Consider the following 278,758-nt stretch of genomic DNA (forward strand, 5'->3'; position numbering starts at 1 on the left):
AAGGGAAGAAGGTATTTGAGAAAAATGCAATTAATCATCAGTGGTACTAACCAAATTTTTGAAGATTTGGGCTGACAAGCTTCTGCTACTGACGCACTTCATCCTATCTGTTTAAAAGATGTGGCTGGTGAAATGGTTTTAGTTTTTCAAAATTCCCTAGACTCTGGTTCCATTAGATTGGAAAATAGCAAATGTAGCTCAGTTTTTCAAAAAGGAGGGAGATAGGATGCAGAAAACTATAGGCCTGTCATGGGAAAATGTTAGAAACTCTAACTAAAGACATAATAGCAGGGCGCAGAAAAATTCAAAGTAATCAGGCAAAGTCAATGAGATTTCATAAAAGGGAAATCATGTTTGACCAATTTATTTAAGTTCTTTTGAAGAAGTAACATGTATTGTGAAAAGAGGAACTAGTGGTGCTACTATACCGGTTTCCAGAAGATGTTTGCTGAGTTGCCATATCGAAGGTTATGGCAGAACGTAAAAGCTCATAATGTAAGAGTGACTGACATATTTGGCAGACACTGACTAGCTAACAGGAAATCAAAAGTAGGTATAACTGGGTCTTTTCTGGTTGGCAAGATGTAATGAGTAGTGTGCCACTGAGATTGCTTCTGGGGTCTTAACTTTTTACAATTTATATAAATGACTGGCATGAATGCAGCAAAGATATGGTTACTATACTGTATGTGTTGATGACACAAAGGTAGGTAGGAAAGTAAGTTGTAAAAAGGACATGAGAAGGCGACAAAGGGATATAGATAGGTAAGTGAGTGGGTAAAGATCTGGCAATGTGGGAAAATGTGAAATTGTCCAATTTAGCAGGAAAAATAAAAAAGCAGTGTATCTTCTAAAAGATTGCAGAGCACTGAGGTACAGAGATCTGGGTATCCTAGTGCTTCGCAAAAGGCTAATGTGCGGGGATAGCAAGTAATCAGGAAAGTTAACAGAATATTGTTGTTGTCAACAGAATTGAATGCAAAAGTAAGGAGGCTATGCTTCAGTTATATAAGGCATCAGTGAGGCCTCATCTACAGTACTGTGTACAGTAACGAGCCTCTCTGTTTGACGATGGATATTATTGTATTGGAGTCGATTCAGTGAAGGTTTACTAAATATCTGGAATAAGTGGTGGTTTTAAGGGGAAAGGTTGGACAGACACAACTTATCCATTAGAATTACAAAAAATGAGAGGGGACTTGATTGAAACAAAAGATCCTGAAGGGTCTTGCGGGAGAATCAAGAACCAGGATTCTTGATAAGCAAGGGGGTGAAAGCTTACTGCAGTAGACTAGAATGCAGAATTCAGGTTACAATCATATCAGCCATGATCTTATTAAATGGCTCAAGGTTCAAGGGGAGAAATGACCTACTCCTGCTTCATGTTTGTATCCAACTCTGTCAAATTGATTCCAATACAAGCATGAGGTAATGTAACACAGGAGCAGGTTATTTGGCCATTTGACCCTGCTCTGCCATTCTTCAAGGTCATAGCTGAGCTTCTATCTTTACAACATGTAAATGCAGGTCTTCCCCAGGTTACAGCAGGGATCCATTCCTGTGAACTGTTTGTAACCTGAAATTGTGGCCGCAAATTGACTGCCCCCTCCCCCCAAAAGATGCCTGCACGGACGGCATGCAAAACAAAGTTTTTCCTTGTACCTTGGTACATGTGACAATAATAAACCAGTTAATAAATTTCCCATCTCTGAAGTTTTTTGATCACCAGTGCCATTTGACAAAATGGCTCATCAGCAGAACTTTCAAATATGTGCAAAAGCTATTTTGGCTGATGTCAGATCCTTGATGCACAGCAAGAGTTTCAATCCTTCTGCATGCTGCTGTTAAGGTGACCATGGAATTTAATACAGACCATGGTGTGGATGAGATGGTCACCCATGGCCTTCGAGACTATGTGTTTACCAAGAAGGTTTGGAAAGGAATATGTGGATCTTTGTCAAGGTACAATTTGCTGATGACACCAAGATTGGGGATGCAGTGGACAGCAAGGAAGGCAATCAAAGCTTGCAGCGTGATCTTGACCAGCTAGGAAAATGGGCTGAAAGATGGTAGATGGAATTTAATGCAGACAACTGTGACGTGTTGCACTTTGGGAGGACAAATCAGGGTAAGACTTACACAGTGAATGGTAGGGCTCTGAGGTATGCGGTAGAACAAAAGGACCTGGGAATACAGATCCATAATTCCTTGAAAGTGGTGTCACAGGTAGAGAGGGTCATAAAGAGAGCTTTTGGCACAAGACGTTGGTGAGGCTGAATTTGGAGTATTGTGTGCAATTCTGGTCACCTACCTACAGGAAAGATATCAATAAGCTTGAAAGAGTGCAGAGAAAATTTGCAAGGACGTTGCCGGGACTTGAGGACCTGAGTTATAGGGAAAGGTTGAATAGGTTAAGACTTTATTCCCCAGAGCACTGGGGAATGAGAGGAGATCTTGTAGAGGTATACAAAGTTATGAGGGGTATAGATAGGGTGAATGCATTCAGGCTTTTTCCCCTAAGGTTGAGTGAGACTAGAACTAGAGGACATAGGTTTAGGGTGAAAGGTAAAATGTATAAGGGAAATCTGAGGGGAAATTTCTTCACTCAGAGGGTGGTGCGAGTGTGGAATGAGCTGCCAGCAGATGTGGTAGATGGGGGTTCAATTGTAACATTTAAGAGAGGTTTGGGTAGGTACAAGGATGGCAGGGGTTTGGAGGGATATGGTCCGGGTGCAGGTAGATGGGACTAGGCAGAAGATCAGGTTGGCATGGACTAGATGGGCTGAAGGGCCTATTTCTGTGCTGTAGTACTCTTGATTCTTCATCTTGAGTAGTTACATAACACAGGACTCTGTCCTCCATGGGCTTTTCCCAGGGATGCACGATGAGACTGCTGGAAGATCATCAGCTTGGCCACAATGGTACACCAAAGGAAGAAATGTGTTGGACTTGGAGGAAGTAGATTTACCAGTTTGTTACCTGGACTCCCAAGTCTCAAATTAAAGTGAGATTATATAATCTCAGATGAATTACTTGGAATTAAAGAAAGTAAAAGGATAATTTTTAAGATATTGAGGGGAACGGGTGGGGTATATTAAGGAAAGCTACCGATGGGGAGTCTGGACTGGGAAGCACACTAAAAGTTAGAGACAAGCCTTCCAGGAGTGAAGTTAGGACATGTGGGCAGTAGAAATTTGGAACTCTACTGAGCAAATGACAATTAGTGCCAGGCCCATTATTAATTCTTTGTTTTTGTTAAGTAAGCATGTTAAGAGATACAGGGAAAGGTGAATATATAGAGTTAGGTCACGGACCAATCATGATCTCACTGTATGCCAAAACAGAGTCCAGAGGGTACATTGTGTCTCGATCTGTAGTCAGTGACAGCTCAATGAAGTTAAAGCTTTCATGTCTGAAAGTTTATCAGAGATCCTGGGGTTATAATAAAGGCGCCTGCAGCTCAATGAAGTTAAAGCTTTCATGTCTGAAAGTTTATCAGAGATCCTGGGGTTATAATAAAGGCGCCTGCACCGCAAGTTTCCATTGCAGTTCATAAACAACTGTTGCAACAGAACACGCGCTGTCTAGCATAAACTTAAACATTATAAATGTATTTCTGCACGCTTACTCTCCACTGATTAAAAATAAAACCTATTAATAAACGTATGATAATTACTGAAAATAAAATTGAAAAACTGACCCAAACAAAACACGTAACAGTTAATTGAGACGTAGTTATTAAACCAATTGTATCATAAATAGCTGTGTTTTATAAATCCCTTACTTCAAGACATTATGAAGCAGAACCTTTAAAGTGTGGAGTCTTACTAGCATAATTTAACAGCGTTTAAATCTCACGCTGTTACATTCTGCTTGGAAACATTTGTTTCAAATTCTTCATCAGGCACTTGCATGGTGCGCATGCCCACAGAGAGTGCCTGCTCAGCAGAGGTGGTGACTCCCACCAACCCATCTGCTGACGCTTCGTGCTTCAGGTGCTTGGCTTTGGTGGGTTAGAAGTAGCGGGAAAAAGAGCTATGGACTCCAGGAAACAGGTTACCTTTCGGGAACGAGAGTCCGTTTGGCAAGATCTGCAGGAGCCATCCAAGACCAACAAAGCAGGAAGGTAAGGTGTACATTTATAATTTCCTGCGTTTTCATTTTTTTCCTGGCTCTGACTTTAACAAGATATACAGGGAACCCAACGGTGGCTGTAGCTTATCCTCGATATACATTTATGAATCCCGCTCTTGAAAGACCTTCTTGACTCAATTTTGAAATAAAAAATACAATCAAATTTCCCTTGGCGTCCTGTACGTGTGTGCTGGGATCAGTGTGTGTGCTGGGATCACTGTGTTCGGCTAGCTTTGTTTAGGTTTCCTACAACAAGTGAGAAGGGCAATGTTTATCCTTGATGATTTCATTCGATGATTCCTGTTGGTGACTGAGATTGTTGACATCTGGAAAGAAAGAGTATGTCGCGAGGAGAAAACGTTAACATGGATAATGATGTTCGCTTTTGCTGCTGTGCAGTCATCGTCATGGCTTCTCTACTTTCAGGTGTCTGGTATCAGCGCCAGGAAATTAAAATCTGTGAGGAAAATCCATCCCTTTACTGAAGAGATGTACTCCCCAAAGTAGTAAATCTAACGATGCAAAACTAAAAACAACATTCTGGAGTCACTTTGGTTTCACACGCAACCATTTACGTTTAATGCAAGTATTTCTAGGTGGTTAAAAATGAGTTCTTAAGCTTTTCCCCAGGGTCAGATTTAAAACTCTGCTTTTCTCCTTTATGAATTCTCTTTCTGTATTTTCTGTTAGGTACTTTAAAGAAAGATACAGATGAATGAGAAGCTCTCATTGCTCTGCTCCAGTGTTAGAAATCTGAACATTCATTCACAAGTAGAAATGGTAAATGCAGAGCAATATAATCCATTGGCATTTGATTTAGTGGGTTCAGATTCAAACTGGTGAAGGTCAGGTTTAGAACTCAGCAAGGGTTCTTTGCTTTGATGCTTCCTACATACAGAATGGTCTTATGGTTAGGTTGTCAGTACAACTGCTGAATGATCTGATGGGAGGCTGGAAGTTTGCTCTAGAATTATTGTGGTAGAATGAACTAAATGGCACTTCTTATCAGTATTTCTCTCATGATTAACAACGGAAGAGGAAACTGTAGAAAAGGATTAACTTGTTCTGCAATCTTCATAAAATATCTTGTATTCATATCACACTTTATAATCTGCTTTGCAAAACACTTTTTGGCCAACTTTGATGTCCAATCATTGTGCACAAATCAGCTCTCACCTTTACTACAATGAGCTCCCACAAACAACAGTTTTATCATAACAAAATGATATGCATCTGGATAATCTAGGTCTTCTGTATCTACCAGTGACAAAATCTGCAAAGTCAATTTAGTGAGAACTTAAGAATGATGAGTGGGGAGAAATTTAGAATTAACAAAAGAATAAAAAATGAGTTACATAACACTGGATTTTGTAATGCTGAGTCATATATAATTGAGTTAATAAATGTTAGATTAAAGTGGTCCAAATGTAGGGTTTTGTTTTGCATATTCACTTCCATTTTCTTTCAATGGGATATTCATAGACCTGGATTTTCCATGAATACCAGGTCTGATGATGTGTTTTAAAAAGACATGCATTTTATTAAAATTGTAACATAATTTATGTTCCTTTATATATTTAGATAAAAGCAATTGACCACTATGTTAGATATATTATCTCAATATGTTATTCATTTTAGGACATCAGGATTTCAAATTCCAAAAATTCATGATTCAGCTGGTAAGTCGAAGCTTCTGCTTTCCTAATTTCTTGGATCCATCAAGGTAATTTAATCTTTTATGAAGGTGATATGGTTACCTTTGTAAGAGTTGATTCATTTGTTGGATTTGATGAATAAACATGTATTCACCTGGCTTTGTAGCTGAAAACCAATGTGCTGTTTCAATTATTATGCTTTAGTTGCATTGTTTTGTATTGATGTCAAGTGTGGAATTTTTGGATATTATATGTTGCTTAATTACTGCAAAAGTTTTACAACTAGTTGTACTTCAAAACTGACAGTTTTTCAGTATGTAGTAGAATTAGAATGGATGCATGATTTTGTTGAAATTTGGCATCCTATATGTACATTTTAACTGGATAGTTTGAATTGTACATTTATTACATTAATGTTGTAGGAGACTAAAGTAAATGCTTATTTGGCTTGAATTGAACAGTTTGTGCACTAATAATGACAAAAGATCCAGAAAATCACATCAGTCACAACTGCGTTTTACGCAGATTTTGTGTAGAAAAGGGCACTTAATGTTTTAATGAAAGCACTTAAAGTATTCTCACAGACTGTGTAACAGTGAGGACTACACTTGTTTGTCTACCATGATTTCTTGCACTTGTCAGTTGGGAAATAGATTGCAGTGTTTTTCATGAGGGAATTGAAGGAGTGAAGATAACAGTCAAGTCTTAATTAGTGAAGGAGAGGATTTGGTTTAAGAGCAATTCTTTTTCTGTCTTCATGCTTGAATAATACAATTACAGTATGTCCATTTTTATTTTGTGAATAAATCAATTATTTGGCTTGCCTAATAAGTGAAAGGTAAAGATGTTATACTTGTCAGTATCCTGTGACTTCACAAAGGTCAAATGCAATCCACAGATGAAATGCAATCAAAGCCATTCAGCCAGTCCTTTATAATCCCATTATAAACTGCTATATGCTGGGAAAAAGGAGGCACAAGTCAGGTACTGGCAGCTGGGATCAAGTGAATCTCGGGAGGAGTATAGGGGATGCAGGAGTATACTTAAGAAAATCAGAAGAACAAAAAGGGGGCATGAAATAGCTTTGGCAGAGAAGATCAAGGAGTATTCAAAGATATTTTATGTATTTTAAGGGAAAAAGAGTAGGCAGGGAGAGAATAGGGCCCCTCAAAGATGAAAGTGGATATCTTTGTTTGGAGCCACAGGAGATGGGTGAGTCCTCAATGAATATTTCTCCTCTGTTTTTGATGTGGAGAAGGACATGAAAACTTCAGAACCTAAGATAGTTAATGGGGATGTCTTGGGGTTAGTCTGCATTACAGCAGAGGAGGTGCTGGATGTATTAAAATGTGTGAAGGAGAGAAATCTCCGGAGCCTGATCAGGTATATCCAAGTACACTGTGGGAAGCTAAGAGAAGAAATTCCAAGAGCCCTGGCTGAGATATTTGTATCATCGTTAGTGATAGGTGAAGTGCCAGAAGACTGGAGTGTGACTGATATTGTGCCTTCATTTAAGAAGGGCTGCAAAGAAAAACCAGGCAACTATAGACCAGTCGTGCAGCTAATTTACTAGAAGGGATCCTGAGGGATAAGATATACATGCATTTGGAAAAATGGGAGTTGATTAGGAATAGTCAGCAAGGCTTTGTGCATGGCAGATTATGTCTCACCAATTTGAATGAAATTTTTTGAAGAAGTAACCAAGAAGGTTGATGAGGGCAGGATGGTAGATGTGGTCTATATGGACTTCAGTTCGGCCTTCGATAAGGTTCTGCATGGTAGGCTGCTAAGGATCTAACTATGAAAGTTAAGTTGCATGGGATCCAGGGAGAGCTAGCTAATTGGATGCACAGTTGACTTGATGGTAGGAAGCGGAGAGTGATGGTAGAAGGTTGTTTTTCAGACTGGAGGTCTCTGTCTAGTGGTATTCCCCAGGGGTTGGAGCTATTTGTCATCTATATCAATGAGTAGAATAAGAAGGTACAAAGCATGGTTATCAAGTATGTGGATGACACTGAAATAGGTGGTGTCGTAGATAGTGAAGGTGGTTATCAGGAATTACAGAGGGATCTTGATCAGCTGGGTAAGTGGGCTGAGGAATGGCAAATGGTGTTTAATTCGGATGTGTAAGGTGTTGCATTTTGGGAAGACAAATGAGGGTAGGACTTTCACAGTGAATGGTAGGGCCCTGAGGAGTGTTGTAGAACAGAGGGATCTGGGAGTACAAGTACATGTTTCCTTGAAAGTGGCATCACAGGTAGACAGGGTGGTGAAGAAGGCTTTTGGCACACTGACCTTCCTCAGTCAGGGCATTGAGTATAGAAGTTGGAATGTTAAGTTGCAGTTGTATAAGACATTGGTGGGGCCATATTTGGGATCTTGTGTTCAGTTTTGGTCACCCTGCTACAGGAGAGATGCCATTAAGCTGGAAAGGGTGCACAGGAGATTTACGAGGATGTTGCTGGGACTCGAGGGACTGAGTTATGGAGAGGGGTTGAGCAGGCTGGGACTTTATTCATTGGAGTGCAGGAGAATGAGGGGTGTTATTATAGAGGTGTATAAAATCATGAGGTGCATAGTTAGGGTAAATGCACCCAGTCTCTTTCTCAGGGTAGGAGAATCAAGAACTAGACGACACCGGTTTATGTTGAGGTGGGAGAGATTTAGAAGGAACCTAAGGGGCAACTTTTTCACCCAGAGATTGGTCTGTATATGGAATGAGTTGCCAGAGGAAATGGTTGAGGCAAGTACATTAACAACATTTGAGAGAGACTTGGACAGGTACATGGATGGGAAAAGTTTAGAGGGATATGGGCCAAACGCAGGCAAATGGGATGAGCTTAGATAGGAATCTTGGTTGGCATGGACCAGTTGGTGCGAAGGGCCTGTTTCCGTGCTGTATGACTCTATATGCACATTAATATGGGAAGCTATACCTGTAAACATGTTGCAGTGCAATTACACCCTCTTAGCAGTGGTGATACAAACCAATACGGACTTAAGACTTTGTATTTAGGAAAACTTTACAGAGAGTAATGTGCTACATAAGAAATAGCTGTTAATTAGGACAAGATGCAACAGTGCATGAAATGCCACTCATGACAGTTCAACTTCTGTTGCAGATGCTCTGGAAACGTTACAAAAGATGAGCAGCAAAGTTGTTTCACTAATTCCTCCCCCGTTTGATATTTACAGCGGTGTTCAGACAGCAACCCCAGAATGTGCCAGCCAACAAGCCACAAAGAGCCAGGAGGGAGAACAAAAACTGGTGGCAATTTCTACCTCAGACCATTGTCTGACTCAGAGAGACCCTCCAAAACAACAGGAATTTGGGACTGAAAATCCCAAAAAGGGAGACAAAAAAAGGAATACATTAGCTGAGGGTGAAGCCGAAATGGGAAAAGGGAAGGAATGGAAAACTCAAAAAGATCAGACTGATTCTGATCTTCCAGCCACCTTGGTAACATTACAGACAGATGGACTGATCCAGATGGGGGAAGTGAAAAAGAATTTGCAATCTAGGCTGGATGAGATCCAAGTCAGTTATCAGACTGGGGTGGATAAGCTTCAGAATGTATTTGAGTCTAGTAATAGTCAGGTAGAATTAACTGTGGAAAAAGTGAGTTCCGCTGTGAAGTCAGTTGAGACTACGCTACGGAGTATGGATTCAAACCTAGTCAAAATTAATTCCAATCTAGTACAGCTCCAAGAAACTGTTGAATTTGGTTTCAAGGAGCTCACCAAGGAAGTTGCTTCTCTAGTGAGGTGGCTGTGCCAGAACCTAAGTGCTGGACCTGTAGAGAATCAGTAAGTTGAAATCTTCATCAGGACTACCTGGACAGTCCCTATTGTAGAAAGCAGGATCCACTCAATGTGCGTCCCCAGGAAAAACATGACCAATGGAAACTATTAGACACGTAACACCTTTATTATCTTGATTTGGTAGCACAAGGACATGTTGAACCCACTAACAACAAATAACCAGGACAACAGTGAATTTAGGTGCCTGAATAATAAAACTTGCTATTGCCATCACAACATATGTCCAGTTGTTATGGGCCAAAATTTACATTCATTTCCTGCATTTAGCACGAGATATTGTCAAGAACAGTTGTCATTTATTCGTTGTTATCTAGGAAAGTGGCAACTTTAATACATCTTTGCCATTACAACGGAATTTCAAGCTTTTACAAGTTGCTTAGATGGTCTGATATTAAAAAAAATAAGCAAATATGAAACCAAAAAATGAATTTATTACTCACCAAACTTGGAGAATAAGTGATGAAAAATTGAAGTTAGAATTTTAAGATTAGATATTTCCAAGTAATTGCAGATTTTTGCCACTGCAATAGATTTGGTCAATTTCTTAACTATTCTTCCCTGGGCCGATCTCCCCAATGATCCAGTGTGACAGTTCTCCACTTCTGCACCAGCAATTCTATCTCCTATTTGAGTAAGATTGCTAATTTATTTCCAAAATTGGGGCAATTTTCTACTGTGGATCAATATCTACAAGAATATTGCAAGAAAATCAGAAGTAACTTCCTTTTCATCACTCTAACCTGCTTTGGGTTCCAGCAATGTAAGGCTTAGTACAAGTGGTAGGGCAGTGGGACTGAGATCAGTTACATATGAGAAGCATATTTAAGAGAGGTAATATATAAATTCAGGCTGATTGTTTCTTCTGCCTCCAGTTTTTTTTCTCTTTTAATAATTGAATGGAAACATCTTGAGCTAATATTTTAGTTTTGCTTTGCTTTTGTGTGGTGGTCGTAACTTTGTAATGCAATGTCCTTGCTATAGACACCCCAAATCTGAAGATAGACATTATGCTCAATCATTATCTCCAGAAATATGAAAAAGCCAACAAGTGCCACAGTGGCAATGCTTTTCTTCTCTGGATACCAGCAACAACAAATATCTATCTGCTCTAAACTTTATAGAGATGTAATTTCCCCGATTTATTTCTTCACAAATAGGGCATCTGGAAAAACACTGGTAAGAGTAAAAAGGTGGCAGTTGCATAGGGAGTGTATGCTACCATCAGTTTCACTCTGATTTTTACAAAATCCTGAAAGGTTTGTGAACCTATACCTCTTTGATGTTGTTGATCAGTTACATGCACTTCCAATTTTCCAAGCCTTCTGATGTACTCATGATCAGTGTGCTCAACGGATCTTGCAAGGGCAGTACAGTTGCAGTAAATATAAATCCTAGTGCATTATATCCTTCTTTGTGTTTTCATATCCTTCAAATAGGAAACTAGGGTAGCGGTTAGCATAACGCTGTTACAGCACCAGCAACCTGGGTTCAATTCCAGCCACTTCCTGTAAGGAGTTTGTACGTTCTCCCCGTGTCTGCGTGGGTTTCCTCTGGGTGCTCCGGTTTCCTCCCACATTCCAAAGATGTACAGGTTAGGAAGTTGTGGGCGTGCTATATTAGCGCCGGAAGTGTGGCGACACTTGCCGGCTGCCCCCAGAACACTCTATGCAAAAGTTGCATTTCACTGTGTGTTTCAATGTACGTGACTAACAAAGACATCTTACCTTATGCTTAATCATATCATCCAACAAATGCCAAATTCTCAAACAAGAAGTAACATTTTATTCTATTACAAATTTCACTTACCATGTGAATTTTATGTTGTATATTTTTTAGGATTGCATTGACATTAGTAGATAGTTGGGAAACCTTCCTCTCTGACAGACAAGAACAGCCTTGCTTCATGTGGTATGATTACTATGCTCACTTAGCAGTAACCCACTGAGTTGGTTATGAACTACAACTGTGACTTTATTCTCCTGTGTGTGTACAGTTCAGATCTAATAACAACCAACTGCAGTAAGTTGCCCAGTGGGGATATGTAGGAACCATACTCCCTTTATCTTATAAAGTAGAAAAATACTATACTGTTATATCACTGCATACAGTCAGATGCAGTTTCCAGAAATACTTATTGATAAAATTATACACAAGAATCAATTCCATTTTTACCTTTTTACTGGAAATGCTTTTCAGAAAAAAGAACAAACAGTTTCTCTTTGTGTTTTAATAGAACTCGCATGATAAACCTACAGAACTAGCTGGAATGCTGAGCTACACCAATATTATTTTCTGTTAACATCAATGGACATTAACATCAGGGATTAAACTCAACGTTGCACCAATCTTGTCAGACTCACAATACTTAGATTGTTAAGATCTCCGATGGTAGACTTGCATGAGAACTTTTCAGCATTCCAGTAGCCCATTGACAGAAAAACATGATTAAGAGTCCTCAGATTATAAACAGCTCATTTTATGGTGAATATTTTCTTGCCAACTTGTGTTAGCCAACAAAATAATGATGGTTTCTTCACAATGATGACAGTTTACAATGATGTAGATTGCCTAATTGTTCTGCAGTCATTGAACATGACTTTCCACATTCCACTATTTCAGTAACATCTATTAGGCTCGCTCATATTTTGCCTCATTTTAACATTAACTTAACAGAAAAGGGCATTCCCTTTCTACAAATTGACATCATCTGGCATCCAGTCTGAAACTTATTGGATGAAAAGCTTCCTTCACTTTGATCGTAGCTGTACATTTTTAAAAAAACATATGAAGTAAAAATTACAATTAACCAGGTAGTAAAAGACCTGCTGATTTAAAATGCTACTGGCAAAACGTGATAGATAACTACAAATATCATAAGACAAAGGAGCAGAAGTAGGCATTTCGGCCCATTGAGTCTGCTCCATGAGCTAAACTATTCCTATCTAGCCCCAAATTCCGGCCTTATCCCCATATCCCTTGATACCTTGACTAATTAGATACCTATCTATCTTCTCCTTAAACGCCCCCAATGATTGGGCCTCCACAGCTGTATGTGGCAAAGAATTCCATAATTTCACTACCCTCTGGCTAAAGAAATTTCTCCTCATTTCTGTTTTAAACCAGTACCCTCTAATTCTAAGATTGTGCCCTCTGGTCCTGGACTTGCCCTCCAAGGGAAACAGCTTGACCACATCTACTCTGTCCAGTTCTTTCAACATTCTAAATGTTTCTGAGGTCCCCTCTCATTCTTCTGTACTCCAGTGAGTACAGTCCAAGAGCCGACAAACGCTCATCATAAGTAAGCCCTTTCATTCTGGGAATCATCCTCGTAATCTCTTCTGAACCCTCTCCAACATCAGTACATCCTTCCTAAGATATGGGGCCCAAAACTACACACAGTATTCCAAATGAGGTCTCACTAGTGCCCCATAGAGCGTCATCAACACTTTGCTACTTTTATACATTATACCTTTTGAAATGAATCCCAACATAGCATTCACTTTCTTTACTGCCGATCCGACCTGGTGGTTAACCTTTAGGGTATCCTGCACGAGTACCCCCAAGTCCCTTTGTACGTCTGTACTTTGAATTTTCTCCCCATCCAGATAATAATCTGCCCGTTTATTTCTTTTTCCAAAGTGTACAACGGCACATTTCTCAACATTGAATCTCATCTGCCACTTCTTTGCCCATTCTCCTAAACTATCTAGGGCTCTCTGCAATCTTCCAGTTACTTCCATACTCCCTACTCCTCCACCTATCTTGGTGTCATCTGCAAACTTAGCCACAAAACCAGTTACTCCATCATCCAAATCATTAATGTACAAAGTAAAAAGAAGCAGCCCCAACACCGACCCCTGCGGAAGACCACTAGTAACCGGTAGCCAACCAGAACAGGATCCCTTTATTCCCACCCTTTGCTTTCTGCCAACCAGCCAATGCTCCACCCATTCTGTTATCCTACCTGTAATTCCATGACCTCTCATCTTATTAATCAGCCTCTTGTGCGGCACCTTGTCGAAGGCCTTTTGAAAATCTAAATATGCAACATCCATAGCCTCTCCCTTATCCACCCTACCTGAGATTTCCTCAAAAAAACTCCAATAAGTTGGTCAAGTGGGATCTTCCCTTCACGAAACCATGCTGGCTTGGACCAATCTTGCCTTGCACCCCTAGGTATTCCATAACCTCATCCTTGAGGATCGATTCCAATAACTTTCCCACCACCGATGTCAGACTAATAGGTCTGTAATTTCCTTTATGCTGCCTCCCACCTTTCTTATACAGCGGAACTACATTTGTGACCCTCCAGTCCTCCGGAACCATGCCGGAGTCTATTGATTCCTGGAAAATTATCACCAATGCCTCCGCAATCTCTAAAACCGCCACCTTCAGAACCCAGGGGTGCATCTCATCCAGTCTGGGAGACTTATCTGTCTTTAGTCCATTTAGCTTCCCTAGCACCTTCTCTCTAGTAATCTTGACTGAACTCCGTTCTATCCCCTGAGACCCCTGACTATCAGCTATATTGCTGATGTCCTCCACAGTGAAGACCGATGCAAAATACTCATTTAGTTCCTCTGCCATCTCTCTGTTATCCATTATAATCTCTCCCGCACCATTTTCAATTGGTTCTATATCAACCCGTGTCTTCATATATTTAAAAAAACTTCGTATCATTTTGAATGTTATCTGGCAACTTCCTCTCATAATTCATCTTTTCTTTCCTAATGACCTTCTTAGTTTCTTTTTGTAAGTTTTTAAAAGTTTCTCAGTCTTCTGTTTTCCCACTAATTTTTGCTTCCTTGTATGCCCTCCCTTTTGCTTTTATTTTAGCCTTCACCTCTCTCGTTATCCACATTTGTGCCATTTTTCCATTCGTAACTTTTTTCTTGGACTATATCTATCCTGCATTTTCCTTATTTCTTGTAGAAATTCCATCCATTTCTGCTCTGCCGTCCCTACAACTAGCTTATTTTTCCAATCAATTTGGGCCAGCTCCTCTCTCATGTCACTGTGATTTCCTTTGTTCCATTGAAATATTGACACATCTGATATTAGCTTCTCCTTTTCAAATTTGAAACTGAACTCAATCATGTTGTGATCACTAGTTCCTAATGGTTCCTTTACCTTTAGTTCCCTAATGATCTCCAGTTCGTTACACAGCACCCAATCCAAAACAGCCGATCCCCTGGTGGGCTCATCAACAAGTTGCTCCAAAAAGCCATCCCGTAGACACTCCACAAACTCGCTCTCCTGAGACCATTGCCTTCCTGGCTTTCCCAATCCATCTTCATGTTAAAATCCCCCATAATTATCTTGACGTTGTCTCTCTGACACGCTTTTTCTATTTCTAGCTGTAACTTATAGTCCACATCCCGGCTGCTGTTAGGGGGCCTATATATAAGTGCTATTATTGTCCTTTTACCCTTGCCATTTCTTAGCTCCACCCATAAGGATTCCACTTCTTCTGACCCTATATCCCTTCTCTCTATTGATTTTATATCATTACTAACCATCAGGGCCACACCACCCCCTCTGCCTACCCGCCTATCTTTCCTATACACTGTGTACCCCTGGACATTCAGATCCCAATCACATCTGTCATAAAGCCATGACTCGGTGATTGCCACAATGTCATATTTATTAATCTGTAGTTGTGCCACTAGGTCATCCACTTCATTTCTAATGCTACGTGCATTTAAATATAGTACATTTAGACCAGTATCTGCTACCGATTTCACTGTATCTCTGTTGTTCAGCAAATTATCCTGTCTTTTCACCTGCCTGTCCTTCTTAACATCTTCACTGCACACTGTCTTGGACTTGTTCCTATATACCTCTTCCTCTATCCTAACATCCTGGTTTCCTTTCCCCTGCCAAATTAGTTTAAACCCTCCCCAACAGCTATATTAAACATTCCTGCCAGGATATTGGACCCCTTGGAGTTCAGGTGTAACCCATCCTTTGTGAATAGGTCCTACCTCTCCCAAAAAAGGGTCCCAATGATCCAAGAATTTGAAGCCCTGCCCCCCTGCACCAGTTACTCAGCCACGCATTCATCTGCCTGATCTTGCTATTCTTACTTTCATTAGCACATGGCACAGCATTATGTACTGAAGGAAACTATTATTAGGTATTTGTAAGGTAAAACTTTGGAATAAGATTCCTAAGGAATTAGATATCAAAGACTTATAATAAAATACTCTTAGTTTGTATTGAAATGTTTCACACAGAGTAAAATTAGTTCTGTTAATAACAATTGTTAGTAGTTCCTTCCTGTGGGGATGCTGCATTGATTCCCAGGGAAACCAGAAGACAAAATGAAAACTCTATTAAATGCTTGTTAGAGCATAAACAGACCCAGCATCTGCGTCATTCAGAAGCACACATTCAGCCCAATGAATGGTCTGGAAAATTCTAAAAGAAGGCTATCTACTTGTCATTGTATAAAGTGTATCCTTTGAAATCATTTTGCTTTAGAATTATGGGGATCAGAACTGTACTAACATATTTGTAAATAAAATCGTTATATTCTTCCAGCAGCAACTAACTCAATTGCTACCAAGTTAAATCTTTTTATAGAAATTATGTATATTTTCTAAACCAGCCAAAATCAGTGAATTACAATTCACTGAATATGTGGACAGTAATGATGGATATTTGATATGCTGCAGTCTATTATTTTAATGGATGTGTTTACATCTCTTAAATAAGACACTTTTGTTAAAATGGATGAAAGAGCATTACGCATTCTCACTAATACCAACAGTAGCAACTTCTGACCTAAATGCTTTTCTTAAAAAAAAATTATTTGTTAATACAATAATTTGCATTAATTCCCCTGAAGTTCTGTTATGGTTTCTGACAATGCATAATTCACGTTACATAGACAGTTTTGCAGCTGGCCTTGGCTCCCTTTCCTACAGTATCCAGCTCCACGAGCCACATCAATGGAATTTAAATCTGGACTCTCAAAGTAAAGATGTTATAATGCAAATCTGTCACGGAAAAGTTCTTATTAGGACCTTCCCATTCTGAAGTGTTCTGTGCCACGTTTTGGTGGAAGACACAAAGTTAATTTACAGCAACGTATACAAATGTCCAATTTCTTAAAGAGAGCCAGGGAATAACTATTAATGTGAGGTGGATCAGGCTATGGTGACCATTAAAAATGTGTAGACATGTAACATGAGCAGCTTACAGAGCAGAAAATCGAAACCTGCAATTGCTGGAATCGCTTTACTCAGTGTTTGACCTGAACTGTTAACCTTGTTTTTCTTTCCATCGATGCTGCCTGACCTACTCAGTGTTTCCAGCATTTTATCTTTTTAGTACAGGAAGAAACCTGACTAAAGGCCTGTCTTCCTAGACATTCATTATCATATGAGCATTGAAATCTGAAAACAGGACCAGTTTAAAGAATTACTGTTTGATTTACAGAATATTTCAAGTAGTGTTCTCCAGGGAAATGGATTAAGGTCCCAGATTCTCATTATAGAATCCACCATGCCTCCTACCAGCTATTTGAAGGGACTTTCCAGCCAGACCCATTCCTATCTTGTCAGCCTTGCCACATTTTTTTGAGAATAAATACAATTTTATTTCAAAAGTTACTGTGAAATTTGCTTCTGAAAATTCGCTGCCAGTGCATTCCAGACTATAATAAGTTTTTGCATTTTCTTCTCCCTAAGTTTCTATTCCAGTGATCTTAAATCTCAGTTACCAATCCTGTAGCTTAAGGAAAGATGATGTCTTTTCACTGTATCAAACTTTAATAATTTTGAAGGCCACTTTTAACTTAACCCCTTTCCTGCCATCCTTAGATTTCTCTGATATTGGGAAAACAAGCTCAGATTTTCCAGTCTCTTCACATAACACTGGTTCCATTGCCCCCTTTGGGGAAAAGAACACCCTCTTCCCCTGATTAAATGTCTTTCTTATATTTTTATCGTTATCTTGCAGTCTTCAAAGCCTATTGTCAGAGAACAGATATAGAAAACCCAAAGTCATATACAGTATCTCAGTTTGCAGATGACACTACCATAAAAGACACAGTGCACTGTACATATGAGAACAGAATGGGTCATGACTAATTAGATTGGGAAATTGTGGCAGATAGAGTTCAAAGTGGGGAATTCTGTAATTAATATTGCATTTGAAAAAGATAGTAGTTATTTCTAGCTCAGAATAAGGACATTTATCCTGTTGTGTTCCTGAGACTAACCCCATTTCCTAAACTTGCGCTGTTATACATTGTGCTCATCCTGGTCATTTATATGTGTATTATGATTTAAATCAAATTATAAATTAGAGACTGACTACCAAACATATTTAAGCATCTGTACACAAATTGTTAAAAGTGCTTAGGTACATAAAGAAGTGAAAAAGGTTACTGCAATCTTGGCCTTTATCTTAAGGTTTGGAATACAAAAGTGACACTTAAGCATCTTGTTAGATCCCACTTGGAATAGTGTGTTCACTTCTGGGTGCTGCACCTCAAAATAAGATATGTTACCTTATGGAGAAGGTATAGCACAGATTCCCCAAAATAATACTAGGGCTTACATTATACCGACTGGCTACATAACCTTTTAAAAGGTTATGGGATAGTCTATTGAAAGTGCCTAACAATGATAAAGAAGGAATTCATCATAATTACGGCTAAAAATCTGAATGTAAATTACCAACAAAATCTTAACAAACAAATTGAAAAGCCTATATTTTGGTCTCCCTAAAAATAGATTAAAGTTTTCATGATCCAGCTTAGTAATTTTTGTTAAGGTCTGGAAAAAAAAAGGTAAGCTATTGATTAGAGGTACAAATTAGCTACAATTTAAAAGAATGAAGCATAGTTCATAACCTTTTTGAATGCTATTTTCTTCAAAAGAAGATTGTATCCAATAAAAATATCTTTGTCCAAAAGATAAGATATTATGATATATTATCCTATCCACAACATTCTGTAACCAAATGGCTTGGGGATGCCATATCATATTACTACCATGGAAACAAGGGAGGGACACAGGCCGGACAATCTAGGTCTATCTTGTAACCTATTAAAAGCTTTTCCGAGGCTTAACTAAAAAGTGTATGCATTTGTCTTGCTTGGGGCTCTTCTTCAATACTGTCATTGTAATTAGCTTACAATCCAGTATGTGGTTGTTCACCTATGTAGGAGCATCATCACTACAAGAAAATGACACCACACACTAAGTACAAGGTGCATTACATAGGACATGGTAGGTTAACAATTAAATCTCATATTTCAAAATGGCAGAAGAAGCATTGTAAGACTTCTAACATAACCCACCTTATTGAGTTAGCATTAAATACATTTTCCTGTCTAGTTTTTCTATTTAATTTTACTTCTTCCCTTTAGAGCTGGTTTGTCCACTGATGGTGAAAGTAGCTGAAACAAAGGAATGGAAAACTAAGGAGCATCGGGGCATGCTGCAGCAACTGTCACTCTGTCCACAGCTGAAAACTATACACATTCCCAGATCAGTGGAGAATGCCCCATTTCTGCAGGTGTTTGCTCTATATAACAATATCCTTTTAAAACCAGTGTATGCAACAACAACTTAATCCCAATAATTCAGCAATGCACTTGAGGGTTTTGGGTATTCTGTTGCAAATAAACTGTTCACAAAAGTGCCCTTTTGCAATCATATAAGAATGGGTGAGAGAATATATATATTATACAGATGTCTTCAGATCAATTGCTTAGAAATTGAAGAGAAATTAATGAAAGTTGCATTGATGAAGTGATGATCAAAAAAATCTGCGATGCTGGAAATCTAAAGTAAAAAATGCAGGAAATACTTGGCAGGTAATTGGTTTATTATTGTCACATATACTGAGATACAATGAAAAACTTTGTTTTGCATTCCATCCATACAGATCATTCCAAACATGTACATTGTGGTAGTACAAAGGGAAAAGCAATAACAAAATGTAGAATATAGTGTTACAGTTACAGAGAGAATGCAATGCAGGTAGATAATAAGGCGCAAGGGGCACAGTGAGGTAGAGTTCATCCTTATTGTATAAGAGGCCCGTTCAGGAGGCTTATAACAGCAGGATAGAAGCTGTCCTTGAGCCTGGTGGTGTGTTTTTTCAAGCTTTGTATCTTCTGCCCAATGGAAGGGTGGAGAAGAGAGAATGGCCATTGTGGGAGGGGTCTTTGATTATGTTGGCTGCTTTGCTGAGGCAGCAGGAAGTGTAGACAGAGTCAATGGAGGGGAAGCTGGTTTTCGTAATAGACTGGGCTACATCCATGACTCTCTGAAATCTCTTGCGGTCTTGGGCAGAACAGTTGCTGTGATGCATCTGGATAGGATGCTCATCTATAAAAATTGGTGAGGGTCAGGCATCTTTGGGAAGAAGAACGGTTAACATTTCAGGTCAAGGTATTCACAGCATTTTTTGTTTGTATTTTGAGTTCATAAGGAGTCTACCTTTGTTAAAATGATGAGTGCTGCACTTTAGGGTCTTGGAGAAAGGTCTAGTCTTTGCTGTGAGGTGCTGTTGAAGTACTGGTTTTTATTGCAACAGTTCCATATTTTGACATTTATAGAAAAAAAAGAGTTGTATATTTACATAGTACCTTCTACAAATTCAGGCTTTATGGCCAATAAAGTAGTTTTGAAGTGTAATTGCTATTGTAATGTAAGGTGCACAAAATGACTTTCATTCCTACCTTCTGTTTTCCACCCATTAACTCCTACTCTAATGAGTTGTAATCTTGTATAATAACTGCTTACGTGGCAGTTTATCAAATGCTTTTCAAAAATCCAAATATATATCCCAGTTAGTTACATTGTCAAAAACTAACTCCAAACAGATTTGCACATTCTGATGTCTGGCAAACTGGCCTGTTTTCCCTCTGCCTCATCAAAGTCAAGGTTATTGTCATATGTACAAGTACATGTATGCACGGTGCAATGAAAAACTTACTTGCAGCAGCATCACAGGCACAGAGCATCACATGAGCAGCATTCACAAGAAAAATATAAATTAGACATAAATTAAACAATTTTTACAAGAATTTTTTTTAAAAAATCAAGGATACGCTTGTCATATTTCCAACCCATAAGGGTTACTTTAGAATTAAAGGAGTTCTTTAAGAGCAAAATCTGTTAAAGGAATTAAATTAAGGGAACTCTTTAAGAACAAAATGTGTTCACTGACTCTGCAGTCACCTCTTTTAAAACCATTATTTTATGGTGAATATTTTGGATGGATGCACAGTGAATCAAAATTGGTTGTCAATTGCACAATCTGAAGAATGTGTAATGCAATTAAATTTCCAGGCCACTTTGTATTCTTAACTTTTTCTAGGGTTGCAGAATGGCTTCATCCATTTTAATGAGCTTACCAATAAATAATTCCACTAATGTAGCAATCCATTTAATGTTGTGCCTGTGAAAATGCACATCTTAAGCATTATTGGTAAACAAAACAAAATATACTTTACGCATAGTGCAAAGTAACTTGACATATTCAATTATATTTTGGACAATCTTTTCTAAGCTCAGTGTTCAATGCATTATTTTAACATGTGCTACAAGATTTAAAACTCAGTTAAAACACCTAGAAATTTATCTACTAAAGTACATACTGACATTTTTTAGACAAGTTTTATATAAAATGACAGGTCCTTTGAGAATAGAATAATAGCTCTTGTGAAGTCACTATTTGTGCAAATTTGTGCTTACGTCTATAATGATTACTTTGTTTTGGTGGAAACACTTCCTCCTGAATTAGCGACTGTGAATTTATAGTTAGTATAGAAACTGAGCACAGAGTCTAGCCTGACTCCTTAGTGTGATGCAGAGGGAGTGTTGCATTGAATGGGAGTGCCATCTTTCAGAAGAGATATTATCACCAAAACTGTTTGGTCAGGTGGACATACAAGCTCCTCTGACACTGTTCAAAGAGTAGAAAACTGTACAGAAATAATTCCTCAAACAACACCACAAAATAAATTAATTGGTCCTTTACCTCAATGTTGTTTGTCTTTGTGGTATACAAATTATATTGCAGTCAAAATGTTAACTACTTCTAACACTTCAAAAGTTATTCATTGGTTGCAAAGTTTTTTGAGACATATTGTGGATGTAAAACAAAGTCCTTCATATATGTAAGCTCTTTATTTCAATTGTGCTCAATTTTAATCTATTTTAGCTGTCAGAGTTTAAGATAAAGGTACAAAATAGTAACAGAAGTCACAAAATTTGTGGAACAGATCTCCATACTACTTATTAAGTTATTGCTTCAGAGTATACCTGATGATTTGCTGAGAAGTGGTGTGTAATTGTAATATTTAGCAACTGACCAGCCTGTTCCTTCCAAGACTTGCTTGGACACTCCAGGAGAGGGTCACTTGACTAAAAGCATTGTTTAATTGATGATTTGCTGTTTGATGCCAAGTGCAATATCTGGAGTTGAAAACCTGTGGAAATAGTGAATTTCCTATAGCCTTTCATTTTGTGAAAGAAATGGCACATCCTTCAGCTTTTGTTTTTAGCCGACTGAGGTTATAACACCACCTCTAAATCAATTAAGGATAACATATTATCCATTGCTAATGTATTTGAAGTGACAGAGTAACCAATTTAAGGATGTTTAAATGACCTAAGCAGTCTTCCACTTCTGCTGTTCATTTGCACAACCAATGTTTACATTTTAGTGTGGTTCTCCTCATGATAAACCAGCACCATGTCTCAAAGGAGCCAAGCTGACATTGTCTGTTACATTATCCCCTACCACAACTTCCTTCTTTCTACAGAAATGATACAGAAACCAGTAAGTAATAAGAGTTTGCTGTTCAAGCTGATGCTCTATGCAAACACTGGAACGTGGCATTGTTGAAGGTGCAGTCCTTCAGATGAGATGATAAAACATATCTGCTTGCTTCAGTACCTTGGGCACATAAAGAAACACATCTGTGCGCTAATTCTAGTGGGGGCACATTGAGATTTTTCCTTCAGACAGTACCATCAAGAGCAGAAAATTGGTCATAAATTACTTCCCTGCTTGTTGTATATTGCTACACAAATAACTTCTGCATTATATACCAATCACTGCACTTCAAGCAGCAATTTAGTAGATGTGAAACACTTTTAGACGTTACTGAGAGAAATGTTTTTCATTTTATACAGTGACAATTACATTCAGAGGGAAATAATGGTCAACATAGGCAGAAAATCTCCTTTATTTTTATTAGTGGATAATGGAACCTGCATTGATCCAACTTCATAGAATTTTAACATGCATATTAATTAAAATTTGATTAACTTGGGGTTAGGTACAACTGGTTTACTATGTATTCATGCTAATGAGAATGTACAGATACCCTGGAAAGGACTTATGAGGTCCTTCATGATCATTAGCATTTTGCTATTTGTATTCCAGCACCCAGGCTTGAAAACAGGACAGAAGCGATATCTATTTAGTATTGCTAACATCTATAGCACAGATCACATGCATAGGCTGATGGAGAGGCAATACTTAAACATGCTGCAATATCGTACAAAGCTTGGTAAGTAATGAATATATGACAATTAAGAAGCATTTCCTGATTGATATAAAACCTTTCTTAAAAAAAACTAAGTTTGAACTGAGTGATTTGAGGTTTTTTGTACCCCATAGTCTAAGTATACATTTAGCTGGTGTTTGTGCAAGCAACTGTAATGAGTTTAAACAATAAAGACTATAGAATGGAAAGCAAGAAAAAGAAGAGAAGCAAGAAAGAGTCCAGTTAATAAGAAGGGGCAGAGACCAAGTTAGATCTTAATTCTGAACTGGAATGCAGTCTTAGTTAACAGTAAGAATTTTGGGACAGTTTTTAAGTGCTTTATTGTGAAATAGCTGGGGAAAGTCCACAACTGAATTTTACCTTTTCATTTGGTATAGAAGTATTGTAGCTTGTGAGTGGAGATATAATGAATACAATTTAATAACATTTTAGTAACCTATACCCAATTAATTTGATTACATTTTCTTATCCCAGGGTATATAACTTCACATCAATCTCAAAAGTACTCTGATTATATCCGAAAACAATCCCAAAAAGAAACATGGAGGCAAAACAGTAACAACTCATCCACAGCTCGGAGCTCAGTGAAAGAGTCACCAACTTTACAACCTGGAGAACCAATCTCTCTCCCTATGCTGAGGAACAGCAGTCAGAGGTCTGTATACTTCACATTAATTTCACTTCTCTTTTGTCATTCCTCTTCAATTCTTTATCTAGAATAATAGAAAATTACAGCACAGAACCAAAGGAATACTAGACAACTAAGAACTACTTTTGATTATCTTAAATCCTTGTCTGATGTTCTGGATCTCAATTTAACGCTGTCCATTGAATTAAAAGGCAGAATATCACAGAGTTGGGGTATGTAATATTCTCTAATGTATTTTAATCTTGTAATCTAGGTGATTGGAGGGGGGGGTATGTGGGCAATATTGGCCTATAGAATCCATGTCAACTCTTTGTAGAACAACACGTGTTTATTCTGCCTATCATTTCATTATTTAAGTATCCCAGGTTTGTAACTTCGGAATCTTTGTAATCTGAACTAGGGATTATCTCTTTCAGGATCTCTAGTTCTGGTCTACAAATTAATGAACTCTTCCAAGTGCATATCCTCAACAGACATATCCTGCTAGATCTATGGGATAGAATTAACCAGACCACCATGTGGGATTCTGAGTAAAATTTAACAAATTTCATTATCATTAAGGACAGTTGCCCCATTACAACATCACTGTTCCTCCTACTTTCAAACAATATGATTCATCCTCAAATAATCTCGAGGCAGAAAAATAGTGATCAAATATTCCCAATAAGTAACACTGAGAATTTATCAATGGTCTATATTCCATTCCCTATTAAAATGTTAAACATAATATAGCAAGTTACAGCAATGATAATAAAGTTTTAGGAATTACACTTACTACCTGAAGCTGTGCAAACAGCGCAAGAACAAATGAGTAGTGTACAAGATTTAGGTCTCAGATAGTTTTAAATTTGAAGCTTGAAATATACAGATGCTCACTGCCATATGTTTGTCATTCATCCTCTGTCAATTCAAGAGTTACCTCATTAAAACGCATAACAGTTACCAAAGAGTTGAGGAAAGGTAACAGGGAATCCAAGGTGCAAGAACTTTAAGTTGTTAAATATGTAACAGCTTCAAGTTACCTTATAGGGTTGTAGAAATAAATATGGATTTTTATATATATTCAATAAGATGCAACATAAATTATCTTTATGAAATTAGGACGTGCATGAGGAGTGATATCAGCTTGCTTTGAGGCTTGTCTAACAGACAAAATAAATTCATGCGTCATTTTCAAGTCAGTAGGTATAACCGGTGGGGTAACTGCAGGATCCATGCCCTGGTCTTAGCAACTTGCAATCTATATTGGCTGCTTTGATTAAGAGACCAAGTCTGTTGAGAAGACAAAGATAATTGGGGAATGTAAGCAATGAGGAAGATATAAATGGAGTGCAAAAGGAATTAGGTTATGAGCCGGTGACTGCATAAGTCTTTTGTGAATAAACCAGAAGTTATGAGACCTGGAAATGTTGATATTCAAAAGAACCTACAAAGTTTTGTGCACATTTAATCTCCAAGTACAGCAGGGGAAAGTATATGGAATTTTAGCCCTTATTATTTTAATATGTACACTAATCCCTTGTGAGACTGCATCTGGAGTGTTAAGAATTTAAGGCAGTTCCTCAGATTGAGACAAGTTGCTTCTATTCGTTCTGTGGGTTCAGAGGTGATGCACGAGGCCAGTGGGAAGAACTGATTTTACAACACCTGGGTCAGGAGATGCCCAAGTGAGCAGGTGGTTGGTTTCTGAGAGAGGACACTTCTTCCACTGTTTACACTGGGCTTCTCAGTGCTCCTAATGCATGGACGAGGTTCTTAGTACCATCCTTAATGTTGCTTCTCCAGGAATTTCCAGGCCTCAGTGGGCATTTTTCTTTCCACTGAGGCAGTTTTGAGAACATTCTTGGATTGGTTCTTGGTTACTTTGTAATTGTTTCCTGTGATAGCAATCAGAAGTGTTTCTGTTTCAGGAGTCTGGTATTAGGCGTGCAATGTGGCTTATCCAATCAAGGTAACAATGCAATTAGGGCCTCAATGTGGGGTCTACTGGCTTGCTTCTCCCACTGGATTTGGATTTTACAGCAGTAATGAAATATTTCTTGAGGTGCCCATTTTAGCTAATCCGTCTCAAAAGCACATAGGAGGGTAGGGATGTCTGCTGTCCAGTATTCCATAAGTTTTGTGCTAGGTTGATCACAAATGCCTTTCTCCTCAGTTTGCAAAGGCTTAATGGACACTAGAATTTGTCATTATCTAAATTTATTGAGATAGAAAGACCAAAATATTTAAAAATCAGTGGGATTAAGTTTGAATTGCTGCAACAAAACACTACACTAATGCAAGGTGCCTCCTTCAGTGCTGTAAATTTCTATGCCTTTCTGATACTGTCCTCATAGTTCTCACCTGTAAAGGCAAGAGCTACTTGTATAACAGAAGTCAGTGTACTTCAAAATACTAATTGTAATTGAAGCATTTTGATTTTTCAGAAAAACCACAAGATACAGTGTAACTGAAAGAAAGAAATTGTATTGTTTTAAAGTTACAGGTTGCATTCTGGAGCCCTAACCATGGTTAAAGCAACTAAGTTCAGGTCAAAATGAAATCCAAAAAGGTAAGCAGTCATTTAATGGAAATGATTTTATATGAAAAGGTAGAAAATTGTCCAAAATGTTAACACTATCTCAGCAGAAATAGATGCAATGCATTGCGAGGTAGAAGCAAAAAATTCCCTCACATCTGCCACATACAATGAAGTAATTTGCCTCATTGTATGTGGCAGATATCCTGTCCATTGGCTGACAGATTTTAACTTCCATATAAAAAGCAGTACCACTGTTTTTTGCACAAACCACAAGGGCTGGTAAAATATTAGCCATCTTCTTGAAGTCAAGTATCTATTTTCTCTTGTACAAGATAATGAAGTTCCTATAACCAAATTTATTCCTTGAAACAGTATGGGAATGTTCTAAAAATTGCCTTTACATAAATTGTATTCACTGTTCTACAGAATAACATTAGACAAAAGTTAATCCAAGTTGTCATTTCCTACCAAGTAAAAAAAAAATCAGCGTACAAGTATGCCTTTGTTGTTGCTTCCCTTCCAGTACAAATTAGGGAGGGGATAAAAGCTGCCTGTTAGTACACAGAGGTGTATCAATGTATTGGACTTTTAATTAGAAGTGGTGGGATGGGGAAAAGAGGAAGATTGCTGAACAGACTGGGATTAATTTTCCAAAAGTAGTAAAAATAATGGTCATTTTCTCAATCCCTAGCAAGATCTTCAACTGACATTGAAACACTTTAAAACCAGAATCAACATCCAGGATACTCTCAACTATAATGACTGGCAGTACATAATTTCTCTAAGGTACTATCTCAGTTCCCATAAATTCCACCGCCCTATCCAAAACTTGATACATTATACAGTTCATGAGTGTGGCAGGTTTGAGTGGCGGAAACTGCACATCTGCGTGGGTCTTCTCACTCTCTTTTCGCTTAAAGTCAGTTATCAAGTTGATGATTATTGAACTAGGGACAGTAAAATTTCACCAAAAAAAGTAAGAAAATTATGAAGTGTATGTAACAGGTTTGTTCTTCATTGGTCATGGTCAATATCATTGCCAATTACCATTTTGTTAAGTTCACAGACCAAAAGTTTGGATCTTGTAATAAATTTATTCCTTTAAACTGGACTAAATGTTGCAGCTTGAATGCATGTAACTTTGTTTGGCAAATTTTAAACTGCAGTATTTCCTTAGTGCTTACTACCCAGTCTAATGTTGATGCAACAGAAGATGAAGGCAAATAACCAAGGATTTTACATTTCATGTTAGAATAAACATTCCATGAATGAAAGATTGAAGCACAAAGAAAATTAATTGATTTCCAAAAGCATTACCTCAGAGCGCTGGAAACATTGAAATGACTTTTACATATTAATATCAGAACACAAGTTTGTAAAGAAGTTGATTGGGATTACAGAAGACTAAGCTGCTGAATAGTGAATTGCAAGTTTCTAATTACTTTTCCAATTGACTGCAAACCTAAGTATAGGTCAGAAATGTCTATTATATATAGATATGGAGCCAATTGAAGTCCCACCAATAGAAACTCAGCAACATTCATGAACTCTTGAACAGATTTGAGTTACTACTTGATTGAATTGCTGAATCCATGTCTAAACGTAAAAGTGGTTCTCTGCAATTGACATTGATTTCACACACTATGGATTTCGATAGCACTTTGTATATTTAATATTTGTATATCAGTGTTCTCCTATTTCACAAACAATCTGCTATTAGTTTGCTTTCATAAGCAATTTCAAAATCCATTTTCCTTTGATGTTTAATTTCTAAGATGGGGAGTTCCTGATCACGGTCACTTATTTGGTTCAGGACCAAGTAAATTTACAAAAAGTCTTCATGGAAGGAAAATGAACATTGGTAATCTTGGTTCTTCATTCAAAATACGATTCCAAATGGACCAAAAGCAATGAAAATGACTTGAAGCACAATCAAGATGTAACCTACTCATAATTGGACTGATTACTTGTGATGCATTTTGGAGATTTTTGCCTTTTTTGTCCTAATTGTTATTGAACTTGATCTTTTCAGTAGCATTTTAAATTTGGAAGATACTGCCCCAAAAGATTCTTCCCTATTTCGGCCCACTGACGAATTACAGTCCAGATTGTAATAGAGAAGTTAATGAAAGAGAAGTTACTTCAGAAACACCATGCATGTGACCATTGAAAATGGTCACAGAACAAAAATCAATCAAGATGTATAATCAACTGGGACAGCAAGTTTGTTCAAGTGCACAAACTCAAGCCTAGCAGTAAAGTTAATTTTGAACACATTTAAGTGTAGATTTTAAATCATCATAGTGTAAAAGGCAATGAGATAGTCTTTAAAGTTACTTTGTAATCAGATCCTCCCACAGCCCTTTCTACTGACAATTTTGTCCCAAGCAGGCTTGAAGCTCATGTCAGTTCCTAGTTCCTTGACTGCCTCTACATTATAGAGACCAACCTTTTAAGGTTTTAAAGACTTTTGAACACAAGTATTCCAATCTGTCCTAGTTGCTGATTTTTGATTTCAAATAGGGCAAGAGTAAACTAAAGAAATTGAAGTGTACACTTTATTTTCTTGAGTGACAACTTCCTTTGAAGCTGTTGACTGTACTCACTTGCACCGAGACAGTTTCCTGACTCTCAAAAGGCCTCTTAATAATAGCCATTACAATAAAAGGTACCAGAAGATGAGCAATACCCAAGTACAGTCAACACCTTCAAAGGAAGTTGTCACTCAAGAAAAGTGAAATGAAAGTGAAATGAAAATATATACTTCAATTTCTTTAGTCTACTCTTAAAGAATTTGAAATAAAAATTAGTAACTAAGGTACATTGGAATACTTGTGTTCTGAAGTGTTAAAACCATAAAAGTAACTTTGTCAAGAACCAAACTAGATGAGGTTACTTATATACGGTTAAATCAGAATCTAACCTATGGATTAACCAAGAGTTAATGGGAAAGAAGATGGTAGCCATCACAAAAAGTATGAGAAGTGCACAAGTATCCAATTACATTTCAATTCATTCATTTTCCTCAAGAAAACAGAGTCAATTTTAAGGGCTTGATAACATTTATTTGTGTTTATGGGATGGTAGACAAGCATTTTACATGGACCAGTAGGGCTTCAGAAACCAGAAACAAAAAACAATGGCTAAGAATTTCATGCACATTAGTAACATGATAAACTACACCATTACCGAAAGGAAATATTTACAGGCTTGAAAACCCTCAGTAATTTAAGAATGTGGCACCTTTTTCAGCAAGGATCTAAACTACCCTTATATTAGTCTGTTCAATAAAGTTCCTTTCATATTGCTGGAATAGTTAACAACTAGTTTTAGTGGAAATTAAACTTACAATTCACATACATAATACAATTAACTTGATCAAGATTGAAAAGGGAAATAAAATTGTAAAGGAAAAAAGGAATGAAATTATAAAAAAAAAGCAGCTGACAAAATATTTAGGACTTTTTGTATTCAATCCGTTCTACTTTTACATCATCAGAAATCAGCTGATAAACATAAGTGACTACTGTGGATGCCTGAATGTCCATTAGTACGAATGAAGGGATGATATTTCTGAAAAAGAGAACAAACTAGTTAGTCTCTATACAAATGAATCACCATTTTTCATCTATGGATATCATGCAAGTAAAATGCAAAATTGCTTTTACACAAATTTAGTATCAAACCTCACTAAAAACTGAGTTGAGTTGAACTTCACAAAGGTGAACAAATGAATATTAATAAAATATTAAATATTTAACTTGGCATATCATTAAACTATATGAAATGCAGGATTTAAATAGTCTGTTCATTTAAAAACTAGTTCAAAGACAAAAGTCACATTCTTGACTATGCCCATTAATAGTTTATCTAATCTGTACTATCTTCTGAACTTTGAATGAATGCACTAATCCATCTACATATTCAAGGAATAGAATGTAACGTGGAGAAATTTCCAGTATTTCATTTTTTTTTTCTGTTTATGGCAATTACTTTTGTTTTACTGGGTTCACTTTACTAATGAAATGGAACCCGTGTCAATATTATGCCTCATTTCACTTTGGCCTCTTCCAAAGATGAACACTTTGAAATGCCAGAACTAATTAAACACAGCAGCAATGTTCCATAAGCTTTTCTTCTTCTTAGGCAGTCCCTAAGATGGGGCAGATATTAGCCAATGGGGGCAGGCAGGCATGTAGTGAAGCAATTTGCTCCTTCCACAGGGCCTTTGGACTCCTGGTACTCAAAGCCATCCCAAATGTTTCTCCACTTTGAGCACAAAGTGGTCCACAGATTCCCAAGAGTTAGCAAGGATGTTGCATTTCTTTAAGGAAGCTTTGAGCACAGCTCTGTCTACTTGGCAATCTCTTTCCATAACAGAGCTCAGAATAGAATGTCCAGTTTGGAAGTCTGGTGTCAGGTATACAATGACATGGCCTGCCCAACATAGTTGACTGAGTATAACTAGGGCCTCAATACTAGTGAAGTTGACCTGATATTAGCTTGCTTCTTTTAGTGAATTTGGAAAATTATGAGCACAAGGACCATCTTCTCACCAGCAGAAGTGACAAAGGCTTAGTTAACTCATTCTTTCTGTACCAGCAATAGCTATTTCTGCCAGTCTTCTGCGATTTTTGACTAGTTTTTCTTTCTCCATTAATGTAGTTTGGCTTGCTGCCCATGCCTATTATTAGCACCACACAAGCACAATTTGCTTCCAACTACAAAATTAATCCATTTGGTCTCATCCTATGAGATATTCCCTTTGTTCTACCCATTCCTGTCTCCACCTTCTCTGCAACTGAAAACCAATTGTTTTCTCTTCTTCCCAGTTTGGACAAAGGGTCGCAGATCTGAAACATTAACTCAGTTTTTTCTTTCCACACATACTGCCTTACCTGCTGAGTGTTTCCACATTTTCTGTTTTTAATTCCAGGTTTCCAGCATCTTTTTTGAATTTTCATGAAATCTTTGATGTCCACTTGAATCAGAGGATAAGCAGATAGGGCCCTAACTATGTAAACTTGGGACTTGAGTTCATGACTCTGATTCAAAAGGTGTGCTGAGCTAGCAAACTTTGGTGTCAATTTAAGTTGTTTGAATCAGAGCTTCAATAATCCAGACATTAGAAAGTGTAATGACACAAAGGAATGCATGTCTATATGAATAGTATTCATGTTTGACTAAATTGTACATTACAATATTATACTGCAAGCTAGAATAGTGACCTCTTCTTTAGGGATGGGGGAACCTGAAATCATCATTTTTCTTCAACTGCAGCCAAGAGCAAAGTTCTTCCTTTATGTGGAGAATTGATAATTCCCCCCAGGAATAAACTTCATGACCTACACTTAAAACTTTGACACAGCAGTGAACAGAAAGTATTATGGATGAAAATTAAGGAGATGCAATTTAAATTATTCACGTTGTCATTATTTTATTCTACATCCAAAGTACTTACCCTTCCAGTGCATTACCAGCACCTGTGGCTGAACCTGGATTGATATAAAATTTGCTCTCTTGCTCAAAGGCCTCAAACTTGTGCGTGTGCCCAGATATTAGGATATCTACATCTAGCTGTCGTTGCAGTAGAGCCAGACTGGTCATATCACCCCATGGAATCACCTGATGACCATGGATCAATCCAATTTTGAATTGTCCCACCGTTACCACTTTCTGCTCTGGATAATTCAAATTCTGAAATTGAGACAAGAGTGGTTATATATTTAAAAGGAACATCTTTACCTGATAATCATCCTTAAATGTGAAAAGGTGAATGCCAACACTAATAATCAAGTTCTTCATCTCATTTAATTATTGTGATGGAGAACTGGCCAAAGAAAATTATACAAGGGATAGAAAAAGAATAGAAATTCTTTTCTCTTCCTTAGACTCTTTGTTGTCTGCTTCTCTGGATATGAATATGAACTCATTGAGAGAAATTGCAAACTCAAATCCGCATGCGTTGTTTTGACATAACATGTTATTCATTGCCCAATAAGCATAAAGCAGATAGCAAAGAGCATGGAAAAAAGGCTCAAAGTTCTTTTAGTACCTCATTATTTTCTTTAGGCAGATGATCATGCATAGCTAACAAAGAGTGCAAAAGAAAATAACTTGAAACCTTTTTTAAAAAAAACATGCCCATAAAACTGCTTTTAATTGAAAGGATATAACAATGCAGATCTTCCTGTGATGATGAGATGAGCAGTGTACTTGATAAATTTAACTGTCTCATATGCTGATCTTGTTGTTAACAACCTCTATTTATAGTTTGAATATTCTGCAAAAACAATATCTGACAGCAAAAATAGGAGGGTATTCCATGTATTTGTGTCCCCCCCTCCCAAACTTCAGTTTACAAAAGTTGGTACCATGCTGATTTACAAAGTACCTTTTGTCTAGTATGACACTTATTCAGAACACTAATCCCAACAGAATTAGTGTGCAATTGGAAAACTAACATTTTAGCAATGTTTTAAATATAGAGAGTCTACAAGTTTGCTCAACTTGTTTTATAGTCACAGACCAATTAAACAATTTGCTACAATTTTGCAAGATGGGGCAACGTTCCCAGGAAATAGAATATATAATCACACAAGAAGGAACCTAACTATAAATGAGAAATGTTCATTAAACATCATCTATTCTGCTTGAGTGCAACCAGTGTCAATTAAAAAATAAAACACCCAGATAGTTTTGGTACTCTAGCCTCAAACAAGTTTCTGGAAAAACTAGTGGTTGGTAGAGAAAATTAGGATTTTCATAGAATCATAGAACAGTACAGCACAATACAGGCCCTTCGGCCCACAATGTTGTGCCGACCTTTAAACCTTGCCTAAGAATATCTAACCCTTTCCTACCATCTTTTTAAAATTCCTCCATATGCTTATCTAGTAATCTCTTGAATTTGACCAATGTACTTGCCTCCACCACCACCCCAGGCAGCGTATTCCATGCCACAACAACTCTCTGGGTAAAAAACCTGCCATCCAGGTTACTTGCTGTTCCATTATGTCACATTTCAGTGATTCAAGGAGCCACACCAACATTTTTCAATATCCCCCATTTATAAAACATTATGCTTTACTAGATTTTCCTCCAAGGTGCATGACCAACATCTTTCCACACGTTTTGCCTGCCACGTCCTCACCGATTCTCTCAGCCGGTCTATACCCTCTGGAGTCTCTCTGCATCTTCCTCCCAGCTCCCACAGCCCACCCAGCTTTGTAACACCGGTGGATGGTCCCTCATCCATCACTGAATGAGACTGTGAAGAGCTGGTATCCCAGCACCAGTTCCCATGATACTTCAATTTTGCAATGTTCTATTTAACATCAGGGAAACCAAAGAAGCTATTTGGCAAGGAAGAATCAACAGTGAAAATTAACCTTCACAGTTATCTATTCTGTACTGTATTAGAGTCAGCAGTGTTGGTTGTCCTGAGTTTTTACCAGCTTTGTTGTGGCAATTTGCTCTAATCCAGTGGCTGATCTACCACAGAACCCTCAGCAGGTTATATGTTGCAACCGTGCAATGCAAAAGTCAGAAGTTCTTCAACCAGATAGAAGAAAACTCACTAAATAGGAAGAAAGGAGAAAGGAAGTCTGAACATGATTTAATTTGTGCATAGAAATCTAAATTAAGATTAGGAAGGACAAATGTGACTTTTTGAGAGAGTGAGATGGATTGATACAGAAGTTGTAATTTTTAACATCTCCAATGCCAACTTCTGAAAGAATGAGATGTAAAATATTTTTCACACCCAGTGAAGTGTTTGGCAGTTTCATTTTACCAGTAAAATAGTTAAGCCTAAATGCATGAGCCTTATTTCTGGCACAGCAATGTGTGCTAGCTAATCCTGTGGATCAAGGTTATTTAACAACTTCCAAATTTTATGTTTAAATCTGTATGTTCAAATACTGCCATATTCCATAATAAGGCTCACTATAGTTACAAGTCCAAATCTCAGGGCAATGAAGAAAAACTAAAGCATACATCCACTGGCCATCTTAGCATGCTCCTGAATAGAATGGAGTGTTCTTAGCAGTGGAACTCCTTATCCATGTAGTTTGGCAGAAGTAAAACTGTTGAGTATGTCAGAGAATGAATAAATTTGGAGGAAAAGGTGAAACCAAGGAATAGTTAAGCTATTTGATGAAGAATGTTTAGAAGTCAGTGCTGTGTGCTAAGTGAGTTGATCTTTACAACTACAACTTGTTCACTAAAGCACCACTGATTAGCATGCAGAGATGCTGAGATCCTTACTCCTGTTATCAGTGAAGGATACATTGTCACAATTCTGTGATTAAATATATATTTGGCAAATAAGTGAGAGAAAAAAAGTTCCTGTGATATACCAACAAACAATCAAAGCTTCTAAGGTAGAATGGGGGCATGAAAAGAATTGTTTTACCAATACGATTTATTTCCCATTAATTATTCAGAGATGGTGGATTTCTACAGCAGTCAAAAAGCATGATATTTACATAGAGTATCCCTTACCTCATCAAAGTCTCCTCTGACAATGTGGACATCTCCAGCCAGTGTTTTAAGATAATCATAGCTCTCTTTGGTGCAAAGATTGCCTGTGCACAAAATGTGCTGGATCTTACCAGGTACCAACAGTTTCTTGAACTTGGCTGGCAATGTATTACAGCGGTGAGGAATGTGAAGGTCTCCCAATACCAGCACCAACTGTAGGAAAAGTGGAAAACAAAATAAGTTTTTTTTTATAAACTCTTCTGCACATGCAAATTAACAAGAATACATGAAACATAGATCAGTACATCAGAGGAACAGGCCCTCTGGCCCATGATGTCTGTGCCAACCATGATGCCAATTTAAACTGCACACCTGCCTGCACGTGCTCTATATCCCTCCAATCCCTGCCTGCTCATGTGTCTGTCTAAATGCCTCTTAAACACATGCTATATCTTATGGTTTTATTGTATTGTAAAGTTTTATAAAAAGTAAAATAACTATAATGAACAGAATACATTGCTTCGTGACATAATTCAGAATTAGAATCCTGCCATGAGTGAATAAATCGCACTGTCCTTACAAGGCTCTTCTTGGCAAAGATCAACGTCAAGTTTTTTTCATCCTCTTGAATTCAAGGGTGACAGTAAAAAATAGTTCACTCTCAATAATGAGTTCCTTGTTAACAAAAACACGTGTTTGGAAATACACAGTAGATCCTGGATACACTAGGTTAGGAAACCGACTTTTGATGCCAAAACTTTTGCAGTTGTTTACATTTCACATCAGCATTAAGCTGGGCTCAGGATTTTCTTCATGGATTGCTTTGTATCACACTTATTTTGATCAACTTATGGATATCTAGTTAGCAGTTTAAAGTAGTGTTTAAGCCATTCACTCTCTTTCCAGAACCACCACAAATTCATTTTCCAGTTTCAGCAAGATCTTTATCAGGATTTGTTCATCAGACAATTGCACCCCATGAGCTGAATGTAATACTTATTCTTTTATAGCATTTATAGTTGCCATGTCAGGCTTAAGAACTTCAATGTCAAAAATCTTGATTTGGCATCAAGCAGCTTAGTTGAAAATGGTTGTTTCTTAATATGACAAGTATTTGTCCAATTTTCACAGCCGACAAAGCAGGACTACCTAATAAACAAAGCAGCCTTTTTGTACACTGAGCACACTTTCAGCTTGGTCTGTGGATTGATAACTCTCATTGTAAAGGTGTTCAGAGTGTGTCAAATGCTAAGATAGTGTTGGCTATTCTACAGAATGTTTCTACATCAATATGGACTTCTCTGGACATTTGACTACCCACATAGGGAATGTGTCCATAGTTTGAAACATATGATCCCTGATCATGACAATCAGTGGAGCGGGACAGGTTGAAAGATTACTGCCATCCTTCTAAAATCTATTATCATGCCAAATTTCAGCAGACTAGTTGCATGGTGGTTTATGATTGACCGCAGATCACCTTGGGAGTGGTCTAAAAGAGTACAACTGAGAGTTCACAGAAGTTCTCTCAATACCTTCATGTTAGACCAAGATTGAAGAGCTACTCATCAGTTTTAAATATAATCTTGATTCCCATTTCGATTATTAAAAGGCAAGAGAAATGCAATAGATAAAACCCCAAAGAATGTTTGCACAAGATTATTGACAGTTGAAACTGTCCCTAGAAGTAGTCACTGAACCTATTAGCTCCTAATACTGAGTGACTAATTAGCATTATTTGAGATGTAGCTCTCATAGGTCCACTATCCAACTTTAGAACAACAGCAATCACTCCATAAATATCTTCTGTTAGCTGCTGGGTGCACCTTCCTTGATTGTTATCGGAAAACAAGGAACAATTATTTGTGTACTTTAAATCAATAATTTAAAAGATCTATGAATGGTACAAATACGAGTTTTTATTTCTCACTTCAATGATTTAAGCAGCAAATAATCAAATTTAAAATTAATTTATAGTTTCCTTGGAGAATCAAGGAACAATTGAATTATGCTCTTCTATGCAAAAATTGAAGTACATTTAAAAAAAGATTAAACAAGAAGGAACAGCATGAAAATTGCCAGATGTTGACAACTATACTTCACACTGTCATATTAAGTTGCCATTTTGCCCTTTGTACACATGCCAACGTATTGGTAAGGCTATCCAATTAGTCACACTCCTGTTCTTTCCACAGGACCTTATAATTTTTGTACCCTTTGAGCATTGATCCAGGTAAAATTTTATACACTCTGCTTTAAAACAACATTCTAAATTTATGGAAAATGCAGTTAGTTATGGAAACGAGATGCAACCTTCATTTCTAAATTAAAAACATCCAAAGAAATGGGGGAGAAACAGATTCCAACAATGGTTGAGAACAGTAGAAAGAGGTACAACTATCAGATTAACAAAACTAGGAGGATTCCCCCCTCCCACAAAACATGGTGACTCTAAGCCTTGAAATGTACAGAAGGATAATATGGGAACACAGCAGGCAGTAGAACTTGAAATTAAAGAATACAAGTGTGGATTATAAACATTTGAATGGCCATATTTTTGGGAAGTGGATTTCACATCATTCTGGTGTATATGGACTAGAAGAGCTCCCTGTTCCTTAAAGGTCTGCTAAATCGCCATATATTTTCTTCCAATTATCAATGCGATCTTGTAAATGAAGCCATTTATACCACAGCATAAATATTAAAAATACTAAATTCATTCTAGATCATTTATTTCATAGCAATTAATTCAAAAAAATTATGCAGTTTAACAAAATCACATTTAAATACCACTATATGCAAAAGATTTATAAAAAAATAAATAAAATAAACATCCCTGATAATCAAAGCCAGCTGCTAAGAAGGTAACTGCTAACCAAGAAAAGGAGCTATATTCTCTACTTGCAACTAGTAATACCTCATGTATGATGTGTCAAATTAAACTCTGAGCCTGGTGACACCTGTTTACATATGTACAACTTTCAATTGTTTGGCAATTAACTTTAAGCACAGACAAGAAAGCTTACTTCCCCCAAAACATTTAGGGAGGTGACCAAGAGGTTTAGCATGAGGCTTCATTCCATTTCCTGCAGCATAAAAAGGTCTATTCTAGAAGGTTTTAAGGCATTCTGTAGTCAGGTCAAACTACGGAATGTGTTCAGGTTAAACAGTAACCCAAACAATTAAACGTATAAAACTGGTCATATTTCATGGAAATTCCGGATTAATGAAGTATGACAATTCTTCCCCCCCCCCCCCCAAAGACATATAATCTATTACTAAAATCGCACGATGGGGAACTGAACACTGCAATAGACCCATCGTTCATTGCACTTCAAACAGGAAGGGGCGAGGGCAGTCGGCTGCTCCCGGACGGCACTGCAGCCACTTGTCCGCCCAGCCGGTGCCCCCGCTGAGGCTCGTCCAGTCCGGCTGACGGACATCATGTGACTGTCCCAAACTCACTGCAGGCCCCAGACCCCTACCACCGCCCCCGGACCTTTCAAACCCCTCGCTCGGACATCAGACGTGTGTTAAGAGATCCTACGCGCACTCGTTATCGAGCCACCCAGACAAACAGCAGGCGCCAGCACCGCCGCAACGATCGCCGTTCCAGCACCACAGACTCACCATTTTCCAAGCGTCCAAACGGAAACCAGCTTCCCAATGAACAGATGCAACACCCAACACACGGGCAACCAATCAGATTTCAGTTTAGGAACCGGTCCCGACGGCGCTGCCAACAGGACAATCTTAGCACCAGCATTGTTTTGAATTTTAAATTGCCTTTGCTTTGGAATTGAATAACACAAGTGGTGGTGGTGCCGGCTGAACAGGCGTGGTAAATATTTATAAGAATAAAAAAAACACTACAGATGCTGGAAATCTAAAATAAATATACTGGGAAAAAACTCAACTGCCATTTGTTTGTTCCTTGCACTTCTTCCTTATTTGTTTCTCTGTAACAAAATTTCCTTTATACGTCTTCATCATTTGTAGCACCAAATTGCATTTTACACCATTTTTCATGTGTAGGGAGACTTCTCAAAGAGGTTTACATTACATAGAAGAAAGAACAGTACAGCACTGGACAGGCCATACGCCCCATGATGTTGTGCCGATCTTGATGCAAGTTATACTAAATGTCCTCCTCCTGTGTATCATCCATATCCCTCCATTCCCTTCATATACATTTGTCTATCTAATAGCCTCTTAAACTCCACCAAACTGCCTGATTCCACTACTACCCCTGGTAACCCATTCCAGGCACCTACCACTCTCGCGTAAAAAACTTGCCCTTCACATCACCTTTAGACTCCCTCCCCCACCCTCCAACCTTAAAAGCTTGTCTTCTGGTGTTTGACATTTCTACCCTGGGGAAAAGATTCTGACTGTCTACCCTATCTATGCCACTCATAATTTTAAAAATCTCTGTCAGGACTCCCCTCAGCCTCAAATGCTCTAGGGAGAACAACCAAAGTTTGTCCAACCTTTCCTTATAGCTCATACCGTCTAACCGAGGCACCATCCTGGTAAACCTCTCTGCACCCTCTCCATGTCCTTCCTATAATGAGGCCATCAGAACTGCATGCAATACTCCAAGTGCAGTCTGACTAAAAATTTTATATAGCTTCCTTACTCTTATAGTCTACACCCCTACCAATGAAGGCAAGCATGCCACAACACCTTCTTTACCACTTTATCCACTTGCGTAGCCACTTTCAGTGAACTATGGACCTGGACCCCAAGATCCCTCTGTACCTCAATGCTATTAAGGGGCCTACCATTAACCGTATACTGTCTCCTTGTATTTGACCTCCCAAAGTGAAGCACCTCACACCTGCCCAGATTAAACTCCATCTGCCACTTCTCTGCCCATATCTGTAACTGATCTATATCCCACTGTATTCATTGATAGTCCTTTACATTATCCACAACTGCACCAATATTGGTGTCATCTGCAAACTTGCTAATCCACCCATCTACATTTTCACCCAAATCATTGATATATATCACTAACAACAGAGGTCCCAGCACCGATCCTTGTGGAACACCACTGGTCACGGACCTCCAGCCAGAATAACAGCCTTCTACCCCTACTCTCTGTCTATGGACGAGCCAGTTCTGAACTCAAACTTGCAATTCACCCTGGATCCCATGCATCTTTATCTTCTTATCTACCATGAGGGACCTTATCAAATGCCTTACTAAAATCCATAAGAAGAAAATTAGTGCCAAGCAGAAAATGAAGAGAGTGAATTATTCAGTATTGGCTTGGGTTAGGAAAGAAGTGGAGCTAATCAGTGAATTTCAGATATAGTTGAACTGACATGATTGAACAAGGATAGTGGTGGACAACAGCCTAGCCCAAAGTTAGAGGAGTTGTTTGGTTGTATACAATGAAATCAATACAGTAGAAGATTTGAAAGAGGTTGGAATTTTATAGTCAGTTTGGATGGGCACAGATTGTCAAAAAAACCTAACTATCCTTTAGTATGCTATGTCTTAAATGCAGATAATACTATCATCTATTGTAGAATGAATGCCTTTTTATAAGGCATTGATCTGAATGACAATCTGCTGGTCTTTGAGGGAGTGCTTACTGTAGATCTCAGAATTGATATGCAGTACTCACAGTGACACTTGCACAGTTAATGGCATCCTGCACTATGTGAAGCCTGTAATCCTGGCAAAGTTGTGTGCCCACTCTCTGTAACAAAAGGGAATGAAAATAAGTCAGGTCTGTTAGAATGGAGAATGTAAGTAATCTGTGTAAGACAAAATGCATGATGTTGTACGGAGCCATGATCACCTTGACAGCCACTGGCAATGTGTTATATGCCCTGCTGGGAAACATTTTTTCCAACTGAGAATGAAAAGACCTCAGTTACATTTTCCATGTCGGAGGCACAATTAAACGATTGGTCTTGATACACAGAAATGTGTGGAGATCCACTCCAGGTGGGAAATGGCAAGTGTACTGTAGTTCATACTCCACCTGTGAAATTATCTGTTTGCACTTTGATGAATGGGCAGGGTGACTCATTTGGAGAAACTACAGATGGTGTGATATTTTAGTTTTCTCCCCTCACTGTTTCATCATCCTAACACTCTCAAAAGCCTTTGATCCCTTCAAACATCTTATTGTTTTGCACACACCAGCTGACAACATGGGGCTTCAGGAAACTGTGTGTGCTGTCCATGTTTGTGAGAAGGTTATTGGTTGTGCAAAGGCAGTACTGTTTTCTTCATTAGTTGTTGTTGATGTGACAGTTCTCCCAATGGAACAGACATTAAAAAGGATATTCAATCTTCTCCACAGCATTCCAGTGTATTCTTAATGCTATCAGTTGCTTTGAGTCACCTCTTTAGATCTAATATCAAGTAGGATCACTAGCTTGTTGAATTGGCACCGAATACAATTTTTCAGCCACTTGTTTGTCAGATTCAGCATATCACCTCCACTTTCTGCATCTCATCCTGCATGAGTTGTCAGCTCCTGGTATAGTATAAACATTCCCAGGTCAGAACATGGTGGCACACTGATAATTCCTGATTGGGTTGAAATTTAATACTTTGATAGTCTCACAATGAGGCAGAACTATCAATTGCAGGAAGTTATCCCTGTGCAGAGTGTTCCGGAGTGATCTGCTGCTTCCCTCTATCCCTGATTCTGCCAGGGAATCCTTTACTTTGAACCTTGAGAGCTGGAATGAACAATCAGTTCACTATATTCTGCGTGCTGCTTATTTTGTCAATTATGTTTGCGGGAAATGGGATTGTATGGAGGAGATATTCCCATTGCTAATGAGGTGGTGGCATCCCAGGTACTCCAGTCAGTGACTTCCCATTCACATCACAGAATTCCAACCCCACTTCAGGAGACTTTAACAGTCATTCCTGCACAAACTGGGTGTGGAATTAGTCATTTGCTTAATAAGGCAATAAATCAAAACAGCATATGACTGATGCCATTAGGCTTATCTTCTCTTCAACACAATTCCCAGTCAACTATCACCCTTGATCCCTTGTCTCACTTTTCACTTGTTCACTATGAGGATCATATGATCCTTTCGCTGCTCAAATCAAAGCACAATCGACAACATATAAAAGGCATACTGCACAATCAATACTTTCCCAACTGTAGCACTTACCTTTGATGTATCTTTATTCCTGTGTGGATGCTCACAAATGATCGCAGTATAATTTTAACGCAACATATTTGAAGTAGGCGGGAATTGGGAATGTCCATTTTTGTTCTCTGTAACAAGAGCGTGGGTAGATAGTGTTTGAAATACACTGTCAGTTGCCTACAAAAATATCAAATTTATGCCCAGCTTCAAAATAGAAAAAAACGTCAAAGGGCGTAAAAATTGCAAGCGATTTGTTGCACAGACTGGGGTAGCCACCCTAAGCACATCTGGTACTGCAAGTGGATCAACCCCCAGTTGTTACATTAAAGGAAAGTGGGTTTAACAAAGTGTGAATGAAATGAGACAACAAACTGCAGACACGTCGTGTACCTGGTTGTTCATCGATTGCGAATTTAATTTAATCCCCAATAAGGTATCTGATAAAGATTTACCTAACTAATTCGTCCGATTGGGCGTCACTGTGACCTTGTGCGGGAAAGGAGACCTATTCTCCCGCGCAAACGACGGCATGCGGTGGTTGTACGTACGGTGAGAATTGGGGTAGGGGCTGGTTTTTGGGTTCGTTGCCGAGACATTGACGTTGACTGACAGAGGGCGAAGTGGATGTGAAGAGATTGCCGGCGGCCGTGAGAGTCCTGATGAGCTGGGTGACAGGTGCCATTCTGTGGTAATGTTAACCCTGGCCTCGCCCGGGCTCGCTCTGCGCAAGCGTGGGCGCTCGCGGCCGGGTCCCCAGCGAGTGGCGCCAAATCTGAGCGCGTCGCGCCGTCCTGTGTGGACAACTTCCAGGGGCCGGGGAGCGTGCGCATGTGCCTCAGAGAAAATGGAACTCCACATTTACTATTAATTTTAAAATCATTTTACGGTCTCGCTCGTTAAAATCAAGATTTGTTTGTGTTAGTAACAGGTGAAACCAGATCAGGGCAAAACACCAGACAGCACCATGAAATGCATCATTCCTGCAAACAACCTGAGAGGTAGCTTCCAAAACATCCACCGTTGTTTATATTAATATAGCAAATATCTATTCTTTAACAGCAGATTCAATCAATCCTTACTTATTCAATAGTAGATTGGAACTGAAAATGACAATTTTGTTTCAAGATCTTTTCATTCTCTAAACTTTTGCACCAGTCATATTTTGAATAAGGCATAGGCTATTTTTGGCCCTCGAGATCTGTTGTCAGAATTGTCAAAAGTATTACGGTTTTAATTTTCATCATTATTAAAGGTAAAATCTTAAGATTTTTTTCTTCTCTTATCGTTCTGTGCTTTCTTTGTTTGACATCGGATGTCATAGAATTAGAATCCAATCTAAAGCAGCTTTCAATAGCTCAAATGCTTTTTTTTCATTGTATAAACTATTCTTATCCAGGTGGTGGGCAAATTGTCTTACAGTCAGCTATAATTGCTATAATTAACTTCATGTTATAATATGTGGCTTTGTTTTATAATGCTACACCTGAGTATGTTAAACAGTGTAGGAAAATGAAATATTAAGTAATGTTTAATCATGAAAAATGCTATCTGTGCTTTGCAGCATTTGGAAAAGCAATCCATGCCCTATCCCGAATTGGCGATGAGTTGTGGTTTGATCCTTTAGAAAATGGTGTAAGTTGTGGAAATTAACTTTTGTTAATTGTTAAAATTGTTAATTGTGAGACTTCAGAGCTGGGAAGAAAGTTAAAACTGGATAAAATATGCCCTCTCTTTCAGAATGTGCTGATTTTAATCTTTTCATATATGTAGTGATGTCTTAATTAAGTTTTATGCATTGTGGGGTGGGTGCATTAGATGGCTGATTGGATAAGCATCACATCTCTCTTGCTGGCTCAACTTAATAGGTAGAGGAGTTGGGATCAGAATTGGTCCAAGTAAATAAATTGTATCAAAAGCTTTACTTAATTTTTCATGCGGGGTGGGAGGACATTTAATAATCAATTGCTCTTGTTCTCCTTTCACCATTATGGGGCCCTCATGAATCTTTCTAGCAACAGTTGGCTAGGATGCTTGCCTTAAGACTCTGGTGATGATGTGTTATTTGATGTTCTCATTAGTTTAGGACAGGAATTTGACTAAGATTACAAAGATAAATTTAAATTTCCTTGCTTCTTGCTGCCATGTTCAGGACTTCTGCAAAGTATACTTTCATAACTTAAATTTGTTAAAGATGTCGTAGCTCAGCCATAACATGAGCTGTTTTGATATTCTGATTGGCTATTTATATTAAAGTATCTAAAGGGAGCTGGCATCAGTAGAACTGATTTTCACCACGAGTCAGGACTTTCAAAAGGGAAACAAAAAAATAGATCATTTTAGAAAAAAGAAAAACAAATTGATAAAGGATCACTTCCTTAACTTCTGAAAAACTGGGAGCGCCTTTGAAGTTCTATATCTTGAACATGAATCTTTTTAAATACAGTAATAGTCTTCCATACTTAATGGGTCAAAGTCTTCTGAATATTTGGTTGTATTATAGAATAGATAATTACCATTGTTTTTTTTGCAGCTTGCACTAAGATCGGTTAATTCTTCTGGATCAGCATACGGTTGTTTTTTATTCTCTCCTCTCTTCTTCCTGCATTACAGTAGGGGTAACAAGCAGCGACAAGACTCTTCTGAAGCTGAGGTTGTACCCCTCAACTGTAAAATGGCAATTAAGGTACAATTTGGGTTTTCTGAAGCTAAGGGCTAAAATATTTGACATGGACAACTAAATAATCTTTCTATTGAAATAGAATTTAAACACGATAATTTGTGTAAGCTTCTCAGTACAGCCTGTGTAAAATTTGTTTAATAGTAAATTATGTCAGTTAGTACAATATAATGTTAATATTGTTTCTCTGGTGTTAGCTGGAGGGCATAAAGTCTAAGACGTTAATCTTGGACTTAATGTATGGCCTTTATTTCATTTAGTTTGTAAGAATCCCATTGGCTTGAATAATGAAGATCACAATAGTTTATTGCCATGCTAACTCTTGTGGTGAAATATGGAATTGCCTGAACTGAATAAAAAAACGTATAATCTTTATAGTCCCTTATGTTTAAGCCTGCAAACTAAACGTCTTGCTGTCATTGATGTCTAAATTCAAACCATAACATGATTTTTAAGAGAAAAAATACGGTTTGCGCTTGTTGCTGAAGGTTTTCATTTCATCAATAATTTACCATAAAAAAATATACAGTCGAGGCTTTGAAATCCTGTTTATTCCACTAATAGTGCACTATTATGTTTTAGTTCATTACTTAACATAATTTAGTAAAATATGAGCAAATGTGAAAATGCAGATGTCGTCAACTAGTGTTTTAAAAAGAATCATTGAATTCTTACAATCCTAATTCTATTGGACAAAAGCATTGATTTAAGTGCAAATCTCTTGCCCATATTTTGCCCCCTTTTAAGAACACCTAGAAAATGGTTTGTATATGCTCTCACCAGTGCCTAGTTACTGTTAATGATATTACTGCAACTTGAACTTATGATCTATTTCTTGAATGACAAACATCCAGAATCCAGAGTTTATTGATTAAGATAGATAATTGTCGTTATTACTGCTGCACCATTTTGGTAGTAGACCTCTTGGCTTTTTTTGTTCTTTTATTCAGTATATTCTTCCTATGTTCCGATGCCTAACAACATTAGAAAGGAGTGTGGAGAAATGCAAGATTTATGTAAATTCACAGGACTGCCGAATAGTTTTTCAGTTCTGCTGTAAACATGGTAGGAAAATAGTTTACTAAATCTGCCTCTAGATTTAATAATAACTAGTGTTAGGGTTTTGGAGAGGTAAAGGTAGTATTGGCAATTAATACTGAAAATAGATCCAATTTATTATGAAGGTTAGAGAGACGTGATAGCCAATTTGTACATAGCAAGATTCCATAGATAAGTGAATTAAAGAGTGAGTTTTTTTAATACTGTTGGCTGATGTGTAAACATAATGAAAGAGAGACTACTTGTATGACCCCTTTCACAATCTTGGGGCACCCCAGAGCACTTTGCAGTCAATGAGGTACTTTTTGTGATTGGATGCCTGAGACTAGTTGTGTTCCACAGGGTTCAGTGCTGGGACCCTTGCTGTTTATAATATAGTGAATGAAATGGATTTGGTTGTAGGAGGCATGATCAATAAGTTCACGGATGACATGACGATTTGTGGAGTCATTGATAATGTGGAAGCTACAGGGTGATATCGATGCGTTGGTGAAATGGGCTGAGAAATGGCAAATGGAGTTTAATCCAGATAAATGTGAGGTGATGCATTTTGGGAGTAGGACCTACACTAAGAATGGTAGGGTGATGGGGAGTGTTGAGGAACAGAGGGACCTTGGTGTAGAAATCCAAAGATCCTTGAAGATGGCAGTGCAGGTAGATAACATAGTTAAGAAGGCATATGGAATGTTGGCCTTCATTAGTCAGAGCATTGAATACAAGAGCAGGGAGATTATGCTCCAACTTTATAAAACATTGGTCAAATCTCAGTTGGATACTGCCTGCAGTTCTGGTCATCACACTATAGGAAATATGTGATAGGATTGGAGAGGGTGCAAAGGACATTCACTGGGATGTTGCCAAGGACTAAGTGTTTCATTTGTGAGGAAAGACTTGGAGAGGTTGGGTCTGTTTTCCCCGCAGTGGAGGTGGTTAAAAGAGGACATGACTGAGGTATATAAAATTGATGGTATAGATACGGTAGACTTCAGAAAACTATTCCCCATATCAGAGGTAGGTAAAACTAGAGGACATAGATTTAGGGTCGGGGTAAGAGATTTAGAGGGGATCTGAGGGGGACTTTTTCCACCCAGAGAGTGGTAAGTACAGGAGTTCCCTGGTTACAGATGACCTGATTTACTGAAATCCAACTTTACGCAAATTCTGCCATATATTTTTAAAGAATTTTTCAAGATAGTAAAGTTAGTTACAGTAATGCAGACATCTTCAGGAGTTATAGTATAGGGGTAGCAGCCAATTAATTAAAAGACAATCAGTCTTCAATGAAGAACTATTACATGTAACCTCCCCACGGTAATCAAACAAAATATGTAGAAGATTGTGTACCAAAAGATCAGTCTGGGTGTTCCCAAACCAGAAATCATGGATGAACCAGGAGATTCACTCCCTACTGAAGTCTAGGACTGCAGCGTTCAAATCGGGTGACCCTATACAAGAAATCAAGATACGACCTTGGTAAAACTATCAGGGATGCCAAGAAATTATACCAGTCTAAACTTGAGTCTCAGACCAGTTGTCAGTTGGGCAGGGCTTACATGCTATAATGGACTCCAAATGAAGTCAGGCAGCATCGCCAACAACAGCACTTGCCTTCCCGATGAGCTTAACGCATTCTAAGTACATTTTGAACAGAAGGGGAATGGAATATCACCACCTGCCCTGAACAGCCTACAATGCAGCTGTACCCACAGTCACCATTGCAGACTTCAGATCAGTCTTATGGAGAGTGAACCTGCAGAAAGCATCTGGCCCAGATGGAGTCCCTGGCAGTGTCCTTTGACCCTGTCCAGACATTTTTAACCCCTCCCTACTTCAATCTGAGGTTCCCACTTTCTTTAAGAAGACCACTATCATCCCAGTACCAAAGAAAAATAAAATAATGCACCTTAATGACTATCGCCCAGTGGCTTTGACATCCACCATCGTGAAGTGCTTCGAGAGGCTGGTCGTGGCACACATCAACTTCAGCCTCCCAGGCAGCTTCGAACCCCCTGCAATTCGCCTATCACCAAACTGGATCTACACTTATCTCTGGAGCATCTGGATAGTAAGACATCAACATCAGACTATTATTTATTGACTACACCTTGCCTTCAATACCATTGTTCCAAACAAACTGGAAGATGGGATTAATATGGATGGATCACCACTGGTTGGCATGGATATAGTGGGCTGAATGGCCTGTTTTCCCTGCTGTAGACTTTATAAATCTATTGAAGAAATGTAATTGCGGTCACAATGCAGGGAATGCACAGCCAATTTGTGCACAGCAAGCCAGATGAACAGCAATGTGAAAAGACTGTATAATCTATTTTACTGATGTTAATTAAAGGATTAAGACCGGCCAGCACTGGGGAAAATCTATGCTCTTAGGAACAGTGCCATTTAAAAAAAAAATCTACCTGTTGAGGGAGCTGGAGCTGTGGCTAAACAGTTCATCTGAAAGAATAGTAGCTCTACTCATACCCCTCTCGATAATTTATTGGAGTGTTGACCAAGATTTGGTGCTGCAATTGTGCTTACTTTTTCACTGGATTTCTTTCCAAATGACTTTCTGTTTTGCTGCTTACAGGAATTACTAAAGCTCACCATTTGGCATTTCAGAATGTGAGTCCCTTCAGGCTGTGTTTTCGAAGGCAGTTAAGCCCAAATATAGTGCGATCTCATGCAAGGTAGGAACCATCATGCCCTCCAACTGGATTAAACTTGTGGGTGAAGGTAAACGTTGTTATTATCAAGGAAGTTTAAGATGAATAAGGGTCAAAGTCCATGTGGTATTTTAGTAGTTCTATAGTTTGGGAATTTTGAGTACCTAAAGATTCAGTCAACAAATACTAGTTGGAACATTCCTATATCCCTAAAGGGCCTGGCACATAAACACAGTGATAATTATTTCTTCATTAATATTATAGCTGTAAATGATGATATATTCTATCAATGCTGTTATCTTCAAACAGAAACAGACCCTGGACTGTTCTATTGATGCTTGACATCTGAAATGTGAAAATCAAAAACTGCAGATGCTAGAAATCTGAAATGAAAACAGAAACTGCTGGAAATTCTTCAATCTGAAATGTTAGCTCTCTGTTTCTCTTCCCACAGATGCAGCCTGACCTGCCAAGTATTTCCAGCATTATCTGAAATGTGATCTTGCCTGTACTCCTGTAGGTGTTGCTTGACCCTGCTGCTGTATAACAGCACTTTCTACTTTTGCTTGTGCTTTCCTGCATTTGCATTTTAATGCTGTTTATATCTAACTTGGGGCCAGTTCCCCCTGCATCTGCCTTACATGAAAGGTGACATTTGTGAAGTGTTTATGAACCACTTATGAAATGATATTTTAAAAAAAAAGTGGTGATGGTGCTGAAAAACTCGTGAAAAATTATATGGAATGTGGGAACACTGCTGGAGAACAACAAATGAAATGAAGTTGGTAAATTGGTTTATTGCTGTCACATGTATCAAGGTACAGTGAAAAACTTGTCTTGCATACCATCCAATACAGATTATTTTCATTACAACAGTGCATTGAGGTAGTACAAGGTAAAACAGTTACAGAATGCAGAAATAAAGTGTTACAGTTACAGAGAAGGGCAGTGCAGGTAGACAATAAATTTCAAGGCCATAACGAGGTAGATTGTGAGGTCAAGAGTCCATCTTATCGTACTAGGGGACCATTCAATAGTCTTATAACAGCAGGATAGAGCTGTCCTTGAGCATGGTGGTACGTGCTTTCAGGCTTTGTATTTTCTGCCCGATTGGGGGAGAAGAGAGAATGTCCTAGGTTGGGTGGTTGTCTTTGATTATGCTGAATGTTTTACGAAGTCGGTGAGAAGTGTAGACAGACAGAGGGGGAGGCTGGTTTCCGTGATGTGCTGAGCTGTGTCCATTACACTGTGGTTTCTTGCAATCACAGGCAGATGCAGTGCCATACCAAGCCATGTGCTTTCTGGATAATATGCTTTCTAGGGTGCATGGATAAAAACTGGTGAAGGTTAAGCCAGACATGCCAAATTTCTTTAGCCTCCTGAGGAAGTAGAGGTGCTAGTGAGCTTTCTTGGCCATGGCATCTATGTGATAGGACCAGGATAGGCTATTGGTGATGTTCACTCCTAGGAACTTGGAGGTCTCAACCCTTTCGACGTCAGCACCGTTGATGTAACCAGGAGCATGTACACCGCGCCCCCCCCCCCCTTCCTGAAGTCAATGACCAGCTCTTTTGTTTTGCTGACATTGAGGGAAAGCTTGTTGTCATGACACCATCCTATCTCCTTCCCTCTATCTCCTTCCTGTACTTCAGTTCATCGTTATTTGAGATTCAGCCCACTACGGTGGTATCATCTGAAAACTTGTAGATGGTTAGAGCAGAATCTGGCCACACAGTCGTGAGTGTATAGGGAGTAGAATAGCGGTCTGAGGATGCAACCTTGTGAGGTACCAGTGTTGAGAATAATCGTGGCAAAGATGTTGCTGCCTATCCTTACTGATTGTGGCCTGTTGGTCAGGAAGTCAAGGATCCAGTTGCAAAGGGAAGTGTTGAGTCCCAGGTCCAGGAGTTTGGAGATGAGTTTACTTGGAATTATACTACTGAAGGGAGAAGACCTGTCTTGAGAATCAATAAGCACTTTCTTAAAACAAAATGATGCATGTAATTTATTTTTTTAAAGGCTTCTCTCTGATGTAGCCATTCATTTTCCAATGTCTCAAGAAGAAATTACTTTGACTGTAACTCCTTTGAAAGCATTATTCAAGAGCTATGTAGATGAAGACAAAGGCAAGTTACTCTCATCACCATAATTCAAAATGAAATAGAGTTTAACTATCAGCTAAATGAGTTAATGCCCCTTTAATTCTGTGCTCATGTAGACTTTCCTTGTTAATATACAGATTTCTCAAAAATAATGCAAACTGAAGTGAGCTTAAAACCCAATGAGTTTGAGTATCTGCAGGTTGGAGTTGACGCCGAGATAACATTTTGCTTGAAGGAGCTCAGGGTATGGAAATTAATATTATTATAGTATATTGATGTTTCTGAATTTATTGTTACAAAGTCACATAAAATTCAACCCAATGGACTCAAAACATAGACCAGCCTTCCGTATGTCTGAAGCACAGATTCCTTTCAATTAGAATATAAATGGAAGGATTAAATACATTAAGAATACATATGCTAAGGATTTTTGTAAAAAAGAGATCTTTTTGTTTCTTAAAACATGGAGCTTCTGACTCCTCTCTCCCATTACTTGCTTTCTGCAACACTTGCCCTCACTATATCCCTGAGGTTCAGGTCCCTGCTGGTGAGACAGACAGCCTGGCATTCATTCTCTTCAAACAAATAAGCTCCCTGACTGTAGAGTTAGAATAATGGCAGCTTGTCCAAACGTGAATGATGCCCAAGGGACAATTGTGAACTCAAATGGAGAAGGGAAAAGTAGATTGTACATCCTACTCCACAATGCTTTATGTAAACAATTAATATGTCATTACTTCATGTCTGAAGTTTACAACAATCAAATTTAAAAATAATTCATAATTGTACATTATTGATTTATTTCAAAATGATCAAATTACATGCTTGATCCAGGGTACCCTCACCCCCTCCCCCCACTGACATAACAGGGACAGGGTTCCCCTTGTCCTCACCTACCACCCCATGAGCCTCCATATCCAACACATCATTCTCCGCAACTTCCGCTATCTCCAATGGGATCCTACACCAGGCACGTCTTCCCCTCACCTCCTCTCTCCTCCTTCGGTAGGACCGTTCTATCTGCAACTCCCTTGTCCACTCATCCCTCCCCACTGATAATCCCCCTGGCACTAATGCCTGCAACCGCACCAAGTGCTACACCTGTCCCCCACACTTCCTCCTCACCATTCAGGGTCCCAGATAATCCTTCCAGGTGAGGCAGCGCTTCACCTGTGAGTCTGAGGGTGTCATTTATTGCGTACAGTGAGATCCGACACAGATTGGGTGACCGCTTCATCGAGCACCTTCGCTCCATCCGCCACAACAGCCGGGACCTCTCAGTGGCTACCCACTTCAATTCCACATCCCATTCCCATACTGACATGTCTATCCATTTCAGACACATCCATTAGTATCCATGCCCCTATTGCCACATTGAGGCCAGACGCAGGTTGGAGGAACAACACCTCATATTCCACCTTGGGGGTCTCCAACTTGATGGCCTCAACATTGATTTCTCTAACTTCCAATAACTCCACGTCTTCTTCTTCTTCCCTCCCCTCCGCCCCCCCACCCCCCCACTCCTTTGTCTTCCCTTATTCCTATGGCTCCCTCCCCCTGCCTTGATGACCTGACCATCTGCCCTCCGGCCCTCCCCCTTCCTTTATTCCATGGTCCACTGCCCTCTCCTACCGGATTCCTCCTCCTTCAGCTCTTTGCCTCTTCTACCTATCACCTCTCAGTTTATTACATCTTCTCCCCCTCCCCCACCCATCTACCTTCCCCCTCTCACCTGGACTCGCCTATCACCTGAGCTCACCTATTCCCTGCCTGCTTGTACTCCTCCCCCTCTCCCCACCTTCTTATTTTGGCTTCTGCCCTCTTCCTTTCCAGTCCTGATGAAGGGTCTTGGCCCGAAACATAAACTGCTTATTTCCCTCCATGGATGCTACCTGACCTGCTGAGTTCCTCCAGCACTTTTTGTTAATGCTTGATCCAGGGGTTTACATTTTATATTTTTTCTTATTGTCTGCTTTTGACTATCATATTTAAAATGTCCTTAGGCATGGGTGCAGTGTCGGAGGACTGGAGGGTAGCTCATGTTGTTCCATTGTTTAAAAAAGGCTCTAAAAGTAAACCAGGTAATTACAGGCTGGTGAGCCTGACATCAGTAGTAGGTAAATTATTGGAAGGTGTTCTGAGAGATCGGATATACAAGTATTTGGACAGCCAAGGGCTGATTAAGAATAGTCAGTATGGCTTTGTGCATGGTAGATTGTGTTTAACGAATCTTGTAGAATTTTTCGAGGCGGTTACCAAGAAAGTAGATGAAGGAAAGGTTGTGGATGTTGTCTACATGGACTTTAGTAAGGCCTTTGACAAGGTCCCACAGGGGAGGTTAGTTCAGAAGATTCAGACACTAGGTATCCATGGAAAGGTTGTAAACTGGATTTGAAATTGGCTGGAGCAAATTCTTGAATAGGATCTGTCAGGCAAAACCTACAACCATCACCTGATAACTAGTTTGAGAGAGTCATCAGCAGGGAATAATGACATGAAGGCTGCAAGCAAGTGTAATATGCTGAGAATAATAAAAACAGAAAATACTATGAACACTCAGCAGGTCAGACAGCATCTTTGGATGAAGAATTAGAGTTAAGTTTTCAAGTCAAAAATGGAAAGAGAAAACAAGTTAATTTTAAGTTGCAGCAAAGAAATGAATGGGACGAAAGGAATATCTCTAATAGGTTGAGGCCAGGGTTGTTGTGGGTATAAGCTGCAGAGGTGATCTGGTTGATCTGTTAAAGGGGGCAGTTTTAGTTCACATTTCCAGCATCTACAGTTTTTTTTAATATGTTTGCTTAATGCCTAGAGTAATGGTACTCCTTCTTGATAAAAACATATCTAGACATGTTCAGTCTTTACAAGTTACCATCCATGTATTAGAAAGTGGGTAGGAATTGACTGCTCTTCTAGGTGTCAGAGTTACAGTCTGAAGCAAGGCCAACTGGTAGCCATAGTTATGGAGAGTTGGAGTCACCTGAATCCCATTAGTTTTTCACTTAACATAAGCTGCTAATCATTTGGCAAAGCAGAAATATATGTTCAGCATGCAAAATATATACACATTATTATCAGGCAGTAATTTAAATTTAGAGCACATAATGGAAACTGAAAGTTATTTGCTTTGTGTGCAGTGTTTTTCTATTCAGGACAAGGCAGTCCACTTGATTGGCATCTCATCTACCATCTTAAACGTTCACTCTCCCCATCATCAGAGCTTCATGGCAATGATCTCTCCCACCTACAAAATGTAATTTTCATTAGAGCATCACCCAAACCCTCGACCTATATCACTTGGAGGAAGAAGGATAGCTGGTATATGTTAACCCAACACCCACAAGTGCCCCTGAAGTCACACATTTCCTGACTTGGAAATGCAGTGTTAATCCTTCATTGTTGCTTTGTAAAAAAAAATTTGGAACTTTTAATTTAATAATACTGGGATCACCCACATCACATGGATGCAGTGGTTCAGGAAGATGGCTCACCCTCTCAAGAACAATTACATTTGGGCATTAATTGTTTGTCTTGCCAATGAAGCCCACTTAACAGGAATGAATGAAACCAAAATTATTTATAGGGAAACTCAGCAGGCCAGACAGCATCCATGGAGAAAATTGGGCAGTCAACATTTCAGGTCAGGACCCTTCTTCAGGACTGAAGATAGGAAAAGGGGAAGCCCAATATATAGGAGGGAAAAGCAGAGCAGTGATAAGTGGACAAAAGAGGGGAAGTGGGTTGGGCACAAGGTGGTGATAGGTAGATGAAGGTAAGAGACAGTGATAGGCAGGTGTGGGGGAGGAGTAGAGAGCAGATCCACCAGGGGATGGGTCAAAGGTAAGGAGAGAAAAGGAAAAAAGGGGGGTAGAAAAAGAGAGGCTAGGAAAGGGAAGAAGAGAAGAAGCATGGTGGGGGTGGGAGGGGTTTGTGGGGAAGGGGGATGGGGATTACTTAAAGTGGGAGAATTCAATGTTCATGTCGTTAGGCAGTATATAAAGGTGTTGTACCTCTAGTTTCTGTTGGGCCTTATCCTGGCAGTGGAGGTCAGTGTGGAAATGGGAAGGGGAGTTGAAATGGTCTGCCACCAGGAGCTCAGGATAGCTATTGCAGACAGAATGCAGGTGTTCTGTAAATCGGACTCCTATTCTGCACTTGGTCTCATTGATGTAGAGGAGATGACAGCAGGAGCACTGAATGCAGTAGGTGAGGCTGGAGAAGGTGCACATGAATCTTTGCTTCACCTGGAAGGCAAAGATGATGCACTTTCAGGTGAGGCACAAATGCTGCTCAACCTGCCGAGTTCCTTCAGCAAATTGTTTGTTGTTCCAGATTACAACATCTGTAGTCTCTTGTTTCTCCAATCAACTTGGTCACAGTTGTTCTGTTAAACCTTGAATGAATAGTTTTTCTGCAAGATGTAGATAAATTCATTGGAAATTGTGTCTAGTGTTGTTGCCCGAGTTTAAACTTGATAGCACAGTATTTGACACCTTCCATCACTTTGCATGTGATCAAGGGAAGATTGGGTGATAACTATCTGGATTGGAATTGACCTTCTTTTGAATGAACAAGATGTACCTGGACAGTTTTCTACAATGTAGCTTGGCTAATGGTACAACTGATTTTGGAGCACAAGTCTTCAGTGACAATGTCTGGAATCCTAGAAGTCAATGACGAGCTCTTTTGTTTTGCTGACGTTGAGGGAAAGGTTGTTATCCTGACATTAGCCTCTCTTCTTCCTGTACTCTTGTCTCGTCATTGTTTGAGATCCAGCCCACAATGGGGGTGTCTCTTGCGAACTTGTAGATGGAGTTAGAGCAGAATCTGGCCACACAGTCATAAGTGTTAGAGAAAACTTCAAGATATATCTTGTACTGTGTTATTTTTACTACCAAGTATAACCAACAGTACTTAGATTCATGCTCAAAGCTATTGATGTAACTTGTATTTTTTTTATTATATAGTAATTTGCCTTAGTAAAATGTACATTGAAAGAAAAAGTCACATCTTGGGTAACCCTGAGGCAATTGTTTTATTTGGTTGTTTGGCATTGTGTTGTTGTTGCTTTATTTATTAATATACTGGGTAAAACATATGATAAGTGGTAGGAAAGCTACCTGGTTTCTTGGGATTCTAAACTGGAAAAATATTAGAAATAGTGTTGAACAAAAGAGAAAAATAACAATTTGATAGTTTAGTTGGAAGTATTGGCATGTGGGTACAAGTTATTTTTGTACTTTGTTCAGTTTCTAATAGTGTTGCAGGTAACTTATTTATGAGGTTTTTGCTGCATTCATCCAGTTGATCAGATAGAAGTCAAAGCAGATGACACATAATGATTCAGGAGGTGGCAGAACTTGAAAATTCAGAGATAGCTAGCTATGCAATAATATCAGCCTGTGCTGAAACTGGGATTGAAAAGGATACTAATTATTGCGGACTGCATGAAGCTGCTTGCTGATGTCTGTGGAGCAGCTCCCTGATGAGATTGGTCTGAAATAGAGAGTCTCCATGAGGCATTGTGAATAAGGTTAAAATTAGGCTTTGTATTACAAGGTAGGAGACTTTTTGATATTTTGGTAGTATATTTTATAAAGAGATTACTGCTCTCTGCAAGTGTTTTTAATTATGTAGTTTTTGTCATTTTAATTAATACCCACAGGAGTAAAGTAAAATGTACTAAATTTCCTGCTTTTTTAATCATCCTACTTTGCATTTTTCTAATAGAACCATGGTATTTAAATCAATATTTGTCATTCAGAATTGAATCAATGCAAGCTATTTTCAACTTCCACTCCATCTAAAGAAATGACTGGCATGGAAATGTTAGAATGGTACCTTAGATATCTTTTTGATGCCTAAGGTGCTCTTGATTTAATTTTTTGATAGGCCTTTGAATTAATATTGTATAATGGAAATTGCTTTCTTAACTGTGTCAGGCTTTGTTAATGTTTTTCAGTCACTTGCATTAATTTTCAGTTGAAGAGTAGCATACATTCACAATACTGAATAAGGTACTCCACACGTGGATGTTTACTGAAGAACCATCATTACTCATTGGCTCAAGGAAGCAAAGGTTTTGACAATCAAAAACAGTGTCCAGCCCATTGGCTTATCAATAAATACACACGAACGATATAGTACTCACGTATATGTCTTGTGGTTGAGCATCGTTGTGCAACAACATTGTGTATTACTCTATTTACTAATTGGTAATGAATTTGCCACATAGCCAATGCACATTGTATTAGATAACGTAATTCAAATATGAATACTGTTAGTGCAGGTCACTGGTTATAGTTAAATAGTCTGTGTGTGGAATGTATGGTATGCCCAGGTTTTCAGTATAAGGATTACACCGCAAATAGCATGGGAAGTCGGGCAGATTGTTTTTGTAAAGCTTGGAAGAATAGGTGTGCTTTTCCAGCTGTCAATATAATACAGTGACTCACTGCTGGCCCTTCCTTGCCAATCTCTCCCCCATCTCCTTTCCAGTCTTGCAAAATTCTGAGATTATGCGGAAGCTGATAGATGATGGATTTTCAACTTTTCAAAGCCAGCAGAAGTGTGTTTGTTTAGTATCAGATGTTCTGACCTCCCAATGGTAGCTCTGGATGAGTGTGTGGATTTACTGGAGACACACAAGACTGCAGATACTGGAACAAACAAGTTCCTGCAGGAACTCAGCAGGTCAGGCAGCATCTGTGGAAGGAAATGGACAGTCGACGTTTTGGGTCGAGACCCTTTATCTAAATTGAAAGATAGGGGAGATAGCCAGTAAAGGAGATGAGGGGAAGGGGTGGAGGAGGAGCTGGCAAGTGATAGGTGGATCCAGATGATGAGGGGTGATTGGCAGACAGGAGGGAAGAGTGTAAATAGCAACAGAGAATGGCAGGTGATGGGTGGAGGCAACAGAGGCTGCAGATGATGGAACCTGATAGGAAAGGAAGGTGGAGTGTGGAAACAAATGAGTGAGGTGTAGTGGGTAGATGGGAACAGTGGGGGAGGGGACCCAGTGGAAGGAGTGTGTGGGTGATGGACAGATGGAGAGGGTGGAGGAGGGGTAAAAAAACAGGGTGATCGGGGCTGGGGTGGGTGTAGGAGGAACTGGGTCGATCAGGAGGAGAGAGAAAAGAGAACAGGGAGAAGGGGAGCAGTTTACTTGAAATTGGAAAATTCAATGTTCATGCCATCGGGTTGTAAGCTACTTAGGCAGAATATGAGGTGCTGTCCCTCTGGTGTGTGGTTGGGAGCTCCAGAAGGCCATGGCGGACAGGGTGCAGGTACTCGGCAAAGTAATCACCAAATCTGCACCAGCCACAACCTTTTAGGCAGACACTGGTAAGTTGCCAATAAGTCCAGTCACACCAGCAGCCAGAACTAAATAGTCCAGCAACAAAATAGTTAACAATTGCTTTAAATAGCAACTAGTGAGGAGATCTACATGTTGTTTGGTGTCACATTAAAGTGTGTGAAATTAAGGAATTGGAATGTGTCATTCATAAATGGGATTTCTGATGTCATCTTGTCATTGTGCACTGATGATGCAACTTGCCTGTTCTACACAGTGAATCAGTTGTTAGGTGTGCTTGCAAAACCCTTTATTAAGGTGGTATCTAGTGCAGTTAAGTAATTTTCCATTGTAAAAATACCTGCGTCTTGCTGAGGCCATTTTGTTTTTACCATGGATGCCTTGTAGTGCATATATAACTGGTACTACCATGCCCAAATTCTTCTCCTTAGTTTGTAACTGAAATGTATAACCATTGGGACCATTTTTTTAACATCTAGATGTCCCTGCCTCCAAAATTGATGGCAGGAATCAGGATGGAGAAAATAGGAAAGCAAAATATTTAAAGGATGTGTTTTAATGAGAAAAATTCTAGAGAAAGAAAAAAAACACATAGAAGTACTGCTTAATTATACTTATCTTAATATTAAATTTTTCTGAAAGGTGATTTTTTGCTGAAATTGCAAGTATTGTTTTGCTATTAATAATATTCATCAAACAGGTTCTCAATCTTTTGAGTTTATAGTTTAAAATCAATATTACAATAGTTACTTACTCTTGACTCCTTGTGGAGATATTAATGCAATACTGCTTATTTGAGCAGCATATTAACCTGGATTTTCCAATAATAGCATCAAAACTACTGGAGTTTGCCATCTTTATGAAATTGACAGGAATTTCTAATATCCACATGTCCTTTGTCTAATATGAAAATCCTTAAGTGGTGGACAGCAGTTTAGCAATTCTGCAAGCTGCACCTCAACCTTGAAATCAACATGGAAGTCAGCAAGTATGAATGTGTTATTATGTTTAAAGTGTAAATACTGCTTACCTCCAAGTAGTATTTGCCAAGTCTGGAGGGGGTGAGTCTTAACCAACTGTGATTTTTTTTTGTGGCATTAGTCTTGACTGCCCCATCTGATACCACTGTACAATAGGCAGTGTTTTGTCCGAGTTCCAGGAGGGAGGACTGTTGAAGTGCATTTTTATCAAGTGTTGTCATTTCAGCCTGACTGGAAATTCCAGGCCATTCTACCTAACTGTGATATGTATAATTTTCTATACCTTTCTAGTTCTTAAATCAATGTTCAAACTATCTATAATTTTAAATGTCGCTGCCAAATTAATGGGTTTTCTTCTTTCAAATTAACTATTTGCATTTAAAACAGTGATTTCACTTCTGAAGTTATTAGATAACCATAATATTCTTCCCTTCAACAAAGCACAAGCTGTTATATTCTGCCCTGTATTTCAACATGCCCTTGAAAACAGGAAGAATACAAATTTATCCAAAAAGAACACATAGCATCTGAATAAAGGGTGATTTTGTGTTTGTACTGTTAGTTTTAAAGTTTCTGTTGCCCACATTGTGATGTTAGTTCATTTGTAAATTGGATGAATTGTAATGATAATACTGTAATCTGAATTTAAAGTTTTGTTTTAATTTATACTGAAAATGAGAGCAGCTTATCAATTAGCTGAGAGTATACTGTAATGTATTAGAAATATGGTTCATATCCCACAAGGTAGGAGTACTCGGTGAAATGGATTCCTGTTCATTCTTGCAGTATTCATTGTTGTAGTGGGCCAAAAGTAAAGTTGCAGGGAAGTTAAGGTTTATGTGGCTTGATCAATTAATGTACTCAGTAGCAGAACCATTAACCCCATTTTAAAACAAAATATTCAAAAAAATGTAGACATCATTACTGCACTTTAGTTATGTTTGGCAGCAACTCCTGTCATCCACACCCCCTCAAAAAAAATGGAAGTAAATGAGTTCCATGGGTGTCTTCTCTTGGTCAGCAAAAATACTTTCCCCAGGAAATGTGCCAGAGTCAGAGGAACACAATTGAGATATACGTAATATTAAATGGTATATAGATAAGTCAAGTATGGAATGTTAATTCAAATTAAGCCATGAATTGAAGAAGAGGACAATCATGAGAAAAACACTTTAAAAATGGCTTTTTTTCCTGAGTGTCTTTAGAATAATTGTACACATAGAATACAGATGTGTTTATGTTGATTGAAGTATGGCTAGATGTTCAGATAAAAATGCTATGCAGTTAGAGATGGGTTAAAATGAATGAAGTGACCTATTCTTGTGCTTAAGTTCCCATGTTTGTTTTTAAAATCACTTAAAATGGTTAATATGATTCATTTAACATTTGATGATTGGTGTAGATCTTTATGCATTTTTTTTCCCATTATAGTTAATTAGATAATTGATGGTTTAGTTGAACACAGCTTAAATTTGACTTTGTCAGTCTGAGCTTTTTTGAAAGAAATGGCAGCATATTTATGAGTTCTAAAATTATTGGAGCATGAAATCATAAATTTCAAAGCTGAACAGAATTCTCCTCTTTTGATTTTCTTTTTAATTCATCTTATGCCTCTTTCAACATATCATTTATGTGGACAAGGAGCCTTTGTGACTGGCTTTCTTCATTACAAAGAGCCAAAACTTCCTATTTTGGGAAAGGCTTATCACCTTCATTCCTGTGAAAACACATTATCAGCAAAGAATGCAGCTTATGATGTCTTGGATAACATTCTTCTAATGGGTGTGATGATCCTTGACTACAGCATAGTCTGTGTTATATTGGAAAACAAGTAATTTATCTGTGTTAGAAGTGTGTAATTCAAGATGAGAAATTGTTTTGAAGTTAGCTAGTTGGTTGTCAAATGTTACTGAACTTCCTCAGCTTGGGATAAATTGGAGAAGCAGGATTTAATACTTCAGCAGAGCTGCCACAAAGGATGCAGTCTTTAAATGGTCATTTCTTTTCCATTTGTGCTGCAGCTCTTATAGAATGTTGTTGCACAGTTTACTCTTTGAACAGTGCAAAAAAAGCTTTATCAATATTTCCAATTTGTGTTTTAGACTATTTAAATTAATACCCTAAATTAATTGCCACACACTTATTACATTTATATTCATTTCCATATTTTTACACTACTTCTGCCTTTGTAGAATTTACAGGAAACTGCATATTGTGAAGAAAACACTAAAATTATGGTCACTGGTGCCAATTGTTATTTGGTTTACTAATTTCTTAAATTTCAAGCTCTTATATCTAGTTGCTACAGGACTAATAATATGCACCAGGCTTAAATATGTAAGGCATCTCATTGTCTCTGTTGTAATAGACCATGGCTTTAGAGATAATTTGCTTGTTTTGATAGTAACTTGTCAATTCACCTCCTTTAGTTCCCTCAAAGATGTTGACTCTTGTTATAGCATGGTTTCACAGACATTAGCAGCTTCCAGTACCTTACACAATTGTGTCATTCATATATTCTTGTATGTGTAAAAAGAGTCAGGATATTTGACTGAGAAGAGAACCAGCCAAGCTCAATGCTTTTCATAAATCTTAATGTTCTACAGCAGCTTTCAAAATAAATATCATGACTTCAAAATGTCTTCTTCATCAGTTAAACTTCTACCATTACAAAAAATTTAAAAGTAAATGGTTCATTTCACCAAAGACATATTACTGTGTAATATTAATCCAGCATTTTTATTTTGAAACAGATTTTCATTTGCTAAAATTTGTATTTGGTCATCCAATGATTTACTAATCCATGGTTGGGAGCGGAGAAATGTAATAACTATAGTTGAAAAATATCATTTATTTCAGTTGAAAGTGTTGTTCTGTTTTATTGTTTTGCATTGCACTGCTAAGAAGAGCACTTTATTTTAAGAGTTCTATGCTATTAAGTTTTTGCTACACAGATTTTTTTTGTATTTTAAGGGTCTTCTGGCATTTGCAGAATCTATGAGCCTTTCTGTTTCAGCTCATTTTGGAACAGCTGGGAAGTGAGTTTATTTTCTACAAACAGCAACGTTATTGTAACAAAACCAAAAATGTTTGTGCTCATTTGTAAGTGCTCAGCAAACCATAAATTCTGATAATTGTGGACTGTGCTTGCTGTTTAACAATTTGCATGTTTCCATTTATGTAGCATTATTGTCTAAAAAAAATACCCTAAAATTTTCTCACAGAAAGGAGGAGCTACAAAAACAGATGGCTAAAAGCTTAGAGCTGAATTTCAAAATGGGTTGATGGAATTGATAGGTGGATGTGTTTAGAGAGCCATTGGTGCAGATGAAAGGAGGGGGTGGTTAAAAGTTTAGAAATATGGCACAGAGGCAGACTATTTAGTCTATAAGTTTCCCAGACTGGATGAAGTGCACCCTCGGGTTCTGAAGGAGGTGGCTTTAGAGATTGTGGAGGCATTGGTGATAATTTTCCAGGTATCAATAGACTCCGGTGTGGTTTCTGGAGGGTCCGCAAATGTAGTTCCGCTGTATAAGAGGTGGGAGGCAGCGTAAAGGAAATTATAAACCTATTAGTCTGACATTGGTGGTGGGAAAGTTATTGGAATCGATCCTCAAGGATGAGGTTATGGAATACCTAGAGGTGCAAGGCAAGATAGGTTCAAGCCAGCATGGTTTTGTGAAGGGAAGATTCTGCCTGACCAACCTATTGGAGTTTTTTGAGGAAACCTCAGGTAGGGTGGATAAAGGAGAAGTTGTGGATGTTGTGTATTTAGACTTTCAAAAGGCCTTTGACAAGGTGCCGCACAAGAGGCTGATTAATAAGATGAGAGCTCATGGAATTACAGGTAGGATATTAGAATGGGTGGAGCATTGGCTGGTAAGCAGAAAGCAAAGGGTGGGAATAAAGGGATCCTGTCCTGGTTGGCTACCGGTTACTAGTGGTGTTCTGCAGGGGTCGGTGTTGGGGCCGCTCCTTTTTACTTTGTACATTAATGATTTGGATTATGGAGTAAATAGTTTTGTGGCTAAGTTTGCAGACGATACCAAGATAGGTGGAGGAGTAGGGAGTATGGAAATAACAGGAAGGTTGCAGGGAGACTTAGATAGTTTAGGAGAATGGGCAAAGAAATGGCAGATGAGATTCAATGTTGAGAAATGTGCTGTTGTACACTTTGGAAAAAATTAAACTGCTAGATTATTATCTAGATGGTAAGAAAATTCAAAGTACAGAAGTACGAAGGGACTTGGGGGTCCTTGTTCAGGATACCCTAAAGGTTAACCACCAGGTTGGATCGGCGGTTAAAAAAAAGTGAAGGCTATGTTGGCATTCATTTCGAGAGGTATAATGTATAAAAGTAACGAAGTGTTGATGACGCTCTATGGGGCACTGGTGAAGCCTCATTTGGAATACTGTGTGCAGTTTTGGGCCCCTTAGGAGGGATGTACTAGTGTTGGAGAGGGTTCAGAAAAGATTTAAGAGGATGATTCCTGGAATGAAAGGGCTTACTTATGATGAGCGTTTGTCAGCTTTTGGACTGTACTCACTGGAGTACAGAAGAATGAGAGGGAACCTCATAGAAACATTTAGAATGTTGAAAGGACTGGACAGAGTAGATGTGGCTAAGCTGTTTCCCTTGGTGGGTGAGTCCAGGACTAGAGGGCACAATCTTAGAATAAGAGGGTACCAGTTTAAAACAGAAATGAGGAGAAATTTCTTTAGCCAGAGGGTAGTGAAATTATGGAATTCTTTGCCACGTACAGCTGTGGAGGCCCAATCATTGGGGGCATTTAAGGAGGAGATTGATAGGCATCTAATTAGTCAAGGTATCAAGGGATATGGGGATAAAGGCCAGAATTTGGGGCTAGATAGGAATAGTTTTAGTTTAGCTCATGCAGCAGACTCAATGGGCCAAATGGCCTACTTCTGCTCCTTTGTCCTGTGATAATATCATGCCATTCTGGCTAAAAAAAAAGTTATTTAGACTAATCTGTCTGTGGCCCTTTAGATCACAGTACTTCAGCTACACATCCAAATATTTTTGAATCATTTAGGCTTCTGCCTTCACCACCATTTAAGATGATAAATTCTGTATTCCTGCTGCTATTTGGCTGGAAAAAACTCTTATCCTTGAACCTGATCTCTCGAAATGGAAATGGGTCTTTCCAGTTCACATGGTGCAGTCCTCGCATAATTTTATGCAACTCTGTTAAATCTCCCCTCAGGCTTCTTTGTTTCAAAGGAAATAACCTCAGCCTAGTAGTGTTTCCTCATAATTAAAATTCTCTAACCTTAGCAATATTCATGTATTATGTCCAGAATAAGCTTTCTGATCCACCTTATCCGCATGTCCTGAGGTAACCTTCAGGAACCTGTCAACTCGCACTAAAATGTTCCTCTAGACTTTTGTGTATACCTTACCTTACGTTCCCTCCCCAAATCCACTTCTTCATACTACGGATTGAATTTCATTTGCCCCTTTCTTGTTCACATGACCAATCCATTGATATCTTGATTAACTTATAGAGCAATTATAAAAGTATCAATACTTGCGTCAGGGCAAGTACCTGTCATCTGGAGCCCTTGCCACAGAACAGGCAAAACCTGGTTTTTAGTATTTTTTTAAGCATTAAAACTTTTCTAAGCCATCTCTGTTCATAACATAATCTTTCCACTAATTACATAATATTGAGATGTTATTTTCTAAATGGTTTGCATCTGAACTGAAGTGCAGGCTGTTTTCTTTAAGTTAGGATATATTACAAAGCTTCATTTTCATTAAATTGTAGTCTTTTTATCATTTGATTTTACAGGCCAATTGGATTTATCATTGATAATATGATGCTTGAAGCTATTTTCGTACTGGCTACGTTAACTGACATAGGGAGTCGGTCATCATCACAGCACACTCAGAACTTAAAGACCTTTGCCAATAAGAGGTATAACTTTGTAGTTATATTTTTGGATGTTATTTTATCCAGTTCACGTAAATATTCTCTTAGATGCTGCATTTCTCTAGCTACTATTTTCACAATATGATCCTTCTGTTTAACTGGTATGTGTACCCTTTATTGTCACAAATTGGCAATTATCTGAAGTGATTTCATTGTACTCATTTGCTGAACTCTACTGACTAGATGTTAGTCATTTAAAACAAATATTTAGTCTTTAGTATAACACAGCTGCTTTTTTATAACAAGTATCTGTGAGGTGAGGGGAGGTGGTGCAAAGAACCAAGACTTGTGGACCCTCGCTAGAACCATATTACAGAGACTTTTGTTTCTTGTGGATCTCACAGGTAACAATAGTCTTTTTATTTTAATGCATGAAATTAGTTTCATTCTGCTTTTACTTTAGGACTCAAGCTGTGAATATTGCTGCTCCTTTGCTATTTAACATCGCAGTTTCCAGTCTCCCTATTGTGAACAGCTAAACATGTTGAACTCCTTATGATAAAATTCCAGACTAATTTGCAGCACCATAGGTATTGACTTCCCATCTGCATGCAAAATAAAGTGCTATTTTTCAAGATACCATCAGTACATTTGGAACCAAACTTCTATCACTGAAGTTTAAAAAATTCATAAGACACTGACATGACTTGTTTATTTTCCACTGTCCGCAAATTACTTTTCATCACTTTTTAAGTAGGAATTTGGCTAAAGCTGTACGGTCTTTGGTTATTCCATTGCAAAAATCACTCAACCACTTGACAATGCTAACCCTGTTTCAATTTTTTTTAAAAAGAGTAATAGCAAAAGTCATGTAAATTTGCTATGATTCCAACAGGGGAGATGATGATTTGGCCCATCATGTCTGTTGCCAATTCAAAAAGCTCTGCTGCTAATCCCAGCCTTCAGCACCTGGCCTGTAGGCTTACAGTTTAGGCTCTTCCAAGCACTGGATATGTTCAAGGTTTATGCCTCTACATCTATACAGACTACAAATTCCAGACCCTTGCCACCCTCTGGGTGAAAATGTTTTTCCTCGTCTCCCCTTTAATTCTTCTAACAGTTACTATAAATCTATGGGACCTGGTTTTTGATCCCTCTGCTAAGAGAAATAGATCCTTCCTATTTACTCATTTTAGGCCCCTTGTCTTTTCAAACACCTCAACTAAGTCATCTCTTAGCCTCCTGTTCTAAAGAAAAACAACTCTAGCAAATCCAATCTTCATTTATAACTACAATTTTTCTGCCCAGTAACACCTTCATAAATTTCCTCTGTGCCATCTCCAGTGCAATCACATCCTCCCTGAAACAACGGACCAGAACTGTACGCAATACTCATGCTGTGGCATAACTATTGTACATAGTTCAAGCATTGCCTTCTGTGCCTTAGCTATGAAAGGTAGGCATCTAATATGTCTTTCTAACTACATCACTGAACCATTCCTGCAACCTTGTGTTGATACATGGATATATACTCAAAAGGTCCACACCACTCAATACCCTCATTGTATAGTTCCAACATTTTTGAATTAGAAATAATTTTTTTTTTTACTGTTTTTGTTTTCTCTGTGGAATAGTAAAATCAACTCAAACAATAAAATTCAGAAATACTTGTGATTAAAAAGAATGTAATTTGCAAAATTGATTCAATGAAAATTGGATGTCACATTTATTAGGAAATTGACAACTGGATTAAGACTGATGAATAAACCTTATTTAGAAATTTGTGAATATGTAAACCCAATTCCTCCTTTTCAGTTTGCCACTGGATCCCATATTTAAGTTATTTGGAATTATACATGTGTATTAATATCAATAATTCTTAACTACCAGGATCTCACTAACATTCATCTATCAGCAGTGTTAATCTGACAAACATTCAGACTGAAGATGTGAATGAATTAATTAATGAAGAAATGAATTCACCTGCAATAGCCATAGGAACCACTTTGCAAAAAGATGCTCAGTTCCAGATTCAGGAAGGAAAAGATCACTGCAGGAACCCCAAATTAACTAAAGAACTGAAACAAGATGTGAAGACATTCTTTGTGTTTAACAGTTGTTTAGAGGATGGAGTTGAAAATGAAATGGTGCCTGGAACACCACCAAATAAAAAGGTAGAGTATTAGTTTATAGAATATGAAATGCTTTTGAAGTAAATTTACTTTGAAATACAGATTTTAAAATATTGTACTTCAGACAATATAAAATTATACTGCAGGTCATCGCTCCAATTGGCTTAGTTTAATTTTCCCTAACAGACCCATGCTTTTTTTCCAGGTTTTAGTCCCCCCAAATTGTTTTCTTTTTGACCCGAAAGAAGCTGTTTTGCACAAGTTCTGAATCTAGACAAGCTAGTACAGAAAATGTTACATTCCAGCTCTTGGATCGGAATACCCCACCAATGCTCACCAGCCTCCAACCTCCAGCCCCATTTTCTCCCCCCCACCATTAAAAAAATTTTTCTTGCTGCAAGCCATAAGAAAAATTAGTTGTCAGTACTTGAGCATCTCTTGGCCAAGAGCCATGTTTCATTAAAATATGGATCTAAACTCAAATGGAAGGGCTTATCCATGACATTTACAGTTGAGTGGATTATTAAGATTTGTTGATACCTCAATTTACTGCTACAACTATAAATAAAAACAACCAACAGGAATTTATTTCTTTTCCTTTCCCCGTCTTATTTCCTGGGTAGATCCCCTGACTTCCACCATTGGATCTACTCTTAAGTGATTTGTTTCTGTCTATTATTTCTCTACCAGCTCCCTTTCCAATTTTTTTCTGTCATTCTGTTATAGATGCTTAATCATATGGCCTGTGTTCTTTATTAGAAAGAAATCATCAAGATGATATACAGGGTGATGCAGCAATCAACCTAAGATTTATGATTTAGAAAACTGATTGCTACTGTTCTGACAGATATCAACTAACTCCTTCAGGCTCAGCATCCTCCAAGAGTGGAAATCTGCCACCTTTACCTATTTTGGCCCTTATGACTCCAAGCCCAGAGCAACATGGTTGACTCTTAATTGCCCTCTGAAATGGCTTAAGATGCAGTGAACCTTACTTTTCTGTTGGATTCCTGGTTCTATTTCACCAAGCTTCTTACTTTCATAACCTAAATTTTTTGAGAGAAAGTCAGGTCCTCTAATATTTTATTAAATATTACTTCAAAGATTCACTTGATTTGTGTGTATTAATTATATTTTTATTCTTTCCAAAAAAGTTGTGTTCACTATTCTTCAGTGCTGTGTTGTCCAAATATCAGAAGAGTCATCAATCCTTAGTGAGTCTAGCAGATGACAGTGAGGAAGAGGATATTAAGGAAGGAAAATACAAGAAAAATTTTAAGAATTCAGGAAAGGCAGCCCTGGGAATCTCTTGCTAAACAGCTTCAGGATCTGGAAAGCCAAGGGTCAGCTTTACAAGCAAAACAAAGCAAAAATGCTACAGAGCTTCATAGCAATTGCAGCTATTGGATATAGACTTTGCATTTGATTCTGCTCTTTTTCAGTGGATTATAAAAAAAAACACAAAGTAATGATTAAATGCATTTACATTTTCATGTTCTGAAGCATCACAACCATTTATTTTGATATGGAACACTAAGAATAGCAAGTTCAATGTCACAAGTTATGAAATTACATTAATCCTTTATCGGGTATAACACTGCAAAACATCCACAGAAGTTTCAGACTCTTACCTGCCTGCAGATACCATTTTGAATGCGGAGTTCAATTTTCTTTAAAAATTTGAAATGGAAATCAAATTTAAATGTTAATTTTTTACAAATTAAAAAATCTCATTATCCATACTTAGACCAAAAACAAACCTGAAAATAAAATTTCCAAGCAAGCGCTTTCATGACTTCAACTTTCTACTTAGTCATGTTTTAATATATTTTCTATTTTGGAAGATAGCTAAAATGCAGAACCTTAAACTGCCTTTTTTTAAGACCTGTTTAAAAAAAAATTATTAGTTTGACTTATTACAATAAATCTTCTGAACTTTAAGATTCATCACCTAGTGATTTTTGTTTTACTTTTTCCACAGCTGTGTATTTATCAAAGTTATGCAATAGTCTTTCAAAACATACTTGCTCCTATAATAGCAAGATTTCAGTAACTGAGATACAGCAAAATGTTTAATTGTTCACATTAAACCTGATTGTATTTAAATCAATAACATGTGGAAAGTACAAAATTCTGGCTTCCGCTGGAGCAATTTTGCAGGACTTGATGCCTTTTCAAAATTCATCAGTTTGAAATTTGTCTACTTTTATAAATAGTCCCAAGTTACAATTATAAACTCAGCATAATACTTAATAGTGGTAACTGGATGACCAATAAGTGGGAGCATATTTATGCATTATACACTCAATGTTAAATTGCCAATAGTTGTTTTTCCAATTGGATTGTAGTAATAATGCAATTTTAGTAGATGTAGAATGCCTGATTGTATTAGTCAAAACAAGACAACTGTTAATAAATGTCCAAAATGTTTTCAAGATGTGAGAAATGAAATGTGTTCTGAACATGTCAAAATTTACATAATTGAGAGGGGGCTATAGAAAATTCTGACAACTAAGTAGTTCCTATAAATGAATATTTAAAAATAAAACCATTGATGCTTACAGCAGAGGATGCCATTTAGCCTATTGTGCATACAGGCTCTTGCTAGAGGGGAAAAAAATGAAGCTCCTCAGCTTGCACAACTAAAATAAGATTCATATGATGTCTGGCATTACCAGTGGAGCATTAGTTTGCTAATGCACAGCAGAAAAGATTACTGTGTATATATTGTACTCAATTTACTAACTAAATAAAATTCAAATGCTCTTATTAAACAGTAGTTTATGGTGCAGTTGTACCATCCATATTTTGTCAATGAAAAATTCATGAAGTACAGGAGTTAACTATTTGCATATTCAGTGGCTGTGTACATTTATAGTCCACATTATCCTGTTTTGAACAGTTCTTGCAAGGATTGTGAAAATTGGCAGAGTATTAAATAGCAGATGGAAAATGGGACAAAAAGAACAAAGTATCTAACCATGAAACTTCACTAATCCATGTTTAGATTTGACATTTAGAATCACCGGCTGGCTAAATATGAATCTGTCAAGTTGAAATTGAAATAAATTATATATTAGAATGTAAAGCTCTCCTTTTGGAATTTAAGTTACTGTTTAGATTACAAAAATGTTAACCTTGAAAACATTGTATTTAACATTAAAAATAAAATGCAGTGTTCGTTGATATTGTAAACAACAGCATGTAATGACTGCATAATGCTGGTGGTCACACTGAACTAGGATGTGCTTCGATATTTGAGAAGTGAACATGGGAGGGAGGATTTCCTTAAAGGCATGACATTTTAACTACACCAACTCTGCAATGCATCCCTGGAAATTAGCCATGTTTATACCCAAGAATTTATGGTTCCAAGTTCAAAATCACAGATGGTGTCAAAGTATTCCAAATTGATTTCTAACAACTTAATTAGATTAATGTTTATTTTCAAAATATCCGTTATAAAATATCCCTGTACCACTTGATAGTCATAAGGGATGGCAGATAAATTCTAAATATTTTCTGACTTGCTACTAGAATAAAGAGTTGCATTTATTTTTGTTATGGAAGAATACAACAGATACAGAGGGGGACAGTGTGCTGGGACATTGCTTCATGGAGATGGGAAGTACTTGGGGGAAAAGGAATGACAGTATTGGCCATTAGTTGTGAAAAAAATCCTTTAGATCTGAAATGGGAAGTTGATTTTTAAAAAATTACTTTTAATACACAACACATTCCTTAGATGTTTAATACTTCACAGGAGCTTAGATTGTGGGCAGAGAAGAAAGTAACTCATGTTTGTATGTTGGCATCATTGCAATTTAAGGATCTTCAAATTTAATGGCCCTTGGTAATATTAAACCTCCATTTGTATTTAGTGATGGTATGGAGTGTATTGCCATTATTGAATTTGGATATTAGACTGGAAATTTGTTTTGTACAGGGCCACACCCCAAGCAGTCCTGATGTAATATATATTTTTCATGTTTCTTATTTCTTGCTCTTGTTTTAATTAGAAGGAAAACTAAAGGATAAAAACTCTCTTGTTCTGGGTGCTACAAGTAATGAATATTCTACTTTTCACTCATTTTAGACTCCATACTGTTTTCCACTCAAGCTTCCCTTCACCCACTCTCCCAAAGACCGCTGTGAAGCCCCTATCACGATTTCTCCAGCAAACCCATTCCACAAAGCACAATTATACGTCACGCTATGGTAATTAGTTGGACTGCAATGCCAACCAAAACAAATTATCTAATTTACATTGAGAAGGGTTCCATTTTGGAATGCACCTTCAGTTCAGATATCTTGACACTTAAAATCATGTCCTGCATCTTCTGCTGAGCCCGTCCCATAATTTAATCTTCTTCCAGGAAGCCGGCTCCCCTCTAATCAGGGGCCTTTCCAGTTATAAATGCCCTCTGGAAAAGTTGTGTTAACCAATTACACCATATCCCCAGGGTGAACTAGCTTCAACCCACTGTTTGTGAATGTCTCCAACATTAAATAAAAACAGCATGATTGATTAATCAAGTCTACCATTAAAACAGGAAATTTTAAGATGCATTCAACTCAAAATTAAAAATGCAAATCATTTTTGATGGTCCTCAAAATGAATGTGCTTTATGAAACTGTATGTCAAACCCGCCATTGAGTCAGCAGGCCAGCTGCAGAGGGGTCCAGTAGCACATGAACGAAATCCTCAAGCAAAATCAACCATACGGAAGTTCTGGACTTGTTTGCCCAGGAGTCCCAAATGCCTGTACAGTTAGGGGAACAACTATCATTTCTGCAGACGATTTGGGCCATTTAATAATAGTTTAAAAATTGCAAATTAGTGAGGCAATAAAATGCTTGTTTATGCATTCATTTCCCCAATTACTTTTCAGTATAAAAATTTTATTTGAAACAACATTGGAGATGTTGCTTTTAACTATACTCTGGAAAGATTTGCCATTTCCTACTATTCATGAGAAGAAAACAAGCATTTAGATACAATATTTTTATTAAATATCTGTACAGCTTTCAACATGTGCACAAGTATTCCTGCATTTATATTTACGTTACAGTTGAAGCATATGATAGCTACAGTTACTTAGGTGATCAAAAACATACCCCTTCATTGGGAGGGATTGTACCCTTTCACCAAGTTATGTACTTATCTACACAGACCAATTAACATTGTTTAGTCCAAAACAAACCAACTTGAAGGACACAATGAATTTTCACGATTTCAACAATAATTGTGAGAATTAAAGTTAGCTTGCCTTGAAAAATTGTCAAAGGCCTGTAAACATTACTGTCCAATTATTTTGTGCGCAAGGAGCATTTTTGTTCTAAAAAAATGGAGATTTACTTCAGTTGAGCATTATCTCCTACAAATATAGTAGTGCATTATAGAACATACTCTAAAATTAAAACACTAGCACAAAGCAGGTATTTTATAATGTTTCAGTACAGTATTGCTTAAAAAGTGGACTTTGTGTGGGGAAGAAAATGCATCTGGCCTTTGGTGTGTACTTGGGACCATAAGAAAGTGCATTTTCTCACTGGGAATAATACAATTTATAATTTTATTTTGCAATTATTCAGCATTTAAGTGTGGCAAACTTTTTTTTGATCTTCACACTAAGTTTTTATACTTGGATCACTTCATACAAAAATACCCATTTAAATAAAATTGGAAATAAAGCTCATTTTGACAATAAAGCCACCACCTCCTTCAAACCCAAATTTTTTTTTTTGGTAAAATGTAAGGCCTCATGTTGTCAATACCACATTAATTTTCCACCAAGAAAATGGAAAATGTGCATAATCTACAAAGAAGCATAAATAACTCAAATAACAGGGACTGTTGCTACCTTGTTTTTTTTGCATTGTTGGGAAATCTACACAAAGCTTGTATTAAGCAATTAGGAAAGTTCAAAACAAAATTCAGTGCACGCAGCCAGATCAAGTAACTCCACAGAAAAAAATTGAAATTAGAAATAAAAGGAAGACCATCACTGAATTGTTTTGGAGCTCCATTCTGGCTCAAATGAAAATTGAGGATATTTAATAAACTACAAAACCAAATTTAAAAAAAGGGACAATTTGTTTTTGAAGACTATAGCTCAATGCTTTCCCCCAAATTTTTAATGCGAGTTGCAAAGGTATCTCTGCCTCTAGAAATGTTTAATTTTCCAGTCTGGACAAATGTTTTCCGTACTTCAATATCATAGAACAAATTGCTGGCAGAAAAATTAGTAGCAAACCACATTCTTCCTGAAATTAGCAATTTTTAATAAAAATGTTTCCTGAATAATTTATGTAGTAATAATATAACCATAAGCAGACAAAAAGCTTTAAGCATCTGTCATTCACCAAAATACTGAATTTTTTTTTAAAGTAGTAATTCTGTTCCAAAACATTCAAACAACCAAAACAAGGTATTCAGATCCAACCTCCATACATAAATGCAAGCAATGTGCAAAACCAGGGAAAGAGTACAAAGTATTCTAGTTTATGTGATCAACAAAAAAAAAACAAATGCCTGTTACAAGCATGTTTAAATAGGAAATTGACATGTACATGGTACATGTAAATAAATTAAGTCATACTATGTACAGCATACATAATGAAACAGTAACCACCATATAGGAAAATAGTAAAACAAATTACCCTAAACACACTGTTCTCAAAATAGTACCCGATTTACTATGTAGAGTTAGACATGGCTTCATGGCTTTAATTACTCCATGGGCTGCATGCTATAACATTTTATAGCCAATTGTTCTATACACAAAACCATTCATAACAGCTATGCTAATCCACCCAAACAGTTCTCTGCATCATCCAGCCATTAGCAAAATTAATCTCAACTATTTGAGGCAATTAATGAAGTTAAACATCCAAGTTGTTCAGTAGCTGGGTAAAAGGAAAGGGTTTTTATATTATGTCATGTGCCATTAGCAATGATTCTCAAAATTTTAAACTTTTCATCAGAAAGTAATTCTGAAAGTTGAATACAGGCAACCCCCGCATTACAATGCTTTAGAAAACTGTACGTTTCATGATTTTTTGTAATGCGAAGCCACGCCAAGAAACACGAGTTAATAAAAATTATTCACTTTTATTCCCCACAAATTCTGAGTGCAAATTTTATTCCATATCTCAAATTTTATGGTTGTGATTTACTAATTCTGTAAGGGTGAATTTTCATTACCCAAACAACTGCAATGCAGGGGTCGTCTGTATTTTAATGCCTATTTGTACATCTGCCACCTAATCAAATGACAGGCAATTTATTCAACCACAATACTCTTACAGACCAGTGTCAAGTAATAGGCTAACATCCCTTCTGAACTACTGCCCTACTGAAGTATGGTTGGAAGAGGTTTGTGCAATCTTTCCCCTGTATAATTTTAAATATCTTGCTGGCATTAAAACTTTAAAAAAAGTACCAAGCTTATGCTTGAACAGAGGAGAAATTGTGCTGAATGACTAGCCTTTTGAGAAGTTATAGTAGAGGGAAACAATGTCCTGCCAGCAGGATACTGTGGAATTGGATATTTAGGTAAAAAGTGTCCATGCCTTTGAAGTAGTTAGTCTGTATATTCTGCTACTATCGACAGTAGAACAGTGATGTCATCTGGTTTACCTCCTGTAAAACAAAAAGATTTGCAATGCAAATATCCACTTGCCTTGAAAAATATTGCTGCTAACCAATCTTATTAACATAATCACAAGGAACATTAGTTCCCCCCCCCACCAAACTTCAAAGCATGTTCTTCATCTTTAAGACAGACCATATCTTCAGATTTTGATCCCATCTTTTCCCAAAAAACAGTGGCTTCTGTCATAATCACAGGGTGACATAACATATTAAACTTCTGTTTTAGTCCTCTGAGCAACTAAAAAACTTCTCCGTAGCCAGAACTGAGAACATTCAAATTAGATTTTTCTACTCATTGATAGGCATGATTTAACTGACCCCTTGAAAGAAAGGAAACCATTGGTGTTCCTCTGACATTCAAGTGTTGAGATTAGTCAAGGATGCATAAACTAGATCTCTATAAAAGTGTCCAAGAGTATGATTACAATAGGTTAGTTTATAGACAGACTTAAAATAACCGTTTTTAGTGAGATTACCAACTCATACAAAATTAGAATACAACTTTGTACATTCTGACAACTACTTGTGAAAGTCATTTGTATAGCAGTTCAAACTTATGCCAAAGGAAAATTGGTGCATGACATGAAAACACCAAAACTGTACACAAAAAATCTAGTGGGGTTATGGACAAAACCGGAATAAGCTCGACCTGCCAACATTGCATAGTTTAACCCCCATGATATATGCTAGATACTGCTTTTGACCCTCAAATTGTGTATGAGCACAAAACTTCGTTTGAGTATCAATTCCAATTGCTTCTGCTATACATAATATTTCACACCAGTATCCACCTGATAATGATTAGTGACCTTACCTCGTACATTCAGTCCATTATCACAAGCAAACTGTGCAAATGGTGACATATAGTTTGGATCGTAAGCTAGTTCATGAGCCTGTTCTGCAATGCTCCTTGCTGTTTGTTGAATACTCTCATAATTTGTTTTCTGCAATCACATTGATATAAGTGGATTACATTACATCATTCATTACGAATACAAGTCAAAAGACACACCTAGCAATGTAGCATTTTATATTAGCTGATGTAATCTTTTGTATATTCTGGTAAATACAAATCTTTTAGATCAGAAGTGAATTACATAGTAAAGACCCAACTAAATTCATTTAGAATCTAGACATTAAACAGTTTACTAAAGCTCACTTTTGTAAAAAAAAATCTAAATGGCTCATGATTTTCAGCAATTATCCCATATCTTTAACAGAAGAAACCTTACAAATACACAAGATAACGGCCTCAGACCACGTATGTACAACTGCATTTTTAATGATAAGGAAGCAGCAATGCTTGGATACCATTTTCTATGCTGGCTGTTCATAGCTATATTACAAAAGAGCATTTCTTCTTTAAATACAAATCAGACAAAATTCAGCCTTGTTCCAGAGATGAATTCCTGCCCAATGTAAAACAGGTATTATTTGATTTTTAGTTTGACTTTGAAAGTCTTTGCAGATTTGCATTCTGCAGGCTGTTTGGTAATTGGTTTATTATTACTACATGTACCAAAATAGTGAAAAGATTTGTTTGCATGCCATCCAGACAGATCATACCATACATAGTCCATCTCTACAGTTTCAGGGATGCCAAAACTATCCTCCCTGGACTAGAAAATAAAGTTTCTTTTCATCAATAGAAACACTAAAATGAGAGGAGGTCTTTTCAATTTGAACCTGTTTCACTAATCAATGAAATGATGGATTATTTCCATTTTAACTACATATCTGTTTGTGATTCATATCCTTTAAGCAAATACATTAATTTGAAATGAACCATTAACTGATGTTAACTCCTGTTTGTGGAATATAGATGTTTCCCAATTATTTTTTTTTTTACCCGGTGTCTCGCCCCAACCTTTGATGCCTATCCAGCAGAAATAGCTTTTGAAATTTTACTTTTTTTTAAAAAACACATTTTCTTAGTTGTAATGTTGCCCTTCATCTCTTTAGCAATCCATGGCTATTTTAGTCAGATGAGTTCTTGCACCTTAGGAATATAAACTGGTTTTGTATCACATTAAATTATTTTCTTTTAAGAATCTCCCACCATCATTTTACCCATTTTTAGATTTGTCCAGATTACCATGCATGATTTCTGCCTTGTCCTGTCTAAACTGACTGTTCCCAAATCTACACTTTTTGCTATTTTCATTTTCTCCCTCTCAAATGCACCGTCCAGCTGTATCATCAATATTAGATAAATGTTCTAATACTGTTAGCAGTTAAATGAATCTGTCTCACTGCTTGTAAATTTAATATGGCCTTGCCTTTGTTGTTACAATTCTGAAACCATTCTAGAAATATACCATCTTTAACTGCTATATGGAAGTTAAACCTCCCCTATAAAAAGCATGTATTGGTCTCATTGTTACAATATTACATTTAGCTATTTCATAGATGCCACCAGGATACCGACACACAATTACTGCTAGCATGTTAAATTCTTTCCTTTCTCAGTTGTACCCATAAAGTCTCAACAGCCTACTTACTAGTTCTTGTATTGTTTAAAACTGAAGAAGTTTCATTCTTGACTGCTGGTTCAGAATGCCTACTTCTCCTTAGAACATATATTCAATTCCTAGTCTAGCTAGGAAAGTGGAATTTCAATTCTTTGTTGTTTAGAAGAATGTGGAGTCATCTTATTAGTGACAATATCTTAGAGGTCAGGACAGGGTTGATGTTGAGATATTTCCACAAGTGGGGGAGTCTCAAGAAGGGAACATAGTTACAAAATAAGGGGGCAGTCATTTAAAACTCATGTGCGTAGGAAGATGGTGGTGAATCTTTGGAATTCTCTATTCCAGCAGGGTTGTGAAGGCTAGCTCAAGATTGTGGAATTCAGTTCTACATGGAACTGGCATTGAAAAGGAGTTGAGGCCTGCAGTAGATCACACAATAATATTTAATGGCAAGGCAGGCTTGAGGGGCCAGTGGCCTATTCCTATTTCTTGTGACCATTTTGTAGCTTGCCTCAGTAATGGCTACCTTGGCATTTCTTCCAAAAGTGAACTTACTCTAGCAACATATAGTTATTCCATACATTGTATGAGAGGAGTTATTTAGGCTACCCCCTCAGGAGTCATGCTCCAATTCTTTTTCATTTTATTTTTGACTCTTTATACCTTTGTTTTTCTTCCATCTGTACTGCCCAAGACATTATGAATAATCTATTCCTTTTTGCTCATTTTAGAGTTCATACCATTCTTTTCTACCCAACCTTCCCCCTCCCCACCAACACTTGAGAGGAATAGCAATTCTTCCCTAACATACCCAATTCTCAAATAAGCACCAGCTATATTCTATTAGGGAATAATTGGGTTAACTGAGGCCTTGGAGCCTCAAGTTTTACAGCACAAATCATCCTTGAGGGATCATCAGATAAATTGCACTCAAATAAAAACTAACCATTTTGGGATTTCATATAATTGCACAATGCAGTGGATGACTAATCTGTGTTTACATGGAGATTTGTTTGTGAATTGTCAATTAATTTGCATCAGAAAAATCTCTAGAGAAATTTCGTATCACTAACAGCCAGACAGCTGCACGAAACCTGCCATTTGTTGTCCTTTGAGGTCAAGTTAAAGTAGCTAAAAAATACTGAAGTTAGTTGCAACTTGCATTCATTAGATCATGGGATTGTCTATAATCAAGTTTATAATATTTATTGGAGCTCACTGAATGGACTCTCTTAATAAAGGAATTAAGCAAAATTAAAAGTGAAAAACCAAAACTACTACAAAATTGTTTGGATCTCTAGACAAACACTTATCTTATTGTGAGATTTCAAGAGTGAATCCAGGGGAAAAAAACTAGCATAAACCTTCCCAGGTGTTCCTCCCCAGTAATGCAGCAACTATTTTTTTTTAAACAGTACTTGTCCTTTTCTATTGTGGATTGTTGATCCAGTGCTTGATACTTTGAGTGCAGGAGCAACAAGATTGTGCACTCCATTTCACAGCATTATTATTACAATATTTAAAGGTTAACGCTGAACTATTTAGCCAACACATCTTGCGAAATGGACTGTTTATAGATAACTTGAAATTTCTGGGAAGTATTGCTGGCTTAAAGGTGACTGGATTTGATTTTTATGAAAACATGATTGAAAGATGAGAAATTTCTGCATCGAGGTTTTTTTAAATATGTAGATATTCAGCCAAAGCACATTCTAGGCTAGAACTATTAGACTTTCCAGCTCTTAAGGAAATAAAGAAACATGGGGGTTGAGTGCACGAATGGTTGACCATAACCTTCAGAATGAAGTTTGCTAGAGACCTAGAAGCCAACTTCTGCTTGTATACAGTACGTCCTAATACAAAACAGACAGTACCACTTTTTCACTGCTCTTTCGCAGCCAACTTGAACAATAAACTGAACATTTATAAAAAGCTATATTACTTTGTAACTAATTACACAATTGAAATAATTTCTAGAACACATTCCAGTTTAGTATCAAAAAGTGAAAAGAACCTGCATTCAGCATTTTACTAAAACCCAAGGATTAGCAATCTCCAGCATCTGACTACATTCATGAGATGCTTGTGCCAGATCATTCAAAATTATCTTGATGGCTGATTAATCTAATGCTTTCCTGACAATCTTTCCATTCTCCACCCTCTGAGCTTCAAGCTCATCCAAATTCTGTCTGCATCATCTAAATCATCCCTCTGCCCACTTATGGTAGTACAACCTCCTATTTCTAATCTCTAGTTCCAGAGCTTCACCTGTCATTCATGTATTTGCTCCAGCTATCCTTTCACCCATGATTGGTGGTCTTACCTTCCAAATCCAGCTCAATAGCCTCTCCCCAAATCTCAGCCATTTCCACATCAAAAAAAACTCACTTCCAAAATCCTTTGCCTTACCATCCATTTTACAACCAACCAATGCCTCTGGCACTTCTTAGGACTTAGGGATTTAATCAAATGTTTCACTATTTTAATAATTATTTTTCAATTTTGATTCAATTAATATTTAATGATGGTGACTTATTCACAAATCCAGCCAATCCTATACTCCATCACAAATCAGGTGCTATTCCACAAACCAAAATCTCCACTTCTTTATCATATTTTCCCCCCACAGGCATTTTCATCTAGGCTGTTCAATTTGAAGCCATTAATCCAATGGACATCCTCTAAATTTCACTGCACTGGAAACTATTGCCTATATTCTATTCTACACAAAGTCCTGCTTGCTCAAAACCATCTTTGCTGACAGCAACTTTTGGTGTGTATCTACATGTCTGAATCACTGTCATTTCACCCTTTTTAATCTCTAAAACTAGGGCATTCACTTGATTTTATCCCTTCACTTTCAGCCATCCATTCACCCACTCATACCCCAGGATCCTGAATTCCCTTGAGATTTTTTGTCTCCCTTTCCCTCAAACATACCTCCATGATTAAGCTTTCAGCTTACCTAACGTGCACTTTGGATAAACATGGTTAAAACAATTACATCTAAAAACATTGTACTGTAATGTAATATAATGTGAACATGTACCATATCATGTGAACAGCTTAAGAATTTTGACATTAAACAATCTATTCTCAAAAAGAATTAACCATAATCCCAATCAATATTCAACAAGGTAATCTGAACATTGCCCCAACATAAATATAAAGCAATACAGCAAAATATCTGTGCATTTCGAAGATGCAGTTAGAAAAGTAATCTAAACAATACCTAATAAAACAAAATAATCCATAAATGGAATACAATTTGCACAGACACTTTCTCCCATGGAGTCTCTGAAGCCAAGGAGAATAAATTGCATTTTGTAAAGCAATCCTATGAAAATTCTTGGTAACCTCAGATTTAATAGGTTTTAAAGAGACATCATGAAAAAATTAGCTTATTTTATGTTTCTTGCAAAATGGTTAATTCTACAATGTAGTATGATGTACTTAAGGGATTTAAATTTAACTATTTGGTGGCTTTTCAGTTTTCACTAAATAAGTCTTTTCAAAATGAACTGAATTTACACAAAAGATACCTTCAGTTTCTTTAGCTCTTGCAAAATCATGTAGTCAGGCATGTTATCAAATAAACCATCTGTTGCTGTCAAGATGATATCTCCTATTTGGACATCAATGGAAGTGCTGTCAGCAACATCAGGGCTGCGAAGACAGATACATTAAAGTTTTCAGATCATTAAGAATAAATGGCAGCATAGCTAATTTCTATTCCAGCAACTGATGGAACCCAACTTCAACATAATGGCAAAATTTACAACTGTTCAAATTTCCTGTGCCAGCCACATTGAAAACAATGTTTATAAAGCACTGAAGACCTGAAATTGATGATTCATAGATTTTCTAACTAAAAAGCTTTTTTAAATATATTCAAGGGGTGTGGGCTTTGCAGGCTGAGCCAGCAGTTACTTATCCCCAATTGCCCTTGAGCAGGTGGTGACAAGGTGCCTTTTTGAACTGCTGTAGGGAGGGAGCACAATTCTAGTGGAGTTCCAGAATTTTGAATTAGTGATGTTGAAGGAGCAGTGATACATTTTCCCATTCTTTTGCTGCCCTTCTAGCTGGTAGAGGTCATGGGTTTGGAAGGTGCTGCCTAAGGAGTCTTGGTGAGTTGTTGCAGTGCATCCTGTAGGTGGTACAAACTGCTGCTACTGTGTGTCAGTGTTGGAGTGAGTGAATAGTTGTTATGCTGTTATGTCCAGTATGGTGCAGAGCTTCTTGAGAATTGTTGAAGCAGCTCTCAAGTGAAGAGTATTCAATCACCCTCCTGACTTCAGCCTTGCAGATGGTGGACAGGCTTTGGGGAGTAGGAGGCAAGTAACTCATCTCCTGATTCCTAGCCTCTTACCTGCTCTAGTAGCCACATTGTGTATATGACTACTCCAGTTCAGTTTCTGGTCAATGGTAACCCCCAGGATATTGATAGTGGGGGATTCAGAGATGGTAATGCCATTGAATGGCAGGGATGATAGCTGGATTTTCTCTTGTTGGATATCATTACCCAATACTTGTGACACAAAAGTTGACAAGACCTGGATACTGTTCAGGTCTCACTTCATTTTGATGTGGACAGATGGTTGGACCTAGAACTACTCTGAGCAACTTCTGCAGAGATGTCCTGTGGCTGAGATTGGGACAGAATTTTCTTATACCAGCAGAGTCCAAAGCCCAGGAAGTCGGGTCCAGCTGGCAGGAAGTCACCAAAGCAGGAGACAATCATTTAAAGAGACAAAGGCAAGGATCAACCTGAGAAGCTATAGATCTGATGCAAAAGTTAAAAGATACTTGAGCTTAGGATAAGTAAGTCTAAAACACAGCAAACCCAAGTCAAAAGGATGAATGCAGGGGAGACCAACATTTTAAAAACAAGGAATGGATTGCCAGCAATGGTTACATGTGGACTTTAACAAAAAAGAAAGAAAATACAGCATAGCTGTTATTTTGAAAGGAGATAACCTGCCCTATATATGAACTTCCCTTTTGTTTCATCTTTTTCCAAACATTAGTATGATCAATAATGTGATTATGTATATAACCCTCAGGAATCTTTATTCCACAAGCGCTTAGGTGAAATAATGCAAATGCAATTCAAGTATATAAATATATATAATATGCAAGGAATTTCCAGTTAATTGCCATAGAGAAAGTGACTTAATTCTGCAGCAGAAAGCCTATTTAACTTTCTCCACAAATATACAGTTTGCTTACACAAGTTAACTGTACTCCAGCTACCTAATTTTTGGCACATTTTTCTGCATAATCATTAATGCCACATGGAGACTTGTATTACTCTCTTCTAGATTTCCTCATGCATACCAGGAAAAGTGCCAGATACTATTTTACTTGATTCCTGGCTGTACACCATGTGCTACTGGCAAACTTCAGTATCAGCCAAAATACATACGACATATGTAAGCAGCCCTCAGCTACTTACAGCTAGGTATTGTATATCTTTGTCATTTGCAAATTGCAGGGTTGGGGGTTAGGAGTGGAAGAAAGGATTGCAATACTTTATGCACCAATATAATGATACAAGTGCAATAAACAGTAGAAATAAAGATCATAGATTGTGCAGAACTCTGGATTCTCTCCAACCATTTGAGAATACAATATACTGCAAAAAAAAAAAGGGGGGATTTTTGTTTAAAAAGTTCTTGCATCTCAAGGCCATTCCACTATATTAAACCAAAATAAACTTCAGCTGCAACTTTTTTCTAGACTATAATATAGTTTCTTTAAACATTTAAATCACCTGCATTTCTTAAGCATGCTATGATTGTTATAATTTTCCCAACTGTTGCATGTTTTTAAGGGATTTTCTTGGGCTTGCATGTGGAAAGCAGTATCATGGATTTTATTCAGAGTTTTACTGAACGTATCACTAATAACTAGCTTCAGAATAAGGAGTTGCTGATTTCAGATAGTGTTGAAGAGGAATTTTTTCCTGAGGGTTGTGCATCTTTGGAATTCTCTGCCCTGACAGCTGTGGAGGCAAAGTTATTGAATATTCAAGGCAGAGACTGACAAACCCTTAAACTACAAAGGAGTCTGGGGAGAGTGTGGGAAAATGGTGCTGGGCCAACATTGGATCAGCATGATCTTATTGGAGGGCAGAACAAGGTCAAAGTGCTGACTTGCCTACTCTTGCTCCATATTCATGTGTCTTTATTTAAGAAAATCCTGTATTCCATTAGGTGGAATAGCAATTACATGGTGTTTTTGCCAGTTCAGGTTTTGGTTCCCATTAGACATTTTGCATCAATTGCTTAACTATTAGAGCTGTTTAGCAGAGCAGCTATAGATACAACAGCCAGCATGCATCTTTTACTAAAATTCTTGGTGATTACTAAAGCTTAGCAGGCACCCACTATCTGGCTCTCAATAATAAAATCTCTTGTTCACAACATTCCAACCAAGCCCTTTGCTAGCTTTCCATGGCTTCTTTATCTATCTCATGCTATAATGTTCACACCTTGCACATCTCATTCCCACAATCCATTCTCAGAGTTAATATAAATTTGTTACGATTGAAAACCACCATTGTTTTCCCATCCCTGTTATTCTTAAATTATTAAAACCTCATTTTCTAGTCAAGCTAAGTAACTTCAGTCCCTCCAACGTAAATAGGGTGCAAGAGTTGCAAGAATTTATACTGGTCCCAAGGGTTGAAAGGCCATGTCTAATGTCTACATAAGGAGCTATACTGACACAACTGGAGATGAAATAACAGAAACACCTATAGACAATGCACATCTTTTCTACTTTACAGAACACATGTGGATTATTCAAAGCACCTCTTTTTAAAAGAAATTCTGTAATTAAAATATTTATCATGTCCCAGATCTATGCATTTGGAAATAGTTGAATGGAATGCCAAATATCTTGGGAGAAATGGCCCTCTCTAGTGCTTTCCACTTTCAGATCATGAAGCTCACGGATTTTTTTGTCCCCATGGAAATCATCCATTCAATTGCCTCTGCAACTTTCCTGATCTTCCTCCACCTTCTGCTTGCCCAATTAAAACTTTCTCCCAGCGGTCACCCCTTGACCCCAAATGGGAATTTTTCATTTCCCTTCCAACTTCTTCACACCCTTCCTGATCTGCTTTCTTTTATGATTGAATTTCACTTACTAATTGGCCTTCCCAGGCACAGCTTTTGCTCTTTTTTCTATTTCAAGAGCTTTTACACATTTCATCACCAATGGCCATGGGATGCGAGATGGACAGATCACTCTTTCCATTAAATTCTAATTGAAATTTTATCACCAACTTTAACAGAACTCCCCCAACTGAAATCACAAATTCTCCACAACTAATTGTGCATTCTCTCTCATTCTCTAATGGAGATCAACTAAATTTCCTGCAACATTGCCCATGTTTAAATGGACTACCACAACTGGATTCCACTCTTATATATCACCATCTCTAGCAACATCTTCTCTTTCTAACTCTTAATCTTCACCAGGTAACCAAGTTACCTTAGATGCATCTTTTACTCCGAGCAACATCCACACATTTAAGTCAGCTTCCAGCTGTTTGCTGATAATGCTGATCAAATGTGTCACCAACTTGTCTCACCATCAAATGCCGCCATTTTATCTGGTATAAACTAACTTACACAAGCTAAATCTGAGAGTGTCAAGGTTCAAAATGTCAATACTCAATGAGTCTGAAGTTTCAATTCTAATTCCTCTTCATTATTGACCATTTCTATCTTAACATTACCCAATCGGTATAGCATACATCAAACAGGCATAATTTTGTTTACAAAATGGTGTGCAATGAAAAAAGTAGACAATGGCAATCCCTTTTAATGCAATAATATGCTTTCAACTTTACAAACAACAAATAACCTGCTGAAACAACATGGACTGTCATACCACATCACCCATAACACTTTACTGAAACCTTTGCAACAGCCCTCATGCCATTAATGCTGGTAATTAAAGCACGTTGCAACCACATGCTCTATCCCACATTAGCTGTCAAAGGTATCATTAGGGGTACTATAATGAATCTGTGTCTGTGGAGAAGAGAAAGGTTAAACAATTCCTGCAATACACCAGATCTGGTTCACCTGCAATCTACCTGCAGATTAATACAAAATTAGGGCAAAGCATAATGGCTCAAAACCTTAGATCCATAATCCAGCAGATTAAACACCTTCAGGGATATAGAAGCACCCAAATAGATGGCAATTGGACACATATTAGACAGACAGTTTCATTCTACATTTAAGATAGACAGTTAAATAAAGACCTGTGTTTTACCTGTCACTCAGAACTACACCTTCTGCTTCAGGTGGTGGTATTGACAATTGGAAAGGGGTGTTAAAATAATGCTGTTGCTCATCTGACCGATGCACCACTTCACCACCTCGGACCACCAAAAAGCCAGAGTCTCCTAGGTTCGCTGTGTGCAACCGATGGCTACTTCGGTCCAGAACAACTAAACAAGCAGTACTACTCCCTGCAAGGGAATAATGGATAAAATTAAACAGAATTCTGAAAGGAAGCTGGTTAAAGGGCAAACACAAAATGATTATAAATAAATCAAGTCTACTGTAATAAGGTGAAAAAGCACTCTTTGCTTTCTGCCCTTTAATGGTTGAAAAAAAAATCAGGCAAGGTATACATTTGTTACAAATATAGAATTAAGGAACTGTTAGAGAACAATTAAATAGCACATAGCAGGATGGAATAAACCACATCTCAACACACATGTATTTGAAAATTATACCAAGCTTAGAGCAGTTATAGGCTTGCTGTATGATGCTGCTCTAAACATCATAAAAGAACACAGTAATGAGAACTGGATATCTGAAGAGCTCACATAACTAAAATCAACCACAATATCAGAATTTCATTAATGCAACTAGTGACATTATTATGCAGTAATGCTAATCAGTTGACAATTTATTTCAAACTCATTAATTGTAGTAAAGAATTTATTTACACCCAAATTGTTTAAAATTCCTATCACTGTTTAGAAGACCCCACATAAAATGGGACAGTAATTTCCACATAGGTTGCAGATGACAACCTGAACACAAAGATTGCCTAAATTTAAGCTGATTTGTCCAAAAATTCATTTTGAGACGAGTGTCACTGACAAAATTAACTGCCCATTCTTAACTGACCTTGTATTGTGTTGGTGGTGGTGAGTCACTTCCTGAACCACTACAGTGCAGAATAGACCCAGTGACAATGAAGGAATGATGATACATTTTCCTGGTATACGACTTGGAACCGAAGCTGCAAGCAGTGATATTCCCAATGTCCTTGTACTCTTGGTGGTAAAGGTCACAGGATTGGGAGATGTGTCAGAGTGAAGCATCTGTAGTGCATTTTGTAGAAGGAACTATGGTATTGAATTGTCTGTAACAAAGGGAGTGAATACTCAAGGGATGTCTGTCAAGCAGTGTCCTGAACAGCACTGAACTCGTTCAGGCAAGTGCACATTTCATTACACTCTTTGTACTTTGAAGTGTAAAATATTTGGGGTGTTAGGAGGAAAGGCATAGCTTGCTGGATAACCATCCTGTGACCTTCCCTTGCAGCCACAGTATAGATGTATCTGACCCAGATGAGCTTCTGGTAATGAGACCCTCAATGTTGATGCTGGGAAATACTCTAGCATTTGTGATTAATACATACCACTTAAATTCATGCCTATATAATGTCTAGGTTTTCCTTTACACAGACATAGATTGCTTCATTGAGGTGTACATTGTCCATTCATATTGAACATTCCATTTAACCTTACGAGGGCCAAACAGTTGAAAATACTAGGACCTAGGTTATAGTTCAGGTGTCTGCTCTAATTTGCATAATCAAAGTATTCAATGAACTAGCAAGATTGAACATCTTAATAGAAAGTAATTTCTTCCCCAAAAGTATTCATAGCTGTAAATAATAGTCTGATGCGGCATTTAGTGCAACAGAAAGTGGGTTTGTTATAAAGAACTTTGCCTGAGTAACAAGTCATTTAAAAAAAATAAAAATCACTGAAAATGTCTTGTACATTGTAGTATACGATAGTTGGTATTTTAGTAAATTAAGTGGGGGGGATAAAGAGGAAAGAAACAGGATGGAATTACAGAAGCTCTATTTACATAGTGTAATTTGAATTTAAACTTCCTGGATCTCTGGTGCTAGTTTGAGATGAATTGTTTCATTTTAAACCACAATCTCAAACAAAAATTCTCTTCTGCATTCTTTTTACACAAATGCTTTATAGGAAGATCATCAGAACTGAAAGCAAAGTTGTACTGATCTAAAAATTTTTATTCACATTATTTGATCTTGAATGTATATGCAAGGAGTTAATACCTTAAAATTATAATTCCTATATCAAAATGCACAACTTCAATGATATCTAATATTTTCCGCCCACAAACAAGAGAACAGATGCAGACATTTAAAGAAAACAATATTCCAGACATGACTGAACTACCCAAATTGCAGATATTATAATCAAGAAAAAATGGAAAATAACACAATGTTTATTAAAATAAGACAATTAGTCAACCAATTACAACATCTAAAGGGAATCAAGAAAATTTAAAGGAAACCAAAATATTTGAGTGAGGCTCAGTAGGAGAAACTTTCTCCTTCTGAGCCTAACTGCCTATCGTTCCATGAACAATTTTTAAAGCACAGAAAGGGTGCATTTGTTGGTTGGATTTCCAGCAGGATGGCTTTGAGGAACTGAAACTGAAGATGCTAATATCTTCAAAGAGCACAAAGACATGATACTATAAATGCAGTGGCATGCAAAAGTTTGGGCACCCTGGTCAAAATTTCTGTTACTTTGAACAACTAAGCGAACAAAAGATGACCTGATTTCCAAAAGGCATAAAGTTAAAGATGACACATTTCTTTAATATTTTTAAGATTACTTTTTTTTTTAATTTCTATCTTTTACAGTTTCAAAATAGCAAAAAAGGAAAAGGGCCCGAAGCAAAAGTTCAGGCACCCTACAGTACTTAGCAACACCACCTTTGGCAAGTATCACAGCTTGTAAATGCTTCTGTAGCCAGCAAAGAGTCTTTCAATTCTTCTTTGGGGGATTTTCGTCCATTCTTCCTTGCAAAGGGCTTCTAGTTCTTTGAGATTCTTGGGCCGTCTTGCATGCACTGCTCTTTTGAGGTCTATCCACAGATTTTCGATGATTTCTAGATCGGGAGACTGAGGGCCATGGCAAAACTTTCAGCTTGTGCCTCGAGGTAGTCCATTGCAGATTGAGGTATGTTTAGGATAGTTACCCTGTTGTAGAAGCCATCCTCCTTTCATCTTCAGCTTTTTTTTAAAAAAACAGATGGTGTGATGTTTGCTTCCAGAATTTGCTGGTATTTAATTGAATTCATTCTTCCCTCTACCAGTGAAATGTTCCCCGTGCCACTGGCTACAACACAAGCCCAAAGCATGATTGATCCACCCCCGTGCTTAACAGTTGGAGAGGTATTCTTTTCATGAAATTCTGCACCTTTTTTTCTCCAAACTTTCCTGCACACTCACCACAAAATTCAGCATCAGAAATTTGCAAAGGAACATCTAAACAAGCCTGATGCATTTTGGAAACAAGTCCTGTGGACTGATGAAGTTAAAATAGAACTTTTTGGGCCGCATTGAGCAAAGGTATGTTTGGAGAAAAAAGGGTGCAGAATTTCATGAAAAGAACACCTCTCCAACTGTTAAGCACGGGGGTGGATCGATCATGCTTTGGGCTTGCGTTGCAGCCAGTGGCACGGGGAACATTTCACTGGTAGAGGGAAGAATTAATTCAAAATACCACCAAATTCTGCAAGCAAACATCACACAGTCTGTAAAAAAGCTGAAGATGAAAAGAGGGTGGCTTCTCCAACAGGATAACGATCCTAAACACACCTCAGAGTCCACAATGGATTACCTCAAGAGGCACAAGCTGAAGGTCTTGCCATGGCCCTCACAGTCCCCCGACCTAAACATCATTGAAAATCTGTGGATAGACCTCAAAAGAGCAGTGCATGCAAGACGGCCCAAGAATCTCACAGAACTAGAAGCCTTTTGCAAGGAAGAATGGATGAAAATCCCCCAAACAAGAAATGAAAGACTCTTAGCTGGCTAGAGAAAGTGTTTACAAGCTGTGATACTTGCTAAAGGGGGTGTTACTAAGTACTGACCATGCAGGGTGTCCAAACTTTTGCTTCGGGCCCTTTCCCTTTTGTTATTTTGAAACTATAAAAGATGGAAATAAAAAAGTAATCTTGTTTAAAATATTAAAGAAATGTGTCATCTTTAACTTTATGCCTTTTGGAAATCAGGTCATCTTTTGTTTGCTTAGCTATTCACAGTAACAGAAATTTTGACCGGGGTGCCCAAACTTTTGCATGCCACTGTACATAGCAAGAGAACCAGACAGTTCAGAACATTTAAGGCATAGACTATTAAAGAATATGATGAATATAGAGCTAAACAAACTGCAAGTGTCCTGGCTTACTTCAGAGCTCAAACAAAATGAATGAGGAACTGACTGAAGTTACTTTCTTCCCAGTGAAATAGTGGAACGGTTAGCTTATATGTAAACACCATCTTACTTAAGCCAAGATCTATTTTTGTGTTAAAGCAAGAATTCTAACAAAAATATTAAACCATCTTTCAGTAATGGATTACTTACATCTGCAATAAAATGCAAAGGAATGCAACTAATTTTAACCAAAGTTGTAGTAACTAAGAGGTACAAGGAAATAAAGCCTTTTCAAAGCTTAAAGCAATCTAGCAAACCTTCAGATCCTTACCTAGCAAGGGTACTTTGTTCTGTAATAATTCACAATAGCTTGCAGTAAGGATTCCTACAGGATTGGTTGGTACGAAGCGTCCTTCCCGTACCAGGCGCTCACAAGTTCGCATCAGGGTCCCCGAGAATTGGGAAGGATCTACTCCATAATCTCTCCAACCTCCAACCCCATCTGCCACCCCTGAAAGAAAAATCAATCCATATAGAAACAAATTTCTTCATTGGTCAAAAATTGAAAAATAAAATTGCAAAAACTCATGCAGAAAATAACTAAATCAAGGTTTTTGGTGTAGACCCTCCTCACAAGTAGCATTTCCAGTAGCATTTGCTGTTTTGTTTTAATTTCACTTCATATAGTTTTGAATTGAAATAAAGTACTGAACTGATTCTGCTAGTTGTTGATACTGCTTTAGCTACATCCATTTTTAATGGAAAATAACTTTCAAAAGTTTCTATTTTACTCATACATCCAAATGAAATTTTGCAGCTAATCCTCCAACTTTTGGAATTACAGTACAAATATACTGGACACAGTACATCTGCACAGTTTTTTGTGGTGCATTCTTTCTTAAGGAACTGTTGATTGTTAACTCATGTATCCAACTTCGGCTTAATGCTATAAAGAGTTTATCAATCCTTTGAAATGGACATTTGCCTCCTATCTCGACATACATTTTCAGTAGTCATATCTGTTTTACAGAATAATTAGAATTATTCCCAGTTCACTTCTGTGCACCAAGAATACTTTCACTAATTCTTCAATATTTTATGAACTAAAAGATTGAAGCCATTCAAATCAGCAAATCACTTTTTTCCAGCACATTTTGAACCCAAGCCAAACTTACGGTAGATTTGGGAGCAAGTCTTGCTTACCCAATAAGAAACTATATCCAAAATACAAGTCACAAACCTTCCCCCGCAATATTAAATATGTACTTAAGATGTTGGACAATTGAGAGAAACTACAGATGTTTACCAGCTTCATTTTTGATGCATAATGAAGGAGAATTGGATATTAGCAAATTTCTTATTGATTACAATCAAATTTTCCAACACTGCCTCAGCTCAGCCAGCGGATGTTCACAAAGCTTTTGATTTCTGAATAATACACATAATCATGTTCAGTAACTCAGTGGTTTACCATAATTTAGCTTCTGATGCATCTTTCAAAGAATCACCAACCATCATCTGAGCATATGGCTCCTTTGGCAAATTAGAATGAAAGTATACACAGTCACTGGTCTTTCAAACTTTTTTCAGCATAGAACAATGCTAGTTACTACAAAAACAAAACAAGACACAACATGAGAGCAACTGGTCCAGGATTTTCTCAAAAATGTCAGCAAAGTTTTGCAGTAGCTAAATGCTCAGATCCACTAATGCAATGTTTCAGTCTCTTATCTAACAGCTCTTCCAGTTCAAAGGGTTGAATGATTCTGAAACAATTTTGCTTATCTTGGACTCTGTAGAAAAAGTGCCAAATGGATGGAAACAAACCTTAGTGCAAGTGATAATGCAAGAAAACTTTTTAACTCATATTACCAAACAGATCCAGGAAACAAGGATTCATATTTCAGCTGATTAACATGCTTTTGGCACATGGTTTTCCATTAAAGTAATTGTCACAATTTCCTTTGCACCTTGCTCAAATGTTTTTTTTCCCCCTATAAAGTCTAAATTCCAAGATGAGTGAAATTGTTTCAAAATCATTCTAACAATTGAGTGTTAACATTAACCAAAATTTCAAATTTGCTTGCCAATCAGTTGGAAGTTTAAGATGTTTGAGAACATAAATAGGAGTACTTGTGGACCATATGGCACATCAAGTTGCTTCGCCATTATTATGGTTGGTCTAATCATGGCCTCAATTCAATTCTCCTATCTATTCCCCAAAACCCTTCATCACCCAAGGACCAAAAATCTGTTGATTTCAGCCTTAAATATATTTAATGAAAGCCTCCAGAATTCTGTAGGGTAGAGAATTCCAAAGATCCAGGACCCCTCAAAAATTCCTCCTTACTTGCCATTTTAATTGGCAAGCCTTTACTGTGAAACAATGATCCCTAATTCTGGATTTCCCCATTATAAAATATAATTTCAGTATCTAACTTGTCAAGCCACAATTTTGTTTTTCAATAAAATCACCTCACAATCTTCTAAACCACAATGGTAATAGGCCCAAATTGTTCGATCATTCCTTACAAAGGAAAACCTTTTCCTCCCATAAATCCATCTAATAAAGATTTTCTGAACTGCATCCAATGTAGGTATATTTCTTCTTAAATAAAGAAACAAACTCTATTCAGTCCTCCAGGTATGGCTTCAAAGATCTGTGTAGTTATAACAAGATTTTTCTACTTTATTGCTCCATTCCCACTTGCAAAAATGCCAACAATCAATTCTTATTTCTAATTACTTGATGTACTTCATGAGCAAGGACATCCAGATCACTCTGAATGGCATCCCCTTGAAAACAATATCCTCCTTTATTTCATTTCTTTGTTAGTTACATATATATTGAAAAACACAGTGAAACCCATCCTTTGCAAGTGTCACCACGCTTCCAGCGCCAACATAGCATACCCACAACTTCCTAACCCGTACATCTTTGGAATGTGGGAGGAAACCACAGCACCTGGAGGAAACCCACACAGTAACGGAGAAAATACAAAATGCAAATGGCTGGACTTAAACCCAGGTTACTGGCACTGTGATAGCATTACGCTACACTACTGTGCCTGCCCAGAAGATGCCATCAGCAACAGACGAATCCATACCACCAGTCTCCCAAATGCTCGATCGTTCGGTCGGGCTGTACACAAGTCAGGCATTCGTAAACTGGGGAGGACCTGCATTGAGGAACAGATACCCAGCTAATCAGGGAGCAGTGAGATTGGGATGTCACTTTTCGTGGTCAGGAAATTGATGTGGTGTGGATTTTATGGAACAGAAAATGGAGTCAAGTTTAGGAGAGGGCAGTGGTTTCAGTGCAGTTGGTGGAAGAAATGATGATATTGATACTGTATCAATCCCAAGAATTTCAACAAAATTTTGAATCAATTGAAGAATTTTTTCCCCAACTGGTATGATAATGGACATGAAAATAGTGAATAAAGTCAATAAGAGGAATAATATAGTTCAGAATTCAGGAATGCATTTGTAGTTCATAGGAGGGGTTATGAAGATCCTACCGCCCCCCCCCCCCCCCCCCCCCACCCACCTCCAAATAGGGTACCACAATCGCAGAGCAGATAGAGCTGCTGTCTCTCAGCTCCACTGACACATGTTGAATCTTCTGGTGTTGGGTTTGCACATAATCCCTGTGGCAGCATGCATTTCCCTGGGTGCTTCAGTTTCCAACTGCATTCCAAAGATCTGTTGGCAGGTTAGTTGTCTATTGTGAATTGCCTTTAGTGCAGATGACTCACAGGAGAATTGGGGGGGTGGGGGGGGGGTGGGGGAGGAAGAGAAAGTGTTTAGGAATGAGAGAAAGGATAGGTTATATCAATACGCGAGGGAAATAGCAATGATGGAAATTCTCAGAGCCAGCACAGACTCAAGAGCGATTGACCTCATGTTATATGAAAAATATCAACTGTAATTTCAGAGTTTGATCAGCAGCAATTAAGTGCAATTTTCAATAGGCCACTTACACTACTAGCTATTTCACAAGAGGACTATTTTTAAACAGGATTTTCATCACTTGATAATATTTTGTTCCCAGTAACAAAATCCAATTTGTGTTGGACTAATACCTGGAAGGGACAGTTGTCTTAGAGAAGAAGTTGAACAAACTACGTTTCCACCTGCAGGAGTTTAGAAAAGCAAAAGGAAATTTGATTGAAACATACAATATTCTAAAAGGTCTTGACAGGGTGGATGTGGAGAGGACATTTCCTCTTATGGAAGAATGTGAAATTAGGGGCGAGTGTTTAAGAATAAGGGATCGCATATTTAAAACAAAAGAGGCGAATCTCTTTCAGTAGGTTGCAAGTCTGTAATGAGAGGGTTAAAAACTAGACCTTTAGTTAAAATGGAGTTGTCTGCTCAGTCCTCATTGAGCAGGAAAGTTAATTAAGATAAATCATAAGGCCTTGATCTATAGGATCCTTGAGGCCTTGAAGCATGCAGATGCAAGATATGAAGAAAAATATCAAGATAAGATAAACTTGTTTTTTTGGAAATGAGCGAGATTGGCTTGGTTGACAATGTAAAGAATGGCCTATGTATTTATCAAGCAAAATGACTAGTTTTAGAATTATAGCTGACTGGTATTTGTAGATTAGGAAAAAAGCACAAGCTTTTTGATCACACAAGTGTGGGCAGTGAGCAAGGTTATCAGGTTTCACGTCATACTGGAATCACGACTGGTGCTAAGGACCTTGGAGATTCTCCAGACCAGCTGTCATGAAGCTGGAATCCCTGAAGAGCAGAAGAGCATGAGACTTGTTACTTTATTAATCTTTATACTGTATTTTAGACTTTGTTTTGCTAACACTTCACATCAATTATACTTTAATAAAATACCCTGCTGTAACCTTGGTGTTCTTTTCTCCCTCACTGATCCAAATCCTCAAAAACCTGCTTATTTTCCATTACAAAGTCTTTAGAACTCTTCCTCAAAGGACAGTGAAAGCAGTCTGAATATTTTTGAAGGCAGAAGTAGATTAGCAAGGGGGTTAGTCAGGAGTCTCACGAAATGGAACTGAGTTCAGTTAAGATTACTAGGGAGAAGGTGCTAGGGAAACTAAATGGGCTAAAGACTGATAAGTCTTCCAGACCGGATGAGGTGCATCCCCGGGTTCTGAAGGAGGTGGCTTTAGAGATAGCGGAGGCATTGGTGATAATTTTCCAGGAATCAATAGATTCCGGCATGGTTCCAGAGGACTGGAGGGTCGCAAATGTAGTTCCATTGTATAAGAAAGGTGGGAGGCAGCATAAAGGAAATTACAGACCTATTAGTCTGACGTCAGTGGTGGGTAAATTATTGGAATCTATCCTCAAGGATGGGGTTACGGAATACCTAGAGGAGCAAGGTAAGATAGGTCCTAGCCAACATGGTTTTGTGAAGGGAAGATCCTGCCTGACCAACCTATTGGAGTTTTTTGAAGAAATCACAGGTAGGGTGGATAAGGGAGAGGCTGTAGGTGTTGTGTATTTAGACTTTCAAAAAGCCTTCGATAAGGTGCCTCACAAGAGACTGATTTAATAAGATGAGAGGTCATGGAATTACGGGTAGGATAACAGAATGGGTGGAGCATTGGCTGGTTGGCAGGAAGCAAAGTGGAAATAAAAGGATCTCGTTCTGGTTGGTTACCGGTTACTAGTGGTGTGCCGCAGGGGTCGGTGTTGGGACCGCTCCTTTTTACCTTGTACATTAACGATTTGGATGATGGAATAAATGGTTTCGTGGCTAAGTTTGTGGATGACACCAAGATAGGTGGAGGAGTAGGGAGTATTGAGGAGATAGGAAGGTTGCAGAGAGACCTAGACAGTTTAGGAGAATGGGAATGGAAATGGCAGATGAGATTCAATGTTGAGAAATGTACAGTTGTACACTTTGGAAGCAGAAATAAGCGGGCAGATTATTAGCTAGGAGAGAAAATTCAAAGTACAGAAGTACAAAGGGACTTGGGGGTACTCGTGCAAGACACCTTAAAGGTTAACCACCAGGTCGGATCGGTGGTAAAGAAAGCGAATGCTATGTTGGCATTCATTTCGAGAGGTATAGTGTATAAAAGTAACGAAGTGTTGATGAGGCTCTACGGTGCATTAGTGAGGCCTCATTTGGAATACTGTGTGCAGTTTTGGGCCCCACATCTTAGGAAGGATGTGTTGACGTTGGAGAGGGTTCAGAGGAGATTTACGAGGATGATTCCAGGAATGAAAGGGCTTACGTATGATGAGTGTTTGTCGGCTCTTGGACTGTACCCACTGGAGTACAGAAGAATGAGAGGGGACCTCATAGTGACATTTAAAATGTTGATAGGAAAGGACAGGGTAGATGTGGATAGGCTGTTTCCTTTGGTGGGCGAGTCCAGGACCAGAGGGCACAGTTTCAAAAGAGAGATGAGGAGAAATTTCTTTAGCCAGAGGGTGGTGAATTTGTGGAACTCCTTGCCACGTACAGCAGTGGAGGCCAGATCAGTGGGGGCGTTCAAGGAGGAGATAGATAGATATCTAAATAGTCAGGGTATCAAGGGATATGGGGATAAGGCCAGAAATTGGGATTAAAATAGGTTTTTTTCTCCCCCCCATTCCCCATTTCTCATTTCTTTTTTCCCTTTTCCTTGGAGCAGACTCGATGGGCCGAATGGCCTGCTTCTGCTCCCTTGTCGTGTGATCTTGGGTGAAATTTTACCACAGGTAGTCAGAAATGCAGCAATAAGGTTGTAATCAGATCAGTCATGATTTTTATTAAACAATGGAGCAAAGTTTGAAGGGCTGAGTGGCCTACCTGCTTCTAATATGCATGTGTATATGTAAACCAGTAGCCCAGTTTTTAATAGTGCAGAAAAACTGCAAGGAACATCAACCACTAACAGATCTTCTATTGACTTCAAAAGCTTTTGACTCTCAAACTCAACGTTTCAGGAACAGCTTTTCCCTCCACCAGATTTTTGAACAGTCCATGAACACTACCTTGTTATTCCTCTTTTGCATTATTTATTTTTGCAACTTTAACAACTTTTGCCTTTATGTCTTGCTCTGTACTGCTACCGCAAAACAAATTTCACAGCATATGTTTGTGATAATAAACTTGATTCTGACTCCATCGATTAAGAGAGACTGTGGAAGATCCTTCATAACTGTGGTTGCCTTAAAATGTTGTGCCCATTCTACATCTGCCACATGAATGCATGCAGGCAGTGATCCTCAGTAATGAGTCCATTGGAGACCAAATTGCAGTGCATCATGGGGTCAATCAAGGCGGTCATCATTAAATCAATTCTCAATTTTTCACACAATATTGCACCTCACCTCCAGCAAGCTTCCTGCTGTAGTGGAGTTAACCTACAGGCAAAATAAGCAGTTCAAACTATCTCACCTTCACTCCAATACCAGTATCACTCCAACTTCAGTGAGCAGACAACACTTTGGAGCTTGCACGTTCAGAGCTGAGCCAAGTCAATGACTTGCTCACTGAAGAATCTGGGAGATGGGCTTCTCATTTAATGTCCATAAAACAATTCTCTAATCAATCCAGCACTGCTACACAGCACAACTGCTTGACATTAGACATTCATGACAAGACCCTGGAAGAATCTGGATCACTTCATATCTCAGGAACTAGCTTTCAGCAAAGGCAGAAATCTGGCACAAAGTTTATGGCCCACCAGGCAGCAGTGATCCTTGCTTTCCTGTACGCTTCAGAGATATTGACTACTTACAGCAGTGTAGAGTTACCATCAGTACTACCTTCACAAACTTCTCCAAATCTTTTAGGTTTCCTAACTCCAAGCTCCAATATAGCAACAGAATTGAGGAATAACATACTGATATGGATAAAGAACTGATAGGCAAACAGGAAAAGATTAGGAATAAATAGATTAATTTGAAAGTGGCAGACAGTGCTCAGTGGAGTGCCACAGACTCATTCACCATGGTAAGAAAGCTGGGGTTGGGGACAGAAAAATCATTACAGCACCACAGACAGCTGTAAGTGCTACTGAAATAGAAAACCATGCAGTGACAATACACAAGTTTGATAGAAAACCAGTTTTTTTTTTCAGTCAGCAACAATGTTTGACTATATCATTAAGCATTTTAATCTCAATCTGAAGCATTCATAAAATGGGGTTGAAACCCATCTTGCAGATGCTGGAAACAAAATAAAAACAAAACGCTGGTAGTACTTAGGTCAGACACCTTCTACGGAGAGAGAATAAGAATTGTTTCAGATAAATTACCTCTCATCAGAACATAAATTTCTGACCAATGGCTTCTGATGACAGGACATCTACTGAAACATTAACTCTTTCCTTCTCCACAGCTACTGCCAAACTTGCCGCACGTCTCCAATGTTTTGTTTTTATTTTGAATGACTGTAGTTGGAAACATTCAACCTGGAAAACACAAAAGCTGTGTAAAGAAATTAAGTAAATATAACTGAGCTATCTACTAACAGTATGTACACAAGTGGACTAAAGGGCACAAAATTGGTACTCACAGGAATCACTGTGGAAGATATGGAGATCATTGCAGCAATTAAGGAGCACAGAGGAATAGGATTCTGGGCTGGTAACGCAGAAGCCTGGACTGATGATCCAGACACATTCAAATTTCATAATGGCAATTTAAATATAACATAAAAATATATTATGTAGCTACTGGTGACTATGAAACTACCCTGGATTGTTTTAGTAATCCACCTGGTTCATTAATCAAGAAGGGAAGCCAGTTATCCTTACCTGTTCTGACTCCAGATATACAACAGTGTTCCCAAACAACTAGGGCATCAAGGGCAATTCATGATTGGTGATAAATAAAGATCACACTGTGAACAGATTCAAATCAGCTTCTCAAGGACAATTGGTCCACGAGTATGGAACCTTGAGGGAGTGGGATAGGACTAGGTCAACAGACCGAACTTCAAAAAACAAGAAAGGAGGATGTCAAGAGACTGAAAATGCTGTAATCCGGAGCAAAAAAAAACAAACTGCTGGGGGAACTTGGGTCAGGAAGCACCTGTGGAGGTAGAGGGATGGTCGGTGTTTCTGGTCAAGACCCTGCATCAAGACTGAGTGTAGAGGGGAGAGAGCAACTATAAAGAAGTGAGGGGAAGAGCAAGACAGGGGCTGGCAGGTGATGCGTGGAACCAGCTGGGAGGGGACAGAACACAGAACTGAACAACATGGGAACAGGCCCTCGGCCAACAATGTTGTGCCGAACTAATTAAACTAGTAATTAAAAGCCTAACTAAACTAGTCCCTTCTGCCTACACAAGTCCATATCCCTCCATTCTCTGCATAAAGAAAATGGAGCATTCCTGGATGCATGCCATTTCAACTCCCCCTCCCATACAGACCCATCTGTCCTCAGCCTTCTCCACTGCCAGGGTGAAGCGAAATGCAGACTAGAATTTTCCAATTTCTGGTCACCCCCCCCCACCCCATATGCCTTTCTCTCTCCTCCTGATCTGCCCAGGTTCTCTCCTCCCCTCCTTTTTCCAACAGTCCCCCAGCCACCACCTCCCTCCCCAGTTTCATTACCCTTCCCACTTGGTTCCATCTGCCTACCGCCCACACTCTTAACCTACTGGGTTTCCAATCTCCTCTCACAGCTGGTCCCAGCTGCCCATCATCTGTTCCTTGTTTCTCTTATTTATTGGATTGCAGCTTCTGCAACTTCTTGCATCTCCACTAATCACCTTCCAGCCTTTCTCTACCTCCACCGTCTCATCCCTCCTGGCCCACCCTTTTCTTTTCTTCACTCTCCTTATGTTTCTACCCATCACCCACTAGTCACCCATGTCTACTCCGCCCTTCATCCCCTCTTCACGGTTCCACTTAACACCAGCCCCTGCCTCACCTCTTCCTCTCACATCTATACTGGCTCTCATTTCACTACATTCTCAGTCTTGATGCAAAGTCTCAACCATCCCTGCCTCTACACATGCTGCTTGGCCTGCTGAGTTCCTCCTGTTTTTTTTTTGCTTGCAGAATATAGGAGGGTCCCCAGCAAATTCTTTACAAAAACTGCGATCAGATTTCAAGGTGCAGTCTCACCAACACCTTAGAGTTCCATCAAAACTTCCCTACTCCTTGCAATAAAAGCCAGCATTCCATTAGCCTTCTGAATACCTTGTTGTACCTGCATGCTAGTTACACCCTAAATGAACTCGGGCAAATTTGTCAAACTTTATTTCCTTTTGTTACGGACTCAGTGAAAGTCCCTTTAAGATAGAGAGTGTGTGTGTATGTGTGTGTGGGGCGTGCTTACGTCAATAGAAGATAAAGGACGTAATGACGTTGTTGAAGAAGTCAGGAGAAGAAGGAGAGAGAGAGAGAGAGAAGGGAGAGAGACACCAGCCTGCTAGTTTTCTCTATCGATGGATGAGAAACAATAACTGTGTCTGCCACTGAAATCCATGTATGGAAGTTGGAAGTAATCCGGTGGAGTTCACTTTGTTGCTGACCTGTAGAAGGAAACAGGTATTTGTGTGTGTGGACGACCACGATTCGGATGCTTTTCAGGGTGAGGAAGTCACTACAGAGTAAACACTGAAGTGTCGTTTGGGTTCCATCGTGGAACATTTGGATTTCATATGTACTCTCTCTATGTTTCTCTACGTCTACGTCTTATCTTCAGACAACGGTGGTTGTTGAAGAAGCCCTTGCTCAAGTTTCACCTTATGGCTTGCGGAACTGAACTTTAAGAACCATTCCGGAACTGGGAGTTTGGGACTTTGTCACACACACACACGACAAGTTTAGTTTTGGGGTTAACGTTCGAGGTTTAACATTTTTGAATTCTAACATACTAACATTTTTACTTTTATTTTACGTATTATCATAAGTAGTAATTAATAAAATAGTTTTTAACACTGAATCATGCTCAGTGTGTTTCTTCTGTTGCTGGTTCATGACAAAATTGGGGGCTCGTCCGGGATCTGAACCCGGGACTGCTCGCACCCCAAGCGAGAAGATGGAATTGAAGAGGATGGAGCACAAGCAGCTGGGGTGAGAAAGGAGCCGGTCTGTTCGTCCTGAGATTCCACCCTGTTACCTGAAGCTGTTCTGAAGGATTCCTAGGTACAATGGCAGAAGCAATATTTCAAGCACCAAAAAGGAGAAGGGTGTATGAGTGTTATGAAGCACCTTTTCCTTTGTTAACTCAAGAAGGAACCATTTCAAATGAACAAGAACATTATTATGCTGAAATGATAAATAACAATGTGATTGCTGATTGTCTTTCCCGATGTTAAATGGGAAACATGTATCTGTACTAATCTGATAGTCTGTAGTTGTGTAACATGATAATCATTAACATTACTAACTGTATGCGCGGTTAAATTTTTCTTGGGAAAAATTTTTTTTAGGTGGGAGGTGTTACGGACTCAGTGAAAGTCCCTTTAAGATAGAGAGTGTGTGTGGGGCGTGCTTACGTCAATAGAAGATAAAGGATGTAATGACGTTGTTGACAGAGAGACAGAGAGACAGAGAGACAGAGAGACAGAGAGACAGAGAGACAGAGAGACAGAGAGACAGAGAGACAGAGAGACAGAGAGACAGAGAGACAGAGAGACAGAGAGACAGAGAGACAGAGAGACAGAGAGACAGAGAGACAGAGAGACAGAGAGACAGAGAGACAGAGAGACAGAGAGACAGAGAGACAGAGAGACAGAGAGACACCAGCCTGCTAGTTTTCTCTATCGATGGATGAGAAACAATAACTGTGTCTGCCACTGAAATCCATGTATGGAATTAATCCGGTGGAGTTCACTTTGTTGCTGACCTGTAGAAGGAAACAGGTATATGTGTGTGTGGATGACCACGATTCGGATGCTTTTCAGGGTGAGGAAGTCACTACCGAGTAAACACAAGTGTCGTTTGGGTTCCATCGTGGAACATCTGGATTTCATATGTACTCTCTCTATGTTTCTCTATGTCTACGTCTTATCTTCAGACAACGGTGGTTGTTGAAGAAGCCCTTGCTCAAGTTTCACCTTATGGCTTGCGGAACTGAACTTTAAGAACCATTCCGGAACTGGGAGTTTGGGACTTTGTCACACACACACACACACGACGAGTTTAGTTTTGGGGTTAATGTTCAAGGTTTAACATTTTTGAATTCTAACATACTAACATTTTTACTTTTATTTTACGTATTATCATAAGTAGTAATTAATAAAATAGTTTTTAACACTGAATCATGCTCAGTGTGTTTCTTTTGTTGCTGGTTCGTGACACTTTTCATAAAACTATCAAAAATCATGCCGATTCCAGCATTTTGCTATCAACTGATGGTAAGCCAACAGGCCTATAAATTCCTACTTTCTGCCTCTTTTTTAAAAAGTGTTGCATTTGGAATTTTCCAGTTCTTGGATCTCCCCTGAATCTAATGAATTTTAATAGTTTACAACCAAAGTGTCCACTATCTCCACAGCCAATTCCTTTAAAACGCCAGGAGGTAGAACATCTTTGTTAGCCTTTAGCCCCTTATGTTTACCTAATTTTAAGTTCCTTTCTTCAGCCCCTTGATTATGGGAATATTTTTTAGTGTCTTCTACCATAAAGGCCCTGATCCAAAATTATTATCTAGAAGTGGGGATGTTTGCCAATGATTGCAAAATTTGGGCAGCACAGTGGCAAAGCTAGTAGAGCTGCTGTCTTGCAGTACCAAAGACCTGGGTTCAATCCTGATCTCTGATGCTGTCTGCATAGTGCAGACATGTTCTCCCTGTAACTAAGCAAGTTTCCTCTGGGCTGTTCAGTTTCCTCCGACATCCCAAAGACAAGTGTGTTGACAGGCCAATTGGCCACTATAAATTACCTGTGTATGCGAATGCAAAAGTCTAGGGGGAATTTGATGGGAACATGGAAAAAAAAATCTGATCGACACAGGATTAGCAGAAAGGATGATTAATGTTTGCAGATTCAGTGGGCTGAAGGGCCTGTTTTCATTCTGCAGTTCTCTATCACATCAACGACTAATGTTCAATTCCACTCGCAACTCTTCAGTGAATGAAGGAATCCATGCCTGTAAGCAGCAATATCTAGACAAAATTCAGACATGGGGGTGCTTAAATGATACCATGAATGTTACTTGCCAAAGTGCCAGGTTTGACCATCTCCAACAGAAGGAAGTCTAACACCTATCCTTGATAGTCAATGGTATTATCACCTAGTTCCCACCATCAATATCCTGGGGGTCACCAGTGACCAGAAACTCAACTGGGCCAAATGCTAAATACCCTGATAACAACAGGTCGGGGCTGAGTTTCCTGTAGTGAGCGACACCATCAAGACCTTTCAACTATTCACAAGGCACAAAAGTGCACAATAGTATAGTCCCCACTTACCTGGATGAGACAGTAGCAACTCTCAAAGTTTGATACCATTCAGGACAGAGCAGCCTGCCTAATATGCACCCATTCTCTCTATCACAGGCACATAGTGGCTTCAGTACGTACATCTACAAAATGCATCAGTTATTCACAGAGGTAACTTCAAGAGCATCTCCCAAACCTGCAAACTCCATCACCAATGACGAGGTCAGTGAGTGCACTGGCACACCGCCTCCTGCACATTCCTCTTCAGCTCATACACCATCCTGACATTGAAATTGCTGCTAGGTTGAAATTCTGGAACTTTGTACCCAACAGCCCTGTAGGAATACCTTCAGTACAAGGACTGATGCAGTTCAAGGCAGTGGCTCAGCACCATACTTTCAAGGGTAATAAATGATTGCCACACCAGCAACACCAGATCCTGAAAATGAATTTAAAACGCCTTGCAACATAATTTGCTGTTTCTTTTAATTTGACACCATTGCTAGATTGTACTGACAGCAAACCAACAGTTTCATAAAGAATCGCCAGCGAGCTGCAGTATGCACGTCAGTGACTTCTAGACTTCTCAGCCTGTGTGCTCCAGTATCAAAGAATCCAACACATCAGAAATCAAGTGCTTCAGACCTCCTGTTCCACCCTGCACTCAATACAGAGACCAGGGATTTTACATCTGGCCCCTCAGCCTTATACAGATCAAAGCTGACCCATCCAACACAGCCCTGTTCATTTAAGGGTTGCTGACCTTCAAAAAGGAAAGCCTCCCCCAAGTTGCTTTATTAATTCTGTTTTCATTTACATGTTGAATGTAATTTTAAATGAAATTACCAAATGTCTTTCAAAGTTTTGTAAATGTCAAAGATATTCAGAAACAATGGAAAAGACTCATGACAACACTGGCTGTCAGAAGGCCATCAAGGCGGTCTGTTCGTCTCCGTTGCTTGCGGCCTAGCGAGGGCTCGCAGACTGCTCCATCTTGCGGAAGGGCCGCAGCAACGAGGCCGGCAGAACAGTGGGAGCCTCCGGCCGCAAATTCAGCTCAGTGGATCAAATGCAATTAATCGAAGTATTCAAATGAAGTTTCGTAACAAAGTTGTAGGAATTCGCGTTCACATTAAAGTAGATTGCATTCTCATTGAAGTTACATAAACTGATATCCAACATGCAGGCTGCTTCATTTGAATTTATAAATGCGGAAGTCATACTCAGAAATGAAGAAATAGGTTGGTTGAATTATTACTGTTGAAATATCATCTTAGTTAAGACGTTGAGGCTATGCGTGGAAACTACAATATACACACAAACATCCCGGCACAATTACATCTCAGGCAGGAATATAATCTGGATGAAGGTAGGTGGGTACTGGTTCAGCCAATTAGAAGCTTCTAATATTTTGGGCCATAAATTATTCCAATGAGAGCGGGCAAGAGTGGGAAATAGTTAAAGTTTGCGTATATGAAATGTTACATGAAATCTTTGCCTACGCAATGAACAAGAGGGCCCCACGACTCGACCGACGGCTAGTGACTTGCCGGTTAACAGGTCATTTAAAGACAAAATGCATTTTTAGACGGCGTTAGAGTTTACAACCATAATTGGTTAAATTTAGTCATTCTAAACGCGTCGATATCGAGCAGGCCTTTGGGTTTTTCCATGACACTGGACTCTCTAAAACCAATTTGCTTTCATTTCATACCAACATTCCCTTTCTTCATTTTATAGTTTACCGAAAATAAATCAATAAATAGAAGTGACTTGCTCACCCAAAACATCGGCACTCCTGTGCTTGGCTATGAAACATGCGTCGTCTCCGTAGCACATTCCTTTCTTTAAAATCCCTTTCCTGAAGTCCTTCCCAAAGCCGCAACTGGCCGTAACCAGACTATAATCCCGAGAGTCCGTCTGGGAAAGTCCCCCCAACACCGCCCTGGCCACCAGTCTTCCATAGGACAAAACCGAGAACATCCCCGCAGCCCGGGACCTCAGTCAGCGACCTTCCAGCCTACTGTGACTTATTCCGGGGACGACACGAAGAGACCTCGCCGGCTCGATCACTCACTCGCACCAACACCCGACCCGACTTGCTCTCCTCCCTCCACACCGCGTGCTTATCAAACTCTGGTCACTCAAAGTCTCCGATTCAGGTGGATCCGGCCGTCGAAATGCCGCCTGACGATCGCCATCTTCCCCACACAGAAACACGCCCTCGCCGCCAGGGCACAGCGGACTTTCCCTGAACCCGCCCGACCGACCTCCCGCTCCGCAGCTCGAGCTCGCCGCTCTCGTGACTCCCTGGCAACGTCACTGGAAGGGACCCTGCGTCATTCCCAGCTCTGACGCAACAATCGCCTCCGCCTGACCGACATCTCGCTCCAAAAACCTGTCAATCAAACACCAAAGCGCGCCGGCCGTTATTCCCCCCCCCCCGCAGAAATTTAAACTGCGTGACGATCCTGAATTTCCTCGCGAACTGTTCTGGAGTGGAAAATTCCAGACGAAGTGTTTTTTTATTAGGAACAGGAATTCCCCACGTGATGGCATTATCACAGATTTAAATTAAATGCTGCATTTTATTTCTTTTTATTTACAACATCGCTGAGGGGAGTTGTGTCGTTTGTGGTAAATGAACGTTTCTGCAAGTCTTCCCGTCGGTCGACAGGAAGCGGATGTTGGCGGTTGTTTAATGGTTGCCCACGGCGATGGAATGGTTGGTCTCCCTGTGGATGCTTTGGGGATGTTTCCTTGTCCGTGGAGCGATCGATGCGGTGGTTACAGTGCGAGCTGATGAATCTGCGGAACGAATGAGCGCCTCCAGTCTCTCCGGCAGCGTCGAAAATTCCACAAATACAAGAAGACCTCCTGAACCAACCACTCAAGTGGCTCCAAAGGTGGCCCTGCCCCGGTCAAATACCCTGCCGGATCTTAACATAAACGGTAGGTTTATGGTTTTATTTCGCTTGCCTGCTTTTAATGAGAGTGGCTTCATTGACTTTCACAGACTCCTGTGTATCGTCAGAGCAGATGTTGGCCAACTTATTCTGGAAGACCCGCTTTTGGTGTGAGAATTCGAGATAGCAAACGTGACTCGGAGATTCCCGGCGCTTTAATTTTCCATCTCTCCTTGGCCTCTTAAATTGTTCCAGTGAAATTCTACGTTAGCTGAAGCAACAACACGTCATCTCACTTCGCGTGTTGTAGCCTTCAGGACACAACTTCGAGTTCAACCATTTCAGATAATCAGCTTTTCCAGTCTTTACTTTTCACATTTCAAGTGCAGTACTTCTCCTGTCTATATGTCGGACCTTTTATTCACCAATCCCTTCACTGTCATGTTTCATTTGTATCGTCACCCCAACATTTACTCCACAAATGCTGCCTGATTGGCTTTCTATTACTGTTTGACAAATTTGCTCCAATTCTTTGAGGATGGAATGGGGAAAATTGATGGAGGGGAACCTGTAGGTGTAGTGTATTTAAATTTCCAAAAGGCATTCGACAAGGTGCCACATAAGAGGCTGGTACATAAATTAGAAGCCCAATGGTATCAGAGGAAGTGTATTAGAATTGATTGAAAACTGACTGTTTCAAACAAAACAGAGAGCTGGAATAAATGGGTCCTTCCGTACTGGAACGACGTAACTAGTGGAGTACTGCAGGATCAGTTCCTGGCCTGCAGTTGTTCACTATTTACATTAATGACCTGAAGGAAGGAACAACAGGTAAGATTTCCAAATTTGCCAATGACATGAAAATAGATGGAAGGGTATGTTGTGAAAAGACTACTGTAATTCTGCAACAGGATATAAGTAGATTAAGTGACTGGGCAAAAGACTGGCAAGCGGAGTTTAATTTGGGGAAGTGTGAGTTCATGCACTCTGGTAAGAGAAATCAAAATGTGGATTATTATATAAATAATGAGAGACTGCAAGTGAGTGAAGTACAGAGGGAGCTAGGTGTTCTAGTGCAAAAATCACAAAAAGATATCAGGCAGGTCCAACAAGTAGTTAAGAAGGCAAATGGCATTTTGACCTTCATTGCAAAGGGGTTGGAGTTTAAAAATGGGGAGGTTTTGTTGCAATTGTACAGGGTGTTGGTGAGGTCTCACCTGGAATACTGCATCCAGTTCTGGTCTCCTTACTTAAAAAAGAAATGTAGTAATGTTGGAGGCTGTACAAAGGAGATTTATGAGGCTAATTCCTGGGATGACAGGGCTGTCCTACCAAGAGAGACTAAATAGTTTGGATCTGTGTTCCTTGGAGTTTAGCAGGAAGGGGGTGACCTTATTTCAAACATATAAAATCCTAAGGGGGCTTGACAGGGAAGATGTTGGAATGTTTTTATTAGTGGGAGAATCTCCATCAAGGGTACATAACTACAAGATGCTGGTCATTTAAAAGTGAAATACGTAGACATTTCTTCTCACAGAGCAAGGTGAATCTCCAGAATTTTCTGCTCTGGTGGGTGGGGGAAGCTGGATCACTAGAGTAGTTAAAATGGAGGTGAGTAAGTATTTGATAGGAATAGATGGGTGTAGAGAAATGGCATAGAGGAGGTTAGCATAGATCAGTCATGATCATATTAAATTGGAAGGCAAGCTTGAAGGGCCTGATGACCTGCTCCTGCTCCTATTTGCTTAGGTTCTTGTGTTGTATTTTTTTTCTATTTTTATTTCAATATTTTGCTTTGCTTGAGAAAGACCTTTGGATAGGCTCTTGAAGGGAATGTAATGTTCTTCCTTGACTATATATATCACTCAAAATCTGCAGCATCAGACACACCTGGTCTTTTTGTTTCATATATTTATCTATTGTTCTGCTGAGAGGTACTTGTTTATTTTTGAGCCCAGATACTTGTAGAAACATTTTAATTGTGATGTCAACTTGCATGCATAATGCAGATTCGATAGTTAATTTAGAGAAATATTATTCTTCTATAATATGCATTTGATGTGCAAGGAAAAATACTGCATTAGCCAAAATAGTAAGGATGGGATTTTAAGCATATAGTGTTTTTTTTTAAGGTATCATTTAAAGCTGGTAGCTCATGCCTTGGTGTAAAAGGACTATTTGTTCAAAACTTAGTCCAACATTTGAGCATATATTTAGGCAGATACTTCATTGCATTCCCAAGACTGTGCTGCATTATCTGTAGTGCTCCTTTTTGGATGGGCTATTAAACCAACACCCTATCTATTCTCAGATAAAGGTAATTGATCCTAGAGAATTGTAGTTTGTGACCAATAGTTATCCTTAATCCAGCAGTACAAGATCTAATTAACTAGTTGCTTAATTTATAAAAGTCATTGCTAAATGAGGATAGGTTGAGTGAGCTGGAGCTTTTCTCTTTGGAGAGAAGGAGGTTAAGAGGTGACTTGATAGAGGTGTACAAGATGATAAGAGGCATAGATCGAGTGGACAGTCAGAGACTTTTTCCCAGGGTGAAAATGGCTAACATGAGGGGGCATAATTTTAAGGAGATTGGAGGAAGGTATAAGTAGGATGTAAGAGGTAAGTTTTTTTTACACAGAGAGTGGTGGGTGCATGGAACACACTGCCTGCAGAGGTTGTGGGGGAAGATACATTAGGGACATTTAAGAGACTCTTAGACACATGAATGATAGAGAAATGGAGGGCTATGTTGGAGGGAAAGGTTAGATAGATATTAGAGCAGGATAAAATGTCAGAACAACATTGTGGGCTGAAGGGCCAGTGCTGTGCTGTAGTGTTCTATGTTCTAAATTAACAGCAATATATTTTTGTTATTTCAGTTCGCACTTTGTGTGTCTGTAACTTACTAGTTGGACAATGTGATATAAATTGCTGCTGTGATCCAGACTGTAAAGCATCAGATCTATCTACCTTCTCAACCTGTGATGTTCATATTGTCACGTAAGTTAAACTGAGAAATGGGTTATTTTATTTATTGTCTAAACTTGAACGGATTGAAATTACAGCATGTCTACTTATATTCCAATAAATACAGCATATCTTACCAATACAAAATGTAATTTTAATGATGCATGATTCTGACAGGCTATTTCACAGTCAGCTGGAATGAACTGACAAAAGATACCCATGAAGGTATCTATGTGCCTTTGCTTCAGTATCTACACCCATTTTCTGACATCTAATTCTTTCTTGTCCCTGCAAGTGTTGTGCTGTCCAGACTCTTCTGTGTTATTTTTGTTTCCTTTTCCTCTCAGCACTTTTTTCTTAGTTTTTTTTCCGCTTTCCATGTCAACATTTATGATCCTTTTTGGAGTTTCCAATGCTTGAAGAATTGATATGACATTCAAAACCAACTGGATCTTTTTTCTGAATGAATATTTTTAGAATGGCATTCATATATCAGTTGTGAAGTTAAAGCTCTCAATTTACTATCACCTGCAAAATCTGTCACAAGTCCTTTAGTTCTTTTGGCAAATTATTTTGTAATAATTAAGGTGTTTGCAATGGAGGGTGAATTATTTTCTACCTCTTGAATGCAGTTTCATCATTAAGTGGGAATTCAAAACTCTGAGTAAAGGCAGCTAAAAGCATGGTCACCATTGATGATGTAATTAAAATCAGGAGTTGATAAAGTGTTGGAATTGGAGCACAGAGATTTTGAAAGCTTATAGGGATAGAGGAATATAGAGAGATGTGAGGCCAGAGAGCTATTTAAAAATGACATGGATTTTAAAATTGAGCCATTGTAAAACAGGTTACCCGTGACACGAATTTTAGATGAATACAAGTTAGTGGCAGGATAGAATAACAGGAGAGGATTGATGTAGTCAAATCTATACATGTCAAAGGTAAGGATTAGAATGAGGCAGGATGAGCTGAGGCAAGGTTAAAGTCTGGTGTTGTTAATTGCTTGTTTAGAATAAAACCAGAATTGGAAACATGAGAGTCCGTGGGCTGACGGTGGCAGGAGGAGGAAGTTACAGAGAAATGAAAGGAGGCAGTGGAAAAATTGGAACATGATTGAAATTTTACATTGAGAGCAGTGGATGCATGTTATGCTATGGGTATAGGGGTGATAGACAAGTGGATTTCATTAGAAAGAGATTTACTTTGCATTTATGTAGTACATCTTAACATTACACACAAAGGTCTCTTCTTAACCCATTCTATTTATCTCTTAAATGTTTTCCTTTGACATCATCCAAAAACACATTGGGTTCCACGTGTATACCAATAACACTGTTTTTTCAATATTTCTGCTTTTTCTGATTTATCACTATTTATTTCAAACCCAAATCACGTCGCATGAGTGGGAATTTTCTTAACTAGGCATTAGGTGAATTGATGCTATTGTTCATGGCTGCTATCACGAATTTTGTTTTCTGACTTCCATTTCAACAACTGGTTGCAGTTAAGCCAGGCTGTTTTTAACCTTGGTATCTTGATCGATTATGGGATGAGCTTCCAACCAGTCCATGAAAAACTATTATTTCCATTCTATCCTGAAATGAATCCCAGCTCACCCATCACCCTTTTACTTGCTGACTTGCATTGGCTCCTCTTTTTGTTTTGACATCTCACCTTGCCTCCCCCAATCCCCCATTCCCCCCGCCCCCCCAACTGTAGGATAGGATACTGTGAAAGTCGACATGCACTGTAATAAATCAAACAACAGCAGAACCAAAGAACATACGATTAATGCTTTATTAGTTTAACATTAGCGGGAGTGAGGGATACAGAGAAAGAGTAAACAGTGTAACCTGAGCTCTGTACTGATCCCCACTCAGAGATCTACCGGTCAGTGTCCCTACTTTTATACCCACTTCGCGGGAAGTTGCACTTAACTAAGGCACTTGCTTACAGCAAACTTGTAGCAAAGCAAGATGTGCCTTAAACATTTCTTTGTTTCTCACCAATATTTGCAAACTTGTAGCCATAACTATAGTCACCCCATGGTTGAAGCAATATTATGCCATGGGAAGAATAGCTGCACACCATTAACCTTTACATTCCCAGTTGTTAACCCTTACATTTCCTGTTATCTTTTACAGTACCATTCCTGATATCTTTCCTGTGTTTTGAGTCGCTTGCCGTAAATAGTTTAGTTCTTATAAACGTATAGGAGGCCAGGATCACTGCCACCCTGGGGACCATGAACGTTGTACCAGATTTGAGATCTTGATCTTCAGACAGCCTGTTTTTCAGAAGGCAGAAAGGTATACTAGTGCATTGAAGACCATGCTGAATTTCATTGTCCGGACATTTTGGAAGTGCTCATTTAGCAACCTACAGATATATGCAGGAAATACTCCAGCAGAGAGTGACTAATTATGAATGTTGTAATGTATTGTGAAAGAAATTCTGGTCTTTTGGAAACCTAGTATTCTATTGATCAAGCTACTGTGTTTTCTCATTTTAAGTTTTTTCAGAACTAGGTAACCTGTCACAATCAAACTACATCCACATTTATTTAATCCCTTAATGTCCATTTATTCCATAAGAGTTAAAACAATCTAAAACGTCAATTGATAATTAATATCAACATTTCTTGATTTCTGTGCAGAGGTGACTATGAACTTTGCAAACAAGATGCAGCAATGTACTCTACAAATAATAGCAAAGTTGTGACCTTGATCAACCCCAGCATATTTTGCATTGAGACAAACAACTGTAAGTGTATGATCTACTTTCATAATTGTTTTGTTAAAATGCTATGTAATATGGCACTTAAATTCAAAATTTATAATTATTAATAGTTCCACATAACTTTTTATGTATGGCAATGAATTAAAGCTGATCATACATAAGATCTATAGTGGAAACTTAAAAAAGCTCATCCACTATCCCTGATCATTTTGTGCTTCATTTATTAAATATATATTCCAAATAGTTATTGAAAAAATTATTTTAAAAATCTTACTGTAATGTTCTTTGCTCAATCTGACCAAGTGAAAATAAATTGAATTTTCTAATAATTTGGGAAGTAATTTCTGCACATAGCTTGTATCATGCCTCCAAATTCTGATAGTATTATGTGATTGTATTTTTCTCGCTCTTGCTCTCTCTCACCTCCTGACATGGGTCTTTAAAAACAATTAGGAGGAGACCAGTAATTTTGTTTTTCAGTCAAGATTCCAAAAAACAAGAAACTTTTAGTTCACTTTTTTTTAGATGTTATTGCAGAACAATAACAATTTTTCTCATGAACCCAGTAAGTTTCAAAGGAATGCTGGAAGCAGAGTCAGGTGAGTTTCAAGGGAGCGCTAGAAACAGAAAGGAGCATGGGGTCCAGATCCTGGCGTGTGACAGGGAATGAGGGAATTAGCACCCAGTGAGCCAGATACCATGCCATTGAGACTTCCAAATAGTCAGGTAGCAGATTGTTGTTGTTTTATTATTTGGGTTAGTTTTTAACTTGGTTTATATATTACATTATACATTTCCTATCATTTGATGAAATGTGGCAAATAAACTCATTTAGATCAAGTTATTGGTATTAATACTAAATAGAACTATAAATGTATTTTTCAAAGTTAATGAAAACCTAAATAATTGTAATAGCACATTATAAATCTTTTGTAATCCCGGGCACAAACTAGAAAAGATAAGCATCACGGAGCAAGAAGAGACTGCAGATGCTGGAATCTGGAGCAAAACAAACTGTTGGAGGAACTCAGCAGGTTGAGCAGCATCTGTGATGGTAGGGAGGAGGGGGGGTGTAATTATCAACATTTTGGATTGAGAGCAGAATCTCGACCCAAAATGTTGACAGTTCCTTTCCCCAACAGATGCTACTCGACACTGAGTTCCTCCAGCAGTTTGTTTTTTGCTCCAGTTTCCAGCATCTGCAGTCTCGTGTCTTTAAGATAAGCATTACATCTGATCAATGTTTACAGTTTTTGTAAATGAGGGTATATGTTATAGCTTTCACAGTTTCTTTCTGAATAACAATGTATACTGCTCATTTGCAAGTTTGTTTTGAAATGTTTATCCTAGTTAACAAATACTTCTCTCTGTTCGCATGTTTGTATTTTAATCCTCAGACAAGAAAGGATCATCTTTTTTTACCCCAGAAGTGCCAAGTACTAGCAATTTTGACAGTTTAATGAAACAGTTTGGTGGTTTTTCCTTCAATACTGAAGCACCTCCAACTCTATCACCTACAAGTACATCTAGTTCAACTTCAAGTGGCTATCAGGTAGCAATACCTCGAGTTTTGCAAATGAATACATTCGATTAGGTTTGAATTTTGCCTTTATTCTGGTCTCCACTTTTTTTTAGTTTTGTACTAACACTACCAATTCAGTTGCAGTTTGGCTCCTTGATTCAGACTTCCTTCATTTTGTTTCAATTAAGCTCCTTGAAATTGCTCATTTGTTCTTATTTTTGATGCAAGATACAAAATTCCGGACCCCATGGATTGTTCATTTGGATCACATTGTTCTTTATTAAAATTTAAAAGAATGTTTTGAGATGGCAAAGCTATTTAAATTCAGAAAGTAGCCAGAAGTGAAGATTGACATAAATAAATGGAACTCATTTGTTAAACTTCAGGAAATTATGATTTATTTAATAAGTTGGAAACAAAAAGTCAATTTGCTCAGCTTTCTGTTACAGAGATTTTAAACTCATCTGTAATATTTTTTCTTAAACATTTAAACATTTTTCATAAATCTTATGAATTATCACAATTGTCTCTGCAATGAGACTTAGGAACAGATATTAGCTGCCATAGTATACTAAGTAAACTATGTATACTTAGTTTAAATATACTAAGCCATAAAAATAAGGTTTCACTGTTTTATTTTTTTGTTTTGACTTTTTCCCCTTGTAAAGCCTTTAATTCAATGCAGTCTCACATTATTAGTAGAAGACCTTTATTTTGCAGATCAACAAACAATCTGCTGGAAGAACTCAGTGCGTCAAGCAGTATCTGTGGGAGGAAAGGAATTGTGGATATTTTGGGTCGAAACCCTGTATCAGGAACATTGACAATTCCTTTCCTCCCACTGATGCTGCTTGACCTGTTGAGTTTTTCCAGCAGATTAATTGTTGCTCCAGATTTCACCATCTGCAGTCTCTTGTGTCTCCCTTATTTTGCAGATGTTAGGTATAAGGTGTAAGGCCCACTCTTTCATATGATTCAACTACAACCTGAGCTCAGCCTCCAAACACACATGGTTCAATTCCATTGGAAAATCGCAGCAGGTCAGGCAGCATCTGTGGAAAGAGATACAGAGTTAACATTTCAGCTCAATGACCCTTTTTCAGACAGTTCCAATGAAGTGTCTTCAACCTGAAATGTTAACACTATTTCTCTTTCCACAGATGCTGCCTGACCTGCTGAGTGTTTCCAGCCTCTTCTGTTTGTATTTCAGATTTCCATAATCTGTGGTTTATTTGATTTTCCTCTTCAAGTTAATTCCTGAGGGAGGAGTGTGATTGGGTGATTGTCCTTTGAGGAGCAGACAGGGTTTGTGCTCTTTTGCTATTGGAAGAATGAGAGGTGATCTCATTAAAATTCATAGAGTCTTGAAATAGTAGATGTTTGGATGATGTTTCCCTTAGCTGGAGCATTAAGAAATTGGGTTACCGGTTGGTTAACCAGATCAGAGGTTAGTAGAGGAAAATGATGCTAAGATCAGCTGTGATCTTGTTGAATGGTCCAGGAGTGAAGGGCTGAATGGCCTACTCTTCCTTCTATTTTGTGTATTCCTATGGTTTAAATCAGATGGGAAAATAGCAATAAATATATTGGATAAAAAGTATGGTAAACTTTAGAACCATTTCAAAATGAAAATGGTGAAAACTAACATAGAAGCATGACTCAGACCATGTATCATCCCTGCTACCACAACACTATCTCTCCATCAGAGATGCAGCTGATGACATTGTTTCCTTCCTGTTCTTTTGGAGCAGTGTAGGGAAACTTGGAAACACTTTGTTCTGGAGTGCCCCCAGAGCAGGGCAGTCCCAGAAGGACACAGCTTAATAAAGCAAGGCCAATGCTAAACTCCATCCACAACCAGCTTCCTACCAACATCCCCATCTTCTCCCCCCACCCCAACTGTTGATCTGCACTCAACAGCCCAATGATTTCACTATTTTGCCCACCCTTAAGCTGCTTTTTCTGACCATCACTGTCTCCCATCTTGATTCCAATGCTCCCATTCCTCCCCTCTCTCCATGTTTATGGTCAGCTTTCCTGAAACCCTGATCAGTTTGGCCAGATGATATTAAAACGCCCATCAAGTACTGGGCTCTGATGAATGAAATTTGAGAGAAGGTCTCATTGAAACGTACAAAATGTTTACAGGGCTTGATAGGGTAGGTGCAGGGATAATGTTTCCCCTGGCTGGAGTGTCTAGAACCATGTGTCATAGTTTCAAAATAAGAGGTTGGCCTATTCAGAACTGAGATGAGGAATAATTTCTTACCTGTAGAGTAGTGAATTTTTGGATTTCTCTGCCCAACAGGCTACGAAGTCTCAATCACTGACTATATTAAAGACTGAGTTCAATAGATTTTTGGATATTAAGGGACACGGGATTAGTTGAAGAAAGTGGCATTCTCCCCTAATTACAGGCCCTATCGAGCTGCCTACTCAAGCCAGTCTCTGGAGAAGAGTACCAGGTGGCACATTTTCCAGCATAAGAATGTGCAACACTCAATTAGTTGTGTTCAAGGTCTTGCATTTAGACTCCTTTAATGCCATTCCAGAGTGTTTTGAAGATGGCCATTTGGCTGATCGTGACCATGCAAGATAAGAAAGACCTATTGATACCAATCTAACTTCCCAGATCTTGGGCCATTGCCTTGTAAACTACAGCATGCCAAATGCTCACCCAGGCACTTTTTGAATGTAATTAAGTTTCTGTTTTAACTACCCTTTCGGGCAACAAATTCCAGAACCCTATCACCTTTATGGTGGGAGAAAAATAGTCCTCAATTTTACTCTAATCTTTCTATTATCTGCCAGGGGAAACATATCCTCCCTATTCATCCTATATAGGCCACTAATAATTTAACCACCACGCAAATCTCCCCTCAGGCACCTCTGTCCCAAGAAAAACAAAATTCCAGTTTAGTCGATCTTTCCTCATAACTAAACCTTTCTGCCCCTTGCAACATACTTGAAGACCATTCTCTGAGCCCATTTTAGGACATTTTTCCTGTAATGCAGTGAGCAGAACTGGGTACAGTACTCTGTGGCTTAACTAGTATGAGCTCCCTATTGCATTCTGCACCTCTTCCAATGAAGGAAAGAATCTCATATGGCTTCTCATGCTCCTTATCTACTTGTAGAAATGCATATCTAGGTTCCTTTAGTCCTCTGCACTTTAGTATCCTGTCATTTTTGTATATTCCCTAATACATTAGATTATACTTCTCCAGATTTACTACTTTTCTCCTATTTAACCTGTCTTGATATTTTCTGGAAGCCTATGCTTTTTACCTTACTATCTACTACATGGATAGTTTTTGTTTCATATGCAAATTTATTTATTATTCTTCCTACCTTTTAAAACAGAATCTGTTGATATTGATCTACTCACTGCTTTTTTTCTTGTTCCTCAGTATGGTATGCCTATTAAAATCAGAAGTGGTTATCTGAAGCTTCCTGCTCCTCTGGCAACATCTACATGCACTGACAATAACCCTGCAGGTAAGAGACAGGGCAACTGAAATGTGCTTACGATTAAAAAAGATAAACTATTTCTGAAAATCCATTCAGTTATTATAAAATTGGGATGATTATTTTAAGTTTTTTGGAACATTGAGCCAGAACTTTATGTCATTGGTGAACAATCTGCCAGCAAAAGATTACACTTGACCACAAACTTTCTGTGGGTCTTCCACTTAATGTTCCGTAGTTAGAAAGCAATTTTGGCAGATCGAGGCCTATGTGAATCAAGCAAGGAACTGTATATCTCCTTAATGAATCAGACTAAATGAATCTGAACCAGAAAATGTTAGCTAGATTAGAATAGCAAAAATGGAGCAGCTAGTAGAGCTACTGCCTCCCAATACCAGAGACCCAGGTTCAGTCATGACCTTGAGTGCTGTCTGTATGGAGACTGCAAGGGGTTTCCTCTGGCTGCTCTGAATTCCTCCCACATCCCAAGGATGTGCAGTTTGGTAGGTTAATTGGCCATTGTAGATTGCTCCTTGTGAGTATGTGTGTGATAGAATCTGAGAAGACTTGATGAGAATGTGGGGAGAATGAAAATAGGATTAATGTTAGATTAGTGTAGATGGGTGGTTGATGGTTGGCACAATGGGCTAAAGGGCCTGTTTCCATGTTGTATCTCTGACTATGGTTGCTTGACATCTGAAATAAAAACCTAAGATACTCAGCAGGAACCATTGGTTCAAGCTCTGTTATAGGCAAGTTTTTTGAAGCAGTAATAAGGAAGAACATTAATAAGTACTTGAAGAAACTTGTGTTGATAAAAGGAGAGCCAGTGTGAATCTGTTAAAGAGAAAGTGTTTCATAACAAAAGACTGTTAACAAATGTAAGCCTCATGAATTAAAGGGTCATTAGCAGCATGGAAAGGGAATTGACGTAAAGGCAGAAAGCAGAGAAATGTGATATAAAGTTACTTCTCAGACTGGAGGATGGTAAACACTGGTGTCCTCCTGGGTTCATGCAGATATATATCTAAAATAAAATGACTTGGATGTGAGTGAACGAGGCAAAATCGCTAAATTTTTAGATGACACAAAGCCAGGAAGTGTGGTAAATAGTAAAGAGGACAGTAATTGACTGCAAGAAAAGAACAAGAAAGGACGATTAGAAATAACAGACAAAGTAGAACAAAAGGGAAAGTAATCCTGATAGTATGTGGGCAAAAGACCAGTGAGGGATGATCTTAGCCCAAAAAAGCAGGAAGTGGAATCAGTATAGATGAAGATAAAAGAAGATGAGGGACAAAAAACACTGGTTGTACTGTTTTACAACATCCCTGCTAGTAGGGAGAGAGAATTGATCAAGAAGTATGTATAAAAGATAACACAATAATCATGGGAGGTTTGAGCTTCATATAGACTGAACAAATCAATCTGGCAAATTGTAGTTTGGAACTGCAATATATCATTGCTTTGACAATGCAACAGCTATCCCAGATATTATCTTGTGCAATGAGACTTTAATATAAAGAATCATTTGGGGGGAAAAAGTAATCATATTATGATGGACTTTTGTATGCAATTCAAGAGACAGAAGCTTAGCTAAGCCACTTATGTAGGTATGAGGAATGCATTGTCTAAGGTTGATTGTGAAGTTAAGTTGAAAGGTTTACCACTGGTTAGACAATTGCAAGCATTTAAAGATATATTTCAAAATACCCAAGAAATATACATTCCTTTGAGAAAATACAAATTCAATGAGAAAAATTATCCATTCATGGATAGTTAGGCAGGTTAAGGATTGTATTGGATTACAAATGGTTTATAACGTTGTCAACATGATAATTATCGATGTTTCAAGTTGAAACCCTGCATCAGGCCCTGATACAGGGTTTCAACCAGAAACATTGACAATTCCTTTCCTCCCACATGCTCCTTGACCCGTTGACTTCCTCCAGCAGATTGTGTGATGAGGAAGAAAGCTGTTTTCAAAAAAACATATAATTTGTTTATTTTGAAACAACCATCAACAATTAAAACTCAAAAGAATGAGACTCTACACTGTACAAGTGAATTTTAGGGCATTTAGTTGGCTGTTATTAAATGCCATGGTGTTAAATTATTTACATTGGAATGGACCAGCCTGAACTCTTTTGGTCAATTCTAGTAACTATCACACAAGCAGAGAAATTTCAGTATTGAGTCTGTTGTCAGTGAGATACTGGTTTTCCCACATATCCCACGGGTTCAGGGTATCTAAGAAAACAATTCTGCATTAAGCTGTATCTATAGAGCTTTTTATTTAGTGATATTTGACTCTCATTTCTTTGTATCATAGCTTTTTTGATAGATCAAACAACACATTGCAGTAGAAGGATACACAAATCAACAAATTGCACGAGTCTTCCAGCATTAAGCATAAACAACTACCTCAATTTTAAAATTCTTCCAGTAAGTTTTCACAGTTTGATATTTCATGTTGATTGGTGGTTGTAAAATAAAATATACAAAATAATGGGATAAATGTTACTGAATTTTAGTAGCATTTCCAATTAGAACTCTTGGAGCTCAGTGATTAGACTGTCTGTAGGTACTAGACATCAGATATTTACCTTCAAGTACAGAAATTCAGGATTCACTGAATGTCAGCTGTTGCTGCATCTGTCACAATGCTTCATTATTGGACACTGCATGGAAACCAACAGTAGGGCCCAGATTTACTGAGATTCCCAGCACTGCACTGGCCTACAGAGTGAGATACAGGAGGAAGATACTTTTTTTTGGATATTTTGCTTCTGTTTAATGTTTTTAATCTGTAGAATAGGTTTTAATTATTTCAATTTTTAAATAAATATTTATTGCAATTGTTATTGATTTTTAAATGGCTGAATGCCAGAGACGTTATCAAAACTGTTTAAGATGCCTCGTGGTCGCCACAGTTTGCAAAGTCCAGCCTCAGCTTTATCTTCTGTCATGGTTGGGGACCTCAGCACTAGATACCGCTCCCACAATCTCCGTGTTTGCCCAGCCACTATTCAGATCTTAGCACTGGCCTTGGGATTGCAGGGGTGCTAGCATTCTAAATCCTCCACATTCAGCCCAGGTAAGTACAGGCATATGGGGGACCAAAAGTGGTGATTGTGGGCAGTAGGTCAGGCCTACCAAAGTCTGGGCCAGTATTCATCACTAGTATTAATTGATAAGCCATTATTATATTCTAACAATTCATATTTAAGTTAACTCATCAAGTTCTGTATGCACCTCAATATTTATTTATCAATTGACCATGGGAAGTATTGAGCAATTTACTCAATTGTGCTCTGGGAAGCTGATTCTGAGTTCATAAATTAAGCTAGAAGACTCCATGTAATGTGCTCATATGTGTAGGCAGTTTCTAAGTTGTGAATATATTTTGTGATGAAACTTTTTGAAATTATCTTTTTAATCTAGAAACTAATATATGGAAATACAATATATTTTTCAGAGCCCTAATGCAGACTTGAATAGTGGAGTAAGTATGTAGTTTTTAAATCTTACTGGTTTATGTTCTTACATTTTATAAAAGTGAACATAATAAAGGAGTTAATTGTTTTAGTGGCTTGTTAGTGTTGCCTTGTAGGAACTATTGATCCCATATAACTAAGTTACAGGAAGACTGAAATTCCTGATTTGGAATCTTTACATATTTAGGTTAAAAGGAGAAAAGGTTTGATTTGAGTGTTGTTCTAAATCACATATATGATGGTAGAGAAACATTCTTCACATCGGTATGTGGTGCTATGGAATTGTTGGTGTATTAACCACATGCTGTCTAATTTTCCGGTATAATATTTTACAAAAATTGTAACTCATGACTTTGTAGGTAATACATTTGATCCACCTGCTTTAGAACTGGAAAAAAAATTAAACATGTAACAGACTGAAATTCCTTTTGACTTTGTGCCAAATAAGAGGGAAAGAATAGATGCCACATATTTATTTTCAATTTAACTCCTTTCAGCTCACAAATTTCATTGGCTCATGATGGACAAAAGTAGCAGTGAAATTACAAATGTGCCTCAACAATAGAATTAAGATATTGGGTAATCATCTGTTCAACACAATGCCCACATGTGTTTGTATACTGATTGGGATAATCAACCAGCTGACAAAAACCAGAATGACCAATGTTGTTTCATAGATTGTTGTACTTTAGATAATTTACCAATAAGTGTGTTTGTTTAGAAATTTTAATTCTCTGACAACAATATTTGGATTCCTTGCTGCTACTCTGAGATTGCAGCATTGCAGTCTGAAAGGATGCCACTATTATAATTTGTACATTGCTTGAATATTTATTCAGTGATCTATAACCAGGACTGCAGTTTGCCACTGTTTATTTAAAGAAAGCAGAAGTATTCTCTGTATTTAACATGGTATTACTGAATATCATTCTAATGAAAATTAATTTTTATAAATTGCGCTGAAGCCCATACAACAGGAAAATATTTTTAATGCAATTACCACCTGCATAATATGAAAGATGCATTCAATTTTAAGATACTTTTTAACAAATGAACAATCTCAAATGTTTAAAAGATACATATTAAAGAGATAACTGAATTTTTGATTTTTGTTCTTCAGTTTTAGGGACTTCATTTTATGTTTAAATCTAAGAACTTTAGTAATGAGTCGACAATGTTAAAATCTTATATTGACTTTAAGAAAACATTTGGATTATATACTAAAATTAGATATATTCAACTAATTAATTTTGGCTTCCTTCCAGATTCCAGTCCTCCTTACTTCTATAATTTTGAGATCTTTAAATGGAACATTAATACGCCTGAAAGACTTTGCTGTTAATAATTGGGTACCTAACCAAGATGTTAGTATGTGCAGAAATATTGTGCTAGAGGTAAGTTGGGAATTATGTGGTTACTTTTGAAAGCCTTATTCTGCTAGAATCGTCATACATTTTTAGCCTCATCATTACTTCCAAGTTAGTGGCCATTGTGGGACTGGACCAGGGTTAGAGTGGAGCACTAGAAGCTTTGGCTCAAGAGGCTTTGGCAAGAGGAGGCTAAGGTAAGTCTCTGGTAAGTTCCTTCCTTCCTTCCTCCCTCCCTCCCTCCCTCCCTCCCTCCCTCCCTCCCTCCCTCCTCTAGTGCCAGGCTAGAGTAGTTAGAATGGCTCCAGGGTCAGTGGTGTGTTCCTCATGTGAGATGTGAGAGTTCTGGGAGACCTTCAGTCTCCCTGATAGCTACATCTACACGAGGTGCATCCAGCTGCAGCTCCTTACAGACCGTGTTAGGGAACTGGAAATGCAGCTGGATGACCTTCAGCTCCTACAGGAGAACGAGGAGTTCATAGATAAGAGCTGCAGGGAGGCAGTCACTCCTAAGCTGCAGGATGCAGGTAGCTGGGTGACTGTCAGGAGAAGGAAAGAGAATAGGCAGGTAGTGCAGAGTACCCCTGTGGCTGTTCCCCTCCATAACAGGTATACCGCTTTGGATACTGTTGGGGTGGGGGGGGGGAACCTACCGGGGAAAGCCACAGCTGTCAGGTCTTTGGCACTGAGCCTGGTTGTCTGGCACAGATGGGAAGGGAGGAGAAGAGGAGAGTGATAGTGATAGAGGATTCAAGAGCAAAGGGGGCAGACAGGAGATTCTGTGGGTGTGAAAGAGACTCCTGGACAGTATGTTGCCTTCCAGGTGCCAGGGTCAGGGACGTCTTGGATCAGGTCCACAGCATTCTGAAGGGGGAGGGCAAACGGCCAGAGGTTGTGGTATATATTGGTACCAATGACATAGGTAGGAAAAGAGATGAGGTCCTGAAGAGGAAATATAGGAAGCTGGAAAATAGGACCTCAAGAGCAGTAACCTCTGGTTTGCTGCCTATGCCACGTGCCAGTGAGGGTAAGAATAGGTTGATTTGGCAGATGAATGTGTGGCTGAGGAGTTGGTGCAGGGGGCAGGGTTTCAGATTTGTGGATCATTGGGATCTCTTCTGAGGAAGGTACAACCTGTACAAAAGGGATGGTTTACACCTGAACTGGAGGTGGACCAATATTTTTGCGGGCAGGTTTGCTAGAGCTGTTGAGAAGGGTTTAAACTAGTTTGGCGGGGGGGTGGGAACCCGAGTGATAGGTCAGAGGTTGGTGCATTTAGTGTACAAGTAGATGCAGCGTGTACAAAGACTGTAAGGAAGGACAGGCAGTTGAAAGGGCAAAATTGCAGTCAGTTGGATGGGTTGAAGTGTGTCTATTTTAATGTGAGAAGTATCAGGAACAAGGCTGATGAACTTAGAGCATGGGTTAGTATATGGAACTATGATGATGTGGCTATTACAGAGACTTGGCTGTCACAAGGGCAGGAATGGCTGCTGGATATTCTGGGTTTAGATGTTTCAAAAGGGACAGGGCCAGAGGTAAAAGAGGTGGGGGAGTGGCTTTGCTGATCAGGGACAGTGTCGCAGCTGTAGAAAGGGAGGATGTCCTGGAGGGATTATCTAGCTTGTCACCAAACTCCGAGACCTAGGACTCAACACCTCCCTCTGTAACTGGATCCTTGACTTTCTAACAAACAGACAGCAATCAGTGAGGATAGGGAGCAGTACTTCCGGCACAATTATTCTCAACACTGATGCCCCACACGGCTGCGCCTTCAGCCCTCTATTCCCTATACACTCGTGACTATGTGGCCAGATTCTGCTCTAACTTCATCTACAAGTTTGCAGATGATACCACCGTGGTAGGCCATATCTCAAACAGCGATGAGTGGGAGTTCAGGAAGGAGATAAAGAGCTTAGTGGAATGGTGTCATGACAACAACCTTGCCCTCTATGTCAACAAAACAGAAGAGCTGGTCATTGACTTCAGGAAAGGGGGCAGTGTACATGAACCTGTCTACATCAATGGTGCTGAGGTCGAGAGGGTTGAGAGCTTCAAGTTCCTGGGAGTGAACATCACCAACAACCTGTCCTGGTCAAATCACGTAGAACCCATGGCCAAGAAAGCTCACCAGCGCCTCTACTTCCTCAGAAGGCTAAAGAAATTTGGTTTGTCCCCTTTGACTCTCACCAACTTTTACAGATGCACCATAGAAAGTGTCCTATCTGGATGTATCACGGCTTGGTACAGCAACTCCTCTACCCAGGACTGCAAGAAACAGCAGAGAGTTGTGGACACAGCCCAGTGCATTACGGACACCAGCCTCCCCTCCTTGGACTCTGTCTTTACCTCTTGTTGTCTTGGCGAAGGAGCCAGTATAGTTAAAGACCCCACCCACCCGGGACATTCTCTCTTCTCTTCCGTCGGGTAGAAGATACAGGAGCCTGAAGGCACCTACCACCAGATTTAAGGACAGCTTCTACCCCACTGTGAGATGGACTATGACCTCACGATCTACCTTGTTGTGACCTTGCACCTTATTGCACTGCACTTTCCCTGTAGCTGTGACATTTTACTCTACTGTTATTGTTTTTACCTGTACTACATCAATACAGTCTGTACTAACTCAATGTAACTGCACTGTGTAATGAATTGACCTGTACGATCAGTTTGTAAGACAAGCTTTTCACTGTACCCTGGTACAAGTGACAATAATAAACCAATGCCAATACTGAGTCAGTGTGGGTGGAAGTCAGAGACAGGAAGGGAGTGGTCACTCTATAGGGACTATTTCTATGAACCCCATGATAGCAACAGAGACACTGAGGAATAGATCGGGAGACAGATTGTGGAGAGGTGCAAAAATAACAGGGTTGTTGTCATGGGTGATTTCAACTTCCCTAATATTGATTGGCACCTCCTTAGTGTAAAGGGGATAGATGGGGCAGAGTTTGTTAGGTGTGTCCAGGAAGGATTCCTGAAACAGTATGTGGAAGACTAGAGGAGGGGCCATTCTAGACCTGGTACTAGACAATGAGTCTGATCAGGTTTCAGATCTCTCAGTGGGAGAGCATTTTGGAGACGGTGACCATAACTCCTTGACCTTTACCATAGCCTTGGAGAGGGACAGGAGCAGATGATATGGGAAAGTATTTAATTGGGAGAGGGGGAATTATCATGCTATTGGGTAGGAACTTGGGAGCGTAAATTGGGAACAGATGTTCTTGGGGAAGTGTACAATGGAAATGTGGAGGTTGTTTAGGGAGTACTTGCATAGGGTTCTGGATAGGTTTGTCCCATTGAGGGATCTTGGCCTCCATGTCCATAGATCCTTCAAGGGTGCCATGCAGGTGGATAGGGTTGTTAAAAAGGCGTATGGTATGTTGGCCTTCATTAGTCAGGGGATTGAGTTCAAGACCCGTGAGGTAATGTTGCAGCTCTATAAAACTCTGGTTAGACCACCCTTGGAGTATTGTGTTCAGTGCTGGTCACCTCATTATAGGAAGGATGTGGAAGGTTTAGAGAGGGTGCAGAGGAGATTTACCAGGGTGCTGCCTGGATTGGAGAGCATGTCTTATGAGGATAGGTTGAGTGAGCTCGGGCTTTTCTCTTTGGAGCGAAGGAGGATGATAAATGACTTGATAGAGGTGTACAATATGATAAGAGGCATAGATCGAGTGGACAGTGAGAGACTTTTTTCCCCAGGGCAAAAATGGCTAACACGAGGGGGCATAATTTTAAGGTGATTGGAGGAAGGTAGGATGGGAATGTCAGAGGTAAGTTTTTTACACAGAGTGGTGGGTGTGTGGAACGCACTGCTGGCAGAGGTAGTGGAGGCAGATAGGGACATCTAAGAGACTCTTAGATAGGCACATGAATGATTTAAAAAAAAATGGAGGGCTGTGTGGGAGGGAAGGGTTACATAGATCTTAGAGCAGGATAAAATGTTGGCACAACACCATGGGCCAAAGGGCCTGTACTGTGCTGTTCTATGTTCTGTAGAATGTAATAAATTGTTTGTGTATGGATTTTCAAATAAGAAATTCTGTATGATTTCAATAATGCCTTGTTCTTTATTTATATTTGTAGGTCAAGTATATAATTGTGTATAACAGTAAAGGGAAGATTGTAAATGTGTCTGCTGCTTTTGTTCTTGGAGCCATCAACAGTAGCAAGGAACCAGTGCAACAACGCTTCCAGATTAGTTTTATTCAGGTACAGTAACTTCAAAATTATTTTGGTAGTTGGAAAAAACTGAGTTGGTTCAATGATGACTGCTGTAAATTATAATTTTTTGAGTATGTCCTCAAAGCTATTATTGAAACTTGGGGACCATTATAGCAACAATATTATTCTCAAACTGTATATTGTTTAGTTTGCCCTACATAATATTTTCTTAATTTTTCCTCATTTAGCCTTCACATTTCTAAGGATATGCTTATTGTTTAACCTAGGGAAATGATGAGCAAAGAATGTTTTAAGACCAAGGTGATCTGACCAAAAAAAAAATTCTTATCTGCAAGTGGTCATGATCAGGAATTCACTGCCTGAAGGGGTGGTGGAAGGAGATTGAATTTTTGCTTTGAAGAGGAAATTGGATTGATATTTTAAAGAAAAATAATTGCAGGGCTGTGGGGAAAGAGTTGGGGAATGGGACTGACTAGACTTCTCTTGTGGATTTCTGATGGGGCATTGATGGGCTAAATGATCACCTTTCATTCTGTTACAGAACCATGATTTTGCTTGGCCCAAACTCTTATTGAGTAGCAAAGCAGTAGCATTTCCCACTGACCTCAAACTCTTCACAAAATGTACACATATGATTTAGGAAGAGGAGTAGGCCATTTGGCTCTTTGAGTCTGCTCCACCATTTTACTAAGATTATAGCTGATCTGATTGTAACCATAACTCTGGATTGCCACCTAACTGTGGTAACCTTTCATGCTTTTGCTTGTCTAGAATCTATCTACCACTGCCATAGAAACATTCATCAATCTTTGAGGAAGGCATGAGTGTTTGAGAGAAAAGATTTCAACTCATCTCTATCTTAAGTGTTTTTAAACAGTGACTCCTACTTCAAGGTTCTTACACTGGTTTGGTGGAAGGGGTCAGAGGTTGGTAGTGGAGTGTTGTTTCTCAGATTAAAGACCTGTGACCAGTGGTGTGCCGCAGGGATCGGTGCCGGGTCCCCAGTTGTTTGTCATCTGTATTAACTCTTTGAATGAGAATTTAGGTGGCACAATTACTAAGTTTGGGGATGCCATCAACATTGGTGTTGTGATGGAAGGTTGTCTAAGGTTACAATGGTATCTAGAAAAATGGGTCAAGGAATGGCAGATGGAACTTAACTCCGATAAGCATGAAGTGATGCATTTTGGGAAATTAAACCAGGATAGGACTTATTACAGTGAATAGCAGGGCCCTGGGAGTGTCATAGAACAGAGAGACCTATGGGTACAAGTACATAGTGCGTTGAAAGTGGCGACACAGGTGGACAAGGTGGTGAAGAAGGCATATGACATGGTTGCCTTCGTCAAATGAGGCAATGAGCACAAGGATTGGGACATCGTGTTATAGCTGTTCAAGATGTTGGTGAGACTGCACCTGGAATATTGTGTGCATTTCTGGTCACCGTGCTAGAGGAAGGATGAGATTAAGCTAGAGAGGGTGAAGAAAAGATGCAGAAGGCTGAATTATAAGTAGAGACTGGATAGGGTGGGACTGTTTTCCTTGGAGTGAAGGAGGCTGAGGGGCTGACCTTAGAGGTTTATAAAATTATAAGGTAGATGGTCACAGTCTTCTTCCAAGGGTAGGAGAGTCTAAAACTAGAGGGCATAGGTTTAAGGTGAGAAGGGAGAGAGTTCAAGGGGACCTGAGGGGCAAGTTTTTTCACGTAGAGCGTGATAAGTATATGGAATGACCTGTCAGAAGAACTGGTAGAGGTGGGTATAATTATAACATCTAAAAGACATTTGGACAGGTACATGGATAGGAAAGGTTTAGAGAGATATGAGCCAAATGCAGGCAAATTGGGATAGCTCAGGAAGGTTGACATGTACAACTTGGGCCAAGGGGCCTGTTTCTGTGCTGTATAACTCTGAGAAAACATTCTCTCCACAAGCATCCTGTCAAGACTTCTCAGCGTCTTGTACATTTGTATGAAGTTCCCTTTGATCCCTCTAAACTCCAGCAGATACCAGTCTAGCCTATCCAACCTCTCCTTGTAAAACAATCTGATTTATTCCAGCCAATGAATCCTCTCCGAACTGCTTCCAAAACACTCACACCCTTTCTTAAATTAGGCAACCAACGTTGTACACATGAATCCAAATATTCCCTATAACACTCTCCTTTTGTATTCAATTCCCCTCACCGTAAGCAATAACATCAGAATCAGGTTTATCACTGTCTTGCATGACGTGAAATCTGTTGTTCTGCAGCAGCAGTATAGTGGAAAGACAAAATTTCTATAAATTACAAAATAAATAAAAAGTGCAAAAAAAGGAATAATGAGGTAGTGTTCATGGGTTCATGGACCGTTCAGAAATCTGATGATGGAGGGGAAGAAATTCTCCCTGGATCATCAAATGTGGGTCTTCAGAGTCCAGTACCATTTCCCCGATGGTAGTAACGAAAAGAGGGCATGTCCCAGTTGGTGAGGGTCCTTAATGATGGATTCCGCCTTCTTGAGGCACCACCTCTTGAAGATATCCTCGATAGTGGGGAGGGTTGTGCCCGTGATTGAGCTGGCTGAGTCTACAACCCTCTGCAGCCTCTTGCTATACTGTGCATTGGGGCTTCCATACCAGGCTGTGATGCAATTAGCCAGAATGTTCTCCACCATACATCTATAGAAATTTGCAAGTCTTTGGTGATATATCAAATCTCTTTAAACTCCTAACAAAGTAGAGCTACTGGCGTACCTTCTTCATGATTACATCAGTGTTGGGCCCAGAACAGATCCTCGGAGATGTTGACACCCAGGAACTTAAAGCTACTCAACCTTTCCAAGGCTGACTCCTCAATGAGGACTGGTGCATGTTCTCCAGACTTGCTGAAGTCCACAACCAATCCTTGGTCTTGCTGACATTGAGTGCGAGGTTGTTGTTGCAACACCACTCAACCAGCCGATCTCTCTCACTCCTGTATGCTTCCTCATTGCCAACTGAGATTTTACCAACAACAGTGGTGTCATCTGCGAATTTATAAATAGCATTTGAGCTGTGCTTAGCCACCCAGTAATGAGTGTAGAGAGAGTAGAGCAGTAGGTTAAGCATGCATCCTTGAGGTGTGCCTGTGTTGATTATCAGCAAGTGAAGCTTGGTACCTCTTCCAGTTTAGTGTACACCATTCATTCCTCAGTGTGGTCTTCTCCAAGCTGGCAAAACCAAATTTCACTTTGCGGAGCACTAGCATTCAGTCCACAGGGGAGACTGCAAGCTTTCAGTTGCCTGTCACTTTAATTCTCCACTGGATTCCCATGCTGATCTGTCTGTGGCTTCCTGCACTGTTATAACATGGCCCAGAGTAGGCTTCAACACAGCCCCCCCCACCCCCCCCCCACCCCCCCCCCCCCCCCCCCCCCCCCCATCCATCCACCTGAACATTTTGCAACATTCTGAACTTAATAATGAATTCACGAATTTCTGGTAACTCGCTTTCAGTGTTAGAACTGATGAGTTCTGCTGTGGGTTACCATCTCAGTTGTTCTCTCTCCTGCTGGCCATTTCTCTCTAATTGCTTTCATCAACCAGTTAATTAAATGACTTCATCCAAAGCTCATCACACCAGTAACCCTTGCCTCACCAATAAGGGATGTTCTTTGTCCTATGTATCCATCTCCCAAGCTCTTTGCAACTTAAAACTAACTTGTTTTCTCTTTTTCCCAGTTCTGACCATGAGCCTTCAACATGAAACATTTTCTTTTTCCACAGATGTTGCCTGAGCTGCTGAGTGTTTCCAGAATTTTCTGCTTCTAATTTCAGATTTCCAGTATCTGCAATTTTTTTGATTCCCACTAATTTAAAGTTAGTTACTTTAGGGCCAGATTGCTAAGTATTAATCATGGTTTATTGTGACATTGAAAACTCTCGTGGTCCTTGTGCAGCTAAGCACTATGATTTTCCAACATATTTTACAGAGGCATTAGTTTATAAGTAGATTAAGTTATGTCATTTCAAATGATTTTAGGATAATTGTGGCGCAAGGGCTTCAAACAGCACAAGCCATGAAGACACCCTTGTTTACCTACTACAGCTTTGAGATTTCCATGTGCAAAAGTTGCTGAGAGAGGGTATGGTAATAAAGGCACACATTACTCCAGCAAAATCTGTGCCCTTGATTTGTACAAGTTCTAGTTTTGACATTAAAAATTTTAGTTAAACACCCCCCCCACATCATCATGCAGCTTTTTGAGCTATTTTGAGTTTTACATTTTAAGTTATAAAACAATGAGAAAAGAGTAAAGAATTCTCTGAATATAAACCCACCCCCTCCCCCCAAGATCATGAGAGATCATTCTATAGCCACGTTCACAGTGTAACCACATAGAGCTGTTCTTGGATCTTTAAGTACTTATTAAATTTTTAAAAAATACTTTCATTTCATTGTGAGTTGCAAAACATTATAAATATGCTTTCATTCCCAAGGTATATAAAAAAAATTAATAAGGAAAGCTCAGTTTTGTATTTTTATCGCACTTTATCTGCTTTCAAAGGTCCCAAGGTACTTCATATACAATGAATTATTATTGCTAAGTAGGAAAACACTGCAAAGTAAGAAAGCAAACTCTTCAAGCAGTAAGGAAATGAGGAACACATTTTTCTTTCATGAAGTTGTTTGATTGGGACAGTGGGAAAGCCTCTACCATTGGGGCTGCCAACGTCAACTGATCAAGCTGATATGCTTGCGTATTTTGCAACATTCTGAACTTAATGAATTCAACAATTTCTGGTAACTCACTTTCAGTGTTAGAACTGATGAGTTCTGCTGTGGGTTACCATCTCAGTTGTTCTCCCTCCTGCTGGCCATTTCTCTCTCCATTGTATCCAAGTCCAGTATGGAGCTCAAACCCATTATGGTCATAGAGTCATAGACCAATACAGCATGGATACAGGCCCTTCAGCGCAACGAATCCATGCCGACCATGGTGCCCACCCAGCTAGTCCAATTTCCTGTGTCTGGCCCATATCCTTCTAAGCCCCTCCCCTCCATGTACCTATTCAAGTTCTTCTTAAATGGTACTATTGCACCTACCTCAACCACTTCCTCTGGCAGCTCGTTCCATATAGTTGCCACCCTCTGCGTGGAAAAAGATGCCCGTCAGGTCCCTAAATTTTAAAGGTTAACCTTGGATGACCTTCACTAGGAGCTTCCTCCAATATATTCATGCCATTTGAATCCTACTGAAATAAATTGTTAATTGTGGCATTTTTGAATTTGTATTTTATTCTCTCCTTGTTAAAGGAGAAGCAACAGCATTGATCCTTTTAATAGACCAACATCCAGCTTAATGTGTTTATTGTCATTTTTGATATTGCCAGACTTAATAATGTTGCTTTTTAAGGATTTTTTTTGGTCTACTCATAAATGTCCTATTAAATTGCAGGAAAAGACGGTGGGAGTTCCTATCAGTGGAAACCCAGGCTATGTTGTTGGACTCCCTCTAGTGGCTGGATTTGGACCAAATGCCACATATCCTTTCCACACTAATTTTCAAGTTATGAAATAAATATACACGATGAAGGCACTTAAGCCCACCTCAGCAATACTCTTTTAGAAAGGCCCTTCATTTATCAACCATTATTCTCATTGTTTCTTGAATAATTCTACTGGAGCTTTTCTTCTTAAAGTCTGCAAGCAACTCCTGCCATTTACTTTCTTCCTTTCCTATCAGACCTCAATGTTTCTTCCAGATGATGGTGATTTTGTCATCATTTGTTCAATTTAGCACTTGGCACTCACTTGTCACAATGCAGCCTCTTGTCACATTTGGTGAACATCTTTTGATTAGTTTGCAAGTGTGATCCTCAGTTATTGGTCACCTGTTGTTTTAATTCTCTACTTCTAATCTTATCTCTCTCTCTTTTCTTGGCCTCCTACACTGTTCAATTTTGCCATTACAGCTCCTCTGAATCTATTTTTTTTTATTTCCTTGTCTCAGGAATTCATAAACATTCCTTTTTCGCTTTGCACCATTTGTCAGATCCCACTTTTCCTTTAGTTGTTGCCTACCCTACCAGTTTCTGTCTCCATAGTTACCCAAGCTTGCCGCATCATAACTTTTCCGGTTATGATGATCTCAAATAATAATCTTGTTCCTCTCTGCACTAATGCTGCCTGACCTGCTGAGTATTTCAATTATGTTGTTTTTATTGCATATTTCCATCAGTTTTAGAATTTGGGTTGTGGTGCGGTGATGCTATGTTTGATACAGTGTATTTTTCATTGTCATTCTATAAAACTGTGCATCACTTTCAGCCACTTGCATATGCAAAAAAAATCAGCTCCTTCTACACAAAGTTGCTAACCAACCTAACATCTACATTTCTTCTTCACACAGGAATATTCTATTCAATAACACGTGGAATAAGACTCATTAATGGAAATATACTTGAAAGTTCTGATAATGTCAAATCAATTTTATTCCATTTTCCAGATTTGACAATTTTTTGTTTCCATCCAGCCAGGGTGGTTTATCCTTTTTTGTCACCTTTTTAAATTGATTCAATTTTGTATTTAACTTTGGGAAGTAGGAAGATCCATGTCATCTTGCCCAGAAGGCCAAAGCAAATTAAAATCTTGAAATTAAATTAAAAGTTCTAAAGTAGGCATTCTCAAAACAAGCATGGTTTACAAACTAATATATATTAGTACTTAACTAAACTTTGCAAAGCTGCAGTCTTTGGCATCCAATGAATTTTATTTGTTAAGAAGGTTTCACTTTGGTATTTTTTTGCAGAAATCCCATTTTTCCTTATTTTATCCAGAAACTTTTGCTTAACTGAGTCTTTCCACTATTGGTATAATTCAAAGCAAAAATAGATTTGGGCAGCTGACAGTCATGAAGAGTTCAACCACACAGGAGTGTCTACAGATGGTAGGGCTCCGGACACCGGTACTTTTTGGATACAACTTAAACTCTGGCTGCATTATGCGGTAGGTCTGGCAAAATCATGTGTGTTTTCTTTAACACAGCCTCAATGGATATACAGTGCTAGCAATAATGCAGTGAAATGCCATGGGTGTTATATAAGCCAGTAGAATATTTCTTTAAATTGTATCACAATTTCCATTGGGTAAACTAATGCAGTGGAACACTTAACATTGGAAACTATAGTAACACCAGAGAGATGGATGAATTTTCCTTCGTCATTGAGCCAGGTAGCAGGAGAAAGGAAATCAAACTCTTTCTTGTTGGAAAGGCCTACCACCAAGTCACTGGCAAAGCTAAATTTTCCTTCTCTATCTACATTACAGATATATCTAGCTCCAGCTTTCTCAAGTAAAACATCAGCAGAGGAAGGAAGTAAGAGATGAGGCACAGTCTTTTGTACAATTTCTTTGCACCTTGCTTCTGTTATTAGACCATCCCGAGCTGCCTATTGGAGGTGACAGTAGAACTGAGATATTGACAGCCCCAATTTACACACAAAAGGGATGAACAAAAAATACTCTCCTCTTCCAGTATGGTTGCAAGGAAAGGCTTCAGTCTTTACCGAGACTTAGTACTGTAACTCCCACTCTCTTTGCAGCTCCTCTAAGCACTGCTTCTTCCTTTGTTGCAGTAGCTTTGCCCATACTTCCGAAACGTCACTGGAGAGCTTTTACACCAGAAATCTTGCTGCGAGCCTGCTGTGAATGGGCGATATCATCTAACCCCTGGAAAATCAATCAAGATTACATCTGTGCTGGAGGGACTCTGTTATTCAGCAGAGAAAAAGAGCAGAAAAGAGAGAGAATGTTTCTAAGCTTGAATTGAGCTTGCCTTCCCTCACTTCCTTCCTCTGACGCTTACCCAAGGTAGGCGGAGATAAGCTGATTAGATATGGTACTAGTGTAAGTGGAGAAGAAAAATTTAGCTTCACCAGTGACTTGGCAGTAGGCCTACCCACCAAGAGTTTGAATTGCTTTCCTCCATCATTGTGCCAGATAAAAGTCAAAGTTGAGTTTATTGTCATATGCACATGTAGGCACAGGTGCAATGAAAATCTTACTTGCAGCAGCGTCACAGGCACATAGCATCATATCAGCAGCATTCACAAGAAAAAGATAAATTAAACACACATTATATGCAATTTTTACAAGAAAAGTAAAAGTCCATTTTAGTGCAAAGTGATCAGAATGGTCATAGTGTTGCTAAACTGTAGTGGTGATTAGGGTTTTGCCAGTTGGTTCAAGAACTGAATGGTTGAAGGGAAGTAGCTGTTCTTGAACCTGGTGGTGTGGGACTTCAGGCTTCTGTACCTCCTGCCCGATGGCAGCTGCAAAAAGATGGCATAGCCCAGGTGGTGGGGATCTTTGATGGATGTTGTCTTCTTGAGGCAGCGCCTCCTGTAGATACTACCGATGGTGGGGAGGGATGTGCCTGTGCTGTGTTGGGCAGGGTCCACTACTCTCAGCAGCTTCTTGCATTCCTGTGCATTCGAATTGCTGTACCAGCCCTTGATGCAACCAGTCAGGATACTTTCAACAGACAGTAGATGAAGATCCATCTGATGTTGCTATAGTTTCTATATTAACTGTTCCAAATGCACTAGTTTATGCAACGGAAATTTTAAAATGAGTTCAAACAAATTTACAAAGCACATTACTGTACTGTACTTTACATAATTTGATTTGTGCTCTAGTGTTCCCAACATGCTGGTGCCACTGTTACCATCTGTAATGGGCTTCATTAGTAATGTTTATGCTACATTGCCCTGTGATATTTATGTCTGTGTTATTTTAGAAACTTATATGGCACCTTATCTGATTGTTACAAATTAATGTAGCAAATAATGGTTAATAGGTATGAGATGATGATGATGTAAAAGAAGAGGTTCTTAATGGGAGAAGAAATAAAATACAGGTTTAGAGGACTGTACAAGAGCATGAAATGAACCTCTTTGGAACAACATAGAAGGCTGAAGATGAAGAAGCAGTGGCAAGCATGGAATCACAATTACAGAATTAACAGGTCACGGAAAACCTGAATTTGGTGGGCTGGATCATTACCTCATAGATGGGGTCACAATAGTGTAGAAAATTTAATTGGTATTTTGCTTCCCTTGGCAATGCATGCTGGCCTTGCTAACAACTCCCATGTCACAAAAAATGAATAAATAACAAGGAGAATTTCATTGGCTAAATTTTCCATCCAACCCAAGGGAGCACAAGCAGTGATGCCTCTTTGACAACATGCGTTCATAGGTGAACTACTGATGTTTTTCTTATTTATCCTTAAAGAATAACCAACATCACAACATGCCATCAGTGGTCACGAATCATCAAAAATGTGTTAATTGGACAAAACTTTCCTCAAAGTGTAGCATCGTTTGGAAACACTCCGGTGCAGAATGTGAAAGACTGGGTGACCATCAAACAAGCTACTTCAATAATTCAGGTAATAACATGGGGAAATATGAAGAGGATAAAAGGGTCAGTTTTTAATGTATATCTTCACAGAGGTATTGTTGTTGTAATATTTTCATCTAAAACCACCAACAAAATACGTGGCTAGCTGGATCACATGGGTGCAAATGTTTCTGCTTAAACACATTTTAGAATATGTCTGCCTGATTAATGATCTTTCAAAGCAGCAAGCAGCAGTTGGAATATTTTATTTGGTCAATCATATCTGGTTCAAAAGCTAAATAGAAGCAAGGAAGATAGAGCTCAGATTAAAAATGATTTATTCCATTTTTAGAAAACTCAACAGTAATCAAAATTTGAGGGAAAGAAACTCCATGTTTGTCAATGTTTACTTTTGTTGCCTTGGAGGTTGTTTGGCAGTAGTTAAAACATGACTTCACCTTGATAAGAGTACAAGCACGGTTTTAGTGTGTTGATTCCCTACAAGCTTTGTTATATTTATAGGCTGGTAATTTGCATGATTTTATTGCTTTGTTCCAACCAGCAAAATAACTAAAGAACCATCTACTTACAGAGATGTGCTTGTGAGGTTCCTGAATCTTTACTACTGGAGGTGAAGTGGACAAAATATGGTTCCTTAATAAACCCACAAGCTAAAATTGTAGAAGTCACACAAACAATTGGAGAAACATGCATTTTGGTAGGTAATAAATTTTCTTGAAGAAAAAAATTGTTTAAGAAATAACAATGTAGCATCAACTTAAAAGCAATGTTTGAAAATTAGAATTTGTTAGTTGATATAGTTAAAGAGTTTTAATTCTCAGAGTTCTTTGAAGATATTTAGTATGCTAGATAATGTAGTGTCTTTGCATTTTGATAACTGATGAACAAGGTTACAGTATGTGGAATTGGGGGGGGGGGGCAGCGGTGGGCGGGGGTGATATATCTGTGTATTGAGAGTTGGTTAGCAGATGGAAAACCGTAGAAGTGAAACGGGTCCTTCTCGCGTTAGCAGGCTGCAACTTGTGGGGTATCACAAGACGCTGTGCATAAGAACCCATTCACAATCTATAATCAACTATTTGGTTGAGGGTATCAAATGTAACATTTTGAAGTCTGATGGCACAAAAATTAATGGGAATGTTAGTTATGAGGATACAACGAGGCTGCAAGGGAACATGGATAAGCTAAGTGTGTGGACAGCAACTTGGCAGCTGGAACCCAGTGTTGAAAAATTGAGTTCATCCAGTAGTAGAAAAAATGGAAATGCTGAGTATTTTTCATTTTTGAGATTGGGAACTGACGTTCAAAGGCATCAAGGTGTCCTTGTACACATATCACTGAAAGCTAACATGCTGATGCAGCAGGCAGTTAAGGCAGCAAATGATCACTCTTGTATTCAAACCCTCTTGAAATGAAGGTTAAGATGCTTTACTACAATTACATGAAGCCTTGGTAAGACCACCTTACCTGAAAATATAAAGTGAAGATTCACTAGACGAGTTAGTGGGATGGTGGGTTTATCATATGATGAGAAATTGAATAGGTTGGGTTTTATTCTCTAGAGTTTAGAAAAATAAATAGTGATCTCACTGAAATGTACAAAATTCTTCACTGGCTCAATGTGATAGATACAGGGTGGATAACTCCCTTGACTTAAGAATCTAGAACTAGGAATCATGTCCTCAAGATAAGAGGTAGGATGTTTAGTTTAAAATTCAATGAATTGAATTTTTCTTCTCCCCTCCCCCCCACCCCCACCCCACACACACATACATCATTAGAATTCTCTAACAGGGCTACGAAGGCTCTGTTATTGTTTGCATTCAAAACAAAAGGTTGACTGATGTCTGCATATTTAAAAAAAACAAGGAATATGGATTTGGCTGGGAAAATGGTGTTTGAGGTTGACAATGAGCCATTATTTTATTGAATGGCACAGCAGCCTGAAACAGCCAAATAGCTTCCTGCTCCTATTTCACAGTACATCTTCCATAGGTTTCTGAACCGATTCAGCATTATTGTTAGAACAAACTGTTCATGATTTTCAGAGAAGCATGTACATCCCATCTAAACTTCTTTCCATGTTTTTGATCTTTGCTATCCCTTGTATTTGCAATGATCCAAATCACACCTTATAATACTTTTGTAAATGCTTATTCCCCTTTTGACATGAAAAGGTTATGGTTAGCAAATAATGTTTGATGTTTATTTTTCAGAGAGATTACAAACCAAAGGGAAATAAATTGTGCTTATTTCAACATTTGCGAATGAAGATACCAATTCAGCAAATTTTGGTACAACTAGATACCATGATGTTTTTTGATCTCAGGAACTTAGGTTGATAAATGATAATAAATGCCAAATTAATTGAGTAACAGAAGGAGGAAGTCCACTGTATTGCTCAAGAAACATTTTCCTGTACCAATGAGGTTCAGAATTGATAGGCACATATAAAATTCAAGTCAGTGACATGATCTCAGATTTGTGTTGTAGCGAGCAAGGAACTTAAGTGACGCTCTTTTTAGCAACATAAGACTTTTTAAACAGGTAGGACTTTGTTAGAGTAAGACCTGAGGCAATAAATAACTACAAATTTAATTCTGGTTGCCAAATTCTGCAGAAGCCTTTTGCATATTTAATTTTACACCGCACCAATTAATTTTTGCCTTCTTTCTCTAGAAATCTTTGAAAACTGCAACAAATTTACACATCTCTACCTCAGTTAAGTTTATAGATGTGTCTGCGTCTGCCCAGCCCGGATACAAAAGCAAACCAGTGCTTGATATCAACTTACCTTACGATTTCTTCTTTCCTTTTGTATGAAATACTCAACTGCTTTTGTGGGTCTGGAGTTATAATAAACTATGCTATGGAATTGTTTAAAATAATAACTGCTGTGTATAATAAGTTTAACATTGTTGTAAATCAGTACACCTATGAATTGTAATTTCCTCAGCTACTGTTTTATAGCTAGTCACTTGCTTTTATTTCAATTGTGCATATGAATACCAACTTTGGCACACATTTCCTAATGAACTACATTTATAGTATAATTAAATATATAATTTAGAGGACTGAAATAGACATGCAAGGCAAAACAAGCACTGAAGACAAAGAGCTGGAGATATTCAATAGGTTAAGCTGCATTCTGTGGAGAGAGGAAAATGACCTATCAACTTAACATGCTAGGTCAATTACCCTACATCAGAACTGAAGTAATGAAAAAACAAACCCACTTTAACCCACAGAAGGGAACTGGTGGAGAGAACATAAGAGAACAAATCTGAAAACAAAAGATTGCCAGTAATAGCTAAGAGATGAGGCAGTATCTTTGGAGAGAAGAAAAAACATTTTTCAGAGATTTAACAACTGTTAAGTTCTGCCTCTCAATTCCGGCATGCTCTTGTCTTTTTTTTTAAATTCTTTATCCTCATTAATCTATAAAGTTAATTGTTCTGAAAGTATTGTGGCATCTAGACAACCTAGATCTTTAAACTATCACAGACATTCCCTTAGTTCTTTCTACTTATGCCCTCTACTGCAGTTTAAAAACACTGGTTTTCTCATTTTGTTTGGTTCTGATGAAGGGCCATAAACCTGCAACAAACTTTTTTCTCTCCCCAGAATGCCATCTGACCTGCTGATCACTTCCAACATCTGTAGTTTATACTTAATTTAAATACTTAAGACTTTTTTTAAAAAAACTTGGGCTGGTACCAATATTATTCTTTTTTTTAAAAATAAAAGCTTCCCCTGGAAAGAGAATTAAGACTTTTTTTTATATAGTTCATACATGTTAAAACTATATACAGGTCCTCCCCGGCTTACAAATACCCTACTTACGTACAGCCCGTAGCTACAAACAAGTGTTTGGATTTGCTGGCTGTTGCAGGACTGAGGGCAACCATCCTTGACACCAGCTGGAATTTTGCCATATTGAACCCAAGAAGAATACAGTCTCATTAATACTTTGAAATCCATTTATGAATCCTATCCCTTTCAAAACTGTCAATAGCATTTAGAGAGTCAGGCCCTTCAGCCCATCTAGTCCATACAAACCTGATCTTCTACCTAGTGCCATCAGCCTGGTATCTGGACCATATCCTCTGATCCCCTCCCATTCATGTACCTATCCAAACTTCTCTTAAATATTACAAGTGAACCCACATCTACTGGCAGCTCACTCCACACTTGCACCACCCTCTGGAGTGAAGAAGTTTCCCCTCAGATTCCCCTCATATATTTCACCTTTCACCCTAAACCCATGTCCTCTAGTTCTAGTCTCACCCAACCTCCTTAGGGGAAAAAGCCCACCCTCGTCTGCCGTAAAATGTTTTAAAAGAATATCATGAGCCTGAGCTCGGCTTTGGCTAAATTTGTTAATCAGCTTTATTATTAAGAATGGCAAAACCAGATTTAAAAGGTTTCTCCAGACCATCTATTCCTATGGGACAACCCACCTCTGCGGGCATCTTCTGCCATGTGAGAGTACTGTTTGTGGCTGCATTTCTGACTTGTGAAGAGTTTGGGTTACAAACTGTTCTCAGGAACAGAACCCTGCTGTAACCTGGGGAGGACCTGTACAGTATACTCTCAGCCTTCTGGTATCGGTGGGGAAATGGGGGGTGATGGTTGCATAAGGATTGCCAAAAATTACAGTACATCATATACCTGTGTTCTATGCATAAACATTTAAATAAATCGCCAAACTACATGTCAATTTCTTACCCTTTTACATAAATGTTTTACACTGCAATTCTATATCTTAAGACTAAACAGTATTAATGTAAAATACAGCAAAAATAGATAAAATGAACTGTACTCACCATATGGAAGTGGCAAATCTTCAAAGAGGATGTTGCTGCTCATCATGTATAAACAGTAGGTAAACTAAAAATTTCTTTTCACATTTATTTTGCATAACTCTTGAAATAAAATTCACACTTTGAGCTACTTTTCATAAAAACAATTCAATCTTACATAGGTTATGCATAGACATACCTAGTCTGGGCCAGACAATTTCTTAAACCTAGATTAGTGCAATTCATTCACTGGATTCTGGCTTCTCTAATGACATTTCATCAAGTCAAAGGCTTAATATTCTCAAAGATGTTTGCTGGTTGCCTGAGAATTTTGCTTCCTAAATACTGGATAAACAACAAGTTTACTGTTCCCAAAAGATTAAGATTTATACATATTCCTAGGGAAGAAAACATTTTGTAAATCAATGTATGACAGTCTACTTCATCATATGAATCTTATAATGCTAATTTCCATAATATCTGGAAAGTTAATTTAAAAATGAACCTGAAAGCACATTAATGAAACTTTCTGAATTTGTTAGAATTCACCTATTAATTCCAGGTGAATATACACAGTGAATTAATGCAAACTGCTAATGAAAAGAATATATGTAAATCTTTAACTACAGAAAGCATGTCATTCATTTTGCAATTCTGTGTGCACAAATCCTATCACTAGTCAATAAATATCAATAGGTTGATATTCAGTATTCAACACTAAAAATGTCCCTGTCTTTGAAACCCATTCTCTTGAAAGCAGTATACTTTCTAAATAAAAGATGAAGCAACAGAACTCTTCAACTGGAAAGCAAAGTACTGCATCCTCTCTTCACCCTCTCCCCTTGCAAAGAATATTGAGAAAGCCAACTTATCAATAGTCCAGAGGAGAAAATTAGGAGATTGATTTCACACAATTCAAAAAGGCACTAATTTTCCAAATGAATATCCTGAGGGTTTTTAAATTGCACTTTGTTGTTTTGGACATTTAAAGCCACAAATTGATTTTAAGCTGATAAAGTTCATCATGGAAACTGCAAATATATTTCAGTCGCACCATGTAACTGAGCCACGTTGTTAAGTACAAACATGATTCTAGATCTGTTCAATAATATCCAGTTGTGATTAACAATTGATTCCACTATCTCAAGGTCACAAATAAAATACCAGAGGATGACTGATGCTGCGATAATTATTCCCCAGGAAGGAATTGCATCTTTAAGACACATGGGTGGGTCATCTTTACAGGAAAATTAAGTACAAGGTGAAACTTTGACAGAATCTTAATCAAATCTGGTAATTTACAGGGTAGAGAGTAGTAACCTAAAGAAAATAGGACATCTAACTCCAAATCAAAACAAAATACAAATCATGTTGATGAACAAAGTAGTCCCTAATGAGATGCCGCTTTAGTTATGGTGGCTATAAGGAATGAGCTGCCAGAGGATGTGGAAGAGGCAGATACATTTCCAAAGTTGAAAAGGCACTTGGACAGGTACTTGGATATGAAAGGAGTAAAAGATATGGGCCTGAATGTAGAGAGGCATCGTGGTTGGCAATAGATGAGTTGGGCTGAACGGTCTCTGTTTCTGTGCTCTATGACTCTATTGAAAATGACACACTAGCATTTTAAGTACAGATGGTTAATTAACAAAGGTTGTCTGATAATACCATAAATAAAAAAAACTGTGGTCGTTAAATCTTTGGTTTATTTTGAAATACAAGGTTAATTAACATTTTTTGGTCATTTTGTTTTCTTGGAAAACTGGAAAGTCTCAGTTGATAGTCTGCAAGATACAGTTACAAAAGTTATTTCATCTACTGTTCTTAATTCAGTCTTCATTTAATATACATTTAAAGAAATTTCTTAGTTGATCTGGTAGTTTATTCTGTGCTCCTGAAGCAATCTACGAAGTCTCTCAACTTCTTGTGTCTGTAAAAGGAATGACCGTTTAAAATCTAGTCACTTGAAAATAAATACCTTTGCAAGGTGGATGCTCTTACCAGTTCAGTGCACTCGTTCTGGAGCTCACCCACTCTTTGTCTGAGATTGCTGTTAGCATGTTTCAATTCACTTTCCTTCTTCTGTTGACGTGCCTTCATAGTCAGAAGGATTCCTTTACAACAATGAATCAGGAATAGGTTATGAAATGCACACAATGGTCAGTTGTTCTCAAATTTAAAAAACCATATCCAATACAATTTAATCAAAGTGGGTAGTGATTATAACAACTTCACTGCAATGCAGGTAACTTGCAAAAATAGCAACACTTCATTTTGTCAGCCTGAATATTTTAGTTTTCTCTTCTGCTGCAATCTTCTCCCAAGGTAAGAAGTGAACTTGAAGGATCGTGGCGCACGGACACACCACACAAAAGCCCCAGCTTGGACCACAAAATTTTAAATGCGATTCCTTTAGGATATTGAAGCTTCAGGCAAAAGCCTCAAGAAATTTAGAATTTGTAACATAGCCAACAGCTGGTGAATACACATCTTGTTTTTATAAAAAATTAAAATGACATTTTCAATCACAAAGTCAGTAAAAAAAGATTTAGTGAAGCAGAGAATTATTCAGTATTCAATAAATGACACTGCTTTATAAAATGTATTCTGTACCCAATGCCAAGGAAGGCCAATTGATAAAGAGATCCATTCCCCTGCCTCTTCCCACATTTAAAGATGTTCTGTTATAAACTGTACCATTTATTATTCTTGCCACTCTCCACAGTCTTAGTAGTATGAGCAAGCCCACACCGTCAAAAGCATCTTCCCGGGAAATGTAGACGATATCAAGAATGAATGATACAACTACAATGACTCCATCCAGAACTTCAAATTTGTGCCAGAAAAATTCTAAGCGGAAGGCATATAATTTACCAGCTAACTCCAGAATAAAAAAAGCCAAAATGGTAATGCTCAGATAGTGAAACACCTGTAAAAGACAGAATATTGTTAAATCCACAGTAAAACAAAAGGTAATCAAACAATACTGATTTGGAAAAACTATTTTTTAAAAAGACAGATTGTCTTCCCGGCAGTCATTCCATCACAGAATCCTTAAAATATTCATTATTTCCTAATGCACTTAACAATCCATTGACAAAACAAATTGTTACTAGTTTTAGGGTGAATGTACAAATGTACCAGTTGTTTGTGGCTCAGTCTACATGACCAAGATTTTAATATAGCAAGTGGCATCAAAACACAAACTGAAGATTTGCATATCAACAGGACATTAAGTGAACTGACTCCCAAGGTTGGTGAATTTAGATCTACACACTAGGTCACAGGGGTAAGGTAACAAAAATAACAGCAATTATGAAATTATACTCCAGCATGCGCTCATGCCTTTGAGGACTATGGAACCTAGAAAAGTCAAGAGGCTAAAATGCAACAGGCACAAACAAGGAAAAGAAGTTATAAACAAGCACAAGGAATTTATTGCACTAGTTGAAAAGTGGAGGCTAGCATGGGCAATTATGACAAGGGATTAGGATGAGTTTAGAATAGACTGAAGATGGAAAATTTTTGAATTTAGTGATTTTATCCAAGATAAAGCCAGTGAGAATTTTAGTAGGTCTGCAGAATTCAAGCAGTGCACAAAGACTTCAGCCTCTGTGGCTTGAGGGAAACAAATTTGTGAAGGTGGAGTCCGGCAGTCTCAGTGATGGAAGTAATGTGCATTTTGAAAATCATTATGACTCCTGAAATTGTTTTGATTAGATTCAACTGCATTAGACAAGAGGGATGAAATCAAATGCTAACATAAGCATCCTTGGCAACAAAAAAAAAACAAACAAGCTGGCTTCACACTGACTGAAGTAGGAAATAAACTTATTTACTTGTCACTAGTCAATGAGCAAGATGATAGATGATCATTGAGTGCTGGAGAAATAAAGCCAAAAGAAGTTACACAGGGACTGGGGGGAAAATGCAGGAAAAATATGAACATGGATTGAAGAACATAAGTTAGAAGATTGTGTTCTAATTAATATTGGCAGAGGATAAGTAAGAGCAGTGCTACAAAATAATCATATAAATGGGAGTAAGTTAGCCTGATCTGCAAGGCATTTAGGTTAAAAGCAAACTATATTTGAACTCCATTTACCAGCTTTGTGTTTGTAAGGCAAGGGATGTGTAGCTATTGATAATTCCTGAAATATCCAAGGACTCAGCCTTTCAAGCAAATAAGAATCACACTCTTTCTATATCCTTTGAAGAAGTGTTTCCCGATTTCCCTCCTGAAGTCCCTAGCTCTAATTTTAAGATTGTGTTCCCTCGGTCTTGATTGTCCCTGAGAATGTTTTCCTTATATCCAACATACCAAATCATTTTAACACTTTAAACATGTCATATTGCCTTGTAATATTCTATACTGAGGAATACAAGCCAACTTGTACCTTATTCTTAACTTCCAGTCATTATCACAGAGGAGAAACGATGGAAAAGCATCATCAGCAATCAGAAATTTCAGCTTAGCCCAATGAAACCTCAGCACTTATGGGGCTGGGTGGAAAGTGGACAGCTTTTAAAAGCGTAATGAAACTTTAATAAATCTGGCATCCAGACGAGATGACATTCTTTGCCGGCCCCCATATGAATTCTTCAGCAAAAAGTAGGAAATGATTTTTGTATTTTCCTTAAATCTTTCATAAATTACTTCACAACATAATCCAAAACTCTTCTATAACAAGGTACAAAGTCAGGTTTGTGTTCAGATTTTTTTGGGTGGGGACAGGGGGGAGAGAAATACTGCAATGAACCCAATAAATCTGTGTTGGAATTCATGCAAACCCCCAATTTATCTGACAGCATCATTCCTCCAGATATAGAACTCAATTATACACTATTCAGCAGGATATAGCTAAACCATCCAGAAGTCCTCCCTCTAATAATTTAGGGAATACTATATTCTTAGGTCTGCACCCAAGTGTAAAAAATTTCAGAACAGAGGTTTACCTGGCGATTACACTGGAATGCCCAGATAAAGCAAGTGCGGTAAAATTGAGAATGTTGGATATATACCCATAAAAATAACACCCACTGTTCGTGTTTCTCAGATCTGAGTCTGATGCTTTACCATCTCACTGAACTTTGCACTTTTACAATTTAAAACATTCTCTGACTTTTTGTCACCCTTCCTTTGTGTGGCGCCCTCTATTTCCTATAAGTTTACCCTGGTTTACTGTCAACTAGATGTCATTTCCTGGAAGCTGTATTTTTTTGCCATACTAGAAACTCTTGCATTTTGTAAGCTTCCTTTAGTTCAATAAAAACTATTCTACATTACCACACATCTTTATCCCTATCCATTTTGAGATTTATTGAATGTTATTGCTATGTTTTCTTCATACCTCATCTCTGAAATGGCCACAAGAATCACCCACTATCTCACCTCCACAGTGCATATTCTCATATCCTCCCAATCTAAGTTTTATCAACTAATAGCAAGCCAGTTTTTGAACTGCAAGCTTTACTGAAAAAGATAGCCTATCACACAGCTGCTATGGGTACAAAATGCTGACACTCAATGGAAACTGTAATGTAATGAATACGGCCTCCAACACAGTGTAAACAAAATGGATACTTAGCCATGGATAGTTCATTCTGTTCAAATGTTTAAAATAACTCAATCACTGGAGCATTAAGCATTTAATTATGACTCATCCTTAAGTGGAGAAACAACTGAAATGATATGAAGGTTTAAGTCTTAAAAATGGTAACCAACCCAAGTTCTTTATTTTGATGGACAAAATGCACAAGAAAACAAATGGATTCAAATAGGTAAGAAAACAGAACATAGATGAGTAGTTTGTAGGTGTGAGAAGTAATGTGATACCAATATTTTAGACGAGAAGTCCATCCTTAGTCCTAGTTCATCCAATACAACTAACTAACCAAAAAAGGGCTGTATGCAAGGCATCATTAAATTTATTTTACATCATTGATATCAGAGAAATGCCTGGAATTTCAGCAATGGGCACCCCTGGTCTGACTCCACATCATCTCCATCAGAAAGACTTACACCTCTGTAACATTATTTCCATCTAGCACAAGCTCACCCCATCTGTCCAACAAAACCTCCATTTGTGCCTCCAGACTCAACCATCGTGTTCTCCAGGTCACTTCATCCCGTCCTGACCTCGACTATTTGTACTCTACCCTGGTCTTTGCTAATTCACTTCAGTCCCGTAACATCCAACATTTAGATCCTTTTGTTCTTATCCTGCCTCATCTCTGTAACCTGCTCCACTCCTACAATCCCCAGAAATGTTGAACAGCTATTCCTCTGACCCCAGTCTCATGTATGCGTCCCCATGCCTTGGTAGCCGATACCCAATGAGGCTCCATCCTCTAGCCTTTCTACTTTTCTTACATGCTTTAACTGGGTTCCAAATGCAAGGCATTGCTGCGGAAAATGGATAAAATAAAAATGCAGTTAATCATACCTGGGGGGCTATTTTCTCCTCGTCTGCCTCAACGATGGATAAATCCATTAGCAATTCACAAAGCACGAACAGAGCATCCAGAATGACTAAACACACAATGGCAATCTGTTTATGTTATAGAATAATCAAAATTAAGTACAATGTATCAGCAGGTAGAGCAAACATGACCATTATATGCTATTTGTGCTAATCCTATTCAAAGCAGGCTTTAATTTCTTTGCTCAAGTTAAATGTAATCAACTTCTTTGACTGCCTGGAAACAGTGGTCTACTTTGGAAATAAAAATCACTATCCGCCTTTACTATATGCAACAGAGCACAGTTTTATTCTTTAAAGCCTGTCTCTGCAAACTCTACCATTTTAATCATTCAGCAGTTTAAGAATCACTGAGTATATTCAAGGTCGAGATCAAAAAATCTTTGGACAGTAACAGAATTAATGGAAATAGAAAAATAAAACAGAAAGTGGACTTGAAGCACATGATCTTATTAGATGGTGCATTAGGCTTGAGGAACCACATAGTCTTCTCTTGTTCTTCATTTTCATATTCTTAAAACATTAATTTCATCATATTTTTCATTTTATTTCTGAAATGATTAGCATTTTATTACTGGCAACTGATTTTAGGGATTAAAATAGTGGATACATAGATGGGCAAATTTAGCTCCATCCACCAGAATTTTTAAGGAGTTCTTTAGTGATGATGGAACTTACTATTTTTAAAGTTTATATAGTATGGGCTACAAAACATGGCCATCATTAGAAAGTTTAGTTGGTTGAAGGCTACTTAAATCTCTTCTAACACCAAAGTGTTTCTATGTTTAATATTACTATTGATGAGGTAGTAAAATGATTTCAGTAATGTTCAACATATTTGAGAAATATGCAAAAATAATTATATTTCTTCTGTTATTCTATCAGAAGGCCAAACTGAATTTACAAAGAACCTTTACAAAATACTGGCTCTGAGCGCTTCACACAAGCAAGGAATTTCATTGCGCCCTGGTGTACGTGACAATAAATCAATCTGCCACAACCGAAGGATTGTGTGGAATTCTGGTTGCCACACTTTGGAGAGGTTGCAGAAACGATTTCCTGGAATGGTTCCAGGGAGGAGGAATTTCAGCTACAACTTTAGACATGAGAAGCTGGGCCTGTTCTCCATGGAGGAAAGAAGATGGAGGGGAGATTTTAAGAGATGTACAAGTTCATGATAGATTTTGCTGGGGTAAGTAGAGAAAAACATTAATGGACGGTTCAAAAATCAGAGCACACAGATTTAGAATGATAGGCAAAAGATAGATTTTATTTTAGAAAAAAAATGTTTATGATCTCCAGCTCACATTGTATGAGAGTAGTACTTAAGAAATAGAAGCATGAGGAGGCTAAGTATCACTTCAGGAAGCTCCTTCATTCAAGAACTTCTTTCAAGAACTTCTTTCCTGCCCAATCCCCATAACCCTCGATTCCTCTAAAATCCAGAAGGCTGTCAATTTTGGCCTTGAATACATTCAATGACACATACCCAGAGAGAGAAGTACTGGCTTAGCACTGTTGTAATATTTTAGCCAATTTTGGACACCATGCTCTTGGATGGATGTGAAAGTCCTGGGGAGTGTCAGATCAAATCAGAGGCATGCAAAAGGACATAATTGGACAGGTACTTGAGAGAAAATAATTTGCAGGGCTATGGGGAAAGAGCAGGGAAATGGAGCTAATACATCTCTCCAGACAGCTACCACAAACTCAATGGGCGAAAGAGCCTCCTCTACAATTGTAATATTTAATGGTTTTCTTGGGCTACAAACTCATTTGTCGAAATTAATTTTATTGAATTGAAAATCTTCAAGTGCCTTAAGTAGATCATAACCAGCAATGTGATAGAATAATTAGCTCATTACAAAAGCCAGTCCATATACAGAAACCTGTAGCTAAGGAACAATGCAGTCTATCTGACAGGATCTTGTCTCTCCATACATCAATTGCTGTGAATGACCCACATTCCATTTATATGAAGGACAGGTTGAGGGAATCTGATCTTTGTTGCAGGATTCCAACACTTACTCCAGAATCAATTTTAAATATAGACATTTAAAGCAGTAATCAAGATTCTACCTGACTACATAAAGATGTACTTAGTTTTATTTGCTCCTCTCATTTGTTAATGAAATTTAAAAGGTATGGATGTTTACTGACAATGTGCTATTCTTCTTAAGATTTGTTACCATGGTTCGTGGTTATTTCACAATGTTGCACTTTCAAATTGGAAGAGAGAATAAAACCACAGCTAAACATCTTACAGATCAAAAAAAGCTTGCTGATGTAATCTTAAAGCTGTTTGTGGCTTTGATCTCCTGATTCTTAACCATTAATTTTCAGAAATGTATTGAACCAAAGGTCATTCACCCAACAGATAATGTATAGTTCACAGCACCTTGAAATCAGGCGCCCTACTTTAATTTCCTGAGAGGAGCAAATAACGCAAATAATAAATCTCCATCCCTACTCCAAAATGCAACGTCTTTTATCCAATATCCTGGTCCAGCATGTACCAACGTTGCTCAACTCTGACCAACTGCATGCTGCAGGTGACCTATCTGTGTTCCTAGAGCTCTGCTGAGTGTTAGTTAGATAGTGCAAACTTCAATTCTACTCTTAGCCAAGTCATTTAAAGACAGGAAATCTGCACTATGTTGGTTAGTTTAGAAGCATATTCCAAATTTCATCTTTTCTATGGAATTAAAATGTTTTCTAATCTCAAACCTCATCACATTGCTACTTTAATCCTTCCACTTTCCCATCTCTTTGCATCTACAACAATAGTGCTAGGTCAGGCCAATAAATATCATTAGATCAACCAATTTCATGATAATACCAGAATCAATCCCACAATCAATTTTTATTTAACTTTTATTAGATTTGATAAAGGTGCTATACATTTGATGTGTGTCAGACTTGATATACTAAAGGGAAGCATCTTTAAATCCAAAGAACTCTTGAATTATGACTTGTGTAACTTGCTTCCTGGTTTAGGCAAGCTTCTCAGTTTCAGGAAATAGTTTAACACTCACTTTCTCAGTTTTAAAGAATTGTGGGTTACAGTTAATCCAATGGATTTAAAAACAAAACGTCCTTACATCCAAATTAGAGGCTGATAATCTCATTAAAACACAAAAATGTAATGCAAATCAATGCCACAATTAATGTATTGCTAGGTAACCAAACCAGTGTAGATTATTCCATAATCTTATTACTATTTTTGCAGGTTTATTAAATACAGTACAATATTTCTGCAACTCTAACATTATGTGCATTTTAAGATTACTTAAGAAGATGTAATATTAGTAAAATTCCTGTATTTCTAATTCTGAATCCTTGTGATTAAATGCAAATAGTACCTGGAACTTGTTTGAATTAAATAACCACTTGAGAGCATCCCTGAAAGAACTGAATTTAGAAGAAAGATTTTTTTCTTCATCAGCATCTTCGTCGCAAGCATTTTCTTCTTGCCACTTCTGATAGTCATCACCCACAGCAGTGAAGTATTTTAAGAATCTTGCCATTGATGTAAAGATTTTTAACACTAACTTCAATCCTATAAAACAAGATAAAATACCTGAAAATTTGAGAACCTACCTGCAGAAACTAGCCAAGAAAAACGTTCAGTTACATTTATAGTCAGATTATAGAGCATGTAGATAGAATACCTGGGTTTAATTAAAATAACTGCATTCAACAAGTGATGTCCATTTAATAATTTCTGAACATACCAAAAACAATTTCAAACTATTTAAAAACGTCTTAAACTGAGGTGCTTATGATCTCCAAAATAACTGCGAGGTGTTAAAAGTAGTTGTTAGTAATTTTCACTTATGCGAGATAATGCAGCCAATTGCAGTTGTGATCCCTCTATAAGGAAACGCATCAGCTTCCTCCGCATCCCATCAGATGACTTTTGGGGAACAGAAATTAGTAGTTTGGTGAATCAAACGTGCAAACCACTAACCCGCACTGATTAAAACCACAAGCCCAGGGTACTTTGTCAGCGAATTGCCACACTAGGAAGATCCCAGTTTGTTCTTGGTTCTCAGGTGGTCTTAAATAATTGGATTAGCAATGAGCGATAAAAAGAACAGCGAAAGGTGCACTTGACTGTAAAGGAACCCAAAACCTGAAAAAAGGTGCTACGTTTACAGAGCGCCCTCCACGCCCTTAAAAAGACCTGGCCGATGGAGCACAAGTAGTGACTCCTGCAGGAAATGTGGCATCCAGAAAAAGCACAGCAAACTCTCACAAACGGCACACTGACACTGACCGACAGCCTTTTTTTTGGGGGGGGGGGGGCGATGCGGATTGAGAAATAATCAGGAGCCAGGACACCGAGTTATATCTCAGCAGCGGTCCAACAATCCTTTATTATAAACTGCCTTCGGCACCAAGGATAATTGGGGGCCAGTTACTCTGGCTGGATTACACAGCCCACCGGTGCTCCCGCTGTGGGGAAGCTCTCCGGGTGCATGTGACCGGGTTGAGCAGACTCGTGATTTCCCCTGTTGCAAACATTCAACGAGCGAGTGCCGTTCACCCCGAACCCTCTCAGCTCCGCTGTGAAACTCAGGAATTTTATCCGGCACCAACAAACAGCGGATTTAATACATTTTGCCAAACGCAAGCGGATGAAGTCCAAATCCGAATAAAGTATCTGCAGTTACTCACAAGGGGCTTCAATGTACATTCCGTGCTTTTCTTGGTGTTTCAGATGCACTTTGACCCGAATACTGCTCACGCTTTTCCCGGACTCCAACCGTTTCCTTCCGCTTTTCCCGACTGAACCTGGAAGCTGGTTTTCCCTTCGCCTCCAGCCCGTCTAGTGTTTCACGAAGCAATTTCCGCACCGGTGCTGCGCGCCCACCACGTCCTGTAGCTCCCTGCCCTGATGTTGTTCCTTCCGACCTGCTGCAACAAGCGGTGCGACTGCTCCCATCACCAACCTGCTTCCAACCCTCACCAAATACTTACATCTGTGCCACGTTCTTATTTCAAAAAAAATTTTATTCATAAAATACACATACAAAAAGGAAAACAGCGCAAAACCTTTTACATTCTTAGAGTCACTTGGCCAATAAATTCAATAGTGTTAACTCCTTTTTGTACATCTGTGCCAATTATTTGGGTGAAGTTTTAAACCAAAATGATTGAATGCAAAGCTCTATATAGAAAACCCCGGCCCTTGTAGGAGCAATATTATGTAGAGTTTTGCTTTAAAAAAAAGTCCAAAAGTTATACCTACGCCGAGTTGAATTTGAATTGGACTTTTTCCAGCAGTTCGGTTGTGAATGAAACATCTGTACCTAAAATTCCAGGCTGCTATTGTCAGTAAAACCCTGAGCCGGCGCTAGCTTCACTGCACAGCGGCGCATCATCTTTTCAAACCACCTTCCTTCTTTTCTCTTTGTTGGAGAACGGGTACCACAAGCTGCCCGTTGGAACTTCGGCGTCCACGACCCCGGCTTTCGGGGATCAGGAGGGCGCCTGCTGAAAACCTGATAACGTTGCTTTCTGGCTACCATTTGGCCCATCATGTTCATGCCCATCAGTTACTCATCAACACCAATCCCGTTTACCAGCTCTTCCTCTTTGGCCTTCTATGCCTTGGCATTTCTGGTGCTTGTTCTAGATACTTAAATATATATTACTTCCAGATTCCAATTGCCCTCTGGGTGAAGAAGTTCTTCCTCAGATCCCCTCTAAATCTCTTCCCTCTTACCCTAAACCTACCTCCTCTAGTTGTTACACCTCTATTATTGGGAAAAGTTTCCCACTATCTACCCTGTCTGTTACCTCTTGATTATGTATTACCTCAGTAAGGTTCCTCCCTCAGCCTCCTCTGCTCCTAGGAAAACAAATCCAGCCTATCAATGATCATAAATGAAACATTCCTTCCCAAGCAACTACCCAGTGAATCTCATCTGCACTCTCTCCAGTGCAATCATGCTGTTCCTATAGTGTGGCAATCAGAACTGTGCAGAGTACCATAACAGTGACCTAACCAATGTTTTATTAAGTTTTACCAGGACCTCCATCCACATATTCCATGCCCTAGCTAACAAAGCTGGTATCCCGTATGCACTTTTCACCACTTTATCTATCTGTACTGCCACCTTCCAGGATCCTTGGACTTATATCCTGAAGGCCCATTGTGTATGTCTTATCCTTATTAATCTTTCCAAAATGTATCATCTTGCACGTCAGGATCAAATTTCCTTTGATCTACTCATTTTACCACCTGATCAATATCTGCCTCTGACCTAAGACTGTCCCCCTCACTATCAACATCACCAGCAATTCTCAGATCACCTGCAAACTTACTAATCCTACATTCATATCCAAATCGCTAACTAAACATGGCAGAGCAAGAATAAAGAACACTAGAAAAACTCAGCAAGTCAGGCAGTGTCTGTGAAAAGAGAAACAGTCAACGTTTTGGGGTTGCAATCCTTTGTGTCAGATTTCCAGCATCTGCAGTTTTCTTTTTTAATTGTTATGGCTGCTTTGAATGATCTGCAGTGAGAAAAATGAGAAACAACAAAGAGAGTAGTCCGGGCACACATATCCCCGTGATGACAACCTTGTAAAGCCTGAGCCAGCAAATATATTGTTCACCAAAGAGGTCCATTTAGAATGTAGTGTTTCTGAGGAGTGACTGGGTGATAGGGTTTTCATAGAAGGGCACATCGGTGCTCCAGCCATGAAGTTCTGGACCCTTTCTGTGTGACACCTATAATGAGACCTCCACTAATGGAGAACATATTGACCTAGTGCCTTAGCAGCTAAGCACAAGAGAAAGCAGTTAGCTTAATTATACTATGTGGACCTTGGGAAGCAAGCAATCAGTTCTGAAGCCGTCCAGTCGGGTATCCCACTGTCAGCAGAGTGTCCCCTTAAATAGCAAGAAACTCAACGTACTTGCACAATATGTACCTAGTTGCATTGGAACTGTTCCATATCAACTTTGTGTGGAGCTTTGAACTTCAATTTCTGTCAGCATGAATAGAAATGTGCATTGTCCGTAAAGTGATGTCCTTGGGTGTATGCCTGATGCTGGGTAAACAACAGGTGTACCCTATGAATAGTGCACTGAGCGCCTGCACCAATTTTGCCATTGGCGCGATTTTACTCAGAAATAATCACTAGTGCAATTTACTCCAAATAGAATTGAAATTGGATTGCAGTGCGGTCTTTTGTAAGCACTTCAGTTTTGGGTTAATGTACCTGAGCAATTGTCAAGTATTGTGTTACTGCACTACTTGAAAGCTTGGCTAGTGGCAGTTAGCTGTGGAACACATCATAGAGTACTACAGCACAGAAACAGGCCCTTCAGCCCATCTAGTCTATGCTGACCTGATCTTCTGCCTAGTCCCATCTACCTGCACCCAGGCCATATCCCTCCAAACCCTCTCATCCATGTACCTATCCAAACTTCTCTTAAATGTTACAACTGAACACGCATCTACTACAACCACTGGCAGCTTGTTCCACACTCGCACCACCCTCTGAGTGAAGAAGTTTCCCCTCAGATTCCCCTTATATATTTCACCTTTCACCCTAAACCTATGTCCTCTAGTTCTAGTTTCAGCCAACCTGAGGGAAAAAGCCTGCAATGCATTCACCCTATCTATACCCCTCCTAATTTTGTATACCTCTATAAGATCTCCCCTCAATCTCTTGCGGTCCAGGGAATAAAATCCTAACCTATTCAACCTTTTCCTATAACTCAGGTCCTCAAGTCCTAGCGACATCCTTGTAAATTTTCTCTGCACTCTTTCAAGCTTACTTACATCTTTCCTGTAGGTAGGTGACCAGAATTACACACAATACTCCAAATTCAGCCTCATCAACTTCTAGTACAACTTCAACATAACATCCCAACTCCAGTACTCAATGCCCTGATTAATGAAGGCCAAAGTGCCAAAAGCTCTCTTTACGACCCTATCTACCTGTGATGCCACTTTCAAGGAACTATGGACCTGTATTCCCAGGTCCTTCTATTCTACTGCACAACTCAAAGCCCTACTATTCACTGTCCTACCCTGGTTTGTTCTCCCAAAGTGCAACACGTCACACTTGTCTGCATTCTGCATCACACGTCCTCAGCACAATAGCTGGGATGCCGTCCAGTCCCATTGCATTAGCTATAACTTGTGAACTTAGCCATTCCTTGATATCATATGGACTGAAGCAACCTGGCTGAAGAATAGCCACTGTGATCATAGGGACCTCAGACAAAGCCAGGGTGGATAATCCACCCAGAAAAGCTGGCTGAAGATGTTGCAAATACTTCAGCCTGTCTTTTGCACTTGCCATGCCAGTATCATCAACATTGAGGGTGGGGATGTTGTTGGGGCCTCCTCTAAATTAGTTAATTATCCACCACCATTCATAATGGGCCGTTGCAGCTTCAAACTGATCTATTGGTGATAAGCAATCTCATAGATACACAAGAGATCACTGATACTGGAATCTGGAGCAAAAATAACAAGGTGCTGGAGGAACTCAGTGGGTCAGGCAGCTTCTGTGGAGGGAAATTCTGTGCAGTCAGCATTTTGGGTCAAGACCCTTCATTTGTCCACCATCACCTACCAGCCTGTCTCAGCACACTCCCTACTGCACCAGGTTCCATCTACCCATCATCCCCACCTCATCTGGTTCCACCTATCACCTACCAGCCTGTTTCATCTCTCCTTCTCACTTCTATTTACTGGCTATGTTCCCTCTACATTTTCAGTACTGATGAAGGGTCTTGACCCAAAATGTCAACCACCCTTTCCAGCTTGATCTACTGAGTTCTTCCAGCAGTTTATTTTTTGCTCCACATTCTAGCATCCGTAATCTCTTGCAAATACAGAATACTTGTAATACATTTTCCTTTCCCATATGTGGACAATAGTGCCGCCTGACACTGCAAAGTTTACACTGCCAGCTGTAAGAAAAAACTGTTTATACAATGCTTGCACTTTAAAGAGTGGAAACCAAAAGTCGATGTAAACATGGACTCCTTCGAAACTTTCATGTTTGGATTATTTACATTTTCTGCTTTATGTTAGTCACTAAACCAAACTTAACATGCTATTTCAGCTCTTACTCTAAGTCATCTAAGATTCTCCACTGCTTCCAATATGCTAATGAACGTCAGACAGGATTCTCCTTTGCAAGCCAAAGTACACACATTGTTCAAAAAGGTCAAGCAATAATTTACAGTCTTCACACACATTGTTTCCATGGTATAAAGTTGCTGTCTTCATAAAACAGCTCATCCACCAATCATGTAGTGCATGGGATATTCTTTGGTCTTGTTTCATTGACATTATAAGAAAACCAGGTAGGACAAGGTGTGGTGGATCTGTTTTGTTTGAAGCTGCAAGCTCTGTCTATAATTTTTGAAATATAAAAATATAAAACAACTGGGAAAGATATCTCACAGCAGACACTAAGTAGGGAAAACAAAGCAGAATTAGGAGTAAGAGGGACTTAAACTGTTAGGTTTTTAAAGTAAGTTTTGGCAGGGTTCCAGACAAGCCTTATATTAAAGAATGACTGGTATTAGTGCAATAAAACACTTGAAAGCAATTACAGGAATCAGAGGCAAAGGAAAGATGTGTAATAACCCTATACTTTAGGGTTTCCAAAGTTTTTAAATTTAATACTTTTGAAATGTATCTGCATATTGTAACAAAGGGAAATACTGCAGCCAATTCACATAAGGTGCCACAAACTAGAACAAGAAACACTGTTAGATAAAATGTTTTCATGACATTGGTCAAAGAAAATTGTCCAGGACACCAACACTCAGACTTGAAGTGTCAAATACATGAAAAGAACAGGGCCTCAGGGAGCATCCTCTTGCTGTTGCTCCACTCAGACGTGGATTATGTGCTTAAGATGGTAGAGCATTGGTTGGAGTATTACAACTTCAGGTATGGAAGGACTTAGGCAGGAAGTGGAGTGATCCAAAATTGAGCAAGGTATCCAGATGTAATGAAGGGGTGAAGATAATCTTGGTGACGGAAAGAATATAGAAAGTCCTAAATACTCAGCAAGTCAGGCCGATGATACTTCAGAACCATGAAAACAAAGTTGAGGGGAGGGATGGCAAGAGTAAAGGGAACATCTTATAGAGTGGAGACTATGAGAAGCCAAATGATATTTGTGGTGGCAAAGCTGGCTGAGAGCCTACTGAAAACATTAATTACAGCTCATCTGCTCAGAGGACTGAACCTAACCATACAGACTTCTAGCTGAACTTGTTTCTTCAGCTAAACCACTAACATTGAATACACTGCAGAAGAGAAAAGATTTGAATGGTGAATGGCATCAAAAGCAAGGCTCAGAAAGACAAGAAAACCTATCCTTCACATAGAATGACTCCTGATTCTGGACTGTTCATCAGGTGCAGAAATTCAGTCATTAACAAATATTGGTTGTTTAATTCCAAAACAAGAAAACATTCTAAAGGCTCCAAGTAAAAGTTAATGGGAGTTATTAAAGAGGTGAGGGGAGTCTGAATGAATGGGATAATACCAACACGCTCTACCATAAAATATTAGGAAGGAGGGAGCAAATGGGTGGTCATTAAACACAGTGATCGTTATGTATAACTTAAATGCAAGATGGAGATTCAGGACATTTGGATGAAAAAAATGGAATAGAAAACAGGCAGTATCCTCGCATAAAATTTGTAGAAATGAATAAGCACAAGTAAACCTATACATGCAAAATACAAGCTAACTTTTTATTCACAGCAAGCTAACATTTCAAATTCAGTTTGAGGATGAGAAACTTGGGTCTGAAACAAATACCCCAAAATGAAATAAAAGTAATTACAACAGCACAATGACAAGAGTTAGCTAAAGTGAGTGGGACAAAGGTATATTCTGCAGAGAAAGAATGGCCAGGAAAAGGATGCACCATCCATTAAAAAGGAAATTAAAGGCAGTATCAAATTGAAAGGCACAAGATTTTGCAAAAATTAGTGGTAGGCTACAGAATAGGAAGACTTGTAGAACCAAAAAGATAGCATAATTAATAAGCAAATAGAGAGCAAGAGCTTCTACAGGTATATATATATGAAAAAGAGTAGATAAAGTAAACTGTAGTCCCTTAGAGGATGATCCTGCAGAATTATTAGTGGAAATCAAAGTGAGAGAAATTCTAAATCTTTAATTGGAACTCAGATGATACCAAAACTCCCCAATAATAATGGATGAGCCAGCAGCAATGAGGAGGAAGGATCTAAGATTAGAGGTCATTAAAGAACAAGTTAAGCCAACAGAGCTAAAGACTGACAAGTCTCCTAAAGTTATAGCCTGCATTCCAGGGTCTTAAAGGTTGCAGCAGAGATAGGAAAGCTCTCAAAGAGGACTGGAAAAAAAAAATCACAAATGTAATGCCACTTTTAATGAAAGGAAAGAGACAAAGAAGGAAAGCAGGCCAAGTTAATTTAATTTGCTTTCCTCTCTTGCCAGATATTAACTTCACAGCCACACAAGAGCATGACTCAAAGGTAATCACAATTGGGACCCTTCTCTTGCACCTGGTTCAGAATCATTCCAGAGGAATTACAAAGTCTGTTGTTTCATGGGGGGAGGGGGGAAATAGAAATCAAACACCCACGCACAAACACCACAGGAGTCCATGTTTGTAAAAAGGCTTTATTTTTCTTCCCATTTTTGATCTTCATGAAATTAAATTACTTAGTTGACAGTACAGGCATACAAATAGATGCCCAGGGATCTGCCACTGCCACATTTAAACCAACCACTAGGCTCAAATGGATTTGCCCAATTTTGAGTTTCCCCAGCATGGTAGTGGAGATGAAGGAAAACAACAGTACCCCTTCATGGCTATACTAGTGCTGACAGGAATTTTGTGTGGACATGGTTTTGTACTATTTAGATTTTTAAAATTAAGTGAGAAGAGCCACAAATCTTGGTGTATTGGGGGGGGGGGGGGGTAGTAAATAAGGAGAAACTGGCATCATATCCATTCATGTACAGGAATTCTGATCAGAATGAAGGGGCATGATGTCCATTATATGCAAGTGACCCAAGAGTTTTGAACTGCATGCTCTCAATTACAAATACATGGTGAGAAACTGCAGAGGGAAGTTTAAACATTGAGCACTCAAACCATTTTAGCCTAGTGGCCAATTGTCTAATGACACAGATCCTCAAGAATTGTTAGCTTGCTTGGCTTCAAGGCCAGGGCTGATAATGGCATGGAGGAATAGGGAAACCTCCCAATCCCATTTTAGGAATGAGTAAATGACAAATTAAAGTTCTTTAATCTTCTATGCTAGACATTTCTTAATCTGTTCTCCATCTTGGCCAGAAGTTAAACTAACCCATGTTAGCCATTATAAACACAAGAAACCTAATATTTGACAAATCAAAATGCCAAATGTAAAATAATGGCTTTATTTCATCTAAAATACAGTACAGGAAGTGTGCTTAATCAAATTTACATCATTTTCAGTGATGCTGGCAGAGTGGAGAGGCAGATCCTTCTAACCATAACATCTATACAAGACAGTTGTTTATATGACAGACATGAAGACTTGAAAAAAGCAGATGCATTCCTCTAAATAAAAAAAACATTAAGTACAAAATTTTGAACTATAACTTGAGGTTTTTTATAAACAGTATGCCACTTCCTACACTTAGTGAGTTTTTTTTCCAAAAAATTACCAGCTCACAAGCACCTCTTTGGGTCTTAAAAAAGGAAAAACTCAACTGTCATCACATTGCATTTACAACACTTTCGTGAACTGTACCAAAAATGTCAAATTTCTGTCAACTAGTAACCCTCATTTATGCCCCACCATTAACAACCCCCACCCCACCCTCCCCATGTTGAAGCCTGCTGTGGAATAGTCAAGCACACACTATTGCTAGCAGGTAGTGCCAACAAGTAGGAGCACTGATGCAGGTTAGAGAGCTACTGTATTTTAATATTCTTCCACCTCAGGGGGCTGAGTCATGTTTGCTGTTCTGCAGCAGCAAACATGATGCAGCACATCACAGCAGATAAACCACAAGTCAACAAGTAGTAATCTAACCCAAGCAAGCTGACAGGTACACTTTACACAAAAAAAAGTTAAAAATGGAGACAAACTGGTATAATACATGTCCAAATAGGCAATGCCAGAATTCCCGGTTTTATTTCTTGGCTTGTTTTGTGATCATGCTCCTTGGTGGTGTTACAGGCCGGCTTGTATTGGGTTTCTTTTTCTCTGCTGGTTTCAAAATCTTAAAAAAAAAACACAAGCATTTAAAGTGAAGATTTCCTTCAAATCTTTCAGCATACCTGCAATTGTAAATTAATGCAATAGCAAATGCAGTTACTTGATTTTATATCTTAACCTAGAAACGTAATCAAATTCTTAGCATATTTCGACAACACAAATTAAGCACAAGGTTGTTCTTAATTTTTTTGTGCAAGGACATGAATGAATTAAGAATATTAATTTCACTACCCTCAGACCCAAAATTCAAATTTGATATAATGTTTAGTTCAGAGTTCTTAGCCCTAATAGATTGTTGGACATTTTACTCACACAATTCAAATATTTCAATTTAATTTGTCTTTTAGAGCAATTCTTCAAATAAAGATACGAGAAAATGTATTTTCTGGCAATTGAAACTTACAGATACTCAAGTTCTCAGTTCCAAAACCTTTGATGTATTTGCACATGCCAGATTGAGGTACCAGCCTGTACAATCTAACTATTAAGTGCAAAACTGCTTGAAGTTCAGGAGCTTGAGCAATGGTGAACAGTACAAAAAGCCAGGTTTAAATTACGTTAAATGCTTCAAAATTCAATTTGATCAGCAGATTTTTTATTCTATGCATGTCTGTCAAGAACTTTAATTGTGCAGCTCTTAGATACACAGTTGAACAAATTAAACTAAAAGTTCAAGCACCCACACCCCAAAATTGAATTGACAAAAATTAAGCAAATTAAATTTGAAGATGGTCTCACCTGAAAAGAGCACATCAAGGTTTCATCTACACTCATCATAGCACCTGCATTATCGAACTCCCCACAATAATTGGGTGCAGAGAATAAAGTCACCAATTGCCTCTTAGCAAAGAACTCGTACCCATCTTCTACAACCTGTTTCAAAGGAAACAAAATCGAACATGAATCTTCATATATCATGTGTGCTTCATGCTAAAAACTAAAGCTAAAGAACATTACTTACTAATTCACATTTCAAATTACTGGATATGTTAAACTGCACTAAAAGTCTCACCTTTTTAATACACTGTTTAATTTGAATAAAGGTATGATGGAGACAAGTGTCACCGCTCCAACTTGAATCAATAGTTTGTCAAACAGTAGACAAGTACCATGATAAAATTTGGGCAAATAAATGCAACTTAAATCAAAGCGAGCACTGTATAACAACTTATGTTTCCCTACAAACCTCGATATTACACATATCCATGTACATAGTAGTTTTAAATATTTACATTCCAAATGAAGCAAACAATATTGAATTCAGTGGAATATGGGACACCCATTCTTAATTCCAAGCCTTCTGGTTATATTCAGAAAGGTAACTTTTGTATCCTAAATGTAATCATAGAAGACATTGTTCTGCCTACTGTATTCTTTGGATTGTTTACGAACATTTGTTCAAATCATGAAGATCAGTGTTCGAGGCATTTTTTTTTACTGAAAATTTACTCGAATTAAAAAATAATCCTTGTTCAATAGATTTTACACAACTAGATTTCCTCATCATGTTAAACCAGCAATGTTCAATGTGAAATGACGATTGTTGGCATGACTACAAATCCAATCTTGGGCAACTTAAAACATTTAAACTTGAGCAAGAGATGCAAATTAAAAGGAAGTGATGTCTTCACATTACAACACTGTAGCTATAGAAATAGTGAATATCAGGAAATAAAAGATAAAGTCTGATAGTGTATAACAAATGAAAGCAAGCAGATGATATGTAAACTGAGACAGACTGAACAATTTGGGTTAACGAAAAGCCAGTCACAAGGTACGTCTATTGAAAATTTTTGATTTAATCTCATTTTTGGAACTTTTCTAAAAAAAATTGTATTTTTGTTTTTGAAAACATTTATCAGCATGATTGAATTACATTACATGAGATTTAAATACTTAACCATAATTCTGGGCTTAAAAACACCAACTTCAGGCTGTGAAAATGAAACCTCTATGCCATACCTGGTGGGCTCTACAGATCAGATCCAGGTCATGTTTATGAAGGAATTTTGCAACTACTTCTGCCCCAAATGTGAATGAGACACCTCGATCATTTTCACCCCATCCCAATACATCTTTGTCTGGATCAGACCACAAAAGATCACACAGAAGTCCTTGGTCAGGCACGTCAGTGGGTCGCATGATTCGTCTGATTTGTTCCATGGACTGAAGATCAGGTGACAAACCTGATTAAAACCACAGAAAGTCAAGTTGATTAGTACTCATGTTTCCTCCACCATTCGATACCTTGTAACATTCCATAAATACACAATTAAAAAATAGAGTTCCTTATCAGCATTTCAGCCCTGGTATGGACCATCCAAAATCATGCATTCACAAATGCATTTAATTTTTTTTTAAAAAAAGGATTACAGGCCAAAGAGGAAATGTGACCTTGTACATAAATTATACATACCACCATGGCAACAAAATATCTTTTCATCCACAATGGCAGCTATTGGTAAGCAGTTGAAACAGTCTGTAAAGGTCTTCCACAATTTAATATTGTACCTCCTTTTACCTTGAGGGGGAAAAAAAACAGAACTGATAACAAAATTGGGTACTGGTATTATTTCTGAAAGGCCTCTTATTTGCATATTGATAATTTGAAAAAATATTAAGAGACAGGGAAAGCTGCAGAAAAAAAGTGCTAGAAATACTCAGTGGGCAGCCAGCATGTGTAGAAAGAGAAACAGAATATTTTGGTTTAAACACCTTTCAGGATCAAGATAGAAATCAAAAGGTGTTTTAAGTTGCCAAGGGAAAATGTCTGTGATAAGATAGAGACCAAGAGAAAGTGAATTACAAGTGGTGGTGGTGCTGGCTGAGAGGGGGCAAAGGCTTGTTAACCACAGATGATGACTGGAAAAGTCTCTGGAAGAAAGAATAAACATAAAACAATGCTGTACATCTGAAGTAAAAAAGATTACTAGAGATGAGAGACTTATTTTTTTTTCCCTCTTCCAGCATGCAGAGACCCAAACACACCTTCAGGTGAAACAACAATTCAAATGTACCTCTTTCAACTTAGTATACTGCTCAGTATATAGTCTCAACAATGGAGACCAAACAAGGTGAGTGGTCATTTTGCAGAACAACTCAGTTTGGTAGGCAAATGTGATATGGAGCTTCTAACTGTCTGTCACTTTAATTCTCCATCTTACCCCCTCTCTGCATTATTGGTCTCTTACCAAGTCTGAAGAATGCTCGAGGAACAGCATCTCATCTTCAGACTTGGCACATTACTACCCTTAGGCCTAACCAAATTCAAGAATTTCAGATAAAATTTCAATTTTATCAGAATGGTCAGCATTTCTCCATAGTGTCTCGCTAACCTGCTGGATATTTCTAGCAATCTTAAGTTTTCATTTCAGATTATGTACGTCTGTAGTCTTTTTTGCTGCGAGGGAAATCTATGGTGCATTTTCCACCATTTGGAAATACAGCATTTTAGTCAATGTTTAGAAGTGTAAAAACAAAAAGAAACTCAAAGTACATATTGACACAGGTAATATAGTAAAATTACTGCACTTTGACCTTGTTTGCTTAAAATTTAAGACCAACAATCTAATATTCAAAAACCTTTTAAATTCTGGTTGTATAGTGTATATGGCAATTATCATGGAAAGTTTGAACATTAATCCTTAAATGAGGCATACATTTTAAACTTTCAATCAAAAAGTTAAGGCAGCATCCAGCCAACTGGTTCACATTTTTAAAGATGGAAATTAGAATATTTAGTTAAGCATTTTATGGTATTGCTTAGCATTAGTTTGGAAGTTTAAAAATCTAAGTGATAATTAACCATACAAAATGGGCTATTTTTGAACAGTGCCTGAAGTATTAAAGTCATTGTTTACCAAGTGACTGCACCACGTAAACTACCAAGCACTCAGCAGTTTGAGTGCAGTCAAACTGGAAGCAACCGAGCCTTTCATCTTCTAGAGCTGTTCTAACAACTGGTCTAGAATCCAAGTGAGTCAGTGGAATGCTTTTGACCAACTTAAGAAAACAATTTAGGATAGTTCCAATGTTCACTTTTGACACGAGAATGAAGGTATCCAATGGTGTTGTGCATGTCCCAAAAGTAAACAAGTGGGCATCAATGAAGGAGAATAAATAAAAGAGTTCTAATTTATTTACCCAAGTGATGACAGTAACAGGTTAGCATTCAATTTGTTACTACAGGTAGCCAAACCACAGCCACAAGCTTCGCTGCACAGAAATATTTTCTTCAAATATTTCCAAATATATTACAATTGAAAAGAGTGCTAAGCAGATTCATCTCAGTTTTTGCAAAAGTAGACTAAAAGGAAGTTTTCTTACATTCATCATAAAATCCATAAATTCTGTTTATACTGGCACATTCATGGTTTCCACGCAGAAGGAAAAAATTCTCTGGATACTTAATTTTATAAGCCAACAAAAGACAGATAGTTTCCAATGACTGTTTTCCCCTGTCCACATAATCACCCAGAAACAGGTAATTGCTCTCTGGTGGGAAGCCACCATATTCAAACAGTCGAAGCAAATCATAGTATTGGCCATGAATATCACCTAGGGAAAAGCAAAAAAATTAGGAAGATTTACAAAAACATGTCAACAGTTAAATATAAAATAGATGATTTGGTGAGCAAATAGGATGACAAAGAACATTCTATGGAAATGGGGCTGGAGGGAGGATGAGAGGAAGAAATGGAGGGTAATTTAGTAGATGGTCTTGCTACAAAAACATTCAATTAAAAAGCTAATAAGCAGAAACCCTCTAATGGTATGACATACATTAACAATTAAAAACCACCATTTCCTGTATCTGCATTATGGATTGAGTTGTTAAAAGTTTGCAATATAAAAAACACAGCTGCATTAAAGCCTACCCACATAGAACTAGACAACATATCCATAGATGAATGTTTCTCCCCCCCATATCTACAAAGAAGTGTAATGTATTGATAAGCCCATCTACTGGAAATGAAAACTTAAATCCCTATACATTTCTATAATAAGAGCTCACCATAAAGCCACATGCAGCATAACAGTAGATAGAATCACAACAGATACATTTCAATCCCAAATACATCTGTTGGAATAATTAAGGCAGCTAACCATGCCCCAAATGGTATAAAAATAAAACTTACAGATTTCACTACCTTCAAATGATTGTGCAAACAGACAAATTAATTTGCACTTGTTATTTTAAAATAACATGCAACTGCCTCAACCAAAAATAAGCCAAATTTTAATGAAAATACCATACCTAACAAGTAGCTTTGGCTCTCAAGGGTACATACAATAAGCATCATAAAAGCAATATTAAATCACAGAACTCATTGTAATCATTTGCTTCTAAGTGCATTCAAATACAATTTCACAGATGAAGAAACAGGCCAATTTTCCAGCATAAATGATATGGGTTACATTTGGACATCTTAAGAAAAAATGTTTAATCCCAAGTAAAAGGCATGATGCTTCTTACCGCATATTTTTAACGGAGCCTCAAGTTCTAGAAGAATAGGTTGACTGAGGAAGATTTCACGCGATTTGAGGCACAAGCCTCTGATCTCGTTCTCCTGAAGCTGTACATTTTTTCCAGGTTTTGAACCTCGCACTAAATTGTGGAAGAAAAGTAGTCAATTAACCACTGGTATGCATTTGCGAGCTTCTCACACAAGCTCTACATGAATTATATCAGTAGTTTGAATAGCTCTGCTAGGTTAGTGACCCCACCACAAACACCAAAATCAGCCATCTAACTATACAGGCTCCACCAGTGGACAGGTAACTGCAAAAAGTTAATCCTGCCTTGAACCCCACAGAAAACAAAAATCCAAAACTTGAAAAGTACTCATTTATGCTGACATGGATTTCACATGAGCAGCAGTTATGGGTACAATTCACCAGTGTCTATTAGCAGGATTGAAGTGAAACTAACTTAATCAAGTTTATACTACAAACATTCAACATTTTCAGCTATAACAAGTTAAAAACTGAACATGCCTGAAAAGGTTGCAGTAAAAAGCTAAAAACATTTCTTATGCAAATTCTTATGTACAAAATAAAAAAATCTATTTTACAGTCAGCAAAATTCTCCAAGTCAAAATTTCAATTATTGAAATAAGAAACAGCACTGAGAAGTATTTTTCTCAAAAATCTAAATCTACCTAGATATAAAAAGCCAAGCTCATAAGATGGAGCTGAACTTCCAGCATAAAAAAAAGTGGGCAACAGTGACCTTATGCAGTTCATTCAACTCAAGGACAACAACAAAGGTCATTGAATAATGATCCAGTATATCTATACATTTATGAAAGCTTGATACACATTTTTCATCTTTTCTTATAAGATTAGGAAGTGGCCCATCAAATCTATGCTGCCTCCCTGAGAAACCCCATTCCCAATTTGTTTTAATTTATCACCCCCCCCCCCCCCCCCCCCCACCAGCCCCCCAGAGGTATAATTTACATAACCAGTTGACCTACCAAACACCACATTGTTGGGATATAGAAGGAATCCTACAAAAATCCCACACTGGACCAGAGGTCAAGTTCAAACCTGGGTTGCTGGAGGTAAGGGAATGTTCCACTACCTGCATTACCACCTATAATAAATTACAGCTCCACTACCTGCAATGCCACTCTTCAATAAACATTAAAACGCAGGCTTTGTGCAAATACAACCATCACCTAGGAACCAGAAACAAAAATCAATATCAACACCTGAGAATGGAAGAAATTCACAAGGAAACCCAGAGATTGGGTGCCTGCTTCCAAGGGTGGCAGATTTTGACATCCTCATTACTTTAAAGGAGTACCTGAATTAGCATATAACCCACAAGATAGGGTTGGGAAGTGATATTAGGCTATTCTCCCTGTGCTGAAGAATCAATGCTCTTCCAAAGATGGGTAATGAGAAGGTACAGTTTTAAGGGCACACAGATACTCATGGGGATCACCAGAAGTAGCACAATCAAAAATGAACCAACCAAATCCTGAAAAGACAGATGCCAGAATGGATCTAGAACATGTGGTGGAAGAACCAATAAACCTAGATAACCCCCAAGCTTCCCACCGCCCATGCACTGCTCCACAATAGAAACTACCACCCAACAGTCCTTGTGGAGAGAAAATACCATCTTCATGCTGAGAAGCCATGTGTGCGTCACGACCTTCACACTAAATTGAACAGGTCAGACTGTAGGGAATAGAGGTGGACGATTAAACAAGACCATAAACATTCTCATCCTCAAAGATGTTAAATGTAAATGCTCAAGGCTGAAGCATTATTCTTCATATTTTTCAGGGTTTGGACAACCTTGCCAAGGCCAGTATTTGTCACTCATCTTCCACAGCTCTCAAGAAGTGGTGGCATGCCACAGCCATGAACTACAGCAGTCCTTCTGGTGAAGGTATTCCCAAATTTAAACCCAATGAAGGATCAGGAATATATTTGCATGTCAGGATGGTGTAGGATGGAGGGGAACCTACAGGGGACCTTAAGATGACAGAAAATTATTGAAGTTGCTGAGGATGGTTGGGCCTAGGGCACTGCCCCAAGGACTGGCTTAACGTGGCTACGAACACTCAGCCTTTTTAAGAACTCATGCTGGAAACCATTGAGAGTGGGGATGTTCTTAGAGCCTCCTCCTCACCCCATTAGATGTCTAATTGTCCACCATCATTCATGACTGGATGTACTAGGGTTGAAAAGGTTCAAGGTGATCTGTTGGCTGCAAGATTACCAAGCTGCCTATTACATGCTGTTTGGTATACACGTTGCCTTTATTGCAGCTTCACTAGCCTGGCACCTAATTATATTTTTAATGCACCTGGTGTCAATTGTGGCATACCCTTCAACACTCATTCAAGCCAGGGGAAAATGCCAGGCTGTTAAGTTACAGATTGAGATACTATACACTTCTGGGGCTGAAAGTTTACTATGCCTCTAGCATGCCCCCAAATCTGTTGAGTTCTCCTCATTTAACACATTTGCTGTCCCACACAATTCAATGAATGGTATCCACGGTGTGAAGATGGGACTTTTTCCCTTAACAAGGTCCATTCTGCAGACCAAAGTCAACATGGAGGGGTAAATCTGCCACAGAGAGACTGGCAAGCAGGTTCACACACTACCTGCCACAAACCCCATGAGAAGTATTGAATGGATGTTCCATGTGGAAAATCACCCAGATTTCCCAGACAAGATAAAGTAGGAAAATCCAATTCAGTTAATTGCAAACCCATGTCTACTCTTAATTAACAGATCATGTCAGCAGAGCCATTAAGCACTAACCTTGATCAATGTTCAGTTTGGGTTGGGCCAGAACCACTCAGCTGTAAGCATTACAGTTTTAAGTCAAACATGGACAAAAAGCTGAATTCCAGAGACAAGGCAAGAATACTTACGCATGCACCATTTGCTCAAAGGGTCCTGATAATTGATCAAATGTGAATCAAGGGGAAAACTTTCCATTAGTATCAAAGATAGCTACAGTTGTTGAATTATCTCAGAACCAGGACACTAAAACAGGGGATCTTCACTGTCCCAGGCTCAACCATCTTCAATTCTCTCTTCATACCAGAATAGAATTTGTTTGCTGATTGTTCAACCACTCACAAAGCAGTTCATACTTTTCATACTTGTGTAACATCTAGATAATATTCATCTAGAGTTATTAAGTGACAAGTACACTCACAAACAATAACCATCTCCAATACAAATCTAACCACTCAATATATTGTAATACCACTGCCACAGCCCAGCCACTGACCCTAACTTGGTCAGCTACTTAAACAACATGCCTAAAAGACAGAGGCTAGGTACCTGACCACGAGAATTTTTTTTTCCATGCCCAATAAAGCCATTCACCATTTGCACAAGTCAGTGTGATGGAGTATTCCTTGCTTCAGCGAATGCAGCTCCAACAACACAGATCAAGAGCATTGAGCATAAGGTAACCTATTAGTACATTATCCATCATCCTAAACATCAACTGCTTTAATCCTTGGCATATAATGAACGTGGTGTGTACTGTCTCCAAAAGTCACTGTGGCTCCTTCAACAGCAGTTATCCAGAAGAGTGTGCAAGATGGACAGAAAGACAGTCAGAGGGAGCCAAATGCAAAAAAGATTCAGGGAGTTTTCTCCAAAGAATGATTGAACAATTACTAGAGTAGGAAAAGCTAGTCCTTGTCAAAGAAAATGAATAGATATGGCATGGGGCAAGGACTGGCAGATTAGAATTTAGGAGTGCTAGAAAATTAGAAAACTCAAAAACACAATTATAGTTCTGTTAGAGATTTTCAGCAGCAAACCTTTAACATGGAAAGGTATGTAGACAGAGCCAAGTTCTATAATTCATCAAAATAATTCTTTACAGGAGACCAGAGAAAGTAAATTCTCCTAAATAACTGACCATTGCAAGCTATGATGGTATTCCAAAAATCTGCAAGGTTCAATTAGCCTTTAACATGGAAAAAACATTAATCTCATTGTATCAAGATTATTGAAACCTAAAAAGTTAACTCTTTCCATAGTTTCTGCCTGGCCTGCTAAGTGTTTCAAGCATTTTGTTAACTCCAGATTTTCATATATTTTTGATGAATTAATGCAGGATCCAGGCAGTCTGTCAACAGAGCAGTTGCTGCTACTTCCTGGTAAAGCCCTACACTCACCATGCTGGCTACGATGTAACTGAGCACCAAGTGGCTATACTGCTAGCCCACCCAACAACAGTCCTCAAACAGCCTCTTCACAGCCAGCTGTAGGTGCACCAGTGGAGGGCAGGGATCCATGCATATTTGTCACCACTCAGTCAAGTGATTTTCTTTTTTTTTAGAAAAAGCACAGGGGAAATGTACAAGTGTTTGAACTAGAGAACCAAGAGTGCTCAGTTAAAGATCAACATTCTGTGGGGCAAGGTTTAATGTTACAAGCATACAGCAATAGTCCTCTATCCATCTTAGCCACTCCTGGAGCTCAGCACCAGCCCACCCAATCTCAAACTCGGCTTCTGCAACAGATCCTGCAACCCAAACCAATTAATTCAGTGTACCAAGAGCATGTATTGGAAAAATAGTCAAAGGGCCAATACTCCATACACATGATTTAAATGTTAAAATACAAAAACTGTTGCACAACATTCTGACAAAGTCTTCAACTGAAACTTTAACTGTTCCTCTTCCCACTGATGTGCCCTGAACCTGCAGAGTATTTCTAGCATTTATCTTTTAAATTTCCAGCATCTACAGTTTTGATTTACACCAAGTATTTGTAGATTAACCTTCCAGAAATGAATACCTGCCTTTTGCAAATTACCATTATATTACAATTATACCCATTTCATCTGTAACCCCATTGTAATTTCTTTTTTGATAGTCAGCAAGTTAAATAGCTATGATCCAAGAGTGATAGAACAGCCCATTGCTATTCCTTAAATTGATCAGTACCCAAAACCCTCAATAATAAAAGTATTTATAGCACAATAGTTGTTGCTTGTCATTCAAGCAGAAATCATTCATCTTTTCTTTTCCTCCTTTGTAGATCAACATCCTTAAGGGGTTTCACAACAAACTGTATTTAGAGACAAGACTTTAAAAAAGCTGGTTTCTAACAGAACTCCAACTAATCAGGTTATTTTATCCTAATCCCCAATGTTCACATTATACTAATTTTTCCCTGTGAAAATATCAAAAATTGCACCTTTTACCTCCTGGTTTTGCTTTTTGTGAAAACTTAGCTATAATTGGTTGCTCAGCAATATCACACATCCTTTTGAACTGATACACTGACAGCATATGATATCAGGAAATGGAAAACCAATTCCACAGTTCTTTGCAGATGGTTTTCTTTTATGCTCAGTGATGAGCACTGTTGTTTTGGCACTGACTCTAAATTTCAGTGTTTTAATGAAATTGACCATAGAATTCTAAAGGAAAATATTCATTGCCAAGAACAAGATCCACATAAAGTATGGCTAGCAGAAGTCATGGAATGGGAATGCTACTTTTCCCTTCCAAATTTAGCCAAACTGGTGATGTCCTAGCAATGTTACTGCTACGATTAGCTAACTCAAGGCTCAGAGATACCCAAACCAAAGAATCCCCTCATCCTGAATTAATTTCACACAGTGCACCTCACATGGACTTCTGCAAGTTAAAAAATTTACTGACACACACACTTAGCATTATAAGCACCATGGTTATCAAAATTCATCCTATTCAGACACAATATACTGTTTATTTCCTGCATATTTTTAAAAATCTCTTCAAATTAGGCAGCAGCTGGACAGATAAAAAGCTAACTTTTCAGATCAAGGAGCTATCACCAGATCTAGGTAATGTTAGAAATCATACACGTTTTAAATTGTGTGTGGGGTGGAGAAAGGGGAGGAAAAAAAGGAGCGAAACAAAGGAAATGACAGGGTGGAAACTAAGAGGCTGATTAACAAGCAGTGGTGATGCCAAAAGAGGGGACAGTAAAGATCTGTCAATAGCAGTCAGCCTGTCTAGAGATGTAAACACAGATAAATACACAGAAGAGACAATATTGCTGTTACCTTGCAAAGGCTGAACTTGAGTTTAAATTTAAATTTTATTTACAGCGTGGTAACAGGCCCTTCCAGCCCAATAAGTCTGCACCGCCCATTTTAAACCCAAATTAACCTACCTGTACGTCTTTGCAATGTGTTCTCCAAGATGCCTTCATATCCCCTACAGAAGGTCAATACCATAGTCTCCCAGACTTTCACAGACTTAATTTCTTCAGGAGACCTTCACTCCATAATCTGACTTAAGCTCCCTCAACATCCTCAGTCTACTTCCAAGATCCACAACAGGACTATTGTAATCAATCCATCATTTTGGCCTGTTATTTTCCACAGAAAATATTTTCCCTAATTTGACTCGCCTTACCTAGTTTCTTCCCACTTGCATCTGTGAGTGTGATGCCTTATAATATTAACAATTTCCAAATATCTTTGGGATCCCTCTCCTCCATCATCCCAAAACAGGGTGGCCCAAGAGGAAAACTGCATGGGTCCAAGCTATGTTGGGCTCTTTGTGGGATACATTCTAAAAAAACAAAGCAGCTTTGTTAAAATTCGGAAAAGATGCACACCACCTCTACTGAAACCCTTCAATAAACTCAAAGCAATTTTGCACTAGCAATTGGCACCTTTGAGATAATACCAGGTAATTAAGTGACATGTTAAGAGAGATGTTATTTTGACCTTGGATGCAGCACTCAGATGTAAATGGCATACTGAGGTTATACCTTTCCAGTTTAGTGTGATTATTATCAAAATATATTATTCCTTACACAAGATATGCACACAAGGGCCAGTTTGCCCAGAAGTTTTACTGGGCAACAGTAAATAAATTGCTTATTTAGTCTTGGCTGGAACAACAGAATAGGGAGTTGAGACAGCCATCTGCAGAATTACCCAGTAAATTAAATCAAGATTTAATCACTTAATCAGACATTGTATATTTTTGATTAATTAAAATTTCAAAGGCAGCATTTCTTGGGCTTCAACATGAACTCCATCAAGCTTCCACAATATTACATTACCTGTATGACAACTGCATAATGTAACATCACAGTCTAGCAACCAAAGCTTCAAATGATTCAGCAGTCATCTAATTCGGAAGAAGTGAAGATAGAGCATTGAAAACAAAAAAAAAATTGACATTGTTTGAAAGGCATCCCCAAATCCAAAACTGTCAGTTTGAACTTCAACTAGAACTACAATAAAATGGACAGGGAAGACGAACATGGCTGACAGGAAATACATTAGTTTGCAAGTATTGATTCACTACACAAGGGTGGAATGCAATGATTTAGGTTTATATAATAAAACCAACAATGAAATCCACTGAAACCCAGCCTACATGACAGGGGCAAGTACAATTGAAAATTAATGTCATTGGATGCGAAGTGCTTTGGAACATGGATGATGCTACGGCATACTATATAAACTTGCAATCATTGGCCCCACTTCAACTGTAGCATTGAACTAACTTTTACTGTTGAACTACAATGCCTGTAGGAGAGAATAGCAGAAGTGCCAGCTATTTATTTCAGTGTCCATCTACCAAAACCTCCATGTTTAAACCCCCAAGAGTACAGATTAGCCAAATCATTACCTTTTTTCAAGAAAAACTACATATACAGGCTACAGCTAAAATATATTTAAAAGGTTTTCCTCACAGACATTAGATCAAAGTTCACTAGATCCACAAATATTACAAACAGCATAGGTGCATGAGTATTTCCAAAGTCACACCTCCATACCAAAATAATAATTTGCAGAGAAAATAACTGGTTGCCCTCATTCTGCTTAAAAGGTGATAGCTCCAAATATAGAACATACAATATACCATGTCTTAAATGCAACATATTATACGATTCAACAAATAGCCCCCCTGAATACTGCAAGGTAGATAACAAATGACTATTTTTCCTTCCAAAGCAACATCTCGTGTTATTTTGTCTTTAAATTCAGTTTAAGCCAGCCGATTTCTGATTTTAACAATGATTTTTAAAAAATGACTATTTCAACAAATGGTTGAAACAAAACAGCTGAATCAAAGCAGTTCCCTGGCTGAAGTAACAATTTAATCAAAAATACAAGATTTGAAAAAAAAATTTAGCAATATCTAGAAATAACCCAACTTTTGCTATTTACAACCCAATTCAAACAATATTGTTTTCTCAAAAAGATTTGTCTATTTGACTACGTTCCCAAAAACTATACATGGGTTCGGAAGTCACGTTAGTCCCATTTACTAGCTACATAGCTTTAAATAATCTAGACCTCAATCTGAAATTCCCTCCAATTTTTACCTCACTTCCTTCAAGAAAGAAGACCTTTGTCCACCCCTTCCAGGATCAGCATCCATTTGCTCCATACCTCAAAATGGTTTCTGCATCAAAGGGTACTATGAGCCATCATTCACTATTCCTTAAAAAGCTTCTATTTACTGTAGGCCTCACAGCACCTAATGACTTGCTTTGCAGAAATACCTCCTCATTTTAGTACATTTTTCACATCCTCATGTTGACTCATAGCATCCAACTTGGAAGTAATTCACCAGGTGCAGGTAACTTTCTCTGAGCAAGATATCACATTCAGCAACAAGACTGGCTGTGTCCAAGGTACAGGAAGAAAGTGTCATCAAAATGACACAATATATCCAGCTATGTAGTACTCACTCAACACTGCATTGAGAAATCCCTACTGGGATTTAAAATGACCTCATTCTGATGAGGCCAAAGTGTTAAACAAGATACATTGTTGGCCTGGACTGATCGAAGATCCCATAAGTAACAGTGCAACTAGAAAGGGAGACACTGAAAGAGTACTGGTCATAGCCAGGAGTACATCTCCCCATCCTATCAATAGTAAACATATTTAAACAGCACATTCTACTGATCGCTGCCGTAATGTGGGAAACAACAGCCAATTTATATACAGTGCAATGAAAAATGAGCATATGTTAGTTGAAAAACTAAATATTACGTACACCTTTAAGGTTCACATCCCGTTGGAAGGATGTCCACATTAGTAGAAAATTAAAATCCAAGCACTATTTAGGCAATTCATTTTTCAAACAAAAACTGGTGAGTCTTATACCAGAACCTCATTATATCCTGCAAAAGTGTGGACTTTCCAACAACATAAAACTGATTACATTTTTTTTTAAAAAGGCTAGCTGAAAAGAAACACCCATGGTTATCTGGTTACTCTCCAAGTAATTCAACCACAAATTGGGTAACTTTATCTAATGCACAAGGTTGGTTTTGATTGCTGTCCTACTTTTCCAGGGACAGGATGGAAAAAGGCTCCATTGAACCTTTACGGTTTACATCCCTTTCAAAGGATGTGCTCACAAAATATTCCTTGTAAAGATTTACTAAATATCAGCAGATTTAAAAATTAAGATTCAGTTAATTTTTAAACCCTTTAATCTGAGGGGTAATTGAGCAACCTGTTTCCCAAACTAAAACAGTGAAAATCTTGTACCACGATCTCATTATACCCTGTAACTGCATGAACTTTCCAACTATAAAACACCGATTACATATTATAATGGGTGCAAAGAAACGCCGATAGCTATTTGATTACTCTTCAAGTAATTCAACCGTAAATTAGATAACTTTATCTGATGCACAAGGCAAGTTAGATTGTCCTACATTTTCAGGGACAAGGTAGAAGAGAAACAATTGTCTTCCTCACGTAGAAGGTGAGGATGCTCTCATTAGCGGTTCCAGGGCGTTGAGTAACAAGCTACATACCTTTCGTTAGCAAAAAAAGACTGGCGGCCTCTAAAGTGCTGAAGGTGGTCTTCCAATTCTACATATGAGCGAAAACGGGAGGCAGAGAATTGCTTTTGTAAAGGGTAGATATTAAGTAAGGGCTTCATAAAGATTCAGCCAACTGAGTGGTGAACTGTACCCTCGTCGCTCAGTGCTCCGCCATTTCGGTCGGAGTTCCAGCCCTGATCCCATGCCCTCCCCGCACACACACCCAAACCACCCCCAAACCCCAAAATGGATCCCGTATCCTGTTCCATTCGTTGGGGGGCCGAGGCCCAACACATCCGATCCGGGGAGATATGAGCGGGAGCCCGACGGCCACAGAGGCCCGGAGCGCTCACAGGATGTCACAGAGAGGAAGGGAGGGGGGGTGGGGAAGGTAAGTCAGATCACACGGCTGTGCATGGGGGGGGGGGGGGGGAAGGAAAGAAAGAGAGGCGGCCAGGCCGCAATCTCCAGCCAACAGGGGTTTCCATGGGGAGGCCGCACCGACCGCCACCCATCCTCGGGGAGCGGCGGCCGGGCCGGGCTGAGGGAGAGGCGCACCCCGGGGTGCCTCGAAACCCCGCGCTAACGGCCGCCACCCTCACCTTCTAACAACCGCTGGATGATGCTGTCGATGTTGAGCTTGTCGATGTCAGCCATGGTTTCGGGCAGTGCCTCTGGTCCCTCGCCGCTCCTCCCGAGCTTTCTTTCCCTTTTTAAAAAAAATCCTCAAGAAAATGGCGTCACCGCTCAGCGGAAGGATACCGGAGCGGGGCTGCGAACTATTTATTCGGCTCATGACGTATTACTCACGGTGAGCTGTTTTTTTTTGTGTGGTTTATCCATGCGCACGCACGTGTTCTGCACGACTGGAACAAAGTCCGTCTTTGTGCTGATGTTGTGTTGTGGTCATTTGTGGCGTTCGCTGTTATGGTTGTCACTGCTAAATGTCACTTAATGTCTTGATTGCGCCTCTCTTAGCAGGAATATTAAAATTCTTGTCCCTTTAGGCAAAGTTAAGAAACAGTGGAGAAAAAGATCCCTTCTCAATGCAATAGAATGCCTCACTTGTCCTTAAAGGCATCCAGGTGTTCAACTTGGAGACACCAGGGACTGCAGATGCTGGAATCTGGAGCAACAAACAATCTGCTAGAGAAACTCAGCAAATCAAGCAGCATCTGGGGTGGGGGAGGAAATTGTCAATGTTTTGGGTCAAGACCCTGCATCAGGATTGGGAATGGAAAGGGAAGATAGCCAATCTAAGTGGTGGTTGGGGGGGGTTAATAGTGAGGGGCAAGTAATTGGTGGACAGGAGGGGTGAAGGATGACAGGCATGTGGACCCGGGTTGGGGGGGGGGGGGGAAGAGGTGGAGTTGAAAGACAGGCAGGTTGATAATAAATGGAAGCAGATAGCTTGTTGTGTACAGTTTTGATTTCCTTAGCTAAGTAGGGACATACTTGCCATAGATGCAATGCAGCAAAGATTTGCTAGAATAATTCCAGGGCGGCAGAGAGATTGAGTAGACTGAAACTGTATTCTCCAGAGTTTAGAAAAATGAAAGCAGAGCTGATTGAAACTTACACATTTTTTTCAGGTCTGAATAGGCTGGATGCAGGGAGACTGATTCCCCCAGCTGAGGAGATAAGGACCAGGGGTCGCAGTCTCAGAATAAGGGGTAGGCTGTTTCAGAACATGAGGAGAAACTTCTTCACTGAGTTTGGTGTAACTTTGGGGATTGTCTACCTCAGAAGGCTGCGGAAACTGTCACTGAAAACAGAGATTGATAGATATCTGGATATCAAGCGATTTGGAGATAGTGTAGGAAAATGGTGAAGTAGAAGATCAACCATGCTCTTGATGACTAGCTGAGTAGGCCAAATGGCCTACTCCTGCCCCTATTTCTTATATTGTTATGAATGCCCCAGGAAATCCCCTGGTGTATAATGGAATTGTAGAATCTCACTATATGGAAGACCATTGCACCAGTGCCAGATTTTTGGAGGGCTACCTGATCAAATCTTTTCTTCACAGCCCTGCAAAGGTTCCCCTTCAAGTATTTATCCAATTACCTTATGAAAATGACTATTAAATCCACTTCCACAACCAAATCAGATCTTAAGCACGTCAACGTTGTGGTAAAGTGGCACAGCTGGTAGAGCTGCTGACTCACAGCTCTGGTGCCTCAGGTTCAGTCCTGACCTCTGGTTCTTTCTGTGTGGAACTTGCACATGCTCTTTGTGACTGTGTGAATTTCTCTTTGGGTGCTCCAGATTCCTCTCACATACCAAAGACATGCAGGTCAGTAGGTTAATTGGCCACTGTTAATTGCCCTAGTAGGATTAGTATGAATGGGTGCTTGATAATCGGCACTGACTGAGTGAACAAAAGGGCCTGTTTCTATGCTCTGTGACTCAATAACTTCTAAATAAATTTTCTTCACTATTTGCCTCTGATTGTTTTGTCATTTGCCTTAAATCTGTCTTCTCTGGTTACCAATCCTTTCACCACTGGGAATTGCTCTGCATCTACTATATTAGAACAATTCAAAATTTTGAACATGAAAATCCCCTTCATTTTCTCTGCTTGATGCAGAACAATCTCAACTTCTCTAGTCTCTCCACATTACTGAAGCCCCACAACCTGGTGCTATTGCAGTGAACTCTTCACCATCTTCTGTCATTCCAAAGTGTGGTGAAAATTTAGCCACAATGCTTCAGTGATTTATAAAGGTTTAGCACAACTTCCTTACTTATGTACTCTATGCCTCTAATTATAAAGTATGTTTTCTTTCAAAGTCTCTCGACTTGTCCAGCCACCTTCAAAGCTTCATGTATGTCCATTTAAAAATCATACCACTCAATGTATATTGCCCCAGCTCTTGATCATTCTTTTAACCAAAATGAATCGATTCAGACTTTTTTGCATCACATTTAATTTTACTTTGCCCGCCTTTCCATGGCCTCCTAATGTATACTACTGTCCTCCTCAAAGCTTACTATTGATCTGAATTTTGTGTCATCTGCAAACTTTGAAATTGTATCTTTTATACCCAATGTTACAGATCAGGTTGCTATTTGGTAAATGTCCCTTTAAGATATGGACAGTAGAGTAGTGGTGTGTGTGTGGTGTCGTCACGACAGCAAGGTTACAATGTGCTGACGGTTTTGCTCAGTGAGTCGGAAGAGAGAGAGACACTGACCGCTGGTCTCTGTATCGCTGGATGAAGAACAGTAACTGTGTCTGTCACTACAATCCATGTATGGATTTTTGGAGCAAACAAGTGGAGTCCACTTTGTCATTAACCTGTAGAGGGAAACAGGTATTTCTGTGGACGGCCACATCTCGATTGCCTTTCGGGGTGGCAGATACTTCGGAACAAAGCAATGGAGATCATCAGTGACTGAGGTGTCATATGGGTTCCATCGTGGAACATTTAGATTTCATAATTTCTCTCTATATTCTCTCTCTACATTTTGTCTTCAGTCAACGGTGGTTTTGCAAAAGCCTTTGCTCACGTTTCACCTTATGACTTGCTGAACTGAACTTTGAAAATTATTCCTAGACTGGGAGTTTGGGAATTTGCCACACCCACACTTTGAGTTTAGTTTTGGGGATTATATTTGATATCTAACATTTTCACTTTTCTTATCATTACAAGTAGTTATTAATAAAATGGTTTTTAACACTTGTACATGACTCGGTGTGTTTCTATTGTTGCTGATACATAACACCAAGTTTAGATCATAAATATATGTCACTTTAATCTATATCACATAAGTATATATAAACTTTATTAACCCAGGCATTGAGGGTTGCTAGCTGTGGCTGACTAAAGCCTTATCTTATTCAAACATTTTTTTATGATCCATTTTGGTGACAGCCTAATTGAAGACTACTAATTTAGCTGATTGCCAGCTGAGAAAACTGACTACATGGATCTGAAGGAAATGGGCCTTCAGCCTACATAGGCAATGGGGGTAACGCTATTTTTCAGGAGGCTCCCCATGGTATGTTGGTGTGGCATGAACTTATCACAGGAGGCTTGTGCATACATTGCAAAATATTGGATCCTTGAGCGACTGTTTTTGTCCTGACAAACTCATGCTGCATTATTTAGATTTTAGACCATTAGCTCTAATGAATGTTAGATATTGGGAATGGTTTGCCAGTTTTGTGTTATATAGTTGCCAATGTTTACTCCATTAGCTTGATTGTTGGCTGAGCACTAATCTAAATATTATCCTAACTCTGGTATTTTCTTCTGAAGTATTAAATTGGCCATGTTCATTGTCAGGATGTGGAAGTGATGTTAATGGGACTGACAACTACTCCAGAGAAGATGGAGGTTGGCCACCTCCTTGAACACCTACAGTCAGTATTGTGATTGTGGTCCTCCCAGGATTCTTTAGGATTTTGATATAACACCAATAGAGAATTGGTGAAATATGTACATGTCGGAATAATGTGTGACGGAGGAGTGCTTTGGATCTCTTCCCACAAATTTGCTTCCCTTTCTCTTCCCAGTTCAGGCCTTATGTTGGCAGGAAATTCATTGCTGAAGCAGATGAAGATACCTTGATGTTGGGCTATTTCCTGGAGAAATTCCTGTAATTATATCCTGAGCTGGAGATGATTGGCCTTCAACAATAGCAAGCATTTTCCATTGCACCAAATAAGAGTCCAGCCATCCTTTGGAGGGTACATCACTCAATCCTTCAAACTTCTGTATTATATGCCACATTAAGTCAAATATTGTTTTAATGCAAAAGGCAGTCACTTTCACTACATCTCTGCAGTTCAGCACATTTCCAAGTTTGGACCAATGATGTGAAGAGACCTAAAGTTGTGCAGTCCAGTCATCAAGAAGGAAGTGCAAGCATGGCAGTAGAACCTGGAACAGTACAGCACAGGAGCAGGTCCTTCGGTCCCCTATATCTGCACTGACCATGATGCCAATACTTAAAATTTCAGAAATCAGCAATAATTACAGATTTGATGGAATGTAACTTGAAAGCCACGGGTACCAACAGCCAGTCCCTGCTGCAATTTAGTTAAAAATATATAACATGGAAATTTCATGATTTGAAACAGGAGATATCACATGTTGCATCACATTCTGTTCTGAAACTCTTAAGTATATGACTCGCATAATTTTGCCACTGTATACTGTAATTCATGGAAGGAAAACGTATTATGGGTGAAATTTTAGTTCAGCAGAGCATCTGAAGGAGATCTGCTGATAATTAGACTTGCATAAGCTTGTTCAGTTTGCTAATTTTTTAGAATGGAACTATGCTGAAAGTGTGAGCTGATATTGACAAGCATTCCCATAACTAATCAGTTTGAAAGATTATGAAATTAACAGCAGTGGACTATGAAGAGAGTGTAAAATAGAGTAAGTGAGTTCAATGTTATAGGGAGCATAAAGGGAAAAAATGAGGGAGAGAAAAGAGAAATAAGAATTAGAAGCAGCAGATGGCCTTAAGGTGTCTTGAACCTGTTCTGTCATTCCATAAGGTCATGGTCAATTCATTAGCTCAAAAGCATTCATACACAGCCACTATATCCTTTGATTCTTTCACCAAAAATCAATTCCAGTCTTGAATATAATCATTGAGCATCTTTGGACTTCTAGGGTAAATATTTCCAAAGTTTAACAATCAGCAATAAACTATTTTGAAGTGAATTTATTGTTGTAATGTAGGAAATATGTTAACTAATTTGTGAACGTCAAGCTTCCACAGTAGCAGATAATGATCAGGTAATCCACCTGAGCAAAGTTGAATGAAGGATAAATATTAGCTAATGCACCAAGGATAACTGACCTGCTCTTTGAAATAATGGGATGCAATCTTTTACATCTATTTGAGAGGGCATCCCCTTGTAAACCAAGAGGTATGGTAGCGTAATAATTAAGTTATTAGTCTGGTATCCAGAAGCCTGAACTGTTGATTCATAGATGAGTTTGAATCTCACCAGGGCAGCTGGCAGATTTAAATTAAAGTAATTAAATGAGTCAGAATTAAACAGTAGGCATCCATAATTATGACCATGAAACTACTGGACTGTTATTAAAATCCTGTCAATTTCATTAATGTCTTTCAGGCAAAGAAAGCTGCCATCATTAAGCAGTCCAAAAACAGAAAATTCTGGAAGAACTCAATAGGCCAGGTGGCCCCTGTGGGGACAGAAACAGAGTTAATATTTCAGGGAGGTGACCAATGATCAAGATCAAGAAGGGTCATTTACCCAAAATGTTGACTCTGTTTCTGTTCTCACTGATACCGCCTGCTGTGCTGAGTACTTTTGCATTTTCTGTTCTATTTTCAGATTTCCAGCATCTGCAGTTCTTCTGCTTTTTAATTATCCAGTCTGGACTATTTGTGCCATCAGACCCACACAAAGTGGTTTATTGCAAATTGCCTAACAAGCCAAATAGTTTGCGTGACAATTAGAGATACTGATATATTATCCCTGACTCTGTGTAACATGTAGGCCAATGAAGAATGCAAAGCAGGACATACATCTGGAAGGGGGAGAGCGAGAAGAAGGGGAAGGGAATACCCAGAGGATGTTCAGGGAACATTCTTCTATCTGACTTCAGTAATGACCAAAGCTGCAGATTCCTAGGCTTCACCGAAGGGGCTTTCACTGAAATGTGTCATCTTTACAGACACAGCTTCACAGTAAGGAAAAGACTACATTGTCTATGACTATCGAGAAGACTAACAGTGGTTTTGCTCCTCTTTGAGTCAAATGCCTTCTAAGCTGCTGTGGAAATATGAGGCACATTGGAGCCTTCCTAACAGCTTCTATGCCTGGCATGATCTGATGAAATGTGTCGGGTTCAGCTGAGTCAGGGATCAAAAAGAATTATAAATCCTCGGGCTTGTGTTGGAATGACCCGGGCTGACTGTTTATCACTAAAGGCTCAGGACTGTGGGATGCGATAGGGCTAACTGTCTTCAAATACCCAAGACTCCTTTGAACTACAAGAGGAGAGAGCAGGAAACTGGTGTCAAGGCCAATACAGGATCAGCCATGATTTAATTGAAAGGTGGAGCAGATTCAAGGAGCTGATTGGCCTGCTCCTGTTCCTGTTTCTCAAGTTCTTATGTGTGCAAGTAACATAGGAAGCAGTTCTTAATTTTTCAATGTATTTCTTCACTGTAGACCCTAGCAACCCAATCCAGGACTGGTGGGACCTGATGATATGTGCTGGTTCAGGTTGGGTATAAGAAATATAAATCCTTGGGCCCAGTTTGAGTTTGGATTATTTGTGGTCATGTGAAGTTCAGGACGAATTTTCATTTTATATTTGAGTAGATTGCTAAGCCTCATCTTTTAGTTTGTAAGGCATAGCTGCCTAAAGAAGGTCACTGAGACTTACTAAATGCAAAAGGAGAAAAATCATCTCCTTCTCTCTTGCCAGAGGCAAACAGGTGGTGTTAACACCAGCGTTTGTAAGGAATGCAGACTTTCTCATGATGCAGAATGTCATTGACTGCACATATCTGACTTTGTAGACACTCTATATCTATTCTCTCATTACCTGAACCAAGGGGATGCCAATCCCTCGAGCACAGCTGGTGATTGACCACAGGCAGCATATCATGTAGGTCAATGTCTGGTATCCTCAAGCAATCACAATACTTGCAGCACTTCTCTGTATTTCAATCACCACAATAAATCATAGATATAAATCAAAGAACTGCAGATGCTGGAAATCCGAAACAAAAGCAGAAAATGCTAGAAACACTCAGCAGGTAAAATAGTTTCTGTGAAACGAGAAACAGAATTACCACTTCAGAGTGTCCTGCAGAGTGGTTTTGTGACAACAAACTATTGGATGGCTACTGGGCAACAAGGGTTATCCACCAATGGCTTGGCTCATAACTCTGGTGCAAATCCCATGCCTACATGCACAGTAAGCCTGCAGTGAAATGCACGGCCACGAGAAATCTGATGAAGTTGAACAGTGGGCTTCTAAAACAATGATTCTGATACCTGGCCTGTTCTGGGGGACCCTTTCCATACCTTCTAGAATCATAATTACATCAGGCTGAACTTCCACGTCAGAAAGCTGAGGTAGGTGACCAGTCTGGGCATCCATTGTAGCTGTTGTATGTGGGATGGCTGCTATTGCACTGAAATATCTGATTCTGCATTATGGTTGACTCTCCAGGTGAGCTGATGGAGCTGGTTACATATTCGGTAGTGGAAAGGATGGGCTGCAAGCTGTAGGCCATCTCGGTGTCAAACTCTTTGGCTGTCCATTAACATTAAAGGAAGGCTTTCTGACAGGCTTCTCTGTGCATCACATTTACCTGTGCATACCCATCAATTTTCTGTTGCCTGGCCTATAGAAGATAGAGGTCATCAGCTGAATCCTCTCCAGTTGAAAAAATGTTTGACTTCAGCATTTAATGAGCTGGCACTATTTTTATTGTGTGCTTTGCTCTGGGGATAAGGTAGAAGCAGTTTCTGAGCTGGTAACTATGAACGAATTGGAGTGACAGTGTGTTTCTAGATCAGGTAGAGAATTGAGCAGAAAGTAAGAAATGGATAGTTATACCATCAGCAGTTTTTAAATCAGAAGAGCGAGAAGTAATTTGAAAGAAGGTGGATCAGGTTCCTTCAAATTCAATATCTTCAGCTCCATTAACAGCCATTACTTCATTAATGACACTTCGTATAATGGTCAACAGATGATCACTTCCTCTGGTTTGCAGCTGTTTCCACCTTCACCGTAATGTTGAAGTACCCTCCTTCCTGATGAAGATGGATGCAATGTACTCATTTAGTCCCTTAACAGTTCCTTCATTATCCATGTGCCCATTTTTGTCCAAAACAGGCCTAATTCTTCCATGGGTTACTCTTTTACTATTTATATGCTTTTAAAATGCTTTTGGATATGCATGTATGTTGGCAGCAAGTCGTTTCTCATATGCTCTCTTTGCCTTATTGTATTTTATACTTCTCTTTTTTGCAATCAGCCTGCTTCTCACTGGTATTTTCAATCTGACATGTCATAAGGAGTCTTTTATTTCTTCGCCATCGTCTGTATCTCTTCTGTTATCCAGAGAGCTCCTGATTTGTTTGTTCCTCCTTTGCCCCTCAACGGAATATGCCTCAACTGCACCTGAAACGTCTCTTCCTCAAAGGCAGCCCATTGTTATGCTGCAGCTTTGTCAACAAATTGGCCTTCCTCTAATTAATTATTTTTACTTTGAATTGCTCCTTCCATTTTCCTATAGCAAACCCAAATCTTATGATGTTATGATCACTGTTTCTTAAATGAAATAAAAAATTTAATGTTCTTCATCTTCATTGAAGCAAAGAACCCAAGGAATAGGATGAAGACTTCCCACATCGGTGTGAGTGCAGGACCTCATGCCAATGGAGGAGATGACCAAATGACTCAAAAGCAAAAGAGCTATAAACTCCCAAGCCACCTCTACTGCAAATGTCTTATGCAGTCTTCTAGGGATGATTACTTACAATGTTTCATTGTGATTACTACCTCTCCTTTGAATTATTCAGTGGTTGACACCCTAATTACATTTATGCTGCTGTATCACCACAAATGTATTTCTTCCAACAGCTTGCAAGTGCAGCTGCTTTCTGTTTTGTCTTTGCAGGGTATCAGGAGAGGCCACAGAAGAGGAAGATGGGGAGCATGGAGAGTTGAAAGAGGATGATGATGTGCCATTGTAGGTGCAGCACTGCCTCAGAGATTGGTATGTGAGGGACCAGCAGATTGGGTTAGAGGGAGGCTTCTCACTGAGAGATACAACCAGGCACAAGCAGACTGCAGTCTGGAACAGACAGAACAAATCAGAAGCGAGGTCCACACACCCACACTATCACAGAGGACCCTGATAAAGACCGATACAGTATTAGGATGTTTCATGATGTCTGATGTGAATGCACGCTGAGATGGTGAGTGCATTGTCAGACTGAATACAGAACATTGTGGGCTGAAGGGGCTATTTCTGTGCTGTACAATTCTATGACCATGACTCTATGACTCCTGCCCCCTTTTCTTGTTCTATTTACACTTGGTTTCAATCTAAACAGGTCTTGAGACCTCACTGGTAGGAGCAAGTCCAAGAGTAAAGAAGAAGGTGGGAGAGAGACATGAAGAGGGGGAGATGGGACATTGCTAGACAAGGAGAAGGGACAGGGTTAACAGGGAGAGAGGGTAAGGCAGGTGCCTCAGCAGAGAGATAGAGGCACATGGAGAGTAGCAAGAAAAGAGAAAGGGAGAGAGAGAGACCTGCAGAACAGCGAGGAAGTGACAAGGGAAAGACGCAGGGAGGCAGAAGTGAGTGAGTGTGCTGCAAGGAAATGTCCTAACAGAGTGTGAATGGAGGTGAAGTCAAGATCTCTAGAAGTAATGGAACCTTGAGTTGTGAGGACTCATCTTGACCAGCTCAGTGAGCTCATAATATTTTTATTGACACTGGTTGCGCAGATGTTGACTGCCATATTTAACTACATTATATATAGCCTATACTTCAAACATTGGTTATGAATTACAGTAATAAATCATGATCAAATCCCTTTCACAGATCATTTATCTCCTTTCTGAATACAGGGTATTGTAAGCACATTTTTGGCTTGTGTTCCCTGTGGCCTTTGAATGGAGGATATCCCTCCTGCAGGTGAAGTCATAGAAGAGTAGATTGTACAGCAACTCCCTTTCACTAAAGCTGTGTTTGCCCTCCCTACCCTCACCAAACCAGCCTTGTGGAAGTAAACAACACTGTCCAGTAGTTGGAAAAGTGCTGGTGGTGTTTGACATTTGTGACCTTAAGGGCCAGCAATGTGATCACAGTTATGTGCCTATGTGCTGGGAGCTTTTCAGTAGTACTCACTGTTTCTGAATCAGTGTGGCAGTACATGAGTAAACATGGCAACACTGTTTTTAAATGGTATTCTGCAATATTATGACCTTCTAAAGTTTCTTAAAGCAGCATTAAGGAGACATGCAATACCAATTTAATGGAGAAAAATAGTACAGATTAAGTTCTAGCTCTGGGTGTCAAATTTTGTTTGATACAAACTCCTATGAACATTCTAGGATATTTTTCTACATTTAAAGGGCTATTCAATTGCAGGCTGTTTTATATTTAATAAGAAATTCATACTTGCACAATATCTTTAATTTAAAGAAAGCCCAAAGGTGTTCACAGATTTGTGTGAAGAGTCCTAAAACTTCTAAAGTAACTCTCATCTGTTTCAATTCTTAATATGTGATTATACTCCAAAAGAAAAATACTGCCAATGTGTAAATCTGAAATGAAAACAGAAAATGCAACAAATGCTCAGCAGAGCAGGCAGTATCTATGGGAGAGAAACAGAGTTGTTGTTTTACATTTTTTCTCCCCATAGATGCTGCCTGATTTGCTGAGCAATTCTAGTATTTTTTGTTTTATTTACATGATTATACTTGTGCAGAAATGATTAATAATATTGAGGTATGGGAGATAGTGCATTCAGGATGATTAAAAGGACAAATTTCTATCAACTATAACATTGCATTTCTGTAGAACTTTTCATGCCCTGTGACTATTCCGCACCACACCAATTTATTACATTTGAGGTGTTATTCCTCTTGCCTTGCATGAGGGAACACAAGCCAAAAATGTGCTTACAATACCCTGTATTCAGAAAGGAGATAAATGACCTGTGAAAGGGATTTGATCATGATTTATTACTGTAATTCATAACCAATGTTTGAAGTATAGGCTATATATAATGTAGTTAAATATGGCAGTCAACATCTGCGCAATAGGTTCCCACAAACTGTAACCGCTGTAGCTTAGAAATAAGTGGATTATACCAGAATCACAACTGTGTCACAATGCAACAGAAGTTCAGAACATTGTTTTTAAAAAATGCAGTCTCTTGACATTAGAGAACTTTGTGAAGGGCCATATTGTGTTCAATCTAACCCAGGCCTTATGCTCTCCCCTTGTTATTGCCACAAATACACTAACCTTTGGAAGCCTCACAGTTTAAATTAAGCTGCAGGCCTCACTGCTGCAGCTGTTCCATGAAGTGAAATGGTTCACAAAGGTCATCTACCAAACCCCCCACACTGCCTTGATGACTTTTAGACAACTTTTAAATTCTTCTGATAATGAAAGGCTTTTCAAAATATGACAGATTTAAAATTTAAAAAATCTTTAAATATACTTAACTAATAAACATTAATTAAAAACATTAATCTTAAGTAAATTACTTGCATAGACCTTTTCAACCCATTTGGTCAATAGGGTTGATCTACATGGATGGCATAAAGGTAAAGGGTTACACAGAACTGTATCTGCTCCCTCAGCTCTGAGCTCTGAGCTCCGTCCTCAGACTTATTGCTGTGATCAGATGTGTCAGTGCCTTCCTGACTTCCTCGTGGCAATGTACAGATGTGGAAGTCAGGAATGTGCTGTCCAGGGATGCTGTTAGCTGACAATTTTCTAGGTACCCATCAGCTGTAGTTCAGCATGATCTTGGCCAACATTTTACTGGTTGATTTTTTTTTCTTGAAGTTCCTTTTCAATTACATTTTAGGTACAATTGGTACATGTTAAACCTACATTCTTTTTTGTTTGGGATCACCTGCCACAGAAAATTCCTGGATTTACAATATAACCTGTGTGGTTTTGTGATTCCTGCAGTGAATGCAAAGAAAAAAATCACCAGATGGCTTGAACAGAGGAGCATATAAATTATGCAGTGAAAGTTCGGTAAAGCTCTGTAAATTGTTCATTCATTGAAAGCGAAGACAGATTAAAATACACAGTTCATGATTACATGATGTAAGAGACTGTGACATTTATCTGTTGTAATTCAATAAAGTAATTTTGTTCAATAATTCAGATAAGTCTTTCAAAAGGCAATGCATTATTTTGATTGGTGTCTGTACATATTAGATTTGCAAGCTACTTAATTTTATAATATCTTTAAATTCTTTTATGTATCTTCAACTTTTCCCTTGCAGAATAGTGGAAATGTGCACAGGCTGATTAATGTCTAAGAAGCTGTGGCATGAATGCCCCTTCCATGATAAAAATCATTATTGTAACAGTTGGTAGGATAATTCGTATTATGTGGTCCCATAAACCATATGATGAGAGTTAGCCATCCACACACACCAGAGTTGTAAATCCCGCTGGATGTCAACCTAGAATGCAAAGCCAGTCCAAATGTCCAAATCACTTGCCTTCTGATACAGAGCTGTAAACACACCCAGGAGCTAATGGTTTGCTCGATATCTGCATTTAAGGTGCTATTGGAAGCTTAGTTCCTTTGTCATTATCACCTTTAATCAAAAAGGCAAACGATGGTACAACAATGTAAGATGTACATCCAAATTCCTGACTGGACATAAAAGTTTGCTGTAAGAATCTTTTTTGGCAATCAATGTTGTCATTTCAGTTCTTCCAAAACCCTTAAGAGGATAACAACCCTTCTTGGGTTTTGGAGCACAGGTTCTATAAAATTAATTTCAATGAATGACCTTGAGAAGTAAACTCATGCACTGCTCAAGGAAGCTCTGTCTCTTGAGCAACAAACAAAATGCTGGAGAAACTCATTGGGTCAGGCAGCATCTGTGGAGGGAAATGGACAGTTGATGTTTTGGGTCCAGACCCTTCATCTGGACTGAAACCCTTTGTTGCTCCAGATTCCAGCATCTGATTTCTCTTGTGTCTCCAAGCTCTGTTTCTCACCCAGGTTCTAAGTGTCATTTTTGTGTAGCCCTAATTATCAGCTCTCCACATCTCCTGCAGCTAAAAGGCAGTGAAACTGAGCTGCAAATCCATAAGACTAATTACAGGATAACTATTCCTCTGATATTCTCTCTTTTTTGACTCCAGCAAGTTGTCTACTTAAAGCAGCACCAATGCAATAAGTTAGTTTAGAAAGGTTAAATTTAGGTGTTTTAGATTTTTACAACATGGAACCACACTGCTTGAGAATTTCGATCCTACAATTTTAAGTGAAATATTACCAAGTATGTCTAGGATAAAAAGAAGAAGCAAAAATTCACATGTGCCTGCCAGCATTCTCTGCTCCACTGTCTTCATAGATTCAAAGAATCATACAGCATGGAAACAGGCCACTCAGCCCATCCCGTTCATACTGACCAGTGGGGACCCAGCCATAATTAATCCCACTTCCAACACTTGGCCCATAGTCCTCTATACCAAAGTAATTCATCTAGACACTTCTTAAATGCTGTGAGTGATTCTGCTTCCACCATTCTCTCATGCAGTGTGTTCCAGGTGTTCACCACTCTCTGAGTGAAAAGGTCCCCCTTAGATCCCTTCTACATCTCTTGCCTCTTACCCTAAATCTATGTCCTCTAGTTTTAGCTACCTTTGATATTGGGAATAGTTTCCTGCAGTCTACCCTATCCATAAGCCTCATAACTTTATACACCTCAACCATGTCCCCTCTTAACCTCCTCCACTCTAGGGAAAACAGACCCAGCATCTCCAGTCTCTCCTCATAACTGAAATGCTCCATCCCAGGCAACATCCTGGTGACGCTCCTCTGTACCCTCTCAGTTGGAGCATAACTTCCCTGCTCTTGTATTTAACTCTATGAATAAAAAGGAGCTGCCCCAGATCTTCTGCCCAACATCTTGGGCAATATTTACCCCTCATCAAGCAGCACCAAATTAGATCATTATTTTGCTGTTATTTGTGGTACTTTGATCAAATTAGGACATCATTAGGATGTGCAAGTTCTTTATTTCCAATTTTAAACCTAATTTGCATGCTTTCTGTGCTTGCAAGTTCTCCCATTTTCTCACATTGCTTATGTTATGCTTGTGACTACTTCAGCTAATCACACCCTTTTTGCCTCTTTCCATCATCTGTCTGAGATGATCTTCCAGACAATCTAAGTATCATTTCATTGAAATCTTCTCCCCCTGCTGTGGTCCATCAAAACGTCTGACCCTCATACATCATTCAATACATAGTACTATATTTCCTATTTGCTCCACAAATGCCAACTGACTTTATGCAGTCTTATCTGTTTTTATTTAAGGTTGTCTGCCAGCTAAGATGAAAAGAGTCTGTAGCTAAAATTCATATCTGCAGGAACTCCAATCTCCACCCAACTAACCACCTTAGCAACACCAATATGATTAATGTAAAAAATGATTGTTAAGGCAAAGATTGAGATATTAAGAGCCATGTCAAAAGCTGAGTTAAAAAAGATGAGTTTAATGGTTTTAAAGGAGGAGGGGGAGATCGGGAGCTGAAGGGGTTGGAGAAGGGGTTCCAGTGCTTAAGGCACTGTTGTCAAAAGTGCAATGAAGGGAGAGAAAGCCCCCATGAGGCCAGTGTCAGAGGAATGGAATTTTTTTGAGGGTGCTGTAGGGCTGAAGGAAATTCCAGACATAGGGAGAGAGCAAGGCCATGAAGAGATTTAAAGACAGGAATGAGGATTTTAAATCAATAATGTTGAGGAACTGGCAGCCAATGTAGGTCACAAGGCCAAGTGTGTTGTGCAAGGGGAACTTGGAGCAGTTGGGATGTGGATTGTAGATTTCTAGATCAGCCGAAGTCTATAGGTGGGCAATGGGCCAGTGCAGTATTGGAACTGTTAACTTTGGAGGTGACAGAGGCATGAATGAGAGTTTCAGCACTTGATTGACTAAGGCAGCGATGGATGCGAGTGAATAAAAATGGAAAATGCTGGAAATATGCAGCAACTCAGGCCACATTTGTGGGAAGAGAAACAGAGTTAAAGTTTCAGGTTGACCTGAAATATTAACCCTGTTTCTCATCCCACAAATGCTGCGTGGCCTGCTGAGTATTTTCAGCATTTTCTGCTTTTTTTAGATTTCAAGCATCTACAGTTTTGTTGATTTTTGCTTGGGTGCAAGTGAAGTTTTCTAAGTGGTGTAATTGAAAACGTACTTATCAGGGTTGTTCAGCATGCTGAGATTGCGAGTAGTCTTGTTAAATCTCAGACAGTGGTCTGAAATGTCAACTCTGTTTCTCCCTCCACAGATGCTGCGTTACATGTGAGTACTCCAGCATTTGCTATTTTTATTGAGGATCTATCCCATCTAGACTGAGTGATTTAGTGATATTAAATGTTAGCCTTACTGGGACCCTTCTTTACCATTTTCTACCCCATTCAGTGCCTCAACTACATCTTCCTTTGCTGTAACTTCAAGAACAAAGTAAAGAGCAGCTTAAATTCTCATTTATCTTAACTCTGTATAAGATATTTATTTATGAGTATTATTAAGATATTTATTAATATATAAGATTTATTTATTAGTCACATGTACATCGAAACACACAGTGAAATGCATCTTTTTGTGTTACTGAGAATGTGCTGGGGGCAGCCCACAAGTGTTGCCATGCCTCCGGCACCAACATAGCATGCCCACAGCTCCTAATCTGTACGTCTTTGGAATGTGGGAGGAAACCAGAACACCTGGAGGAAACCCACGCAGGCACGGGGAGAACATACAAACTCCTTACAGACAGCGGCGGGAATTGAACCCGGGTCGCTGGCACTGTAATAGCGTTACACTAACCGCTACACTACCGTGCCGCCCCATCATATCTTATTCTTTTCCATAGCTAATCAAAACTTAGGATACAAGATCATTGCTCTCCCCACTGATAACTTGTTCCTTTTGGCCCACCTCATTCCCTGAACTATGTCCAAAAATTCTTCAAAATGGGGCAAATGTTATGATCAACAAAGCTCTTCTGATCAAGCATCAATTATTCCTACCCCTCTTTGCACCATATATTATTACTATCCCAGTCCATATTACTAACCAACTAAATTCTGCCCATGACTATTCCAGGACATTCTTTCTCTGCAGCAGTAAGATAAAATATCTTTATTAGTCACATGTACATCAAAACACACAGTGAAATGCATCTTTTGTGTAGAGTGTCCTGGGGGGAGCCCGCAAGTGTCACCACGCTTCTGGCGCCAACATAGCATGCCCACAATTTCCTAAACTGTACATACCATAATTAACACTGCCAACCCCACAACATATCATTTCTTCCCTTCTCTGTGTTTATTGAGCACCTTGTATCCAGGAATGGCACATTTTAGCTAGACCAAGACTAAGAGAAAGTATACAAGAAGCCTTACATCTATGTATGCAAACAAACAAAACTTATTAAACAGGATTGAAGAACTGCAGGTTCAATTAGCTTTGTTGCATAATGACAGAGAACTGACTAACAGAAAGGGCGAGATTGGATACTAAATATACCACTATCCACAATCTAAAATATTAATGTGCTCATCAACAACTACATTGTGAAAGAGAAAGGCCTACCTAGTCCTTGAAAGACAAAATGATCTGGAAGGAAATACAGGGTGGTGGAATTATTGAGGTTATTTTGAAGGAGTATTTGGTACAATGATTGAACCTTTATTTCAGGAAGGATACACGTGCTGAATTTATCTCAGACAATTTAAAAAAAACATAGTGATGTAATGAGAGATGGCTCCAGCAGATTCCTTTCTGGCATACACTGCCTGATTTTGGCAGCAGTTTAGACTTGAGAACAGATTGAATTCTCTTATTAAAATCACTTATCTCAACACTGGCTAATGTGGCTGACATAACAATCAGGTAATATCCCTGTTTGGGTAATTATTATAAAATCAAATCATAATTAGACACTAATCTGAATTTTTCAAAAGGGTAAACTCAATGAATATTTCCTTTGGGAGAGTGGATTCATTAAAATATATTACAAACAGAAATGAATACTCCTTTTGCAAATAATTATACAGACCAAACAGATGAGTATTTTTGTTGCTTAGACTGCTCAGGAGTAGCCCTGCAGTATTTGATGAAGCACCTCTTGGGATTCTTGGTGGACTGCTTTTTGTTGCAGAACATCGCTTTCATTGAACGCATCCATTGTCAGTGGCATAGTGAGTGGTTGAAGACCAACAGGAGAAGGATGCAGATATAAGGAAGAATGGAGAAGAAGGAAAGAAGGAATCCTATTCAGTTCCTTTCTATCTGGCCAGCTCATGAACCCATCACCCTTTTGTAATACAGCTATCACAGTATCAGCTCTCCAGGGGCCAACAGCTTTACGTTCTCCCTTTCGCTGGGCATCACAGCATCCATGGCCACAAAGCAAAAGGAAAAGCTAAAACATTATAAACAATAAAAGGGAATTATAAATCAAAGCATGTCATATGACGTGGAAACCAACTAATCACCCTTGAACAATCCCCTAGTGTCTGCTTTCCAAGTACTTTTGCTTGTCCCGGTGCTCCTACACTGTGTTTCCCCAGGAATAGAAGCATGGCTGGTTAAAACAATCATACTTTCAGAAACTAAGACCACTGCTGCCCTTAGAGGACAATCTCCAGAATAGAAGGCCAAATTCCTGAATGCAATATTTTGGAATATGTGGCAGAAGTGTGGGCTGGCTGGTTTATGGGCAATAGTAAGGGCAATGCCAGTGGCGCAATGCAAGGAAAGCTGATTTGTACTCCATGGAGCCACTGCCACTCTTCTGGGCTGGTATGAGAGGAATCCTAGTAATCCGTTAGGAGAATGGATTGCCAGAATACCATCACATTTTGAAAGCTCCTTTGAACACTAAATTTTCTTGCTAGCAGCTTGTATTGACAGGGCAGAAGTCAGAAATCCACCAGACAGATATTGGGTGGTGTCAGCACGTGCTGCAACATAAGCAGAGACATTGGTCACCTGACTCTGCATCATGGTTGGATCTATATACTTGCTACTGGAAATCCACACTTGAAAGGATGGACTTCAAGCTCTTCGCAAATTCTTGTGCCAAATGGTGCCAGGCATTGACATCTCTAAACATCCTGATGTTGCATACACATATTCTGACAGCCTTGTTAATGCACCAAGTATTTCATCGTGCATTCCCACCAGCCTTCTCCTGTAGCCTGCCGAATTCAAGTACTCATCTGCAGCAGAATGTATCTATGACTTGATCTTCTGCAAAACTGACACACACTCTACATGTAAAGGCACCTTTAAAAACTGAGTATGCCATTTTTTATGACTTTGCTACACTGAAAGGACGTTCTGTTTTTGCTCTACCCTTTCCTCCTGCCCAAACAAAGCACATTGTGCTCTTTTATTATTTTTAAACATTTTCAATGTTTATGTTTAATCATTAACAGCAATTATAATTGGTTTAAAATCTCTGAATGTCAGAGACCTTTAACAACTGAAAAACAATCTCACAGGTTTTGACATATCTCCACCCCAGTCTTGCCTCTTGCCAAAGGTTTTCAGAGTGTTCTGGGGGTGTGGCCTCAGGACTAGACTGCCTGAGGTCTACTTTTCACTGAGGCCTTGCTATGGTTTAGTACCTGACTCCCAGGTGGAGAGGTTCAGCTTGAATGGCCCACAACACCTGATCCTGATAAGTGTACTACTCATTCCAGGTGGTGGCTGGATCTAGCAAGCTTGGATCCTGTATAAATACAGGTTATTGTTGTTATTGTTCACAGATGTCTTAAACTGAGAAGATCCATGCTGGGAAAATGTGTTGGTTTTTTTCCACATATATTAATGATCTGGATGTGAATATAGGAAGTATGATTGATAAGTTTGCGGATGACTCAAAAATTAGTGGTGGTGATGTGGACGGTGAGGTGGGTAGTCTTTGGTTACAGAACGATATTGATCAGTTGGCAAGAAACTGGGATTAGTGTGGAGAGGGATATGATGTCTGGTTTGGATACAATGGGTTGAAGAACCTATTTATATGCTGTACAACTCCATGCTGTGACTAAATTAAATAGATGCTGCCTGATCTGCTGAGTGTTTCCAGTATTTTCTTCTTTTATATTAGATATGGTTAAACATAGTTAAAATAATGTATGGGCTAAAAATTGATAAATATGAAGCGCAAGAAGTTTGAGTTATACTTAAAGTGGATAAATCAACTGGTCCCAATGGGATACATCCTAGGTTGCTGAGGGAAGGAAGGGCAGAAACTGCAGAGACGTTGGCCATATGCTTAGAAGTATTGCTAGGTATATGAGTAGTGTCTGAGGACTGGAGAATTGTAAATGTTACACTGTTGTTCAGAAAATGTGCAAGGATACACCCAGCAATTAACCATAACCAGTTTAACCATAGTTGTGGAGAAACTTTTTGAAACAATAACTGGTGGCAGAATTAGCATTCAATGGACAAGTGTAGGTTGATTGGGAAAGCTGGTATGTTTGACGAACTTGATAGATTTTTGATGAGATCAGAAAGAGGGCAGATAAGGGAAATGCAGAGGATATTCAAAAGGCATTTGCTAAATTACAACATAGTAGACTTATAGTCAAGAATTGACAATAGAATGGGCATTAATTGTGTTTTGCAGAAGAGGATTTGTATAAGAATCTGTTTTGGATCCATAACCATTCACGTTTTTATAAATCACATTGATGATGGGCTAGAAAGCCACATATCCAACTTTGCTGATGACACAAGGATTGGCAGTTGTATAAGTAGTATGAATGGCAGTAGTAAATAACAAAGAGATATTAGCTGATTGAGAAAATCCAGAAAATTGGCAAAATGATTTCACTGTAGGCAAATTCACTTTGGGCTTAAAAAAGGACAGAGCATTGTATTTTCTAAACAATGTATGGCTTGATGCAGTAAATGTTCAAAGAGATTTGGGATTCCATGTATGTAAACCATCAAAATTCAGAGGTAGAGAAAATAATTAAAAAGGGTAAAAGAATGCTGGACTTTAAACCTCGAGGACTGGAATACAAGTGAGCATCTGTTATGTTACAACTGTACAAGATCCTGGAGTACCATGAGCATTTCTGGCTACTATACCTTAGAAAGTATATGTTGGCCTTCATGGGAATATCAGATACACTTACCAGAATAGTACCTGGACTTTTGGCATCCTGGCATTCATAAATCAAAGTATTGAGTATAGGAGTTGGGACGTTATGGTGAGGTTGTATAAGACATTGGTGAGGCCAAATTTAGAGTATTGTGTGCAGTTCTGGTCACCTAACTATAGGAAGGATATCAGTAAGATTGAAAGAGTGCAGAGAAGATTTACTAGAATGTTGCCGGGTCTTCAGGAGTTGAGTTACAGGGAAAGATTGAACAGGTTAGGACTTTATTCCTTGGAGCGTAGATGAATGAGGGGAGGTTTGATAGAGGTTTACAAAATTATGAGGGGTATAGACAGAGTAAATGCGAGTAGGCTCTTTCCACCTAGATTAGGAGAGATAAATATGAGAGGACATGGCTTTAGGGTGAAAGGGGAAAGGTTTAGGGGGAACATTAGGGGGAACTTCTTCACACAGAGAGTGGTGGGAGTGTGGAACGAGCTGCCATCTGACATGGTAAATGCGGGCTCACTCTCAAGTTTTAAGAATAAATTGGATAGATACATGGATGGGAGAGGTCTGGAGGGTTATGGACAGGGTGCAGGTCAATGGGACTAGCGGAATAAAGTTTCAGCACAGACTGAATGTCCTGTTTTCTGTGCTGTTGTCTATGGTTCTATGGTTCAAAGTCTAAATATGAGGAAAGATTGCAAAAATGATGTAACAAGCAATTTGCTGGAGGAACTCAGCAGGTCAAGCAGCATTTGTGAGAGGAAAGGAATTGAGTCCTGATGCAGAGTTTCGACCCAAAATGCTGACAATTCCTTTCCTCCCACTGATGCATCTCAATCCACTGAGTTCCTCCAGCAGATTGTTTGTTGCTCCAGAATCCAGCATCTGCAGTCCCTTGTGTCTCCATTGCAAAAATGGTGGTTGTATTTATTGCCACTTGAATGTTTAAGCAGTGATTTGAATGAAGTTTTCACGTTAAAAGGGAAACTGATATTTAGGATAGATATTGGTATTGGTTTATTTTTGTCACTTGTACCGAGGTACAGTGAAAAACTTGTCTTGCATACCGATCGTAGAGGTCAATTCATTACACTGTGCAGTTACATTGAGTTAGTGCAGAGTGCATTGAGGTAGTAAGGTAAAAACAATAACAGTACAGAGTAAAGTGTCACAGCTACAGAGGAAGTGCAGTGCAGGTAGACAATAAGGTGCAAGGTCACAACAAGGTAGCCTGTGAGGTCAGAGTCCATCTCATCACATAAGGGAACCATTCAATAGTCTTATTACAGCGGGATAGAAGCTGTCCTTGAGCCTGGTGGTATGTGCCCTCAGGCTCCTGTATCTTCTACCTGATGGAAGAGGAATACAAATTATTAATACAAACTCTGTCCACTTGCTGGGAAATTTAGAACTGTAGTATGGTTGATAATTAAATTTTAAATTAGTAAAGACTACTACTTGCAGAGGATGGTGTAAATTCAGAATCCTCTTCCGCAAAACACAATTGATGCCAATCCATTGTTAGTTTTAAATCTGAAAAATTTCCTAACTAAATGCAGGGATATGGAGGAAAAAAGGTCTGTGGAATTACTTCATAGATCAGTGAAGATATTAAATGGTGAAAAGGCTCAAGGGGCTAATTAGCTTATTCCTGTCACCGTATTCCTAGCTTTTATATCTCTTAAAACTCTCCTGTAGTTTTTATTTTGGTGATTTAGTTTCTCTGATTGTTTTTGAATATGGGTTAGTATATTCATATCCACATTTTTTTTACAGCGGTGAATAGGAGCCATATTTTAAATTCTATCTGACCATTTAGCAACGTCATGTGTACGGTTCCCATACACACCAATGCCATCTGGGACACAGCATTATTTCAAATTTGACAAAATGTCGTAATGATTCATAAAGGAAAGTCAAGAAACCTGCACTTTCTTTAATACTGCACCATCAAAACTTTAATTGCCCAAAATGAGATCCTGTGGTCTCTCTACAAAAGTGCACTTTCCTGCAACCTTATTCTTCAAACTTTTGGTTACCATGGTCACTCTGGAATGGAAGGGACAGATGGTCACATCACAATGGCCCAATAACCATGGCAACAATGCATTTTAATAACATCAAACCTTGAGAGGAGGCTTAAAGAACCTCAACTTGTGAGATCTTGCAACTTTATTTCTCTTACTTTTTAACAGGGGTTTAAGTAAGTCTTTCCAATGTGATTAGAACATTTATAATTTTATGTTTCAGACTTCTTAAAATATGCTTTATTGACAAACTGTGTTCACTTGGTTCAGACCAGCAGATCATGAGTAAATAATGTCTTAGTCTGTTTATGTGAATCCATGAGGTAAAGATGTAAATAAGATGAAATGCTGCCTTGCACAAAAATTATGCCCCTGCACATAATGTAAAATGATACATGGCTTTTCTGATGATTGCTTACATCAATTATTTTCTCCTCACATTGTCCAATGACATCGTATCTCACTGCTTTGTAGTTCCGCCAGACTCCTTCAACCGTGCACCTCAATTGAGTGGATGCTTACAATGAGAGTCCTGTGAATGTTGCATATTATTTAACATGGTAATAGAATTGCATGGAACTTTTCACACAGCCATAGGCCACTGGGTTGAGTGAACTGCATGGCTTATGTTTATGCCAACAAAAGCTTCCTCACATTTTTAGTTTGGGACTCCTCTACATTTGGAAAAATCTTATCCAAGAAACTTAATTTGCTACATCTGCTCATTTCCTTTAATTGCTGTACTCCTCGCATTAAGCACGGCAGTCCTTTTTTTTGTCTATTTTCCAATCTTCATTTGCTCTGCCTTCCAATCTCTCTCCCTGAGTTTCTGCTTTCCATTTCCAGTTCTTCTTCTCTCCCTTCTGAATCTATGCTCAGTTTCCCATCTCCCTAAGAATAAAAGCACTATTAAAGTCAGGCAATTCTCTAATAAATAGGAATTAAGATAAGATAATAAGATAAGTCACACGTACATCGAAACACAGTGAAATGCATCTTTTGCGTAGAGTGCTCTGGGGGCAGCCCTCAAGTGTCGCCATGCTTCTGGCGTCAACATATCATGCCCACAACTTCCTAACCCATATGTCTTTGGAATATGGGAGGAAACTGGAGCACCCAGAGGAAACCCATGCAGACACACAGGGAGAACGTACAAACTCCATACAGGCAGCGGCAGGAATTGAACCAGGGTCGCCGGTGCTGTAATAGCATCATGCTAATCACTACACCACCGTGCCTGCCCTCTACGCTACCATGCCTGTCCAAATAAACCAATTAATTAACTGGTTAGATTAACTTCAATGGTGAGTAAGTTATGTGAATCATTTCTGAGTCATTACGGACTCAGTGAAAGTCTCTTTAAGATAGAGAGTGTGTGTGTATGTGTGTGTGGGGCGTGCTTACGTCAATAGAAGATAAAGGACGTAATGACGTTGTTGAAGAAGTTAGAAGAAGAAGAAGAAGAAGAAGGAGAGAGAGAGAGAAGGGAGAGAGACACCAGCCTGCTAGTGTTCTCTATCGATGGATGAGAAACAATAACTGTGTTTGCCACTGAAATCCATGTATGGAAGTTGGAAGTAATCCGGTGGAGTTCACTTTGTTGCTGACCTGTAGAAGGAAACAGGTATTTGTGTGGACGACCACGATTCGGATGCTTTTCGGGGTGAGGAAGTCACTACAGAGTAAACACTGGAGTGTCAGTGGGTTCCATCGTGGAACATCTGGATTTCGTATTTACTCTCTCTATGTTTCTCTACGTCTACGTCTTATCTTCAGACAACGGTGGTTGTTGAAGAAGCCCTTGCTCATGTTTCACCTTATGGCTTGCGGAACTGAACTTTAAGAACCATTCCGGAACTGGGAGTTTTGGACTTTGTCACACACACACACGACGAGTTTAGTTTTGGGGTTAACGTTCGAGGTTTAAACATTTTTGAATTCTAACATACTAACATTTTTACTTTTATTTACGTATTATCGTAAGTAGTAATTAATAAAATAGTTTTTTAACACTGAATCATGCTCAGTGTGTTTCTTTTGTTGCTGGTTCGTGACAGTCAGATCATAAATTTTCAGTTAGAAAGGCACAGAGCTTAATCAAGGTTGGTTAGGTTATGGGTGTAAGAGTGAGCTATCTCTGATAACCTATTTGAAACTTTTTGAGCAGGAAAGAAAAGAAGGTTGATGAGGGGGATACACTTGATGTCGTCAAGAAGGACTCTAGCAAGGGTTTGTTTGGAGGTACCACACATGGTGGTGTCTAGTCAAAGAAAAGCCCATGAGAGTCACGGGGAGAGTGGCAAATTAGCTCTAAAGGTGGGCTCAGTTTTAGGATAATGGCTGATAGATGGTTTTGTGACTAGAAGTTTATTTACCTTGGAGTTTCACAGGGCTCAGAAATTTGTCACTGGTCTTTGTAATGTATATTAATGAGGGACATAATAAAGAAATCTGCAGATGATTCAAGAATTAAGTGGTTGACAGTTAGGAGGATATGCTGATCTAGTCAGTCAGCCAGAGAAAATGGCAAAAGGGGAATCCGATCCAAAGATAATGCATTTTGAGAGATGTATCAGACTCATCCCCCTTGTATGAAATGATCATTGTCTGGCACTTTTGCTGGGTGAATGTTACTGCTTCATTAGCTGAGGTGTTATGAATGGATTGGACCTGGGTGCAATCATCAGCAAACAACCCCACTTCTGATCTTCTTGATGGAAGGAAGGTGATGGATGTAGCAACTGAAGATGGTTGGACCTTGGACATTGCCCTGAGTCACTCCTACAGTGACGCCCAGGAGCTGGGTTGATTAATCTCTAATGGTTATAGCCATCTTTCTTTGTGTGAGGCATGACTCCATTCCATTGGAGTTTTGTCCCCTTGATGCCCCTTGAATTCAATAATACCCATGCCACTCAATGACAAACTTAGTCAAATGCTATCTTAATGTTTGGTCCATGTTTGGACCATGACTCTGATGTCTGGCAAAACTTAAACTGGGCATTGGCAAACAGGTCATTTGTGAGTAGGTGCCACTTGACAGAACCATCATCAACACCTTCTATTCTTTGCTAATGATAGAGAACAGACTGGGCAGTAACTAACTGGGTTGGATTTGTTCTGCATTTGTGAACAGTGGGCAATTTTCACATGGTTAGGGACAGCAGTGGGATGGTTTGGTGAGAGGTGCAGCTCGTACTGGAGAGCAAATTTTCTGAGATGTTGTCAGGTCCCATAGACTTTGCTGCATCCATTACTCTCAGCAGGTTCTTGATATCAAATGGACTGAATCAAGTTGGCTGAAGACTGGCTTCTGTGACGGTAAACTTGCAGATTGTGGACCTTGTGCTGGAATTTGCAATTAATTTGGGTAGCTCATTCTTCTATGTCCATGCTGGTCAAGGACATATAAACACACATATGCTTGTATGTCCATGTAGAGTTATTGAGTAATACAGCACAGAAACAGGCCCTTCAGCCCTTCTCATCCATGCCGACCAAGATGCCCATCTAAGCTGGTCCCATTTGCCCACATTTGGCCCAAATCCCTCTAAACCTTTCCTATCCATGTACCTGTCCAAATGTCTTTTAAATGTTGCTGTTGTACCTCTCTCAACCACTTCCTCTGGTAGCTTGTTCCATATACACACTACCCTCTGTGTGAAGAAGTTGCCCCTTAGATCCCTTTTTAAATCCCTCTCACCCTAAACCTACGCCCTCTACTTTTTGATTCTCTTTCCCTGGGAAAAAGGCTGTGTGCGTTCACCCTATCTATGCCTCTCATGATTTATACACCTCTATAAGATCACCTCTCAGTCTCCTATGCTCCAAGGAATAAAGTCTTAGTCTCCCCAACCTCTCCCTATAGCTCAGGCCCTTGAGTCCTGGCAACATTCTCATACATATTCTTTGCATTCTTTCCAGTTTAATGATGTCTTTCCTATACGTGGTAACCAAAACTGTACACAATACTCCAGGTGGGGCCTCATCAATGTCTCGTACAACTGCAATATAACACCCCAGCTCCTATACTCAATTCTCTGACTGATGAAGGCCAGCATGAAAAAATGCCTTCCTCACCACCCTGTTTACCTTGATGCCACCTTCAGGGAACTATGTACTTAGGTCCCTCTGTTCTACAACACTCCACAGGGGCCTACCATTCACTGTGAAATATTCCTGCCAGAACAGACATAGAGGACTGAATGGCCTACTGTGATATAACTTTTTTTAAGCTTCTATGAATAAGACTAATGCTTTAAACAATCATTTGTTCAGCGGTAAAATTAACTGCTTCTCTCATCTTCTGTGCTACTATCATATAAAAATAGGGAAAATAAAAATAAAAATAAAAATCTGACTAGCATATGTTAGTCTTCTGTTGGTTAGTAGGTTACCAGCTTTCCAATTATTCATCAATAAACTGTGTTGAAGTCCTGACTCCTATAACATTCAATGTATGAATCACAATACCTCGTAAAATGACACTAATGATTACTGTTATATAAGTGATGTTTCTAAGGTATTGTTGAAATGTTGATTGTTTGGTAACATGTCAGCATTTTATAAAATCCTACAGTTGAGTTGGATATTATCGTGAAAGCAAGCATATACCTTGCATTCATACCTGACATAGAGAAACTATTCCAAAGAAATAGGGATCTGTGGCAATGGAGAGTTCAAAAAGGTAACTAAAACTTGTTCAGATGGGATTTTGAAGGGGCATTTTAAAGAGCTGAGGTGGCTCCAGTGAAGGAAGGGTACAAGAAAGGAGTTCCTGAGAGTGGGCTGTGGGTGAATAAAGTCCACTGATGGTGGGGGAAAGGAAGGAAAGATACACAAGGCTTGAGCTTTGTGGGTGGAAGGAGGTAAGATGGGGATATGTTACTGGGCGGGATAAACTTACAGAGACAGGAAATGACAAAGCTGTAGCAGAATTTAAAATTGTAAGGTAATTTTAAATTCTTTGATTGAGGGACTAGGAGTTGATATACAAAAACAAGGATAGGAGCACCAGGTGACTGGAGCTACAAGAAATACGTAAAAAGAGTAAAAGCTTCTGTAGACATTTAAAAGGGAAGAGAGTAGCAGAAGTCAATGTGGGTCCCACGCAGACTGAAACAGGAGAGCTGGCAGAGAAAGCAAACAAATATTTAGTATTTGCATTTATAGAAAAAAACATGGACTATCTCTCATACACAGCGGAGAACAACAGATTGAGGGTGAATCAGTTGATAGGAACTGGCAATAGGAGAAAAAGAATATTTGGGGAAATTAATGGAACTGATGAATTCCCACGGCTGGGTGACCTGCATCCCAAAGATTTGAAATTTTGGGACTCGAAATTTGGCCAAGGGCAAGGTAGTTGTCGAGTCACAAAGTTCTACAACAGTTCCCATAGATTGGAAGGTAGCAAATGGAACCCCGCTTTTAGAGGAAAGTGGGAGAAAGAAGACAGCGACCTACAGAGCATTTATCCTGACATGTATACTGGAGAAAAATGCTGGAAACTATTACCAAGGAAGTGATAATAGGGGTACTTAGAAAGTATCAAATGGATTGGGCAGAGTCACTTTGGATTTATGAAAGAACACTCATGTTTGACAAACTTATTAGAGTTTCTATTTTGCAGAATAAATAAGGGCAAATGAATGGATATTTTGTAGGCTTAGTAAATGGGTGAGAACTCAGCAGGTGAAACATAATGTAGAAAAATGTGAAGTCATCCACTTCGGTAGAAAAGATAGAAGATTTGAGTATTTTTAAAATAGTGAGAGATTGAAAGTTATTGATGTTTAGAGGGAACTGGATATCCTTATACATGAATCACTGAACATTAACTTACAGGTAAAACATCAGTTAGGAAAGTGAACGGCAGGTTAATTTTCATTGCAAGAGATTTTGACTACAAGAGGAAAGACGTCTTGGTGAATGCTGAGCCCCCGTAAGACTACAACTGGAATATTCTCTGGTCTTGCTACCTCAAGAAAGCAGGAGTGCAACAAAGGTTCACCAGATTGATTCCTGGCATGGGAGGTTTGTCCCTTGAGGAGGGTGTCTAGACACTCTAAATTTCAGGAGAATGAAAGCTGACCTCATTGAAGCATACAAAATTCATACCAGGTGTGACAGGGTAAATGCAGGAATGATGCTTCCCCTGTCTGCAATATCTAGAACCAGGTGCTGGCCATTCAAAACTGAGTTGAGAAAAAATGTGGTCATTAAGAGGTTAATGAATCTAGAATTCTCTACCCAAGAGGGCTGTAGAGGCTCCATTGGTGTGTATATTCAAGGCAGAGACTGACAGATTTTGAATATTAAGGCATCAAGAAATAAAGGGTAATACACACAAAATGCTGGAGGAACTCAGCAGGTCAGGCAGCATCTATGGAGGGAAATAAACAGTCGATGTTTCAGGTTGAGAATCTTCATCAGGGTGAGAGATGAAGGAATCTGATAGGAGAGGATGGTAGACCATGGAATAAAGGGAAGAAAGAGAAGGAGGTCAGGAGTCAGAGGGAGGTGATGGGCAGGTTGTGAGGGGAGAGGAAAGGGAAGGGGTGAGGGGGCCACAGGAATGAGGGAAAACAAAGGGTGCGGGGGGGAGGGGGATAAAAAACCTCACTTCCCCCACCATCGTTCAGGGCCCTAGACGTCCTTCCAGGTGAGGCAGCTCTTCACCTGTGAAGCTGAGGACGTCATTTATTGCACCCAGTGCTCCCGGTGCGGCCTCGTCTACATCGGTGAGACCTGTCACAGATTGGGTGAGCGCTTTGTCAAGCACCTTCGCTCCATCCACAGCAACAGCCAGGATCTCCCGGTATCCACCCACTTCAATTTCACTTCCCATTCCCATATTGACATGTCTATCCATGGCCTCCTCTACTGGCACTTCGAGGCCAGATGTAGGTTGGAGGAGGGACACCTCATATTCCTGGTAGTCTTCAACCTGACATTGAATTCTCTAACTTGGTAACCCATCCCCTCTGTTCCCTGCCCCCCCCCATGTTTTCCTTCATTGCTGTGGCCCCCTCACCCCTTATCTTTACCCTCCCCCACCCTCACAACCTGCCATCGCCTCCCTCTGGTTCCCCACCTGTGGTCTACTGTCCCCTCCTATCAGATTCCTTCTTCTTCAGCCCTTTGCCTCTTCCACCTATCACCTCCCAGCTTCTCACATCGTTCGCTTTCCCCACCCCCTCCCCTCCCCCACCCACCTACCTTCCCCCTCTCAACTGGACTCACCTATCACCTGCCAGCTCATGGTCATCCTCCCCCTCCCCCCCACCCTTTTATTCTGGCTTCTGCCCTCTTCCTTTCCAGTCCTGACGAAGGGTCTTGACCTGAAACGTTGACCATTTAATTCCTTCCATAGATGCTGCCTGACATGCTGAGTTTCTCCAGCATTTTGTGTGTGTTGTTCCAGATCCCAGCATCTGCAGAATCTCTTGTGTCTTCAAAGAAATAAATGGTTATTGCAGGAAAGTGGTGCTGAGGTAAAAGATCAGCCATGATCTTATTAAATGGCAGAGCACAAGGGGCCAAATGGCCTACTCCTGCTTCTATTATATGTTCTAATTTTCTTAAACTGAGCTTTGGACAGAGTAAAGTTATAGAAAATGGAAATAAGGAGAATACCGAGTAATCAATGCTTGAGGCAACAAAAGCATTTAAAAATGTTTCAGTAGACGGTCTGAAGTAGGAAGTGGAGAAAATGCAAATTCAGGATCGAGTTACAGGTTGTGATCAAAGTGCAGAGGCTGTGAATAAACAGCCTGAGAGAGAATCCAGAGAGGAGATCACAAAAACCTCTGTCCTTGATGTCTAAATATGTTCACTCATGTTACTAAACACAGGTGTAGAATTAAGTAGTTTCATTCTGCTTGACTAAGTCTATGTGTATTAAGAACAAATGGTTAATTCTGAAAGCTAGAGATCTGTTCACCTAAAAGAGATAACTACCCAATGGGTAAAGGTGCAACACAATGTAAAACTAACAAGGTACTGCATTTATATAGCACCTTCAGTGTACACTTTACAGAAGAATGGAGAATTTTTTAACAATTAAAAGATCGAAACCTGTGACTTGAGAGTTGAGGTAGTGTGGCCAAAATTTGTTTTGAAATAAAGGGCTTCGAGGGGGTTTTTAAAAGTGGATGAAGAGGGCTGGATTTATTTGTGAACAGTGTTCCAGAGACCAGAACAAATCTCATTGAAGGGGTTACTAATAAAGGCAGGGCAGAAGTCAGATATCACACAGAAAGTCATATTAGAAGTCAAAATAATGAAGGCAAGAATAAAAGACGGGAGGGTTCAGAGATGGGTTGAGGCAAGACATCACAACAATTTGAAGAGCTAATTTTGAATTGAATATGTTGGGCAACAGTAGAGATAGATGAGGAAATGAATAATAAGTAAGTATAACAGTGGAGGGCACAATACAAATGGCTGAGATTTGCACTAGAGTCTACAGAGGGTGGAGAATGGACCAGGAGGGTATCAGTAGAATGCAAATGAAAACAGATTTATGCCTATGGGCAATACCTCAAAGGGCAGCATGTAAATGAGGAAGCAAAGAGGTCAGTGATGGCTAATTTTTTCCAGAAGTTATGGAGCTATATGTGCAAAATTATTCTCTTAATATGAATATTGAGGAAAGGCCAATACAAAACACACATCTTTATGTGTTGACAGTTTCATTGTGTGATGGTAAATCTTCTTTGTTAATACTACTGCCTGGGATTAAAAAACAAATTCAATAAAAGTTTGCTTAGTAACTGGGCAATATTAATTTTGATTTACTGATATACATGACCAATAAATTCAAGAAACAAGACAAGATTAATAGGGGCTGATAGTCCTTACCCAGGCTTTGGTGGGGGTAGTTGAAGTGGTTGGTGGATGCACTGGTGTTTCAATCATAGGGAGTTACAATGAAGAGGCATGGGTCCATTTGTAGGATTGTGGTTGTTGGGATGGGGCAAGGTAGTAAGTGGGGTCTGATGGTATGGAGGGGTATAGGTAAACGGTAGTGGGTGATGAAAGGGTTTGTGAACATGGTTACTGTTGCTAAGCCTGGAGGAGAATTGCCCTTCCCAGTCTACACACAGAGTTGAAAAGGCACTGTTTGCACATTCAGCTCTTATTGCCTCTTTTCACCTGACAGGTTTGCTGGGCCTTGGGAACATAACCAACAAGAGTTAAAAATCATATAACATGCTGGCCATTGTAATAATTAAATGACAAACCCAGCTCCTGCAACTGAATTGATAGCTCATTGCTCACCTTGCCTTTGGTAAAACTAGATGAGTTTAAAGTGGGTTGGGTTCTGTTTCAAATGTTTGGAACTTTAACCTCTGATCTAACCCTAACCCAGCCAATTTTGGGAGTTAAGATTCAGCTTGATATTGTTGTTAAGCAATAGGCAGATTCCTCAGCTGAGTTTCTCGCTGAATTAACATTTAAGAGATAAGATTTTTTAAAAATGCTAGAATAGTGTGCATTTTGATGCTATTCACAACAGCACATTATTTGAAATAAGTACCAAAGAGAAAGGAAATCCAACTCAAAAGTTGCCTAAGGGATAACTTTGCTTTTTTTATCTTAGTAGTGTAACAAGCATGCTGTCATCCGAGAGTATGTTGTTAGACACTGAGACAGAAACAGAAGGAATGGCGGCATCAGTCAAAGATAGGCTTCTGCATCAACTGCGCAATTTGGAAGGTGATCAGAGGGCTTATCGTGAAGAGTCTGAACGTACCATCACAAGGCAATTGTAAGTTCTTCTGCAATTTCAAGCAAGAGGGAAAAAATCATTATGTACTGGAAGTGAGATAACCAACATTTAAAGTTAGCATTGGTAAAATGCAACTATTTAACAATGCTGCCAGAATTAGTTCTCACTTGTGATGATGATGGTGCTGTTACAGTCTGTCACATTTCCATGGTAACGGGTATCATGACTAATACACCCATCTGACAACTCTGAACTAGTTCACATCAGGGAACATGCTCATTCTGGAGAATATGGCAATGAACATCCTGCACAGGGCTACAGCAAAAAAACAAATGAAAGTAGAGGTTTGTTACTTACAGGATGCCTTCTCAGCCTAATATTGACACCTCTACATGGTGCATGCTGTACATCTAGCCAGGTTCTGCATCATGAAATTCTTCCTCACAACCTCACTCCACTCCTGAAGAGCTTCCAATTCCATCCAGGAAGAAGGCAAGTCAAATTAAGAGGGGAAAAGAGAGAAACTTTGCGCTAAGGTTAGCTCATATGTTCTTAAGCTGGAACATCCAACCTGCCAACCAGCAGTTGCTACAGAACAGCTGGTCCTCACTTTCCTTACTGAACAGTAGATGACCAGACCTGATGGCCAACCAAGACAGTGACCTCCCAAACACCCACTTGCCAGCAAATCTCGCTCTCTCTCTCTCTCTCACACACACACACAGTGGAGGACTTGTCCTCCTGCTCTGCATTTCACAACTCCCACATTCTTTTGTCTAAGTTCTTTTGTCTGTGTTCTCACCCTCTAACTGCTCCCATTCACTCATTAAACAGATAACCTTGTTTACATTGTATCTCCATAGTCACCCTGACTTTACCCTGTCAGAGAGACCCTCCTCCCCCACCCTCCCTGCAGCTTTACAAGCTTCTTTTGTCTCCTTCTCAGTTCTGATGAAGGGTCTCTGTCTTGAAATGTTGATTCTGTTAACCTTACGTTAACAGCAAACGTTAACCTTGTGACACAGAATACAAGGTTAATGGCAGGACTCTTAGCAGTGTGGAGGAACAGAGGGATCTTGGGGTTCACGTCCATAAATCCGTCAAGGTTGCTGTGCAGGTTGATAGGGTTGTTAAGAAGGCATATAGTGTGTTGGCCTTCATTAGTCGAGGTATTGAATTCAAGAGCCATGAGGTAATGTTGCAGCTCTATAGAACTCTGGTTAGACCACACTTGGAGTATTGTGTTCATTTCTGGTCGCCTCATTATAGGAAGGGTGTGGAAGCTTTAGAGAGGGTACAGAGGAGATTTACCAGGATGCTGCCTGGATTGGAGAGCATGTCTTATGAGTATAGGTTGAGTGAGCTATGGCTTTTCTCTTTGGAGAGAAGGAGGATGAAAGGTGACTTGATAGAGGTGCACAAGATGATGAGAGGCATAGATCGAGTGGACAGTGAGAGACTTTTTCCCAGGGCGAAAATAGCTAACACGAGGGGACATAATTTTAAGGTGATTGGAGGAAGGTATAAGGGGGATGTCAGAGGTAAGTTTTTTACACAGAGAGTGGTGGGTGCATGGAATGCACTGCCTGCAGAGGTTGTGGGGGCAGATACATTAGGGACATTTAAGAAACTCTTAGATAGACACATGAATGATAGAGAAATGAGGGGCTATGTGGAAGGATTAGATAGATCTTAGAGCAGGACAAAACGCTGGCACAACATTGTGGGCCGAAGGGCCTGTACTGTGATGTAATGTTCTATGTTTTATGTTTCTTTTCCCTAACCTCTTCCCTAACCTTAAAAATAAAGAGAGAGGAGAGACCACAAGAATTAAATCTTGTTCCTTTAAATCTGCAGAACTATTGATGGCATCTACAGCAATGTATGTTTGATATGTCTATAATTTTCAGGACAATAGTTAGTTGCTACCTTTCAACGTAAAGATGAGCAATTGCTCTATTTATTTAGTTAAATGTATGCCTGGTAATTCCCTTTGAATATGGCTGGGAGTTATTTTAAATCACTGAAGCCCCAGTAAGTGTTTCGGAATTACATAAAATTTGTTTGAACTGTTGAAGTTAGAGTTAGTCTACAACTTTGTGGAGATTCAGTCAGGTGCCCAAAGTTTGCAAAAATATAAAATGTAACTATATTCAAAAGCTTAATGATAAAATGCATAGTTTACTGTGGAGATTGCAAAGCAAAAAGCATCTGTTGTTTTTTTCCTTTTTTTTCCAGGTGAAATCACATTTTAGCATCTATTGTATTTAATTGCTAGTTCAATAACTCTGTTTGGCAGGATCTAAAAAAAGGTTGGCAAATATTAGCCTAGATATTCTGATGCATAGCACTTCTTTTAAGCAATGCACTTTTGAAAATTGATTTATTTTCCAGGGTAGAACGTACTTGTGTCCAATACTGGGTTAATCTGCCACTCCAGTTATGCAGCTGCTCATGGTTTCCCCTTGTCAATCTGAGTTGATTGAGCACATCTTCTGCTTTGGCAGTCCCTCAGAGTCAATAACGATTTGCCTCCATTCCACTTTGGTGTGTGCTGAGGTGGTCGAAGAATCCTCTGAGGGATCCACTTGATTGCACAGGTGGGGCAGATGGTGCTTGACGGGGGAGGTGGGAGGGTAGTTGGGAACACTGCGCATTCCTTCCACTGTTTGTGTGGTCGTCGAGACTCAAGGAGCTCATTGCCTCGCTGGAGGCTCCTTCTCTGTTTTGAGAGCTCACTAGTGAGGGATACCACGAGTCAGTCAGGAATCTCAATATTTCCTCCTGCAAATCTCTTGGTGCTCAGAACAGAGTGCTTATCCTGGGAGTCTGATGTCAGACATATAAATAACGTGGCCTGTCCACTGGAGCTGTGTGAGATGCTCATATCCTTAGGACTTGGGGTATTGGGTTGGGAGAGGACACTGACAATGGATTTGGAAGGTTTTTCAATACAGCACTGGGGATTTTCAGTGCTTACTATAGGTTGCTCTTTACTCTGAAGCATACAGGAGGGAGAGGATCCCTATTGCAGCATCATGCAATTATGGAAGGTTGGCTGAGAACTTTGGTCTTCTGAATGTTTAGTGAAGGTGTCAATGACGATTTGAAACTCATGTCAAATGTTGGCATAAACAAGTGTCATTTACAAGTTTTAATTCAATGACTGAGATTGGTGTGATCTTGAGAGATAACAGATATCGATTCATCCTGTGGATTTACTCCTTCCAGTAAGGAACTTAGTGGAGGTAAGATGCAGTTTCGCGGTGAGGAAGATTGGGAAGATTGTTTGGTGCAATGGCATTGCCTCCTCACTCAACCCCATTCTGCACTGGGAGTGAGTCTGTGGAGGACCCAATAGTTAGGATCACAACTTGCATGTCATTCTCAAGCAGGTGTGGAATGGGACTGAATTTGAGAAGGATTCTCCATATCCTACAAGCCTTCTGTTGATGGATTGAGAGGACCACATTTATTTATTGGTGCTGCTCTCTACGTTTTCCTTGGATATGATATGTTTTGAAGCTCATGTCCACTCTGAATCCAATTGTGACTGTGGAAGTAGGTCTCCAACTACTGGGAGGAACCGCTGTTGAGGATTCTTGCATCAAATTTTCTCTGTAGCAAGTGGCAGGAAAACCCCTCTGTAGTTATCACATTAGGACACCTCCTTTCTTGGTCACAATTACACATCAGAAGCTCATCAAATGGCATAATTTCATATTTAAAGCATCTCTCACATCATTGTCAGGGACGTTAGTCCATGTCGGGCTGGGAATACTTGACCTTGGGCATTCCAGCATGTCCATGTTTTCATTGTGCTGCTCCTGGTTGGTAAGCCATTCACAAAAGTTCTATTGCTTACCTCTCCTCCTTTGAAGCTGACCAGAACAGAACCTGACAATCCAACCCATGCCTAATGGGACCTGACTCTATCTGTCAGGACCAGGTTGGGTTGTGTACAAGAAAAGGTTTAAGTCCTCATGCTCTTGGTGGAACAGGCTGGCTCTTTATAAATAAGTATGCTGATTTCCAGGATCAACAGTATTTCTTTTACTACAACAGAAACATGCAGAGTCTTGCTTTATTCTATTAATGTGCTGCATTCCCAGTTATGGAGCCAGGCCTGTTCACTCAGGTAAAGGCAGAAGCAGAGCTGCAGTGAGTTGCTCCGTGGGGAGCTGCCACAGCTGGCTGCTACCCGTCGCTGTGCCTTGTGCACTTACAGAGTTACCTTCCAACACGGTGAGGCTCAGGTTGCTCAGGTTGGCTGCGTGTGGCCAAAGCTTCTGTTTTCGCTGCCATGGTGATGCCATGCCCTGTGGATTGAGTGTTCCCTCATGTGTTACTATGGTGACACCATGGTCAATTGGAGAAAGGCCAGGGTGGGGGATTTGGAATGGAAAGCTGCCTGGGGATTGAAGCATTCAGGCAGGCTCTGCACTGCTTCCAAGAGGGGAACAATCTCAGTGATTACCCTTGAGCAGGTGTGGCCTTGTATGTGGGCATGGGAGTGATATTACATTGACAATCACGTGTTGTTTAGAATTTCTCTTACATGTTTTTTCATTACCAGGTATTGTTTTATTGGATAGGTGCTGCTGCCCATTTGTCTGAACTCATTCCCCACACAGCTGCAACATACAGAAGGTGATGCACGTTCTGCCTGCTTTAGTAATCGCAGTAGTGAAGTACACCCCTGCTGTATCTGCATTGCTGAGACGCAAGTGAGGAGAGCCTGGCTACCAGCCCAAGCCTGCCAGGACCTGACTATATGTGGTGGGTTTGGGTCAGGTTGAGTATCACAGATATGCTAAGTCTTCTGCCACCAGACAGCTTTGGATTGGTTGTTGTTGGGTTGGGTTTGGATCAGGTTTTAATGTTATAACCAACAGCTCTTAGACCTGAACTCCACTCATTGTCATAACTTATGTATTATTTCCTCTATCTTTATATTTTATCGATTCTTCATCATGTCTAGTGAGAAGGATTTCCTTTGTCATTTGGGATTGGAGCACATTGTAGCCAGTAATATTGCATGCTATCCATTGACCATTTTCCCAAAGTTTGATTGAATGTTATAAAGGGGAAGGAGCAAGAATGAGAATATTTGAAGTGAATACTTGTGTAAATTAAGTGGGGCACATGGAAACTGTTTCTATTGAAAAACTCTGGTGCCACAAACAACAAATTTCACATCACCTAAGTCAGTGATGATAAATCTGATTCTGATTCTCGCTCTTTTTTGGGATGTATTTTTGCTATCAAGCACCCAGCATGAACCAAATGACATTAAGGCCCTGTCAAATGCCAGATGTGCTAATCCCAGGGGTTAATGTGTGAGTTCACCCATAATTTAAAAACTTCTTTGCTAAATGGGTAACCAAGGACTGCACCTCTTCGGCTAATTCCCCCACAGACAACACAGATAAGTAAATTTGCATGAAACTATCCTCAGGTACAGCATTGTCCTACAATATCTTAGGTTGTTATGAACAATGTAAAGATAGAAAAGTATTTATCACTTTACAATCATTTAATTGTATATCATTCAGTAAACAATAATATAAGTAACAGATAAATAGTAAAGCTGGTCATATTAAACTGAGAAAGTAAGAGTAGATAATTTTTGCCTCAATGATTTTCTAATTCTGTATGTTAAAGCTGCATTTTTAGACAAAATTGTAATTAATCTCAAATATTGATCTTTTGCTAGGAAATATGTTATTCATTTAGCTTTAAGTTGAACTGAGATAAATTAGACATGGTTCATGCTCCCTTCTATTTTAATCATAGGACAGAATACAATTATACATTTCTGTTTTTGATTACTGACATGCAGTATTATGTAGTCTGACCTATAGTCTAAAGGGGGTAATTTGTATCAGAGTCTCATGTTTATTCTGGGCATCCATTTAGTTAACCTGGAACTGTATTTCATCAATAAACTTCAATTGGAATTGTCTCGGGCAATTGAAGGAACCAGGTATTGTATTCAGAAGTAAAGAGCACACAAAAGTTATGAGTGTCTTTCCATTGCCATTTTCTTAGATCTCTGCAGAGAAAAAGACAAAATAATGATAACTTTTCATTATTAAGTTGGGATCTAGCTCAGAATGATGAGAGAGAAACCTTTCCTTTTGTAATAGGAATACAAAGGAAGGGGCATCTAACAATCCTTGCTGGTGTGATTATCCATTGTAAAATTCCAATGTTTTGATATTTTTACTTAAAGAGGGCTAATGTCACACTAGTCAAAGATAAGGTACACAGATTATAAGAATTTGATAGTTTACAAGTGGAGAATAGCCAAGGGAGGAAACAGCAAGATTCTGGCTCTAAAGTCTGAGTAAAAATTACTAGATGACTGGAGGATAGAATATGATACTTCTCTTCAAAAAAAAAGGAGATAGAGATAAACCAGGGAATTAATTGGCCAGCTCTTCATACACAGTTGTCGAAAAAAACTAGTTAAGTTGCTAACCAAGATTTAATCAGGCCAGTCAGCACAGATTTCTCAAAACACAAAGTCAAAAAGTCCCTAGTTCCCATAGAATGAAAAAGCCTCATTGGATTGGTAAATTTAAAAGAAAGTATGGTTTCGGCACTACAGTATTGAGAAAATATAAGAGCAATGGAAGATCAGCTCCCTTATTCACGATAGCATTCCACCAGTTATAGTTCTAAGGCAATCATTGGAGAAAGTAGGGTTTTATGCATTAAACTTGTTCTGATTTCCTTGATGGAGATTCTTAAGATTACAAAGATTAATGATAAGGTGAGGGCATTCATTTGCTTCCAGCAGTCAGTGAACTAGTGATAAGAGAACATATGTTTCTGGTCTATGCCAAAAAAAGTGGGCGTGCTTCAGAAAGTAAATTATACTTAAAGTGGTCAGAAGCATTGTTCACAAACTCTTTTAGCAGGATTAAGTAGGAGAATGCAATATGATTTAGTAACAATTAGAGGAAAACGTTGTTCTATGATTGAAATACTCAGCGGGTCACGTAGCAATACGAATTGTTATGTAAATGGAGAAAGATTGCAGATCAACGAAGTACAGTAGGATCTATGTGTTATTGTGGATGACTGACAAACCGGCAGCAGGTAGGTTCAGCAAGTGGTTAGAAAGCAAATGGCATATTTATTGCGAGAGAGTTGAGGTTAGAAATAGGGAAGCATTCTTACAAATGTTAGGGTATTGGTGAGGTTACAGTTTGAATCCCCTTATTTAAAAAAGAATATACTAGCAATGGAGGAAGTCTAACAGAGATTCATTAGGCTAATTCCTGGGATGAGAGAGTTGTCATATCATCAGTGTCTAAAGAAATTAGAACTCTATTCTTTGGAGCTTAGAGGAATGAAGTGTGATCTTATTGAAGCATATAAGATCCTAATGGAGCATGACAGGGTCGAGGTCAAAATATGTCCACCATTGGGAGCTCCTCAGACAAGGAGACATAGTTACCAGATGTTTGGTCATTTAAAACTGAGGTATGTAGAAACTTCTTCTTACAGAGGATATTGAATCTCTGAAATTCATGTATTTAAAGAGGAGGTAAATAAATTTTTTAAAGATTTGTGAATTAAGGCTATGAAGATCAGGCACAGAGGGGGAGATGAGACCCAGCGTAGATCAGCCATGATCATACTGAATGGTGGGGCAGGCTGAGGGTGAGTGGCCTACTCTGTGAGAGAGAAGCAGGTAGTGTCAAATAGGTGACCTTCATCTGAACTGGGAAAAGTTAGAAGTTGCAGGGATGTTGTCTGGGTTATTCTTCCCTCTTTCCCTGCACTTTCTCTGCAATTTTTAGCTTGTTTCATTAAAGATATCTTTATTAGTCACATTACATCGAGACACACAGTGAAATGCATCTTTTGCATAGGGTTCTGGGGGCAGCCTGCAAGTGTCACTACACTTCCGGCACCAACATACCATGCCCAAAACTTCCTAACTGTACGTCTTTGGAATGTGGGAGAAAACTGGAGCACCCGGAGGAAACCCATGCAGACACGAGGAGAACATACAAACTCCTTACAGACAGTGGCTGGAATTGAACCCGGGTTGCTGGCACTGTAAAGTGTTACGCTAACTGCTACACTACCATGCCTGCCCTACACACTACCATTTCTAACTTTTCCCATTTCCGTAGAAAGATCATCAAACCTGAAGCATTCACATTCTCTCTCCAGAGATGCTGCCTGACTGTTGAGGATTTCTAGTGTTTTCTGTTTATTATTTCAGATTTTCAACATCTATGTTATTCTGCTTTTGGGTTATTGTTCAATGAGTTTACAAATTCAATTGAGAATAATTTGCAACTATAACTGGGTCACCTGCTTTTTTGGAGTTGAGATCGGTGTTATATTATTTCTCCGAATGTTATTTTTATTTATGTTTTACCCATTATTAACTGTGCTCGAGAGGCTGGTGACAGGCTGTCTCCTTGAACTGCTGCAACTACCTTCTCAATGGCAATAATGGATGTGCAATAAATGCTGGATTTGCCACAGACATCTGTACCCATAGTACAAATAAATTAAATATTTCCTGGAGAAAGATGCATTGCAACATTTATTTCTGAGCAGAAAAAAATGACAGATTAAAAAAAAAATTCCCTTACTTTTTAAGCACTTCAGCGATTTATCGTTTCCGACATGTTAAAAGGTTTTTAAGAGGCAATTTAAACAGGAATTACATGCTATATATGGAATTTTATTGCAACAATTAAAATTCCAACTCTCTAAAATTCAAATAAAAACACTCAAAGATTATAGGAAACAGGCTAAATAGACAACAAAACAAGCGCAGAAATAATCAGCCAGAAAGCAATTTGTCCAGGAGAAATGGACTCAACACATGTTAGAAATCTGCTTTTGCATTTCTGTATATTGCACTGTAGACAAGAAAATTGGGAAACCTTGAGGGTTTACTTTCTAAATCGGTATCAAAGGACTTTAGCACCAAATAAAGTTCCAAAGGACATTGTGCTCAGCTTGAATCAGGCAGGAATCAAGAAAAACAATTCCCATGACTGTGTGGCCAGATTCTGCTCTAACTCCATCTACAAGTTTGCAGATGATACCACCGTAGTGGGCTGTATCTCAAATAACCATGAGTTGGAGCACAAGAAGGAGATAGAGAGCTTAGTGACTTGGTGTCATGGCAACAATTTTTCCTCAATGTCAGCAAACAAAAGAACTGGTCATTGACTTAAGGAAGGTTGTGGGGGGGGGGGGGGGGGTCCTGTCTACATCAATGGTGCTCAGGTTGAGAGGTTGAGAGCTTCAAGTTCCTAAAAGTGAACATCACCAATAGCCTGTCCTGGTCCAACCACATAGATGCCACAGCCAAGAAAGCTCACCAGCGCCTCTACTTCCTCAGGAGGCTATAGAAATTTGGCATGTCCCCGTCGACCCTCATCAATTTTTATCGATGCACCATCAAAAACATCCTATCAGGATACATCACGGTTTGGTATGGCAACTGCTCTGCCCATGACCACAAGAAACTGCAAAGAGTTGTGGACACAACTCAGCATATCACAGAAACCAGCCTCCCCTCCATGGAGTCTGTCTATGCTTCTCACTGCCTTGGTAAATCTGACAACGTAACCAAAGACCCCACCCATCATGGACATTCTCTCTTCTCCCTCCTCCCATTGGGCAGAAGATACAAAAGCCTGAAAGCACGTACTACCAGGCTCAAGGACAGCCTCCATCCTGCTGTTATAAGACTATTGAACGGTTCCCTAGTACGATAAAATGGACTCTTGACCTCACAATCTACCTCATTATGACCTTGCACCTTATTGTCTACCTGAACTGCACTTTTTCTGTAGCAGTTACACTTTATTCTGCATTCTGTTATTGTTTTACCTTGTATTACATTGATACACTGTGTAATGAATTGATCTGTAGGAACGGTATGCAAGACAAGTTTTTCACTGTACCTCGGTACATGTGACAACAATAAACTAATTCCAATACCAGGTTGAAGTCCCCACTGTGATGTTTGCGCTGGAAAGTCCCAGTGCACCAAGAAGTATGCTGACTCCTGTTTTCTCTAAACAGTGTTTTGTTTTGTGTCAATCCATTAGCATGGAGTACAGGGAAAATGTAAGAGTGCTATGAAAAAAGAGGAAAAAATGTTTTTAAATTTAGTTTTGGTCTCACTAGAATTACAGTGATGTCTTTAGACTCCTGAATCCACTTAGTAGAACAATAACCTTTTATTTTTAAGTATCATAAACAAGTGTCAATTGACAGGATGCTTGGCATGGAAAGTCTTCAGGTTCAAGATCCGCTCTAGAGACTTGAGCATAAGAATCCAGACTGACACTCAAGGGCATTACTAAGTGACTATTACATGTTTATTTTTGGTATAAAACTACATTAGTGGCACTGCAATCCTTCCCAGACACCCATCACAATAACTCTGAAGTGCATTTATTGAACAGGCTTCTGTTAGGGACTGCTTGCCTCAAAGTTCCCTCCAAATAACCTTGATATTATTTAATATCCCTACAATTAATTTCAAAATGTATTTGGAGAGTTCAAGTACAATACAGACATTACACACAGTGTGACATATATGAAAGGAGACATGAGTTAGTTCTAAACTTAAAAATCAGATGCATCTTTCTCTGATGACAGGGTTTGAATTTTTCAATTGTTGTGGACACATGCAGCCAGACGATGTGAATGGGTAGCCAGGGGCAGAATACCTGGATCAGCAGAAGCACGTCTAGTAATGGGTGACCATGACCAATTTAGAGTCATTGAGACGTTGAGAGACACAGCACAGAAATGGGTCCTTCAGCCCACTGAGTCCTCACCGATCAACAAGCACTAATTTTTGCACTAATCCTACCCTAACCCATTTTACTTCCACAACATTCCCAGCAATTCCTCCTACCCACTCTGACCACCCACATCTACATACTAGGGGCAATTTATAGTGGCCAATTAACATGCACGTTATATACAGGTCCTATAGTGAGAACTATAGTAAGAGCTGGTCCACTTGGCTACCAATGTGCATGTGTTTGGGATGAGGGGGGGAAGTGGAGCACCAGAGGAAACCCTCGTGGTCACAGGGAGAACATGCAAACACCACACAGACAGCATTGGAGGAGTCAGGTTTGAACCTAGGTCAGTGGAGCTGTGAGACAGCAGCTCTGTTAAATGTGCCACTTATTTCCAATTTATTATAAAAACTGGAAGTTGTTGCTTTGGTCTAAAGCTTTTTTCAATAACATAAAACACCTGATTTTGCCAAGCAATGATAAGAATGAAAAAAACCTTGAAATGAACCGAAACTACAAACAAGAAAAATTTAAACCTGGATTATGAACTTATGAGCCTTCTCTACCTACAACTTGCTAGTACAGTCTCATAAACTAATCTAGTAATTTACTCTCTGTCCTAATATTCTGTACCTCCTAGGCATCTTTCTTTAACTGCTTGGTAAAGGTAAGATATTAAGCACAGAAAACCTAATCTAACTGTTACAAGTACAGACTAACTGCACTTTCTAATGACTGCCCTACCTTCTATTTTTGTGTATTATTCATGATCATGGGGTCTCACAGCACTCAATTAACCAGTCAAGATAAAACTCCCAGACCAGATAGTCTCCCACCATCCTACTGCCATTCAAACTGTCAAATTTGCACTCCTATGACTGTCATTGAGTTAATGATACACTGGGGTGTTCTCCAGCAAGACCATGCTATAACCCTGACCCACTCCAAATCTAGGTTCATGATTGTCCCCGGTTCTTCAACTCTGCACTTTAGCTGGCCATGTCTTCAACTGCCAGGGGCCTGAAATTCACTCCTCTGCCCCTCCAACTTTATCTTCTCCTTTAAGAGGTTCCTACAAAGAAGTCCTGCTTTTACCAACCATTTACTCATGGTTACTTATAACACCCTGTGGCACATTGTGCTTGATAACCATAGTCTGATGCAACTTGGGACACTTTATTACAGTGAAAGTGATGTATGAATACAAAGTGTTATTGTTTAGTCTTACAGAATTTAGGACAAATTTTCTGTGAAGTTCCAGGGGCAGAAGGTGTTGGTCGTGGAATAAAACGATTAGCTACAAAAATCAACTTTCGTTCCAAATGCAGAGTTTTATTCTTCTATGACACAAAAAATTCTGCAGATGCTGGAATCTGGAGCAATACACAAAAAGTGCTGGAGGAACTCAGTAGGTCAGGCAGCATCCATGGAGAGAAATAAACAGTCGACATTTCAGGCTGAGACCTTTCATCAGGACTGGAAAGGAAGAGGGCAGAAGCCAGAATAAGAAGGTGGGGGGAAGGGGAGGAGCACCAACTTTGAAGACACATCTTAATGCAACCCTTCACGACGTAATGCCATCTCTGCTCCCTTTCAGTTCCACTTAAGACCTCTGTTCGACAAGAACAAATTGTTAGCTATCTATTGGTAGGGCATTAGTTCAGGAAATTTCATTATGCCCACAGAATGCTGCAGTTCTTGGTGAATGTACAGCCCAAGTGCTGGGAAATCAAGAGGAGTCTGTGCTCCACCACTGGCTACAGAGACAGTGGCACAGTGCAGATATCCCAAGGGCTCGAACAGAATGGCAGACTTCACCCTGCCGTCAGAAGTCACAAACCTCCACCCAAATAAGTAGGATTTCCCTTGCTGAGTGTGATTGCTTTTATTTGCATTAATTTGCCTTTTTGACAAGGTAGCAATAAAAAGAAAACCCAATGAACCAGCTCTCACATACAGAAATGGACCTGTATATAACATGATGCAGTAGGTCCAGAAGACCCACACAAGAAGGTTTGTATGTGTCCTGGGTGGTAAAATGGAGTTCTTCTTTCCAAAATACCTTTGGACCTTTATGTTTTTTGCAGACGAGAACTAAATCAATTGCAGCATGAACATGAATCTCTGGCGACAAACATGGCCCTTCTCATATCCCCTCAGAAGATACGGAAGGATATTAATGATTCAACACAGATAAAGACATTGATACAAACCAAAGAGCAGTATGACTGCCTTGCTGAACAGGAAAAGAATCTGATTGCTAAACTTGATGCTCAGGTATTTTTCTGGAATGTAGAATGCATTGTTGAAGTAATGTTTCAAGGTTTAGAAATGTGAAAATTCGTGTAAAAATAGTGGATCCACTGGTTAATGAGTGAAACAGAATTAATTTCAAGTTTTCTTTAGATGATTCTGCATTACGTTGGATCTTTGATGCAAGGTATCATGGATTAAAAAGACTGTCCTAAAAATGTTGTTAAAAATCTTATCTAAAAACAGAAAATGTTTGAAATAAGTGGCAGATCAGGCATCAAATGAAGGAGAAAAAATCATGAATATTTCAAGTGAGTATTTTTAAAGAGGTGAAGATTTTGATGAAGGTGAATCGAACTTTTCTTTATAAATAGGGAATAATTTTATTACATACAGGAAAGAACTTTTACTTCTTATTGTGTATTGCTGACTTAAAAGAAATAAAAATTCATGAAAGCAACATTGGTTTCTAAATTTTGCTGAATTTCCAGTACTGGTCAATCCAACATAAAGAGAGAACACACTTTGCAGTGTATTATGAAACATAGAAGTAGATTGCAAGCACTTCTACATGTTTGTAATAAGGAAAAGAATAGAAAACATTACTGTGGGGCCCTTATAGACTGAGGTAGGAGAGATTATATTAGGGAATAAGGAAACAAATCTTCTATCCCTGTCTTCGTGAAAGATGCCACAAATAGCTCCCAGAAATGGCGGAGGACTGCAAGTCTGGATGAACTGCACAGCTCAAAGGAATTATCCATAATGAGAAAACCAGTGTTGGAGAAAGTAATCGGACTGAAAGCCAATAAGTTCCCACGTCCAGATGATCGGCATCTTACAGTTTTGAAGGAGATAATGGAAGCATTTGTTGTCCTCTTCAGCAGTTCCACATATTCTATAATGGTTTCCACAGATAAAAAGGTGACAAAAGAGGTCGGCCATTCAAGACTCAGATGAGAAGTAATTTCTTCACCCAGAGGGTAGTGAACCTTAGGAGAACTGTGGAGGCTCAGTCGCTGACTACATTCAAGACAGAGACTGATAAACTTTTAGATTTTAAGGGAACCGAAGGATTCAGGGTTAGTTTAGGAAAGTGCCACTGGGGTACAAGATCAGTCATGATCTTCTTAAATGGGGACAGCTACAAGGTTCTGAATGGTCTCCTTTTCCTTCTGTTTCTCATGTTTGTCATTATAAAACAACAAATGGTCTAACCTTTTTTTTTAACCTGTTGACAAAAAATGTAACAAGTTATTTAACCTGTTATTTTGGAATAATTACTGGAACATTGCAGTCTGCCAGTGTTAACAGGGATAGGCCTAGAATTCAAATTGTGCGACTTCAAACAAATCAGGTACCGTACAGTTGGAAATCAGATGAACCCAGTGGAGAGCAAATCCACGCACATTTCTAGGTATCCTGTTGTCTTGAAATTTGTCTCCTTTTGTTGTGTCACTAGTGTCTGTGTGCCTGGGAAAGCAAGAAATTAGTGGAAGATTATTGACCTGAAAACTTAACAAAACTCCGGTGATGTGTGACCTGCTGAATATCTCCAGCATTTCCTGTCTTTACTTATACAGTATGTGTCTCTGACTGCTTTGCTCTTGTTGGTCAAGGCTGAGGTCATGGTCAGTCTCTGCTTCCTGCCCTCGATCATTCCAGACTGCTGCTAATCACAGGCTGCTGCTCATTGCTGCATTAGGAAGTTCACCCAAACTCCATCTTCATGGGGAGTAGATCCACTTAGTTTTCCATCAGCCCACGGCAGCAGGCAGAGTGGGAATGGGTACTAGTCTGCACTGAAGGCTTTCCCAAAGTACACTCATTTACAGGCTGCTCCCATGTCTTTCATGAGGAAAAATCTAGTTTATAATATATTGATTACTAAAATGATTCTGTTAAGAATTTTCTTTAAGAAGTCTGTTTTCAGGCCATTATTATCTCCCTGAGATATGCAGAGGGAGTGAGGGGTGCCTGCTACTCTCAGGTAGTTGTTTCTCCCCACACCCTCTACCCCAATTCTGACCCCTTATGTTCCTTCTGCTCAACTTCATGCAGCTGTACGGCCTAAGCTTTGAATTTAAACTACCCCTTCATTGGTCTAAAATAAATCAATGGTGTTTTAATGATATTTTATTTTTTATAAAGATTAATAAGAAGCAAGCTTGTCCCTCTCTATTCCTGTTGATCTATATTTGTATAGGGTTGAAGTGCAGGCTTGATTTTAATCTCTTATCTGCTGCTCTGAAAACATTACTGAAGGCCCAACCTCCTTGTTCTCTGTGAGAAGTTGCATTGCTTAATGTCTGACAAGAGTAGCACAAGTCTGCTACTCACAAGTATTGGTGTTCAAAGCTGAATCCCACCATCAACATGTACCATTCCATTGTGCCATTTGATGATATTCTCCATTTAATGGTCTAATGTGTGCACATAAGCTGCATCCCATTCATTTGCCTAATCACTATATTTCATGTTCAGCAATGTGAAAGAAAATATTTGATTTCTCATCCTTTATCAGTATATCTGCTCTTATTAAAAATACCCTTATTCTGTGGAAATATTTGCTGCCTGGCTCACCCTATATAAAAGAATCAAGAATGCTTACAAGCAGTTACATGTCAGATTACTATTACTGTGCAGATAAAAGACCAAGAAGAAAAAATTATTAAGCACAAGATGTCCACTGGCGGTATAAGGAGTGTTCACCAACGACGAAGACATTTGCAGAAACAAATACAAACTTTGGAGAATCAACTAAACTTGGTAAGTTGGTGTTAATATAATGAGGAAAACTGTTATTATTGAAACAACCCTAATGTTTTAAGGAATCATAACAATAAGTTTTGGCTGCTAGCAACTCCTGCATTTCGTTTCGTTCTGATACACATCTGAACATTAGTTGATGCATGTGATGTAGGTTGGATGTGATATAGTATTGCTTTGTTTCTGTGGGACAGAAGGAAGAAAGTTGAGTCAATAGTTGAATGAAAATGTCTTGTTATTGTCCTTCCTGGTGTGCCCAATGTTGCCAGCAGTTCTTGAGAGGACCCTGGGACTCTTGGTTTGACTAAACTGGGAACAAATTAACAAAATAAAGGTAGGGAAGAGGGTGGAGCTGCAAGGCTTAAACATAGGTGAGAGCAAATTCAGTCTTACTGCAATACGTGTGACCCCTGGTGGTTGCATTCCTAGAAAACGGACTGTATCACAATTTTCCATAACAGAAAGCTGCCTCAGTTGTTCATGTGTCAAGAAGTGCAAATTGATAAAGAAAACAAATTTTGTGTTTTTTTTCACATAAACTTCATAACAGTAAGCTTCTATTCTGTATCCCAGATGTTTTGGTAGTGATTTGTGAAATCTGTGAGGGCAAATTTCCATAACACGAGGGTCACCTGTATTGAACTCTGCAAGTGGTGGAGAGCTCCAGCCTTTGAACCTGTGATCCCCAATGACTGACACTCTTTGGATTTGGCCCAGAGCTTCTGAAAATTTATGAAAAATGACTGGGCACGTGGGTCTTTACAGTGAACTCCGGACCACCTGACCACAGGGCCTGGGCTCAAGCACAGGACCCAGGGCTTGTCAGGCATCTAGACTGGGTGTGTTCATTTGGGTGTGTTTGCTCTGCCATGAAATGTAGGTGCCTGTAAAACTAACATAGAGTGAAAAAGAATTTCCCCTAAAGTCCTAAAATACACCGACAAACATGACAAAGTGTCCAACAATTTCTTGCATTCAATAAATAATGTAAACATTGCAAAACATTCTTCCTATGGCACTTGTACCCACAACTGAAGAGCTGCACTTGTTGCCTTTAAATAAATAGAAACGAAAAATGATGTTTTGTACAAAGGGTGAGACCTTGGTGAGGCTGGTACAGGAAATGGGTGCAACTGCTGCAGCCCACTGCCAGTGGGGGCTGATATTATTGAATGGTACAACTAAAACAGCTTGGATTTTCTGGTCTGGAATATTAAGCCATTGTTTCTGTGTTGTTGGCCTAGGCCCTAGTAACAAAGACATTTTATTGGCAGCAATAAAAGGAAATTAAAAAAAGCTTTTGCAGGCTGAGGTATGATCTCATTCGGTATGTCTACATATAAGAGGTAACTTAGCTGGTTGTGGAAAGTGAATGGGCAAGAATACAGGTTGCCAAATCAAAACATTAAAAATATTTATAGATCTTTAAATTTATTGTCATGCCTGGGTCAGCTGTGTAACGTTCATAGAATATATTTTCAGATCAATAGTTCATTCTTTGTTAGTTGGTTTTGTCACGTCTAATTGCTTGATGTACAAAAATTTTAGCTTTTGGTAAATCTCAACTTGGGTTAGAAGACTGTGGGTTCAGGGGGCTTAAACAAATCAGATATGGCTGAGGGGATGGTGCAACATGGGAAATGGCAACATTTGGATGAAACATTAAACATCCAAATTCATGGAGACTTTGTTTCCCTATTCAAACGAGAGCAGGGAATTCTCCTTACAGTGATTATGGGTTGCAGAATACTCTGAGGGCATATGAATGGGCATGAAAGTTGCTTTATAAATATGGAACTATTCTCTTGTTATTCCCGATGACAAACATAGTGTTCCCAGGGACTCACTCTAATTTTCCTTCCCCACTCTAAATCTATTTCTTCCTTGATACCTTCCTCCATATTGCATCACCCCAAACTTTTCCACCCCCAGGAATGATATTTTTTCATCTTCCACACACTAACATGAGAGTTTCTAAAGGATCCATCCTTCCTCATCTGTACACTACTTCATTAAGTCATCCATTGATATAGGATGAGCCTTTATGTGGACACCCAGCTTCACTTCGCCATCAACCACTACCCTATTCAATATCTGACTGCTGAGCCAGCTTATTCTCCAAGGGAAGTGCAGACCATGCACAACTCATAAGCTCCTGATTTTATTCCCTTTCTGAGCCACACAGTGCAGCTGAAGCAACCTTGGTGAACTTGTGCCATTTCTTGAACTGGGAATTGAGTTTCAAATTTCTATTTATCACCAAATCCTTACATCCACTTGAATAAATATCGCCAGCATTCACTCCCAATTAGTTACAACTGCAGTCAAAACTCTCATCAATGCTTTTAGTTCTAACATGTCAGTGTAGTCCATGCCAGCATTTGATCCTGCACCACCCACACATCTAAGTTACTTAAAACCTGCCACTTAAGCTGAGTTCACCCTCATGTGTTCTCCCCAACCTACCTTTGACTTCCAGTACATTGAATTTAAAATCCTCAGACTCACATTAAATCTAAGCTCTTCCCACCCCTTAGACTAAGAAATTCCTGAGGTGTCTTGCTCATATCACTTAGCCTTCCAACGTAGTCATTATCTTCATCCCTACCCTCTTTGCACACCCCTCAGCCAGGCTCACCCCTCAGTCCCCTCAGGTAGATCATTCACAATTTCTTCAGTAAACTCATCTGCTTCTTTTGCCTGTGTGGGCCTTGAAACTCCATCTTTAACCAAGTGTTCGGTCAAGTCTCCTACCACTGCTTGGTTCCCATTTGGAAAAGTAAAATAGCCTTTGTATGATAACATGAGATGTGATATTAAAAGCAAGCTGTTATTATTGAGCAACAATTCTATTTCTGGTTCATCTTTGCTCTAATGAAATGTTACAGAGCTCACAAAACTAAGCTTATAAGTCACAATATATGTAAACATGGAAGAAGAAAGAGCCTTTAGTCCCATAACTCAACAAACATTAACGAGTTCACTTGCTCGAGCTCAGCTGTTGTTAACTGCTATAAAAGTGTGCAAAAAAATTAACAGAGTATGGAATAATCAAAAATCCAGTCAGTGATCAATTTCCACCTCGTATAATTATCCCATTGCAATAATTATTTCAGAAAATGTCTTATAATTCTTGACAAATTCTCTTTCAGGCAACTATAAAGTTTAACACAATACTGACTGAAAATTGCAAGCTCCGTGAAGAAATTAATGTCCTGAGAGTTAATAAAGAGATTTACATTAAACTATATAACAAACTCAGTGCAAAATTACAAGAACAAAAGAAAATAATGAAAGATATTGTTGAGGAGTCTATACAAGCTTATGACCAACGGTGAGTATTCATCTAATCAATACCAGATTAAGAAGGTAAATCGGCATGGTGAAATCTATGGAACTACATGGATTTTTAAATAGCTGTACCTATCATGCAAAACTGAAGGGCAATTCATTCTTTCAAGCATCAAGATAAAGGTTTTCACGGAGATAGAGGTTTTCACAGGCACGTCAATGCTGAAATGGCAAATTTGGCCAGTGGTGCCAATCTGAATTATATTAATATTTCTTTCACACTTGGCAGAAAAGAGATGAAAATTCAAGCATGGAAACAACATTGCTGGTTCATTGCTTCAGAGGAAATGATCAACAGAAAAGGGCACCCAACACATGACTTAAAAGATATTACATATTTGAACATCTTACTACCTGTGTATGGCTTTGGTCTTCTACGTAAGAGTGGATATACCTGCCTTGAAGGCAATGAGAGAGGGTTCACAAAATTGATTCCTGAGATAAAGGGGTTATTGGCAAGGAAAGGTTGATTAGATTGGGCCGATACTGTCTGGAGTTTAGAAGACTGATGATGTTATTGAAACATAAACCATTCTGAAGAGGCTTGACCTGGTGGATCCTTGAGGATGTTTCACTACTGGGATAATTTAGAAGTTGGGGGCATTTTCTCTGGAGCTGGGAGATGAGATGGAATTTATTCTTTCAATAGGTTGTGAACCTCCTGGATTTCTCGATCCAGCCTCTGGGGATGATGAGACATTAGGAATGTGCAAGGCTGAGGTAGATGAATTTTGGATCTACCAGGGAATCAAGAGTTATAAGAATGAGCTGGAAGTGGATTTGAGACCAAAGCTTAGATCAACCATGATCTTGTTGAAAGGCTGCTCCAGTTTGTTGTGTTCACAGGCCCTTGTTGTCCTGGCAAGGGTCGAGGTTCAAGCTCTTGACTGTGGAAACGTTTCTGTTATTTTTTTCATTTTGAATCTGCTTAAAGGTCATCCCTTCTGGGATTCCAAAGCATAATAATGAATCTCTTCTCCTCTTCATACACCAACTACTCTGATAAATAAAGAGCATTGAATGTAGTTATTTTGCACTTCAATTTTTACCCCTGATCTTCGGCAGGTGCTGCCACTCATGGAATGTGCCTCTGCCGGAACAAGCTTGTAACTTTTACTTTGTACGTAGTCACTTGTCAGGCACTGCCTGTGGTCAGCATGGAAAGAAGTTATGAGAACATTGGGAATGAGGCACCTGGTGTCTAACTCCTGCCTGGAAAATACCACCAGCAGTGTCCCCACAGCATCCTTTAAATTCACTGAAAGGATGAGTGAATCAATGTCAAGGTCTTCTCCCAGTGTTGAGGCGCCAATTACAAAGGCATTGATGGGCAGACCATGTTGTTTACACCCAGCACCAGACTCCCAGATAGACATTCTGTTCCAAACACTGTCATGGGAAGAGATGAGCAGGTGGACGGAGGAAAAGATTCAAGGCTCAAAGTTTCCTTGAAGAAACGCAACATCCCTACTGACTCCTGGCAATCTCTGGCTCATGGCCACTCAAAGTTCAGAAGAAACATTCCATATGGTGTTGAGAATCTCAAGGCCATGCATCAGGAGCACGCATCAAGAGACCCCTTGTAAGCAGTGGAAGGTGTGGACCACCTCATTAACATCCACCCAAATGGTCCATCAGCCACCTCCTGCCCCACTGTCTGCAGTTCCCACCTTGGCCTCATCAGCCAGCCCCCAGAACCCACACAACCAGAGTGGTGGTAAGTTAGGTTCGTGAGGTTCTGTCTAAGGAGAAGAGTACCTTGATATATGAATGATTTGCAGTGACCAAGGGCACTCAACCATTCATCTTCTGAGCTTCGTCCACCAGTTGGTCCTGATCGAGGGAATCTGTGCTTTGTGCAGCTCAGTAGCACACCATTTGCATTTCCAACGCTGCCACTGGGGGGAGTCTGAATGTAGAGGCACAGAGGATGATTCCTGTTCTGAGCTGAACTGAGAAAGGTGACAATTTACTTTCATCTACATACCTGCTGGCCAACGTCAGGAACCAGGTTGCATTGCCACCTATAAAACTTAAAATTGCTGGTGTAACCAGTGGGAAACTTTTATAGAAAAGGTCTTTTCTTGCAGGTAAAAAGCTTTTGCCTTATTTTTTGAAAGGAAAATATTCAGGGTACACCAAATCAGAAAAGCTGCCTGACCTTCCTAATGTGACTTCCCAATGGTGCCCATGGAAAGGACAGATCTCCTTGCCAGGTGTGCTGTGTTGAACCTGGAGTAAAAAATTGCAACAACAGCAATGCCACTCAAACCTGGACTATGCATTGTTGTTCAATAACTCATAACCTGCTTTTTTTTAGATGTTCAAAAATGTTCCAAATGTTTCAGATGTTCCAAAAATAAGTTAATCTTTCTCTTTCCCAGGATGGAGGCAGAAACAAGGATAAATGCCGTGAAAGAACGAAGTGCTAAAGACATTCTACTGTATAACACAGAGATAAAGGAACTAATGCGTATTATTGATCATGAGTCAAGACTTAAGGACTTTATGCTGATTAAATTTCGACAGTTTACAAAAGAAGGTAGACTAGTAAAGCTGAAAGTTTTTATTTGCTAAAATAAGATGAGGTTTAATATCCAATATCTGAAGCGGTAGAGCATTCTTTCTAATCAGTGCCTAATTCTTTGCTAATTTTGCTTATGGATTGTGGACAATTCTGGCTGGATCTGTCATCCTAAGTAAGTTGTGATGGGTTTTCTTTCATAAAGCTACAGTCCTTGTGCCAAATGTGTACCACAATGGTGTTGGGAATCCCAGAGTACAGATGGAGTTATATATGTCTGTGTCAGAGAGGTGTAACTTGGAAGTGAGGTTAATGGAGACATAAGAGACTGCGGATGCTAGTCATCTGGAGCAACACACAAAGGAGCTGGAGGAACTTAGCGGGTCAGGCAGCATCTATGGAGGGAAATGGACAGTCGATGTTTTGGGTCGAGACCCTTCATGTGGACTGGAAAGAAAGAGGGGAGGTAACCAGTATAAAAAGGTGAAGGGAAGGGGTGCATACAGATGAGGGGGGTGATAGGTAGATTGAGGGCAGGGGAGAGAGTGGGAATGATGTCAGAAGCTGGGAGCGACAAAGGGCTGAAGATGATGGAATCTGATAGGAGGGGACGGTGGAGTAAAGGGAGGTGGGGAGGGGAACTGGTGGGAGGAGTGTGTGGGTGATGGGCAGATGGAGACGGCGGGGGGGGGAAAGAGATGGGGTGATGGGTGCCTGTTGGAGAGAGAGTAAAGATAAAAGAGGAAAAGGGACAGAGAGGGAGTGGTTATCGGAAGTTTGAGAATTCAACATTCATGTTGCCAGGTTGGAGACTGCCCAGGTGGACTATGAGGTGCTGGTAATGGTTTCCAGGTGACTTCACTGCTCTTGTCCGTCTCAGTGCTCAGGATAGCCAGGGAGGGAGATGCTGTTGAAGTAACCTCTAAGTCTTTGCAGGTTACAAACAATATAGCCAGAGTGTGCAGAAGATGCAGAGGTGAATCTTGAATCTACAGTTAAAGCACAATAAGGTATGGTATTTTAGCTTCTGTCTAATGTATGTTTAACGCTCTTTGCTTGTCGCACAAAGGGTTGGGTGATGAGCAACTCTGTAAACTTGTTTACACATCTACTTATTTACATGAGGAGAGCCTTTGGTGTGTGAATGGTGCCACAGGTTACAATGATGAAGCTATACCTTTTATTTAAATACTTGATAATTGTACCATTTATTTTTGTTTCAGGATCATAATTTGTGAACGTTCCATCCAGGGGTTACATGGGTGTTGTGGAGCAGGAGGAGCTTCAGCCTGCATCTGGCTACACTTTACAGTCATCTGGCAGTGCTAGACACTGACATTTTTTACACTAGAAATAGAAATGTTTTATTCCACAAACACCCTTAACCATTACCTTTGACTGCAAAATAATTACGGAATTATTTTAAATAAATGTAAGCCAGGAAATTTACTCAGAAGTGAAAATTCACATTTGTGCAAATGGATCTCAATAAATAAGCACACAAATGGAAAATCTAATTTAAAAACATATTTTACTGCATTTTTTAGATCAATCTCAGGATAAAATTGGTAAGAAAACCGCTCAGGAAATTGAATATGAGGCGTATGAAGAAGTATATAATCAACTTAAACATCTGACTGGCAGAGACAACCTTTACAGTTTGGGCAATGAGTTTATTGCCACGGAGGAGAAAAATTATGCACTATTTAATTTTATAAATGAAATCAACATTCAATTGGAACAAAAGCAAGAGAAGATACAGAATATTAAGGTTTGTAAAGTATTGCAGCATAAGATTCCTTCATTGCTATGAAGAAAGCACCCCTTTGCACAGGTTTCCTTTATCAGATCCAGGCTTGCTCTTTCCACATCATTAGCAATTTAAATTTATTATAGATTTTGTTTTGGAATTTTTGTTCCACAGAAATATTGCAGTTGCATGTGGTCTAGAATTTGTAGGTTAGATCATCAATGGATTATGAGTGCAAAAAGGTTTGTCAGTTGGTAATCTTTATGCTTACTGAAGACAAGCTTGGTAAAGAGTCACTGTTTAACACTGAGATGAATATTATTCTGAATTTGATAGGACGGGTGAGGGAGCAGCATTGTATCACGCCCCAATCCTGTCCAGTTTCTAGCAGCCTTTATTTTAAAATTAAACCTCTAATCCACTTAATGGAAAGTACCAAACACAAGTAGTTTGATAAAAGCCTCCCATGGTAGAGTAGGTCTCAGATTTGATATTTGGTCTTGCTGAATACAATACACCTTTATCGTTATCTAAATGATAAACTGAGTTTTTCTGAGCACCCTTATGAATTTTTATAAAAGTAAATGTTACAGCAGAAATCTGAAGAATATGACCCAGAAGCATATTTATTGCACAATTCAATAACGTTACCTCTGAAAATCTGTCACAGAATGAAGTTCACTTCAGGAAGTCCACAACCTTCCTTTCAGGTTCTCCACGCCTCTGACGATTGATGCAGAGATACACCGGGACATGTGCACTGGCATCCAATAGAGACCACTTCCATTATTTTAATTTATGTTATACATTACACTTCTACAATGAGGCCACTCTTGCAGAAACAAGCCCTCACCGCACATGTTTTCTTGTAACTTAAAGAGGCATTGCCTGAGCAGCAGATCTGCCTTTGGAGCCTTCATCAGTCATGAAACACAGCAGCACAGAATCACAACTCCAGCGCAGCCCTTCCCAACTTTCTTCTGGTCATGACCCCATGCAAGATATATTGCAAGCCTGTAATGATGCAGTCAGTATTCAGGTAACATGTCATAAATATCCATTACTGTCTTTCTACTGTAAGTAAGTGAATGGATCAATATTGAATAGACAAGAATAGACATTGAATAGACAAGAGGCACAGTGATGATAATGACCTTCAAAGTGAAAAGAACCAAACTAGTATTACACTGTCAATGGTCATTGCAACCCCACTTATAAAGTTAGTAACACCAAATTGGATCTCGACTGAAACGTTGAGGACTGCTTTCCCAGCAACTGACTATGATGAGGCCCCACCTCCCTTGTGATGATCCTCCCCAGTGCCCTAACTTGAGTGTTGAGGCGCAGTTGATGGCCTGACTCTCCTTTCTTCCAATGATCCACAAAACAGACCCATGAGCAATACCTTTGAGTACAATAAACCTTGGATATCATGTGCAATAGAATTTTGCAGCAGCAGGCCCTCTAGGAAAGCATTTCATTGCCCATCATATTGCAAATATTACAATGCTTTCCAGGCACCAAAGCATTTCCAAGCAACAAAAGTAAATTATGGTGTATTTTCCTTATCCTGATTTTTGGACCAAGAATGTTTGATATTATTCATTTCACCAATAATTTTCCATTTTAAATGTGCAGGATGAAATATTACAAATACAAAACCAACGTGGCCAAAGTGAGGCAGAGATGCACAGACTCATAAAGGAGCTAGAGGTAAGAATGTTCTAGAATGTAATTAAAACACGTTGAGATGTTTTACTCATTAACAGGATTTGGACATTACTGACAAGACCAACATTAATTGCCTTGAAGGTATGGGTTGATAGCCTCCTTGAGTGAGTTGAAAAGTACACAAAAGTAGTTTGATATGGTGATAATACCCCCAGAGTATTGTAATGAACGGCATCAAAAGCACATGAGATGTATAAGAGAGAACAATTACTAAAAATGGAGAGAGAGAGGGGAAACTAGTTCTGTCATTTGAAGGAACAAATGGATGTATGTACATTGGACTGTTGAATTTAATAATATTATGGGAGCTCATTCGTATGTACAGGTGTCCATAGGTCAGGCATTTGTAACCCAGGGACGGCCTGTAAAAGTGCGTTTCAGATTCTGTTTCTGATAATGAAAAGCATATTTTACACTTGATTTTACCTTCCCTTTTCATTGATTCTTTGACAAGTTGTAAACTAAAAACATGTTGTCTTTTCTGCAGCGAGCTCTTGAAAGTACAACCCAACAGACAAATAAGTATGAAAGGATGTATACACACGTTAGCAAAACCTTGGATCAGCTGAAATCCAGCGTAGAATCCCTTGCCAAGAAAATACACTGTGATTTAACACCAATCCAACAGAAATTGTGTGGTAATGAGGGCATCTTAAATTTCAATGCACTGGATTATTTAGGTGAGTGCTATTGATCAGAAACAGGAAAGAGATTTGACTGGAAGATTGGGAACATGGTTCCCAAACTAAACAGTAAGCCATTAACATTAAGGTGTTATGAGGGCAGCGGGAGAAACATTTGGTTAAGGAGGACAACCACTGAATTGACTCACAGCAGATGTGTATCAAAAATGTTATTTTTAAATTTAAAAGAAAACTGAGCAAATTTAATTGTTTAAATGTAAACATCAAGATATCCATGCTCAGTGCATCCCAGAATGTTGTGAATTCCTGATGACTTCCATAATGAGACAATGGAAATTCTATCAGTTTCTGTACACTGGAAACAGCTCTGATTAGTCCAATTTCCAATTCTAGAAATAGAGTATTCTGCGCAGAAAGTTAAGGCCCACAATTTTTTCAAATGGATGGTAACTTCTTCAACTGCAAGGACCATTGTAAGTAATAAAAAGAATGTTTGTCATTTTGGTACAGTTTTGGCAAGAATCTGCCTCCTGGAATGAATGCAGCATATTGTTGATTGAGTCTGAATCACCACATTGTCATCATTTCAAAGACTAGTTCTCCCAGGTTGTACTGGAGTCTTTGGCTGAGACATTTAATGGGTTCAATGATCTTAATATTTATTTGTAAGGTAAGGACTATGACATTTTCATCATTCACAATGTGCTGAAAAGCAACGTAACTACATTCTACCATTACTTTCTGTTACTGTCGATGATGAAATGTCAGTCCTGATAATGAAAGATGTAATGTGACTCACCTCTGACACTCGAGATCTACATTGCGTAAGTCAGGACAGAGTGTGAAGGAATATTCTGCACTTGCCCAGATGAGTGTAGCTCCAACATTACTCAAGAAATTGACACCACCCAGGACAAGGCAACCCACTTGATTGGCACCGGCATCCTAAATACCCACCCCTTTTACCACCAGCACACTGTGGCCTCGTGCATCATCTGCAAACTGTACAGCAGCAACTTGCTGAGGTCTGTTCAACAACATCTCCCAAACCTACAATCTTTTTCCCATAGAATGATGCAGCTCTCCTCCAAATAACTCATATGCCACTCATTAGGTATATTGCCGTTCCTTCATCATTGATGTGTCTAAATGCTGGAAAACAATTTTAAACAATACCTTCTCCAGATGAGCTGCAATGGCTCAAGGTTAATTAGAGATGGCTAATAAATCTTGGCCTTGCCAGTGACACCAAGATCTGGTAAATGAATAGAGACAAATTAGTGGTAACGAATGGGAAAGGCAAACTTCCTTCATATAAAACTGATTCAGGTTTTGTCACCCAATACAATGCTGATCAAACTAGAAGCATAGTCTGCACTGAACTTTGCACACATGGTGATATTCTAGCTGATAATTGGGGTGTTGTTAATGTTGAAAGCTGTTGCTTGAAGCACCGGTGTAGTTTGTTTTTAAACGAAAAGGTTGTCCACTACCATCAAGAGAGAGAGAGCCTCCACAGATGGCAGAGCTGCTGAGCTCAAAAGTTGAGTGTACTCTACTTTTACTTGTTAATCCCCATAAATTGAATGGAAGCACATCACCCAACAGTGGCATGGTCTTGTTACTAGGTGCATTGCCATTTGCCATCTGACCTATTGCTGAACCTGCATTTTCTTCGTCTTCATTTGGAGACATCCAAGATGACTGAGCAGCCACTAAAGAGCAAGCCCATCCACCTTTCAAACACTACCACAGAAATACATCAAAGAAACTGCACACAGAGAGACTTAAAAGGGATTACAGGTGCAACCAGGGTGGTATCAAATGAGAAGCAACAAGTGGAATAAGGACTGGGCTTCAACCATCCATTTACCTGCTCCTCAGGATAAAGTTGGTTCTATGCATTAAACAATGCCATCATAGTTACAACGCCATGCTTTCACTTGGATTACTCTGTTTTGGCATGGAGTGAAGGCCTTTCTAATTTATTCATGTCCCTTAATCATTGGAGCTCCAGTGAGTGTGTATGGGTGATCAGAGAGGCCCTACCTCTTTAGACAAGCCTACTATATGGCAAAAAGTGTTTTGTCCTCTTGAATCTTAAATATTTCCTTAACAAACAAGGCATTGCTGGACTGAAGTCTGATGTATATGGTACATGTCATCTGTGAAAACAGCACTTTGAAAACGTTTAGTAACATAAATATTGTTTCAACTTTGATCACAGTGGCAAGGAATGGGATATCTCCCCACTAGATTTTGTTTCCAAGTTAGGTTTAAGTTGGTGCCATAACTTAATGACAGCTACATTGATGAACTGTTCAGGCATGGCTAGGTAGTTCGGTTAGGTTCAGAGAACATAGAGCTCCTGGAGTTTAATTAGATGTTGGATCCAGATATTTGAGGAGCGAACACACTTTCAGTCCTCTTTCTGCTTGAACTCTTCTGCCTCTTCTAAATCCAAGACAGTTATTGGCAGGTCTGCGGGATTGGCTATGTCAGCTACATGATTAGAGCTATGAGCAACAATCTAGAATAGGCTGCAAAAGGAGTCCAGCATTGCAAAGCACCAGCAGCAAAAAGCAATGAACGAAAGCAAAATCTAAGATCAAAAACAAGACAGTCTGTCCAAGCTTTAAGGAACAATGTGATGCAGTAAATATCAAAGAAGCTCAGAATCACTTTGTCCAACAATTGAACTGAGTGACACACAAAATGCTGGAGGAATTCAGCAGGTCAGGCAACAAATGCAGAGGGATATGGACAGTCGACATTTTGGGTCGAGACCCATCATCTGGACCGAGATGAAGGGTCTCAACCTGAAACGTTGACAGTCCATTTCCCTCCATAGATTCTCCTGACCCCCTGAGATCCTCCAGTGTTTTGTGCGTTGCTCCAGATTCCAGCATCTGCAGTTTCTTGACCATTAAAGTTGGAGTTTCATGGATGGAGTATGTGTTGAAAGAATTAATGAAAATTACTGTAACTAGAATTAATGCAAATTACTTTCAGTCTATAACAAGTATTGAACCTTCTTGCAGTTGGCCTCAGGGGGTAACAAAATTTGACTTTATTTTCTGTTCTGGAACTGGCAAAACTGCCTGGGCTTACATGATTCTGCGCTGTTCGGCATTCTGTAAGAGCCCACAGTCCAAAAGTAACACCAGGGAACTGACCCCTCAAAAGAGCATTTATCGTTAACTTAGGACACAGTTAAAATCCTGGAGACTTGTCACTCAGTGATTCCTAATGTCAGCAGTGGAACCAGAGAGAAACTGGGTTTCCCCAGCAGGCTCCTTGGTAAGTTTAATCCATTCTGAAAGAGGCAGTTTTTATCAAGTTGTTTCCCTCCCGGCAGGGAGCCATCACCAGAAGCATACACCAGAAAGGTAAGCTCTCGACAGGAAAGACATGATATACCTCATCCCTGCAGGGAGTGCTAAACTGGAAAATTAGCCCTAATGCACAGTGACTCTTTGCATGCCACACTAGTGAGAAGTATAAACATGCCGAAGGTTCGAGTGTCTGCAACAGTTTTTGTTTTTAATATAATTTTTTACTTTTTACATACATTGTTTTATCTTCCTCAATTAACTAGAATTAATGCAAATTACTTTCAGTCTATAACAAGTCTTGCAGTTGGCCTCAGGGGGGAAAAAATTCACTTTATTTTCTGTTCTGGAACTGGCAAAACTTCCTGATTATGCGCTGTTCTGCATTGGTGGAAACAAAGAATTAACTAAGATATACATTAGGAATTGAATTGCAGAAATGATTACAATCTTATGGTAGCATAGCAGTTAGCATAACTTTATTACAGTGCTAGTGACCTGGGTTCAATTCTGGCCACTGTCTGTAAGGAGTTTGTACGTTCTCTCTGTGTCTGCGTGGGTTTCCTCTGGGTGTTCTGGTTTCCTCTTACATTCCAAAGACGTACAGGTTAGGAAGTTGTGAGCATGCTATGTTGGCGCCGGAAGTGTGGCAACACTTGCAGGCTGCCCCCAGAACAATCTACGCAAAAGATTTCATTGTGTGTTTCAATGTACACGTGACTAATAAAGATATCGTATCTTATCTTATATTAATTCTAACTATGTCAGGAAAGAAAGAACTGCATTGAAATAGCAACCTTCATATCCTCAGGACATCCCAAAGAACCTCCAGACCAAAGGATTATTTCCAAAAAACAAATGCTGTTTTGTCAATAAATGCAGCAATCAGTTTGCACACAGCAGGGTCACTAATGCAGCATTGAGAAGAAGAAGATCAAATAGTTTGTTGTGGAGGATTTTGTTGAGGCATTAATGTTAGGCATAACACAAGCTGAAATCTCTGATCTTTATGAGAAAACTACCACTATATTCTCCATTCACCTGAGAGAGCAGGCAGGACCTTGGTTTACATTCTCAGCTGAAAGACAACTGCACATCTCACCTTTAACTCAGCAAATATCCCAAAGCATTTTACAACCAAGGATTCATGTGAAAATGAGAAATGACCCAAATATAGGGATATCCGGAACAGGGACTAAAGGCTTGGCCAACCATGTGGAAATTAAATGGGACATTTAGGAAAGCAATTCCAGAGTTTGCATCCAAATGGCTAAAAGCGTGATCACCAATCAAGGGTGGGATAGGTGTGAAGGGACGGCCGCTGAGATAGCAGGGTATACCGAAGGCTGTGAATGAATTTAAACACAATGATGAGATTTTTAAAGTGCAAGTCTTTTGGGAACTAGCACAGCCAAGCAATGGGTGAGCAAGACTTGGTGTGGGGTAGAACATAACATGAATACAAAAGTCATAGGTCCAGGGGAAGGCTAAATGGCTCCTTGAGCCTGTTCCACCATTCATTATGATCATGGCCAGTCTTATAGGATACAAGCATATGAGTTTAGGGTGAACAGAGGTTTGCCAAGTGTTGGCCAGCCAAGAGGGCATTGGTGTAGCTAAGTCTGGAGACACGAAATGTAGGGGTGAGGGGTGTGGCAGATGGAGAGAAAGTTATAGGGGTGGAAGTAGGTGGATTTGTGATGGAGAGAACTTGGGATGGGAAGGGCATCTGAGAGCCAAATAGAACAAGAAGATTGCAACTAGTTTGCTTCATCCCAGGATAATAGACCAGAGGGAGATTAGTCAGTGATGAGGTCCCAGAGTGGACTGTCGTTTAGTTGGAGAAAATCATTAGACAAGTAATCTGGAGCAGTGAGAGACATGGTGATTTTTTTTTATCAGTTCTGTAGAGATTCCAGTAAGGAGCTGTAAGAAGAATGGGCAAAATTTGAGCAGTAGTAACAAGTCAGAGTGGAAAGGGAGACTGAAGTTTGGTGTGATAGTTTTAAGGATCTTGGTATTGCATGCACAATTTGAAAAGTGAAGTTGATGCTCAGCTGTACAGTGTGCATCTTCAAAGGGAGAAGGAGTCTGGTCTCATCGACAATAGAAGCAACGAGAGGGATGAAAGAGGAGGGAGAATGTAACTGGTCAGGACTTCCAACAGCGTTCTGTAATGAAGAGCCAAGACTTATATTGCTATTATGGAGTTTTGCTGCTTCATTCCATCTCCTGGTTTCATGTTCATCACTAACATAAAACAATCTATGTAAATCCAATGTATAAGCTGCTATAGTAATGCTGATTATGAGAGAAACCAAGGACTGACTGCAGATGCTGATTATCACTGAACTTCAAATTTTTTTTTACAGGCATAATTGAAAGAAAAGCAATTGACCTGTTACAGCTCCACATGCTGACTATCCAGTTAGCTGAACTGGAGAAGGAAACCCCTCCACTCAGTCCTGCAAGTAGTGTAACAAGTACTCCAAAAGTGAATATCTTGTTAGCTGGTTCTGAGCTGAGCAGGTTAATGAAACCCATAAAGATCTTTCCACCAGTAATAGATGATGACATTGAAGTTGAGACAGAGAAAGAATCTGGTAACTAAGTACACATTAGCAGTATTGACTGTGCTATTTATTGCGATTTAACAGTGTGTAGTAAAGTCTGGTTCATCCCTTTTGTCCACAGATACAGAACTTTTATTTCCCATGAATTATTATCAGTTGCATGAGCAAGTTTTACGTGAACTGGAAGGGGCAAAATAGGGAACAATGGAGTGGAGGACATCAAGCCATCCCTGATAATTCAACAGGAATATCGTACAAGATCCTGTGTGGAAGGCAGTAACTAGGCATGAGACGTAAATAAATGTTCTTCTAAACAAATTACTCATTAAATTTATATGTGATTTTCCTTACTATCTTGTCATTCCTTTGTGTTATCTATAGAAACTTGCATGTGTGTTATATTGACCTCACAATAGATCCTTCCTGATCCATCTCCAGGTCAGTTCCTTCAGTGGCCTTTTCCACCTCTCAAAGCAACATTTCCTTCCCTGTGTTTAGTGGCAGTGTACCATATCTTCCTCCCCTTGGGAACATTCAACTAGCCCACTTCCTGTCAAATCAGACCTAATTTAAGAAACCTAAGTACCAGCCCTTTCCTCTGATCCAATTGTCCTTGATTCTTATATTCAGAGGTCAAAGGCCACTGTGCTTCAAAGACCAAGAACTAGCTGGTTGTTTAAGCACTAACATTTTATATTACAGTGAAAGCAATTGAACAATTCAAAGCCAGCTTTAGATTTTGGTAGGGTGTACACTGCTGTAAATGCTTTTCCCTCCACCTCTTTATACTGCCTATCTCTCCTTTACACTCTCAGTCCTGATGCAGGGTCTCAACCCAAAATGCCGACTATCCCTATGCCTTCACAGATGCTGCTTAACACACTGAGTTCCTCCAGAAGTTTGTTTTTTGCTCCAGATTCCAGTATCTGCAGCCTTGTATCTCCTGTGACACATTCTGACACTGGGTGGCACTGTAACACCTTTCCCCTGTAAACATCAATAAGCTTTAGGAAAAACATTTTGTCCCTTTTTCTAAGTAAATGGAGTTTCTAACATCCACAAATGAGCAATGTTGGGGATTATTCAGAAGTTATGAAATTATGAATAGTAGATATTAATTAAAATGAGAACCACTTTTCGGGAAATAAAACCTGTTCACAATTTAACTTCAACTGATACTTTAAGACTTTTGAAACCAATCATTGGGTGTGGGGCATTCTGATTCTGTACCATTGAAATTACGCAGGGGAAGACAATAGATGAATGTTCATAAGATAAGATAAGATATCTTTATTAGTCACATGTACATCGAAACACACAATGAAATGCATCTTTTGCATAAAGTGTTCTGGGGGCAGCCCGCAAGTGTCGCCACGCTTCCAGCACCAACATAGCATGCCCACAACTTCCTAATCTGTACATCTTTGGAATGTGGGAGGAAATCGGAGCACCCGGAAGAAACCCACGCAGACACGGGGAGAACATACAAACTCCTTACAGACAGTGGCCGGAATTGAACCCAGGTCGTCGTTCATTGAAAACTTCAGGATGAGATCAGGGAAGCATTAAGTGGCCATCTCCTGTATTAACACATTGTTAAAGGTGTATCTATCACTTAATACAGTCCAGGGCCGGTCTGTTTTGTCACTAGTTGTATATTCAGGGAGCCATCCCTCAATGCTGCAACAAAAGAGGTATATCTGGGTGCCTGGAGTTTGTGCTCAGAAGCTTTCGGACCAGCCACCAGTATTGAATATTCAAATAGGTTCTGCTGGCTGGGATGTGCTACCATTGTAAATACGTAATTCTGTAAAGTTACCTGTCTACAATCAAAGTGATAAAGTTAAGTAGGTGGTGATATCCATTGAAACTGTGCTGGTTAATCATTTATTGTTATCCTTGTGTTCAAAAGTATAAAACATTGTCTTGGGAGAGGAGAACCAGATTCTCTGCAGAAGATCTGCTGTGTTGAACAAAGACTTTTATATCTCCCAGTTACGGCTTCCATGTGGCTCAGTTTAGTCAGTCACAAGCAGAATAAAAATAGTCCTAATTTTCAACAATAAAATTAAATTTGGTATCAAATTATCCCTTAATAATATGTAGATAAATAGTAGAATCCAGGGGGAGTAGATGGGAATGTGGGGGAATAAAATGAGTTAGGGTAGGATTTGTGTAAATGGATGGTTGATGGTTAGCACGATCTGAGTGAGCCGAAGGGCCTGTTTCCAGGCTGAATCTCTCTATGAACCACATTAATACATTTGCTGTTAACCTTCTGTTTCTCAGAGATTGGACATTGGTGCTATTCTCTTTTATTACACCTGGAGATTCATTCAGTTTTGTTTTAAGTACATTTGGCAGAATTACCCTGAACCAAATATGGGTTTGTGAGCATGTGTAACACCGAATTTCCCAGCATGTAGTGTGTGCTTCAAAGGAAGTTGAAGGGTGGAATTATGAGTGTTTTTTGTAAGGATTTGCTTTATCCAAAAGGCTTAAAGAACCTGGGAATTGAATTCTCAAAGCTTTTCTTTCAGGCATTGATATGAATGTTACAACAATTATACTTTTGAACAGTACATGCTGTTTGCTTACCACAGACATTATATTTCTTAATTGATTGCTATTCCTCAATTTCTAGTGTTTTTTACATTTGCTACTTAAGAAGTCTTTCCAGTCTGCCACCTTGCTTCTCCATCCTTTTCCCACTTTGACCTATCTGTCTGGAGCCTTCTGCACAATTGCAACAATGCCCAAAACAAACTTGAGGAACAGCAGCTTATCTTGCATCCTTTGGGAATTAATATTGAATTCAATAATTTTAGACAACTTGATCTTTTTTCTGGAGCAACAAACAATCTGCTGGAGGAACTCAATGTGTTGAGCACCTTCTGTGGGGGGAAAAGAATTGTTAATGTTTTGGGTCAAAACTTTGCACCAGGACCCATTGCATGTCCTGATGCAGGATTTTGACCTGAAATGTCAACAGTTCCTTCCACCCCTCAGATGTTGCTCGACCCGCTGAGTTCTTCCAGCAGTTTAATTTTTGCTCCACATTCCAGCATCTGCAGTTTCTCGTGTCTTGCTTTTTTACTGTTTGTATTAGAACTGGCCAGTTCTGATGTAAGAGTATCTATCTGTAATATTATCTCCGTTTTTCTCTCTCCAAGGACATTACCTGATCTGCTGTCATTTCCACCATTCCACTTTTGGTTTCTGGTCTCAGCAACAGTTCTGACCTGCATTTCACTGCTTTAACACGTCCCATTGTTTGTTCTCTCTCTCTCTCTCTAAACTATCAGCTAGATGCTTTGTAAATAGTGGAATCACTGCAGCAGCTCTGGCCCCACCCTATATGAGCCATTCCCTTTCTGCAATTTAAAGGTAACTTTTTTTCTTACTTTCCCAGTTCCAATGAAGAGTCTTTAATTTGAAACATTAACTCTGTTTCTGTTTTTGTTCCATGATACCTAATAAAGTTTTAAAATTAGCATAATGTAATTTATTTTCTTTCTCAAAACTATGAGCATTTGTTTTAAAGAAAGTCAATGGTTCAAGAGAGTTTGATGGAAATTTCGGAAGTTTTGTTCACAATTCAAATTTCTTTGCCTCCTCTCTTTCAAGACATTTTGAGGAAACTAAGCTTTCCTTCCCTGCCTCCATTGTCCATTGGCAGCACACATCCCTGAGTTTTTTTTTGCACTCTTTTGAAAGTAATTTTTTTCACAGCAAGGTTTTCACCAGCTGCTGCTTCAGCAGCTGTAGCCATAGTGTTTAGCTTGAGAACACCAAAGGGTTTCATGCTGGCAGTGACTGATATGAAGAGAAGTTTGTGCAGAGGGAACAAAGACAGGTGGAGCCATACCTTGGGTGTTGAATCTCACTCGGCCTTTGGAGATGAATTTTTAGTAACAAGGTTAGCAGAACTTCCATCTCTACAGCATCCTTAATATGGTAAATTGTCCCCAATTGGAGTGTTATCAAACAAAAGTTTACTTCACGTCTGGAGTGGAGATACAGAGCTGATGAATAAAATAAGAGCTTGGAAAAAAAAGGTTTAATGAAGGAATCCCAGAGCTTAGAAACTTGGCAGCTGCAGGGACAACTGCCAGTGGCGTAGTGATTAATCAGTTCCAAATTTAAGAAACCAGAGTTAGATAAGGAAGTAATTAAAGAGGAGAAAGGGATGGGGTGGGGTGGGGAAGGGGTGGGGGTGGTGGTGGGGGTGGGGTAGGAATTGAGGGCAGAGGGTGGCAGTGGGGAGAAGACCGTGAAGGAAATTGAAAACAGGTCAACGTTTTAAAATGGAGGTGTTGTTAACCAGGGACCATTGTGGATTTGCAACCTGGAGTAATGGTGGAAGGGGACTTGGAGACACTTGGGGCTGCCAGTGAAAGTCCTCCCTTGTGCTTCTTCAGAGATGTGGGCTTGAAATTGTTGCCTCTTCCAAGTACGATCTTCAACAAGCTCTGCCTGTGTAAGTTAATATATCATTAAATTTTCATGTAACAGGAACCTTCCATGTCACTGATGTCATTTATCTCATCAATCTTTAGCCCTGCAGTATATAAAACCAGCAAAAGAAGCCACTTTGCCTCAAGAAACCTTCTCATTGCACTTCTCATGGTAGCACAAGTCAAAACACACATCACATTTACTCAGTGATAAGCTTCCCAGAAGGGTTGGGTTTCTTTTGGTGGAACACATACAACTATCATATTCACAAATAAGAAAGACTTTTATTCCCTCAACCCTCAGTTTGCATCAATCCACTGTAATGGAACACGGGTGTTCAATGTTCAGTACCCTGGTAGCATTAATGTTGCAGTTTTATAGCTGTCGCTCAGTTGGCGGCCCTTTGAATCAGAAGATTGTAGGTTCACATCCCACTTCAGAGACTTGGGCACAGCAATTTAGGACCCCAGTTGAGAGTATGTATGCAGTCAGCAATGCTGTACTTCAGATGGGATTTTAGTAGAGGCTGCAAGTGCTCTCTCAGGTGAATGTAATACATCCCATGGTACAATTTTGAAGAAGAGCAAAGGTTATCCTTGGTGTCCTTGTGTCGATGTTTTTACCTCAATCACAATCAGAAAAAAGTAAAATCTGGTCAGATTTCCACTTTATTTTCAGTAAGTGGCTTTGGGGCATTTGGATGTTTTGAAGGCAGGTGCTTAAATGAAGATCTTGTTTCTTTTTATTATTTGAGACAGCAGGTTAGCTAAAAGGCTTGCTACTAGGATATCAAATATATCATTGGATTTCTTCTTGAACCCCATCCCTCCCCCTGAAAAGTCAGAAATTTCCATCAGCACCAGACTAAACAAGGTTCTGACAGGAGGGCAGGAGGGATTTGCATCTCTGTAATTCTGTGGAAAATCCAACAAATACTGTGAGTGATCAGTACATGCAAAAAGAGAGGCTGCAATTACAGTAAGGCAGGGGCTGACAGAGAAATGCAATTGTTGGTTACCTTGAAAAGCAGCTAAAAAAAATGTCAAGCTTTGTTCCCACTCCATGTTAGAGTCCAGTGATTGAGCACAGCATAACACCCTTCTTGTGCACATTTGTGTCATTAAACTCTCAACTGGTAATGGACTTTCAACTAATTTCTTATTTCCTATTTTACAACTGTGATTACTATTCTGATGTATTTTCATAGGCTGTGAATAGCTTTGAGACATTCTGAACAAGAAATTAATTGGGGTTTGATTCCCATCGCTGTCTGTAAGGAGTTTGTACATTCTCCCCGTGTCTGCGTGGGTTTCCTCCGGGTGCTCCGGTTTCCTCCCACATACTAAAGATGTTCAGGTAGGTTAATATGGGGTTTAAAATGGGCAGCGCGGACTCACTGGGCCGGAAGGGCCTGTTACCACGCTGTAAATAAAATCTAAAATCTATTAAAAAATATATGATGCTATATAAATGCAAGTCTTTCATTCGTTCCTGCTTCTCTCCCTGCAACAACTCCATGGAGTTCAATATGAACGCATACATGCAATTCTTAGAAGTAGAAATGTGATGTAACTTCTTCTGTTTCACACCCAAATATTTTTTCAGAATTTTTGCTAAACTCTACAAAAAGGAAATATGTAAATTATCTTTAAAAGTGAGCGTTAGTAGCTGGCATTAAAATTTAATTTGTCCAGTTATCAGACTGTAAGCAGTGGTTCTGAATCCTAGATGGTTTCTTCACTCACACACACACACACACACACACACACACACACACACACACACATGCAAACATGCACGCACGCACGCACACTCTCACAGATGCACACACATGCGTGCACACTCACACATACACAGAGATGCACACACATGCGTGCACACACACACAGATGTACATGCATGCATGTACACACAAACACAAACACACACACACACACACACACACACACACACACGTCCACACAACAAAGAAATTACATGATAAGTTGGAATCTACCTCAGCACCCAATCTCACCTCCATCATATGAAAGCTTCACTGCTTTCACAAGGGAAAGGAAAGGTTTTTCATTTACACAGCAGCATTTATGACATTCCAGAGCAATTTTTCGAATCACTGAACTGTAGTCACTGTTAAAGCAGGATTAGTTAGGATCAGAGTTGTGCAAAGGTGAAAGTGCTCCCAACCTATCCCCAGCTGACACTGCCAAAGGATAAAGTTAAAATAACTTGTTTGGCCATCACTGGATAGAAATTGTCTGGTGCCTGATCAGACATGCTGTGGGGGTGGGGGTGGGGGCAGTGGGCTGCAGTGGCAAAATTCTGTCACACACAGGCCCCAAGGATCATGCCTGATAGTTGGGCCTTGAACTCTTTGTACCTGGACCTTGTATGCACAGCTTGAAGTTGCAGTGCATGCTCAAAAGTCTGCATGTGTGTGTACATCATACAGATGGAGGTCCAGAACATACTCTGGAAGCATCCAGCAGTCTGTGCCGTAAACCAAGGAATTTTAAGGCCAACATTTATTTCCTACTTGCTCATAAAAAGTATTCCAAATGCATTATAAATACAAGTTCTTTTTATTTTCTCTTGCAATTTTAGTACGTTATTGAATATCTGGTTTCAGTGAAGGTCATTTATTCCAGTCTCTAACTGTACAAGTTACAAACATTTGTCACAAAATTTCTCTCACACTTGAACAAATATACTGGAGGAGATATTGCATTCCAAGCAGTAGCAACATTAGGATTTTATTTTGAGTATTTACAAAGAGGATGGCTATGTATGATTTTTATTTCAATTCCTTGATAGATAATAGAGGGATTCTGCATATAGACTGACAAACAATTACCATTTTCTTTAACAACCATTTTATTTTTTAACCAAATTTAAAAATAAATATCAATTCTTCTGATTTTCCGAATCTTGGAAAGAAATTCATTTTCTACTTGTGGTTTCAAAAGACAAGAAGACATGAAGTGTAACAAAGTGGCTGTTTATTCAAAGAGGAAAGAAAACAAGGAAGGTGCAGAAGAACATGACAAAGGCAAAGGATTATTTATTCCTGGTCCTTCTCTTCTCCGTGGGTAATGATATGTACCAGGTTCTTGTAGTCCAGGTTACCAGACACATCTGGAGGAAAAGCTGCAAACATCTGATCAATCTGAAAATGTATATCACATTTATTGTTATTAAAATATGGAGATCATGTTTGCAAAATATTTCAAAGTTTCTGCTCGAAATACTTTATTTGACCTTATTACTTTAGATGCTTTTTAGGCAGCTGTTATTTTTGAAGTACCTCACTCAGGCATCTCTTTATTGATGGGGAGAAGGAGCATGTACTACTCCTGTACAGCCTCTGGCATCTCCCCAGGGGAACTTCCCCAAGCAGGGCATCCTGGGAAAATGGACTAATTGGGAGAAGACTTAGGACATGATTAATGTGCTCATACTTGTACCTCAGTGACTGTGGGAGAGAAGATCAGCCAATGCCCCCCCATTTGAAATAACAAGCTGTATTTCAATAAATTAGTAATCTGCTCATCTCTAGATAAATGACCTCTGAGCTAGGGAATAAAATTGGTAACTTCTGTGAGGGGACAGAACTGAAATGGCTAGTCTTCTAATGGTTATGTTAGATCACTAGTACTTGGAATGAGTGCTATGTAGTAGCATCACTTGGGATATTACAGAGACCTACAGAACCGTTCTTTTCACATGAATAATGAAAGTTGATTGTGTAGTAAAACAGAATGAAGTCCTAATGAAGAAGCATGATCTGAAAATGGCCAATTTCTGCTGAAGTATTTACTTGCTTATATGTTAAGGGAAAGTCAATATTATAACTTGGGTAAGGACCTACAATTTTTCTTCCAAGTTAATTCAATAGTTGTAAGAACATACCTCTTCCTTGCTAAATCGTTCAGCCTGAGTCATCAACATTTCCTCAATGCTGTAAAAAATGGGTAAAAAATGTTCAAATAAAAGCAAACAGTTTAGGATCTTTTAAAAAAATGTTTATATATTAGACACAAACAACAGAGCCATACATGGTCAAATATGCACTTACTAATCTTTTCTTAAAACACCCTTGCCTTCAGGATCAAATACTTTGAATGCATTTAAGATTGACTCCTCTGGATCTGTACCTGTGAAATTATGCAATCAAACATTTTTTTATTTCAGTCTGACAACATAAATTTACAGAATTGCAAATAGATTACAATATTCAGTGTGCCATAGTTAAAAAAATTATTATCCCATTTGATTTAATTTGCTCTGCCCTGCATCATCACTTGAAAGATGAAAGGCACACCCAGCATCTTGCTGAATAAACATTCACTGGTAAATGCATGGTCAATATTCCCACTACTATTTTATTTCTTTGTTTTGGGTTGAGTCAATCACCATTAGTGATCCTTTTCAATGTTATGAACTGTTTTAAGATTCGAAGTCTGGCTGAGTTAACCAGTACTGATCAGGTTCACTACTGTCTTCCATTTAGGGAGTGGATGTGTCAACTTACTCCTGACCTTTCTTTTCTTATTTCATTTATTCAGGGGATATGGGCATCGTTGGAAAGGCCAGAATTTGTTCCCCATCTCTAACTGCTTCCAAGAAGCTGATGTTGGTGACCCACCTTCCTGAAATGCGGCATAACCGGTATGTCATTATAGAGGTTCTATGTGCCTGTTACCCTTATCTGCCTGGCATGGTTTCACAATAATGGGAGCTTCGAAGGGAACTGTTTACAATGCAATCGTCAGTGAAACTCCACTTGTGATGGAGAGAAGGTCACTGAAAAAGCAACTGAAAATGATTGAGCCTAGGCTATGACCCTGAAGGACTCCTGTTGCGATCTCCTGGGGACCAGGTGTCATGGTTCCGAGTGCTGGTTCTCGATTCTGCCCCTTATCCCCATTGATGGGGCCTTGTTGTGCAGCACATGGTTTCCATGCACTACTATTTGCCTAAAGACACACATCTGAGTTCCATCAGGAGACTAGTATAAGAACCCTGGTTTCACAAACACTGGTTGCCAGATTATTGGTCTATCTCTGGGTATACTTTGTCTCCTGGCTGCTTAGAGCCATTAACTCTAGAGCAGTCCTGGTTTTGTGGTTTCTCCTAGAAAACCCTGTTTCCGTGTCGGGACTCTGTCTCAGAGCCCTGAGGAAAAATTCCTTCTGTTTGTCTTTCTGCGTTCGGTACAAAGGAAGCATCCTGACTCCAGTCTCGTTCTGGTGTTCCGCATTTGGGTTCTCTGTGATCTTGCTCTTCGTGTCACGTTGTGACACTAGGTTAGTGGTCTTCAACAACTATATCCACTTTTGCTCCATGTGATGAGAGTTTCCTCCACCTGCTATTCCCATTGACTTGGAAGGAGGTAATTCACCAGACTGGATCTGTCCTGCTTTTTGTGGATAGGATATAGTTGGACAATTTTCATACATTTGCCAATGCTGAACTTCAGTGTCACTAGGACTGGGAATATTCATGGGTCCTCCTCAACCTATTAGTTGTCTCATAGTTCACTATCATCCATGACCAGCTCTTGTAGAACTGCAGAGCTTTGATGTGGTCAGTAGGTTGAGGGATCCTTTAACTTTGACTGTTGTGCTGATTCTATCATGTACCATGTGTCTGAGGTTGACAGCTCATTTTTGTGTACTTCAAGTGCTGCTTGAGCTTAAGTGCTTATTTCAAGCACTCCTGGTATCAATCGTTTAACATAACAAACAATCTGCTGCAGAAACTCTGCGGGTCAAGCAACATCTTTGAGGGGAAAGAAATCGTTGATGTTTCGGTTTGAAACACTGCAGTTTCTTGTGTCCCCCTCAATTGTTTATACTCCTCAATGGACCAGGAATGGTGTCTTGGTTTGATGGCAGTGATAGATTGAGGGGTATGTCAGGCCAAGAGGAGGCTGGATTCTGCTACCCAGTCTGGCCCTGTTCTGAATATACCGCACTTTCTGGGTGTCATATGAGAACAATGGAGTGTAAAGATGGGTCCTCGTCACCACAAGGATGGCGTGGAGGTCACGGGTGTGTCTGTGGCAGATAGATTGGTGAGGAAAAGATAATGTGGGTTTTTAATTCATTTTGGTTTTCTCACCATCCACCACAGAATCAATGTGGCAGCAGGACAAGTAATCCAGAGTATAATGCAGGCTTGCCATGATAGAAAGAGGCTATTCAGCCCATAGAGTCTATGCCAGCTCTTCGAGCAACCACATCAGTCATATTCCCCCACTTACTTCCCTCTATCAACTCTTCCCTGACTCTCCTGCCACCCACCCACACCTGGGGCAATTTACAGTAGATAATTCACTTTCCAACTTGCACATCAATGCCAAATGGTCTGCCTGGTTTTATTCTTCCTTATGCTGTGTCTTAATCAGGTACATCTGAATGGTTTATAGGAACATCAGAAGCAGGAGCCTCTCGAGCCTGTTTCACATTTTATTAAGATCTTAGCTGATCCAAAATTGGCCTGAACACCACTTTCCTGGTCTCTCCCCATGCTCCTTGTAATCATGACTATGCTGGCTTTAGTGTCCGGTGTGGGAGATATCAAGAACATTGGGGAATCCTGCCCCAACCTTTCCCAGGACTTTGGGTGGAACTTGGAGCTGGTCTCTACTGAAGGAGATGATGAATTGACTTCTCCTTGAATAAAGGGCATCAGTGATAAGACAGCAGTGGGCATACTGGGAAATATGGCATAGATCAGTCACTCCCACCACTTGGACTAGTCAGGATGAGAGGGAGAGGGGTGAGAGGGACCTTCACCTCCTACAGACAGAGCAGTGTAGCCGCAGGTACATGGCTGGAGTTCTTCCTGCAGAAGGTGACAGGCCTGCCTTAGAAAACTTCATGTGGGGAATTGGACAGTTGGGCAGCAAGTGTGAAACCATGGATTCAGAGGTTCTGAACCAATAGGAATAAATGCTGAGTGTACAAGTCCTGAAGGAAACAGATAATTTATCTGCTGCAGTCTCAATTATTCCAATGGAATCCTGGCTAGCCTCCCTCAATCTACCCTGCATAAGTATTATTAATACTATCTCTTATACTATTCCCCTATTGTGTAAATGTTCTGCATTTATTTGAATTATTCAGTCTATGAAATAATAACATTTTGTGTTCCCTTATTTCCTGTAGGGTAGCATTCTTATTATATAGGCAAATGTTTCCATATAAAAGCAACAATAATGAGAATGAGGAAACATCTTTGCTTTGAAGGAACCTACCAATATCTCAATCCTTGTTTACAATTTTCTTGTAAATTAATTGTTCAGGTTCTCAAAATCTACCTGTACCACAACCTAGATGTGCAAATCAGCACCAATGTTGACACGTAACTGTTTATTTTCCATTGTTTCATTGAAATTCCAATAATCTGTGACTTTCCTTGATGAACAGTTCATTAATATCAGTTATTTCACTTACCCTTAAGCTTTTCACCAAACATGGTAAGAAAAACTGTAAAGTTAATTGGTCCAGAAGACTCCTTAATCATTTCTTCCAATTCTTCATTTTTTACATTTAGCCGGCCTGTAGAATAGATTACCAATCATTAATAACATTCTCTTGACCTCAGCAGTAGAAATCCGTTTGTAATAGTAAAACTAACCCAGAGCGGCGAATGTGTCCCTAAGGTCCTCCTTATCAATGAATCCATCCCTGTTCTGATCCATTATTGTGAAAGCCTGGTATCAAGGCAAAATCAATATAGTATTAAAAACTGGTATCTTTGATTATAACTTATGGTTCAGGTTCAGCAGCGACACATTTAATATAGTGCATCAGTGCCCTACGCCATACATCATTCCTTGTCTAACAGAGCAGTAGATGACACACTCCTTGTTTTTTGCCAGTGTTAATCATTAACATTTAATTGAACCATAGTCCCATAGCAGTGTCTTATTCAAGGGCTACTTAGCAGTACCATAGCACCCTGCACCACAGAGTGACGACAAATGGGTCTACAAGTGAAACTCCCCCCATTTCATGAGGAAAAACAAAGAATAGGAATAAATTCTGAGTGTACAAGTGCTGAAAGAAACAGATAATTTATCTGATTCTCAATTATTCCAATAGAATCCTGGCTAGCCTCCCTCAATCTACCCTGCATAAACTTGAGAGATCCTCAGAAACTTCACTGCTGTAACGTAACCTACACCAACTCCTCTTCGTCCATCACCTTTATGCATGCTGATTTACATTGGCTAAGCAATGCTTTGAATTTGCACTTCTGTTTCCTGATTTGAGGTACCTCGTCCCTCCAACCTCTCCAGCTCAAAAGCCCTCCCTAGTTACCTGTGTAACCCAGAATCTGGTCTCTTAATGAAACCTGAGTGTCATTGCTCCCCCACGTGTGGCCTTGCCTACTCTGAACATGTTTTCATAAACCCCTCCATCACTCTACTTTCCTCCACTTAAAGTGTTCCTCACTGCCTACCTCTTTGACCAAGCGTTTGGTCATCCCTCCTAATATCGCTGATGTAGTTTGGTATCAGATCTTGTTCAGTACATGTGAAGCAGCACCTTGGGACCTTTTAACTATATTAAAGATATTATTTAAGTACAGGTGGAGGATTAGTTTGTTGTCATTCACACTTGTGCTTTTCAGTTGGATTACTGTGTAATGCTCAAAGCAAGTACTCCTCTTAAGATTGGACTATTAAAGCCTAATTATAGCATCTTTGTTGCTCCCCAGTTGATACCTGCCACCTCATTACAGACGAGGGAATCAAACTTGACACTCCTGTAGTGGCTTGTAACTATTAGTTTAGATTTCTAATCGATGGACATTTTGATTAGCTTTCAGGGGAATGCTTACTTTAAAGAAATATCAGATCTGATGTAAAACAAAAAGCAAAGTACCAAGGATGGTAGAAATCTGAAATAAGCAATGAGAATTGTGGAAATACTCAGAAGGTCAGGCTGCACTTGTGGAAAGTTAACATTTCAGGTCAATGACCTTTCATTCCCTCATTCCTTTAGGCTTTGTCGATGCCTGCACTGAATTCTCTGCAGGCAGCTGATCCTCTTTGAGAGAGTGTTTCTCTGAATATAAACTTAACAAACCTACCTCCTTGAATTCCTGAATCTGTGACTGATCAAACATTGAGAACACATTGGAGTTCGCTCCCTCTATCTTCTTTTTTGCCTTCTTGGGTGGCTGAAAAAAAAGTGCCATCCTAATCAGCAGAGATCAGATTCTGAAGTGTAATATTATATGGATGCCACCTCACTGGGAACCGAGTGCTGTGGCTTGAAGCTAAACTTCTCAAATTACATTGAGGTTCCAGTCAGAAGTAGGTCCTTGTTATCCTATTGGATTGAAATGGTGACTTCAATTCTATTATTTGATATGCCTTCATCCCTTGCTTCCTAAATCCAGTAACATGATATAATTCCTGTATATCTTGTACAAGAAGAGTGTGAGAGTGGTTTTAAAAGTCATCAGACACAAGTCACCGATGATGTACCGCTTTGAGTGATACTATTTGACTGTCTTATTGTCTACAGAAATCTTCAAACCCAACAAGCAGACCAACAATCAGAAGAAATTCTGAAAAGAAGATTCAACATCTAGAATATCTGGTCAGTTTACTTTTTGCTGACTCATTAGAGATGTGACATACTCCTCACCTTCAGTCACTTTCTGAACAGGAGAACCTGCAGCTTAACTTGCCCAAATGTGGTAAACAGGAGGGATCGGATTCCTCGACTTGAGGACCACGTAGAAACATTCTTAGAGCATTGTGTATGGATCAGACACAGAGTAGTCATACAGAACCTAACCTTACCACAGCTGATCTGACCCAACTACTGCTGTAAGCATAACATCTCAATCATGCTATGGATCTGTTTTACAATGAAACACCAAATGTTGATCAAGAACAGAGGACACTAATACGAAGTAAGGACAACGTGGCAAGGCATGGCCTGACACAAGACCAACAGTAGTCTAGTCCCCTCTGATAGCAGGACTATAAGCAGAAAAGATATGGCTCATGGTCAGGGATTCAGAAGGGATCGAAAGGATATCTTCATTGTGGGTGTAAGCCCCACCACAGTGGAGGTACTGGTATGCAGAGGCATTGAGAACTCCTACTGACATCTGTCACAGAGATTTATTTTATAGACTGATATAAATATGCCATAAAAATTCCAGGGAATGGATACAACTTTAAACTCGTTCTCAGAGTTACACGCTAGTCCTGATTCCCTGGATGGTTCTAATCTGAGCCTGAGTTTCAGTTTGTTACCTCATTTCACACTCCAGGTCTTGACAACTTTAGCCCCGGCTTAGGAAATGTTAGATTATGTGTGTGAATTATTCTTGATTCTCTTTTCCTCTCCCTGGTATTTATTACCAACCTGATGATCAATAATATTGCCATTAGCTCCTAGAGAATGAATAAGAGAGCAAACAGTTGCTGCATTTCTAAGAATGTGTCCGGATTCTGCAATAGATGGGTATAAGTCCTTACCACAATGACTTCCACAGGGCAAACATCTTAAAGTAAGTAGTGCCACAGAAATATCCTGCTCTTGAAAGGGAAATAGTGCTTTTACTTCTTTTGGATCATTTCAGCTGAATAATATGAAGCAATTATTTTCTTATGGCCTGGAGGGAGGAAGCCTAGAAGACTCAATGGTTCCATTATTGTATATTTCATAGAAGTCATAAGCTTTATTTGGCCACAAAGAAATTGAAATCAATGGTGTTGCTTATTCCATTAGGATGTGTTGTTGTTAATATAGAAAGAACTTGCATTTATATACTGCCTTTTATATCCTCAGGACATCCCAAATTACTTTAGTCACTGTAGTAACACAGGGAATTGTGGCAGCAAATTTGCAAACAGCAATACTACACAAACAGAAAAGAACAAAGTTAGCAGATAGTCTGTTTTTGGGTGGTGATGGTTGCTGGATAAGTGTTGGTTAGGTCAGAGGAAGACTTCCCTGCTCTTTGAAAACTGCCATTGGAATCATAAAGTCTATCTGAGTCAGTCAGATGGGAACTTGCTTTAACATCTTGTGCATCTGTCAGGACAGTAGTCCTTCATTATTGTGCTGGATTATGTGTTCTAGGTGTGAATTCACATCCTTCTTATTCAGAATTGAACTTGCTACCTTGGTTGTAAGTCTTGGTTGACCTTTGAATATACCATAATATACCTTCTCCTTACCCACGACAAAGAAATAAGTTCGGCATTCTCTGAGATGTACTGTATGTGCACAGAATGTAGAGCAAACAGCAGTCTCTTTATACTGTTATGGTCTTTTACAAGGCAGGTCTTTATATTTTATAGCACACTCCACAACCTTACACATTTTATCACTTGTTTAATAGGAGCTTATTAAATCCATTTTAAGAAATGGAAAATGGGTTGGTTTTACTGTTTACCATGTAGAATCTTATAAAGCCTGCTGAAAAATCCTATTAAAACAGCATGTAACCTCACTCACTTTCCTTCCCTTTCTTACCTAATAATCCTCTCTTCATTTGGTGGAAGGGTTGATGCCTGCAGATAAACATACAGTTCTAAAGTAATCAAGACTTTTGACGTTTGACATGTGAATGTGAACAGTGAACATCAGCAGCCTAGACCTAGTCTGTCCAACCACCCACATCTCCAGCAGGGGCCACTTAAAATCATTGAACGAGGCTGGTTTTCTTCTTGAAAACTTCAGCATGTTGTTGCGAACTAGGGGAATCCCTGTTCCACACTAAGTTAGCTGAAGGCCACTAAGTCACGATGAACTAGTGATCAAACCTGCCTGTATTTCTCAATCACTTTCTGCATTAATCGCAGAAGCATGGGGAAACTTAACTCTTTTTATCATTTGCCTCAGGAATTTGCCCTGAACTATTAACATGCTACCATGTTCTAAAAAGTAAATGTCACCTATTAGTTAACCTCATAATAAATCTTGCTTCCAAATTAAAAAAAGACTACAGAACTCAAGGAAGTAGATAGAAATGCAATACTAGAAGCATCAAAAACTGTTGCTTTTCTTAACTCTGTCTTAGCTCATCTTTTCCATTGTGGTAGCTGTTTCTAATGTAACACAATATGGCATTAACACAGATGCTTACCATTGCTGCAGCCTGTGTGATGTCGCTTTCAGGAGAAACACAATGCTCTAGACAATGTTCACAGTGGAATATATACCATTCGTTAAGTATAAAAATAAATATATTCCTACTTTGGGCATTGTCTAGTAATCTGTTCCTCCGAACACCACCCCTACCATTTTTGAAACTATTTGGTTTCAAGCTATGATCCCTGGTATGATGTGTTTGAATGTGTGTTTGTGTGCACTCAAGGTTAAAGAAATGTTATGCGTCACAGCTGATTCTACTTTTAAGATTTTGACCTTAGCCCTCACTTACTCTTTGTCTTTTACCATGACATGTGCACTTGCTAAATTGAGAGAACAATGCAAGAATGCAAAGCATTGGAATTTCTCAGAAGCTCCGAAATCCCAGCTCTGTTGCTTTAGATCTATCATCAAAATGCATCCTTGTCATTTAAATTGCTTATTAAAATAAAGGTCATGTTTATTTCTTTGGTAATGCAATGTAGAGAGTAATTAAAAGAGATTGCATGTGCTTTCTGTTTGTAATATACATGAGTTTCATTAGAGCAATGGAAAGTGCATATTTCTTCTGATTTGGTGATATAGTACATATTACCAGGATTATCTCCAATATTCATTTTACTTGTGAAATCTAAAGCTATTCTAACAGAATTATAAATTAGGGGAGTTGATATCTGATGGGAAGACTGGATAAAATCATCAGTGGAAGAACAGATTAGAATCAGTTTGTAGAAAATAATCTGTCAACTGGGTCCTTTTCAAACAACAGACTACATTTACATAATACCCTGACAAGTGGAAACACATCTCTTAGAACTTCACCATAAACAGGGTGATTAATACGGTAAACTCTGAAGATGGAGGAGTAAACATGAAGGTGAGAATGGGAACTGCAGGTCCAAATAAAGGTGTTTCACAATTTGATTTTCACAATTATAGATGGTTTGGAGAAGGTTTCAGAAAACAGGGAGGGAGGGAGCTAGACAGGGGATTAGGAGAGCATGAACTGGGCTAGAAGTCCTCAACTTTTTTTATTGCCAGTCCCTGTTGGATTCATCAGCTGCTTGTGTACCCCTCCACCAGCATATATGTTATATTTTAATCTCTTAAAACTTTCTCAGTTCTGGTGAAAGGTCTTTGTCTTGAAATGTTAACTGGTTTCTCTTTCCACAGATGCTGCTTGACTGGTTGAGTTCTTCCAGCATTTCCTGTTTTGCTTCAGGTTGCAGCATCTGCAGATTTGTTGTCTACCCACCAAGAAATCCAACTTAATGCTGAGTGTATGGAAGACAAGAGACTGCAGATGCTGAATCTGGAAAAAAAAAGAATGCTGGAGGAACTCAACCGGTCAACATCTGTGGAGGTGAAAGGTGTATGTCAACATTTCAGGTCAAGACCCTGCATCAGGACAGTCCTGATGTAAGGTCTCAACCCAAAATGTCAACATACACCTTTCACCGCCACAGGTGCTGCTTGACCCGCTGAGTTCTTCCAGCATTCTGTTTTTTGTTCCTAATGCTAAGTGTACACTCCTTCCCTGTATATAAACCCAAGATGAGTAAATAAAGACACAGATTTTGGAACAGCCAGTACGTTAGGGACTCTTGAAATCAATTCAATAAAAATAATCAAATTGCCATCAAAGAGCATGTCCTTCATTTCATGCAAATTGTCCTGCTATAAGCAATTTATCTGTTAAAGTATTGATTTGTGGGTTATTAGTTTGAAAACCTCAGAGCTTAAAGGCAGCGTAACCTTTCCACTGTATGGATTTTACACATTCTACCTGTGACTGCATGGGTTTCCATGGGTGCTTGAGTTTCCAAACACCTGTTGGAAGATTAATTGATTGGTAGGTTACTCCTTAGTGTAAGTAAGTGTCAAAAGAATCAAAGGGCAATTGTTGGGCATAGGTTGAGGGGAATTGGACTGATTGGATTACTGATGGAGGCAGCATGGACCCACTGAGCAATGTGGCCTCCTTCTGTGTTATAGCACAGCTTATGATTTACTATGAAAAGTATCATGGAATATTTGCTGGTGTTATAAAAGAGCACAGTCTGAGTTTAATGGCTAAAATCACTCACTAGGAGCCTTCTCACCAGGATATTAGCTCATGCAGTAAACATTAACCAACATGACATGATAGAGGTAGAGAAAATTATGAGAGGATAGTGAGGGTAGATAGTCAGCGTCTGTTTCCCGTAGTAGGGATGTCTAAAACTAGAGGACATAGGTTTAAGGTGAGAAGGGGGAGGCTGAAAGGAGATCCCAGGGCTAAATTTTTCACACAGTGTCTGGTATCTGGAAAGAGCTGCCAGAGGAGGTGGTGGAGGCAGGAACAGGAACAACATTTAAGAAACATCTTGGCAGGTACCTGAATGAGCAGGGCATTAGAGGGATATGGAATTAAATAGTGGGATTAGTATAGATAGGCATGATGGTTGGCATAGACGCTGTGGGCCGAAAGGCCTGTTTCACTGCTGTACAACTTCATGACTCTGTATGAAAGTGCAGCTAACAGACTGGTTGACCGGTTGTATGCATTCACATTTTGTGCCAGGTGTTCCCAGTAAAAAGTAAAAAGGAATTGAGAAAAGAAGAGAACTTCGATTAAAAAATATGAAACCACCGTGGATTAATAAAGGATGGGACAGACAAAATGGGCTAAAAGTCCTGCCACTCTTTGAATATTCGTGTGCCCCAATTCTGCACATAACAACAGCGTTGGGTGCTGCTTAGGCACAGATTTTGCGGGTGTGGTGTCACCAAAACTAATGGCATTTGCTGTCATTACGTTATGAACCTTTCAAGATCTTTGGGGTTTTCACATATGCATAGTTCAACATTGAAGTCTCAAACCAGCTGCCAGAAATTGAACTGTCTTCTATATGCTGCCTGGTTTACAACCTTTTCCATCTGAATCGAGGGTAACCAGTTGAAGCGATCAAGAATTGGGTTGGAAAAAGGAACACCACAAAGATGGCCAGATATTTGTGGGCAGATTTCTTAAGGTTAGCAATGGGAACTGTCCTTTTGCAGCTGACCTCAATCCGAACCAACAGGAGGTTATGTGGTAATGTGCATATTGTGATACCGTTGCACACAGTTTGCTTGATCATTATCACAATACCTGGTTTGACAAACCAAGGTACCCACTGGAAACTGATGGCTATTTCATTATTGGAGTTTTCCATCCTTCATAAATCAAATAAATATGTCTTGAATTTCTGATAAAGGTGAAACAATTAAGAGTATATTTTTTGTGTATGTTATTGTTTTAACTTTTGTGAAACTGGTCTAGCATTTAATCTATTACAATGCAAAATGTATATAATGCATATATAAAAACATATTTGCTATTTGATGAATGTCCAACCATAATGTAACACATAGGTGATAACAGATGACGTACTTGCTCGTAACTGGTAAAGTCTCTTTGTAACACTAAAATAAATTCAGAATGATTCTCTTCAACTGGATGTTGCAGGTAAGGTCCACCTGCCCAGACAGAGTCAATATTTAAAGTAAGACCAGGGTTTTAAAATTGCTGTAAACTGATTCCATACGTTTAGAGACAATTTTTGCTCAAATTATTTCAACAGCTTTTCTGCTATTTTTTCATCCAAGGGCTACAGTAATCTTGTTTGTTAGTTGCACAATAATAAATTGTTATTTGACGCATCTCCAGAATTCCTTTGTGTTTTATGGAGAAGGTGGGGAGAGGGAAGGGGGTGGGGGTGGGGGGGGTGGTGGTGGCGGGAAGAGGAACGGAATGAAGCCAGAGCTGTAAAACTGTATTCTAGTTGAACAGCCTAGACCAACCATTTTCATGGATCCTGATAAGCAATCAAATTGCAGGTTGAATATTGCCTCAGTTGGCATTGCCAGGAAGCAAGAAAGACATTCAACTGCTGGAGGCAATACTGGCGAGAACCAGATTAAAGCCAAAAGTCAGGAGAGTGAAAGCCAGGAGAGGCCAGGTGATCAGCTTGGACAGGAGGCAACAGTGATTCTGAAGAAGTAAATTAACTGGAAAAAAAGTCAACTTGGATTATTTGAAGTTGAGAGCAGAGTTTGTAGATTCAATCTAGAGAAGGACACCGTTAGTACAGATTACATGAAGCTATTGGACCAGAACTGTTGCCTGCGGCAAGCTGTCTGAGCTTTCCATGGTAAGTGCTTGTTTTCTGTAGATCCACCATGGTTAACTTGGCTCTCAACACAGCCTGAATCTCAGTGTTGAAGTCTTGCATGGAGACATAATGCTGACTGTGAGAGGGGAGGGAGGGGAGTGGGGGGTAGGGGAGAAAGGCAGAACAAGTTCCACCCACGAAGCAGCTGAAAAAATCTTTGACAGCTGCTCAGTCACTTACAAACTGCAGTTGGCTTCTATTACTTGCGACCCTTGTAAAAGCATGGATTGATCCAGAGGATAAAAATTCCTGATTAATATTGGCCTTGGGCCAATGGTAGCATTCTTGACCAAGTGAAAAGATTGTGGCTATGAGTCCCTCTCCAGATGATTGCAGGTGAATGTTAAAGCCTCCATGGGACTGTTTAAAAATGAATTCTCTCCTGTGTCTCAACCATACTTATCCTTTCTTTGCACTTGTAGGATCCCCTGTGGCCCAGGCCATTGCTGATTGTAGGCTACAGGCTGCAGTACCTTAAACTTTACGATCCATGAGGATTTCTTCTTCTTCAAAATGCAAGGCTATCAACTTAGGATCCTGGAAAAGAATACCCATTTCCTGGTCAGTCATGCTATTTCAGTCTAATTCAGTCCACACTAATAGGATTACTTCATCCATAAACAAAAGCCTAAAGGTTGTCTCAAGGTTAACCTCTTTAAGCATTGGTAATTACATACCTAACACAGTAATGATTGACAACAGACTGGAGATATAAGGAGATTCATGCAGGTTCCTTCCAGAGAAAAACATTACTTGTTTTGGATCTCAGAGCAGTATTTCAGACTGCTACATCAGCCTAGGGGTATCCTTAAACACATTAATCACAAGATATGCTGAATCATTGTTGTGTTGTCGCACACCCTTACCATCCAAAAATATTCATAACTAGAGTGCAGTTGGAGACAGAAATTAAGCATTTGCAGCCATGCGTCGAATAAAATGAAGATACCAATCACAAAAAGATTTACATGAGACCAACTTTGCATTCAGTTAGAGCATGAGTCTTTGCCGTCAGTGAATAAATCTTCAACCAGTTACCCTATTTATCCAGGGTAGGAATGGTCTTCCCCACATCTGCACCATCCAACGAACAAAGTATCTTCCAAGCATTACCGTCAGTATTGTTGATCCATGTCCTATTCCTTCCTGCTGCCTCTTCTGTTATTTATAGGGTGCTACTACTCAGAGGCAGAATCATTATGTTTCTTTTCATGCCATGGTCCTGCTGCTGGGCACTCAATTTAAATGGTGCCTGAGGCAGTGAAACTCTTTATGATTGTTCTTGTAGTACAATTCTCAACATAGTAAAGTAAGCTATAGCTCAAGGCCTCATAACACAGATCTGTATGCTGATCCATGGACCAGGTACAGTTGTTCACCTCGTATCTCTCTAGAACTATTGTGAGCTTCATGTTGGATCTACGTACTGAGAATTTGTCACGCCTGACTACACATACTGGTGAGGGATGCCTTCATCTGCCAGGTGGCTGAGAGGGAAAGGAATGCTGACCAGATCAGCTGTAGTGATGCTCAGCATGAGATCAAAGCCTCCTCGTTTGTGAACATTAGAGAAATGCTGCCGTAGTATTGCCAGTGATTATCATTTCTGTGACAGTGAAATAAATAGCTAAGTGGGAATGGCACCACGTCCAGTATGACTGGGGTTTCAGCAGGTTGTGCTCCAGAGTAGTAAGACTCCGGTTCAAACCCACAAGGAACCCTACCAAGTTAGGCATGCTGCATTGGAGGGACATGAATAAGAGATGACAGAAATGATATAAAATTGGAGGGGAATTATTTCAGGGACATCCTCAAGAGACTTCCAGTTCCAGCCTTCACTATCACAGCCTTTGCCCCAATCCTAGGGCACCTTCACCTTTCTCCTGGTCCACTGCTGGCAATTTTCACACCTCCTAACATGTGGCATCATCACAGTAACAGCCCGACGCAGCCAGAGGCTGTTTATCACCGTAGGTGACCAACCGTACTAAACGCAAGGAGGGGGTCAAGGTAAGTGGATAAAATCAATTCCCTTTTCAAAACAAGAGGTGAGATAGGGCGATAACTATCTTTAAAGAAATAAGTGTCCTAATCGAGGTTTTCCAATTTATGTCGACTATACTTTCCCAGTATTTGTACTTTCTTAGAAACAATTATGAGGAGGATACATTTCCATAATTGAAAGCAGACTCTGATGGTCATTTACAAAGTAACCTTGAAGGCACTATTTGAAATTCACATACAGATATTACTATAAATTTTAAGCCATCTGCTCAAACAGGGGGCCACCAAAATAGATAAAGTACTTGTGCAGAGACTGCATGCTCTTGGCACTGTTTCAAAGAAATTTAAGGCGCATTGATGTGGTGTATCCAGCTCCTGTTTTATCCTGCAGAAATTTGCACTGCTGTTAATAGTTCCCCTACAGACATTTAGAGAGCTGACAATGAAATACCTGCTCCAGATAAAGTTTCTGCTGGCGCTGTTATTGGACTGGAACAACTGCAGAACAGAATTTGCTTTTGTCCATAAAGGACACTTTATCATCAGAGACTATTTTTCAAATGACTCACTGACCTTTAACTTTAAATTAACCATTTGTTTACTGCATAACTTTTTTTTCTGCTTTCAAATACATACCATCCAAAAACTCATAGGTGATGTTTTTGGAAAGTTTCTAATGACATCAGTTATCAAAGGTGACTTTCCTACCCAGCAGGACTGGTGTAATAATGCACTTCCTCCTGATTGAACACACTGTGAGCCACCAATCTAGAGAAGGCTTCAGGGAGGGACTGAAAGACAACGATATGTATAAGGGCACATATAACACTGCTTTCAGCTGGCACTGACAGCTGAATAATAGGATAATCTCCTGCAGCTAAATAATAGGAAATCTGATGGGGACTCTTCCTTTTTATAAACAGAAGAGATGATCAACTTGGGATAAGAAAAGTGCCAAGTTACTTAAGGCAATAGCACCCTGAGCAAACCAGGAAGAATCCAACCTTGTGGGTGGTGGACAGTGTTTGACCTGCACAAGGAGCCATGCGTAATTTAGATGCACAGAACGTTAATGCTGGGGTATCTGGAGGCGATATATATTTTTAAATTATTCATTCTTTGGCATCACTGGTAAGGTCAACATTTATTGTCCACCCCAAACTATTCTTGAGAAGATGATGGTGAGCCACCTTCTGGAGAAAGTACTCCCAAAGTGTTGTTTGGTATGGAGTGGCATGATTTAGACCAAGCAATGATGAAGGAATGGTGATATATTTCCAAGACTTGGAAGGGAATGTGTCGATGGGGGTGTAAACATAAACCTGATGAGCTAGTTCATCTCAGGTCAGGGCTGGTCAATTCTCTGTGGTTGAAACTGGCCAAGGAAGAGTTCCAGAAGCTCAAAGTGAAATGCGTGAATATGAGATGCAAGTTGAATATGCGATCAGGTTTAGGTGTAATTTGCCCACGGACTACCACTTTAGCTACTTTGCATTGAATATCATTAATTAGAGACAGCATGTGATTGTGAGGAAAAGGGAATAATTGGACCCAAGGATTTGTTAGTGAAGCAACTGAAATGGTTGGGCCTAGGACATTGCTTTGAGGAACTCCTGCTGTGATATCCACAACATCCCTGCTGTGCAATGTTTGGCTTCAACCTTTCTTTTCTTTCTTTCTTTTTCAATCTTTTATTAATTTTCAAATTAATACAGATTAATACATATAACATCGGTGATTATACACGTGATACAAAGAAATCGGGAGGACAGTCATGACATATGTAATCATAAAGAATAAAAAATATACTCTAGGCCCCACGGTCTCTTAGTAAGCAAATATATTACAAAAAAAATCAAAAAGGGAAAGAAAAAGATTTATTGTATGAAAAAAACCCAAATCAAAAAAAATTATAAGTAATAAATCGAAACAAACTAAAAAAAAATTTCAAAAGAACAAAAAACTAGACTGATATTTCTCGATGAACAAAGAGCATTATTATGTCGTCAAATCCGCTCCTCTAACTTTTGATTTCAGTTTTACTAGGCTCCATGATGCCACATTTGGTCAAATACATCTCACCTCAGCTGCTGATGTTCTGAAATGAAGGGTGACTATATTTCCATGGAGTTCTGATGAAAGGTCACAGACCTGAAGCATTTACGGTTTTTCTTTCCATGAATTTTGCCTGACCTGCTGAGTTTCTCTAGCATTTTCTGTTTTGTTCAGATTTCCAGCATTTGCAGTTTTTGATTTTGATTATCTTCTCATGCCACAGAGCTGTTACTTGCATCTTGTTCAGATCATGTTAACTGCTATGGACAATTTTGTTACCCAATGAATAGAGAATTTAACTGAACACTGCACACTTATCAGGGAACATATTCTCTTTTTATGGGAAGTGTGCAAGCCACTCAGCTGAAAACAGCTCAGCCCAGGACACTGACCAAGAAACTTCTCCAGCAATGTTCTGGGTTGAGGTAATCAGTCTCCAATGAATATAAGCTTCTTTCTTTGTGTCAGATGTTACCCCAGCTACAGAAGAGCATCTCCCAGATCTCCATTAATATCAGGTTACTGTCTAGATCAGGGTAGTAATAAGGTCTAAAGCTAAGTAGTCCTGGGCAGCACTGAACCGAGCTGAGAGCCAGAAAGCAGATTACCACTGGCTTGAATTACAGTTAGTTTGTTCATCACTTTACTGGCAATTGGAAGGAGGCTGATGGAGAGCTTAGACCATCACTATTTTTAATAATTTCCTCACTGAATATCTAGATAATAAGCAAAGGTAGATTACAGTTATTTTAGGGAAAGGATTTAAGTTGGCCCATTCTGGAAGAGCAGTGAGCCTTTTCTGCCAGCATCGTGTGCAATTGGTGCAAATGATACTGCTTAGTGTCTCATCCTTACCAGCAGGCATCAACACAGAAGGACTCTCAGCCATCAGGATCATGCCAGCTCCCAGCAGATCAATCCCATCAGTCCTATTCCATCTCTCCTCATGCTCCTGTAGCCCTGTAACTTTTCCTCTCTCACATGCTCATCCATTTTATGTTGATTCTCTTTACCACGTAAAAGGTGGAGGTAAGTTACAGCAGCCAACTCACTTACCAGCACACCTTTGGGATGTGGGAGGAAACTTAAGCACCCAGCAGAAATCCATCTGGTTCCAGGGAGAACATGCAAACTCCACACAGACAATACCCAGGATCAGGATTGAACCCAGGTCCCTGGAGATTTGAGGCCGCAGCACTAATTGCTGTGTCACTGTGCCACCCTTTAAAGATCTAAGAGTGAGCTTCCCAGATGAAGCTTTATAAATTCCTGAGACCCAGAAGATTTGATTTCAAATCTTGGCTGGTGACAATCTCTAAAAGCAACACCTGACCTGAGTTAGAGAGGAGGAGAACACAGGCAGGGCTTGTGTTTCTGACTATTGTACAGTGACTTCCAATAGAAAAAAAACATATGTTTGGAAATTTGGCTGGGGCTAGGGTGAGAAAGTGGCTGCTTTGTTACCCATCCCTTTCTCTCCCCTCCCTCAGCCCATGGGTGAATAGCCTGGTGATACTCCCATATTAATAACATGTGAAGAATAGCTATTGAGTATGTGCATCAGCAGGCAGCCATGACTCATGCTGCACTGAACTCACTGTTTGAAGAGGAGAAAATCTCTTTCAGGTTCTTATTCCATAATTGCCTAACATCTAGTATTCTAAATATTTTTAAAATCTCTTTGCTCTTGTGGAAATGTATTATAATATCACCACCACTAGATGGCATTTGGAACAAGATTTTCAACCATCCTGCAGTGCTGGGAAGGTGAGATCAGGTTTAGTCAGTATTACAGGTAAAATTTTGCCACTTTAGTCACATTTTCTTTTGAAGAAACAACTTATTATTGAGCCTTTACCTTGAAATAAACCAATCAGCATTGTTAGCAATCACTCTTCATTGCCCAGTTAATTAAGGTTCACACCAATAAATACCTAGACAGCATTGTAACAATGAAGAGACCATGTAATAGTATGGGCCACTTGCTACATCTACCACAAAGATACTGGCAACCAAACCCAGCTTGAAATCTAGTCTCATTTTTTAGAAGAAAAATCCATTCTCTGGATTACCCATCCCCCAACTGCCTTTGTGAAAATGGCATTGGGCTACCACAGTTGACGGGGTGAATGTACTCCCGTGGTACTGTTGAGTAGGCAGTTTGTTGATTTAGGTTTGACAATGCTGAAGGAACAGTGATATCCTCCTAAGTGATAAGCGTGCGGCTTGGACAGGAAGTAGCATCTCATGGCATATTTATGCACCAGATGTCCTGGTCCTTCTACATGGTAGTGGTCACCTCTTTGGTAGGTGCTGCTGAAGGAGGCATGGCAAGTTGTTGGACTGGATCTTGTAGATGGTATGCATTGCAGTTTGGTGCACCAGTGAGGAAGGTAGGGAATGTTTAAGGTAATATATAAGGTGCCAATCCAGCTTTGTTAAGTGATGGTGGTTTATTGCATTGGGACACTTTTGCAGAACAGTTGTCCCCTCTAAGTTTCACAGTATCTGTGCAAGAGAGTGACTACAAAAGTTCAAAAGTTCTTGTGTGTATGTGTGTCACTTTCAGTAAATAGAAACTTACTGTCAGTTTATATTTCTGGTTAACTACAAAACAACCTGACCAAATAAGGAAATTGGTGCTGTTCCTCTTTGGTCAGTTGTATTTGCAGTGACCCATTCCAATCCAAAGCAGCGGCAATTAATCTGAGATCTGACTTTGCTCTGAAGTGTAGCATTGCCTAAACATTATTCAGATTCCAATATTGGACAACTGGACACAATGTAATCTGAGGAGAACACAGAGGTCAAAGCCTGATGCTGTGCATTTGGTAAACGTATGTTTTCCTTTAATCCATCTCTGTACTGAACAATGGAGATTGTAGGCTTGGCTTTCTGTATCCATGGAAAATAAGTTTAGCTACAGATCAGAGACATCAAAAAAAACTGAACATAATTGTGGTACTAGAGACCACAAACATTTTCAATACATCTGTAATAGCCCATAAAGATGGGATGCAAGATTTTCCCATGGCAGTGGTAACATTCCTGCCTCTGAATCAGAAATTGACAGGTTTGAACCCTGCTCCAAATGGATGCAGTAAGTGGAGACGAGAATTGTGTCCATAAATCTGTTTGATCTCCTCCATCCTACAGAATACCCTTGCCTGGTACATTTGGCTGGCCCGTCCTCTCTCGTCCCATGGGCTGTGGGAGCCCCTAAAGCTCTGTCGTCACTTAGAGCTCATCATCCTGTCAGCTGGTAACATCCGTAGAAAGAGTGTTCTTGTCTCTGGCAGTCAGACTAATTAATCATCCCATGAATCCTTCCAGTGCTTCATTCCATTCTTTAAGGGAAGAGTATAAAGATAGCAAAATATTATCCCAATAAAGAGAGTGGAGTGCTTCTCCTGAGATACTTTGTCTAAAGCAATCCAACAATCAGAAGTCCTCCTTACATTTGCTGCTGCTAATCAAAACCAGAGATACTTCATGACCTAAGTATTTCCTCCCTCCTTTGAGCTTTTGAGAGATAGGCAATTGGAAAATGTCTTTTCCTCTGGATTTGCTTGAATTTATTTTTTGTCACCCGAAAGCCTTCATTCACCACTATCGCGGTTTGGTTGAGGTTTTTCTAGTTTGATTGGTAATTAACCAGTTGTCTTGGGATATCACCAGACCTTGAGAACAGCCTGAAATTTCAGAAGCTCGGCTGTATCACTTGTTGCAAAATAGATATCGGCACAAAGACAATAAACTTTCTGTGTGTGTGAATGGGGGAGACATAGGCAGGACCATTACTATATCTTGTCACCATTTGAGGGTGGAATCCTGAAGCTTGACAATGGCATGCTTTCATCCCAATGCTTGTAGAATAAAGTATTGAGACGTTGAAGTTGGTATCTGAACAATCATAGTGAATGCCACTCCACAAACTCATTGCAGAATGTTTGTTTCTGTATAACTTGGATTAGAAAAGAATGTAGCCAGAGGACTGGAAAGTAAAACTGCATTCTTGCCTGCAGAAGAGAAGAAAAATGAGTACCTTGGCTGATGCGAAACCAAGCAAGAGTAAGCTTTCCTTCAGGACTGTGGCCAGGTGCCCATCTTGATTATACACCTAGTCTCTGGAGTGAGGTCATACTCTTCTAGGTCAGAAGAAAAATTGTTGCCAATGAAGCCAAGCTGACCCTGTGATAATAAAACTAGGAAATGCTGTAAATACTCAGCAGGTCAGGCAATATCTGTGGAGAGAGCAACAGTTAACACTTCAGGTCAATGACCTTCTGTCTGAAGTGAGATGTTGACTGACCTACTGAGTATTTACAGCATTTTCTATTTTTATTTCAGATTTCTAACATGCACTATATTTGGCTTTTGTGACAATATCATGTATTTTCTTATTCATTATTGATATGCCCTAAATATCTTCAATAAGCAATGACTAATACCTTGCTAACCATCTTTTATGGCATTTATTGGCTGAATAAATGCAGCCAATCCACATCTCTGAATTTAATATTGTTAAACAGTAACAACATTTTTCTGAAGGAGAAAATCAGCATTGATGAGACAACAAGTAGGGTGCTTGTCCTGTCCCTTGTCCACTTCCTTACTATTGATGTTATGGGAAGGAAAACCAGACAAGCCACTTAATCACACATCCACCACTTTAGACCTTCACCAGGGTAATTTTCACTTTCTTCAATCTTACTATGCAACGTTCCTATATCCTTGCCCATCAGTATTATCTAACCGTAGCTCCTTAGCCACGGTTTTCCACCTCAAGCTGAGTTGAACATTGTGTTCATGCAATTGTGTAATTTGACATTTTATAATGACTCATTATAGCCAAGCTGGAGTTTGATGGTTGACTGCTGTAAGGAGGAGAACAGTTTCCATCCAACAATTGTATTCATAAACCCCTCTGTTTTATGATTTTCAAAAATCACAATTTTAACTACATTTCTGGAGTGCAGCAGGAAACTAACTGGATTGTGGTCCTTGCAAAGAATATGATAAAAATAAATTTAAGTTTTATTTTGCACTGCAGAAATCTTTGGAAGCATTCAAGGTTTCATTTTTTATTTGAAACCTGAAGTATTCTTATTTAGAACTCCAAAACCTCAATAATTATATTGCAAAACAAGGAAGTGTAAGTTCTCCATTTATGTTCAAATTTCCAATGTTTGTTGTTCTCTGACTTGTGATTCCGGTATTGATTTTTCTCTGGTAATATTTTGGTTTTTTTATTTTGCTCTTCTTTTCCCTTCTGAGTTGTGCATTGTGCTGTCCTGAGGATGTTGCATTTATACTTGATGCTTTGTTAAGTGGCAGAACTGATTAATGTAATAAACTGTCAATGATAAAGAATGTTCATTCTAATGGGCTGTGCACAGTCTGTAGATACAGCTACTAGGAAAATCTGTAGCTAACAGGCAGCTTTTATGTAATGGAAACTGGAGCCAAGATTTATACATTAGTCAAAGTTCCAGACTGAATTCTCATTGCCCTGATTTTTTTAATATAACTTTCTATCTCTTCTACCATTAGTACCTCAACACCTTGTTTCCCTTCTACCAGAAGAAGTAAAATTTTTGGCCACATTTGCCTGTCACTTGGGTATATACATTCAAATGGCCATTATTTTCCCAGTTCCAAATACTTGTAACATATGCCACCAGGTGAAGATTATTCTGAATCATAAGGAAGGAAACATGTAAGACAAGATGACCACCCTCCTTAAATAGTCCTTACCACTGCCTGGTCAGAGTATTGTATTGTCAACTCTCAAGAAAACCGTGTAGCCTGACCTTGGGTTAATACGTTTTCTCAGCTGGAGAAATATTTGTGATTGTGAAAAACCTACAAAATGAGCTTGGAAATTATGTCAGAGTTTAAATTAGCCTGAAGGACTTTTCTCCACAGTCAGGTATTCTGGTGATCCAGTCACTGCAACATCATTCAACAATTAATGGTTCTTGGCTTGGAGAGTTGAATTTAAATTGTGTTCTTGTCTAACATTGACACTTCCAAGAGGTTGTTTCTTAAAGTTGTTGGATGAGGATTAAGTTGCCCATTTTGGGCCTATATTCTGATAGGACAGCTTGGGAATTAAATAATGGAGGGGCCATAAGATGGTGAAAATCAAAAAAATCTGTACATGCTGGAAGTCTAAAGTAAAAACAGAAAGTGCTGGAAATACTCAGCAGGTCAGGCTGCATCTGTGGGGAGAAAAACAGAGTTAATGTTTCAGGTCGCAGACCCTTTGTCAGAACTTCATCATAAGGTGGACTATTCCCAAAAAACTGAGGCAAGAAAAAGTTGAAGAGAGAAAGAAGACGACAAAGAAGAAACGGAAATTGTACTGAGTTAGGAAAACAAAGAGGTTCCAGTTTTGATCCTCCGCTGATTTCAACAATCAAGCAGTTTAATAAGAAAGGTGCTCCCACTGTCTCTGAGCAAAAGAGGGGAGCATCAATCAGGAATCTTCCCTCGACCAAGAAGGTTGGAGAGGAACACTGGGCAAGCTATGTTTTTTACACAAGGATAATTCGCCAACACTTGGCTAGCACATAAAAACTGAGTCAGGGCGAAGGTTGAAGTGTGCAGAGCTGCAGGAACCTGTGGAACTGAACCATGCCCCTTTCAAAATAGAAATGAAGGAAAACAAAATAGGTAAAAAAAGAAACATAAAATAAATTAGAATCTGACACAAGAGCTGCGGATGTCAGTTTTATTTGAGGTAGCACTGTGCCATTAAATTATTAAAAGGAATGGATGTTGCCTTAAGCATAAATTCCCAGCCTTCAACTTGTATTAGCGGAAACAATCCTTCTTGGTGCATAGAATCAGCTGCAGAGTTTAGTTGTTTGCTGGAATGTGTGGGGTGGGAACTGTGACTGATGTATTCACTTACGACTACGTCATTTCACAGAGGTAACGTTTACAAAATGTAATATATTTTTCAGAAAAACTCATTAAGCCTTTTTTTTAAAAAAAACTCCAAAGCAGAGTAGTATGTAAAGCTGACTGAAAAGTGGTGAGCGTAGGTAATGAATAATCTCTCTCCTTTTATATTGACCCCTTTGAATGAAAAAGGAAGCACACGAAAGGCATGTTGGTCATGTATAATTTATACTGCAAGGCTAAAGGGAAATAAAAAGAAAATAATACAAGTTCCTTGGATTGACTGGGGGAGAATACAAGGCACAGACTCCACAACACATACAAACCTTGCCTATAATTGAGATATAATCCCAAATTTCTGGTGCACCACATACGAATATTTTTCATATCACAATATGTGCCAAAGACTCGCATCTGTAAGTATCTTCTTGACCTTAAAAATATCAGGAGTCACGTGGTGGTACAGTGCCTTGGAGCACTAATACATCGTGGTAGGAGGTAACTGCAATTTCTGCTCAGGGACATTTCCGGTGGTTGCTATTTATTAGTGACTCCTCACCATGGCAAAGAGATTGTGCTTGTAAGTATTTACTTCAAGATCACAGAGTGACAATGGCTCAACACCAAGGGCATTAAGGAATGGATAATAAATACCACCATTGTTTGGAATGATGCCTCTAACTGGGATTGGAATTGGTTTATTATTGTCCCATGCACCGAGGTACAGGAAAATCTAATGAGGGAAGGAGGAAAGATGGTACCAGAGAAGGATGAATGGGAAAGAGCTGGTAAGTAGAGTCAAAGGAAACTGTTTTAATGACACTTTGGGGGCAAAAAAGAGATGGGCTAGATGGCTTTGGAAAAGTTGTGGAATAAAGTAGCAGAAAAGGACTGGAAGGCTGGACGATAGCTAATGTTGTCCCTTGTTCGAGAAAGGGCAGAGGGATAAGCCTGGAAGTTACATGCCAGTGAGCCTTGCATCAATAGCAGGAAGTTGTTGGAGAGGATTCTGAGGGACAGAAGTTATGTTCATTTGGAAAGGTAGGGACTGTTTAGGAAGCAATGTGGTTTTGTGCAGGGGAGATCATGTATCACAAATCTGATAGTTTTTTGAGGAAATGACTGGTTAATTTGATGAGGGCAGAGCAGTAGACATGGTGTAATGGATTTTAGTGAGGCTTTTGACAACTGGTCCAAAAGATTAAGGCCTGAGGAATCTGAGGGGTGTTGGCAAACTGTATCCAAAATTGGCTGGGTGATAGGAAGCAGAGGGTAGTGTTGGATGGTACTTTTCTGACTGGAAATCTGTAACAAGTGGTGTACCACAGGGATCGGTGCTAGGATCTTTATTGGCTGTAAAATATATAAATGACTTAGATCGGAATGTAGGGGTAACGATGAGTAAGTCTGCAGACAACGCAAAAAATGGTGGAGTTGTAGATAACGAAGAATGTTGTCTAAGAATACAGCAGGACATAGATCAGCTGGAAAGTTGGGTGAAGTGGTGGTGGATGGAATTTAATTCAGACAAGTGTGAGGTAATGCACTTTAGGAGATCAAATTCTGACAGGACTTATAGAGTAGATGGCAAGGAACTTAGGACCATGAATATATGAAAGACCTTGTGGCGCAAGTCGATATCTCTCTGAAAGTGTCAATACAGGTGGATAGGGTAGTGTAAAAGTCATTTGGTATGTTTGCTTTCATAGGCTGACACATTGAGTACAAGAGTTGGAATGTCATGTTGCAGTTGTAGAGAACATTAGTTAGACCTCATTTAGAGTTGTGAGTACAGTTCTGATCGCCACACTACAGAAAGGATGTGGTAGCAATACAGAGAGTGTAGAAGAGGTTCACCAGGACATTACCTGGAATGGACGGCTGTGGTTAAAAGGAGAGATTGAATAGGTTGGGTTCATCCTCACTGGCAAATATCTGGAACAAGCTGCCAGAGGAGGTAGTGGAGGTGGATGCAATTACATTTAAAAGGCAGTTGGACCATGTACTTGGATAGGAAAGGCATAGAAGGGTACCAGCCCAATGTGGGCAAATGGGATTAATATAGATAGGCATCATGGTCAGTCTGGACAAGTTGGGCTGAAAGGCCCATTCTATGCTATATTTTTCTATGATTCTATGATAAATAAAGGTGGTCTCCTCAGAGAGGGGGAGTGGAGGATGCAAAGTAATCTTGAGAGCCAAGGTCTCCTGACTAGTGAATTCATACAGCTGGAAAAGGTTGTCGTGACAAGTGGAATGAAACAATGAAGGATTTTGAATTTAGGATCAGAACCTTGATAGGCTGGAACATGGCTTAGTTTCAAAAGTTTCATGGGAATTTCACAAGATAAATCACAATGGGACTGTATAACATAGCAGACTTCTGATTAATTCCAATTCATGAAAGCTAGAGGTAGGGTGGCCAGTGAGGAGAGCATTTGACAAATTAATCCATGATGACTAAACATAATTAAATTAGGAGAGGGAATCTAATTGGACGTAGCTCCTTTTAGAAAGAAACAGCCTCTAGGGATTTTTGTGTTTGCAATCTCTCTTACACTTCTCTTCCCTCTGTACCCTACCTCATTATGCTTCCTGACAAAATCTTCTGAGCCTTATTGTGTACAACGAAACAATGAACGAAGAAAGGAGAAAGATGCTACTTGGTGTATCTTGACGTTGAAAAAACTTATAACAAAATTTCTCAGTCAACACAAATTTATGAGGATCAGAGAAAACTTTGGGAATAGATAAGCAAATATCCAAAGAGTAGAAGGCAAGTACATAGCAAGGGGAAGGATCCAATGGGTTCCTTTAAGATTTACTGAGAACATCACTGATTCTAATTTACTTTGAGGACCTGGATTCACAAACACAATGAACAGCGGTTATAGTTGTAGATTATACAGATTAGGAGAGGGCAACAATATTGGAAAAGGCAGCTCAAAAATTACAGTATGAGTCAGATGGAATATGAGGCACAACAGGTAATGTACTCCCAGAATAGTGTCGATAAACCCAAAAGAGACACAGGTGTCTTGGAAAACTCAAGAATAAATGCATTCTGCTCATTCAAAGGAACAATCTGAAAGGCCAATACAATGCTGGGTGATGGTGGTGATCGAACTTTATCATGCTCTGGTCATGCTGGACTTCAATATTGAATCTACTTCTGACTTCCAGGAAACAAGAGCAGAACTTAATCATTGGATATGTAGGATGTTGGCATCACTGGCAAGGCCACCATATATTATCCAGCCCTAATTTTCCTTGGTGATGAGCCACTGCCATTGCCTTGAACCACTGAAGTCCTTGTAATGGAAGTACTTAGACAATGCTGTTGGGCTGAGGTTTTCAGTTAGCATAGAGTCAAAGTGGTAACACATAATTTTATAACACACAAACAAGTTACACAGAATCTTCTACAATGTCAAGAAATCTTTCACAAGGAAAGCAACCAATATGTGGGATAAATTCCAATATCAAGCAGTGGGCTTGTTTGCCAAACAACTGGGTGCTACACAAAGCAGAGGGTTGAATCTCTTGGAATGGATTAATTAGAATGGGGCTAGATGGACTCGTTCTTTTGTAAATATCCTGTGATTTTTTTTTACAAGTATGAGATACTTCTTGTTTGGTCCAGTGGTTAGTGTAGCTCCACCACTGAGAGTAATCTTGCTAACTAATCTTGGAACTGTAGAAGTAACTAAAGCAGAAGGTTGGTGTTCTTAGGCTTTCAATAGATGTACTTTTGGTTGCAGCATGGTTTTCTAGACTATTTCTGTGTTGCTGGCGCCATGATATCTGCACCATTTGTGCAGCAGATGTCAGCTTTGGTGTCTGGCATGACTATTTTTATTCGTACACAAAATATGGGTGTTGCTGGCAAGGCCAGTATTTATTTTCTATCCTTCTTTGCCCTTTAAAATCTGCTGTTTTTCAGCCATTTCAAAGAATAGTTAAGAGTCACCACATTTGTATAGCGGGAGTCACAGGTAGACTAACCAGGAGATTTCCTTCACTGAAGGGCATCAGTGAACCAGGAACATTTTCCAAAAAAATCTTTGGAATTCATTATCTTACTCCAAACATTTCTCGTCTTTCAAAATCCCAGGTTGGCGTTACCCATTATATTATCTTTTCTTATTCTTTTTCAGGTAGTGTTCTGAACTAACAATTGGCCTTGGCTCTTCACTTAGTTCCTCAATCGGTAAACGGTTGCCAGCATACCATCTACTTCTAGAAAACTTTGTCTACTTGATAACCTTTTCCACCGTGGAATATTGATACAGTATGGGGAATTATATTGCCTTCTTGTAGTGACTTCTACCCATGTTTGGTTCATTGAGAACATTTGTCAGATTCTGTTGTCATTTTAATTTATATTCCTCTGCAGAAGACTCTCCATTGAACACAGACAAAGCTGGAAGGTGAGGTATCTTTAGAAAGGAAAACACCACCCTGCCTTTGTGCCACATTATGGCAGCTGTTACACCCAGGCTTCTGCTCCCCAGGGTCACCAGACCCCATGTCCTTTTGATTTCTATCAGGACAATGCTCCTTTCACAGACCTCTTCAACTATCACCACACCAGCAGTCCCATGGGGTTTGGAATGTCTTGTTCACTTCAATTTGACCTTGTTCAGTGTCCATAAAGTGGATTTTATACACTTGTGCTTAAAATCTTCATTTACATAATTAATCCACAGTCACGTTGTTCGTTGCCACCAGGCATTTTTCCACTTTCCTTCTCCTTCTGACCTCCACTTGTCACATTAGCACTTTTCTTGAATCGTGCTGTGAATTCTCCCCCACTTTTCACTGTACTGCTTTACACCACCATCTACTCCCTGTTGTATCAGTTCTGACAGGCTCATGGTTTTGCTGAACTCTGCTCTTGGCATCCACTGACCCAATAATTATGATTCTCTATCTACGATCCTGTATGAAATCTGTCCATTTGTTTCTCTGGAAATAAACTAAACCAATCCCTTTGCTGTTGATGATGTTGATTGCATCTCCCTCTGACTATCTTCTTTGATAATTTCTCTGTCCAAGTATCTACTCCTTTGCTAATCAATCCATCATCATTCACCAAATTATTGCTACTAAAACTTAGTTCACAGACAGTGACTCCCTCCACCATACAGATGCTGCCCCACTTGATTACTTATTCCATTGGATCATTTGCCCTCGCCACCAAGGTGGATATCACATTGCCTCTGTCCTATCACTTTACCACTTCTCCTTTGTTTCCCTCACCATCCAACCACCCTCTCATTACCACTTCAAAATCTTTTAAAGAAAGTGCATTGAAAATCATTTCAAGGAACTTTTGAGAGGAATTTGGCCCAATGTTTCATACACAAGATCTAATTTGCTGAATTAGTGATGGTAAGTGCAGAAAACAATTACCTCTTTCATCTTTGCTTGCTTTGTACATACTGATGCTGAGTAATCACACTGCATTCTCAAAATCTCATTCTATTCAAAACCACACCTTCATCCCCTACCCACTCCTTTCATAAAGCAGCTTTTCAAACAATGGCTCTAGTTCTTGGCTGACTGCCATGTCAACAAGTTTGTACAGCAAAACTCCGATAATCCGTCACCCTTGGGACTTTGATGGTGCTGGACGGGCAGACTTTCTGAACTATTGGATATTACATCTATTCAAATCCAACATACTTTAAAATCTGTGTTTTTTTAGCTATTACATAGTACAATACATTTTCTGGTGAGCTGTAAGAGAGCAGTGAAATTGGAGCTCCTGTGAATTTAAAAGGTGCATTGGAATGGGACGCTGGTGAGTTTAAATGGAGTATAAGGGGGCCCCAGTGAGTACAAAAAGAGTGTGGGTATGGGGAGTTTAAAAGGAGTGTGGAAATGGGGCCCCAGTGAATTTATAAAGTGTGCCTGTGACAGGGCCCTGGTGAGTTTAAAAAGAGAATGAGGAAAGGGCCCCAGTTAGTTTAAAAGAAGATTGGGAATGGGGTCCTGGTGAATTTAAAGTGAGGGCAGGAAACAAAACCAGGTGAGCCAGATACCGAACCATTGGGATTTCCAAATAATAGGATGGCAGATTATCAGATGTAATTTGTTTCTTCTGGAAATATTAGAATGAAAGGTGATGTTCACAATTTTGTCAAAAGAGTAGTAAGCCTGAGGGTTGAGAAGGCCTTAAAATCCAGCGAAGGATGAGCAAGAAGCTGATAAAAAGGGAGAATAGGAATGGGAAAAAAGAAAACAAACCAGTGAAAAGCATAAGGACAGTTTGGAAGAGCTTCTACCAGCGAAAAGAAACAGCATATCAATAGTGGAGATGGAGACTGAAAAAATTCTAGTGGGTAAAACACAACTAATGGAGGCATTTGAAAAGAAAATGTATCTGCTTTCACAGAAAAGAAAAGCAAAACCACTGATAGTAGAATGAGGAACTCAAAGCAATTACAATTAGTAGTAAAGAGTGCAGAAGAAATTAATTGGACTAAAGGCTGACAAATCCCCTAAACCTCATGGCCTATTATCATGGGGATTCAAGAGGTGACTGCAGACACTACAGGTGCATGGGTTATGATCTTTCACAATTTCCCTATATAGCAAATGTAACTCTGGTGATCAAGAAAGGAGGGAGAGGTTACACAGAGAATAATATTTTTTTAGTAGCCAAGTAAGCGCTGGAATCTATTTTTAAGAGGGTGTGATAACAGGGCACTTAGAAATCACAAGTATGATAGAATGCAGTTTAAAGAAAGGAAATTGCATTTGACAAATCTATTAGTTTTTTGAATATATAACAAACAAGGCAGATAATATTTGCATTTTTTAAAAGATGCCACAGAAATAATAGTTACACACACAAGACCCTTAAATCGTGTGTGTGTGTTGTGTGTGTGTGTTGTGCGCGTGTGCGTGTGTGTGTGTATGCTTGTGTGTGTGTGTGTGTGTGTGTGTGTGTGTGTGTGTGTGTGTGTGTGTGTGTTGGAGGTGTGAGGCAGTGCGGTTTAAATTTTGTCCTGGATTAATGAATAGAAAACAGAGTGGGAATAATCAGGTCATTTATGGGCTAGGTAGCTGTAAATAGTGAAGCAAGCAAGGACCAATACTTGGGCCCCAGCTATGTATAATCTATATCATTGACTCAAATGAGGGCACTAGGTGTAAAGTATCCAAGTTTGCTGATGATTCAAATCTCGTGGGAAAGTAAACTGTGGGGTGGGTGCAAAGTGACAGCAAAGGGATACAAACAGGTTAAATGAGTTAGAAGGAAAGTGACACATGGAATGTAATATGGGATCTGTAAAATTATCCACTTTGGTATGAAGAAAGGAAAAGCAGGGAATATAGGTACAAGGACGTAAGCTGCAATTATGTAAGGTTTTGGTAAAAACACACCTGGAGAACTGTGCATAATTTTGGTCTCCTTATATAGGAAGGCTGTACTTACTTTGTGAGGTGTATCACAGATTCATTAAATGAATTCCTGTTGTGAGGATTATCTACTTAAGGAGAGATTTGAGGGGAATGGGACTTGTTCTCTAGAATTTACAGGAATAAATTGTGATCTTGGACAAAGATCTAGACTTCTTAAGAGGGACCAATAGGAAGGATGCGGAGGCTATTTTTGTATGGTGAGTCATGAACCCTGTCTTAGGGTAAGGTCTCTCTCTGCATGGAAATTAAGAGTGAATCTTCGAAGTTAATTACGATAAAAGGTCATGTATTCTCAAATGTTGAGTAGTTTTGGGATCAATACATTTTTGGCCAATCAGGGAATCAAGAAATGTGGGTGTGTTTCAGGAAAATGGATCTGAGATAGAGTGGCCATTTTCTTGCCAGGCTGAGTTGTCCAGGCTGGGGTTGGAGGTTATGTTTGGAATTGCTGGTGTTAAATCATTCAAATCAGTCAGTCACGGATCTGAAGTCCTTCCAAAGACCAAATCTATCGCCACGATCTGTCCACATGGAGTCCAGAGCTGGGGCTCAGTCTTGCCGGAATTCCCCATTGACATTCAGGTTCAGTGCCAGGTCAGGCTTGTTGTAAGATTGC

The 278,758-nt window shown here is 39.2% G+C and overlaps 9 protein-coding genes across 13 annotated transcripts; 4 read left to right on the forward strand and 5 right to left on the reverse strand.

The window, feature by feature from the left end:
• Positions 1-3,968: 3,968 nt before the first annotated feature.
• LOC127579464 (protein FAM216A) lies at positions 3,969-27,139 on the forward strand. 3 transcript variants are annotated; one of them, XM_052032295.1, is made up of 7 exons: positions 3,969-4,126; positions 5,773-5,813; positions 18,994-19,142; positions 23,031-23,157; positions 23,629-23,809; positions 26,283-26,354; positions 27,016-27,139. In XM_052032295.1, exons 1-6 carry the CDS (start codon positions 4,038-4,040, stop codon positions 26,341-26,343), a joined length of 648 nt encoding a protein of 215 aa, XP_051888255.1. In that variant the 5' UTR covers positions 3,969-4,037; the 3' UTR covers positions 26,344-26,354; positions 27,016-27,139. The 3 variants fall into 3 exon arrangements, with proteins under 3 accessions (XP_051888255.1, XP_051888254.1, XP_051888253.1); XM_052032294.1 differs by lacking the exon at positions 27,016-27,139 and having other exon boundaries at positions 26,283-26,365; XM_052032293.1 differs by lacking the exons at positions 26,283-26,354; positions 27,016-27,139 and having other exon boundaries at positions 23,629-25,963.
• A 2,236-nt stretch (positions 27,140-29,375) lies between these two features.
• vps29 (VPS29 retromer complex component) lies at positions 29,376-38,527 on the reverse strand. Its single transcript, XM_052032296.1, has 4 exons — positions 38,439-38,527; positions 34,830-35,021; positions 31,786-32,021; positions 29,376-29,897 (listed from the first exon to the last, which is right to left on the reverse strand). Exons 1-4 carry the CDS (start codon positions 38,439-38,441, stop codon positions 29,780-29,782), a joined length of 549 nt encoding a protein of 182 aa, XP_051888256.1. The 5' UTR covers positions 38,442-38,527; the 3' UTR covers positions 29,376-29,779.
• Positions 38,528-42,905: 4,378 nt separating this feature from the next.
• Positions 42,906-66,820, forward strand: LOC127579625 (cell cycle checkpoint control protein RAD9B-like). Its single transcript, XM_052032515.1, has 10 exons — positions 42,906-42,939; positions 43,503-43,573; positions 44,472-44,624; positions 45,569-45,683; positions 48,268-48,367; positions 50,363-50,469; positions 50,583-50,689; positions 61,714-61,778; positions 64,554-64,679; positions 66,550-66,820. Exons 1-10 carry the CDS (start codon positions 42,906-42,908, stop codon positions 66,818-66,820), a joined length of 1,149 nt encoding a protein of 382 aa, XP_051888475.1.
• A 4,939-nt stretch (positions 66,821-71,759) lies between these two features.
• LOC127579630 (protein phosphatase PTC7 homolog) lies at positions 71,760-105,102 on the reverse strand. Its single transcript, XM_052032520.1, has 6 exons — positions 104,469-105,102; positions 89,695-89,874; positions 85,187-85,385; positions 80,437-80,560; positions 75,238-75,367; positions 71,760-74,411 (listed from the first exon to the last, which is right to left on the reverse strand). Exons 1-6 carry the CDS (start codon positions 104,668-104,670, stop codon positions 74,353-74,355), a joined length of 894 nt encoding a protein of 297 aa, XP_051888480.1. The 5' UTR covers positions 104,671-105,102; the 3' UTR covers positions 71,760-74,352.
• Positions 105,103-105,298: 196 nt separating this feature from the next.
• LOC127579377 (tectonic-1-like) lies at positions 105,299-139,491 on the forward strand. The gene is made up of 14 exons (XM_052032129.1): positions 105,299-105,639; positions 108,473-108,593; positions 111,217-111,323; positions 112,697-112,851; positions 116,232-116,319; positions 118,622-118,734; positions 119,768-119,794; positions 121,052-121,180; positions 125,243-125,368; positions 130,761-130,842; positions 132,166-132,310; positions 134,600-134,756; positions 135,300-135,425; positions 137,408-139,491. The coding sequence occupies exons 1-14, from the start codon at positions 105,405-105,407 to the stop codon at positions 137,549-137,551; spliced, it is 1,755 nt and encodes a 584-aa protein (XP_051888089.1). The 5' UTR covers positions 105,299-105,404; the 3' UTR covers positions 137,552-139,491.
• Positions 139,492-141,218: 1,727 nt separating this feature from the next.
• On the reverse strand, positions 141,219-150,826 carry hvcn1 (hydrogen voltage-gated channel 1). 3 transcript variants are annotated; one of them, XM_052032328.1, is made up of 6 exons: positions 150,693-150,826; positions 149,375-149,571; positions 145,977-146,081; positions 142,228-142,459; positions 141,532-141,644; positions 141,219-141,460 (listed from the first exon to the last, which is right to left on the reverse strand). In XM_052032328.1, exons 2-6 carry the CDS (start codon positions 149,537-149,539, stop codon positions 141,395-141,397), a joined length of 681 nt encoding a protein of 226 aa, XP_051888288.1. In that variant the 5' UTR covers positions 149,540-149,571; positions 150,693-150,826; the 3' UTR covers positions 141,219-141,394. The 3 variants fall into 3 exon arrangements, with proteins under 3 accessions (XP_051888288.1, XP_051888290.1, XP_051888289.1); XM_052032330.1 differs by lacking the exon at positions 150,693-150,826 and adding an exon at positions 150,199-150,236; XM_052032329.1 differs by lacking the exon at positions 150,693-150,826 and adding an exon at positions 149,684-149,816.
• A 6,844-nt stretch (positions 150,827-157,670) lies between these two features.
• ppp1cc (protein phosphatase 1, catalytic subunit, gamma isozyme) lies at positions 157,671-175,352 on the reverse strand. Its single transcript, XM_052032101.1, has 7 exons — positions 175,182-175,352; positions 164,753-164,884; positions 163,603-163,833; positions 161,693-161,797; positions 161,239-161,462; positions 160,015-160,149; positions 157,671-159,280 (listed from the first exon to the last, which is right to left on the reverse strand). Exons 1-7 carry the CDS (start codon positions 175,234-175,236, stop codon positions 159,191-159,193), a joined length of 972 nt encoding a protein of 323 aa, XP_051888061.1. The 5' UTR covers positions 175,237-175,352; the 3' UTR covers positions 157,671-159,190.
• Positions 175,314-242,908, forward strand: LOC127579627 (coiled-coil domain-containing protein 63-like). Its single transcript, XM_052032517.1, has 12 exons — positions 175,314-175,390; positions 184,219-184,290; positions 207,092-207,259; positions 220,116-220,305; positions 222,928-223,050; positions 226,203-226,384; positions 228,786-228,943; positions 230,473-230,696; positions 232,314-232,388; positions 232,894-233,086; positions 238,755-238,985; positions 242,688-242,908. Exons 1-12 carry the CDS (start codon positions 175,314-175,316, stop codon positions 242,906-242,908), a joined length of 1,914 nt encoding a protein of 637 aa, XP_051888477.1.
• A 3,563-nt stretch (positions 242,909-246,471) lies between these two features.
• Positions 246,472-252,596, reverse strand: LOC127579260 (myosin regulatory light chain 2, ventricular/cardiac muscle isoform). The gene is made up of 6 exons (XM_052031910.1): positions 252,516-252,596; positions 251,055-251,130; positions 250,871-250,975; positions 247,486-247,564; positions 247,320-247,368; positions 246,472-246,576 (listed from the first exon to the last, which is right to left on the reverse strand). Exons 1-6 carry the CDS (start codon positions 252,549-252,551, stop codon positions 246,472-246,474), a joined length of 450 nt encoding a protein of 149 aa, XP_051887870.1. The 5' UTR covers positions 252,552-252,596.
• Between the last annotated feature and the right edge of the window lie 26,162 nt (positions 252,597-278,758).

This window comes from Pristis pectinata, chromosome 17, assembly GCF_009764475.1.
Source record: "Pristis pectinata isolate sPriPec2 chromosome 17, sPriPec2.1.pri, whole genome shotgun sequence".
NCBI lineage: Eukaryota > Metazoa > Chordata > Chondrichthyes > Rhinopristiformes > Pristidae > Pristis > Pristis pectinata.

Bases quoted from the DNA above. Each gene is read 5' to 3' on its own strand.
- LOC127579464 (XM_052032293.1), top strand. From the start codon at position 4,038: ATGGACTCCAGGAAACAGGTTACCTTTCGGGAACGAGAGTCCGTTTGG. The intron at 4,127-5,772 runs GTAAGGTGTACA...TATTCATTTTAG, and splicing joins AAGACCAACAAAGCAGGAAG to GACATCAGGATTTCAAATTC. The intron at 5,814-18,993 runs GTAAGTCGAAGC...TCTTCCCTTTAG, and splicing joins AAAAATTCATGATTCAGCTG to AGCTGGTTTGTCCACTGATG.
- vps29 (XM_052032296.1), bottom strand. The intron at 32,022-34,829 runs GTAAGGGATACT...TCTCAATTTCAG, and splicing joins TCAGAGGAGACTTTGATGAG to AATTTGAATTATCCAGAGCA. The intron at 29,898-31,785 runs GTAAGTACTTTG...TCTCTTTTTCAG, and splicing joins GCTGGTAATGCACTGGAAGG to AAATATCATCCCTTCATTCG.
- LOC127579625 (XM_052032515.1), top strand. From the start codon at position 42,906: ATGAAATGCATCATTCCTGCAAACAACCTGAGAG. The intron at 43,574-44,471 runs GTAAGTTGTGGA...TTTTTTTTGCAG, and splicing joins TTGATCCTTTAGAAAATGGT to CTTGCACTAAGATCGGTTAA. The intron at 45,684-48,267 runs GTAGGAAAATAG...TGCTGCTTACAG, and splicing joins TCAGTTCTGCTGTAAACATG to GAATTACTAAAGCTCACCAT.
- LOC127579630 (XM_052032520.1), bottom strand. From the start codon at position 104,670: ATGTTCTCGGTTTTGTCCTATGGAAGACTGGTGGCCAGGGCGGTGTTG. The intron at 80,561-85,186 runs GTAAAACACAGG...CTGTCTTCGCAG, and splicing joins GGTGTAGTTCTGAGTGACAG to CCCTGATGTTGCTGACAGCA. The intron at 75,368-80,436 runs GTATCTTTTGTG...ATGTGATTGCAG, and splicing joins AAGAGCTAAAGAAACTGAAG to AAAACAAATTATGAGAGTAT.
- LOC127579377 (XM_052032129.1), top strand. From the start codon at position 105,405: ATGGAATGGTTGGTCTCCCTGTGGATGCTTTGGGGATGTTTCCTTGTC. The intron at 111,324-112,696 runs GTAAGTGTATGA...TTTAATCCTCAG, and splicing joins TTGCATTGAGACAAACAACT to ACAAGAAAGGATCATCTTTT. The intron at 121,181-125,242 runs GTAAGTTGGGAA...TTATATTTGTAG, and splicing joins GCAGAAATATTGTGCTAGAG to GTCAAGTATATAATTGTGTA.
- hvcn1 (XM_052032328.1), bottom strand. From the start codon at position 149,539: ATGGCAAGATTCTTAAAATACTTCACTGCTGTGGGTGATGACTATCAG. The intron at 146,082-149,374 runs GTACTATTTGCA...TAACATAAACAG, and splicing joins TTAATTCAAACAAGTTCCAG to ATTGCCATTGTGTGTTTAGT. The intron at 141,461-141,531 runs GTAAGAGCATCC...TTCCTTTTACAG, and splicing joins AGAACGAGTGCACTGAACTG to ACACAAGAAGTTGAGAGACT.
- ppp1cc (XM_052032101.1), bottom strand. From the start codon at position 175,236: ATGGCTGACATCGACAAGCTCAACATCGACAGCATCATCCAGCGGTTG. The intron at 164,885-175,181 runs GTGAGGGTGGCG...TCCACAATTTAG, and splicing joins CATCCAGCGGTTGTTAGAAG to TGCGAGGTTCAAAACCTGGA. The intron at 163,834-164,752 runs GTAAGAAGCATC...GCTTTTCCCTAG, and splicing joins GGCTCCGTTAAAAATATGCG to GTGATATTCATGGCCAATAC.
- LOC127579627 (XM_052032517.1), top strand. From the start codon at position 175,314: ATGGCGTCACCGCTCAGCGGAAGGATACCGGAGCGGGGCTGCGAACTA. The intron at 207,260-220,115 runs GTAAGTTCTTCT...TGTTTTTTGCAG, and splicing joins CGTACCATCACAAGGCAATT to ACGAGAACTAAATCAATTGC. The intron at 230,697-232,313 runs GTTTGTAAAGTA...TTAAATGTGCAG, and splicing joins AGAAGATACAGAATATTAAG to GATGAAATATTACAAATACA.
- LOC127579260 (XM_052031910.1), bottom strand. From the start codon at position 252,551: ATGTTTGATCAGTCACAGATTCAGGAATTCAAGGAG. The intron at 251,131-252,515 runs GTAGGTTTGTTA...CCTTGATACCAG, and splicing joins AGATTCAGGAATTCAAGGAG to GCTTTCACAATAATGGATCA. The intron at 247,369-247,485 runs GTAAGTGCATAT...CATTTTTTACAG, and splicing joins GGTGTTTTAAGAAAAGATTA to CATTGAGGAAATGTTGATGA.